The 272,885-nt window shown below is 68.6% G+C and overlaps 4 protein-coding genes across 8 annotated transcripts; 2 read left to right on the top strand and 2 right to left on the bottom strand.

Moving 5' to 3' along the window:
• Positions 1-10,144: 10,144 nt before the first annotated feature.
• SPEG (striated muscle enriched protein kinase) lies at positions 10,145-143,084 on the bottom strand. Its single transcript, XM_089779589.1, has 41 exons — positions 142,655-143,084; positions 116,737-116,826; positions 102,082-102,265; positions 98,823-100,261; positions 96,379-96,522; positions 93,493-93,675; positions 91,421-91,620; positions 90,940-91,028; positions 90,379-90,554; positions 86,704-86,964; positions 76,800-76,958; positions 76,313-76,502; positions 73,822-74,051; positions 72,312-72,431; positions 71,888-71,992; positions 70,862-71,068; positions 66,752-66,875; positions 65,570-65,742; positions 64,984-65,096; positions 64,354-64,522; positions 63,833-63,920; positions 62,548-62,748; positions 61,628-61,688; positions 61,181-61,258; positions 57,455-57,627; positions 55,983-56,009; positions 53,478-53,630; positions 47,273-47,315; positions 46,241-46,309; positions 43,860-46,038; positions 41,964-42,110; positions 41,398-41,514; positions 38,574-38,741; positions 38,264-38,386; positions 34,379-34,543; positions 22,108-22,720; positions 21,090-21,329; positions 20,417-20,640; positions 20,247-20,322; positions 19,248-19,397; positions 10,145-12,690 (listed from the first exon to the last, which is right to left on the bottom strand). Exons 1-41 carry the CDS (start codon positions 143,082-143,084, stop codon positions 12,468-12,470), a joined length of 10,104 nt encoding a protein of 3,367 aa, XP_089635715.1. The 3' UTR covers positions 10,145-12,467.
• A 13,483-nt stretch (positions 143,085-156,567) lies between these two features.
• Positions 156,568-167,910, bottom strand: DES (desmin). Of its 3 annotated transcripts, none has more exons than XR_016349998.1 (10): positions 167,285-167,910; positions 162,353-162,413; positions 161,957-162,052; positions 160,845-161,006; positions 160,525-160,650; positions 158,913-159,133; positions 158,690-158,733; positions 158,157-158,239; positions 157,651-157,847; positions 156,568-157,307 (listed from the first exon to the last, which is right to left on the bottom strand). XR_016349998.1 is itself a non-coding variant. In XM_075917676.2 (9 exons), exons 1-9 carry the CDS (start codon positions 167,824-167,826, stop codon positions 157,806-157,808), a joined length of 1,377 nt encoding a protein of 458 aa, XP_075773791.1. In that variant the 5' UTR covers positions 167,827-167,910; the 3' UTR covers positions 157,402-157,805. The 3 variants fall into 3 exon arrangements, 1 of the variants encoding a protein (XP_075773791.1); XR_016349997.1 differs by having other exon boundaries at positions 156,568-157,356; XM_075917676.2 differs by lacking the exon at positions 156,568-157,307 and having other exon boundaries at positions 157,402-157,847.
• A 29,687-nt stretch (positions 167,911-197,597) lies between these two features.
• Positions 197,598-221,084, top strand: DNPEP (aspartyl aminopeptidase). 2 transcript variants are annotated; one of them, XM_089779590.1, is made up of 15 exons: positions 197,598-197,725; positions 198,226-198,316; positions 201,002-201,090; positions 202,374-202,487; positions 204,334-204,459; positions 204,773-204,903; positions 205,532-205,613; positions 206,451-206,558; positions 209,595-209,672; positions 210,368-210,451; positions 213,342-213,502; positions 213,694-213,733; positions 213,981-214,082; positions 218,271-218,438; positions 220,980-221,084. In XM_089779590.1, the coding sequence occupies exons 1-15, from the start codon at positions 197,720-197,722 to the stop codon at positions 221,028-221,030; spliced, it is 1,431 nt and encodes a 476-aa protein (XP_089635716.1). In that variant the 5' UTR covers positions 197,598-197,719; the 3' UTR covers positions 221,031-221,084. The 2 variants fall into 2 exon arrangements, with proteins under 2 accessions (XP_089635716.1, XP_089635717.1); XM_089779591.1 differs by lacking the exons at positions 218,271-218,438; positions 220,980-221,084 and adding an exon at positions 214,788-214,859.
• A 7,403-nt stretch (positions 221,085-228,487) lies between these two features.
• Positions 228,488-272,759, top strand: PTPRN (protein tyrosine phosphatase receptor type N). 2 transcript variants are annotated; one of them, XM_075917682.2, is made up of 23 exons: positions 228,488-228,644; positions 235,427-235,477; positions 235,680-235,793; positions 236,409-236,514; positions 237,188-237,371; positions 237,716-238,004; positions 241,965-242,084; positions 243,655-243,689; positions 247,220-247,536; positions 247,832-247,918; positions 249,795-249,874; positions 250,083-250,147; positions 262,218-262,430; positions 263,029-263,238; positions 264,161-264,308; positions 264,552-264,625; positions 269,160-269,237; positions 269,525-269,644; positions 269,721-269,887; positions 271,160-271,213; positions 271,408-271,472; positions 271,738-271,811; positions 272,261-272,759. In XM_075917682.2, exons 1-23 carry the CDS (start codon positions 228,560-228,562, stop codon positions 272,330-272,332), a joined length of 2,808 nt encoding a protein of 935 aa, XP_075773797.2. In that variant the 5' UTR covers positions 228,488-228,559; the 3' UTR covers positions 272,333-272,759. The 2 variants fall into 2 exon arrangements, with proteins under 2 accessions (XP_075773797.2, XP_075773798.2); XM_075917683.2 differs by having other exon boundaries at positions 241,968-242,084.
• Positions 272,760-272,885: the final 126 nt, after the last annotated feature.

A 272,885-nucleotide genomic window follows, 5' to 3' on the forward strand; every position in this document is an offset into this window, starting at 1 on the left:
CATGGGGTACCTGCCCCAACCCTGCACCCCGTCTGCAGCAAGATGAGACTCCGCCAGCCAGTAGAACAGGGGGGTTTATTGCCTCTCCAGGACACAGCCCAGCACAGACAGGAGTCAGGGCCAGGGTGCCTCAGACCCCTTGGATCAGGGGGTCCATTGTCACCCCTAGACCCTCAGCACCCAGCTAAGGCTGCTCCCTTCATGTTTCCCAGCCAGCAACTGCCCCTTCCCCCAAAACCTCCCTTCCTTTGTTCCCTGCCTGCCCTCAACCAGTCGGACAGGCTGGGTCTTTGCCTATGTGCCTTAAGGCAGCCGTCCTGCCGGGCAGAGCTACAGGTACCAGCCAGCAGGGGTCACCCCAGCCCACACAGCCACCAGTGGATGCCCTGCCCACTACATCACACTGTGTCCTTCACGCCTACCCCAACTATACAATAACTCAGCAGGACTGCACCGACTGTGCCGACATGGCAGCGTACAGCCCGTCACGCTGTAGGGACAAGGCAGGGGCTGCACCGACTGTGCCGACATGGCAGCGTACAGCCCGTCACACTGTAGGACACGGCAGGGGCTGCACCGACTGTACCGACATGGCAGCGTACAGCCCGTCACGCTGTAGGACACGGCAGGGGCTGCACCGACTGTGCCGACATGGCAGCATACAGCCCGTCACGCTGTAGGACACGGCAGGGGCTGCACCGACTGTGCCGACATGGCAGCGTACAGCCCGTCACACTGTAGGGACACAACAGGGGCTGCACCGACTGTGCCGACATGGCAGCGTACAGCCTGTCACGCTGTAGGGACAAGGCAGGGGCTGCACCGACTGTGCCGACATGGCAGCGTACAGCCTGTCACGCTGTAGGGACAAGGCAGGGGCTGCACCGACTGTGCCGACATGGCAGCGTACAGCCTGTCACGCTGTAGGGACAAGGCAGGGGCTGCACCGACTGGGTCAACATGGCAGCGTACAGCCCGTCACGCTGTAGGGACAAGGCAGGGGCTGCACCGACTGTGCCGACATGGCAGCGTACAGCCCGTCACGCTGTAGGGACAAGGCAGGGGCTGCACCGACTGTGCCAACATGGCAGCGTACAGCCTGTCACGCTGTAGGGACAAGGCAGGGGCTGCACCGACTGTGCCGACATGGCAGCTGTCATGGCTCAATTCCCCAGCCTGGCACTTCAAGTGTAGCTATGGGCCTGGCTAGAAGAATAAACTCTGTAACTCCCAGACACAAACTTGTCTGGTGTCAGTTTCCCTGAGACCCAAAAAGAAAGACGACTGGTCGCTGCTGCCACCAACTGTAACTAAAAATACAAAAGAAACCCTCTTCCAGGGAGATCACTTGGGATCCCCCTTCCCAACCTTGGTGGTGCTTGGCGTTGGGAAAACAGAGGAAATCTGCAGAGAACAATGGGGCTCTGCTCCTGCTGGGTAACTTAGGCAGGTAGGTTTAAGGACACGAAGAACAACCAATACCGGTTAACCGAAACAAAACGGAAAACACTGATATTGTTAAAACGAGACGACTCCTGCAAGCATAAATGACTGGGTGTTAAAAGCCACGGATCAACGTAGACTCAGGGATTTTCCCGTGGCTGTAATCCTCAGTGACAAAAGAGAAAAACAATTAACCAGCTTAGACACGATTTCCAAACCTGCAAGCAAGGAAAACAATAAAACCCGATGGACTATCTACATTTTCCCTACTTACACATTTCAGTGAATTCAAGGAATCTGTTCCTAGGAGAGTCCATCTCTCCTGCTCCCAGCGGAAAAACTGCTCTGCCACAAAACAGAGGAAGAAAAAGAGAAAAAAACCCTTTCTCCTTTGAAATTCCTTATCTGCATTTCATGGGCTGAATGCCCAAAGCCCCCTGTGACAGCACACTGGGGTCCCCCTGATCCTGCAGCCGTAGCACCAAGAACAGACTCCGCCAGCCAGTAGAACAGGGGGGTTTATTGCTCCTCCAGGATACAGCCCAGCACAGACGGGAGGTGGCTACAGGAGTCAGGGCCAGGCAGCCTCAGATCCTTTGGGGTAGGGTCCATCCCCCCCAGACCCTCACCACCCAGCTTAGTCTGTTCCCTTCATGTTTTCCAGCCAGAAACTGCCCCACTCCCAGACCCTGCCCCCCTGCCAGGTGTCCATCTCCACCTCCCTCCCTTTGTCTCTCCTGCTGGGAAGAGCCTTGTTATCTGCCCTGGCTGGGCCTGGGTGTCTGGGCTAATACACGTGGGGGTGAGGCAGTGGGAATCACACCTCACAGCATGGGGGGACCCGGGTCACAGAGCAGACAGCCCGCAGCTGCGTCACACCCCTTCTCTCAGGTGCATCTCCAGAGTTGCTTAACCCTTTCCTCAACCATCAGGAGAGTTAGAATCTCCTTTGCTGCTCCTATTCAAGACAACAGCAAACGTTGGGACAAGGCCGGGCTGTACCGACTGTGCGGACATGGCAGCGAACAGTCCATCGTGCTGTAGGGACAAGGCCGGGCTGTACCGACTGTGCGGACTTGGCAATGTACAGTCCGTCATGCTGTAGGGACAAGGCCGGGCTGTACCGACTGTGCGGACTTGGCAATGTACAGTCTGTCGTGCTGTAGGGACAAGGCCGGGCTGTACCGACTGTGCGGACTTGGCAATGTACAGTCTGTCGTGCTGTAGGGACAAGGCCGGGCTGTACCGACTGTGTGGATGTGGCAGTGTACAGTCCGTTGTGCCGTAGGGACAAGGGTGGGCTGTACCGACTGTGTGGATGTGGCAGTGTACAGTCCGTTGTGCCGTAGGGACAAGGCCGGGCTGTACCGACTGTATGGATGTGGCAGTGTACAGTCCGTTGTGCCATAGGGACAAGGGTGGGCTGTACCGACTGTGCGGACGTGGCAGTGTACAGTCCATCGTGCCGTAGGGACAAGGCTGGGCTGTACCGACTGTGCGGACGTGGCAGTGTACAGTCCGTCATGCCGTAGGGACAAGGCTGGGCTGTACCGACTGTGCGGACGTGGCAGTGTACAGTCCATCGTGCCATAGGGACAAGGCTGGGCTGTACCGACTGTGCGGACGTGGCAGTGAACAGTCCATCGTGCCATAGGGACAAGGCTGGGCTGTACCGACTGTGCGGACGTGGCAGTGAATAGTCCGTCGTGCTGGTAGAGTTGCCAGGTGTCTGGTACTTTTGCCTCCTGTCCGGTTAAAAATTTCAGAAAATACCGGGCACATCAAATGTCCTAAAATGTCTGGTGTTTTCTGGGTTTTTTTCCTTGCCAGGAAGAGAAAATACCGGACAGCTGGAAACCCTACCACACACTCAGCAGCCGCAGCCCCCGCCAGGCCCCCCCAACACCCTGCTCACCTGGTTCCAAAGGGGCTTGTGTTGTCACTGGAACAGAAAAACAAAATGGCCACCAGCAAAAAAGCCTCTTCTTAAAGGGGCCACGCTGATTTTTTATTTTTTAATTGTTTAATTTTTTTTGCTTAATAACTGCTGTTGGGGTCCTTTTTTTTTTTTGGCTCAACAACTTTGGTCTCCCCATTTTTTTTTCTCTACAGAATTTTTTTCCCGTTGGTTTTTTTTCAGAGTGGGGGGAGTTTCAGTATTTTTGGTTAAACCATCTGGCAACTCTGCATGCCATAGGGACAAGGCCGGGCTGTACCGACTGTGCGAACATGGCAGTGAACAGTCTGTCATGCTGTAGGGACAAGGCTGGGCTGTACCGACTGTGGGGACGTTGCAGTGTACAGTCCATCGTGCTGTAGGGACAAGGCCGGGCTGTACCGACTGTGCAGACTTGGCAATGTACAGTCCGTCGTGCTGTAGGGACAAGGCTGGGCTGTACCGACTGTGCAGACTTGGCAATGTACAGTCCGTCGTGCTGTAGGGACAAGGCCGGGCTGTACCGACTGTGCGGACTTGGCAGTGTACAGTCCGTCATGCTGTAGGGACAAGGCCGGGCTGTACCGACTGTGCGAACATGGCAGTGAACAGTCTGTCATGCTGTAGGGACAAGGCTGGGCTGTACCGACTGTATGGACGTGGCAGTGTACAGTCCATCGTGCTGTAGGGACAAGGCCGGGCTGTACCGACTGTGCAGACTTGGCAGTGTTCAGTCCGTCGTGCTGTAGGGACAAGGCCGGGCTGTACCGACTGTGCAGACTTGGCAGTGTTCAGTCCGTCGTGCTGTAGGGACAAGGCCGGGCTGTACCGACTGTGCAGACTTGGCAATGTACAGTCCGTCGTGCTGTAGGGACAAGGCCGGGCTGTACCGACTGTGCAGACTTGGCAGTGTTCAGTCCGTCGTGCTGTAGGGACAAGGCTGGGCTGTACCGACTGTGCAGACTTGGCAGTGTTCAGTCCGTCGTGCTGTAGGGACAAGGCCGGGCTGTACCGACTGTGCGGACTTGGCAGTGTTCAGTCCGTCGTGCTGTAGGGACAAGGCCGGGCTGTACCGACTGTGCGGACTTGGCAGTGTTCAGTCCCTCGTGCTGTAGGGACAAGGCCGGGCTGTACCGACTGTGCAGACTTGGCAGTGTTCAGTCCCTCGTGCTGTAGGGACAAGGCCGGGCTGTACCGACTGTGCGGACTTGGCAGTGTTCAGTCCGTCGTGCTGTAGGGACAAGGCCGGGCTGTACCGACTGTGCAGACTTGGCAGTGTTCAGTCCGTCGTGCTGTAGGGACAAGGCCGGGCTGTACCGACTGTGCAGACTTGGCAGTGTTCAGTCCCTCGTGCTGTAGGGACAAGGCCGGGCTGTACCGACTGTGCAGACTTGGCAGTGTTCAGTCCGTCGTGCTGTAGGGACAAGGCTGGGCTGTACCGACTGTGTGGACTTGGCAATGTACAGTCCATCGTGCTGTAGGGACAAGGCTGGGCTGTACCGACTGTGTGGACTTGGCAATGTACAGTCCATCGTGCTGTAGGGACAAGGCCGGGCTGTACCGACTGTGCGGACTTGGCAGTGTTCAGTCCCTCGTGCTGTAGGGACAAGGCCGGGCTGTACCGACTGTGCAGACTTGGCAGTGTTCAGTCCATCGTGCTGTAGGGACAAGGCTGGGCTGTACCGACTGTGTGGACTTGGCAATGTACAGTCCATCGTGCTGTAGGGACAAGGCAGGAGTTCTCCTGACTTTGCTGATGCTTTTGCTCAGGCCTGTGAATTTAGGCAAATCTGGAGCGGAGAGGCTGAGTCGCCGCAGACCCCTGGCACAGCCGGGACGTGCCAGCCCGGCTGAGATCCATTGCAAACCTTCCATCCCTTTGCTGCTCGTCTCTGGGCTTGCGCCGCCGTGTCCCCTTCTCTGCCGGCGGCCGACCGAGGTTACTGCAGTAAGAACAATGGATCTGGCAAGTCCCCCTCCCAGCTGCTGCTAGCTCGGTGTGCGCATCACGGGCTTGTGTGTATGGAAAAGGAGGCGACAACCTTTGACCCCAGGCCTCCACACTGAGGTGCCCCCAACACTCGGACCCATCCCCCTTTCCCGGCCGGGGGCGAACCTTCCACTTCCCGCCATTCCCGCCAAGGGGCCTTTCACAGGCTGGTCCCTGCCAGAGCGCGGGCTCCCGTCCCCCAGCGCCTCTTGGCCCCTCCCATCCGGCCACCCCTACCCAGCCTCCGCCAGGGACTCCTCTGCGCCCGCGAGCGGCCGTCGCAGTCAGGCCCTGGTTCGGTCTCACCACCCTCAGGCTCCGGCTCCAGCGCTGTGCTGCCTGGCCCGGGGGAGTCAGCACGTCACAACGGCACTGCTGGGGTTCGCTCTGCTCCCCCCGGCCGTGGTGCTCGGTCCCTGCTTGGGGGCCAGACTCCACCTGCTCCTGGCCCTGCCTGGCTCTAATTCCCCAGCGCTCTGCACAGGGCCCCGTCTCTCACGCACTGTGCTGAGCCCAGCCCGCCTGTCCCACAGCTCCTGCGCCGTCGCCCCCGGCGCCCCACTTCGGGATTCCCCTTCTGCCGGCGGCCTTGGGTGGAGAAATCCCTGTGATATTAGACTTTGTATTAAGCTCTTGTCCTTTTCGATCTAGCTTTCCTAAGTGTTCTCATAGAATCTCTGAACATTTCTCCTAGAACTTTGTATGAAGAGATCTAGACCTTGTAAGAAAAAATGTCTTTTGAGCTCCCCCCTTCCCCCGATTGCCCTGTTGGGATGAACGAGCTGTGAATGGAGACCGGAAGGGGAGCCCCTCCCGCAGCAGGTGCCAGGGTGGAGAGGGGCTGGGAGCCAGACCCAAGCCAGTCCCTGTGCAGTGAGCTCGTTAAGAAGACTGGACAGACAGACGCCTGGGAGTGGAGCAGCCAGCGCCTGCCCTTGGAAGGACCCTCTCTGGAGCAGCATTAGAAGAGACGAGGTGATGGCTAATTGGCTGCACGAGAGGGACAAATAGGAGGCGTCTTGCAGAGGGACCCCGGGTTTCATCTTGTCAACATGGGAGCATCGATCCGGATCGGCAGAAGCCCGGCTCCACCCCTCCCCCATCTAACTCACCTGGCCAGTGCCGTGAGGGGAGCAACTCTTGGGAACAACAAGACGGAGTGTGCGTGTGCGTGTGCGTGTGCGTGTGTGTGTGTGCGTGCACGAGTGTCATGTGTCCTGTGCACATGCTCAGTGTGGATTATTCTGTGTGATCAGTAACTGTGGCCTGTTGCCTTATCCCCTTGAAAAAGATCCCGGGTGCTTCTTCTAAGTACAACACTTGCTGAATGGACCCACCCCTGGCAAGTCAGCCCCCCCCCCCCCGTGGGGACCCCGGGATTATGGAGCTCTTTGTGTCTTGCTTCAGGCCCCTGCTCCCAGCCCCGGCCATGCCGGTGGCTCTGCTCAGCGCCTCCCGTTTGCCAGCTCGCTGCTCCACTGCGGGCACCCGACCCAGAGGGCAGATCACCTCCTTGTTCCTCCCACGCCCACTGCCCAGCCCCACGTGAGCCCCAGCGGCTCCCCCCAGGCCTGTGCGAATGACCACAGGCAGCGCCGGCCAGAGAACCCACGGCCGCCCCCCTCGGCACACCCTTCCCAGGCAGTCCCAGGGATGCACCGCGCCTGCCACAGGGCTCCAGCTGCCAGGCCGCGGCACACTGCCAGGCCACGCCCCCGTGGCTTGATGATTGGCTTGGCCAGGTTCCCTGCGAATTGAGTCCCGCCCACAGAGAGCTTCCGGCTGGGGGGGGCACTCCTCAGCAGCAGCTCCCTGGCTGGGGAGGGACACGAGGCTGGGGGGCTGCGCCTGGGGGAGCCGCGCTGCTGGTTTAAGGTGGCAAGCGACTGCTTCGGGGGGATACGAAAACCATCTGTTACAACGAGCCGTGCGGCGTGCCCCCGAGCAGGGCTGGAACGGCCCGGAACAGCGCACCGACCCCGGCTTCCCCAGCCCACACAACGGGAACGGGAATTGCCCCGCACGTCCCCTGGGGCGGCTCGGCTCCCGCCGGACGGTTGCCCCAGAGCACCAGGACCCGTTTTCTTATGAAAAAGCCCTTCCGACCTGCAGTGTGAAATAACACGTGGCCCCTTAAAGTCTGCAACGTGGGGGGCTGTCCACCCCGTGGCCCTGGGCCCACGCTGGCTGGGCAGTCCCTGGTCGCTGCGTTGGGCTGGGCATGACCCGTCCTGGCCGGCGCTGCTCTGCAGAGACTCTGTGCGTGCGTCTACTGGCAGGATTTGGTGCAAAATCTTGCCGCCTGTCTACACTGGCACAAGAACTCTGACTGTACTGTACAAATCAGTGGTTCTTGCGCAAACACTCCGCCGCTCCCGCTCGGGGATAAGTCAAGAGGCCAGTGGAGACAGCCACGTTGATTTCTTGAGGTCTAAAATGGGCATTGGCGCTTTCTTGAGTAGGAGAGTGTCTACGCGGGCACGGATGCTCTTGCGCAACGGCACATGACAGTGTAGATGCGGCCTGCGCGTGTCTGTGCGCCCAGTGGCTGGGGGCGGGGCAGGAGTCCCTGGGGGCAGGCACAGGCCACGGCTAGCAACTTCTCCCCGGCCAGAGGAAGGGGTTGAGCAGCGGGGAGAGGGGCGGGCTAGGAGTGGGGAGATGGAGAAAGCAGAGCCAGAACAAGCCGGGGGCTCGGGGCTCTGCACCCCGCCCCCCAAGGGAACCAAGGCTCTGCCCACCCTCCTACGTCCACATGGAGCCGGCGCTGCAGCACCCAGAGCCAATGACCGTTCCTGTCTACTGCCTGCAGGACAGGCACCTCTGGCTGCGGACGGGGGGCGGGGCTGCAGCAGGAGGCAGGGCCTGGGGGCGGGGCCCTGAGGGGGCGGGGCTGTAGCCGGAGGCAGGGCCCGGGGGCGGGACCCTGAGGGGGCGGGGCTGTAGCCGGGGGCAGGGCCCGGGGGGCGGGGCCCTGAGGGGGCGGGGCTGCAGCCAGAGGCAGGGCCCGGGGCGGGGTCCTGAGGGGGAGGGGCTGCAGCAGGAGGCAGGGCCCGGGGGCGGGGCCTTGAGGGGGCGGGGCTGCAGCCAGAGGCAGGGCCTGGGGCGGGGTCCTGAGGGGGCGGGGCTGCAGCCAGAGGCAGGGCCCAGGGCAGGGTCCTGAGGGGGCGGGGCTGCAGCCAGAGGCAGGGCCCGGGGCAGGGTCCTGAGGGGGCGGGGCTGCAGCCAGAGGCAGGGCCCGGGGCGGGATCCTGAAGGGGCGGGGCTGCAGCAGGAGGCAGGGCCCGGGGCGGGGTCCTGAGGGGGCGGGGCTGCAGCCAGAGGCAGGGCCCGGGGGCGGGGCCCTGAGGGGGCGGGGCTGCAGCCAGAGGCAGGGACCGGGGGGCGGAGTCCTGAGGGGGCGGGGCTGCAGCCGGAGGCAGGGCCCGGGGCAGGGTCCTGAGGGGGCGGGGCTGCAGCCGGAGGTAGGGCCCGGGGCGGAGTCCTGAGGGGGCGGGGCTGCAGCCAGAGGCAAGGCCCGGGGCGGGGTCCTGAGGGGGCGGGGCTGCAGCCGGAGGCAGGGCCCGGGGGCGGGACCCTGAGGGGGCGGGGCTGTAGCCGGGGGCAGGGCCCGGGGGGCGGGGCCCTGAGGGGGCGGGGCTGCAGCCAGAGGCAGGGCCCGGGGCGGGGTCCTGAGGGGGCGGGGCTGCAGCAGGAGGCAGGGCCCGGGGGCGGGGCCCTGAGGGGGCGGGGCTGCAGCCAGAGGCAGGGCCCGGGGCGGGATCCTGAGGGGGCGGGGCTGCAGCAGGAGGCAGGGCCCGGGGGCGGGGCCCTGAGGGGGCGGGGCTGCAGCAGGAGGCAGGGCCCGGGGGCGGGGCCCTGAGGGGGCGGGGCTGCAGCCGGAGGGGCCAGGGCTGGAGGCAGCAGGGGCTGGAGCCGTCGTGAGTTGGGTGCAGGGGCCCCAGCGCAGGGGCCACACTCAGCCAGGAGGCGGCTAGTGCCGGGAGAGGCCCTGCCCCGCCCCCCAGCGAGCTGTGCGAGGGGGGGTCCGGGTCCTTCCCCGGGTGTCTCCGAGGCCGGCCGCGTTGCAGAGCAGGGCAGGGGAGCGGCCCGCGTGCAGTGCCCCCGCCACGCCGAGGCTGGGGGCCGAGCCCAGGAATCCGGGCTCTGCCCCGCAGGCGCCAAGGGGAGCCGTCCAGGTGGCCGGGCTGCGGAGCAGGGACCCGGAGCTGGAGCGGCCGCCGTGGCACCGACAGGGCGACTCGCTCGGCGCGGGGGCCCCACTGAGCACACGGAGCCGGCCAGGCTGCTCGGCCCTTTATTGCTCGGCCACGGGTCGCGCCGCCCCCACGCAGCTCCAGACGCACGAGCCCTCGCAGCAAAGGCAATGCCTGTGTCCCGCCCCACCCCGCTGCCCCCCAGGAGGCAGAGACGCGCCCGGAGCCCCCCAGGCCTGATGGCGGCGCTGGGCTGCAGGTAGTGGAGCCGGCCCTGCGGGGGGAGGGGCGGGGGAGCCAAGAATCGAGCCCCCCCCAGGTTCACGGGGCTCCGTGGCCAGCGAAGGCCACTGCTGGGCCGGAGCCCAGGCAGCTGAGGACCTGCAGGGCTGCTGTAGCCCACCCCCCCGGCCCAGAGGGGGGGCTCTGGCTGTCTCTGCATGGGGGGGCGGCTCACAGCAGGATGCTGGCCAAGTGAGCCCTGCCGGGTACGGGGGTCACTGTGTCACTGCGGGTGTACGGGAGTGTGTGTCGCTGTGTGTTTGTACAGGCGTGTCGTGTGCGCATAGGGGTGTACAGGAGTGTGTGTCGCTGTGTGTTTGTACAGGTGTGTCGCTGTGTGCGCATAGGGGTGTACGGGAGTGTGTGTCGCTGTGTGTTTGTACAGGCGTGTCGTGTGCGCATAGGGGTGTACAGGAGTGTGTGTCGCTGTGTGTTTGTACAGGCGTGTCGCTGTGTGCGCATAGGGGTGTACGGGAGTGTGTGTCGCTGTGTGTTTGTACAGGCGTGTCGCTGTGTGCGCATAGGGGTGTACAGGAGTGTGTGTCGCTGTGTGTTTGTACAGGCGTGTCGTGTGCGCATAGGGGTGTACAGGTGTGTGTGTCGCTGTGTGTTTGTACAGGCGTGTCGCTGTGTGCGCATAGGGGTGTACGGGAGTGTGTGTCGCTGTGTGTTTGTACAGGCGTGTCGCTGTGTGCGCATAGGGGTGTACAGGAGTGTGTGTCGCTGTGTGTTTGTACAGGCGTGTCGCTGTGTGTTTGTACAGGCGTGTCGCTGTGTGCGCATAGGGGTGTACGGGAGTGTGTGTCGCTGTGTGTTTGTACAGGCGTGTCGCTGTGTGCGCATAGGGGTGTACAGGAGTGTGTGTCGCTGTGTGTTTGTACAGGCGTGTCGCTGTGCGCGCATAGGGGTGTACAGGAGTGTGTGTCGCTGTGTGTTTGTACAGGCGTGTCGTGTGCGCATAGGGGTGTACGGGAGTGTGTGTCGCTGTGTGTTTGTACAGGCGTGTCGCTGTGTGCGCATAGGGGTGTACGGGAGTGTGTGTCGCTGTGTGTTTGTACAGGCGTGTCGCTGTGTGCGCATAGGGGTGTACAGGAGTGTGTGTCGCTGTGTGTTTGTACAGGCGTGTCGTGTGCGCATAGGGGTGTACGGGAGTGTGTGTCGCTGTGTGTTTGTACAGGCATGTCGCTGTGTGCGCATAGGGGTGTACAGGAGTGTGTGTCGCTCTCTGTGTGCATAGGGGTGTACGAGAGTGTGTGTCACTGTGTGTGTACAGGTATATCGATGCGTGTGTGTAGGAGTGTGCAGGAGTGTGTTGTGTGTGTGTACAGGTGTGTCACTGTGTGTGTACAGGTATATCGATGCGTGTGTGTAGGAGTGTGCAGGAGTGTGTTGTGTGTGTGTACAGGTGTGTCGCTGTGTGTGCATAGCGGTATATGGGAGCATGTGTTGCTCTGTGTGCGTAGGGGTGTATGGGAGTGTGTATCACTGTGTACGGGCATGTTGTGTGTGTACAGACGTGTCGGTGTGTGTGCATAGGGGTGTACAGGAGTGTGTTGCTGTGTGTTTGTACAGGCCTGTTGCTGTGTCTGTATGTGTGTACAGGCGTGTCGTGTGTACAGGTGTGTCGCTGTGTGTGTGCAGGGGTGTACAGGAGTGTGTGTCGCTCTTTGTGTGCATAGTGGTATATGGGAGCATGTGTTGCTGTGTGTGCATAGGGGTGTATGGGAGTGTGTATCAGTGTGTGTGTACAGGCGTGTCGCTGTGTGTGTACAGGCACACTGGCGAGTGGCTGAGCGTGTGCAGATATGTTGCCGTGTGTGCATGCACAGGAGTATCTCTGTATACAAAGCATGTGGCCATGTGGGGAGGGATGGGGGCCAGCTGGGGCATGGGCGGTAGCTGCCCCCCGCTTGGGACGGCAGGTGGGGCTGGCGCGAGAGGCCCAACGCCGCGCCCGCACACACTGGGCGACACCCCAAGAGGCACAGGCAGCAGCGACTAACCCACGTCCTGCCTGGCTGGGCGCTGCCAGGCCCCCAAAGGATGCGGCTGCTCCCAGCTCCGGTTCTAGGGCTTGGGCCCCCTAAGTTGTGGGGCAGCCCAGAGCACACCTGGCACTGCAGGAAGTAGCAGACCAGTGGATCAAACACGCCAAGCTGCTTGTTAGTGGGAGAACCACACGGGCCGGGCTCCCCCAAACCCGGGCAGCCAATGCTGGAGGCTTTCCCGTCCTCACGGCTCCTGCCCCCCAGCCCTCCATCGCCCCCTTCCCAGGTTCGCTTGCTGCTGGGCTGTTCCGGTCTCCCCTCCCCCGCCAGCCCCTAGTCTGGGAAGTCCAGCTGTTTGCGTAGCATTTCCTGTCGGCAGGCACAGCAAACCAGGAAGTCCCGCCCCTTGCAGCAGGCCCCCTGCTGGAGGAGTCAGGTGAGGGGAGCAGCAAACCCTCGGCAGGGCTGGCTCTGCTGGACCCCAGGGGGACGCTTCTCAGCAGCAGGCGGGCGTCCGCGTGGCCCAGCCCTGCTCGCGGGGAGGACGCCGACCTCCCCCCCGCCTCCGGGAGCCTGCCGCCGCGGCCCCAGCCCCTGGAATGTTCCTTCGACTCCTCCGCGGCCAGGCGGGGCTAGGGGGCGCCTGGCGCGGGGGGCGGCTGGCTGCCGGCGCCGGGGTAGGAGCGGAGTAAGACCTTGTGCTTGGTGACGGCCTCGCCGCGCCGCCGCTGGTGCTCCACCAGGAACTCCTTGAGCCGGCTGGTGGTGAACGTCAGGGTCTGGCGCCGCAGCTTCATCAGGTAGGCGTCTTGCAGCCACGGGTTGGCGAAGCAGTCCTTGATGGTGGGCCGGCTCCTGTGGGCGGGAGAGCCCCCGTGAGTGGCCACTGGCGCCGGCGCCTCGCCCCCCGGGACCCAGGACAGGGGCGGACAAGCCAACTGAGTGGAAAAGCCGGAGAGAACCAGGAGCCTGACACCCCGCCCCCATGCTCTAACCACTAGACCACACTCCCCTCTCAGTGTCAGAGAGAGAACCAGGAGCCTGACACCCCGCCCCCCGCTCTAACCACTAGACCACACTCCCCTCTCAGTGTCAGAGAGAAAACCAGGCGCCTGACACCCCACTCCCCGCTCTAACCACTAGACCCCACTCCCCTCCCAGTGTCAGAGAGAGAACCAGGCGCCTGACACCCCACTCCCCGCTCTAACCACTAGACCCCACTCCCCTCCCAGTGTCAGAGAGAGAACCAGGAGCCTGACACCCCGCCCCCACCCTAACCACTAGACCCCACTCCCCTCTCAGTGTCAGAGAGAGAACCAGGAGCCTGACACCCCGCCCCCCGCTCTAACCACTAGACCACACTCCCCTCTCAGTGTCAGAGAGAGAACCCAGGAGCCCGACACCCCGCTCCCCGCTCTAACCACTAGACCCCACTCCCCTCCCAGTGTCAGAGAGAGAACTCAGGAGCCCGACACCCCGCCCCCCACCCTAACCACTAGACCCCACTGTGACATAGTGGGGGGGTAACTTGCTAACTCACTGGCTACTGTCTGTAGCACCACCGAGCAAGACAGGCGATGAGTCATTATGCAAAGAGGTGTCTCAACCTGTCTGACCAGCTACCCCCCATGGAGAGGAACAAAGGAAGGTGGATGCTGCCCTGGCTGGGGGGCAGGGCTGGAGGAGAGGGAGTAAGTGTCTGTCTGGGAGCATGGAGGAAGAAGCCTCAGCAACAGGCTGGGGGGTTTAGAAGCCGAGACCCCCCCCATATCAAGGGGGGCTGAGGCATCCTAGGCCTGCCCTGGAACCAGATGACATCTGTGCTGTGCTGTATCCTGGAGAGGCAATAAACTCCCTCTGTTCTACTGGCTGGTGCAGTCTGTTCGTGCCATTTCGGGGGTGTAGGAGGCGGGGGACCCCAACGCGCCGTCACACTGGTGTCAGGAGTGGGATGCACTGCACCCCGTGGATGGAGCTTCCCGCGGCGAGTGACAAGGCGCCGTAGAAGCAAGAGCCCTGGAGCCAGGCGTGCTGGAGACAGAGCGAAGCGGTTCCTGGGAATCGTGGGGCGCTGCAGCACTAGACTGGTGAGTCTGCACCGAGGGGCCCAGCGGGCAGATGGCCCACGCCCGACTCTTGAAGGCAGAGCTGGTGGGGCTGTGCAGAGAGAGGGGCTTGCCTGTGCGGAAAGCAACCAAGGCCCAGCTGATTACCCAGCTGGAAGAGAATGACCAGCCACAGGGCCAGGATCTTGTCCCCAGGGGGAGCAGCCAGACCCCCCCTAAGAGTGTGTTAGGCTCAGAGAGGGGGAGGAGCGCTGGAACCCACCGGAGAGATGAGACAGCGTCTCCCGGGAGGCCTGCAAGCCGTAGCCCATCTAGGGCAGGGGCCAGCCCAGCGGAGCTGCGGTGGCTAGGAGATCTAGCTGAGGATGAAGGAATTGGAAGTACAGGACCGAGAGAGGGAGCGCCAAGATCGAGAGAAGGAGCGCCAAGATCGAGAGAAGGAGCGCCAAGATCGAGAGAAGGAGCGCCAAGATCGAGAGAGGCAGCGACAGCATGAGCTGGCCATGGCAGAGCGGAGACCCGGCGGGGCACCGGCTGCGCCAAGTGCGGATGGGCCCCAGGGTCCCGGGGCTGCCAGGCGCTTGGAGAGGCTCGTGGTGGCCCAATTGAAGGACATGGGCGACATAGACGGGTTCCTCAGCTCCTTTGAGAGGGCCTGTGGACTGCAACGGGTCCCCCCAGCTGACTGGCTGCAGGAGCTCATCCCCGCACTGAGCCAGGAGGCGGCCGGAGTGCTCAGTCAGCTGGAGGACCTACAGCCAGGGGATTACAACCGAGTCAAGGAGGCCCTGCTGCACAAGTTCGGGCTGACCCCCGAGATGTACAGGAAGAAGTTCCGGGGGGTACAGAAAGGGCCACGGGAGACCTATGTGGATCTGGCCTCCCGCCTGGCGCAATACGGCCGCAAGTGGGTGTCTGGAGTCGGAGCCCAGACCGCAGAGGAGCTGCTCAAGCTGGTCATGATGGAGCAGTTCTATGAAGCGTGCCCACCCAAACTGAGGCTGTGGCTCAAGGACCAAAATACCCCCCAGGAGGCCGGGAGACTGGCATATGAGTTCACGGAGAGCCGGTCCGGGTGTGAACGGGAGTCCCGGAGAGAAAGGGAACCGCGCAGAGACCGGATCTCGGCTGAGCGACGGAGGGAGTCAACTACGAGGCGAGCCCAAGGAACAGGTCGTCTGCGCCCCAGAGAACCAGCCAGGGCCTGGACAGAGACAGCCCAAAGCCTAACTTGCCAGCGCTGTGGGCAAAAAGGCCACAAGAGGGCTCAGTGCACCAGGTCCCAGGACCGGGGACTTTCCAGGGTTAACTGGCTGGGGCGGGAGGAAGGGCAGGCTGCCCCAGAGGCAGGGGCTGGCAGGCAAACCTCAGCTCAGAGAGAGGGGAAGGATGCTCAGTGCACCTCCCCTGGGAGGTCTGACCCTCGGGAGGCGGATTTCTCCGTGTACCGGGTGGGGGCAGGACGGCCCCTGCGGAGCGAGTGCCTCATACCCCTGGAGGTGGATGGTAGGAAGGTGACGGGCTTCTGGGACACGGGGGTGGAGGTGACGCTGGCCCGACCCGATATAGTGGCCCCAGACCGGATACTACCCCACACCCAGCTGACCCTGAAGGGCATAGACGGGTCCCCATTTAAGGTGCCTGTAGCCCGGGTGCATCTGAAATGGGGGGCCAAGGAAGGTCTCAAGGAAGTGGGGGTGCACCCGCACTTGCCCACCGAGGTGCTGATGGGGAATGACCTAGAGGAGAGGCCCCATGAATCCCAGCGGGCTCTAGTCACTACCCGGAGCCAGAGCCAGCGGGGGGCTGACAACGTGGGTCCAGGGAAGGACTCCCGGCAGAGTCCTCAGGGTCCCGTCCCAGTGGACACGGGGTCCAGCCAGGCTGGGACTCCGGACCTAGGCAAAGGTGGGGAGCAGGTCCCGATCCCTGCCTCAGCAGCTGAATTCCAGGCTGAGGTGCAGGCAGACCCCTCCTTGCAGAGGCTGAGGGACCAGGCTGGCCTCCGTGCAGCTCAGCCCCGGGGGAGAGGTGGCCAGGAGAGATTCCTGTGGGATCGTGGATTCCTGTTCCGGGAATGGCTTCCCCCCAGGAAGGCGAGGGCATGGGGGGTCCAGCGGCAGCTGGTCGTCCCCCGAAAGTATCGCCTCAAGCTGCTGTATTTGGCCCACGACGTTCCCGTTGGGGGCCACCGGGGGATCCGGAGCACCCGGCTGAGGCTGCTCCAGCACTTCTATTGGCCGGGAATCTTTACAGCCGTGCAGCGGTACTGCCGGTCCTGTGACTCCTGCCAGAGGGGCGGGAAGGCCCAAGACAGGAGGAAAGCGGCTTGGGGGCCCCTACTCCAGATAGAAGAGCCTCTGGGCTTGCTGAGAGAGTTATGGGAGGGGAAGACCCCCCTGGATGGAGCATCGGGAATGGAAGCCGCCCTGGCTGGCCAGAGAAGGCTCGCTGGGCTCATGGCCCCGGCCCGAGAGACCCTGGCCAGAGATCAAGGCCAGCGGAAGGGTGGGTGTGACCCCCGAGGACAGGCCTGTGCCAGTCGCCCTGGAGCGGGGCGGCGAGTGGACAGAGGGAAGCCAGCTCATGTGGGGCCTTGCCACGGCCGGCCTGAGTCAAGGGGAGCACCCATGTCCCCAGGGCGGGTTCCCACGCAGAGGACCCGAACTTCCCTAGGTCACGAGCGGAGTGACCCTGCTCAGTTCGCTCTCGGAGGGGGGAGAACTGTGATGTAGTGGGGGGGGGAACCTGCTACCTCACTGGCCACTGTCTGTAGCACCACCGAGCAAGACAGGCGATGAGTCATTATGCAAAGAGGGTATCTCAACCTGTCTGACCAGCTACCCCCCATGGGGAGGGACAAAGGAAGGTGGATGCTGCCCTGGCTGGGGGGCAGGGCTGGAGGAGAGCGAGTTAGTTTCTGTCTGGGAGCATGGAGGAAGCAGCCTCAGCAACAGGCTGGGGGGTTTAGAAGCCGAGACCCCCCCCCCCCCATATCAAGGGGGGTTGAGGCATCCTAGGCCTGCCCTGTAACCTGGTGACATCTGTGCTGGGCTGTATCCTGGAGAAGCAATAAACCACCTCTGTTCTACCGGCTGGTGGAGTCTGTTCGTGCCATTCCGGGGGTGCAGGAGGCGGGGGAACCCCAACGCGCCATCACACCCACACCCCTCCCAGTGTCAGAGAGAGAACCCAGGAGCCCGACACTCCACCCCCCACTCTAACCACTAGACCCCACTCCTCTCAGAGCCAGGGAGAGAACCCAGGAGCCTGACACCCCGCCCCCCCACTCTAACCACTAGACCCCACTCCTCTCAGAGCCAGGGAGAGAACCCAGGAGCCTGACACCCCGCCCCTCTCCTGTGGAACTCCTCGCCAGGGGATGGTGGGAAGACCGGGACTTTAACAGGGTTTGAAAAAGAGCAGCTACATTCTGGGGAATGGGCCCATCAGTGGCTATGGCTATTAGCCAGGCTGGCTAGGACCGCGTCCCTGGCCTGTGTCAGGCTGGGAATGGGTGCCGGGAGGGATTACGTGATGATTCCCTGTTCTGGCTGTGAGGCAGTGGGGTGTGCTCTGTGCGCTCTGGGGGCCCTGGTCCCCTCTGGCTGGCCAGTCACTGGTTGCCGTATGTGCTGGGGGTGACCCGACTGGCCTGCAGAGACTCTGGGGGGGGGCGGGTCCCAGCGGGGGGTGGCCCCTGAGGGGGGCACGTAGGCACGGCCCAGCCGCCTGACACCCGACTAGGGGGTGGGACCTGAACGAAGCGAGGGGCGGGGCCGCCTGGGGGCTGAGGGACCAGATGCTGGGGGTCGGGGCGGGGGAAGCAAGAAGAGAGCAGACTAGTCCAGATGGGGGGGGGGTCCAGGGGCCTGGGAACCCCCCCCCCCCAGAGGACGAGGCTCTGCCCTGGCTCCGGTGGCACCGTGGGGCCCGCGCCGCGCCGTGTCTCTGAGAACGATGAACCTTCTACTCCACGGCCCGGCTCAGAGTCCCCTCTGGCTGTGGGCGGGGGGCAGGGTGGGGGGTCCCCGACGCGCTGTCACAGGCTGTGTCCCCCAACCAGGCACTGAGCCCTCGGCGCAACAGCTGGGGCCACGGGTGGGCGGGGCCAGGGAGGGAGAGGTTGGAGCCTAGGGCAGGTGGGCGGGGCTGAGAGTAGAGGGGGCAGGCAAGGCGAGGGCGGGTGGGTGGGCGATGCTGAGTGTTGGCAGGTGGGGCCAAGGGCTGGTGGGTGGGGCCGAGGGCAGGGCCAAGGTCTGACAGGCAGGCGGAGCCGAGGGCAGGTGGGAGGACTAGGTGAGGGTGTGGCTGAGGGCAGGTGGGCGGGGCTGAGGGCAGGTGGGAGGGCTGTGTAAGGGTGGGGCTGAGGGCAGGTGGGCGGAGCCGAGGGCAGGTGGGAGGGCTGGGTGAGGGTGGGGCTGAGGGCAAGTGGGCGGAGCCGAGGGCAGGTGGGAGGGCTGGGTGGGGCTGAGGGCAGGTTGGCGGGGCCGAGGGCGGGTGGGAGGGCAGGGTGAGAGGGCAGGGTGAGGGTGGGGCCGAGGGGCGGGTGGGCGGGCAGGGTGAGGGCGGGGCCGAGGGCAGGTGGGCGGGGCCGAGGGCGGGTGGGCGGGCAGGGTGAGGGCGGGGCCGAGGGCGGGTGGGCGGGGCCGAGGGCGGGTGGGAGGGCAGGGTGAGGGCGGAGCCGAGGGCGGGTGGGCGGGCAGGGTGAGGGCGGGGCCGAGGGCGGGTGGGCGGGGCCGAGGGCAGGTGGGAGGGCGGGGCCGAGGGCGGGTGGGAGGGCGGGGTGAGGGCGGGGCCGAGGGCGGGTGGGAGGGCGGGGTGAGGGCGGGGCCGAGGGCGGGTGGGCGGGCAGGGTGAGGGCGGGGCCGAGGGCGGGTGGGCGGGGCCGAGTGCAGGTGGGAGGGCGGGGTGAGGGCGGGGCCGAGGGCGGGTGGGCGGGGCCGAGGGCAGGTGGGCGGGCGGGGTGAGGGCGGGGCCGAGGGCAGGTGGGCGGGCAGGGTGAGGGCGGGGCCGAGGGCGGGTGGGCGGGGCCAAGGGCAGGTGGGCGGGCAGGGTGAGGGCGGGGCCGAGGGCGGGTGGGCGGGGCCGAGGGCAGGTGGGCGGGCAGGGTGAGGGCGGGGCCGAGGGCGGGTGGGCGGGGCCGAGGGCAGGTGGGCGGGGCCGAGGACAGGTGGGAGGGCAGGGTGAGGGCGGGGCCGAGGGCGGGGCCGAGGGCAGGTGGGAGGGCGGGGTGAGGGCGGGGCCGAGGGCGGGTGGGCGGGGCCGAGGGCAGGTGGGCGGGCAGGGTGAGGGCGGGGCCGAGGGCGGGTGGGCGGGGCCGAGGGCAGGAGGGCGGGCGCTCACCAGGGGTAGATGGAGAGCACCTTGCGGATGAAGAGCGCGGCGCTCTGCGAGGCGTTGGGGTACAGCTTGAAGGCGTCGAAGCGCCCGGCCAGGATCCTGTTCTCGGTCTCCACGGGATCCAGCTCCAAGAACGGCGACCGGCCGCTGAGCCTGGGGCCGAGGGCAGAGCGGTGAGGAGCCAGCGCGGCCCCCGGCAGCCCCCGCACCTGCGCCGCCGGCCCCCCGGTGCCCTGGGGAGGGATCCCCACAGCCCCTGCCCCCCCAGCGCTCGCTCCTTCAGGGCTGGGTTCCCTCAGGGATATCGCCCCGCAGCCCCTCCCCCCCAGCGCCCCTCCCCCCCAGCCCTGCTGGCGCCCCGCAGCCCCTTCCCCCCAGCGCCCCTCCCCCCCAGCCCTGCTGGCGCCCCGCAGCCCCTGCCCCCCAGCCCTGCTGGCGCCCCTCGCTCCCTGCCCCCCCAGTGCCCCTTGCTCCTGACCCGCAGCCCCTGCCCCCGCAGCCCTGCTGGTGCCCCTCCCTCCCTGCCCCCCCAGCCCTGCCGGCGCCCCTCGCTCCCTGCCCCCCCAGTGCCCCTTGCTCCTGACCCGCAGCCCCTGCCCCCGCAGCCCTGCTGGTGCCCCTCCCTCCCTGCCCCCCCAGCCCTGCCGGCGCCCCTCGCTCCCTGCCCCCCCAGTGCCCCTTGCTCCTGACCCGCAGCCCCTACCCCCGCAGCCCTGCTGGTGCCCCTCCCTCCCTGCCCCCCCAGCCCTGCCGGCGCCCCTCGCTCCCTGCCCCCCCAGTGCCTCTTGCTCCTGACCCGCAGCCCTGCCGGCGCCCCTCCCGCCCTGCTCCCACAGCCCCTACCCCCCCAGCCCTGCCCGCGCCCCCCACTCCTGCCCCTCAGTCCCCATTCTCATGAGCAGGGGTTGCTGACAGCTGTGCCTTGCTGCAGAGCATTAGCTCTGGTGGCCCCGCACCCCACCCTGCGGCTGCCCCGTGCCCAGGCCCCCAGGAGGGACTCACAGGATGTAGGTGAGCACGCCGACCCCCCAGATGTCAGCCGCAGAGCCCACCGGGTCGCCCTTCACCACCTCCGGAGCTGCAGGGCCAGAGAAACGGGGCTGGGTCAGCTGCCGGCAGAGCGTGGGGAGGGCTCGGGGCCGGGGGGCTCGGGGGGCCGGGGCGGGACTCACACATGTACTCCAGGGTGCCCGTGCGCCCGGCCAGCTTGCGCAGCACCAGCGGGTTGTAGGGCTGGGCGCTGCCGAAGTCGATGAGTTTGAGCGTGTTGCCGGCGGAGACGATGAGGTTGTCGGGTTTGACGTCCAGGTGCACGATGCGGCGCCCGTGCAGGTACTGCAGGCCCTGCAGCAGCTGCAGCAGGTACCCGGCCACGTCGTCCTCCGAGTAGCGGAACCTGCGGGCCCGGGGGTCAGCGCCCGAACCTGCGGGCCCCGGCCCCGCCGGGTGCCCATCTCTACCGCCCCCCACGCGCATCCCCCGCCCGCCCCTGCGGCCCCCGGCCCCCCTGTGCCAGCCGCCGGCGCCCGCCCCTACCGCCCCCCACGTGCATCCCCCGCCCTCCCCTGCGGCCCCCGTCCCTACCGCCCCCCACACGCATCCCTCACCTGCCCCTGCCACTCTCACACCCGCCCGTACAGCCCCACACACCCACACTGGCTGTGCTGCCCCCTGCAGACCTCCTGCCCCTGCTCCATTATGCCCCCGCTGTGCCACCTCCTACAGCCCCCCCACCCTGCTGTGCTAGCCCCCCAACCCCATGGTGCCCGCTGCTGCAGTGCCCCCGCACCTGCCCCTCCCACCGGGCCAGCCCCCTGCAGTTCTGCGCCTGCCCCACACGCCCACCTGTCGACCAGGCTGTAGAGCAGCTCCTTGCCGGGGCAGAGCTCGGTGATGAGCACCAGGTAGCGGGGGGTGATGTAGGCCTCGTGCAGCCCCATGAGGCGCTCGTGGTGCAGCCCCTTGAGGGTCTCGTACTCCTGCAGCGCCGCCTCCCTCCGCTCCGGCCCGTACGGCACGATCTTGGCCATGAAGCGCCGGCCCGAGGCGTTCTCCCGGCACTCCCGCAGCACCCCGAAGCGGCCCCTGCGCACAGCCCGTCACCGCCGGCCGGGTTCCCCGAGCGCCCCCCCCTCCCGTCACCGCCGGCCGGGTTCCCTGAGCGCCCCCCCGCACCAGGGTGCCTCCCTGAGATCCGCCCCCGAGCGCCCCCCCGCACTAGGGCACCTCCCTGAGCCCTGCCCCCGAGCGCCCCCCCCTGCGCCAGGGCGCCTCCCTGAGCCCCTCCCCCGAGTGCCCCCCCCGGGTGCCTGTCCCCCAAGCCCCTGCCCCCTGCGCCACGGCACCCCCCCAATGCCCATCCCCCGAGTGCCCACCCCCCCATGCCCATCCCGAGTGCCCGCCCCCCTATGCCCATCCCCCGAGCGCCCGCCCCCCGGTGCCCATCCCCCAAGCACCCCCCCAATGCCCATCCCCCGAGTGCCTGCCCACCGCACCAGAGGCACCTTCCAAGTGCCCAGCCCCTCTCGGGTGCCCACCCCCCGCAGCAGGGTGCCCCTTGAGTGCCTGTCCCCTGTGCCAAGGCACCCTCTGAGCGCCTGCCCTGCCAGGCCGCCAGCCCCCTCAGCCCCAGACACCCCTCAGTGTGCTGCTGCTCGTTCTGCCTGCGCCCCCCACCCTGCCCGCCTGGTCCTGGTGAGCAGCGAGGAAGTGGGAGCTTTAGGACCCCTGCATGGGACTCCATCCTGCCTCAGTTTCCCAGGGCTGCCTGCTTGCCTGGGGGAAGGGCAGCCCCGTCCTCTCTGCAGGGCCCAGCTGTGGCGGCTGCCCCCCAGCGCAGGGCAGCGCAAGGCCGGGCACTCACCTGGCTTTCTCCTCCAGGAAGGTGTAGGGCTTCTGGGGCACCCCCTGGCGCAGCGCGGAGCTCTCCTTGGCCTCTGCCGGGGGGGGGCCCCGGGCCAGGGACCGCGCGGCCGGTGGTGCAGCCTCCTTGGGGGCTGGGGCTTCTGGGGGGGGCGTGGGAGTCGGCATGGAGATGAAGGAGGTGACCATGCAGACAGGTGCCGCTTTGGGGGACACAGGCGTGGCTGGAGATTCGGGGGGGGGCTGGGCTGGTGGGGTGGGTGCGTCCTGTGCTGCCTGGCTGCTTGGGTGGGTGGGGAGGGGGCGCGGCGGGGCGGCCTGGGGGGGCACTAGCACCAGCTCAGGGGAGACGGACGGGGTGATTGCTGGAGGGGGGGAGGGCCCAAGGGACGTGGGGGCAGCCGGCGGGCACAGCTGGTCTGGCGGGGCAGCCTCGGCCTGGGGAGGCGGCTGGACAGTGGCGGAGACACGCGTGGGGGCTGGCGCCTGCACGGCCCCCTTGTGCGTGGGGGGCAGGGGCTGGGCAGGAGGGGGCTGGGGGGAGCGGCTGGACACTGTCTCAGGGGCAGCCTCGTCCTTCTGGGCAGCAGGAGCCAAGTGGGCGGCGCTGGGATCTGGAGGGACAAAGCAGAGCGGGGGGCCGTGAGCACCCACAGGGGGACCAGGGCCGGGGGCTCCCCGCTCAGCTCCAGGGTTTTCTCACTAACCTGGGGGGGAGTGGCCCCATGGACTGGACCTTGGGAGGCCTCGGGAGCCAGCGCCTGCCCTGGGGGCCCCTCCCTGGAGGGGATGCGGCAGTGAGGGGACACCCCAGACACTGACTGCACACACAAGGATGGCTCCCCGACGTCGCACGGCACGAGGGGGGAGATCTGCAGGAGAGGGGCCTGGGCCCCGTCGGTCCAGGGCAGGGGGCCCCGTCGGTCGAGGGCAGGGCCGGGGGCCCCGTCGGTCCAGGGCAGGGCCTGGGGCCCCGTCGGTCCAGGGCAGGGCCGGGGGCCCCGTCGGTCCAGGGCAGGGCCGGGGGCCCCCGTCGGTCCAGGGCAGGGCCGGGTCCCCGTCGGTCCAGGGCAGGGCCGGGGGCCCCGTCGGTCCAGGGCAGGGCCTGGGGCCCCGTCGGTCCAGGGCAGGGCCGGGGGCCCCGTCGGTCAAGGGCAGGGCCGGGGGCCCCCGTCGGTCCAGGGCAGGGCCGGGGGCCCCCGTCGGTCCAGGGCAGGGCCGGGGGCCCCGTCGGTCAAGGGCAGGGCCGGGGGCCCCGTCGGACCAGGGCAGGGCCTGGGGCCCCGTCGGTCGAGGGCAGGGCCGGGGGCCCCGTCGGACCAGGGCAGGGCCGGGGGCCCCGTCGGTCCAGGGCAGGGCCGGGGGCCCCGTCGGTCCAGGGCAGGGCCGGGGGCCCCGTCGGTCGAGGGCAGGGCCGGGGGCCCCGTCGGTCCAGGGCAGGGCCGGGGGCCCCGTCGGTCGAGGGAAGGGCCGGGGGCCCCGTCGGTCCAGGGCAGGGCCTGGGGCCCCGTCGGTCCAGGGCAGGGGGCCCCGTCGGTCCAGGGCCGGGGGCCCCGTCGGTCCAGGGCAGGGCCGGGGGCCCCGTCGGTCGAGGGCAGGGCCGGGGGCCCCGTCGGTCCAGGGCAGGGCCTGGGGCCCCGTCGGTCCAGGGCAGGGCCTGGGGCCCCGTCGGTCCAGGGCAGGGCCGGGGGCCCCGTCGGTCCAGGGCAGGGCCGGGGGCCCCGTCGGTCCAGGGCAGGGCCGGGGGCCCCGTCGGTCCAGGGCAGGGCCGGGGGCCCCGTCGGTCGAGGGCAGGGCCGGGGGCCCCGTCGGTCCAGGGCAGGGCCAGGGGCCCCGTCGGTCGAGGGAAGGGCCGGGGGCCCCGTCGGTCGAGGGCAGGGCCGGGGGCCTCGTCGGTCCAGGGCAGGGCCGGGGGCCCCGTCGGTCGAGGGCAGGGCCGGGGGCCCCATCGGTCCAGGGCAGGGCCGGGGGCCCCGTCGGTCGAGGGAAGGGCCGGGGGCCCCGTCGGTCCAGGGCAGGGCCTGGGGCCCCGTCGGTCCAGGGCAGGGCCTGGGGCCCCGTCGGTCCAGGGCAGGGCCGGGGGCCCCATCGGTCCAGGGCAGGGCCTGGGGCCCCGTCGGTCCAGGGCAGGGCCGGGGGCCCCCGTCGGTCCAGGGCAGGGCCTGGGGCCCCGTCGGTCCAGAGCAGGGCCGGGGCCCCCGTCGGTCCAGGGCAGGGCCGGGGGCCCCCGTCGGTCCAGGGCAGGGCCTGGGGCCCCGTCGGTCCAGAGCAGGGCCGGGGGCCCCATCGGTCCAGGGCAGGGCCTGGGGCCCCGTCGGTCCAGGGCAGGGCCGGGGGCCCCGTCGGTCCAGGGCAGGGCCGGGGGCCCCGTCGGTCCAGGGCAGGGCCGGGCCCCATGTAAACCCACACCGCACTGCAGGCAATATCTTGAGTAGCCCTGTGTGCCGTAGTGGGGGGAGGGGGGCCTGTCCACTCTAGTGGCCCTGGGTCCACGCTGGCTGGGCAGTCACTGGTGGCTGTGCGCTGTGCGCCCCCTACTGGCCGGTGTCTGTAGCGCTGCCCAGCGAGCGGGGGACGGTCCCTGCGGATTGGCCCAGAGGCCACGGCCTAGCGGGTCTCCCCTGGCCGGGGGGGGGCTGCCTGGGGGGGGCAGTGATGTGTGGCTGGGCGAAGGGCAGTCTTGCTGAGGGAAGCATGAAGGGAGCAGACTAGTCCAGTACGTGGGGGGAGGGGTGCGCGGGTCCAGAAATTGGTATGGGGGGAGCCATGTGGGGTATTGAATGGGAGATTGTTTGTTAATCTTATGTACATTATTTATGTGAGTGTATAATGTCTGTGTGTGTAGGTAGGAATCTGTAATGTGTGGAAGCTGAATATTTCTGTGAATGTGGTTAAGCATGGCTATGGACAGGCTGAGTAGCAAAGCCCTGTGGAACAATGACTCTCAATAGGCTATGGACACACCCAAAGAATGGGGTTTGTCAATGAGGGCAGCCAGCAGGAAATATAGAGATTGGCCTCTGACCAGGTGACTTGCTGCATACAAGAAGAGGCCAGGAAGGGTATAAAGAGGCCATGTGGTCGATGCCATTTTGTTCTCAGCTCAGCACTTCATCCCAGAGGCAGCACTGCAGGGATTGAAGAGCCCGGAAGACCTGTGAACCCATCCTGATCGCAGGATGTGCAATAAGAACTTTTTAACCAGCAGCTGCAACATCTCTGCTAGAGCCTGCATCGAGAACTGGGAGATTCGGTGCATGTAACGTACTGTACTTTAACAACCTTACTCTCATGCTTTTCTTTCTTGTGATAATAAACCTTTAGATATAGATTCTAAAGGATTGGCCCAGCGTGATTTGTGGGTAAGGTCCAGAGGGTAAATTGACCAGGGATCTGTGGCTGGTTTCTTGGAACCGGACAGAACTTGTTCGGGGTAGGTGGGATTGGGTGCTAGGACCCCCCACCTGTGTATAGGCCCGGGGCCATCTGGGGCACGGATATTGCTGGGGTGTCGGAGGGGTTTTGCTCGGGAGGCTTCAGGCAGGCTGCTGAAGCGCTCTGTGAGACTGGTTTGTGGCCTGTGTGGAGAGGTCGCCAGTCGGGGGCTGTAAGGAACCCCGGATTTGAGCAATTCGCCCTGAGCGGACGCCCTAAGCTGTGCCCAGACACGGCCCGGTCCGCCACAGTGGCGTAGTCAGCAGGATCCACAGATCTTGGTCAATTGAGCTTTGGGATCAGGACCCCACGCTGTCTAAATTTGATTTTTGGTGTTGAGAGTTTGGTTGATTAAAGAGCCACTGCGATGATCCCGGAATTATATGAGAGTCTGAGCAAAAATGCTCTGAAGGATTTGTGCTTGGGGAGAGGCATTGCCTTTAGGAAAAGGGCCTCCAAACTAGATCTGGTAGTGTTGTTACTAACCAGAGATGTGGATGAAAGGGATCAGAAGCAAGCCAAGGAAGCTGCTGAAAGAAGGCAGAAGGCAGATGAAGAAATTGCTAAGAGACAGAAGGAGCTGGATCGGGAACTTGAGATGAGAAAAGCAGAACTTGAGGAGAAAAAGGCAGAATATGCTGAGAGACAGCGGAGGGAAGAGGTAGAGCATGCAAAGAAGATGGCCCTAGCCAGGGAGGAAAATGCTAGACTTGACCTCCAGCTTAAGAGACTAAAAGAACAAGAGAGACTGTATCCTCCTGAAGGTTCAATGTATAACTCTGTGGGTATGCGGTGTGCTTATGATATGGCAGACGTATTTTACCCAGCTGATGTGATGACCCAACCCCAAAGCATGTATGAATGCAAACCTTTTGTGTTACCTGTAGCTAACAGGGAGGTTTGGGAAGGGGGTGCATGTGGGTATGGAAAGTTTCCTGGAGCTGGTCAGTCTCCCTGTAACCAAGGGGAAAGTGTCTCTATATGTGAGCCTGTGGGTGAGGGCCCGTCTGATGCCTCAGAGGTGAGGCTGGAATCAGAACCAGGGCAGGAAGAGCCCAGAAGTCAGGGAAATGTTTCTCTGGGGCAGCCTGGAGTGGCTGGCCAGAGTGAAGTTTTAGTTGAGGTGTTGGTGGCTGGTGAGGTTTGTGGAATTGAACCTGCACAAGCTGAAATTGAGTCGTGTGAAGCACAGTGTGTGCAAGCTGGCAATTTGGCTGGTGGAAGTAGCAGTGGGGCAGTAAAGGAATCTGTCCCCGTGGCTAGCTGTATGCCTGAAATTAGCCAGGAGTGTGGGGACAAGGGAGAAACTGTCTCTGGTTGTCTGTCTGTGTGTGGGGAAGAGTTTCTTCCTTTGTCTGAGGAAGATGCTCCACAGCCTGTGAAGGCTGAGAGCAGTGTTGTTGTCCCAGAGTTGGGTCTGGATATGGCTAAGGCCCAGGAAGGGGGTGGCCCAAGGTTTGTGTCTGCTGGGGAGAGGGATGAGGTGACTCAGGTAGAGTCAGTCAGTGTTTTACCAGAACCCCAGAGACCAGACAGTGGTGACCCTGATATTGTGCCTGATGCTGCTGTGTTGCTGGCAGAGGGGGAGCTACTCTGTGGGAGCAGGGAGACCCCTTAGCCCAGGCACAAGGAGAGAATGAGGGTGTGTTAACTCTGGTGCCTAATGATGGTGCGGACGTTTACAGCCATCTAGAGAGCTGCACAGGGAGTGAAGATGCCGCTGACCCTGTCTCTTGTGGGTCTGTCTATGTGCCTGAGAGGGGATTATCTGTGAATCCACCTGAGGGGCCAGAGATAACTCAGGGAGTAAGGGAAGTGCAGGAGGAATTGGTTGGGGCTCAGCAGGGCAATGCTACTGCAGAGCCAGGGAAGGGTGAACTGCTGCTTAAGGAGGCTCATAGGGAGGAGAGTCCTGGCAGTGCTTGTAGCAAGCAGTTTGCAGTAACTGAGAGAGGTGACGATGCCTGGCTTGGAGAAGGCATTCAGGAGAAAGCTCTGCCTGTAAAAGGCAGCAGCTTGTTGTGTGAGGCACTTGTTGCAGTGCCTGGCAGACAGAACTTGTCTGTTGGCAGTGACTCCACTGACTTGGGTTTAGGGAAACCCAGTGTGGATGGTGGTGGAGAAGTCTCGGAGGGACTGAGGGTTGTTCCAGAGGAGGCAGGAACAGCCAGAGAACTGGAGCAGGCTGCTAACCCAGTGACTGTGTGTGACCAGCTTGCTGGGAAGTCAGTGTGTGTGGGACAGGATTGTTCCCAGGTGAATGAGGAGAGTGGGAAGTTAGTGTCTCAGATTCAGGAGAAGGGCTGGGTAGCTAAGTATGCAGAGCAGAACAGCTGTGTGGTCACTCTCCCTAGGATGCAGGAGATGGCAGTTACGCTCCCATCTCTGGACACGGTGGACACTCATAATCAATCAGGGAGGTTGATATCTGGTTCCATGTGGAAACAGAGGTTAGAGAGGGACAGAGGAGAGACTTGGGAGTCTACAGCTCACTGCTGTTACCCCACTGAGTGGGGGAAGGGGGAGAATTCCAGGGCCATTGTGAGCCAGGGAGTCACACCCAGCCAGCCCATTGTCTTGGTCAGGCCAGAGGTTTCAGGCCTGGAGCCCAGAGGACAAGGGGGAGGGGCAGGACTTGCTTTGGCCAAGAAGATTTGCAGTTTAAACCTGAAGGGCCAAAACTGCAATGGTGTGGAGCCAAAGAAGGGGCATGATGGGGAATGTCAATATACACCTGATATAGGATTGTTTTTGTTACTGATGTTAATTCTTGTAACCAATGTATTATTGTTGCAGAGAATTGTAACGGTATACAGGGTGCATGATCTTATGAAAATACCATGTAATCTGTCTGGAGATGTACCAAATGACAGACGGTATGTAAGGGGACCTTGTGATGTTGCTATTTCGTGGTTAACACTTGTAACTGGTCTTGGAACTTCTTACAGGACAAAAAGGGTTCCAGCCAGAAGGTCCTGTGTAAGAAGGAAACTGAGGCACACCACCATTTTGACGGGGGAGGCCTGTGATGCCCTCAGTGATGTTACTGGCATCACTTCCTGCATCAATTTTGCGTTGGGGGTGTCATGTTGCTGAATTGGAGGGAAGCAGCCAAATCGCTGCTGCACCCCTAGGTGGGGGTGTTGGCCCCAGAAATTGGTGTGGGGGGAGCCATGTGGGGTATTGAATGGGAGATTGTTTGTTAATCTTATGTACACTATTTATGTGAGTATATAATGTCTGTGTGTGTAGGTAGGAATCTGTAATCTGTGTGGAAGCTGAATATTTCTGTGAATGTGGTTAAGCATGGCTATGGACAGGCTGAGTAGCAAAGCCCTGTAGAACAATGACTCTCAATAGGCTATGGACACACCCAAAGAATGGGATTTGTCACCTGAGGGCAGCCAGCAGGAAATATAGAGATTGGCCTCTGACCAGGTGACTTGCTGCATACAAGAAGAGGCCAGGAAGGGTATAAAGAGGCCATGTGGTCGATGCCATTTTGTTCTCAGCTCAGCACTTCATCCCAGAGGCAGCACTGCAGGGATTGAAGAGCCCGGAAGACCTGGGAACCCATCCTGATCGCAGGATGTGCAATAAGAACTTTTAAACCAGCAGCTGCAACATCTCTGCTAGAGCCTGCATCGAGGACTGGGAGATTCGGTGCATGTAACGTACTGTACTTTAACAACCTTACTCTCATGCTTTTCTTTCTTGTGATAATAAACCTTTAGATATAGATTCTAAAGGATTGGCCCAGCGTGATTTGTGGGTAAGGTCCAGAGGGTAAATTGACCAGGGATCTGTGGCTGGTTTCTTGGAACCGGACAGAACTTGTTCGGGGTAGGTGGGATTGGGTGCTAGGACCTCCCACCTGTGTATGAGGCCCGGGGCCATCTGGGGCACGGATATTGCTGGGGTGTCGGAGGGGTTTTGCTCGGGAGGCTTCAGGCAGGCTGCTGAAGCGCTCTGTGAGACTGGTTTGTGGCCTGTGTGGAGAGGTCGCCAGTCGGGGGCTGTAAGGAACCCCGGATTTGAGCAATTCGCCCTGAGCGGACGCCCTAAGCTGTGCCCAGACACGGCCCGGTCTGTCACAGCCCAGTCCACAGAGGACCTGCTTAAGCTGATGATGCTGGAACAGTTCTATGAAATGTGTCCACCCAGCCTGAGGCTGTGGCTCAAGGACCGGAAGCCAGAGGAACCCCAGGAGGCCGGGAGGCTGGCGGACGAGTTCACGGAGAGCCGGTCCAGGTGTGAACGGGAGTCCCGGAGAGAAAGGGAATCACACAGAGACCGGATCTCGGCTGAGCGACGGAGAGAGAGGGAACCGCACAGAGACCGGATCTCGGCTGAGCGACGGAGAGAGAGGGAATCGCGCAGAGACCGGATCTCGGCTGAGCGACGGAGAGAGAGGGAATCGCGCAGAGACCGGATCTCGGCTGAGCGACGGAGAGAAAGGGAATCGCGCAGAGACCGGATCTCGGCTGAGCGACGGAGAGAGAGGGAATCGCGCAGAGACCGGATCTCGGCTGAGCGACGGAGAGAGAGGGAATCGCGCAGAGACCGGATCTCGGCTGAGCGACGGAGAGAAAGGGAATCGCGCAGAGACCGGATCTCGGCTGAGCGACGGAGAGAGAGGGAATCGCGCAGAGACCGGATCTCGGCTGAGCGACGGAGAGAGAGGGAATCGCGCAGAGACCGGATCTCGGCTGAGCGACGGAGAGAGAGGGAATCGCGCAGAGACCGGATCTCGGCTGAGCGACGGAGAGAAAGGGAATCGCGCAGAGACCGGATCTCGGCTGAGCGACGGAGAGAGAGGGAATCGCGCAGAGACCGGATCTCGGCTGAGCGACGGAGAGAAAGGGAATCGTGCAGAGACCGGATCTCGGCTGAGCGACGGAGAGAGAGGGAATCGCGCAGAGACCGGATCTCGGCTGAGCGACGGAGAGAGAGGGAATCGCGCAGAGACCGGATCTCGGCTGAGCGACGGAGAGAGAGGGAATCGCGCAGAGACCGGATCTCGGCTGAGCGACGGAGAGAGAGGGAATCGCGCAGAGACCGGATCTCGGCTGAGCGACGGAGAGAAAGGGAATCGCGCAGAGACCGGATCTCGGCTGAGCGACGGAGAGAGAGGGAATCGCGCAGAGACCGGATCTCGGCTGAGCGACGGAGAGAAAGGGAATCGCGCAGAGACCGGATCTCGGCTGAGCGACGGAGAGAAAGGGAATCGCGCAGAGACCGGATCTCGGCTGAGCGACGGAGAGAGAGGGAATCGCGCAGAGACCGGATCTCGGCTGAGCGACGGAGAGAGTCAACTACGAAGTGAGTCCTAGACTCATAGACCACTAGGACGGGAAGGGACCTCAAGAGTCATCGAGTCCAGCCCCCTGCCCTCACGGCAGGACCAAATACTGTCTAGACCATCCCTGATAGACATTTATCTAACCTGCTCTTAAATATCCCCAGAGATGGAGATTCCACAACCTCCCTGGGCAATTTATTCCAGTGTTTAACCACCCTGACAGGTAGGAACTTTTTCCTAATGTCCAACCTAAACCTCCCTTGCTGCAGTTTAAGCCCAAGAGACAAGGACCAGCCGTCTGCGCCCCAGAGACACAGCCAGGGCCTGGGTGGAGCCGGCCCGCAGGGGCCCGCAGGACCTAACCTGCCGTCGCTGCGGTCAGAGAGGCCACGGGAGGGCTCAGTGCCCCCGGCACCAGGACGGGTCCCAGGAACGGGGACTTTCCCGGGTTAACTGGCTGGGGCTGGGGGAAGGGCAGGCCCCCCAGAGACAGGGGCCAGCAGACAAACCTCAGCTCAAAGGGGGGGGAGGTGGCCCAGGCCAAGGCCTCCCAGAGATCTGACGCTCCAGAGGCGGGTCTCTCCGTGTACCGGGTGGGGGCAGGGTGGCCCCTGCGTAGCGAGAGCCTCGTGCCCCTGCAGGTGGATGGCAGGGAGGTGATGGGCTACTGGGACACGGGGCGGAGGTGACGCTGGCCCGGACCGAGGTCGTGGCCCCAGACCACATGGTGCCCGACACTCGGCTGACCCTGAGAGGCACAGACGGGACCCGTTCAAGGTGCCCATAGCCCGGGTGCATCTGAAATGGGGGGCCAAGGAGGGCCCCAAGGAAGTGGGGGTCACCGGCACTTGCCCACAGAGGTGCTGATGGGGGGTGACCTAGAGGAGTGGCCAGACGGACCCCACAGGGCTCTAGTCACCACCCGGAGCCAGAGCCAGCGAGAGGCTGGTGACCCTGACCCAGGGGAGGGCTCCCTGCAGGGGGCGCAGGCCCCACCCCAGTGGACTGGAGCCCCGGATCCAGGCAGGGGGGAGAACAGGTCCCTGCCCCAGCTGCGGAATTCCAGGCTGAGGTGCAGGCAGACCTCCCCTTGCAGAGGCTGCGGGACCAGGCTGGCCTCCGTGCAGCTCAGCCCCGGGGACAGGGTGCCAGGAGAGAGTCCGATGGGGGAGGGGATTCCTGTACTGGGAATGGCTCCCCCAGGGCAGGTGGGGATGTGGGGGGTCCAGCAGCAGCTGATGGTTCCCCAGAAATATCTCCCCAGGGGATCCGGTGCACGTGGCTGCGGCTGCTCCAACACTTCCCCTGGCCGGGGGTATTTGCGGCCGTGCAGAGGCACTGCCAGGCCTGCGACTCCTGCCAGGGGTGGGGAAGGCCCAAGATGGGAGGAAGCTGCTTTGAGGCCCCTGCCCATCACAGAGGAGCCTTTCCAGAGGGTGGTGATAGATCTAGTGGGACCCTTCAGCAGGGCGACCGGGCCGGGGAACAAATACACCCTGGGAGCCGTGGATACGGCCACCCGCTGCCCCGGGGCCGTGGCTCTGCCCTCTAGCGAGCAGACACGGTGGCAGACGCTGCTGGCCCTTTTCAGCATGGGGGTTCCCCCAGGAGTCCTCACAAAGCAGGGATCCAGCTTCATGTCGGCCCCGCTCCGGTGCTTGTGGGGGACGCACGGGGCCCGGCTCACCTGGACCCCAGCGTAGGGCGCCCGGCCCAGCGGGCTGGTGGGGAGGTTCCAGGGGACCCTGAAGCGGATGCTGGAGGCCTTTATGCACCAGCACCCACAGGACTGGGGCGAGTCCCTGCCCCCCTGCTGTCTGCACAGGGAGGCTCCCCGAGGGTCTGCCAGGCTCTCCCGACAGAGCCAGGGTGCAGAGGGGAAGGGCCCCTGGGCTTGCTGAGAGAGTTACGGGAGGGGGAGACCTGCCTGGACGGAGCGTCGGGGGTGGGGGACGCCCTGGCTTTCCGGGAAAGGCTCGCTGGGCTCACGGGCCCGCCCAGAGAAACCCCGGGCAGAGCCCCAGGGAAGTGGAAGGGCGGGTCCGACCGCAGAGAGTGGGCCCCTGCCGGCCCCCCCAAAGCCATGCAGCAGCCGAACAGGGGGGAGCCGGCTCTTGCAGGGCAGCGTCATGGCCGGCCCAAGCCAAGGGGGGCGCCAATGTCACCGTGGCAGCTTTACCTGGCAGGGGGCTCGAACTTCCCCAGGTCACAGGCGGAGGGACCCTGCTCAGCTCTCTCTCGGGGTCTGTCTACACTACCCCCCTAGTTCGAACTAGCGGGGTAATGTATGCATACCGAACTTGCTAATGAAGCCTGGGATTTGAATTTCCCGGGCTTCATTAGCATAAAGCCGGCGCCGCCATTTTTAAAAGCCGGCTAGTGCGAACCCCGTGCCGCGCGGCTACACGGGGCACGGGCTAGACAGTTCGGATTAGGCTTCCTAATCCGAACCATCTGTATCCACGAGGCGTACAGATAGTTTGGATTAGAAGCCTAATCCGAACTATCTAGCCCGTGCCGCGTGTAGCCGCGTGTAGCCGCGCGGTACAGGGTTCGCACTAGCCGGCTTTTAAAAATGGCGGCGCCGGCTTTATGCTAATGAAGCCCGGGAAATTCAAATCCCGGGCTTCGTTAGCAAGTTCGGTATGCATACATTACCCGCTAGTTCGAACTAGGGGGGTAGTGTAGACAGACCCTCGGAGGGGGGAGAGAGGGGATGTAGTGGAGGCCTGTCCACTCTGGGGGCCCTGGTCCCCTCTGGCTGGCCAGTCACTGGTTGCCCTGTGTGCTGGGGGTGCCCCGCCTGGCCTGCAGAGACTCTGGGGGGGTGCCGGTCCCAGGGTGGTCCCTGAGGGGGGCACGTAGGCACGGCCCAGCCGCCTGACACCCGACTAGGGGGTGGGACCTGAACGAAGCGAGGGGCGGGGCCGCCTGGGGGCTGAGGGACCAGTTGCTGGGTGTCGGGGTGGGCTGGGCGGGGGAAGCATGAAGGGAGCAGACTAGTCCAGACGGGAGGGTCCAGGGGCCTGGGAACCCCCCCCCCCCCCGCAGAGGACGAGGCTCTGCCCTGGCTCCAGTGGCACTGTGGGGCCCGCGCCGCGCCGTGTCTCTGAGAACGATGAACCTTCGACTCCACGGCCCGGCTCAGAGTCCCCTCTGGCTGCGGGGGGGGGGGCAGGATGGGGGGCCCCGACGCGGCGTCACACCCTGAGCTAAGACATCGTGCAGGGGACCCCGGGTCGGTTCGTCAACGTGGGAGCAGGGATCTGGATTAGCCGGAGCCCAATTCCCCCCTCCTCCACCCCACTCACCTGGCTGGGGGGGGGTGTCTACAAATAGCCAGGAGCGGGGGGGCACACGCCCCCTTTGGTGTGAGAGCTCCAGCGGGCCGGAGCCAGCCGAAGCTGGAAGGGGCCCAGTGCCCCATGGCCTTGGCCCCACCCTGCCACGCCCACCCTGGCCCCAGGGCACGAGGGACGAGCTTGTGCCAGGCTGGGGCTGGGACAGGGCCCCTCATGCCCCCGAGCCGGCTCACCGTCTGCCTCGATGGCCACGGCCGGCGAGGCGGAGCTGTAGGGCCCCTGGCCGGCCTTGTTGACGCAGGCCACGCGGAACCGGGCCGTGCCCCCGGTGGGCAGCTCCGTCACGTTGAAGTAGCAGTCGGCGATGCCCGAGCTGATGTTCTTCCACGCGGGGGCCCCTGCAGGGACGTGCAGCCGTCAGCACCCGGCCGGGCACCACCCCACGGGGCTCACGGGCTCCGGTGGGAGGCCACCCTGCTGGGATCTGCAGGGAGGGGGCCCGGGCAGCCTGGGGCCCGAGGAGGGTCCTGACGCCAGCCACACGCCCCATCCCTGCAGGCCTGGGGCTGGCGAAGGGCTCTGGGTGCTCTGGGGGGCAGCACCCCGCTCCCGGCTTTGGGGGCCCCACGCTCCCGGCACCCCGCTCCGGGGGCCCCACGCTCCCAGCACCCCGCTCCCCGCTCTGGAGGCCCCACCCTTCTGGGGGCCCCACGCTCCCGGCACCCCGCTCTGGGGGCCCCACGCTCATGCACAGGGCTGGCCTTACCATAAGGCAAACTGAGGCAGCCACCTCAGGTGTCAGATGGGGGGGGGGATGCTAGGACCCAGAGAATCGAGACCTTTCAAAGATCTGGCCCAAGCAAGGGGCCTGGGGGGTCATTTGAGCTCCCGCCTGAGGTGCCAAAATGCTGTGGGCCGGCCCTGCCCCCCAGGGGCTGCTTTCATGGCCCGACCCCAGGAAGTGGCCAGAGCCCAGTGCTCAGGCGCAGCGTCAGCCTGGGGCTTCGTGCAGTGACCTGGCGCCTCCCGCTCGGCTTAGCCTGCTCAGGAACCCAGCTCGGGGTGCCAGGCCCAGCGCGTCCCAGACACGGGCGGGGGGCCCAGCTCAGGGTGCCAGGCCCAGCGCGTCCCAGACACGGGCGGGGGGCCCAGCTCAGGGTGCCAGGCCCAGCGCGTCCCAGACACGGGCGGGGGGCCCAGCTCAGGGTGCCAGGCCCCAGCGTGTCCCCGACACAGGCGGGGGGCCCAGCTCGGGGTGCCAGGCCCCAGCGCGTCCCCGACACAGGCGGGGGGCCCAGCTCAGGGTGCCAGGCCCCAGCGCGTCCCAGACACGGGCGGGGGGCCCAGCTCGGGGTGCCAGGCCCCAGCGCGTCCCAGACACAGGCGGGGGGCCCAGCTCAGGGTGCCAGGCCCCAGCGCGTCCCCGACACAGGCGGGGGGCCCAGCTCGGGGTGCCAGGCCCCAGCGTGTCCCCGACACAGGCGGGGGGCCCAGCTCAGGGTACCAGGCCCAGCGCGTCCCAGACACAGGTGGGGGGCCCAGCTCAGGGTGCCAGGCCCCAGCGTGTCCCAGACACAGGTGGGGGGCCCAGCTCGGGGTGCCAGGCCCCAGCGTGTCCCCGACACAGGCGGGGGGCCCAGCTCAGGGTGCCAGGCCCCAGCGCGTCCCCGACACAGATGGGGGGCCCAGCTCAGGTTGCCAGGCCCCAGCGTGTCCCCGACACAGGCGGGGGGCCCAGCTCAGGGTGCCAGGCCCCAGCGTGTCCCCGACACAGGTGGGGGGCCCAGCTCGGGATGCCAGGCCCCAGCGTGTCCCCGACACAGGCGGGGGGCCCAGCTCAGGGTGCCAGGCCCAGCGCGTCCCAGACACAGGCGGGGGGCCCAGCTCAGGGTGCCAGGCCCCAGCGCGTCCCAGACACAGGCGGGGGGCCCAGCTCAGGGTGCCAGGCCCCAGCGCGTCCCCGACACAGGCGGGGGGCCCAGCTCGGGGTGCCAGGCCCCAGCGTGTCCCCGACACAGGCGGGGGGCCCAGCTCAGGGTACCAGGCCCAGCGCGTCCCAGACACAGGTGGGGGGCCCAGCTCAGGGTGCCAGGCCCCAGCGTGTCCCAGACACAGGTGGGGGGCCCAGCTCGGGGTGCCAGGCCCCAGCGTGTCCCCGACACAGGCGGGGGGCCCAGCTCAGGGTGCCAGGCCCCAGCGCGTCCCCGACACAGATGGGGGGCCCAGCTCAGGTTGCCAGGCCCCAGCGTGTCCCCGACACAGGCGGGGGGCCCAGCTCAGGGTGCCAGGCCCCAGCGTGTCCCCGACACAGGTGGGGGGCCCAGCTCGGGATGCCAGGCCCCAGCGTGTCCCCGACACAGGCGGGGGGCCCAGCTCAGGGTGCCAGGCCCAGCGCGTCCCAGACACAGGCGGGGGGCCCAGCTCAGGGTGCCAGGCCCCAGCGTGTCCCCGACACAGGCGGGGGGCCCAGCTCAGGGTGCCAGGCCCCAGCGTGTCCCCGACACAGGCGGGGGGCCCAGCTCAGGGTGCCAGGCCCAGCGCGTCCCAGACACGGGCGGGGGGCCCAGCTCAGGGTGCCAGGCCCCAGCGTGTCCCCGACACAGGCGGGGGGCCCAGCTCGGGGTGCCAGGCCCCAGCGCGTCCCAGACATGGGTGGGGGGCCCAGCTCGGGGTGCCAGGCCCAGCGCGTCCCCGACACGGGCGGGGGGCCCAGCTCGGGGTGCCAGGCCCCAGCGTGTCCCCGACACAGGCGGGGGGCCCAGCTCGGGGTGCCAGGCCCCAGCGTGTCCCCGACACAGGCGGGGGGCCCAGCTCAGGGTGCCAGGCCCCAGCGTGTCCCCGACACAGGCGGGGGGCCCAGCTCAGGGTGCCAGGCCCCAGCGTGTCCCCGACACAGGCGGGGGGCCCAGCTCAGGGTGCCAGGCCCAGCGCGTCCCAGACACGGGCGGGGGGCCCAGCTCGGGGTGCCAGGCCCCAGCGTGTCCCCGACACAGGCGGGGGGCCCAGCTCGGGGTGCCAGGCCCCAGCGCGTCCCCGACACAGGCGGGGGGCCCAGCTCAGGGTGCCAGGCCCCAGCGCGTCCCAGACACAGGCGGGGGGCCCAGCTCGGGGTGCCAGGCCCCAGCGCGTCCCAGACACGGGCGGGGGGCCCAGCTCAGGGTGCCAGGCCCAGCGCGTCCCAGACACAGGCGGGGGGCCCAGCTCAGGGTGCCAGGCCCCAGCGCGTCCCAGACACGGGTGGGGGGCCCAGCTCGGGGTGCCAGGCCCCAGCGTGTCCCAGACACGGGCGGGGGGCCCAGCTCGGGGTGCCAGGCCCCAGCGTGTCCCCGACACAGATGGGGGGCCCAGCTCGGGGTGCCAGGCCCCAGCGTGTCCCCGACACAGGTGGGGGGCCCAGCTCGTGGTGCCAGGCCCCAGCGTGTCCCAGACACAGGTGGGGGGCCCAGCTCGGGGTGCCAGGCCCCAGCGTGTCCCAGACACGGGCAGGGGGCTCAGCTCAGGGTGCCAGGCCCCAGCGTGTCCCCGACACAGGCGGGGGGCCCAGCTCAGGGTGCCAGGCCCCAGCGTGTCCCCGACACAGGCGGGGGGCCCAGCTCGGGGTGCCAGGCCCCAGCGCGTCCCAGACACAGGCGGGGGGCCCAGCTCAGGGTACCAGGCCCCAGCATGTCCCCGACACAGGTGGGGGACCCAGCTCGGGGTGCCAGGCCCCAGCGTGTCCCCGACACAGGCGGGGGGCCCAGCTCAGGGTGCCAGGCCCCAGCGCGTCCCAGACACAGGCGGGGGGCCCAGCTCAGGGTACCAGGCCCCAGCGTGTCCCCGACACAGGCGGGGGGCCCAGCTCAGGGTGCCAGGCCCCAGCGTGTCCCCGACACAGGCGGGGGGCCCAGCTCAGGGTACCAGGCCCCAGCGTGTCCCCGACACAGGCGGGGGGCCCAGCTCAGGGTGCCACTGGCAGCGGCCAGGCGGGCCCCGGGCCGGAGCGATGCCTGCGCTTGCAGGAGGAGCTGCCGGTCGCCAGCCCAGCCCTGGGAGGGCCACGTTGGCCGGTACCCGGGCTGAGCGGTGGCGGGAGCCGAGGCCGGCGGCCCTGAGCAGAGCGGGCGGGCGCGGGGCCGTACCGTTCAGTTTGCACTCCAGGCTGTAGGTGCAAGGCGCACGGCTGTCCGCAGGCTTCCACAGCACCAGCACCGTGTTCCTGTACTTCTGGGGGATCTCCGGGGTGCCCGGCTTCCCTGGCAGGCCTGGCAGAGAGCGCGGCCCGGAGTCAGGGGCAGGCCGCACTGGAGAACAGGGCAGCGGTGCCTGGCTAGCTCTGGCCAAGGCTCACGGGCTCCGCCCGGCTGGCACCGCCGCCCCGGGGCACACAGGCCCCAGCCAGACCCCCATCCTTGGGGGGCAGCCGACCCCCTCCCGCACCCAGGCCCTTACGTGCTACAGCCAGAGTGCACGAGCTGGTGGCGGTGCCCAGGGCGTTGGCGGCCGTGCACTCGTACAGGCCGGCGTCCTTCTTGCACGTCTTGGGGATGGAGAGCAGCTGGCGGCCATCTTTACACGAGACAATGTTCACGGCCGCGTGCGACACCAGCGCCTGCTTGTCTGCGGAGGGAGGAGCGGGGCTGGCTGGGCCGCTCCTGGAGCAAGGCCCTGGCTCGGCGCCAGAGTGGGGCCACCATGCTCAGCGGCTGCAGCCGGGCAGCCTGGCTCCCAGCAGCCTCCACGGGGCCATGAGAGCCCTGGCAGGCGCTGGCCCCTCAGGGCCCCGTGCACCCGGCAGGCCCTCGCCCAGTTCTGCCGGGACTGCCTGTGCCTGGCCCTGCCCTGCTGCCCGACGTCCCCCGGGCCTGGCTGTTTGTTACCTGGCGGGGGCCTCGTCTGATGCCCGACTGCTCGGGCACTGGCAGGCGCCCAGCAAGACCCCCCTTGCTCCTGCCCAGGGCCCTTCCTGGAGCCCCCCCGGCCGCCGCGCTGCAGCTTCTCACGCCGGAGCACAGCCCTGGCGGGCGGGAGGCGCATCCGGCGCCGCCCCTCCCCCCTCCTGTCACACTGGATTTTAGGGGAGCACTCAGATCCCTGCTGCGCCCACGCAGGGGGGGGGATTCCGCAACGTCCCTACACGGGCCAGGTGAGGGGGTCTCAGGAAAGATTGTGTCCTACTGGCTCTGGGTGTGCAACGTGTGTGTGTGACACGTCTGTGCGGGGTTACGGAAACGGGCTCTGGGTGTGCAACGTGTGTGTGTGACGTCTGTGCGGGGTTACGGATACGGGCTCTGAGTGTGCAACGTGTGTGTGTGACGTCTGTGCGGGGTTACGGATACGGGCTCTGGGTGTGCAACGTGTGTGTGTGACACGTCTGTGCGGGGTTACGGAAACGGGCTCTGGGTGTGCAACGTGTGTGTGTGACGTCTGGGCGGGGTTACGGATACGGGCTCTGAGTGTGCAACGTGTGTGTGTGACGTCTGTGCGGGGTTACGGATACGGGCTCTGAGTGTGCAACGTGTGTGTGTGACGTCTGGGCGGGGTTACGGATACGGGCTCTGGGTGTGCTACTCGCGTGTGTGACGTCTGTGCGGGGTTACGGATAGGGGCTCTGGGTGTGCTACTCGTGTGCGTGTGACGTCTGTGCGGGGTTACGGATACGGGCTCTGCGTGTGCTACTCGCGTGTGTGTGTGTGACGTCTGGGCGGGGTTACGGATACGGGCTCTGGGTGTGCTACTCGCGTGTGTGTGTGTGACGTCTGGGCGGGGTTACGGATACAGGCTCTGGGTGTGCTACTCGCGTGTGTGTGTGTGACGTCTGGGCGGGGTTACGGATACGGGCTCTGGGTGTGCTATTCACGTGTGTGTGTGTGTGACGTCTGTGCGGGGTCACGGATACGGGCTCTGGGTGTGCTACTCGCGTATGTGTGACGTCTGGGCGGGGTTACGGATACGGGCTCTGGGTGCGCTACTCGCGTGTGTGACATCTGTGCGGGGTTACGGATACGGGCTCTGGGTGTGCTACGCGTGTGTGACGGCTGTGCGGGGTTACGGATACGGGCTCTGGGTGTGCTACTCGCGTGTGTGTGACGTCTGGGCGGGGTTACGGATACGGGCTCTGGGTGTGCTACTCGCGTGTGTGACGTGTGGGCGGGGTTACGGATACGGGCTCTGGGTGTGCTACTCGCGTGTGTGTGACGTGTGGGCGGGGTTACGGATACGGGCTCTGGGTGTGCTACTCGCGCGTGTGTGACGTCTGTGCGGGGTTACGGATACGGGCTCTGGGTGTGCTACTCGCGTGTGTGTGTGTGACGTCTGTGCGGGGTTACGGATACGGGCTCTGGGTGTGCTACTCGCGTGTGTGTGTGTGACGTCTGTGCGGGGTTACGGATACGGGCTCTGGGTGTGCTACTCGCGTGTGTGACGTCTGTGCGGGGTTACGGATACGGGCTCTGGGTGTGCTACTCGCGTGTGTGTGACGCCTGGGCGGGGTTACGGATACGGGCTCTGGGTGTGCTACTCGCGTGTGTGTGACGTCTGTGCGGGGTTACGGATACGGGCTCTGGGTGTGCAACGTGTGTGTGTGACGTCTGGGCGGGGTTACGGATACGGGCTCTGGGTGTGCAACGTGTGTGTGTGACGTCTGGGCGGGGTTACGGATACGGGCTCTGGGTGTGCAACGTGTGTGTGTGACGTCTGGGCGGGGTTACGGATACGGGCTCTGGGTGTGCTACTCGCGTGTGTGTGACGTCTTGTGGGGAAGATCCAGGGTGTGAACTGACTGGGGATCTGGGGCCGGTTCTTTGGGACCAGGAGGACCCGTTCGGGGAGATGAGATCGGGTCCTATAACCCCACCTGTGTTAGGCCCGGGGCTGACTGGGGCACGGGGAGAGCTGGGGGGTCTGGGGGGTTTTGCTCGTGAGGTTCCTGCCGGCCGGACTGGCAGGTGAAGCGCTCGGTGCGACTGGTGTGTGGCCTGTTTGGGAAGGTCTCCCGTCTGGGCTGCAAGGAGCCTGGTTTTGAGCAATTCACCCTGAGCGGTGCCCAGACCCGGCCCGGCCCGTCACACCTTTGCAGCGCCATGCACAGGCACCCAGCTCACCCTCACGTGCCCCTGCCGCAACGTGGGGCCCCTGGGCACCGCGCCTCAACCCACGGCCTGCCCCACACCAGTCTGCAGGCATTGAGCCCCGGGCCAGGCCCCACACTGCGCCCCCAGCCCCACGGCCACAGCCCCCCAGCCCCGGCCATTCCCACATCCGGACCCAGACCTACCCTTCGTCCAGAGGATCTGGGGGGGCGGGCTGGCAGCTGGCAGGCAGAGCAGGGTTGCTGGGTCCCCCTCCAGCAGCACCTGGTCCTTCAGCTTGAGGTGGAAAACCGGGGGGAAGTCTGGAAGGGCAGAGGAGGTGTCGGGCATCAGGTCGCACTGCAAAGCCCCCCAGTGAGCCCAGGCCCAGAAGCAGTGGGGGGCTGGGCCCATGGGCACTGGCTCAGCCCAGGCAGGCCGGCAGCATGACCCGCCAGAGCTGCCGGGGGGGTGGGGTGGGGGGTTGGTGCAAGGAGCCAGTGCGGAGCTTGCTGCCTTGGTCCCATGGATCTCTGGGGGCAGTGCCCTCTGAACCCCGCTACCGCTGCCTGGCCCATGCATGGCCCCCCTGGGCTCCCCGGCCGTCTGCCTGCCCCCCCACTCAGCCCTGACCCTGCTCCCCCCACACTGAGCCAAGACCTGTCCCCCTCCCCTGCTCAGCTGCCGGCCCCTGACCCCACATCCCCATGGATATCCAATATGCTGCCCTGCTGGCTGCCTAGGACTCGGGGCGTGGCGGGGCCAGACCTACCCGACTCGTGGCGCAAGTACGGCCGGCCCACGACGGCGCCGTCCTCCTGCAGCAGGCTGGCCGTCATGCTGGGCTGCGAGGCCACCGTGTCCTTCCGGGGGCGGGCCAGGCCCCAGCGGTCCCAGCGGGAGCGGCGCGGCCCCTCGCCTGCAGCACGACATGGGGGCCCAGTGGCAGCCGGAAGAGCAGGGCTGCACCCGCGGGGGGGGGGGGGGGGGGCTAAGGGGCCACGGGAGGCCGAGGGGCGGTGAGGCAGTGGGGTGTGCTCTGAGCGCTCTGGGGGCCCTGGTCCCCTCTGGCTGGCCAGTCACTGGTTGCCCTGTGTGCTGGGGGTGCCCCGCCTGGCCTGCAGAGACTCTGGGGGGGTGCGGGTCCCAGGGTGGTCCCTGAGGGGGGCACGTAGGCACAGCCCAGCCGCCTGACACCCGGCTAGGGGGTGGGACCTGAACGAAGCGAGGGGCGGGGCCGCCTGGGGGCTGAGGGACCAGTTGCTGGGGGTCGGGGCGGGCTGGGCGGGGGAAGCATGAAGGGAGCAGACTAGTCCAGATGGGGGGAGGGTTCCAGGGGCCTGGGAACCCCCCCCCCCCCAGAGGACGAGGCTCTGCCCTGGCTCCAGTGGCAACGTGGGGCCCGCGCTGCACCGTGTCTGTGAGAACGATGAACCTTCGACTCCACGGCCCGGCTCAGAGTCCCCTCTGGCTGCGGGGGGGGCAGGGTGGGGGGCCCCGACGCGCCGTCACACAGACGAAAGCGTGTGCTGGGCTGGGTCTGTCTGAATGTAAGGGGGGGACACAGGGAACACTGGGGTGTCTGAGGGGAGGTGGGGGATGGGTTATAACCTCTCCCCAGTGTAAGGGGGGGCTGGGGGGCACAGGGAGCACTGGGGTGTCTGAGGGGAGGTGGGGGGATGGGTTATAACCTCTCCCCTGTGTAAGGGGGGCTGGGGGGCACAGGGAGCACTGGGGTCTCTGAGGGGAGGTGGGGGATGGGTTATCACCTCTCCCCAGTGTAAGGGGGGGCTGGGGAGCACTGGGGTGTCTGAGGGGAGGTGGGGGGATGGGTTATAACCTCTCCCCAGTGTAAGGGAGGGTTGGGGGGCACAGGGAGCACTGGGGTGTGTGAGGGGAGGTGGGGGATGGGTTATCACATCTCCCCAGTGTAAGGGGGGGCTGGGGGGCACAGGGAGCACTGGGGTGTGTGAGGGGAGGTGGGGGATGGGTTATAACCTCTCCCCAGTGTAAGGGGGGCTGTGGGGCACAGGGAGCACTGGGGTGTGTGAGGGGAGGTGGGGGATGGGTTATCACATCTCCCCAGTGTAAGGGGGGGCTGGGGGGCACAGGGAGCACTGGGGTGTGTGAGGGGAGGTGGGGGATGGGTTATAACCTCTCCCCAGTGTAAGGGGGGGCTGGGGGGCACAGGGAGCACTGGGGTGTGTGAGGGGAGGTGGGGGATGGGTTATAACCTCTCCCCAGTGTAAGGGGGGGCTGGGGGGCACAGGGAGCACTGGGGTGTGTGAGGGGAGGTGGGGGATGGGTTATCACATCTCCCCAGTGTAAGGGGGGGCTGGGGGGCACAGGGAGCACTGGGGTGTCTGAGGGGAGGTGGGGGATGGGTTATTACCTCTCCCCAGTGTAAGGGGGGGCTGGGGGGCACAGGGAGCACTGGGGTGTCTGAGGGGAGGTGGGGGATGGGTTATCACCTCTCCCCTGTGTAAGGGGGAGCTGGGGGGCACAGGGAGCACTGGGGTGTCTGAGGGGGGGGATGGGTTATTACCTCTCCCCAGTGTAAGGGGGGGCTGGGGGGCACAGGGAACACGCTGGCCACACTCCGCGTTGCCCCGGGCCGGCCGTGGGTAGGGCCGGCTGCCAGCAGGCTCGTCCCCGGGCCCCTGCTTACCTGCGGCGGAGGCCTCGGAGTGGGCGCTGCTCTCCGACTGGAAGGACTCGGTGGAGGGCGCCATGGCCGACTGGGCCGCCAGCTGGTTCTGCGGGATGCCCACGCGGCGCAGGTTCTCCCCCTCTGAGCTGGTCCTCCGCAGCAGGGCCAGCAGCGGGCTCCGCTTCCCGGGCCCCTCGGCCTCGCCCCGGCCGTCCGAGGGGCTGCGGAGCCGCTGGGAGACGCGCTCCATGGTGGAGCTGATCTTCCTCCGCATGGCCATGACGGGCGACTCGCCGGGCTCCGGGCCGGGCTCCGACCCCAGGCTGCCCGCGTCCCGCTTGTCCCAGGAGAGACGCCGGCTGGCCTCCTCCTCCTTGGGCTTCCTGCGCTCGCTGGGCGGCGTGCGCCACAGGCGCTGGGACAGCCGGCGGATGAAGCCAGCCTCCTCCGGCGTGTGCAGGTCCTGCACCGACTGGGCCCTCTGGCCCGGGCCCCTGGAGAGGGCCAGCGGGGCCCCGGCCGGGCTGGGCCGGTACATCCCCTCCTCCCGCACGAGGGGGCTGGCCCGGGGACGCTCCTCGGAGCGGGCCCCGCTGAGGCGCTTCAGGCCCCGGCTGAGGGACGACTCCCGGCTCCGCTTGAACTTGGCCTCGAACACCTCCTCCGAGTCGATGTCCTGGATGGCCGGGGGGGCGCTGGCGCGCGGGGCTGCGGCCTCCTTCGCAGGCACCTGAGCGGCGTGGGCTGGGCGGGCCGTGGGGCGTGGCTCTGGGGGGGCCGTGGGGCGTGGCTCTGGGGGGGCCGTGGGACGTGGCTCTGGGGGGGCCGTGGGACGTGGCTCTGGGGGGGCTGGGAGGGGCTGTGCAGGCGCTGCGGGGAGCTGGATAGACTGTATGACCTGGGCGTAGGAGGAGGGCCTGTGGGCTCCAGCGCCCAGGGCAGGCGGCTGCGGTGCTGTGGGCTCCGACAAGGAGGGCCTGGCCTCCGTGGGGATCGGGGCAGTTCTGGCAGCCGCGGGGCGGGGCTGAATCTTTTCGGGAGGCCTCTCAGCCGGTGGCTTCTTGCCCACTGCTGCAGAGCTGCCTCCGGGCTTGGCCTGCTCCTCTGGCACGTGCTCCTGCTCCGGGGAGGCCTCGGGCGCCCCTGGCTCCGGCGGGGCGGGGCTGAGCGGCTTGGGGGATCTCTCCTGCGGAGTTTGAGGCCGCGACTCTGTCAGGGCGGAGAGTGACGGGGACTCCTTGAGCCGCTGGGCCTGCAGGTGAGCCACGGGGATCTCCAGTGGGGCGCCCGAGCGGCGGTGCACCAGCACCGGCTCCACGTCCCCCTGGCTGAAGGAGCTGCTCTTCTGCAGTGGGCGCGGCTCCGGGGGCGGGTGCTGCGGGGCCGCCTCGCTGGAGGCCGCCCGCACCAGCCTGCTCCCCGGGGACGGCTGCGTGGCCTGCCGGGGGGCCCGCAGCAGCTTCTTCTCGGGCCCCCCCGCCAGGGTCTCCAGGAGCGGCCCCCGCAGGCCGCTGACTTTGCCCTGCACGGGGCTGCCCCGCAGGCGGTGCTGGGCGCGCTGCTCCTCGGCCTGCCGGTGCTGGGCAGCCCCCGGGCTGGGGCTCCGGCGCGGCAGCTCCATGGACGCCGCCTTCTTCAGCGCTGGGGGGCCCTCCTCCCCCTCCGGCGCCAGCAGGCTCGGCAGGAGGGCGCTGTCCGCGGAGCTGCCCCGCTGCAGCTCCCCCCGCCGCCCGGGTGGGGACTCCAGGCTGGAGGCCTTCCTCAGCGCCTTCCTGGGGCACTGGGCCCGCGGGCGGGCCTCGGCGGAGTCCTCGTCCGAGGAGCCAGGCCCCTCCGCCTCCGTGGGCCTCTTCCGCGGCCCAGCCACCTTCTGCCTGCTCCCCGGGCTGCCCTCGCCGGAGCCCTCCGCCTGCCACTCCATGGGCGCTGCCTGCTCCAGCGCCCCCTCGCCCGGGCCCAGCGGCTCGTCCTCCGTGGGGAGCTCGTTGAGGGAGACGCGGGAGCCGGAGAACTCCAGCTGGCCGGGCATGGGCAGGGCGGGCAGCTCGTCCAGCTCCTCCGAGTCGGAGGAGGAGGAGAGGGCGGGCGAGTCCTTGCGGTGCCGGGGCACGGCGATGGAGAGGTGGCTGGACGCGTCCCCCAGCAGCTCCGGGATGGCTCTCAGCACCAGGCTGCCTTTGTAGCTGATCTGCGAGCGCTGCAGGGAGCACAGGGCACGTCAGGGGCGAGGCCCCTGCTGGGAGCCATGGGGTTGGGGCAGCTCCATGAGGGAAGCGGGGGCAGGGAGCCGGGGGAGCCCCCTAGGTGGAACTGAGGGGGATTGTGGAGGGGCCGGGGGTGTCACCCGCACGCTCCCCCTCCGCCCGTCCGTGCCCAGCCCCCTCCGCCCGGCCGCCCACCTGCCACTTCCTTCGGGAGAGGAAGAGCTTCAGGTGGTCCGTGCCGATGGACTTCCCCTTGGCCAGGGTCTGCCGAGAGAAGAGAGGGGCGTCCAGGGGTGCCTCGTGCCTCCCCCCACCCGCCGGGCCACTCCCCCCGGCCACTCCCTCCCAGCCAGGCCACTCCCCTCCCACCATCACCCCCCTGCCGGGCCACTCCCCCCCCCGGCCACTCCCTCCCAGCCAGGCCACTCCTCCCTGCCATCGCCCCCCTGCCGGGCCACTCCCCCCCCGGCCACTCCCTCCCATCCAGGCCACTCCCCCCTGCCATCGCCCCCCTGCCGGGCCACTCCCTCCCCGGCCACTCCCTCCCAGCCAGGCCACTCCCCTCCCACCATCACCCCCCTGCCGGGCCACTCCCCCCCCGGCCACTCCCTCCCAGCCAGGCCACTCCCCTCCCACCATCACCCCCCTGCCGGGCCACTCCCCCCCGGCCACTCCCTCCCAGCCAGGCCACTCCCCTCCCACCATCACCCCCCTGCCGGGCCACTCCCTCCCCGGCCACCCCCTCCCAGCCGGGCCACTCCCCTCCCGCCATCACCCCCCTGCCGGGCCACTCCCCCCTGCCATCACCCCCCTGCCGGGCCACTCCCCCCGGCCACTCCCTCCCAGCCAGGCCACTCCCCCCTGCCATCGCCCCCCTGCCGGGCCACTCCCCCCCCCGGCCACTCCCTCCCAGCCAGGCCACTCCCCCCTGCCATCGCCCCCCTGCCGGGCCACTCCCTCCCCGGCCACCCTCTCCCACCATCGCCCCCCTGCCGGGCCACTCCCTCCCAGCCAGGCCACTCCCCCCTGCCATCGCCCCCCTGCCGGGCCACTCCCCCCCAGCCATCGCCCCCCTGCTGGGCCACTCCCCCCCCAGCCACCATCCCCCAGCTGGGCCACTTCCCTGCCCAGGACACCCCATTCCCTCCTGCCTCACACCCACCCCTGCTGCCCCCCCCCCCCGCCCAAGTGAAACCTCTGCCTGAGGCGGCACAGCCAGCCCCTCACCTTGAACCAGGGGTGCTGCAGCGTCTGCTCCGCGTTGGGTCTCCTGCAAGAGGGCAGGGCCTTGGTCAGAGCCAAGCTGCCAGGGCTGGGCGCGGGGGAAGTGGGAAGGGCCTCAGTGTGTGCCTCAGTTTCCCCTCTTGCGCCGCAGGCATCTGAGTGAGCTGGGTGTGGCTGGCTGGTCCCTGCTCGCAGCCGTGTTCCCACCGCCCCGGGAGCGGGGGCCACAGTGAGGTTTTTGCTCCACTTGCTCTTGCCAGCCAAAGAAATGGCCACTTCTGTCAAACAGTGGGGTGCGGGACTGGCACGGGGGGGCATGCTCAGGTGAGCGGCTCAGCCCAGGCATGGGGCTTGCTCCAGACCCACAAGATGGCCTCATCTCCCCAAGGGGGTCAGGTCACCCTAAGACGGGGGTCTGGGTGTGGGATCCTGCCCAGGCCCTGGCTGGCTGACAGTCATGTCTGGCTGCAGATGGGGGTGCAGGGTCGGGTGACGGGTGCCCAGCGGGGGATGGGTCTCTGGGGAGGTCCAGAGGGGAATGGCCCAGGCTGGACTCACACTTGAGCTAGGAGGAAGAATCAGGCAGGTGACACTTTGCTGGGGAATCTGAACAAACATAAGAATAGAACATCAGAGCGGCCAGACGGGGTCAGAGCAAAGGCCCGTCCCAGGATCCTGTCTGCCCACAGCGGCCAATGCCAGGGCCCCAGAGGGAGTGAACCGAACAGGGAATGATCAAGCGATCTCTCTCCTGCATCCATCTCCACCCTCTGACAGACAGAGGCCAGGGACACCATTCCTTACCCATCCTGGCTAATAGCCATTAATGGACTGAACCTCCATGAATGTATCTAGTTCTCTTTTAAACCCTGTTCTAGTCCTGGCCTTCACAACCTCCTCTGGCAAGGAGTTCCACAGGTTGACTATGCGCTGTGTGATGAAGAATTTCCTTTTATTTGTTTTAAACCTGCTGCTCAATTAATTTCATTTGGTGGCCCCTAGTTCTTATATTATGGGAACAAGTAAATCACTTTTGTTTATTCACTTTTTACATACCAGTTATGACTTTATAGACCTCTATCCTACCCCCCCTCAGTCTCCTCTTTTCCAAGCTGAAAAGTCCCCATCTCTTAATCTCTCCTCATATGGGACCCGTCCAAACCCCTCAGCATTTTAGTTGCCCTTCTCTGTACCTTTCTAATGCCAGTGTATCTTGTTTGAGAGGAGGCGACCACGTCTGTACGCACTATTCAAGATGTGGGCGTACCAGGGATTTATAGAGAGGCAATAAGATATTCTCCGTCTTATTCTCTATCCCCTTTTAATGATTCTGAACATCCTGTTTGCTTTTCTGACCGCTGCTGCACACTGCATGGACGTCTTCAGAGAACTCTCCATGATAACGCCAAGATCCCTTTCCTGATTAGTTGTATCTAAATTAGCCCCCATCATACTGTACGTATAGTTGGGGTTATTTTTCCCGATGTGCATTACTTTACACTTATCCACATTACATTTCATTTGCCATTTTGTTGCCCAATCACTCAGTTCGGTGAGATCTTTTTGAAGCTCTTCACAGTCTAATTTGGTCTTAACTACCCTGAGCAGTTTAGTATCATCTGCAAACTTTACCACCTCACTGCTTACCCCTTTCTCCAGATCATTTATGAATAAGTTGAATAGGATTGGTCCCAGGACTGACCCTTGGGGGACACCACTAGTTACCTCTCTCCATTCTGAAAATTTACCATTTATTCCTACCCTTTGTTTCCTGTCTTTTAACCAGTTCTCAATCCATGAAAGGACCTTCCCTCTTCTCCCATGGCCATGGAATTTACACAAGAGCCGTTGGCGAGGGACCTTGTCAAAGGCTTTCTGGAAATCCAAGTATACTACATCTACTGGATCCCCCTTGTCCGCATGTTTGTTAACCCCTTCAAAGAACTCTAACAGATTAGTAAGACAGGATTTCCCTTTACAGAAACCATGCTGACTTTTGCCCAACAAATTATGTTCTTCTACATGCTTCACAATTTTATTCTTTACTATTGTTTCGACTAATTTGCCCGGTACTGACATTAGACTTACTGGTCTGTAATTGCCGGGATCGCCTCTAGAGCCCGTTTTAAATATTGGTGTTCCATTAACTGTCTTCCAGCCATTGGGTACAGAAGCCAATTTAAGGATAGGTTACAACTGCGATGTAGTGGGGGCTGTCTGCTCTGCAGCCTGGGGTCTCCCTGCAGTGTGATGTGAGATTCCCACTGACTCACCCAGGTGTGGATTGGCCCGGACACCCAGTCCCAGCCCGAGCAGATAACAAGGCATTTTCCAGGGGGAGACACAAAGGAAGGAGGCGGACGAACACCTGGCTGGGAGGCAGGGCCTGGGAGCTGGGCAGTTTTTGGCTGGAAAACCATAAAGAGAAGAGACTAAACAGAGAGCAGGGAGTTCAGGGGCCTGGGTACCCCCACCCCAAGGGGTCTAGGGCTACCAGCCCCTGATGCCTTATGTCCACATCACGTCTGTGCTGGGCTGTATCCTGGAGAAGCAAAAAACCCCCCTGTTCTACTGGCTGGCGGGGTCTCATCTTCCTGGAGACGGGGTGCAGGATTGGGGGGGTCCCAACAAAACCCCACACTTAATAGTCCTGCAATTTCCCACTGGAGTTCTTTCAGAACTCTTGGGTGAATGCCGTCCGGTCCCGGTTACCTGTTACCATTACGTTTATCAATTCATTCCAAAATCTCTTTTAATGACCCTTCAATCTGGGACAAGTCCTCAGATTAGCCACCTACAAAGGACGGGTCAGGTTTGGGAATCTCCCCAACAGCCTCAGCCGTGAAGACTGAAGCAAAGAATTCATTTAGTTTCTCTGCAATGACTTTATCGTCTTTACGTGTCCTTTTGTGTCTCGATCATCCAAGGGCCCCACTGGTTGTTTAGCCGGCTTCCTGCTTCTGATGGACTTAAAAACCATTTTGCTATTTCCTTTGGAGTGTTTGGTTAGCTGTTCCTCAAACTCCTTTTTGGCTTTTCTTATTACATTTTTACACGTCATTTGACAGTGTTTATGTTCCTATTTACCTCACTAGGATTGGACTTCCACTTTTTAAAAGATGCCTTTTTATCTCTCTCTCCTTTTACATGGTGGTTAAGCCACGGTGGCTCTTTTTTAGTTCGTCAACTGTGTTTCTTAATTTGGGGTGTACATTTAAGTTGGGACTCTATTATGGGGTCTTTGAAAAGTGTCCATGCAGCTTGCAGGGATTTTACTTTAGTCACTGGACCTTTTCATTTAACTAACCTCCTCATTTTTGCATAGTTCCCCTTTCTGAAACTTAATGCCACAGTGCTGGGCTGCTGAGGGGTTCTTCCCACCGCAGGGATGTTCAATGTTATTATATTATGGTCACTATTCCCACCCGCACGACCAGTTCTGTCCTTCCGATATATTTTGTACCCCGGAATGATTGTCCCCCATTGATTGTCTTCACTCCACCAGGTTTCTGTGATGCCTGTTATATCAGTATCCTCCTTTAACACAGTCGCCTATAGACATTGTCCATAGTCTCCTATAGACAACCACCTAACCTCAAGATGATTCTTACCGACAACCACAGGACATACCACACTAATACCAACACTGGTACCTTCCCTTGCAACAAACCCCGTTGCCAGCTTTGTCCACATATTCATTCTGCTGACACCATTATTGGGCCTAACCAAGTGAGTTATAAGATCCAGAACACATATTCCCGCGCATCCCGAAATATAATCTATGCTATCATGTGCCGAAAGTGTCCGTCTGCTTTGTACATTGGACAAATGCCTCAGACACTTTGCCAAAGGATCAATGCCCACAAAACAGACATAAGACAGGATCAGAAAGAAAAAACAGTTTCTTGCCATTTCAACCAGAAAGGACACTGTCTCAACGACTTAATTACCTGCATCCTGCTCCAGAAGCCTTTTAAATCTGACTTGAAAGGGAATCCTCTGAACTGTCATTCATGCTAAAATTCGACACTATGCGTGGGTCTCAACAAAGACCCTAGCTATCTTACCCATTACAAAGATAGCTTCCCCAATTATCACCTCTAATACCATTAGCTCACAGACATTTACCTTCCCCTCCCTGCCCCTCCCCCCGCATCCCCCATCTGTTCTGCAATGTGATTTGTCCTTTTCATATGTGTTCATTTTTTTAATTGTATCCCTTGGTATCTATGGTTGTGACTATTTTCTTCCACTATTTGATCTGAGGAAATGGGTCTGGCCCACGAAAGATCATCTAATAAAGCCATCTTGTTAGTCTTTAAAGTGCTACATTGTCCTGTATTTTGTTTCGCCTTTAACACGGCACTCTAGTTCACCCATCTTGTTTTTAGACTTCTAGTACTGGTGTACAAGCACTTTAAAAGCTTGTCACTGTTTAGTTGTCTGCCCTTTTCTGATGTGTTGGATTCTTTTTTATGTGAAAGCAGGAGGCGGGGCGGCGTGAGGGGCTGTGAGCAGGGGCTGGGAATGGGAGTTAGTTTTTTGGCTGGCTAGGGAAAAGGGAGTCCTGGGAACCTGGGTAGGGGCCCAGAGACCCAAAACAGATTGTACTGACAGCTCCTGGTTCCTGTCACAAGTCTGTGCTAGGCTGTGGTCCTGGGACCCAATATATCACGTCCGGTTATGGATGGGGGTGCAGGGCCTGGGGACCCCCTCATGCCCCGTGATAGACACCAGGGCTGGTGTGGCTGCGACTGGCCAACACCCGACCCATGCAAGGGGTCAGCCGGAGGACTAGAGAACAGAGACACAGAGGGTTCTGTCGACAAAACGCTACCTGTGTCTACACTACCGCTGCGTTCTGCTGACAGTAAGTCGCCAGAAGGCGGCAGTTCTGTCGACGGCAGTAACCCGCATTCTACGAGGAGTAACACCGCTTGTCGACAGTGCTCTTTCGGAAAAAGGCGCCATTGCATGGTGTGACGGCGCGTTGGGGGTCCCCCGTCTCCTGCACCCCGAAATGGCACAAACAGACTGCACCAGCTGGTGGACTAGAGGAAGTTTATTGCCTCTCCAGGATACAGCACAGCACAGATGGAATCTGGTCACAGAGCTGGGCTAGGATGCCTCAGGCCCCCTTGAGATGGGGGAGACTGGGCCCCTAAACTCCAGCCCCTCTCCCTAGGCTGACTCCTCCATGCTCCCAGCCCGCAACTCAACTCACTCTCTTCCAGCCCTGCCCCCCAGCCAGGGCAGCATCCACCTTCCTTTGTTCCTCTCCATGGGGGGTGTCTGGCCACTGGTTCAACCAGTTTGGCCTTACCTCTGCCTAGTGAGGTTTTCCCTGCTGGGTCTTGCTCCAGACAGCAGGGGTCACCACAGCCCAGCAAGCACCCCCACTACGTCACACATGGAAAGTGCTTTCTCAAAGAGCGCATCTAGACTCGGTCGAGAAAGCGGCTGGCTTTGTCGACGATACTGACCGTCGTCTAGACGCTCTTCTTCGACAAAGGCTTTGTCAACAGTATCTGGGCAGGCAGGAGCAGGGACCGTGGAGGGCATGGGCAGGGGTCAAGGGAACCAGGAGGCTGGGCAGGCAACGGCCATGGAGGGTGCGGCTGGGGGGTGAGGGAACCAGGAGGATGGGAGTTGAGAGACGAGGGCATGGTCATGGGGCAAGGGAGCCAGGGGCCAAGGGGTGCAGCCAGGGAGGAGGGAGAAGAGGCCGGGGGGGACTGGGCCAGCGGGGGGCGCAGCCGGGGGGTGGGGGGCAGATGCTGGGGGGGGTCTGAGCCAGCGGGGGGCCCAGCTTGGGGAAGGGGGAAGAAGCCGGGGGGACTGGGCCAGCGGGGGGCGCAGCCGGGGGGGGAAGATGCTGGGGGGGACTGGGCCAGCAGGGGGCACAGCCGGGGAGGGAAGATGCCGGGGGGGACTGGGCCAGCGGGGGGCGCAGCCGGGGGGGGAGAAGAGGCCGGGGGGGACTGGGCCAGCAGGGGGTGCAGCCGGGGGGGGGGGAGAAGAGGCCGGGGGGGACTGGGACAGCGGGGGGCGCAGCCGGGGGGGGAGATGCTGGGGGGGACTGGGCCAGCGGGGGGCGCAGCCGGGGGGGGAAGATGCTGGGGGGGACTGGGCCAGTGGGGGGCGCAGCCGGGGGGGGAAGATGCTGGGGGGGACTGGGCCAGTGGGGGGCGCAGCCGGGGGTACTCACAGCCGGTCGTTCACCAGCACTTTGATGAGGAAGCCCTTGGCCTCCCGCGTCAGCCCCAGGAACATGCTCTCCTCAAAGGCCACGTTGTAGTTTCGGACATTCATCAGCGTGGTCCTGTCATTCTCGCCCACGAACGGCGAGATCCCCGTCAGGCTGCCAGAAGGAGAGCCACCGTGAGCACAGCCAGCCCGGGGCACCCTGTGGGAGAGGGAAGCCAGGGTGCCCTGGGGGAAAGGGGACCGGTGGGATGGAGCCGGCCGAGCCCTGGGAGGAAGGGGGCCGGTGGGATGGAGCCGGCCGAGCCCTGGGGGAAAGGGGACCGGTGGGATGGAGCCGGCCGAGCCCTGGGGGAAAGGGGACCGGTGGGATGGAGCCGGCCGAGCCCTGGGGGAAAGGGGACCGGTGGGATGGAGCCGGCCGAGCCCTGGGGGAAAGGGAACCGGTGGGATGGAGCCGGCCAAGCCCTGGGGGAAAGGGAACCGGTGGGATGGAGCCGGCCGAGCCCTGGGGGAAAGGGAACCGGTGGGATGGAGCCGGCCGAGCCCTGGGGGAAAGGGAACCGGTGGGATGGAGCCGGCCGAGCCCTGGGGGAAAGGGAACCGGTGGGATGGAGCCGGCCAAGCCCTGGGGGAAAGGGAACCGGTGGGATGGAGCCGGCCGAGCCCTGGGGGAAAGGGAACCGGTGGGATGGAGCCGGCCGAGCCCTGGGGGAAAGGGGGCCGGTGGGATGGAGCCGGCCGAGCCCTGGGGGAAAGGGGGCCGGTGGGATGGAGCCGGCCGAGCCCTGGGGGAAAGGGGGCCGGTGGGATGGAGCCGGCCGAGCCCGGGGGGAAGGAGCCGGCTGAGCCCAGAGGGAAGGGGGCTGGGGGGATGGAGCCGGCCGAGCCCTGGGAGGAAGGGGGCCGGTGGGATGGAGCCAGCCGAGCCCTGGCGGGGGGAAGGGGGCCGGGGGGATGGAGCCGGCCGAGCCCGGGGGGGAAGGGGGCCGGGGGGATGGAGCCGGCCGAGCCCGGGGGGGAAGGGGGCCGGGGGGATGGAGCCGGCCGAGCCCTGGGGGAAAGGGAACCGGTGGGATGGAGCCGGCCGAGCCCTGGGGGAAAGGGGGCCGGTGGGATGGAGCCGGCCGAGCCCTGGGGGAAAGGGGGCCGGTGGGATGGAGCCGGCCGAGCCCTAGGGGAAAGGGAACCGGTGGGATGGAGCCGGCCGAGCCCTGGGGGAAAGGGAACCGGTGGGATGGAGCCGGCCGAGCCCTGGGGGAAAGGGAACCGGTGGGATGGAGCCGGCCGAGCCCTGGGGGAAAGGGGACCGGTGGGATGGAGCCGGCCGAGCCCTGGGGGAAAGGGAACCGGTGGGATGGAGCCGGCCGAGCCCTGGGGGAAAGGGGGCCGGTGGGATGGAGCCGGCCGAGCCCTGGGGGAAAGGGAACCGGTGGGATGGAGCCGGCCGAGCCCTGGGGGAAAGGGAACCGGTGGGATGGAGCCGGCCGAGCCCTGGGGGAAAGGGGGCCGGTGGGATGGAGCCGGCCGAGCCCTGGGGGAAAGGGGGCCGGTGGGATGGAGCCGGCCGAGCCGTGGGGGAAAGGGAACCGGTGGGATGGAGCCGGCCGAGCCCTGGGGGAAAGGGAACCGGTGGGATGGAGCCGGCCGAGCCCTGGGGGAAAGGGGACCGGTGGGATGGAGCCGGCCGAGCCCTGGGGGAAAGAGGGCCGGTGGGATGGAGCCGGCCGAGCCCGGGGGGAAGGAGCCGGCTGAGCCCAGAGGGAAGGGGGCTGGGGGGATGGAGCCGGCCGAGCCCTGGGAGGAAGGGGGCCGGTGGGATGGAGCCAGCCGAGCCCTGGCGGGGGGAAGGGGGCCGGGGGGATGGAGCCGGCCGAGCCCGGGGGGGAAGGGGGCCGGGGGGATGGAGCCGGTCGAGCCCTGGGAGGAAGGGGGCCGGTGGGATGGAGCCGGCCGAGCCCTGGGGGAAAGGGAACCGGTGGGATGGAGCCGGCCGAGCCCTGGGGGAAAGAGGGCCGGTGGGATGGAGCCGGTCGAGCCCTGGGAGGAAGGGGGCCGGTGGGATGGAGCCGGCCGAGCCCGGGGGGAAGGAGCCGGCTGAGCCCAGAGGGAAGGGGGCTGGGGGGATGGAGCCGGCCGAGCCCGGGGGGGAAGGGGGCCGGGGGGATGGAGCCGGCCGAGCCCGGGGGGGAAGGGGGCCAGGGGGATGGAGCCAGCCGAGCCCTGGCGGGGGGAAGGGGGCCGGGGGGATGGAGCCGGCCGAGCCCGGGGGGGAAGGGGGCCGGGGGGATGGAGCCGGCCGAGCCCAGGGGAAGGGGGCCGGGGGCATGGAGCCGGCCAAGCCCTGGCGGGGGAAGGGGACCAGGCCTAGCTTGCCCCAGCAGCAGTTCCCTGCACTGCATGGCTGGTGGGGGGGCCAGAGGGTCCCACTGTGGCTGCCCCAGGGCCCGTTTCCATGGGAGCGGTGGGGGCGCAGGTCCTGGGGACAGCCAGGGGCAGGGGCCCTCACCATAGGTAGGCGATGACTCCCACCGGCCTGCGGAGAGAAGGAGACAGTTACCAGCCCAGGAACCCATCGGCGTGGCCAGGCTAGATCCGACCACAGGCCCATGCAGCCCAGGGCCAAGGCCCGGTGCCCCGGAGGGAGGGAACAGAACCGGGATCCCTCCCGTCGCCCCTCCAGACACACAGAGCCCAGGGACGCTCCCTGTGGTTTGTTTTAAACCTGCTGCCTGTTCATTTCATTGGGTGGCCCCAGGCCTTAGACTGTGGGAACAAACAACGAACTTTTCCTTGGTCACTTTCTCCACAGGCGCGATCGCACAGACCTCTGGCCTAGCCCCCGCGGCTCCTCTTTTCCAAGCTGAACAGTCCCCGTCTTTCTAACCTCTCCTCATACGGGACCCGTCCAAACCCCTCAGCATTTTAGTTGCCCTTCTCTGAACCTGTTCCAATGCCAAGAGCTCTGTATTGAGATGAGGAGACCACGTCTGTGCGCAGGGTTTTCAGGGTGTGGGCGTCTCATGGCTTTATAGAGAGGCAATAAGATGCTCTCTGTCTTATTCTCCATCCCCTTGTTAATGATTCCGAACATCCTGTTTGCTTTTCTGCCAGCCGCTGCACACGGAGGGGTGTTTTCGGAGAACTCTGCACAATGGCGCCAAGATCTCTCTTGAGTAGCTGTAGCCAAATTTAGTCCCCATCATATTGTATGTAGAGTTGGGACTATTCTTTCCAATGCGCGTTACTTGACATTGACCAACATTCCATTTCATTAGCCAGTTTGTAGCCCAGTCACTGAGTTTGGTGAGATCCTTTTGGAGCTCGTCCCAGTCTGCTTTGGTCTGAACCGTCTTCAACAGTTTGGGATCATCTGCACATTTTGCCACCTTTCTGTACACAGAAAGTTTACCCCTTTTGCCACCTGTTTATCCCTTTCTCCAGGTCATTTATAAATAAGTTGAATAGGACGGTTCCAGGACAGACCCTTGGGGGACCCCACTGGTCACCTCTCTCCACTCAGAAAACTGACCATTTATTCCTACCCTTTGTTTCCTGCCTTTTAACCAGTTCTCAGACCATGAAAGGACCGTCCCTCTTATCCCATGACAACTTACTTTACTTAAGAGCCTTTGGTGAGGGACCTTGTCAAAGGTTTTCTGGAAACCTAAGTGCACTAGATCCACCAGATCCCACTTGTCCACCTGTTTGTTGACCCCTTGAAGAAACTCAAGTAGATCGGTGAGGCAGGATTTCCCTTTACAGAAAGCACGATGACTCTTCCCAACAAGTTATGCTCATCTCTGGGTCTGACAATTCTGTTCTGTACTAGAGTTTCCACCAATTTGCCCGATACTGACCCAGGCCCCCTCTTCCCCTCCCCGAGGAAGAGGGGCACCCATGCCTCCCAGCCAGGGCCCCATCAGGACAGCCCAGGGGCTCAGCGCTCCAACATGCCCCCCGCCCACAGGCTGCTGGTACCAGACATCGGTGACGACAGACACGGGGCTCTGGTTGACAATCTCCGGACCCACGAACTCAGGGGTGCCGTAGGTGCAGTACTGGACCCCCTCCGGCACCAGCCGCTGCGCGTTGCCAAAATCACAGAGACGCACGTGGTCACTGCTGGTGTCTGCCATCAGCAGGTTCTCGGGCTGCAGGAGAGCAGGGGGCGGACAAGGGTCAGAGGGAGCCGGAACAGCCACACATCTCCCCTGGTGAGGGCCAGCGCTACCCAGTGTGGGGCTGGGTGCGGGGCAGAGCCAGGGCCCTGCGCTACCCAGTGCACACCACACCGTGCGAGGGCCTGAGGAGAGCAGCCACGTGGCTGATTCTGTTTGCACCAGTTGCGTGTGTGGCTCATGCCTGGGCTGGCAGCTCTGAGCGTGGGGCTGGGCATGGGGCACAGGGCTGGCTCTGGGAGACCCCCTGCCAGCGGTTGGGCCAGGCCCAGGAGTGGATGAGCCCGGCTGACCGTGGGCCTGGGGAGGGGCCAAGCCACGTGAGGTGAGCCCCCGGGCACGCTCACACCAGCAGGGCAGCCCTGGCACGTGGCTCCAAACACCCTCAGGGACGGGCTGGCCACAGCGAGAGCACGGGGGGAGGGGGGGCTCCATGTAGCCGTGCAGATACCGCGCCCTGCAAACCGCTCCAACGGCCTTCAGCCCGGCCTCGCCCGTGGGACCCAGCTCGGAACCACCCACCCTGCCCACGGCCCGGCCCCAGACTGCCACAAGCCGGCAGATTGTTCCATCATGGCGACCAGTCGGCACAAGGAGCCGGGCAACCCAAGTGTGTATTTCCTTCCTCTGACCAATTCCACCTCTCCCCCTTCTCGCGCACCCTCTGCCTTCCTTCTGTTCCCTGGTAGAGGCCACAGGACGGGCCCAGCGAGCCCACAGGGTGAGAAGTGAGGTGCAAATCCCCCTGGGACTCTGACTGGTCCTGTGGGACTGGGAGAACCTGTGGGAGGTGGGGGATGGGTTAGAACCTCTCCCCAGTGTAAGGTGGCGCTGAGGGGCACAGAGAGTGCTGGGGTGTCTGACATGGGACGTAGCAGGGATCATATTGCGGAGATAGGAGGAGACACGGTGGGGATGGGACACGGTGGGGATCGTGTTGCGGAAAACGGACGTGGCGGGGATCATGTAGGGGCCATGGGATGTGGAGGGGATTGTGTCACATGGAGGAGACACAGTGGCAATCGTGTCACGGAGATGGGACATGGTGGGGATCATATTGCGGGAAAAGGTCGTGGCGGGGAGATGGAGGGGATCGTATCCTGGAGATGGGATGCGGCGGGGATCATATCGCAGAAAGGGGACGTGGCAGGGATCGTGTCGGGGAGATGGGACATAGAGGGAATCGTGTAGTGGGGATGGGAAACAGCTGGGATCAAGTCACAGAAACGGGACGCGGTGGGGATTGTGTAGGGAACAGGGGACGTGGCGGGGATCATGTTGCGGGGAGGGGATGTGGCACGAAGATGGGACATGGCGGGGATGGTATTGCAGATACGGGATGCAGTGGGAACATGGCTGGGATAGTGTCACGGGCATGGGATGCGGCGGGGATCACATAGGGAAGAGGGAACATGGCAGGGATCATGTCACATGGAGGGGACGTGGTGGGGATGGTGTTGCGGGGAGCGCGTCGTGGGGGAGGGGAGGCGGCGGGGAGCGCGTCGCGGGGGACGGGGGGCGGCGGGGAGCGCGTCGCGGGGGACGGGGGGCGGCGGGGAGCGCGTCGCGGGGGACGGGGGGCGGCGGGGAGCGCGTCGCGGGGGACGGGGGGGAGGGGAGCAGGGGGGCGGGGGGCGGCGGGGAGCGCGTCGCGGGGGACGGGGGGCGGGGGGAGCGCGAGGGGGGCGGCGGGGAGCGCGTCGCGGGGGACGGGGAGCGCGTCGCGGGGGACGGGGAGCGCGTCGCGGGGACGGGGGGCAGCGGGGAGCGCGTCGTGGGGGGCGGCGGGGAGCGCGTCGCGGGGGACGGGGAGCGCGTCACGGCGGACGGGGGGCGGCGGGGAGCGGGGAGCGTGTCGCGGGGGACGGGGGGGCGGCGGGGAGCAGGGCCGAAGGGACAATGCCCTACCCGTGTGTTCATTGCTGTTGAGCTGCTCCTCCCAGCGCTGGGCGCCCAGGCTATGTCTAGACTGCAGGCTTCTTTCGAAAGAGAAATCCGCTTTTTCGAAAGGGAGCACCCAGCGAGTCTCTTTCGAAGACGGCCTCTTTACATTGAAGAACGCCTTCTTTCGAAGGAAGGCGTTCTTCCTCGTGAAATGAGGTTTACCACCATCGAAAGAAAAGCCGCGTTCTTTCGAAATTATTTCGAAAGAACGCGGCTTGAGTCTGGACGCAGGGGAAGTTTTTTCGGGAAAAGGCTACTTTTCCCGAAAAAACCCGAGTCTGGACACGGCCCCAGAGAGCAGTGGGGAGCACCGCCCCAGGCCTTCCTTCCTTCTGCCCTGCAGAGCTGGACTCCAGGCCTGGAGCAGCGCCCCACACGCAGCAGAGCTGACACGGGGGTTGTGGTACTGCAGCCCCACAATAGCCTGGCAACCCGCCCCCTGCACTTCGTGGGTCCGGCCCCTACAGCATCCTGCCAGGTCAGATTTCAACAGCTGGACGCACAAAATGCACCAAACACCCCAGGCCGGTGGAAGGGACCCCAAGGGCCGTGGATCTGGCAGGGCCCGAGCCTGGGCCCCCCATTGCAAGCAGCCCTGCCTCTGAGCAACACGCCCGGCGCTGGTACCCCCAGAACTCCCTTGTTACACGCCAGGCCCACGAAGGGCTCGGTCAGCCCTGCTGGGACGCAGTGGGGGGCTGTCTGCCTGGTCCCCCTGGGTCCCCACCTGGCTGGGCTGCGCTTCCCACTGACTCCCCCACGGGCCCTGGCCCAGACCCCTCGGCCCAGCCTGGGCAGGTAACAACCCAGAGAGAGACAGGGACTGTCCCCAGGCTGGGGGTGGGGCCGGGGAGCTGAGCCAGTCTCGGCTGGGCTAGGGGGAGTCAGGATGTTTTAGACCAAGGAAGGGAGGTTCAGGGCCGGGGAGCTCTTCCCCCCAAGAGGGCTGGGCTGCCTGCCCTGGCTCCGGGGCAATGTGGAGCCCGCGCTGCGCCGTGTCTGCGAGAAGCAATAAACCTTCTACTCTACGGCCCAGCCGAGTCACAACTGGCTGCGGACGGGGGTGCGGGGTCGGGGGCTCCCCAACGTGCCATCACCCCCCTCCCAGGGGCCACAGGAAAGCCCAGGCTGACGCTCCGTGACACTAACTGCAGAACTCTGCACCCCACTCACGGAGGGTACAGGGGAGGCTCTGCACCCCACTCATGGAAGGGTATGGGGGGGCTCTGCACCCCACTCACGGAGGGGTATGGAGGGGCTCTGCACCCCACTCACAGGGGGGCACGGGGGAGGCTCTGCACCCCACTCACGGAGGGGTACAGGGGGGCTCTGCACCCCACTCACGGAAGGGTACGGGGGGCCCTGCACCCCACTCACAGGAGGTACAGGGGGGCTCTGCACCCCACTCACGGAGGGGTACGGAGGGGCTCTGCACCCCACTCACCGGGGTTACAGGGGGGGCTCTGCACCCCACTCACGGAGGGGTACGGGGGGGCTCTGCACCCCACTCACGGAAGGGTACGGGGGGGCTCTGCACCCCACTCACGGAGGGGTACGGGGGGGGGCTCTGCACCCCACTCACCTTGACGTCCAGGTGCAGGATGCGGCAGGTGTGCAGGTAGCTGAGCCCCTCCAGGAGCTGCCGCATGTAGGAGCGAATCTGCCAGAGAAGAGAGAGGCTCAGGCAGCGCTGCCCGGGACAGGTCCCATGAGCCCTCTCCCCAGGGGGTGGGACCCAGATAATTGCCCCGGGCTCCATGCTGGGCTCTAGGTCAGTCCGAGGTCCCTGCCCCCATAGTTCCCAGCCCGCAGAACTGAGCAGGAGGCTGATGAGGCCTGTAAGGACGGGTCCCAGCCAATGTTCCCTCTAATTCGTTCAGTACATGTGCAGAATAAACACTGTTTGGTGCACCGAGGCATGTGCAGTTGTGCACCACCAGTAGACACACACCTGCCGCCAGCTGCGGGCACACTGCTAATCAGCAGGGCAGCCCCTGACCCCCTCCTGGCTCTCAGGGGACGCACTCACCTCCCACTCGCACACCGAGGCCTTCCTCACCATCCTGTCCAGCAGCTCCTCGGCCGTGCAGCTGGGGAGCGTCAAGGAGAACGGGGGTCACAGCACGAACCACAGCTGCCCAGCTGTGCCCTGCCGGGACCTGGCCCCAGCTGTGCCCTGCCGGGACCTGGCCCCAGCTGCGCCCTGCCAGGACCCGCCCCCAGGCGCTTCCCCCACGCTGCCGGGACCCACCCCCGCGCGCTTCCCCCACGCAGCCGCGCCCTGCCGGGGCCCGCCCCCCAAGTGCTTCCCCCACGTAGTCACGCTCTGCCAGGACCCACCCCCAGGCGCTTCCCCTCGCAGCCGCGCCCTGCCGGGACCCGCCCCCCAAGTGCTTCCCCCACGTAGTCACGCTCTGCCAGGACCCACCCCCAGGCGCTTCCCCCGCGCTGCCGCGCCCTGCCGGGACCCGCCCCCGCGCGCTTCCCCCGCGCTGCCGCGCCCTGCCGGGACCCGCCCCCGCGCGCTTCCCCCGCGCTGCCGCGCCCTGCCGGGACCCGCCCCCGCGCTGCCCCCGCGCTGCCGCGCCCTGCCGGGACCCGCCCCCGCGCGCTTCCCCCGCGCTGCCGCGCCCTGCCGGGACCCGCCCCCGCGCGCTTCCCCCGCGCTGCCGCGCCCTGCCGGGACCCGCCCCCGCGCGCTTCCCCCGCGCTGCCGCGCCCTGCCGGGACCCGCCCCCGCGCGCTTCCCCCGCGCTGCCGCGCCCTGCCGGGACCCGCCCCCGCGCGCTTCCCCTGCCCCACGGCCCGCCCTGTCACTGCCACGTCAGACTCCACGCTGGGGTCTGCAATGCTGCGAGCCTCCATGGGGCAGTGCCCCAGAGCCTGGCGGGATGCAGCGCAGGCGTGGGGCCGCTCCCCGCCCGCGCCCGGCCCCTGCCCGCAGGATACAGCTCGGTGACGATGACCACGGCGTTCTTCTTCTCAAAGGAGTCGTGGAAGTAGAGGACGCGCTCGTGGTCCAGCTGGGACAGGATCTGCAGCTCCCTGCGCGCCGACGCCTTGGCCTTGGCCCGGCAGGGGATGAACTTGGCTGCGTAGGCCAGGCCGCTGCTCTTCTCCGTCACCCGCCGCACGTAGGAGAACGCTCCCCTGCAGCACCGGAGAGTGACAGCTGGGGGGCGCCGGGGGGGACTGGCAGGCAGCGGGCAGGGGCTGGCAGGAGTCTGGGATGTGGGGTGGCACCAATGGAGAGGCTGGAGGGATTGCAGGACCCCAGGGGCTGTGACATAGTGGGGGGGTGTACACTCTGGGGGGGGGGGCTGTACGCTCGGGGGGGGGGCTGTACACTCTGGGGGGGGGGCTGTACGCTCGGGGGGGGCTGTACACTCTGCGGGGGGCTGTACGCTCTCGGGGGGGGGCTGTACGCTCGGGGGGGGCTGTACACTCGGGGGGGGGGGCTGTACACTCTGCGGGGGGCTGTACGCTCTGGGGGGGGCTGTACACTCGGGGGGGCTGTACACTCTGGGGGGCGGGGGGGGCTGTACACTCTGGGGGGGGGGGCTGTACACTCGGGGGGGGCTGTACGCTCGGCGGGGGGGGGGGGGGGCTGTACACTCGGGGGGGGCTGTACGCTCGGGGGGGGCTGTACGCTCGGGGGGGGGCTGTACGCTCGGGGGGCTGTACGCTCTGGGGGGGGCTGTACGCTCGGGGGGGCTGTACGCTCGGGGGGGCTGGGGGGGGGGGGGGGCTGTACACTCTGGGGGGCTGTACACTCGGGGGGGGCTGTACGCTCTGGGGGGGGCTGTACACTCTGCGGGGGGGGCTGTACACTCTGGGGGGGGGGCTGTACACTCTGGGGGGGGGGGCTGTACACTCCTGTGGTGAGTCCTGTCTGGCCGGGCATTCACTGGCTGTTGCGTGCGCTGTGGGTGACCCCTGCTGGCCTGTAGCTGTAAGAACAGGGGCCTTGGCCGGGAGCGGGGGGGGGGGGGGGGGGGGGGGGGGCAGAGCTGTGTCCCTCCTTCACAGTGGTGACTAAGGGCCTTGGAACAGTCATCCTGGTCCTGCCCAATGGCCCATCCAGCCCAGCCCTGTGCCGCCAGGCACCCCCCCCACTAGCGCCCCCGGGCCGGCACCGGCAGGCTCAGGAGAGAGGCCGGAGCTGCTCCGGAGCCTGGGAGCCGGGCCGGGGGGTGTCTGCAGCCTGCCCCCCCACCCATGCCCTCAGCCTCACCTCCCGATCTCCTCGTGCACCTCGTACTCGTCCGTCAGCCACCTGGCCGGGTGCCCCTCCTCCGCCCTCGCGGCCCCCTCCGGCTGGGCTGCAAGGCAAGACCGGCGTGAGGGGAGGGGCCAGGCAGCAGCAGTGGGGGGGCAGAGGACACCCGGGCGCCCGAGGCCTGTTCCCCGATGCTGCAGATGGGAGAGGAGGCGGCCAGAGCCTCTGGGCAGCCTGGGGGACTACACGGGGTATCTGGGACTGGGGGGGGGCTCTCCCCCACTCCCCAGCAGCGACGGCGAAGGGGAGCCCCAGCCCCAGCCAGCAACTGCCAGTCAGTGTGGGGGGCCCCAGGCCCCCGCTGGGCCTCTCTGCTCAGGAGCCCAGGGCAGGGGGGGTGAGCCTGGCCCTCCCCTGGGCTGAGCGGGTATGGGGGGAGGGGAATAACACCCAGTGCCCCGCGATGGCGCCCAGAGGCCCAGGGGATGGGCGCCGGGGCAGACGGCCGTTGCCCCGCGGCGCTGGCAGAGCCCTACCTGCGTGCACCAGCAGCTCGGCCTTGCAGGACACCTCGCCGGCCAGGTTGCGGGCGGTGCAGGTGTAGACCCCGCTGTCCTGGGCCGTGGCACCCAGCAGCACCACGGAGCACTCGTTCTCGTCGTACACGAAGGTCAGACGGCCGCTCTCCGCCAGCAGCGCCTGGTCCTGGGGGCAGCGCCGGCGTCAGGCCGCCCGGCGCAAGGAGCCAGGGCCCCCACCCAGGAGCACCCGGCACCTGCCCCTGTACCCTGCGAGGTGGGACGGAGGAGGACTAGCAGGGTGGGGGCCGGGCTGGGAACACAGGCACCCGCAGAGCTGGGAAGCAGGTCTAGGAGCACGGGAGGGCCAGGGCAGGGCTGGCAGGGGCTGGGGGGCGGGAGTGGGGGCCCCGGCAGGGCTGGGGGGCGGGAGTGGGGGCCCCGGCAGGGCTGGGGGGCGGGAGTGGGGGTCCCGGCAGGGCTGGAGGGCAGGAGTGGGGGGCCCCGGCAGGGCTGGAGGGCGGGAGTGGGGGCCCCGGCAGGGCTGGGGGGCGGGAGTGGGGGGCACCGGCAGGGTAGGAGGGCAGGGCTGGGGGCAGGCCCTTCCACTGACCGGGGGCTCTGGGTCCCCCTCGCCCCCAGGCTCACCTTGTACCACATGATGTCGGGCAGCGGCCTGCCCTCCACCACCACGGCAAAGCGCGGCGTCTCGCCCTCCCGGACCTCCAGGTCCTCCATGATGGACTCGAAGCGCGGCGCCTCTGGGGACCAACAGACGTTCCACCTCCAGGGTGCAGGCAGGAGCTGGCAGCTGCCCTCTCGCCCTGGCTCTGCCCCCTGGTTGGGGGGGGGACCACTCATGCCCAGGCTCCGCCCCCTACCTGGAGGGGTGTGTCTTCTCTACCCAGGTTCCTCCTGGCCTGGCTCCGCCCAGGCTCCACCCCCCACAAGGGGGATGGGTGTGGCTCAGCCCAGGCTCCGCCCCCCACAAGGGCAATGGGTGTGACTCCGCCCAGGCTCCACCCCCCACAAGGGGGACGGGTGTGGCTCCGCCCAGGCTCCGCCCCCCCACAAGGGGGACGGGTGTGGCTCCGCCCAGGCTCCGCCCCCCGCAAGGGGGACGGGTGTGGCTCCGCCCAGGCTCCGCCCCCCACAAGGGGGACGGGTGTGGCTCCGCCCAGGCTCCGCCCCCCGCAAGGGGGACGGGTGTGGCTCAGCTGGGGCTGTGACATACCTGCCAGCTGCAGGCCGATGGAGCAGCTGTCCACCCCGTGCCTGTTGCTCGCCTGGCAGGTGAGCTCCCTGGCGTCCCCACGGCGCACCCGGCAGAGCCGCAGGCAGTGCTGGTCGTCGTCCGCCATGATCATCTCGTGCTCGCCAGCCTGCTCCCCCAGCGCCACCCCGCCCCTGCCAGGGAAGGAACCGCCCGTCACTGGCCAGCGCCCGCCCCCCACAGCACCCCCTGCTGGAGAGACCGGGAACGCCCCACAACCAGCGCCCACCCCCCATACCACCCCTGCTGGAGAGACCGGGAGCGCCCCACAACCAGCGCCCGCCCCCCACACCGCCCCTGCTGGAGAGACCGGGAGCGCCCCACAACCAGAGCCCGCCCCCATACCACCCCTGCTGGAGAGACCGGGAGCGCCCCACAACCAGCACCCGCCCCCCATACCACCCCTGCTGGAGAGACCGGGAGCGCCCCACAACCAGCGCCCGCCCCCCACACCGCCCCTGCTGGAGAGACCGGGAGAGCCCCACAACCAGCGCCCGCCCCCCACACCGCCCCTGCTGGAGAGACCGGGAGCGCCCCACAACCAGCACCCGCCCCCCACACCGCCCCTGCTGGAGAGACCGGGAGCGCCCCACAACCAGCGCCCCCCCCCACACCGCCCCTGCTGGAGAGACCGGGAGAGCCCCACAACCAGCGCCCGCCCCCCACACCGCCCCTGCTGGAGAGACCGGGAGCGCCCCACAACCAGCGCCCCCCCCCCCACACCGCCCCTGCTGGAGAGACCGGGAGAGCCCCACAACCAGCGCCCGCCCCCCACACCGCCCCTGCTGGAGAGACCAGGCGAGCCCCACAACCAGCGCCCGCCCCCCACACCGCCCCTGCTGGAGAAACCAGGCGAGCCCCACAACCAGCGCCCGCCCCCCACACCGCCCCTGCTGGAGAAACCAGGCGAGCCCCACAACCAGCACCCTGCCCCCCCAGCACCCTGTCCTGGAGAGCCCGGAAGCTCCCCCCGCCAGCACCCCCCAGGCGAGGCTGGGGCCGGAGTAGCCAGGCGCTCTCCCCAGCGGTGCCCAGCTCAGTGGGGTTCGGGGTGCTGGGAGGAACTGGAGGGTTCCCAAGAGGGAGCAGGGGGGCTCAGGGGCCGGGGTTCTGCCACAGCCGCCTGGCCACACTGCGCCCCACCTCGTCCAGGTGACCGTGGCCTCCACGTGGTTGAGGGTGACGGTGATGGTGGCCGGCTGGTCCTCCACTGCGTACACCACGTCCGGCTTGTCCAGGATGACGGGGGCCTCCTCCAGGTAGGGACCTGCCAACACAGCCCCCGGTCACCACGGCAACCGCTGCCCGGGCCTGACCCCCTCTCCCCTGGGTACCAAGGGGCTGCAGCAGGAACGAGACCCCAGCAGGGCCGGCTGGTCCCCCCGTTGCTCTGCGCTGGGGCCCTGGAACACCCGTATGGCCACCGCCCTGCGGCTGGGACGTATTTCACCCCGACACCCGTCGCCCGGGACGTATTTCACCCCGAGTACATTGACAATACCGCGGGGCGGGCCGACAATACCGGGGCGCGGGGCGGGCCGACAATACCGCGGGGCGGGCCGACAATACCGGGGGGGGGGCGGGGCGGGCCGACAATACCGCGGGGCGCGGGGCGGGCCGACAATACCGCGGGGCGGGGGGCGGGCCGACAATACCGCGGGGCGCGGGGCGGGCCGACAATACCGGGGGGGGGGCGGGGCGGGCCGACAATACCGGGGGGGGGGCGGGGCGGGCCGACAATACCGCGGGGCGCGGGGCGGGCCGACAATACCGGGGGGGGGGGCGGGGCGGGCCGACAATACCGCGGGGCGCGGGGCGGGCCGACAATACCGGGGGGGGCGGGGCGGGCCGACAATACCGGGGGGGGGCGGGGCGGGCCGACAATACCGGGGGGGGGCGGGGCGGGCCGACAATACCGCGGGGCGCGGGGCGGGCCGACAATACCGCGGGGCGCGGGGCGGGCCGACAATACCGCGGGGCGCGGGGCGGGCCGACAATACCGGGGGGGGGGGGCGGGCCGACAATACCGCGGGGCGCGGGGCGGGCCGACAATACCGCGGGGCGCGGGGCGGGCCGACAATACCGGGGGGGGGGGGGGGGGGGGGGGGGCGGGCCGACAATACCGCGGGGCGGGGGGCGGGCCGACAATACCGGGGGGGGGGGGGGCGGGCCGACAATACCGCGGGGCGCGGGGCGGGCCGACAATACCGCGGGGCGCGGGGCGGGCCGACAATACCGCGGGGCGGGGGGGCGGGCCGACAATACCGGGGGGGGGGGCGGGCCGACAATACCGCGGGGCGCGGGGCGGGCCGACAATACCGCGGGGCGCGGGGCGGGCCGACAATACCGCGGGGCGCGGGGCGGGCCGACAATACCGCGGGGCGGGGGGCGGGCCGACAATACCGCGGGGCGCGGGGCGGGCCGACAATACCGCGGGGCGCGGGGCGGGCCGACAATACCGCGGGGCGCGGGGCGGGCCGACAATACCGCGGGGCGGGGGCGGGGCGGGCCGACAATACCGCGGGGCGGGCGGGGCGGGCCGACAATACCGCGGGGCGCGGGGCGGGCCGACAATACCGCGGGGCGCGGGGCGGGCCGACAATACCGGGGCGCGGGGCGGGCCGACAATACCGCGGGGCGCGGGCGGGCCGACAATACCGCGGGGCGCGGGGCGGGGCGGGCCGACAATACCGCGGGGCGCGGGGCTGCTTTGGTGGGCTCCTAGCCAGTCGGCGGTTTGCTGTGCTTGTGGCTTTTTAGAAAGAACATCTGACCCAGTGGCCTTTGCACTCACTGCTCGGGCAGTTTTCACTCTCGCCTCGTCCTTGCAGAGACGCGATATCACACTCACACCAGGCCCTCGCCTCACACCTAGAACCCCGTCCGCCCGGCCCTCCCTGGAGTCAGCTGTGGACACACTGCTCCGGCTGGGGCAGCGCGGGGGAGGGAAAGGCCCTTTCTGCTCCCGGAAGGGGGGCCGGGCCGCAGGGGTGTGACGTAGTGGGGGTACTTGCTGGGCTGTGGTGACCCCTGCTGTCTGGAGCAAGACCCAGCAGGGAAAACCTCACTAGGCAGAGGTGATGCCAAACTTGTTGAACCAGTGGCCAGACACCCCCCATGGAGAGGAACAAAGGAAGGTGGATGCTGCCCTGGCTGGGGGGCAGGGCTGGAAGAGGGGTTAGTTAGTGGCTGGCTGGGAGCATGGAGGAGAGCCTAGGGAGAGGAGCTGGAGTTTAGGGGCCCAGTCTCCCCCCAACTCAAGGGGGCCTGAGGCATCCTAGCCCAGCTCTGTGACCAGATTCCATCTGTGCTGTGCTGTATCCTGGAGAGGCAATAAACTTCCTCTATTCCACCGGCTGGTGCAGTCTGTTTGTGCCATTTCGGGGTGCAGGAGACGGGGGACCCCCAACGCGCCGTCACAAAGGGGTCACGGCCCATAACGCGGCACTTCACTGCGCAGCCCTCCAGCGCTACCCGCGGGCAGCCCCGCTGCGAGCAGCCGTCCGGAGGCGATAGGCCGGGGGCACTCTGGGCTCGGCGCCGCGGCTGAGCGAGTGTGGCCGGATGTGTGGGACTCGGATCCACAGCACACGCCTCCCGGCAGGGTTTGCACGGGTGCTTTGGAGAAGCAGCCCCACGTCCGAGGGCGTTTCACACACTCCGGGGCAGGGCTGGGCAACCATTTTTGACGGGAGCCGCTCCAAGCTTTTGGGAAGTGGTCGAGGGCCGCGCTCTTCCATGCTAGCAATGGAGATGCAGGGTCCACAATGGAGGCTTGGGGGAAGGGACCGGGGTGCAGGAGGGAGACTGGAGTCTGTGACCTAGGGCAGGGGACTGGCGTGCAGGGGTTTGGGATGTGACCTAGGGTAGGAGGGGACTGTGATCTGGGGCAGGAGACTGGGGGGCCAGATCTGGGAGGGGGTGTGGGTGGAAGAGGGTTGGGGTATGTTGGGTGGGGGGGGCAGAGAGTTGGGGCAGGACAGGCCTGGGGGGCCAGACGCAGGCTGTGGCCAAGAGACTTGCTTGCCAGCTGCCAAACTAGCCTGCCTGCCTGCCGAGCTTAGGGTGCTTCCCAGCCTGCCCGGCCAGGCGCTTCATGGATAACTGAGCCCAGGAGAGGGGCCGTGGTTCTTGGCTGCCTGTTAGTCCAGCAAGCAGCTCCCATTGGCTGGTTTCTGTGTCTCTGCCTGGCACGGGGCTGCGGGGGAACCTGCCTGGGGCTCCCCGCTGCCTCCGCGCCGGCCCCGGCCCACGGGCCATATTTTGCCCAGGCCTGGTCTGGAGGCTCCAATCATTTCTGCCCTTTCCAGCTGACTAGCGCGAGGGCAGGGCAGTTTGGGGAGCGAGAGGCCTTCCCGTAGCCCCGTCTCCGCGCTCGCTCCTGCGCTCGGGCTGCCCCGTCCCAGAGACCGAGCGGCGCGGTGCCCTTCCCAGGCGAGTACCCGGCCCCCGTAAGCGCCCAGCGCGGTGGCCGTGCCAGGACAGGGACGCCTGCCTCCGGCGCTTGACACCTTTGCCCTTCGGGCTGGGTTCCAAGCTCCACAAGCCCCTGGCTGGTGCGGACGCGGCGCCGGGCCGGAGAGCGGGGCGCCAGTGAGGATGCAGTCGGGGTCGGCCCTGCCCCGGGCCTCCTGAGGCCTCTGCCCGCCTGGGCGTCTATCGTGGGGGGAGCAGAGACAGGCGGCGGGGAGTCAGAGTGGTGCTGGCCCCTGGCGCTGCAGGGGGCCCCGGGGACCGCAGGGCCAAGCGTGGGCACAGGGTGGGAGACGGGCCTGGCCGACTTGCTTCGGAGCCCCCGCTCCGGGGACAGGCCGGGCCCCCCTCACCGCGCTCAGCGCCCGGCCCCCCTCGCCGCGCTGAGCACCCGGCCCCCCTCACCGCGCTGAGCACCGGCCCCCCCTCGCCGCGCTCAGCGCCCGGCCCCCCTCGCCGCGCTGAGCACCGGCCCCCCCTCGCCGCGCTCAGCGCCGGGCCCCCCCCCCCCCCCTCACCGCGCTGAGCGCCCGGCCCCCCTCACCGCGCTCAGCGCCCCTGCCCCCCCCCCCCTCACCGCGCTCAGCGCCCGGCCCCCCCTCACCGCGCTCAGCGCCGGGCCCCCCCTGCCCCCCCGGCCCCCCTCACCGCGCTCAGCGCCCGGCCCCCCCTCACCGCGCTCAGCGCCCGGCCCCCCCTCACCGCGCTCAGCGCCCGGCCCCCCTCACCGCGCTCAGCGCCCGGCCCCCCCTCACCGCGCTGAGCGCCCGGCCCCCTTACCGCGCTCCAGGAGCTGCACGGGCTCGGTGGGCGGCGAGGGCTTGCTGCTGCTCCTGGCCGTGGCGGTGAGCACGCGGAAGAGGAAGCGTGGCCCCTTGGGCAGGCCGTGCAGCGAGCAGCGGGGCTCCCGCAGGCCAGCGGCCACCACGCTCCACTGGCTGGCGCCCAGCTCCTGCTGCTGGACCGTGTAGGTCACGTCCGCCGGGTCTGCACACAGGGGCCTGGCTCAGGGCGTCGCCCGCCCCACGGCTCCCGCCCGCCCCACGGCTCCCGGCCCGCCCCACTGTGCTCCCGCCTGCCCCACGGCTCCCAGCCCCGGCCCGCCAAGCTCCTGCCTGCCCCACGGCTCCCGCCCTACGGCTCCCGGCCCCAGCCCGCCGAGCTCCCGCCCGCCCCACGGCTCCCGGCCCTGGCCTGCCGAGCTCCTGCCTGCTGCCCCTCCCCCCTCTGCCCCCCAGCCCGCCGAGCTCCCGCCCGCCCCACGACTCCCAGCCCCAGCCCGCCGAGCTCCCACCCACTGCCCCTCCTCCCTCTGCCCCCCTGCCCGCCGAGCTCCCACCCGCCCCACAGCTCCCAGCCCGCCGAGCTCCCGCCCGCCCTACGGCTCCCGGCCCCAGCCCGCCGAGCTCCCGCCCGCCCCACGGCTCCCGCCCGCCCCACGGCTCCCGGCCCCAGCCCGCCGAGCTCCCACCCACTGCCCCTCCTCCCTCTGCCCCCCTGCCCGCCGAGCTCCCACCCGCCCCACAGCTCCCAGCCCGCCGAGCTCCCGCCCGCCCTACGGCTCCCGGCCCCAGCCCGCCGAGCTCCCGCCCGCCCCACGGCTCCCGCCCGCCCCACGGCTCCCGGCCCCAGCCCGCCGAGCTCCCACCCACTGCCCCTCCTCCCTCTGCCCCCCTGCCCAAGCTCCCACCCGCCCCACAGCTCCCAGCCCCAGCCCGCCGAGCTCCACCCTCTGCCCCCCAGCCTGATCCTCCCACTGCCCCGCAGCCCTGCCCAGCCCCTCCCACTGGCCCCTTCCCATCTCACCTATGGCTGAGTCCAGCCACTTGGGTTTGTTCCACGTCAGGGTGACGGCTCTGCCGGTCACAGCCAGCACTGTGGGTGGCCCGTCAGGGGGAGTCGGCACCACGTCTGAACGAGACAGGAAGTCTGGCACAGCACGGCACGGGTGGGCAGGGGGCGCCAAGCCTGGCACGGCACAGCACAGGTGGGCAGGGGGCCGACAGGCCTGGCACAGCACAGCAGGGCAGGGGGCGCCAGGCCTGGCACAGGTGGGCAAGGGGCTCCAGGCCTGGGACGGCACGGGTGGGCAGGGGGCCGACAGGCCTGGGCCAGGTGGGCAGGGGGTGCCAGGCCTGGCACAGGTGGGCAGGGGGCGCCAGGCCTGGCACAGCACAGCACAGGTGGGCAGAGGCGGGGAGGGTCCCGTGCGCCCGGCGGCTCCCCTCACCGGTCACATAGAGGTGCGCGTAGCACGTGGCCTTGCCCACGCGGTTGGCGATGACGGCTTTGTAGACGCCGGCGTGGGCGTGGCGGACGGCCGGAAGGAGCAGGCGGTGGGTGTCCTTGTCTGCGGGGACAGAGACCCACTGACACCGCGCCCCCGAGCAACCAATCAGAGCACAGCACCAGCTGGGCATGCTGGGAACCTGGGGACCGTGACTGGGAGCGCAGGGAAGGCTCCTGGTTACCGCCCACCAGGAGGCAGCACTGTGGGGAGGGAGGAGCAGAGCAGGATGCTGGGTGTGGGAGGCTCCCAGTGACTCCAGTCCCGCCTCGCCCAGCAGGGGGCGCTGTGGGGGGAGCAGGGTGCTGGGTGTGGGAGGCTCCCAGTGGCTCCAGCCCCGCCTCGCCCAGCAGGGGGCGCTGTGGGGGGGGCAGGGTGCTGGGTGTGGGAGGCTCCCAGTGACTCCAGTCCCGCCTCGCCCAGCAGGGGGCGCTGTGGGGGGGGCAGGGTGCTGAGTGTGGGAGGCTCCCAGTGACTCCAGCCCCGCCTCACCCAGCAGGAGGCGCTGTGGGGGGGGGGCAGGGTGCTGGGTGTGGGAGGCTCCCAGTGACTCCAGTCCCACCTCGCCCAGCAGGGGGCACTGTGGGGGGGCAGGATGCTGAGTGTGGGAGGCTCCCAGTGGCTCCAGCCCCGCCTCACCCAGCAGGAGGCGCTGTGGGGGGGGCAGGGTGCTGGGTGTGGGAGGCTCCCAGTGACTCCAGTCCCGCCTCGCCCAGCAGGGGGCGCTGTGGGGGGGCAGGATGCTGAGTGTGGGAGGCTCCCAGTGGTTCCAGCCCCGCCTCACCCAGCAGGGGGCGCTGTGGGGGGGGCAAGGTGCTGGCTGTGGGAGGTTCCCAGTGACTCCAGTCCCGCCTCTCCCAGCAGGGGGCACTGTGGGGGGGCAGGATGCTGAGTGTGGGAGGCTCCCAGTGGCTCCAGCCCCGCCTCGCCCAGCAGGGGGCGCTGTGGGGGGGCAGGGTGCTGGGTGTGGGAGGTTCCCAGTGACTCCAGCCCCGCCTCACCCAGCAGGGGGCGCTGTGGGGGGGGCAGGATGCTGAGTGTGGGAGGTTCCCAATGACTCCAGCCCCGGCTTGCCCAGCAGGGGGCGCTGTGTGGGGGGGGGGCAGGATGCTGAGTGTGGGAGGTTCCCAGTGGCTCCAGCCCCGCCTCGCCCAGCAGGGGGCGCTGTGGGGGGGCAGGGTGCTGGGTGTGGGAGGCTCCCAGTGACTCCAGTCCCGCCTCACGCAGCAGGGGGCGCTGTGGGGGGGGCAGGATGCTGGGTGTGGGAGGCTCCCAGTGACTCCAGTCCCGCCTCGCCCAGCAGGGGGCACTGTGGTCCCGTGTACTTAGGCCCCAGGCCTGCTGGCTGGAGGAGGGGGTGCTCATTTTGCGGGCGAGGGTGGGCGCTGAGCCCCAGGGTGCCAGGCCTTGGCGTGTGCAGTGGGACCCCAGGCAAGCACAGCCGGAGCCCTACACTGGCTCATCTTTCGGTCCTCGGCGCTGCAGATCTTGGAGCCGTTGTGGAACCAGGTGATGGTGGGGTAGGGCAGGCCGGCCACCTGGCACTCCAGCACGGCCTCCTTGGACTCCACCACGTCCAGATCGTGCAGCGGCTTCAGGAAGTCGGGCATGGTGAAGCGCTCCACCTCGCTCTCCGGCACCTCCGGCTCCTCCGGGATAGACGGCATCTTCTCCAGCTTGGCCCTGCAACAGCCAAGCCCAGCCCGCTGCACCAGGGCCCAGCGCCGCCCCTCCCAGCCCCATGGCAGCTGCCTCAGAGCGCGGGAGCAGCTGCAAGGCGCGGGGGCGGGGCCAATGCCCGCAGGCCAACACACACCCTCCGATCATCCCTGGGGAGCCGGGCGGGACCCGAGGGCCACAGCCCCACCCTGCCCCACAGCGTTGGATCTCAGAGCAGCTGGCAGAGCAGGCCTTTACCCACAGGAGAGGGGCAGAGTCTGTGCTAAGGCACCATGGGAGGGTGAGATGAAAGCGTGTGCTGGGCTGGGTCTGTACGGGGAGGTCACGTTAGGGAGCTGAGTCTGTCCGTACAGCCCGCAAACAACCCACCGGGCACAGACACCGCGACACCGTACAGCCCGCAAACAACCCACCGGGCACAGACACCGCGACACCGTACAGCCCGCAAACACCCCACCGTGCACAGACACCGCGACACCGTACAGCCCGCAAACACCCCACCGTGCACAGACACCGCAACACCGTACAGCCCGCAAACACCCCACCGGGAACAGACACCGCAAGACCGTACAGCCCGCAAACACCCCACCGGGCAACGACACTGTACAGCCCGCAAACACCCCACCGGGCAAAGACATCGTACAGCCCGCAAACACTCCACCGGGCACAGACACTGCGGCACCGTACAGCCCGCAAACACCCCACCGGGCAAAGACACTATACAGCCCGCAAAGAACCCCCAAGCAGACACACCATACAGCCCACAAACACCCCACCGGGGACAGACACCGGGGCACCATACAGCCTGCAAACACACCACCGGGCAAAGACACCGTACAGCCCGCAAACAACCCACTGGGCACAGACACCGTACAGCCCACAAACACCCCATCAGGTACAGACACTACGGCACCGTACAGCCCGCAAACACCCCACTGGGCACAGACACCGTACAGCCCGCAAACACCCCACTGGGCACAGACACCGTACAGCCCGCAAACACCCCACAGGGCACAGACACCAGGGCACCATACAGCCCGCAAACACCCCACAGGGCACAGACACCAGGGCACCATACAGCCCGCAAACACCCCACAGGGCACAGACACCGTACAGCCCGCCAACGCCCCACCGGGCACAGACACCAGGGCACCATACAGCCCGCAAACACCCCACAGAGCACAGACACCAGGGCACCATACAGCCCGCCAACGCCCCACCGGGCACAGACACCGTACATCCCGCCAACACCCCACCGGGCACAGACGCCGTACATCCCGCCAACGCCCCACCGGGCACAGACGCCGTACATCCCGCCAACGCCCCACCGGGCACAGACGCCGTACATCCCGCCAACGCCCCACCGGGCACAGACGCCGTACATCCCGCCAACGCCCCACCGGGCACAGACGCCGTACATCCCGCCAACGCCCCACCGGGCACAGACGCCGTACATCCCGCCAACGCCCCACCGGGCACAGACGCCGTACATCCCGCCAACGCCCCACCGGGCACAGACGCCGTACATCCCGCCAACGCCCCACCGGGCACAGACGCCGTACATCCCGCCAACGCCCCACCGGGCACAGACGCCGTACATCCCGCCAACGCCCCACCGGGCACAGACACCGTACATCCCGCCAACGCCCCACCGGGCACAGACGCCGTACATCCCGCCAACGCCCCACCGGGCACAGACGCCGTACATCCCGCCAACGCCCCACCGGGCACAGACGCCGTACATCCCGCCAACGCCCCACCGGGCAGTCCTGGGCAGAGATCCATGCAGCTGGAGGCGGCAGTTTTCCCGGGCACCGGGGATGGTTTCTCCAGGTGCACAGGATTAGCGCGCGGGGACGGCGCGGTGCCGTGTCAGGAGGAAAGCGGCCGGCCTGGGCTCTCCCCGGCGTGCGGTGCAAGAGGTGGCGATGGACGACCGCGTGGTCACTGGGCGCACGGGGGGCAAGGCCTTCGCCCGAGCGCGGTACCACCGGCCAGCGGGGAGGTGCATGGCCAGCTACGAACAAGCACGGCTGGCTCAGATACAGCCCGGCTCCCTCTGGGCCTGTGACCCAGGCCACTGGCACGTCCCCAGCGAGAGGCTGGGGGTCAGGCCCAGGGCTGGACCGGGAAGGGCCCGTGCCGAGGAGGAGCCGGCAGCCCAAGCCCCCAATGGAGGCGGCTCCCGACTTCCAGCCTGCCCCATCCCTCCCCCCGGCGGCAGCGCCAGCGTGCAGCCCTGCGAAGCCCCCCCCCACTCTTACATGTGGGGGGCGGTGGCTGGGCGCGGCTCCTCCACGTACAGCTCCGCCGCGCACTCCGCCTGCCCGTGCTCGTTGGCCGCGCAGACCCCGTACTGCCCCTCATCCTCGCTGTCCGCGTGCGCGATCACCAGCGAGTGCAGCCCCCGCTCCTGCTGCAGCCGCACGTTCTCCCCTTCCGCCACCGGCTGGCCTGCAGCAGGGCGCAGAAACCCCCTCAGCCCCGGGGCCCACAGAATTCCCCAGGCCTGGGCCCCACAACCCCCCGGGGCCCACGGAATTCCCCAGGCCTGGGCCCCACAACCCCCCGGGGCCCACAGAATTCCCCAGGTCTGGGCCCCACAACCCCCCGGTGCCCACAGAATTCCCCAGGTCTGGGCCCCACAACCCCCCGGGGCCCACAGAATTCCCCAGACCGGGCCCCCCACTCTCCCAGCCCCCGGGCAGGTGGGGCGGCCAGGCGGTGGCTGGCGGGCAGGAAGGGGGCTACCGAAGTGGGTCCAGGTGACGGCGGGCGCGGGGGTGCCGCTGATCTTGCAGTCGAAACGCGCCGTCCGGCCCTTCGCCACGGCCAGGTCCCCCAGCTTGCGGGTGAAGAGCGGCTGGAGGGAGGGGCGCACACTCAGCCGGGCGCTGCAGGTCAGCTCCTCTGCAAGGCAGAGCGGCCACGTCAGCCAGCGCCCGCCCTGCCCTGGGGGCTCGGCGCTCGGCCCCCTGCACAGGCGGGCGGTGCTAGCGGCCGGGGGAGGGGGGAGTGGTTCGGGGGGCAGTTAGTGGCTCAGGGGGTTAGCGGCTGGGGGAGGGGGGAGTGGTTCGGGGGGCAGTGGTGGAGCTGGGGGGCAGTTAGCGGCTCAGGGGGTTAGCGGCTGGGGGAGGGGGAGTGGTTCGGGGGGCAGTTAGTGGCTCAGGGGGTTAGTGGCCGGGGGAGGGGGGAGTGGTTCGGGGGGCAGTGGTTGAGCTGGGGGGCAGTTAGCGGCTCAGGGGGTTAGCGGCTGGGGGAGGGGGAGTGGTTCGGGGGGCAGTTAGTGGCTCAGGGGGTTAGCGGCCGGGGGAGGGGGGAGTGGTTCGGGGGGCAGTTAGTGGCTCAGGGGGTTAGCAGCCGGGGGAGGGGGGAGTGGTTCGGGGGGCAGTGGTTGAGCTGGGGGGCAGTTAGTGGCTCAGGGGGTTAGTGGCCGGGGGGGGGGAGGGGGGGGGCAGTTAGTGGCTCAGGGGGTTAGCGGCCGGGGGAGGGGGGAGTGGTTCGGGGGGCAGTTAGTGGCTCAGGGGGTTAGCAGCCGGGGGAGGGGGGAGTGGTTCGGGGGGCAGTGGTTGAGCTGGGGGGCAGTTAGCGGCTCAGGGGGTTAGCGGCTGGGGGAGGGGGAGTGGTTCGGGGGGCAGTTAGTGGCTCAGGGGGTTAGTGGCCGGGGGAGGGGGGAGTGGTTCGGGGGGCAGTGGCAGTTTCAGGGGGAGCTGGGGGGGGGGAGTGGTTCGGGGGGCAGTTAGTGGCTCAGGGGGTTAGTGGCCGGGGGAGGGGGGAGTGGTTCGGGGGGCAGTGGTTGAGCTGGCTCTGGGGGAGGGGGGGGAGGGGGTTAGTTAGTGGCTCAGGGGGTTAGCGGCCGGGGGAGGGGGGAGTGGTTCGGGGGGCAGTTAGTGGCTCAGGGGGTTAGTGGCCGGGGGAGGGGGGAGTGGTTCAGCGGGCAGTTAGTGGCTCAGGGGGTTAGTGGCCGGGGGAGGGGGGAGTGGTTCAGGGGGCAGTTAGTGGCTCAGGGGGTTAGTGGCCGGGGGAGGGGGGAGTGGTTCGGGGGGCAGTGGTTGAGCTGGGGGGCAGTTAGTGGCTCAGGGGGTTAGTGGCCGGGGGAGCGGCCGGGGGAGGGGGGAGTGGTTCGGGGGGCAGTTAGTGGCTCAGGGGGTTAGTGGCCGGGGGAGGGGGGAGTGGTTCGGGGGGCAGTGGGGGGGGGGCAGTTAGTGGCTCAGGGGGTTAGCGGCCGGGGGAGGGGGGAGTGGTTCAGGGGGCAGTTAGTGGCTCAGGGGGTTAGCGGCCGGGGGAGGGGGGAGTGGTTCGGGGGGCAGTTAGTGGCTCAGGGGGTTAGTGGCCGGGGGAGGGGGGAGTGGTTCGGGGGGCAGTGGTTGAGCTGGGGGGCAGTTAGTGGCTCAGGGGGTTAGCGGCCGGGGGAGGGGGGAGTGGTTCAGGGGGCAGTTAGTGGCTCAGGGGGTTAGCGGCCGGGGGAGGGGGGAGTGGTTCGGGGGGCAGTTAGCGGCTCAGGGGGTTAGCGGCCGGGGGAGGGGGGAGTGGTTCGGGGGGCAGTTAGTGGCTCAGGGGGTTAGTGGCCGGGGGAGGGGGGAGTGGTTGGGGGGACAGTGGTTGAGCTGGGGGGCAGTTAGCGGTGTGACGTAGTGGGGGTACCTGGCTGGTTTCTACGCTGCTGGCTCTGGGGTAACCCCCACTGGCTGCCGTGGGTACCATGACCCAGCAAAACAGGATGAGTCACTATGCAAACCAGTAGGGCCAGACACCCCCCATGGAGAGGAACAAAGGAAGGTGGATGCTGCCCTGGCTGGGGGGCAGGGCTGGAGGAGAGTTAGTTAGTTTCTGTCTGGGAGCATGGAGGAAGCAGCCTCAGCAACAGGCTGGGGGGTTTAGAAGCCGAGACCGCCCCCCCCCATCTCAAGGGGGGCTGAGGCATCCTAGGCCTGCCCTGGAACCAGATGACATCTGTGCTGTGCTGTATCCTGGAGAGGCAATAAACTCCCTCTGTTCTACCGGCTGGTGCAGTCTGTTTGTGCCATTTCGGGGTGCAGGAGGCGGGGGACCCCAACGCGCCGTCACACTGGTGTCAGGAGTGGGATGCACTGCACCCCGTGGATGGAGCTCCCAGCGGCGAGCGACAAGGCGCCGGAGAAGCAAGAGCCCTGGAGCCAGGCATGCTTGAGGCAGAGCGAAGCGGTTCCGGGGAATCGTGGGGCGCTGCAGCACTAGACTGGTGAGTCTGCACCAAGGGGACCAGCGGGCAGATGGCCTACGCCCGACTCTTGAAGGCAGAGCTGGTGGGGCTGTGCAGAGAGAGGGGCTTGCCTGTGCGGAAAGGAACCAAGGCCCAGCTGATTGCCCAGCTGGAAGATAATGACCAGCCACAGGGCCAGGATCTTGTCCCCAGGGGAAGCAGCCAGACCCCCCGAGAGCGTGTCAGGCTCAGAGAGGGGGAGGAGCGCTGGACCCCACCGGAGAGATGAGACAGCTTCCCCCAGGAGGCCTGCAAGCCGTAGCCCATCTAGGGCAGGGGCCAGCCCAGCAGAACTGCGGCGGCTGGAGATCCAGCTGCGGATAAAGGAATTGGAAGTAGAGGACCGAAAGAAGGACCGCCAGGACCGAGAGAGGCAGCACCAGCATGAGCTGGCATTGGCAGAGTGGAGAACCAGCGGGGCACCGGCTGCGCCAAGTGCGGATGGGCCCCAGGGTCCCAGGACTGCCAGGCGCTTGGAGAGGCTCGTGGTGGCCCAATTGAAGGACGTGGGCGACATAGACGGGTTCCTCAGTGCCTTTGAGAGGGCCTGTGGACTGCAACGGGTCCCCCCAGCTGACTGGCTGCAGGAGCTCATCCCCGCACTGAGCCAGGAGGCGGCCGGAGTGCTCAGTCAGCTGGAGGACCTACAGCCAGGGGATTACAACCGAGTCAAGGAGGCCCTGCTGCACAAGTTCGGGCTGACCCCCGAGATATACAGGAAGAAGTTCCGGGGGGTACAGAAAGGGCCACGGGAGACCTATGTGGATCTGGCCTCCCGCCTGTCGCAATACGGCCGCAAGTGGGTGTCTGGAGTCGGAGCCCAGACCGCAGAGGAGCTGCTCAAGCTGGTCATGATGGAGCAGTTCTATGAAGTGTGCCCACCCAAACTGAGGCTGTGGCTCAAGGACCGGAAACCAGAGAACCCCCAGGAGGCCGGGAGACTGGCGGATGAGTTCACGGAGAGCCGGTCCGGGTGTGAACGGGAGTCCCGGAGAGAAAGGGAACCGCGCAGAGACCGGATCTCGGCTGAGCGACGGAGGGAGTCAACTCCGAGGCGAGCCCAAGGAACAGGTCGTCTGCGCCCCAGAGAACCAGCCAGGGCCTGGACAGAGACAGCCCAAAGCCTAACTTGCCAGCGCTGTGGGCAAAAAGGCCACAAGAGGGCTCAGTGCACCAGGTCCCAGGACCAGGGACTTTCCAGGGTTAACTGGCTGGGGCGGGAGGAAGGGCAGGCTGCCCCAGAGGCAGGGGCTGGCAGGCAAACCTCAGCTCAGAGTGGGGGGAAGGATGCTCAGTGCACCTCCCCTGGGAGGTCTGATTCTCAGGAGGCGGATTTCTCTGTGTACCGGGTGGGGGCAGGACGGCCCCTGCGGAGCGAGTGCCTCATACCCCTGGAGGTGGATGGTAGGAAGGTGACGGGCTTCTGGGACACGGGGGCGGAGGTGACTCTGGCCCGATCCGACATAGTGGCCCCAGAGCGGATACTACCCCACACGCAGCTGACCCTGAAGGGCATAGACGGGTCCCCATTTAAGGTGCCTGTAGCCAGGGTGCATCTAAAATGGGGGGCCAAGGAAGGTCTCAAGGAAGTGGGGGTGCACCCGCACTTGCCCACCGAGGTGCTGATGGGGAATGACCTAGAGGAGTGGCCCCATGAATCCCAGCGGGCTCTAGTCACTGCCTGGAGCCAGAGCCAGCGGGGGGCTGACAACCTGGGTCCAGGGAAGGACTCCTGGCAGCGTCCTCAGGGTCCCATCCCAGTGGACACGGGGTCCAGCCAGGCTGGGACTCCGGACCTAGGCAGAGGTGGGGGACAGGTCCCGATCCCTGCCTCAGCAGCTGAATTCCAGGCTGAGGTGCAGGCAGACCCCTCCTTGCAGAGGCTGAGGGACCAGGCTGGCCTCCGTGCAGCTCAGCCCCGGGGGAGAGGTGGCCAGGAGAGATTCCTGCAGGAGCGTGGACTCCTGTTCTGTGAATGGCTTCCCCCCAGGAAGGCGAGGGCATGGAGGGTCCAGCGGCAGCTGGTCGTCCCCCGAAAGTATCGCCTCAAGCTGCTGTATTTGGCCCACGACGTCCCCGTTGGGGGCCACCGGGGGATCCGGAGCACCCGGCTGAGGCTGCTCCAGCACTTCTATTGGCTGGGAATCTTTACAGCCGTGCAGCGGTACTGCCGGTCCTGTGACTCCTGCCCAAGGCCCAAGACAGGAGGAAAGCGGCTTGGGGGTCTCTACCCCAGATAGACCCTCTGGGCTTGCTGAGGGTATGTCTACACTACCCTCCTAGTTCGAACTAGGAGGGTAATGTATGCATACCGCACTTGCTAATGAAGCCCGGGATTTGAATTTCCCGGGCTTCATTAGCATAAGCGGGGAGCCGCCATTTTTAAATCCCCGCTGCTTCGAACCCCGTGTAGCGCGGCTACACGGGGCTCGAACTAGGTAGTTCGGACTAGGGTGCCTATTCCGAACTACCGGTACACCTCGTTTCACGAGGAGTACCGGTAGTTCGGAATAGGACCCTAGTCCGAACTACCTAGTTCGAGCCCCGTGTAGCCGCGCTACACGGGGTTCGAAGCAGCGGGGATTTAAAAATGGCGGCTCCCCGCTTATGCTAATGAAGCCCGGGAAATTCAAATCCCGGGCTTCATTAGCAAGTGCGGTATGCATACATTACCCCGCTAGTTCGAACTAGCGGGGTAGTGTAGACATACCCTGAGAGAGTTATGGGAGGGGAAGTCCTCCCTGGATGGAGCATCGGGGGTGGAAGCCGCCCTGGTTGTCCAGAGAAGGCTCGCTGGGCTCATGGCCCCGGCCCGAGAGACCCTGGCCAGAGATCAAGGCCAGCGGAAGGGTGGGTGTGACCCCCGAGGACAGGCCTGTGCCAGTCGCCCTGGAGCGGGGCGGCGAGTGGACAGAGGGAAGCCAGCTCATGTGGGGCCTCGCCACGGCCGGCCCGAGTCAAGGGGAGCACCCATGTCCCCAGGACGGGTTCCCACGCAGAGGACCCGAACTTCCCTAGGTCACGAGCAGAGTGACCCTGCTCAGTTCGCTCTCGGAGGGGGGAGAACTGTGACGTAGTGGGGGTACCTGGCTGGTTTCTATGCTGCTGGCTCTGGGGTAACCCCCACTGGCTGCCGTGGGTACCACGACCCAGCAAAACAGGATGAGTCACTATGCAAACCAGTGGCCAGACACCCCCCATGGAGAGGAACAAAGGAAGGTGGATGCTGCCCTGGCTTGGGGGCAGGGCTGGAAGAGGGTTAGTTAGTTGCTGGCTGTCTGGGAGCATGGAGGAGACAGCCTAGGGAAAGGGGCTGGAGTTTAGGGGCCCAGTCTCCCCCATCTCAAGGGGGCCTGAGGCATCCTAGCCCAGCTCTGTGCTGTGCTGTATCCTGGAGAGGCAATAAACTTCCCCTATTCCACCGGCTGGTGCAGTCTGTTTGTGCCATTTCGGGGCGCAGGGGACGGGGGACCCCCAACTCGCCGTCACAACTCCTCACTCAGGTTCTCAGGTGCCTTTGTTCTGCGAAACTGACTTTAGTACTTCTGGTGTGAACAGAGACGTCTCCGAGTGCTTCTGCGGAGACTTCGCTATGTTCCAGAAAACAATCCCCAACTGAACTGTCTGAGCGTCCTGGAGAAAGGATCCCGGAGACGCTCTCAGGGCTGCTGCTCTCTCCGGTAGCTGTCCGCCTGCCTGCACAATAATGTTTTCCTTCTAGATTTCTCTCCTGCCTCACTGCTTTGACCTCCAGCCTCGGACCCTTGTGGGGGCTCTGTACCCCAGGGGAGCGAGGTTTCCCCAACACTGCCTTGCAGAACCCAAGCAGCTTTCCTCCCGCCTTGGGCCTTCCCGCCCCTCTGGCAGGAGTTGCAGGCCCGGCAGTACCGCCGCACGGCCGCAAACATCCCCGGCCAGGAGAAGTGTTGGAGCAGCCTCAGCCGGGTGCTCCGGACCCCCCAGTGGCCTGCAAAGGGGACGTCATGGGCCACACACAGCAGCTTGCAGTGATACTTTCAGGGGACGACCAAATACCACTGGAGCCCCCCATACCTCCACCTTCCCTGGGGGAGCCATTCCCAGTACAGGAATCTCCTCTCCCACAGGAATTTCTCCTGGCAGCCTCTCCCCAGGGGCTGAGCTGTGCCGAGGCCAGCCTGGTCCCTCAGCCTCTGCAAGGGGAGGTCTGCCTGCACCTCCGCCTGGAATTCCGCAGCTGGGGCAGGGACCTGTTCCCCGCCTGTCCCTAGGTCTGGAGTCCCAGCCTGGCCTGGTCCCGTGCCTGCTGGGGTGGAGCCCTGAGCCCCCCGTCGGGAGCCCTCCCCTGGGTCAAGGTCACCAGCCCCTCGCTGGCTCTGGCTCCGGGTGGTGACTAGAGCCCTGTGGGGTCTGTCTGGCCACTCCTCTAGGTCACTCCCCATCAGCACCTCTGTGGGCAAGTGCCGGTGACCCCCACTTCCTTGGGGCCCTCCTTGGTCCCCCCTTTCAGATGCACCCGGGCTACAGGCACCTTAAATGGGGTCCTGTCTATGCCCCTCAGGGTCAGCTGAGTGTTGGGCACCATATGGTCTGGGGCTACTCCCTGGTGCCGGGCCAGCATCACCTTCGCACCCGTGTCCTAGTAGCCCATCACCTTCCTGCCATCCACCTGCAGGGGCATGAGGCACTTGCTCTGCAGGGGCCGCCCTGCCCCCATCCAGTACATGGAGAAATCTATCTCTGAAGGGTCGGATCTCCCAGAGGAGATGGACCGAGGGTCCTTCCCCCCCCTCCACCCTGAGCTGAGGTTTGCCTGCTGGCCTCTGCCTCTGGGGCGGCCCGCCCTCCCCTCCCCCCGGAAAGTCTCAGGACGTGGGACCTGTCCTGATGCACTGAGTCCTCTTGTGGCCTCCTTGCCTGCAGCGATGGCAAGTTAGTCCCTGCGGGCCCTTTTGGGCTGGCTCTGCCTGGGCCCTGGCTGGTTCTCTGGGGCACAGAAGGCTGGTCCTTGTCTCTTGGGTTCGCCTCATAGGTGACTCTCTCCGTCACTCAGCCGAGATCCGGTCTCTGCGCGATTCCCTCTCTCTCCGTCGCTCAGCCGAGATCCGGTCTCTGCGCGATTCCCTCTCTCTCCGTCACTCAGCCGAGATCCGGTCTCTGCGCGATTCCCTCTCTCTCCGTCGCTCAGCCGAGATCCGGTCTCTGCACGATTCCCTCTCTCTCCGTCGCTCAGCCGAGATCCGGTCTCTGCGCGGTTCCCTCTCTCTCCGTCGCTCAGCCGAGATCCGGTCTCTGCGCGGTTCCCTCTCTCTCCGTCGCTCAGCCGAGATCCGGTCTCTGCACGATTCCCTCTCTCTCCGTCACTCAGCCGAGATCCGGTCTCTGCGCGATTCCCTCTCTCTCCGTCGCTCAGCCGAGATCCGGTCTCTGTGCGATTCCCTCTCTCTCCGTCACTCAGCCGAGATCCGGTCTCTGCGCGATTCCCTCTCTCTCCGTCGCTCAGCCGAGATCCGGTCTCTGCGCGATTCCCTCTCTCTCCGTCGCTCAGCCGAGATCCGGTCTCTGCGCGATTCCCTCTCTCTCCGTCGCTCAGCCGAGATCCGGTCTCTGCGCGATTCCCTTTCTCTCCGTCGCTCAGCCGAGATCCGGTCTCTGCGCGATTCCCTCTCTCTCCGTCACTCAGCCGAGATCCGGTCTCTGCGCGATTCCCTCTCTCTCCGTCGCTCAGCCGAGATCCGGTCTCTGCGCAATTCCCTCTCTCTCCGTCACTCAGCCGAGATCCGGTCTCTGTGTGATTCCCTTTCTCTCCTGGACTCCCGTTCACACCCGGACCAGCTCTCTGTGAACTCGTCCGCCAGCCTCCCGGCCTCCTGGGGTTCCTCTGGCCTCCGGTCCTTGAGCCACAGCCTCAGGCTGGGTGGACACGCTTCATAGAACTGTTCCAGCATCATCATCTTAAGCAGGTCCTCTGTGGACTGGGCTCCGACCCTGAACACCCACTTGCGGCAGGACTGCGCCAGGCCGGAGGTCTCCCGTGGCCCCTTCTATACTCCCTGGAACTTCTTCCTCTACGTTTCCGGGGTCATCTTGAACTTGTGCAGCAGGGCCTCTTTGACCCGTTCGTAATCACCCGGCTGCAGATCCTCCAGCATTGAGCCCCCTGCGGCCTCCTGATCCAGCAAGGGGGGGAGGTGTCCCAGCCGGCCGGCCGGGGATCTGGTGCAGTTCACAGGCTCGCTCAAAGGAGCTGAGAGACCGTCCATGTCCCCACGTCTTTACATCGGGCCAACACGAGCTTCTCCAAGCGACTGGCCGCCTGGGGCCCCCTGGGGCCCTCCCCACTCAGCACAGCCGGGGCCCTCGGCGTCTCTCTGCCATGGCCAGCTCATGCCACCGCTGCCTCTCTCAGTCCTGCACCTCCAGTTCCTGCATCCGCAGCTTGATCTCCAGCCGCCGCAGCTCTGCCGAGATGGACCCCACCCTGGGCGAACCGCTGCTGGCAGAGCTTGGCCTGGTGGGCAACACGTCTCTGGCAGGACCCAGCCCCCTGTCTGGTCTGAGAGCCTGAGACGCTCCCAGGGGTGTCTGGCTGCTCCCCGCCGGGACAGGATCCAGGCCCCTGGACGGGTCATTCTCTTCCAGCTGGGCAATCAGCTGGGCCTGGGTAGCTTTCCCCACGGGCAGGCCCCTCCCTCTGCACAGCCCCCCCAGCTCTGCCCTCAGGAGTCGGGTGCAGCCATCGCCCCGCCGGTCCCCGGGAGCAGACTCCCCGGCCGAGTGCTGCAGCGCCCCACGACTCCCAGGAATCGCTTCCTGCCTCCAGCCTGCCTGGCTCCTGCGAGCCCCTTTTCTGCTCCTCGTCACCCACTGCTGGCAGCTCCCTCCACGGGTGCAGTGCACCCCACTCCTGACACCCTGTGACAGCGAGTCAGGAACCCCCCAATCTTGCACCCCGTCTGCAGCATGAACAGACTCCCCCAGCCAGTAGAACGGGGGTTAGTGCTCCTCCAGGACACAGCCCAGCACAGACGTGACGTGGTTACAGGAGTCAGGGCCAGGATGCCTCAGCCCCCTTGGGGTAGGGGTCCATCACCCCCTCAACCCTCAGCTCAGTCTGTTCCTTCATGTTTCCCAGCCCCAGACTGACCCTTCCCCCAACCCTCACTTCCTGGTTCCCTGGCTGCCCCCACTCCTCTGGCCGGTCGGGTCTTTGTCTACCTGACTTAGGCAGCCCCCCGCTGGGCCGTGCTCACAGGCAGAGGCCAGTAGGGGTCAGTCACAGCCCAGCACAGCGCCCAGCAAGGTACTGACCCGGCATCCCAACGTGGGTGAGTCCGTGGGAATCCCCCATCCCAGCGCAGGGGGCCCGGGTCACAGGGCAGACCCCCCACTACGGCACAGGGCGGACCCGCGGCCCGGCGGGAGGCCCCTTACCCTTGGCCGTGCTCAGCTTGCAGGTGTAGATCCCGCTGTCGTCCTCGTGCACAGAGGTGAGCAGCAGCTTGCACTTGTGTCCGTCAAAGTGCATCTTGCACTGGAGCAGGGCGGGCTGCAGCAGGCGCCCCCGGGAGAGCCAGTCCACGTCCAGGTCGGGCGGGCCGGCCACCTGGCACTCGAAGAGCGCCATCTCCCCGGCGCCCACCGTCACGTCCTGCAGCGGCACCACCACGCCCAGGGCCTGGCTCGCCGGGTGTGCTGGGGAGAGAGACACGCACTGAGCGGTGCAGGACATGCAGGGAATGGGGGGGCTGGGCTCTGGGCACATGCCGGGCGTGGGAGAGGGGCAGCTGCCCAGGTGAGGGTGAGGGGGGCCAGGGCCACAGGGATATACCAGGACAGCCGTGCCGGGGAGGAGGCAGGGCTGCTGGGGATGGGGGAGCAGAGCGCCCCAGGGCCGTGCCGAGAAGGAAGGGGGCAGAGCGCCCCAGGGCCGTGCCGGGAAGGAAGGGGGCAGAGCGCCCCAGGGCCGTGCCGAGAAGGAAGGGGGCAGAGCGCCCCAGGGCCGTGATGAGAAGGAAGGGGGCAGAGCGCCCCAGGGCCGTGCCGAGAAGGAAGGGGGCAGAGCACCCCAGGGCCGTGCCGGGAAGGAGGGAGGAGGCAGGGCTGCTGGGGATGGGGGGGCAGAGCGCCCCAGGGCCGTGCCGAGAAGGAAGGGGGCAGAGCACCCCAGGGCCGTGCCAGGAAGGAGGGAGGGGGGGCAGGGCCGGGCCGGGAGGGAGGGGCAGGGCCCCGGGGGCTCACGAGGGGGTGCGGGCCGCGCGGGGCCCAGGAGAGCGCGGAGGCCGCGGGGGCCGCGCCCGGCGAGGCAGGAGGCAGGAGGCAGGGACGGGGCAGTGGCTCTGGCCAGGAACACACCACACAGCGCTTTACCAAACACACTTTATTAGAGCTACAAAAGGGGCTTGGCCCCCGGGCCACTCCCCCGGCGCACGGAGCCCGGGCGGGGCACAGGGCCCGGGGTCGGCGCCAGGGCGGGTGCAGTTTGTGCTCCGGCGCTGGCTGGGTGGCAGCTGCCGGGGGGCGTCCCCCGCTGCCCAGTGTCCAGGGCTCCCCGCCCTTCGGCCGGCCCAGTCTCTGCGCAGAGCCTCCCTGCTCCCGGGCAGTGCTGAGGAGGAGCAGGACACACAGACGTGGACACACGGACGGACCGAGACAGACAGCGGCCCGGCGCCACACGGCCCCGCCCACGCCCCGCGGCTCCGCCCCCGCCGGTCCACGCCTTCGCCTCGGCGCCCAGAGTCCAGGAGGTGGCGGCTGGGGCGGCCCCTTGGTCGCGCCGTCCCTGGGGAGCAGGCGGCAGCAGCGCAGGGTGAGGTGAGAGGCTAAAGAGCCCCGAGGCCGCGGCTCTGAGGGACGCGCCCCCTTATCACACTCCCCCTGTGTACAGACAAAAAACCCAGTCAGCAAGCGGCAGGGTTAGCGCAGCCGGGCCGGGCACGGCACGCCAGGGCACACGGCAACACGGGCACCGCGCAGGGACACGGGCGTGTGGCACACGACACGCGGGCACGCGGTACGACACAGCACACGACATGCGGGCACGACACACGGGCACACGGCACGACACAGCACACGACACGCGGGCACGCGGCACGACACACGGGCACGCGGCACGACACACTCCTGCCATCCCCGCCCGGGGTCTGGCTGGGGTCTGGCGGCGCAGGAGCCGAGCGGCTCTGGAGTCTCCGGGACAGGGACGTTACCTTCATGCCACGAAAAGAGCCTCCCCTGGCAGGCCGGCCGCCCTCGGCTAGTGACTGACCCTGCAGGGCTGGCCCAGCTCCAAGCGCCTGGGCTGGCCGGGGACTCCCAGGCATGGGGAGCCAGGCAGCAGAACCATCCCTCCCCTGGCAGCCTCCGGCCAGCAGCCCAAAGCCGCTTGCAGTCTGGGAGGCGCCCGGTCCCCCTCATGGGGCCAGCGGGCCCGGCATCCGGCAGCGAAGGAAAGAAGCCAGAGCAGCAGGGCCCGGAGCTCCTGGCCAGCATGGCCCAGCCGCTGGCAAAGCCCCACGCCAAGGCCGGCGGGCACACGGGCCTGGCTCAGCTGGAGCAGCCCACCTGCTGCAGGGCACATCTCCCCCCACGAGGGACACCACAAAACCCCAGCAGCCGGAAACCAAACCAAAGGACCATACGGCCCAGCACACCGCGAGGCAGGGGCTGGGGCTGCGGGGCGGGGTGAGGGGCACCGGCAGGATTGGGGGAGCCCAGGGCTGGGCTGGCAAGGGCTGCAGGGCGGGGTGAGGGCCCGGCAGGGCTGGGGGGCAGGGGCTGCGGGGCGGGGTGAGGGGCACCGGCAGGATTGGGGGAGCCCAGGGCTGGGCTGGCAAGGGCTGCAGGGCGGGGTGAGGGGCCCGGCAGGGTTGGGGGGCAGGGGCTGCGGGGCGGGGTGAGGGGCACCGGCAGGGTTGGGGGAGCCCAGGGCTGGGCTGGCAAGGGCTGCAGGGCGGGGTGAGGGGCCCGGCAGGGTTGGGGGGCAGGGGCTGCAGGGCGGGGTGAGGGGCCCGGCAGGGTTGGGGGGCAGGGGCTGCGGGGCGGGGTGAGGGGCACCGGCAGGGTTGGGGGGCAGGGGCTGAGGGGTGGGGAGCAGGGGCCCGGCAGGGCTGAGGGACAGGGGCTGCGGGGCGGGGTGAGGGGCACCGGCAGGATTGGGGGAGCCCAGGGCTGGGCTGGCAAGGGCTGCAGGGCGGGGTGAGGGCCCGGCAGGGCTGGGGGCAGGGGCTGCGGGGCGGGGTGAGGGGCACCGGCAGGATTGGGGGAGCCCAGGGCTGGGCTGGCAAGGGCTGCAGGGCGGGGTGAGGGCCCGGCAGGGTTGGGGGGCAGGGGCTGCGGGGCGGGGTGAGGGGCACCGGCAGGGTTGGGGGGCAGGGGCTGAGGGGTGGGGAGCAGGGGCCCGGCAGGGCTGAGGGACAGGGGCTGCGGGGCGGGGTGAGGGGCACCGGCAGGATTGGGGGAGCCCAGGGCTGGGCTGGCAAGGGCTGCAGGGCGGGGTGAGGGCCCGGCAGGGCTGGGGGGCAGGGGCTGCGGGGCGGGGTGAGGGGCACCGGCAGGATTGGGGGAGCCCAGGGCTGGGCTGGCAAGGGCTGCAGGGCGGGGTGAGGGCCCGGCAGGGCTGGGGGGCAGGGGCTGCGGGGCGGGGTGAGGGGCACCGGCAGGATTGGGGGAGCCCAGGGCTGGGCTGGCAAGGGCTGCAGGGCGGGGTGAGGGCCCGGCAGGGCTGGGGGGCAGGGGCTGCGGGGCGGGGTGAGGGGCACCGGCAGGGCTGGGGGAGCCCAGGGCTGGGCTGGCAAGGGCTGCAGGGCGGGGTGAGGGCCTGGCAGGGCTGGGGAGCAGGGGCAGGGGCTGCGGGGCGGGGTGAGGGCCCCGGCAGGGCTGGGAGGCAGGGGCTGCGGGGTGGGGAGCAGGGGCCCGGCAGGGCTGGGGGGCAGGAGTTGTGGGGTGGGGTGAGGGCCCCGGCAGGGTTGGGGGGCAGGGGCTGTGGGGCAGGGTCCCAGCAGGGCTGGCCCGGGGGGGTGGGGGGGGGCGAGGACAGACGGGTCCGGCAGCAGCTGCTCAGGCTCCAGGGGTCCGAGGCGGAGCATCCCCGGGGGGGGCCGGGCGCGTTACCTCGGACCTGCAGCCGGGCCTGGCACTGCCGGGTGCCGTACTCGTTGATGGCTTTGCAGGTGTAGAAGCCGGCGTCGGCGCGCTCCACCGCCAGGACGTGCAGGGCGCAGGCGCCGTCCTCCCCCTCCACCACGCGGAGCCGCCGCCCCGGCCTCACCGCCTGCCGGTTCTTCAGCCTGCGGGGGGCACCCTCAGAGCCGGCCCCCCAGGCCCATCCCCCGCCCAGCACCCCTCCTGGGGACAGGCCCCCACCCCACCTCACCCCATCCCCCGCCCCCGAGCCAGGCCCCCGCCCCATCCGCTGCCCCCGGAACCCGGCCCCCGCCCCATCCCCCGGCCCCCCCCCCGCCCGGCCCCCGCCCCAGCCCCCAGAGCCCGGCCCCCGCCCCATCCCCCGCCCCGCCCCCCGCCCGGCCCCCGCCCCAGCCCCCGCCCCATCCCCCGGCCCCCGCCCCATCCCCTGCTCCCCGAGCCAGGCCCCCGAGCCAGCCCGTCCCTGGCCTGTGCCCCGTTCCCACACGCTCTGCTGCTGACCCCCGCCCGCCGGCCCTGGCGACTCACCAGTAGATGATGGGTTTGGGTTCGCCCCGGACCCGGACGCCCATGTGCACGTCCTGCCCCTCCTGCGCCAGCTGGTCACTCAGAGCCTCCTAGGGCGGCGCACAGGGCGGGGGTCAGGCAGCAGGCACTCCAGGCCCAGCACGGCCGGAGGGGAGTTCAGGGAGGGGGCTTGTGGGCCCCTGGCAGACCCCGGATGCCAGGCGGGGTGGCAGGGCCGCGGGCGAGGCCAGCCCAACCCTAGGGGTGACGTGGGGGGCCCCAAGCACCGTGGGCAGAGCAAGGGGGGGCCTGGCTCCCGCGGCAGGGGGTCTGCCCCCCGGTGGCAGTGGGGGGAAGCCGAGCTGCAGCGCTGGGGGAGGGGCAGGCACACAGGGTGGGGCAGGGCGGAGTGATGGGGCGGGGGAGGGCAGGGGCGCTGTCCCGCATCCTCCCCCACCAGCCACCCAGCCCTGGAGCCTGCGGCGCCCACGGGAGCCCTCACCTCAAAGGTGGGGGCAGCCTTGAAGCTGGTCTCCACGGGGCTGTGTGCGGCGCCGAGCTCCCCTTTGTGCGGCAGCAGGTGCTGGGGGGTGCCAGGTGCCGGGAACTCCTCCGGGGGGCTCAGATACTCCTCGTCCGACGTGATGGGGCTGGCCAGGCCCAGGGGGGGCAGCAGGGACCCCGGGCTCTCCCTGGGGAGGGCTGGCTCAGGAGAGCAGGCAGAGAGCGGGTTACGGGAGCCATTGCAGGCCCCAGGCTGGGATGGCAGCAAGGCGAGGGCCCATGGGGCAGGACAGACCCCCTCCCCCAGCCAGGGCCGGCCCAGGGGGGAGCAGGGACCCCGGGCTCTCCCTGGGGAGGGCTGGCTCAGGAGAGCAGGCAGAGAGCAGGTTACAGGAGCCATTGCAGGCCCCAGGCTGGGATGGCAGCAAGGCGAGGGCCCATGGGGCAGGACAGACCCCCTCCCCCAGCCAGGGCCGGCCCGGGGGGGGAGCAGGGACCCCGGGCTCTCCCTGGGGAGGGCTGGCTCAGGAGAGCAGGCAGAGAGCGGGTTACAGGAGCCATTGCAGACCCCAGGCTGGGATGGCAGCAAGGCGAGGGCCCATGGGGCAGGACAGACCCCCTCCCCCAGCCAGGGCCGGCCCAGGGGGGGCAGCAGCGACCCCGGGCTCTCCCTGGGGAGGGCTGGCTCAGGAGAGCAGGCAGAGAGCGGGTTACGGGAGCCATTGCAGACCCCAGGCTGGGACGGCAGCAAGGCGAGGGCCCATGGGGCAGGACAGACCCCCTCCCCCAGCCAGTCCCAGGACAAGACATGGCAGACGGGAACCCCAGTTCTGGGGCAGCTCTGCCATCTGCAGCCCCCCAGCGGGTGCCCCGGGGCTCCTGCCCTGCCTTTGCCCAGGCCAGAACAAGCATGGGCGGGGCAGACACAGCACACCCGAGCCCCCGCCCTCAGTGGAGGGGGTTGGTGAGACCCTGCTGACCCACACGGGAGCCCTCCAGCGCCCTGCCCGAGCCCAGGCTGCTGGGGCCGGAGCCGCAGGCGGGTGCCAGAGGCAGCAGCCAGGAAGCCTGGTGCCCGCGCTCCCCAGCCTGGAGGTGACATTGGTCGGCCGAGCTCAGGCCCCGGGCATCCCAGAGGCAGGCCGACCCCCGACCCTGCCGGGACCCGGCTGGGCTGGCAAGAGAGGGCCAGCGGGACGCCAAGGGGGCCCCGTGGGCTCAGCCTGGGCCAGCAGGGAGCACAGACCCGACACCAGGGCGAGGAGCTCGCACATCTGGCCCCTGGGAAGCTGGGCGGGGTGGCACCTGGCAGCCCTGCCCCAGGCCTCCCCAGACAGGGGCTGCAGAAGCAGCAGGTAGCAAAGGGGGGGCAGCTGCAGACCCCCGAGCCAGGGGTGCCCAGCCTGGAGGGGGAGGGGCTCTGTGGGCCGGACGCCCCTCTCCGAGCAGGAAGAAACAGCTCGAGCCACCACAGCAGAGATCTCCGGACCCGGGGGGAGCAGGGGGCCCCGTGGGGGGGAGCGGGCCCCCCCTGGGGGTAATGACGGGGCTCCCAGGGGGAGCGGGAGGCCTCTTCGGAGTTGCAGTAACCGCCCCCCCCCCGCTCCGGCCCGGCTCGGCTCCGACTCACCCAGGGCGGCGGGCGACTCCCGCCCGGGCAGGGGCCAGGACCCGGCCGGTTCCATCCGCGCAGCGAGCCGGGCTGGGTTGGGCTGCCCCCTCCCCCCGAGTGGCCTCATTGGATCTGAGGCCGCGGGGATGGGCACAGCCGGCCCCGCCCCGGAGCCGGGCCCCCGCTGGGCTGGGAGGGGCGGCCCGGGCGCGCCAGAGCAGGGAGGGGCAGGTTTCGCCGAGGTGCCCTTGGCCAGGTGCCCAGGCCGGGGGTCTCCGGGCTCCCTGCGGGGGGGCTGAGGGCGGGGCGGCGGGGGGCCCGGCGGGGCAGGGCGGCAGCGGGACCCTCCGCGCTCCGGCCGCGCGTCAGCCGCCTGGCCCAGACACAGCCTTGTAGGGTAAGGGAGCCGAGCTGGGAGCCTGCCCGCGCCGGGCCGCTCCGGCCCGCGCCCCGCTCACCTGGCTGCACGGTCAGCACGGCGCTGCAGCTCGCCTCCCCCACCTCGTTGGCTGCCGTGGCCGTGTAGAGGCCGGCGTCGGCGCCCCGGGCGCTCCGCACCAGCAGCGTGTGCCGCTCCCCCTCCGCCTTGATGGGGCGCCAGGCGCTGCCCCGCACCGGCACCCCGTCCTTCCGCCAGGCCACTGCGGGGCGCACAGGGCGGTCACCGGCGGCCAGAGCCCGGGCACCGCTCCCCCGGGCGCCCGGCACCAGCGGCCCCCAGCCAGCCCCCGAATGGGCCAGCCAAGGGCTTCCCCCTGCCGGGGCTGTGGGCCCGCGCCCCCATCCGCACGGCCTGAGCGCACCCCCAGCCCTGAGCGCCCCGGGCCCTGAGCCCGGCCTGAGCGCACCCCCAGCCCTGAGCTCCCCGGGCCCTGAGCGCACCCCCAGCCCTGAGCCCGGCCTGAGCGCACCCCCAGCCCTGAGTGCACCCCCAGCCCTGAGCCCGGCCTGAGCGCACCCCCAGCCCTGAGTGCACCCCCAGCCCTGAGCCCGGCCTGAGCGCACCCCCAGCCCTGAGCCCGGCCTGAGCGCACCCCCAGCCCTGAGCGCCCCGGGCCCTGAGCGCACCCCCAGCCCTGAGCGCCCCGGGCCCTGAGCGCACCCCCAGCCCTGAGCCCGGCCTGAGCGCACCCCCAGCCCTGAGCGCACCCCCAGCCCTGAGCCCGGCCTGAGCGCACCCCCAGCCCTGAGCGCACCCCCAGCCCTGAGCCCGGCCTGAGCGCACCCCCAGCCCTGAGCGCCCCGGGCCCTGAGCCCGGCCTGAGCGCACCCCCAGCCCTGAGCGCCCCGGGCCCTGAGCCCGGCCTGAGCGCACCCCCAGCCCTGAGCGCCCCGGGCCCTGAGCCCGGCCTGAGCGCACCCCCAGCCCTGAACGCACCCCCAGCCCTGAACGCACCCCCAGCCCTGAGCGCACCCCCAGCCCTGAGCCCGGCCTGAGCGCACCCCCAGCCCTGAGCGCCCCGGGCCCTGAGCCCGGCCTGAGCGCGCCCCCAGCCCTGAGCGCCCCGGGCCCTGAGCCCGGCCTGAGCGCGCCCCCAGCCCTGAGCGCCCCGGGCCCTGAGCCCGGCCTGAGCGCACCCCCAGCCCTGAGCGCCCCGGGCCCTGAGCCCGGCCTGAGCGCACCCCCAGCCCTGAGCGCCCCGGGCCCTGAGCCCGGCCTGAGCGCACCCCCAGCCCTGAGCTCCCCGGGCCCTGAGCGCACCCCCAGCCCTGAGCCCGGCCTGAGCGCACCCCCAGCCCTGAGTGCACCCCCAGCCCTGAGCCCGGCCTGAGCGCACCCCCAGCCCTGAGTGCACCCCCAGCCCTGAGCCCGGCCTGAGCGCACCCCCAGCCCTGAGCCCGGCCTGAGCGCACCCCCAGCCCTGAGCGCCCCGGGCCCTGAGCGCACCCCCAGCCCTGAGCGCCCCGGGCCCTGAGCGCACCCCCAGCCCTGAGCCCGGCCTGAGCGCACCCCCAGCCCTGAGCGCACCCCCAGCCCTGAGCCCGGCCTGAGCGCACCCCCAGCCCTGAGCGCACCCCCAGCCCTGAGCCCGGCCTGAGCGCACCCCCAGCCCTGAGCGCCCCGGGCCCTGAGCCCGGCCTGAGCGCACCCCCAGCCCTGAGCGCCCCGGGCCCTGAGCCCGGCCTGAGCGCACCCCCAGCCCTGAGCGCCCCAGGCCCTGAGCCCGGCCTGAGCGCACCCCCAGCCCTGAACGCACCCCCAGCCCTGAACGCACCCCCAGCCCTGAGCGCACCCCCAGCCCTGAGCCCGGCCTGAGCGCACCCCCAGCCCTGAGCGCCCCGGGCCCTGAGCCCGGCCTGAGCGCGCCCCCAGCCCTGAGCGCCCCGGGCCCTGAGCCCGGCCTGAGCGCGCCCCCAGCCCTGAGCGCCCCGGGCCCTGAGCCCGGCCTGAGCGCACCCCCAGCCCTGAGCGCCCCGGGCCCTGAGCCCGGCCTGAGCGCACCCCCAGCCCTGAGCGCCCCGGGCCCTGAGCCCGGCCTGAGCGCACCCCCAGCCCTGAGCGCCCCGGGCCCTGAGCCCGGCCTGAGCGCACCCCCAGCCCTGAGCGCCCCGGGCCCTGAGCCCGGCCTGAGCGCACCCCCAGCCCTGAGCCCGGCCTGAGCGCACCCCCAGCCCTGAGCGCACCCCCAGCCCTGAGCGCACCCCCAGCCCTGAGCCCGGCCTGAGCGCACCCCCAGCCCTGAGCCCGGCCTGAGCGCACCCCCAGCCCTGAGCGCACCCCCAGCCCTGAGCCCGGCCTGAGCGCACCCCCAGCCCTGAGCGCACCCCCAGCCCTGAGCCCGGCCTGAGCGCACCCCCAGCCCTGAGCGCACCCCCAGCCCTGAGCGCCTCGGGCCCTGAGCCCGGCCTGAGCGCACCCCCAGCCCTGAGCGCCCCGGGCCCTGAGCCCGGCCTGAGCGCACCCCCAGCCCTGAGCGCCCCGGGCCCTGAGCCCGGCCTGAGCGCACCCCCAGCCCTGAGCGCCCCGGGCCCTGAGCCCGGCCTGAGCGCACCCCCAGCCCTGAGCGCACCCCCAGCCCTGAGCCCGGCCTGAGCGCACCCCCAGCCCTGAGCGCCCCGGGCCCTGAGCCCGGCCTGAGCGCACCCCCAGCCCTGAGCGCACCCCCAGCCCTGAGCGCCCCGGGCCCTGAGCCCGGCCTGAGCGCACCCCCAGCCCTGTGGCCAGCCGGGGTGGGATGGGGACAGGGCCACCCCCTGCGGGATCCTGGCCTGGAGGTGACACCCCCCATGGCCTCTGGCGAGACGGGCTGAGCCCCCGGTCCCTCGCCCTGCTGAGTCTCGCAGCCCACCCGCCCTGCCCGGCCCCCGCCGGCCCTCCCCGCCCTGCCACAGCCGCAGCTCACCTTCGGGCCGGGGGTTGGCGGTGACAACGCACTTCAGCAGCACCTCCTCCCCCGCTCTCACGGCGCAGTCCTGGAGGGGGATCTCGAAGAGGGGGGCCTCCAAGGGGTCCTCGCCAGCAGACACGTACGACTCGTCTGAGGACTCTGAGCAGGACAGAGCAGCCCGTGGCACAGCGGGACGGGCACGGAGCCTCCAGAGACCAGAGGACAGGCAGCTGGGCCCCCCGGGGCCGAGGCACCTCGCTCCGAGCTACGCTCCCACGGTGCCCAGCTCTCCCCACATGCAGCCTGCACCCCCAGAGCGCACAGGCCCTGTGCCCATGGTACAGAGCCAGCCTTGGCCAAGCATGAGCTGCTCCAGCCAAGGAGCTGGGACCCAGTCTAGACTTTGGAGGGTGCATAGGAAGCCAGGCACACAGGCTGGGGTTCGGGGTGCCCCGCTGCAGGGGGTGCCAGGCACACAGGCTGGGGTTCGGGGTGCCCCGCTGCAGGGGGTGCCAGGCACACAGGCTGGGGTTCGGGGTGCCCCGCTGCAGGGGGTGCCGGGCACACAGGCTGGGGTTCGGGGTGCCCCGCTGCAGGGGGTGCCAGGCACACAGGCTGGGGTTCGGGGTGCCCCGCTGCAGGGGGTGCCAGGCACACAGGCTGGGGTTCGGGGTGCCCCGCTGCAGGGGGTGCCGGGCACACAGGCTGGGGTTCGGGGTGCCCCGCTGCAGGGGGTGCCGGGCACACAGGCTGGGGTTCGGGGTGCCCCGCTCCAGAGGTGCAGGGGGTGCCAGGCACACAGGCTGGGGTTCGGGGTGCCCCGCTGCAGGGGGTGCCGGGCACACAGGCTGGGGTTCGGGGTGCCCCGCTGCAGGGGGTGCCGGGCACACAGGCTGGGGTTCGGGGTGCCCCGCTGCAGGGGGTGCCAGGCACACAGGCTGGGGTTCGGGGTGCCCCGCTGCAGGGGGTGCCGGGCACACAGGCTGGGGTTCGGGGTGCCCCGCTGCAGGGGGTGCCAGGCACACAGGCTGGGGTTCGGGGTGCCCCGCTGCAGGGGGTGCCGGGCACACAGGCTGGGGTTCGGGGTGCCCCGCTGCAGGGGGTGCCGGGCACACAGGCTGGGGTTCGGGGTGCCCCGCTCCAGAGGTGCAGGGGGTGCCAGGCACACAGGCTGGGGTTCGGGGTGCCCCGCTGCAGGGGGTGCCAGGCACACAGGCTGGGGTTCGGGGTGCCCCGCTGCAGGGGGTGCCGGGCACACAGGCTGGGGTTCGGGGTGCCCCGCTGCAGGGGGTGCCGGGCACACAGGCTGGGGTTCGGGGTGCCCCGCTGCAGGGGGTGCCAGGCACACAGGCTGGGGTTCGGGGTGCCCTGCTGCAGGGGGTGCCAGGCACACAGGCTGGGGTTCGGGGTGCCCCGCTGCAGGGGGTGCCAGGCACACAGGCTGGGGTTCGGGGTGCCCCGCTGCAGGGGGTGCCGGGCACACAGGCTGGCTAGCAGGTCTCCCCTGCAGGATAGGACGGGATGGGCACAGGTGCCCCATGCACCCAGCCAGACTGCCAGGGAGACACGCCCCCTCCTTCCCCGTCAGTTTTATGGGCAGGCAGCTCCTGAGCCAGCCGCCAGAGGGCGCTCCCTGCAAGGGGGCCTGGCCTTAGGGAGCCATAGAGCAGGGCAGGGAGAGGGGCCTCAGCTGGGTCCCTACAGCAGGGAAGAGCCATAGAGTGCTGCAGCAGGGAGCGCGCCCCCTGGTGGTGGGGCAGCTCCCTGCAACTCAGTGAATCCAGCTGTAGTTGGCTGTGCTGGGGGGGGTCGGTCCTTGGGGGACCCAATGCGCTGCCCCGGTGCCCCCCCGGCTCGCTGGCCTGCTTCCCCTTGTGCTGCTGCAGGCTGCCCCGTCGCCTCCCGCCCCAGCCGCACCGTCGCCTCCCGCTCCCAGTGCACCGCCGGCTGGGGGGGCGAGGCCCCTCGGGGTGCAGCAGGTGGGGGCCTTTGCTGTGCGGGAGGGCGAGCAGCCTGCAGCAGCACGGGCCAGCCTGGGGGGCCAGGCCCCGGGGAGCCGGGCGTCTCAGCCGGCAGCACCCGCGGGATCAGGGATGCTGCCGGGCTCACAGCTCGGTGCCAGCCCTGGGGGAGAGGAGCCGCGGCTGGGAGGCCGCAGGGCCATGCTGGGCACGCCGGCTGGGTTCGTCCTTGCCCAGGGCATGGGGTGCCAGGGCTCGGGCCCTGTTCAGAGAGTGGCCGGGAGCTCAGCGTGGCGGGACCGGGCACTGCCAGGGGTCTCCGTTTGTCCGCCCTGGGGGCCTCCGAGCTGGAGCAGGCAGGGGACGCCCCTCAGGTGCCCATCTCCCCGGCGTCTGCGCCACCCGCTCTGGCCCCAGTCTGCTCAGCCTTGGGGGGCTCTGGCTGCATGAAGCTGAGGGGCGGGCGGGTACCACTGGGGAGAGGGGGGCTGCCCCTACCTAGCTCTGGCGAGGTGGGCCGGGTCCGGCGGCCTTTCCCCTTGCTGCGAGCTCTTCTCCCTTCCTGAGGCAGCCGGGCCTCGTGCTTCTCGCCGTCCTCCCGCTGCCTGGGCTCCGTGTCCCCGCCCGGGCCACGTGGCCCTGCCCTGCTGCCCTCCGGGCCGGGCTTGACCCAGGGCAAGAACCGCGTGTCGTGGCCTCCGTCCCGCTTCCTGTGGCCCGCTGGTCTCGTGGCTAGGCCTTCGCTCCCGGCCCCAGGAGCCCTGCCGCCGCGACTGGCTCTTGCCCCAACCCTGGGGCCCCCTTCCAGGCATGCGGCGCCTTCGGGGGCCCCAGCCTCTGGCGGGCCCGCCTGCCCCAGCGGCGTGGCCTGGGACAAGGGGCAGTGCTGTGCCTTCCTCTTCCCCTCGGCTCCACCTTCTGGCTCCACGCTGCTGGCTCCGGCGTACGGGCTGGGCTGGCCGGCCACAGCGCAGCTCCGACGCAGCGGCTTCCGCCCGGCCCCCCGCTCCGCCCCGTCGCCGCCCCGCCCCAGCCCCAGCCCCACGCTGGCCAGGGCCAGCTGCTGGACGCCGTGAGCGTTCTCCACGGCCCGTGGGGCCTTGAGCCACTGGCCTCTGGGGGCGGCCGGTCCTGGCGGGGCCTCTGGGCGCTCCCTGGGGCCGTGGGGCGAGGGGGTGCGCGGGGGGCCAGCCTTCTCCAGCTCCTGCGACCGCACCAGCTGCTGCTGGGAGACCGTCCTCTTGATGCGGCTCAGCTCCTGGGAGAACCTGTGCTCGATGTCGCCGAGGCGGCTGGCGAGGCGGCTCCGCTCGTCCAGTGAGGCGGCCTTGTGGCGGAAGGCCTGGCGCCGGCACGTGGGGCCGCCCAGCTCGGACTGCACCCCGTCCCGCAGCTCCTCCCCGGGGCCGCCCAGCTCTGGCTGCTCCACGGAGCGGGTCTTGCGCAGCGGCAGCCAGGCCTGCACGGGCAGGGGGCTGTGGCTCTGCTCCAGGCTCCTGCGGCGCTCCTCGAAGTACCTCAGCTTCTCGGAGACCTTGGAGCCGGCGCGCACCAGGCGGGGCGAGTGGCGCAGCACCGAGACGCGGCCCGAGCTCTCGCTCAGCGGGGTCTGGGGCCGGGACTCCAGCGTGCTGGCCTGCGAGTACCCCGCCGACTTGGGCCTCCGCACCTTCTCCTCGAACTCCTCGGGCACCGTGTCCTGGTACTCCGCCGGCATGAGGGCCTTCTTGCGGGGCGTCAGGGGCGTGGAGGAGGGGCCTCGGCTGGGCGGCTGCGCTGGGCACTGTGCCGCCCGGGGAGACGGCGGGCGCAGGACAAGCGGCTTGGAGGGCAGGGGCTGGGCGGCAGGCCGGTGGGGGTCTGCGCCAGGCTTCGCAGAGAGCTCCGAGGGGCTGCCGGCGGGGTCGGCTCTCCGGTACCCGCCCTGGGGGATGCTGCTGCAGGCAGAAGGGAGAAGGGGGGTCAGAGCCAGGCTCGCCTACAGCCTGGCCAGTGGCCCTGCCCCGGGCAGAGGGCAGCAGGGCTGGCAGGGGCAGAACGGGGAGGGGGCGGGAGGGGAGGTAGCTGGGAATGTCCCGGGGGCCAGCGCTGCCTGGGAGAGGCGCTGGCGGAGCTAATGGGGCATTTCCCTTCTCTGGGCCCCGGCGGGCGCCAAAGGGACGAACTCCCCGGCCGTGCTCAGCCAGCCAAGCACTGGCTCCCACCACGAGTGGCGTGTCCAGGGACGCTGGGGTCTGCCCCCCCCGGCTCCCCGGCAGCATAGCGGGTCTGGGAGCCCAAGGGCTGGCGCGTCCTGGACGTGGGGCGGCAGGAGACCACGACCTGGGGCCCGCTGGCCAGCAGCCCCCATGGCCAGGGCAGCCGCCCGGGAGCAGACTCAGCCGGTCTAATGCAGCTGTGCTGTTCCAGGGCAGGGGGTTCACCCTCCAGTGCTCCAGCGGTCAGGGAACTCACCCAGCCACGCGTCACACCCGGGCATGTGCACACGCTCACACGTGGGCATGCGCACACAGCACGGGCACACGCACAGACATACACATGGACACGCAGCATGGGCACACACGTGGGCTCTCATACACAGCATGGGCACACGCACAGACATACACATGGACACGCAGCATGGGCACACACGTGGGCTCTCATACACAGCACGGGCACACGCACAGACAACACATGGACACGCAGCATGGGCACACACGTGGGCACACGCACACAGCACGGGCACACGCACAGACATACACATGGACACGCAGCATGGGCACACACGTGGGCTCTCATACACAGCACGGGCACACGCACAGACATACACATGGACACGCAGCATGGGCACACACGTGGGCTCTCATACACAGCACGGGCACACGCACAGACATACACATGGGCACACAAACACCGCACGGGCACAAGCACGCAGCACGTGCACATACACGGACACACACGTGAGAGCACACACACAGCATGGGCTCACGCACGGACACACACGGGCACTGGCACACACGTGGGCAAATGCATGCACACGCACAAGTGGGCTCACACAAATAGCACGGGCATGCGCACGGACGCACACAGCATGGGGACATGCACGCACCCCCCCTCCAGGTGTTGCACGTGGGCTCGGGGAGCTGTCCCGGGCCCTGGGCGGGGTGGCCGAGGAGGGCTGGGCGGGGGTGGGAGTTGCACGGATGACGATGAGGGGCTGGTGCAGCAGCTGGAACACAAGGGGGTGAGATGGAGGAGCGGGCGGGACGGAGCCTCTGAGCACAGCAGCCAGCTGGGGAGATGGTGCCCCCGGGCCAGACGAGTCCCAGCAGCTGGGCAGGGCTGCAGCGGTGCGCAGGGGTGTGGTGCGCAGAGGCGGGAGGGGGCAGGGCTCAGTCAGCACCAGCCCAGGCAAGAGGGCTGTCCCCGGCTCCACCCCAGAGCCGGCCCACACAGGCGCCAGCGCCGTGCTCAGAGGCCCGCCCACCGCGGGGTGAGGGAGGCAAGGAGCGAGCCAAGGCGGGGCTGAGATGGCTGCGGGGGGAGATGGCCCCGGCGTGATGCCCCTCGGCAGCCTGTCCCAGCTACTTACACGTGGAGCGAGAGCGCCCGTCCTCGGTACAGACTGAAGGCGCTGCCGTAGGGGTCGCTGGCCAGCGAGAGGCTATCCTCCGACCCCCGGCGCGTGCCCACCAGCTTAGCACGCGAGGCCCGGAGCAGCGGCTCCACCCCCAGGTGCCTGACCTCGGCGCCGCGGGGGGCCTGCGCGTGTGCTTGCCTTGGGGTCCCCTGCGGCTGCCAGCCACTGGGGCGCAGGTAGGGCCCCCTCACGGGGAGGCCGGGCTCCGGCTCCTTCTCCACCACGGTCTGCTGGCTGCCCGACCAGCTGGAGTGCTCCTCCGCCTGCGACAGGCCCAGCGCCGACGGGCTCCCGGAGGCGTCCACCAGCGTGTCCGACTCCCCTGTGCAGAGCAGAGACGGGGTGAACCGAGGGGCAGCGTCTGGAGAGAAGGCGCGAGGCCCCCACCTGCCCGGACCAGGCCCGCAGCAATGTAGGGACCGGCTGGGCACTTGCTGCCCAGACCCACAGCAAGGTACGGACCGGCTGGGCACCTGCTGCTCCCCAGCCCACAGCAAGGTACGGACCGGCCAGGCACCCGCTGCCCCGACCCACAGCAAGGTACGGACCGGCCAGGCACCCGCTGCCCCGACCCACAGCAATGTACGGACCGGACGGGCACCTGCTGCTCCCCAGCCCACAGCAAGGTACGGACCGGACGGGCACCTGCTGCTCCCCAGCCCACAGCAATGTAGGGACCGGCTGGGCACCTGCTGCCCTGGCCCACAGCAATGTAGGGACCGGCCGGGCACCTGCTGCCCCAACCCACAGCAAGGTACGGACCGGCCAGGCACCTGCTGCCCCGACCCACAGCAAGGTAGGGACCGGCTGGGCACTTGCTGCCCAGACCCACAGCAAGGTACGGACCGGATGGGCACCTGCTGCCTCGACCCACAGCAAGGTACGGACCGGACGGGCACCTGCTCCCCAACCCACAGCAAGGTACGGACCAGCCGGGCACCTGCTGCCTTGGCCCACAGCAATGTACGGACCGGACGGGCAACTGCTGCTCCCCAGCCCACAGCAATGTAGGGACCGGCTGGGCACTTGCTGCCCTGGCCCACAGCAATGTAGGGACCGGCCGGGCACCTGCTGCCCCAACCCACAGCAAGGTACGGACCGGCCAGGCACCTGCTGCCCCGACCCACAGCAAGGTACGGACCGGACGGGCACTTGCTGCCCTGGCCCACAGCAAGGTATGGGTGGGGTTGCGACTTCTTTGGAGGATAGGGACATAATTCAAAATGACCTTAGCAAGTTAGAGAAATGGTCAGAGGTAAACAGGATGAGGTTTAATAAAGAGAAATGCAAAGTGCTCCACTTAGGAAGGAACAATCAGTTCCATACATACAAGATGGGAAGCGACTGTCTAGGAAGGAGCATGGCGGAAAGGGATCTAGGGGTCAGAGTGGACCACAAGTTGAATATGAGTCAACAGCGTGATGCTGTTGCAAAAAAAGCAAATATGATTCTAGGTTGTATCAACAGGTGTGTTGTAAGCAAAACTCGTGAAGTCATTCTGCCGCTCTACTCTGCACTAGTTAGGCCTCAGCTGGAGTACTGTGTCCAGTTCTGGGCGCCACATTTCAAGAAAGATGTGGAGAAATTGGAAAGGGTACAGAGAAGAGCGACAAGAATGATTAAAGGTTTAGAGAACATGACCTATTAAGCCAGGCTTCATGAACTGGGCTTGTTTAGTTTGGAAAAAAGAAGATTAAGGGGGGACATGATAGCGGTTTTCAAATATCTAAAAGGGTGTCACAAGGAGGAAGGAGAAAATTTGTTCCTCTTGGTTTCTGAGGACAGGACAAGGAGTAATGGGCTTAAAGTGCAGCAGGGGAGGTTTAGATTGGACATTAGGAAAAAATTCCTAACTGTCAGGGTGGTCAAATATTGGAATAAATTGCCAAGGGAGGTGGTGGAATCTCCCTCTCTGGAGATATTTAAGAACAGGTTAGATAGACATCTGTCAGGGATGGTGTAGACGGAGCTTGGTCCTGCCTTGAGGGCGGGGGGCTGGACTCGATGACCTCTCGAGGTCCCTTCCAGTCCTATTATTCTATGATTCTATGATTCTATGACCGGTCAGGCACCTGCTGCTCCCCAGCCCACAGCAATGTAGGGACCGGCCGGGCACCTGCTGCCCCGACCCACAGCAAGGTACGGACCGGCCAGGCACCTGCTGCCCCTACCCACAGCAATGTAGGGACTGGCCAGGCACCTGCTGCCCCGACCCACAGCAAGGTACGGACCGGCCAGACACCTGCTGCCCCGACCCACAGCAAGGTACGGACCGGCTGGGCACCTGCTGCCCCTACCCACAGCAAGGTACGGACTGGCCAGGCACCTGCTGCCCCGACCCACAGCAAGGTACAGACCGGCTGGGCACCTGCTCCCTGACCCACAGCAAGGTACGGACCGGTCAGGCACCTGCTGCCCCGACCCACAGCAAGGTACAGACCGGCTGGGCACCTGCTCCCTGACCCACAGCAAGGTACGGACCGGTCAGGCACCTGCTGCTCCCCGACCCACAGCAAGGTACAGACCGGCTGGGCACCTGCTCCCTGACCCACAGCAAGGTACGGACCGGCCAGGCACCTGCTGCCCCGACCCACAGCAAGGTACGGACCGGCTGGGCACCTGCTGCCCCGACCCACAGCAAGGTACGGACCGGCCAGGCACCTGCTCTCCCGACTCACAGCAAGGTACGGACCGGCCAGGCACCTGCTCTCCCGACCCACAGCAAGGTACGGACCGGCCAGGCACCTGCTCTCCCGACTCACAGCAAGGTACGGACCAGCCAGGCACCTGCTGCTCCCCGACCCACAGCAAGGTACGGACCGGCCAGGCACCTGCTGCCCCGACCCACAGCAAGGTACGGACCGGCCAGGCACCTGCTGCCCCGACCCACAGCAAGGTACGGACCGGCCAGGCACCTGCTGCTCCCCGACCCACAGCAAGGTACGGACCGGCCAGGCACCTGCTCTCCCGACCCACAGCAAGGTACGGACCGGCCAGGCACCTGCTCTCCCGACCCACAGCAAGGTACGGACCGGCCAGGCACCTGCTGCTCCCCGACCCACAGCAAGGTACGGACCGGCCAGGCACCTGCTGCCCCGACCCACAGCAAGGTACGGACCGGTCAGGCACCTGCTCTCCCGACCCACAGCAAGGTACGGACCGGCCAGACACCTGCTCTCCCAACCCACAGCAAGGTACGGACCGGCCAGGCACCTGCTCTCCCAACCCACAGCAAGGTACGGACCGGCCAGGCACCTGCTCTCCCGACCCACAGCAAGGTACGGACCGGCCAGGCACCTGCTGCTCCCCGACCCACAGCAAGGTACGGACCGGCCAGGCACCTGCTCTCCCGACCCACAGCAAGGTACGGACCGGCCAGGCACCTGCTGCTCCCCGACCCACAGCAAGGTACGGACCGGCCAGGCACCTGCTCTCCCGACTCACAGCAAGGTACGGACCGGTCAGGCACCTGCTCTCCCGACTCACAGCAAGGTACGGACCGGCCAGGCACCTGCTGCTCCCCGACCCACAGCAAGGTACGGACCGGCCAGGCACCTGCTCTCCCGACCCACAGCAAGGTACGGACCGGCCAGGCACCTGCTGCTCCCCGACCCACAGCAAGGTACGGACCGGTCAGGCACCTGCTCTCCCGACTCACAGCAAGGTACGGACCGGCCAGGCACCTGCTCTCCCGACTCACAGCAAGGTACGGACCGGTCAGGCACCTGCTCTCCCGACCCACAGCAAGGTACGGACCGGCCAGACACCTGCTGCTCCCCGACCCACAGCAAGGTACAGACCGGCTGGGCACCTGCTCTCCCGACCCACAGCAAGGTACGGACCGGCCAGACACCTGCTGCTCCCCGACCCACAGCAAGGTACGGACCGGCCAGGCACCTGCTGCCCCGACCCACAGCAAGGTACAGACCGGCTGGGCACCTGCTGCCCCGACCCACAGCAAGGTACGGACCGGCCAGACACCTGCTCTCCCGACCCACAGCAAGGTACGGACCGGCGTGGCACATCAATTGACAGCCCTAGTTATAACCTCTCACCTGTGTAAGGTGGGGGCTGGGTGTGTGTCACGTTACTGGATTTTAAGGGGAGCAGCCAGATCCCTGCTGCGCCCACGGGGGGGGGGGGGTTGCCCCAATGTCTGTACACAGGGGCCGTGTGAGGTGTCACAGGAAAGCTTGTGTCCTACGGGCTCTGGGTGTGCTACGTGTGTGTGACGTCTGTGTGTAGGGTTACGGATACGGGCTCTGGGTGTGCTACGCGTGTGTGACGTCTGTGCGGGGTTACGGATACGGGCGCTGGGTGTGCTACTCGCGTGTGTGACGTCTGTGCGGGGTTACGGATACGGGCGCTGGGTGCGCTACTCACGTGTGTGATGTCTGTGCGGGGTTACGGATACGGGCGCTGGGTGTGCTACTCACGTGTGTGACGTCTGTGCGGGGTTACGGATACGGGCTCTGGGTGTGCTACGCGTGTGTGACGTCTGTGCGGGGTTACGGATACGGGCTCTGGGTGTGTGTGTGTGACGTCTGTGCGGGGTTACGGATACGGGCTCTGGGTGTGCTACTCGCGTGTGTGACGTCTGTGCGGGGTTACGGATACGGGCTCTGGGTGTGCTACGCGTGTGTGACGTCTGTGCGGGGTTACGGATACGGGCTCTGGGTGTGTGTGTGTGACGTCTGTGCGGGGTTACGGATACGGGGTCTGGGTGTGCTACTCGCGTGCGTGTGACGTCTGTGCGGGGTTACGGATACGGGCTCTGGGTGCGCTACTCGCGTGTGTGTGACGTCTGTGCGGGGTTACGGATACGGGCTCTGGGTGTGCTACTCGCGTGTGTGTGACGTCTGTGAGGGGTTACGGATACGGGCTATGGGTGTGCTACTCGCGTGTGTGTGACGTCTGTGCGGGGTTACGGATACGGGCTCTGGGTGCGCTACTCGCGTGTGTGTGACGTCTGTGCGGGGTTACGGATACGGGCTCTGGGTGCGCTTCCCGCGTGTGTGTGTGTGACGTCTGTGCGGGGTTACGGATATGGGCTCTGGGTGTGCTACTCGCGTGTGTGTGACGTCTGTGCGGGGTTACGGATACGGGCTCTGGGTGTGCGTGTGTGACGTCTGTGCGGGGTTACGGATACGGGCTCTGGGTGTGCTACTCGCGTGTGTGTGACGTCTGTGCGTAGGGTTACGGATACGGGCTCTGGGTGTGCTACTCGCGTGTGTGTGACGTCTGTGCGGGGTTACGGATACGGGCTCTGGGTGTGCTACTCGCGTGTGTGTGACGTCTGTGCGGGGTTACGGATACGGGCTCTGGGTGTGCTACTCGCGTGTGTGTGACGTCTGTGCGGGGTTACGGATACGGGCTCTGGGTGTGCTACTCGCGTGTGTGTGACGTCTGTGCGGGGTTACGGATACGGGCTCTGGGTGTGCTACTCGCGCGTGTGTGTGTGACGTCTGTGCGGGGTTACGGATACGGGCTCTGGGTGTGCTACTCGCGTGTGTGTGACGTCTGTGCGGGGTTACGGATACGGGCTCTGGGTGCGCTACTCGCGTGTGTGTGTGGGACGTCTGTGCGGGGTTACGGATACGGGCTCTGGGTGTGCTACTCGCGTGTGTGTGTGGGACGTCTGTGCGGGGTTACGGATACGGGCTCTGGGTGTGCTACTCGCGTGTGTGTGACATCTGTGCGTAGGGTTATGGATACGGGCTCTGGGTGTGCTACTTGCATGTGTGTGACATCTGTGCGTAGGGTTATGGATACGGGCTCTGGGTGTGCTACTTGCGTGTGTGTGACGTCTGTGCGGGGTTACGGATATGGGCTCTGGGTGTGCTACTCGCGTGTGTGTGACGTCTGTGCGGGGTTACGGATACGGGCTCTGGGTGTGCTACTCGCGTGTGTGTGACGTCTGCGTAGGGTTACGGATACGGGCTCTGGGTGTGCTACTCGCGTGTGTGTGACGTCTGTGTGGGGTTACGGATACGGGCTCTGGGTGTGCTACTCGCGTGTGTGTGACGTCTGTGCGTAGGGTTATGGATATGGCCTCGCTGCTGGTAGTGACTCAGACTTTGAGTCGGTCCTAGCTCGGGGACTCTCTTTTTGCCCCACCACCTCCACAAACACGCTACAGTTCTGCGGTGATCTGGAAGCCGACTTTCACCGTCCGCGACTCAAAGAACACTTCCCACACAACGCTGAGCAGCGCACCGACGGACAGATACCATCTCACCTACAGCACAAGAAGAACTCCGCATGGACTCCTGAGGGCCGGAAGGAGTCCGGACCTCTACACAGAATGCTTCCGCCGCCGTGCACAGGCAGAGATTGGGGAAAAACAGCGTCGCTTGCCTGGTAGCCTGAGTCGTGCAGACGCAATGCCATCCACAGCCCCCGGAACAACTCCGACATTAGAATCAAAGAGGCTGACAAGGGAGGTGCTGTTGTCATCATGAACAGGCCTGACTACCAGCAGCAGGCTGCCAGACAACTCTCCGATACCACATTCTACAGGCCACTTTCCTCAGACCCCACTAAGCAATACACTAAAACTGCCCCATCTGCTCAGGACTCCCCACACAAGCACAGGAACAAATCGACACCCTTAGAGCCCCGACCAGGGTTGTTGTATCTATTACCCAAGATCCACAAACCTGGAAATCCCGGACGCCCCATCTCCTCGGGCACTGGCACTCTCACTGCAGGACTGTCTGGCTATGTGGACTCTACTCAGACCCTACGCCACCAGCACTCCCAGCTATCTCCGAGACACCACTGACTTCCTGAGAAAACTACAGTGCATTGGTGATCTGCCAGAAAACACCATCCTAGCCACCATGGGTGTAGAGGCTCTCGACACCCACATCCCACACACAGCTGGAGTACAAGCTGTCAGGAACAGTATCCCTGAAGATACCACAGCACAACTGGCGGCTGAGCTCTGGGACTTTATCCTCACACACAACTATTTCAGATTTGGGGACAATCTATACCTCCAGACCAGTGGCACCGCTATGGGCACCCGCATAGCCCCACAATACGCCAACATTTTTATGGCTGACCTGGAACAACGCTTCCTCAGCTCTCGTCTACTTACACCCCTTCTCTACCTACGCTACATCGGTGACATCTTCATCATCTGGACCCATGGGAAGGAGACTCTGGAAGAATTCCACCATGATTTCAACAGCTTCCACCCCACCATCAACCTCAGCCTGGACCAGTCTACACAAGAGATCCACTTCCTGGACACCACGGTGCAAATAAGTGATGGTCACCTAAATACCACTCTATACTGAAAACCTACTGACTGCTATGCTTACCTTCATGCCTCCAACTTCCATCCCGGACACACCACACGATGCATCGTTTACAGCCAAGCACTGAGGTACAACCGCATTTGCTCCAACCCTTCAGACAGAGACCAACACCTACAAGATCTTCACCGAGCATTCTTGAAACAACGATACCCACCCGAAGAAGTGAGGAGACAGATTGACAGAGCCAGACGTGTACCCAGAAGCCTCCTGCTACAAGACAGGCCCAACAAAGGAACCAACAGAACACCACTGGCCATCACCTACAGTCCTCAGCTAAAACCTCTCCAACGCATCATTAGTGATCTACAACCCATCCTGGACAATGATCCCAGGAAACTACAGACCGGTCAGTTTAACGTCTGTCCCAGGGAAGATAATGGAGCAGGTAATTAAGGAAATCATATGCAAACACTTGGAAGGTAATAAAGTGATAGGGAATAGCCAGCATGGGTTTGTGAAGAACAAGTCATGCCAAACTAATCTGATAGCTTTCTTTGATAGTGTAAGGGGACTGTTACCCCTTACTAAAACTCTGTGGGAGTTTTTTGGTTTACCAGCTTCAGAAGGGGAAGGGTTCATGAGACTGACAGACCCCAGAGACAATGGAAAGCAGTCAACACTCCAGCTCAGCCTGACTGACAGGTTGTAAGTGGGATTGTTCTGGCTCTGTCTCTGAACAAACAAGCTGTGTGCAGAAGAGGTCCTGCAAAGACAGAGAGCTGAAAGAGGAGGACAAGAAGAAGTCCTGCAGCGACAGAACCAGACACAGACAGGCCAAGCAGTGCAGACCCTGTGTTGAGCAGCAGACTGGCAGTGCTCAGAAAGCCAAAAGGAACAGAGAAGCAACACAAGGAGCTGGAACTGGCCAAGCAGCACAGCCTGCAGCTGGATGTGGTGAGCTACTGGGACCTGCAAAGTGTGGGGAAAGGCTCTGGACTGGGAGAGGGGTCTGGCCACTTAGAGACTGAGGGTACGTCTACACTACAGCGCTAGTTCGAACTAACTTAGTTCGAATTAGTTAATTCGAACTAAGCTAGTTCGAACTAACGCATCTAGAACTAAAAACTAGTTCGAACTAGCGTTTTGCTAGTTCGAACTAGTAAGTCCACATTGAGTGGACTCTGAACAGGGCTTAATGATGGCCGGAAGCAGTGCCGGCAGGGCATAAAAGGAGGACTTAGAGCATGGAGATACTGTCTCAGGCTAGCCGAGGGCTGCGCTTAAAGGGTCCCGACCCCCACCCCGGACACACAGTTCTAAGGGGTGCCCCGCTTGCAAAGAAGTTCTGGCTTGGAGTGCCCTGAGTGCCCACACTGGGCACATCACACCACTCGGCCATCAGCCCGGCTGCACTTGCCGCAGGCTGCCATCTGGGGAGAGGGAGTAATTGGGGGGCTGCAGGAGAGCTTCCACCCCCAGAAGCCCGCAGAGCCAGCCCAGTCCTCCCCATCGGGGGCTCGTACCCCATTCCTCCCTCACCTCCTTCCACTTGCCCTTCCCTAGCCCCCCTTCTTCTTGATGTACAAAATAAAGATAACGTTTCTTCCAACATTGACTCTGTCTTTATTGAAAAAAACTGGGGGAGACTGGGAAAAGGAGGTGGGAGAGGGGAAGAGAAAGGCTGGGAGAGGGGAGGGCAACTAACATGATCAGGGGTTGGGAACAGGTCCCAGATGAAGAGAGGCTACAGAGACTGGGACTGTTCAGCTTAGAAAAGAGGAGACGGAGGGGGGACAGGATAGAGGTCTCTAAAAGCAGGGGTTGGGTGGAGAGGGTGCATTCAGAAAAGTTCTTCATGAGTTCCCATAAAGAAGGACTAGAGGACACCAAAGGAAAGGAATGGGTAGCAGGCTTGAAACTAGTAAGAGAAAGTTGTTCTTGACAAAGCAAATAGTTAACCTGTGGAACTCCTTGCTGCAGGAGGCTGTGAAGGCTAGAACTAGAACAGAGTTTAAAGGGAAGTGAGATCAAGTCATGGACGTTGGGTCCATGGAGTCCTATTAGCCAGAGGGTAGGAGTGGTGTCCCTGCCCAAAGTTTGTGGAAGGCTGGAGAGGGATGGCACGAGACAAATGGCTTGGTCATTGTCTTCGGTCCATCCCCTCCAGGGTCCCTAGGGTTGGCCGCTGTGGGCAGACAGGCTACTGGGCTAGATGGACCTTTGGTCTGACCCAGGACGGCCATTGTAAGCTCAGGGCTCAGTGTCGGGGGTCTCAGTGGACCCCCTTGATTTTCATGCACACCTGGTCCTGGGTGGCCAGGCTGGCAGCTCTCCTGCCCTAGACGGCCACTTTCCTGTGCCTAGTGCGGAGATCGTGGACGAGGTCCACGATGTCCGCACTAGCCCAGGAAGGTGCCCGCCTCTTGCGGTCCAGGGCAAGCTCCCGGGAGCCGCCAGCCTGGTCCCGGCAAGAGGGGGTGGGCTGGGGGGCATCGGGTGGGTGGCTCTGTGCCGTGCCAGGTGCAGGGTCTGCTAGCTGGGTGCTGGCAGGCTTGCACCTGGCACGGGCACCGTAGCCAGCCCGTGCCCCTTTAAGGGGTCCGGGGCCGGGAGGGGGGCATAGAGTTTCCCTGGTGTTGGCCAGAGTGGCCACCAGGGAAACCTGGGGAGGGCTAGCCTCCCACTAGTTCGAACTAAAGGGCTACACAGCCCTTAGTTCGAACTAGCTAGTTCGAACTAGGCGTTAGTCCTCGTAAAATGAGGTTTACCTAGTTCGAACTAAGCGCTCCGCTAGTTCGATTCAAATTCGAACTAGCGGAGCGCTAGTGTAGCGCATAGGAAAGTTAGTTCGAACTAACGTCCGTTAGTTCGAACTAACTTTCTAGTGTAGACATACCCTGAGGCTGTGTGGTCACTGCCAGTGCAAGCGTGTCCAGCCTGCAGCCCCTTGCAGCACATCCAGGGCTTCTAAGGAAGAGACTGTGAACTGTCCTTACGCTCTGCAGACTGCTGTGTTGATGTCCCTGTGCTACAGAGCAGGGCTGTGTGTTCTCATTTAACCATTCTCATTGTTTCTTATCCTATTCTCTTTAATCAGTTGATGTTTAATAAATTGTATTTGCTTTGAACCTTATGAAGTGATCACTGGGCCAAGAAGGCCTGCAGTGTAAAGAGAGCACCTCAGAGTGGGGACACTCTAACTCCTGCCCCTAGTGACTACAAGGTCGGGGATTAAGCCCCAGGAAACCTGGGCCCAGCCTTGTTGGGGTTTCGAGGGCTCTGCTCCTCAGGAGAGTGGAGGGGGAGCCCTCAGGATCAGGGAGGCCATGGGGTAAAGGAAGTGGGAGCGAGGACTCAGATCTTTTCGCTGGTTCATTTCACCGGGGTGTATAGAAGCCAGGAAAGTTCCCCACAAGAGCGGGACCATTCCCCCGCTTACAATAGGATAATGAGCCTTATGGATAAGGGAGAAGCGGTGGATGTCATATACCTAGACTTTAGTAAGGCATTTGATACGGTCTCGCATGATATTCTTATTGATAAACTAGGCAAATATAACTTAGATAGGGCCACGATAAGGTGGGTGCATAATTGGCTGGGTAACCGTAGTCAGAGAGTTGTTGTTAACGGTTCTAAATCCTGCTGGAAAGGGATAACAAGTGGAGTTCCTCAAGGGTCTGTTTTGGGACCCGGACTGTTCAATATCTTCATCAATGATGTAGATATTGGGATAGAGAGTACGCTTATTAAGTTTGCAGATGATACCAAACTGGGTGGGGTTGCGACTTCTTTGGAGGATAGGGACATAATTCAAAATGACCTTAGCAAGTTAGAGAAATGGTCAGAGGTAAACAGGATGAGGTTTAATAAAGAGAAATGCAAAGTGCTCCACTTAGGAAGGAACAATCAGTTCCATACATACAAGATGGGAAGCGACTGTCTAGGAAGGAGCGTGGCAGAAAGGGATCTAGGGGTCATAGTGGACCACAAGTTGAATATGAGTCAACAGCGTGATGCTGTTGCAAAAAAAGCAAATATGATTCTAGGTTGTATCAACAGGTGTGTTGTAAGCAAAACTCGTGAAGTCATTCTGCCGCTCTACTCTGCACTAGTTAGGCCTCAGCTGGAGTACTGTGTCCAGTTCTGGGCGCCACATTTCAAGAAAGAGGTGGAGAAATTGGAAAGGGTCCAGAGAAGAGCGACAAGAATGATTAAAGGTTTAGAGAACATGACCTATGAAGCCAGGCTTCATGAACTGGGCTTGTTTAGTTTGGAAAAAAGAAGATTAAGGGGGGACATGATAGCGGTTTTCAAATATCTAAAAGGGTGTCACAAGGAGGAAGGAGAAAATTTGTTCCTCTTGGTTTCTGAGGACAGGACAAGGAGTAATGGGCTTAAAGTGCAGCAGGGGAGGTTTAGATTGGACATTAGGAAAAAATTCCTAACTGTCAGGGTGGTCAAATATTGGAATAAATTGCCAAGGGAGGTGGTGGAATCTCCCTCTCTGGAGATATTTAAGAACAGGTTAGATAGACATCTGTCAGGGATGGTGTAGACGGAGCTTGGTCCTGCCTTGAGGGCGGGGGGCTGGACTCGATGACCTCTCGAGGTCCCTTCCAGTCCTAGTGTTCTGTGATTCTATGACCCTTTGCTGGGTTCAAAGCTCCATAGCCCCTCCTGCTGGGCGCTGGCCGGGGGTCGCTCTGGGGTGGGGAGCAGGGGGGCGCTGTCCCCTCTGGGAGGGGGGGCCCCGGGGGCCAGAGGGAGGGGACCCCCGAGGGGCTCACGGCAGAGGAGGCGGCTGGAGGCCCTGAGAGGCGCCGTCCCGGAGGCGGAGGGGCGACCCCCAGGTGAGAGGGGCCCCCCAAGAGAGGGTCCCCGCACTGGAGTGGCCCCAGGAAAGGGCTGGTCACTGCACTGGAGGGGGGGCTCCCCGAGGAGGGGCTGCCGCACTGGGGGGGTCCCACCTGAGGATGGACGGGCCGAGCATGGGCACCAGCTGTGAGCCGTGACACCCTGCACTGCACATGCCTGGCCCCCCGCCCCCCCCGCAGGCTTCTCTGCTCCCGGCTTTGCCTGCGGGGCAGGGCGCTCGCTGGGAACCGGGCCGGGTGGCGGGAGCCAAGGTCAGGGCCTCGCAGGCCCTGGAGGGTCATTGGGAGCAGGAAGCCGCTGCCCCGCGCCCCACGTGCTCGGGGGCTGCGCCGGGCCAGGCCTGGCCGACTCATTGGCGAATGGGCCGGGAACGGGCCCCGCTGGGGGAGGGGGAGCATTTGCAGACGATACACGATGGCTCCGAACAGCTGAGTGCAGAGGCTGGGAAGAGCTACAAAGGGGTCCCCCGGGACTGGGGGACGGGCACCGCGAGGCCAGGGGAACTCGGTGGCCACAAATGCAAAGTGAGGCGCACGGGCAGGCGCCGTCCCAGCCGTGGGCACCAACGGTGGGGCCCGAATCGGCCGTCCCCCCTCCGGAGAGACCCTGGGATCCCTGTGGGCGGTTCCCCGGAGGGGGCAGTGCACAGAGCTAAGGGGCGCCCGGCAGCCGGCAGGAGAGGAACAGAGAGCAGGACACACAACGCCCCCTGCCCCCCCACGGCGTGAACGTGGCTGAAAGAGACGGTCTGGGGTTGGACTCGGTGCGGAGGGCTCACCAGGTGGGATGTCGGGGGCCGTATTCACTGCTTGCTTTGGGATGTTGAGAGTCCCACTGGCTGTCACATTACTGAGTTGGAGGGAAGCAGCCAGATCGCTGCTGCACCCGTAGGTGGGGGTGTTGGCCCCAGAAATTGGTAAAAAGGGAGCCATGTGGGGTATTGAATGGGAGCTTGTTGTTTTCTGATCCTGTGTACACTAGTTATGTGAGTATATAATGTCTGTGTGTGTAGATCTGTAATCTGTGTAGAAGCTGAATATTTCTGTGAATGTGGTTAAGCATGGCTATGGACAGGCTGAGTAGCAAAGCCCTGTGGGACAATGGCACTTGATGGGCCAAAGACACACCCAAAGAATGAGCAGCCAGCAGGGAACACAGAGATTGGCCTCTGACCAGGTGACTTGCTGCATACAAGAAGAGGCCAGGAAGGAGTATAAAGAGGCCATGTGGTCGATGCCATTTTGTTCTCAGCTCAGCACTTCATCCCAGAGGCAGCACTGCAGGGATTGAAGAGCCCGGAAGACCTGTGAACCCATCCTGATCGCAGGATGTGCAATAAGAACTTTTAAACCAGCAGCTGCAACATCTCTGCTAGAGCCTGCATCGAGGACTGGGAGATTCGGTGCATGTAACGTACTGTACTTTAATAACCTCACACTCAGGCTTTTCTTTCTTGTGATAATAAACCTTTAGATATAGATTCTAAAGGATTGGCCCAGCGTGATTTGTGGGTAAGGTCCAGAGGGTAAATTGACCAGGGATCTGTGGCTGGTTTCTTGGAACTGGACAGAACTTGTTCGGGGTAGGTGGGATTGGGTGCTAGGACCCCCCCCACCTGTGTATGAGGCCCGGGGCCATCTGGGGCACGGATATTGCTGGGGTGTCAGAGGGGTTTTGCTCGGGAGGCTTCAGGCAGGCAGCTGAAGCGCTCTGTGAGACTGGTGTGTGGCCTGTGTGGAGAGGTCGCCAGTCGGGGGGACTGTAAGGAGCCCGGATTTGAGCAATTCGCCCTGAGTGGACGCCCTTAGCTGTGCCCAGACATGGCCTGGTCTGTCACACTGGCCTGGCCTGCTGTAGCCCCTGTGCTGTGCCTCAGTTTCCCAGCTGGGGGTGGGAATGGCGGGCGTGGCTCTCGGGGGGGGGGGCTGTCCCATCTTAGCACGGCCACAGCAACAGCTCAGCTGTCCTAGAACCCGAGCTGGGTGGCGGACTCAGCCAGGTGACACGTTGTTTGGGAAGGAGACGAAGGGGGCGCGGGGAGGCCCCCGGGGTGGGGACATGGGCTTAGAATACAGGGAGGGGGCCAGGCCCCTCCCCCCAGGCTGGGCTGCCCTGGCTGCTCCCTGCGCCGCGCTGAGTCCTTGGGACCAAGAACCCCCCTGCGCTCCCTGCTGGCTGGGACCCCTCTGTGTGCGGGGGGCTCCCCACCCCCGTGACACAAGGTCAGTTCCCCCCGTTTTGCCACTTGGCTTCCGCTGAGCCCACCTGGCATGGCTACGTCCACTGGGCAGATGTCGGGGTCCTGGGGCGCCTGCTGTTCCGCCACCCCGGGGGCGCGCCGTCCCGGCAGGTGGGTCGAAGGACGTGCTGCGCAGACAGTGCCCCGCCCCCCCTCACCTGGCTGGGCCCCGCCCCCGCTCACCTGGCCGGGCCCCGCCCCCTCACCTGGCCAGGCCCTACCCCCGCTCACCAGGCCGGGCCCCGCCCCCACTCACCTGGCCGGGCCCCGCCCCCACTCACCTGACCGGGCCCTGCCCCCACTCACCTGACCGGGCCCTGCCCCCACTCACCTGGCCGGGCCCCGCCCGCTCACCTGGCTGGGCCCCGCCCCCGCTCACCTGGCCGGGCCCCGCCCCGCCCCGCCCCCGCTCACCTGTGGGGGAGCTGTAGGGCGTCTCATCCCGGGCCTGGCTGCGCCGCGCCTCCTGGCGCTCGCTGGCGTCATCCTCGCCGGTCTCCGAGTCTGGCAGAGAGATGCAGGCGCTGAGGGGGCTGGGTGGGGGGGGCCCGGGAACCCCACGGCCCAGCCCGGCCAGCGCTGCGGGGCGAGCGCCAGGCAGGCAGAACCCAGCAGCCTGAGCTGGGGACAGGCCTGGGCGCAGCAGAGGAGAGGAAGCCGCGCCAGGGGCCACAGGAGCAGCGCGGCCTGCGGGGGCCATGCGGGACAAAGGGCAGTGAGGGGGGATGTCAGGGACGAGGGGCAGCGGGGGGGGGAGCCACACGGGACGAGGGGCAGCGGGGAGCCACACGGGACGAGGGGCAGCGGGGGGGGGAGCCACACGGGACGAGGGGCAGCGGGGAGCCACACGGGACGAGGGGCAGCGGGGGGGGAAGCCACACGGGACGAGGGGCAGCGGGGAGCCGTCAGGGACGAGGGGCAGCGGGGGAAGCCACACGGGACGAGGGGCAGTGGGGAGCCACACGGGACGAGGGGCAGCGGGGAGCCACACGGGACGAGGGGCAGCGGGGGCGGGGGAGCCGTCAGGGACGAGGGGCAGCGGGGGGGGGGGGGAGCCACACGGGACGAGGGGCAGCGGGGGGGGGGGAGCCACACGGGACGAGGGGCAGCGGGGGGGGGAGCCACACGGGACGAGGGGCAGCGGGGGGGGAGCCACACGGGACGAGGGGCAGGGGGGGGGAGCCACACGGGACGAGGGGCAGCGGGGGGGGGGAGCCACACGGGACGAGGGGCAGCGGGGAGCCACACGGGACGAGGGGCAGCGGGGGGGGGGAAGCCACACGGGACGAGGGGCAGCGGGGAGCCGTCAGGGACGAGGGGCAGCGGGGGGGGAAGCCACACGGGACGAGGGGCAGTGGGGAGCCACACGGGACGAGGGGCAGCGGGGAGCCACACGGGACGAGGGGCAGCGGGGGCGGGGGAGCCGTCAGGGACGAGGGGCAGCGGGGGGGGGGGGAGCCACACGGGACGAGGGGCAGCGGGGGGGGGGGAGCCACACGGGACGAGGGGCAGCGGGGGGGGGGAGCCACACGGGACGAGGGGCAGCGGGGGGGGAGCCACACGGGATGAGGGGCAGTGGGGGGGAGCCACACGGGATGAGGGGCAGCGGGGGGGGGGGAGCCACACGGGACGAGGGGCAGCGGGGAGCCGTCAGGGACGAGGGGCAGCGGGGGGGGAAGCCACACGGGACGAGGGGCAGCGGGGAGCCACACGGGACGAGGGGCAGCGGGGGAGGGGAGCCACACGGGACGAGGGGCAGCGGGGAGCCGTCAGGGACGAGGGGCAGCGGGGGGGGAAGCCACACGGGACGAGGGGCAGCGGGGAGCCACACGGGACGAGGGGCAGCGGGGAGCCGTCAGGGACGAGGGGCAGCGGGGGGGGGGGAGCCACACGGGACGAGGGGCAGCGGGGGGGGGAGCCACACGGGACGAGGGGCAGTGGGGAGCCGTCAGGGACGAGGGGCTGCGGGGGGAGGGAAGCCACACGGGACGAGGGGCAGCGGGGGGGAGGGAAGCCACACGGGACGAGGGGCAGCGGGGAGCCGTCAGGGACGAGGGGCAGCGGGGGGGGGGAGCCACACAGGACGAGGGGCAGCGGGGGGGAGAGCCACACGGGACGAGGGGCAGCGGGGGCGGGGGAGCCACACGGGACGAGGGGCAGCGGGGGGGGGAGCCACACGGGACGAGGGGCAGCGGGGGGGGGGAGCCACACGGGACGAGGGGCAGCGGGGGGGGGGAGCCACACGGGACGAGGGGCAGCGGGGGGGGGGAGCCGTCAGGGACGAGGGGCAGCGGGGGGGGGGAGCCACAGGGGCGGGGGGGGGGGAGCCACACGGGACGAGGGGCAGCGGGGGGGGGGGAGCCACACGGGACGAGGGGCAGCGGGGGGGGGGAGCCGTCAGGGACGAGGGGCAGCGGGGGGGGGGGGAGCCAGCGGGGGGGGGGGCCAGCGGGGAGGGGCAGGGGGGGGGGGCAGCGGGGGGGGGAGCCACACGGGACGAGGGGCAGCGGGGGGGGGGAGCTGGGATGCAGGGGGGGGGGGGAGCCCAGGGCAGGGGGGAGCCCAAGGGGTTTCCTACCGTAACTTTGCTTCCTGCAGGAGCGGAAAACTTCGCTTCCATCGGGGCAGCAAGGGAGAGAGAGACATCAGCGCGGGTTAGCAGCCCAGCCGGCGGTGCTGCAGGCAGCCTGGCGGGGGCACCGGGTCGGGTCCCACGGGAAGGGGGGGCCGGGGGGGCTGGGAGCAGGAGCCTCCTGCAGCCCCCTGCCACCCGCTGCAGCCCCCGTCCCCTCCTGCAGCCCCCCGCCACCCACTGCAGCCCCCGTCCCCTCCTGCAGCCCCCCGCCACCCACTGCAGCCCCCATCACCTCCTGCAGCCCCCTGCCACCCTTTGGGCCTCCTCTGCCCCTCGGCATGAGCCCTAGCAGGGCTCCTCCCACAGCACGTGCGCGCTCCCAGTTCCCCCGACACACCTAGACGCCCCCGCGTCTCCGTCTCTACAGCGCATGGGGCTGCAGCTTCCCTGGGCTACGGCCCCTCTGCCTTCCTGCCTGGCAGTGGCTCTGCCCTGGGCTGAGGGGAGCAGGGCATGGCCCTGGCGAGCCGTGTGGCTTCACATACGGCCAAGCCAATCCGGGAGCTGCCCGAGGGACTGGGCAGCCCAGGCCTTGCGCTGAGCGAGGAAGGGCAGCCCTGCTGGCAGGGGCCAGGAGCCAGGCAGGGGGGGCCATGGGGCTGAGGGGGGCTGGGGCAGACACGGACCCCGGGCCTGTCACTGCAGCCCAGGCCGGGAGCATCTGTGCTGGGCTGAGGGCTCAGAGCATCTCCCAGGGCCACAATGCAGCAGGCTGGAGTTCGGAGAAAAGGGCGAAGAGCCCTTCAAAGAGCCCATGGCACAGTACGGCACGGCACAGCATGGCGAGATCACAGTACGGCACGGTACGGCACTACCACAGCACGGCACGGCATGGCACAACCATGGCACGGCACGACCCCAGCGTGGTACAGCACAGCATGGCGAGACCACAGTACGGCATGGCACGGCACAACCATGGCACAGCACGGCACGACCCCAGCGTGGTACAGCACAACCACGGCACGGCACAACCATGGCGAGATCACAGTACGGCATGGTACGGTACTACCACAGCACAGCACGGCATGACCCCGGCGTGGAACGGCACAGCATGGCGAGACCACAGTACGGCACAGCACAACCATGGCGAGATCACAGTATGGCATGGTACGGTACTACCACAGCACGGCACGGCATGGCACAACCATGGCACGGCATGGCACGACCCCAGCGTGGTACGGCACAACCATGGCACGGCACAGCATAGCACAACCATGGCACGGCATGGCATGACCCCAGCATGGTACGGCACAACCATGGCACGGCAAGACCACAGTACGGCATGGCACAGCACGGCAAGACCACAGTACGGCATGGCACGGCACAACCATGGCACGGCACAGCATGGCGAGACTACAGTACGGCATGGCACGGCACAACCATGGCACGGCACAACCATGGCAAGACCACAGTACAGCATGGCACGGCACAGCACGGCAAGACCACAGTACAGCACGGCACAGCATGACCCCGGTATGGTATGGCACAACCATGGCATGGCACAGCACGGCGAGACCACATTACAGCACGGCATGACCCCGGCATGGTATGGCGCAACTACAGCACAGCAAAGCACGGCAAGACCACAGTATGGCACGGTACAACCACAGCACGGCACAGCACGGCATGACCCTGGCACAGTACGGCATGACCACAGTATGGCACAGCACGGCACTACCATGGCGTGGCACAGCACAGCATGACCATAGTACGGCACAGCATGGCATGACCCCGGCACAATATGGCACTACCATGGCACGGCACAGCATGGCACGACCCCGGCACGATACGGCACTACCATGGCGTGGCACAGCACGGCACAACCACAGTATGGCACAGCATGGCACGACCCCGGCACGATACGGCACTACCATGGCGTGGCACAGCACAGCACAACCACAGTATGGCACAGCATGGCACGACCCCGGCACGGTATGGCACTACCATGGTGCAGCACAGCACGGCACGACCACAGTACGGCATGGTATGGCACGACCCTGGCATGGCACAGCACAGTACATCATGGCATGGCACAACCCCGGCACAGTATGACCTCGGCACAGCACAACCCCAGCATGGCCCCGGCAGCACCAGCCCCCAGACCTGCCCGCCAGCCCCACTATCCACCTCCCGCCACAACCCTGCCCAGTCACCCCAGGCAGCCGGGATGGGAGATGACACACAGGCCGCCCTGCCCCACCTGGCCCCAGCCTTCCCGCTCCCAGGGAGCTGCCCCCCAGCTCTGCCCACGTGCCCTACACGGGCACATGCAGCCCAAGCACCAGCCCCGGCCCTGCCCAGCAGCCCCTCGGCCACATGGCTCCGCGCTGGGGCAGCAACAGGGCCAGCGGGCCCACTCCCTCGGGGAGCTGCGGGGCTGCGCAGTGCCCCTTGGTTCCCGCCGGGCAGAGGGGTCGCTCCCTGCCAGAGCCCAGCCTGGGCGCCCCATTGCAAGTCCTGGCTGCCAGCAGAGCGGGGCTGGGGGGAGACGGGGTCCCAGGAACAACGCACCATGCGTGAAGCGCCCGAACCGCCGCACGTGGCCGCTTTTCTGCAAAGGAACGGAGACGAGCATTACCCCGGAGCCAGAGCACCGCAGAGAGCCTGCGCCGGCCAGGGGCCCCGGCCACAGAGCCCCGCGGGAGTCCCTGCCCTCGGAGCAGGACCTGGCACCGGCTAGCCCATGGCTTTGCTCAACAAGTTTTGCTGCTATTTGGTGGGGGAGGGGGGAGGGTTTTTCAAAAATCAAAAAAGGGGGCGTGATGCCAGAAAGTTTGGGAACCGCTGGTCTGGCCCATCCCTGGCAGGGGTGTGTCCAACGGCTCTTCCGTATCCCCAGAGATGGGGATTCCACCCCCCCCCAGGCAATTTATCCCAGTGTCACCCCCTGCCAGGCGGGACGTGTTTCCTAACGTCCAACCTCAACCTCCCCTGCTGCAGTTCAAGCCCATTGCTTCTTGTCCTGTCCTCAGGGGCCAAGGGGAACAAGTTTTCTCCCTCCTCCCTGTGACACCCTTTTAGGGTCTGTCTACACTAGCCCCCTAGTTCGAACTAGGGTGGTTAATGTAGGCAACCGGAGTTGCAAATGAAGCCTGGGATTTGAATTTCCCGGGCTTCATTTGCATAAAGCCGGCTGGCACCATTTTTAAATGTCCACTAGTGCGGACTCCGTGCCCGCGGCTACACGGAAGCCTAGTCCGAACTACCTAGTCCGTGCCGCGTGGAGCCGCGTGGAGCCCCGGGCACGGAGTCCGCACTAGTGGACATTTAAAAATGGTGGCGCCCGGCTTTATGCAAATGAAGTCTGGGAAATTCAAATCCCGGGCTTCATTTGCAACTCCGGTTGCCTACATTAACCACCCTGGTTCGAACTAGGGGGCTAGTGTAGACAGACCCTTAGATACTTGAAAACTGCTCTCCTGTCCCCACTCAGTCTGCTCCTTTCCAAACTAAACAAGCCCAATTCCTTCAGCCTCCCCTCCTAGGGTACGTCTACATTACAGTGTTAATTCAAATTAACTTAATTTGAAAAAGTTCATTTGAATTAAGCTAATTCGAAATAACGCATCTACACACAAAATCTATTTCAAAATAGCACGTCCACACTGAGCGGACCCTGAACCGAAGTTAAGGCTGGCCGGAACCAGTGTCGGCAGGGCCTGTGACACGCTTGTGCACGTTACATCACTGCGTGTTCTGGGGACACGTGCATGTGCATCCCTGTGCTGTGTGCTCGTGTACCACATCCATGTGCACGTACAGATACCGGTGCACGTAGCAGGGTACACGTACATGTGCATCCCATTGCTGTATGTGCCTGTTACTGTTACTGATGAACATAGATAGGCACGTGTGCATGTGCATCCCTGCACCGTATGCACCCGTACCACACTCACGTGCACACGCAATTACCTGATGCATGTAGCTGGGCACATGTGCATGTACATCCCTTCGCCATGTGTGTGTGTACCTGTGACGTAGTGGGGGGGAACTTGCTGGTTTCTATGGGTCTGTGGTAACCCCACTGGCTGCCGCCGGTACCACAGCCCAGCAGGGCAGGGGGTGAGTCACTATGCAAAGAGGGTCTCTCAACCGGTCTGACCAGCTACCCCCCATGGGGAGAACCAAAGGAAGGTGGATGCTGCCCTGGCTGGGGGGCAGGGCTGGAGGAGTTAAGTTAGTTTCTGTCTGGGAGCATGGAGGAAGCAGCCTCAGCAACAGGCTGGGGGGTTTAGAAGCCGAGACCCCCCCCCATCTCAAGGGGGGCTGAGGCATCCTAGGCCTGCCCTGTAACCTGGTGACATCTGTGCTGTGCTGTATCCTGGAGAGGCAATAAACCACCTCTATTCTACCGGCTGGTGGAGTCTGTTCGTGCCATTTCGGGGGTGCCGTCTGCGTGCTGTGCAGGGAGCAGAGCCCTGGGCCCTGGGCCCCGGCCCTCAGCTGGGTGCACTCTGCAGTGCCCACAAGGTGCAGAGCTGCCCTGGTGCCCGGCCCCCCTCCCGATGGGGCGCACCGAGCCCACCCCAGCTAGCAAAGCCGGAGCTTCAGCCCCCGTGTGCCCCCCAGTGGCCCTGCACTCAGCGCGGGTGCTGGAGAGCCGGGGAGCAGGCGAGGCTGGGCCAGACCCCGCTAATCCAGGCCACACCGCTGGGGCACGGGTGGAGGAGGGGGGCAGAGGCGGGGCCTGGAGCGCAGTGGGTCTGCCCCAGGCTTGGCACCGCCCTTTGGACGACCCAGTGCCCAGCCCCCGCCTGCTGCCAAATGCACAGGCTGCAGGGACAGGCCCAGAGGCGTCACCAGAGACGTCTCCACCACCAGGCGCTCGAGGCCCTGGTGCGGGCGATGCCCCCGCTCTCCAGCACCAGCTGTTTGTCCGAGAGCTACATGCCCGGAGAAAATGCCCCCGTGCCCCACACCCGCCCACAGCCCCTATGGAGACAGCTAGGAGCCCACTGGCCACCGGGGCAGCCGGCCCAGCGGAGCCGGGGGGCCTGCGGGGGGCAGCCGGCAGCGGGGAGAGACTGAGGTGCAACGAAGGCAGAGCACTCGGGGGTGATGGCACCAGAGCCGGTCGGACGCACTCGCGACCTGGGGCTGGCGAGCTGGCGCAGGGCTAACATGGCAGAGCTCGGAGCGCGGCGGAAACAGCCCCAGGCCCTTTCCCTAAACCCGCAAAATAGCACGAATGGACGCAGCACCCACGCCCGGATCAACGCCAACCCGGCACCCACGCCCGGATCAACGCCGGCCCGGCACCCACGCCCCGGATCAACGCCGGCCCGGCACCCACGCCCCGGATCAACGCCGGCCCGGCACCCACGCCCCGGAACAACGCCGGCCCGGCACCCACGCCCGGATCAACGCCAACCCGGCACCCACGCCCGGATCAACGCCGGCCCGGCACCCACGCCCCGGAACAACGCCGGCCCGGCACCCACGCCCCGGATCAACGCCGGCCCGGCACCCACGCCCCGGAACAACGCCGGCCCAGCACCCACACCCCGGAACAACGCCGGCCCGGCACCCACGCCCGGATCAACGCCGGCCCGGCACCCACGCCCGGATCAACGCCGGCCCGGCACCCACGCCCGGATCAACGCCGGCCCGGCACCCACGCCCCGGATCAACGCCGGCCCAGCACCCACACCCCAGAACAACACCGGCCCAGCACCCACGCCTGGATCAACGCCAACCCGGCACCCACGCCCGGATCAACGCCAACCCGGCACCCACGCCCGGATCAACGCCGGCCCGGCACCCAGGCCCCGGAACAACGCCAACCCGGCGCCCACGCCCGGATCAACGCTGGCCCGGCACCCACGCCCCGGAACAACGCCGGCCCGGCACCCACGCCCCGGAACAACGCCGGCCCGGCACCCACGCCCCGGATCAACGCCGGCCCAGCACCCACGCCCCGGATCAACGCCAACCCGGCACCCACGCCCGGATCAACGCCGGCCCGGCACCCAGGCCCCGGAACAACGCCAACCCGGCGCCCACGCCCGGATCAACGCTGGCCCGGCACCCACGCCCGGATCAACGCTGGCCCGGCACCCACGCCCGGAACAACGCCGGCCCGGCACCCACGCCCCGGAACAACGCCGGCCCGGCACCCACGCCCCGGATCAACGCCGGCCCAGCACCCACGCCCCGGATCAACGCCGGCCCAGAACCCACACCCCGGATCAACGCCGGCCCAGCACCCACGCCCCGGAACAACGCCAACCCGGCACCCACGCCCCGGAACAACGCCGGCCCGGCACCCACGCCCCGGATCAACGCCGGCCCGGCACCCACGCCCCGGAACAACACCGGCCCAGCACCCACACCCCAGAACAACACCGGCCCAGCGCCCACGCCCCGGATCAACGCCGGCCCAGCACCCACACCCCAGAACAACACCGGCCCAGCGCCCACGCCCCGGATCAACGCCGGCCCGGTGCCCACGCCCCGGATCAACACCGGCCCGGCGCCCACGCCCCGGAACAACGCCGGCCCGGCACCCACGCCCCGGATCAACCCCGGCCCGGCACCCAGGCCCCGGAACAACGCCGGCCCAGCACCCAGGCCCCGGAACAACGCCTGCCCAGCACCCACGCCCCGGATCAACGCCGGCCCAGCGCCCACGCCCCGGATCAACGCCGGCCCAGCGCCCACGCCCCGGATCAACGCCGGCACGGCGCCCACGCCCCGGAACAACGCCGGCCCGGCACCCAGGCCCCGGAACAACGCCGGCCCGGCGCCCAGGCCCCGGATCAACGCCGGCCCAGCACCCACACCCCGGAACAACGCCGGCCCGGCGCCCAGGCCCTGGAACAACGCCGGCCCGGCACCCATGCCCCGGAACAACGCCGGCCCGGCACCCACGCCCCGGATCAACGCCGGCCCAGCACTCACGCCCCGGATCAACGCCGGCCCAGCACCCACGCCCCGGATCAACGCCGGCCCAGCGCCCACGCCCCGGATCAACGCCGGCCCAGCGCCCACGCCCTGGATCAACGCCGGCCCAGCACCCACGCCCCGGATCAACGCCGGCCCAGCGCCCACGCCCCGGATCAATGCTGGGCTGGTGCCCACACACTAGATCGAAGTCGGCCTGGCGCCCATGCCCTGTATCAACGCCAACCCAGCTCCCACACACCAGATTGACACCGGCCCATGTCCCGGACTGACGCCGGCCAGCCCAGTGCCCACACCTTGGATCGACGCCGGCCCGGCACCCACCCCCCCAATCGACGCCGCCCAGCCCCACCCCCCCGATCGACGCCGCCCAGACCCACACCCCCGATCGACGCCGCCCAGCCCCACATCCCCGATCGACGACGCCCAGCCCCACACCCCCGATCGACGACGCCCAGCCCCACATCCCCGATCGACGCCGCCCAGCCCCACACCCCCGATCGACGCCGCCCAGCCCCACACCCCCGATCGACGCCGCCCAGCCCCACACCCCCGATCGACGACGCCCAGCCCCACATCCCCGATCGACGCCGCCCAGCCCCACATCCCCGATCGACGCCGCCCAGCCCCACATCCCCGATCGACGCCGCCCAGCCCCACATCCCCGATCGACGCCGCCCAGCCCCACATCCCCGATCGACGCCGCCCAGCCCCACACCCCCGATCGACGCCGCCCAGCCCCACATCCCCGATGGACGCCGCCCAGCCCCACACCCCCGATCGACGACGCCCAGCCCCACATCCCCGATCGACGCCGCCCAGCCCCACACCCCCGATCGACGCCGCCCAGCCCCACATCCCCGATCGACGCCGCCCAGACCCACACCCCCGATCGACGCCGCCCAGCGCACATGCACATCCAGCTGACTGGGCCCTGGCTGGGACTCGAGGGGATCACGTTGTCGAGTGGCTGGGTGCAGGCTCCCGCGGGGGTCAGGTCCTGGCCCTTCCCGGCTTCCCTCTCATATCAAGGACCCTGAGCCAACGTCAGGCACCACGTGCTCACGGTGGCAGCAGCGCAGAACCGGGGACGGGAGGGGGGTACGGTGCAGGACGGGTTGGCCACCGAGTGGCTGCTCCCTGGCAGGCTGGGCCCAGCCACGGCTCCCTGGCCACGTGTGGCTCTGGGGCGGCTGTTGGAAGCCACACACACAGACTGCCCTGGGCAGCAGCAAGGACGGGTCGCGGCTCCCTCCCGGGGTGGCGCAGCGGCTGCAGGGTGGGTGCGAGCCCGGCACGGCCAGGCCGTTTCCCGTGTCTCTGGGCCGGCAGCTGAAGGGGCCAGTGGCACATCGGAGAGGGAGACCGGCGGCTCGCCAGGACACGGCAACGGACTGGCCCGGCCACACTGCAAGCCGGGCAGCCAGCGGCTCCTGGCCCTGCCTGCAATGCGAGGCACAGGGGTGACGGGGCAACCCCCCGGGACCGCTCCCCGGCCTGGCGGAGCCTCCACCCCGGCCCCTTCCACTGCCCGGCTCTGCGCTGGCAACGCTGCTGGGCCGGCCTGTGCAGGGAGCCCGTGGTGGCCCGGCAGCCTTGGCATGTGCTCTGGGCTCCCTCCCCGCTGGCTGGGAGCCCGGCTCCAGGCCCAGGAAGACGGATGAGCAGACCCGCTCCCTGGCGATGGATCGTCCCGCCCTTGGCACATGAACACGCAGTCGAGGGCACGTTCCTGGCTCCCCCACGGCTGCCCTGCCACCCGCCCCGGGGCTGGGGAGCCACAGCCAGCGCCAGGCCTGGCAGCCACCCTAGCAACCCCCCCCCCCTACAGCCCGGGCCCTGCGCAGGCCAGCTCTGCCCCTGGGCCCAGCCCTGCCCTGCCACCCGCCCCGGGGCTGGGGAGCCACAGCCAGCGCCAGGCCTGGCAGCCGCCCTAGCAACCCCCCCCCACAGCCCGGGCCCTGCGCAGGCCAGCTCTGCCCCCGGGCCCAGCCCTGCCCTGCCCAGGGCAAGCAGGGAGGTGTGGGTTGGACACTAGGGCCCGTCGAGGGGTGACACTGGGACACGCTGCCGGGGGCTGTGGAGTCTCCGTCCCTGGGGATATGGAAGAGCCGGTCGGACACACCTGCCAGGGAGGGGCTGGGCCCTGCAGGCCGCTGAGGGCGAGACCCCCCTCTAGGAGCCGGGCTGGGCCCAGGGCGGAGCTGGAGATGGGGCTGAACCCCACCCCCCATGCATCCTCGTGCCTGGCCGCCCTGGGCCAGAGCCTTGGACGGCCGCAGGGCCCAGCGCGCGGGGGCGGGGTGCCGAGGCCAGAGAGCGGGGCAAAGACCCTCCCCGCGCCCTGCCTCAGTTTCCCCTCCCTGGGCGCGGGAGGCCCAGGGGCTTGCGCACCCGCCTGCTCTGCCAGGCCCTCCGGCAGTGTCCGGCCGCCCCCGGGCCGCGGCCCAGCCAGCGGGGACCCCGGGGCCGGCTCTGTCCGCGGCGCCCGGCCGGGGCAGGGGGGGAAGGGCCTCGGGCGCCATCCCGGCCCCGCGCAGCACCCTGGAGAGCGCCCGGCCGCGGCCTCACCTGGAACCGCGACTTGCCCCAGCGCTTCGGCATGGCCCGGCCCGGCCCGGCCCGGCTCGGCTCCCCGGCCGCGCCCCGAGCCAGCCGCCGAGCGTGCGCAGGGAGCCGCGAGCGGGGGGCGCTGCCTCCGCCCCCGACACACGGAGGGGGGGGAGGGGGGAGGCACGGGAGGAAAGTGGGGGGAGGGGGCAGGGCAGGAGCGGGGGTCTCCCCACCCCAGAAGCCGGGGCAGGCCGGGTGCCCGGAGAGCTGGGGGGAGGGGCGGCTCTTCCCCTCTGCCCGTGGCACCTGCCTTGGGGACGGGCTGGCCCTGCATTTGGCCCCATGGCCAGCCCTGCCCCCCGCCCCTGCCAGCCCCCGCCTGTGCCAGCCCCTTCCCCCACCCTCGCCAGCCCCAGCCTGTGCCAGGCCCTTCCCCCACCCTCGCCCGGCCCCCGCCTGTGCCAGCCCCTTCCCCCATCCCCACCCGGCCCCCGCCTGTGCCAGGCCCCTTCCCCCATCCCCACCCGGCCCCCGCCTGTGCCAGCCCCTTCCCCCACCCCCAGCCCCCGGCCCCCCGCCCCAGCCAGCCCCTTCCCCCATCCCCACCCGGCCCCCGCCTGTGCCAGGCCCCTTCCCCCATCCCCACCCGGCCCCCGCCTGTGCCAGCCCCTTCCCCCATCCCCACCCGGCCCCCGCCTGTGCCAGGCCCCTTCCCCCATCCCCACCCGGCCCCCGCCTGAGCCAGCCCCTTCCCCCATCCCCACCCGGCCCCCGCCTGAGCCAGCCCCTTCCCCCATCCCCACCCGGCCCCCGCCTGAGCCAGCCCCTTCCCCCATCCCCACCCGGCCCCCGCCTGTGCCAGGCCCCTTCCCCCATCCCCGCCCGGCCCCCGCCTGTGCCAGCCCCTTCCCCCATCCCCGCCCGGCCCCCGCCTGTGCCAGCCCCTTCCCACATCCCCATCCCCACCCGGCCCCCGCCTGTGCCAGGCCCCTTCCCCCATCCCCACCCGGCCCCCGCCTGTGCCAGGCCCTTCCCCCATCCCCACCCCTGCCAGCCCCTGCCTGTGCCAGCCCCTTCCCCCACCCCTGCCAGCCCCCGCCTGTGCCAGCCCCTTCCCCCATCCCCACCCCTGCCAGCCCCTGCCTGTGCCAGCCCCTTCCCCCATCCCCAGCCGACCCCCGCCTGTGCCAGGCCCCTTCCCCCATCCCCACCCGGCCCCCGCCTGTGCCAGGCCCCTTCCCCCATCCCCACCCGGCCCCCGCCTGTGCCAGGCCCCTTCCCCCATCCCCACCCGGCCCCCGCCTGTGCCAGGCCCCTTCCCCCATCCCCACCCGGCCCCCGCCTGTGCCAGCCCCTTCCCCCACCCCTGCCAGCCCCTGCTTGTGCCAGGCCCCTGCCCCCACCTATTCCAGTCCCCACCCACTGTTCTCCTCGCAGGGCCACACCACCCCCGAGCAGTCTGGCTCCCCCAGCCCCACTCACACCATCCTGCCCCATGCACACAGCCAGCGCCACTGCAGCTCCTCACATACCCTCACCCGGCCCCGGGGACACCTCCAGCCATGGGTCCTCGCAGCTCCACGCACGGCCCGCCAGGGCCACCAGCCCACCCCAGCACAGCCAGCCGGGCAGAGCCCCCCGGTGCTGGGCCAGGGCTGGCACACGTCAGGCACTAGAACGGACACTAGCAATCCACGCCCCAGCCCAGAGCCCCCGCAGTGCAGCAAGCCCCGAGCACCAACACCCCGGCCCTGACCCGCCGCAGTCGCCTCATCTCAAAACTCAGCTCTGGGCAGTGGCAGAGGAAGGGGGAGGGGCTGGAACGGGCCCTACAAAGAGAGACTGAAAAGACGGGGACGTTTCAGCTTAGGGAAGAGGAGCCTCGGGGGTAGGACAGCGGGCTGTAAAATCATGGCTGGTGAGGAGAAAGTGACTAAGGGAAAGTGATGGACTTGTTCCCGCAACACAAGAACTTTGGGGCACCACGTTAAATGAACAGGTAGCAAAGCAAAGGGAGTTTTTCTTCATGCAATGCACAGCCAACCTGTGGAACTCCCTGCCAGAGGGAGTTGTGGAGACCAGACTAACAGGGTAAAACAAGGGCCAGGTAAATCCATGCAGGACAGGTCCAGCAATGGCTCTTAGCCAGGCTGGGCAGCGATGGTGTCCCTGGCCTGTTTGTCAGGGGCTGGGAATGGGCGACGGGATTTTGTAGAGATTCCCTGTTGTGATCCCTCCCTCCGGGGCACCTGGGCCTGGCCACTGGCAGCAGACAGGACACTGGGCTGGATGGGCCTTTGGGCTGGCCTGGCCGCTCTGCTGTTCACACCCGGGCCCAGAGGATACAACCCACGGGCCTGCGGGCAGGGCTTTGGGCAGTGCCCCCACCCCTCTGGGCCCCAGGAGCAGGGCCGGGAGCCCTTCTCTGCCTCTGCTGTGCTGCCCTGGCTGTTCCCAGCCCTGCCGGACTCGCTGTGCGCCTGGCTCAGTGCCGCGGGCGTCGTATTGCAGCCGTGAAGCTATGTAGTGCTATGGACAGTGGCCTGCCTCAGTGTACCCTGCAGCCCCCTTCCGGGAGCAGAAAGGGCCTTTCCCTCCCCCGCGCTGCCCCAGCCAGACCAGTGTGTCCACAGCTGACTCCAGGGAGGGCCGGGGCGGTGACGGGGCTTAAGGGCAACGTGGCACCTTGTCCGAATGGGCCTGCTGCTTCTCTGTAACGGCCTGGCCCGAGTGCCCGAGCGAGGACTGCACACAGCATCCGTGCGGCGGCCAGGGGCGCGGCTGCCCTCGGCTGTCCCCGAGATGCTGCGTCCCCGTCAGGACGGAGGCCGAGGGCAAACTGGCGGCTGGGGGCAGGCCAGCCCCAGTCGGAACCGAACACTTGTCACCAGACCCGGCCGAGCGTGGCCCCCACGCCCAGTGGGAAGGGACAGCGCCACCAGAGCCAGCAACCGAGCAGAGCCCGAGGAAGTCTGCACAAAGCAGAGCGGCCTGGCCTTAACACTGGGGACATCCTGCCATGGCTGGGATGTCGGTCACAGGCCGGTTGGCCACGGGGCGTGGGACAGTGTCTGTCTGTCTGTATGAGCAAGTGCTGCTGTGCCATGTGTTCCCGCTACACGTGCCCCTGGCAGCGCCCGGCTGGGCCCACGTGTCGCACGGCAGCGCCGTGAGTGCCCCTGGCAGTGCCCGGCTGGGCCCACGTGTCACACGGCAGCGCTGTGAGCGCCCCTGGCAGTGCCCGGCTGGGCCCACGTGTCACACAGCAGCGCCGTGAGCGCCCCGGCAGTACCCGGCTGGGCCCACGTGTCACACAGCAGCGCCGTGAGCGCCCCTGGCAGTGCCCGGCTGGGCCCACGTGTCGCACAGCAGCGCCGTGAGCACCCCTGGCAGTGCCCGGCTGGGCCCACGTGTCACACAGCAGCGCCGTGAGCACCGCGGCAGTACCCAGCTGGGCCCACGTGTCGCACAGCAGTGCCGTGAGCACCCCGGCAGTACCCGGCTGGGCCCACGTGTCGCACAGCAGCGCCGTGAGCGCCCCTGGCAGTGCCCGGCTGGGCCCACGTGTCGCACAGCAGCGCCGTGAGCGCCCCTGGCAGTGCCCGGCTGGGCCCACGTGTCGCACAGCAGCGCCGTGAGCGCCCCTGGCAGTGCCCGGCTGGGCCCACGTGTCACACAGCAGCGCCATGAGCGCCCCTGGCAGTGCCCGGCTGGGCCCACGTGTCCCACGGCAGCGCCGTGAGCACCCCGGCAGTACCCGGCTGGGCCCACGTGTCCCACGGCAGTGCCGTGAGGGCCCCCGGTGGTTACGCCATGTGTGGCTGCCTGGACGCTCCACTTCTGCTTGCGGGTGACTCTGGCCTTGGTCGTGGCAGCCTCTTGTCTGTGCTCACGCCCAGCACTGAGCTGGCCTGTGGCGCCATCCGGCTCGTGCACCTGGCTGTGTGTGGGCCCCAGGGACTCCGTTCTGCCATGAGCCTCGGCCTGCGATGGTGTCTGCCGGTCTCCGCTGAGGCTGGGACACGTGGACTCCGGCCTCCCTGGCCCTCCAGCTCTGCTCTGCGCACGGATGCGCTGACCCATCCCGGGCCCCGCGACGCTCCCGTGGGGCTTTGGGGTCGCCCCGGGCACCATGGCACCGCCGCCGTGCCCACCAGCCCCGGGCTCTGCCTCAGCCCAGCGTCTCCGGGCGCGAGAGGGATCCGGAGCCAGGGACCTGCACACGGCTGGAGCAGGGCGGGCCGGGGAACCGAGCTAGCCAGAGGCCTGAGCACTCCGGGCCGTGGGGAGCGCAGCCGGTGCTATATTTACCCCGCGGGCCGGCCCGGCCTCGGCCTGCGTGTGACACAGGAGCCTGCTAGAATCTGAGGGGCTGGCACATTCCGCGGCAGAAATAAACCCGAGCCCCGGGCAGGGGCGGGGGCGTGACTGACTGGACAGCTGCAGGCCCCGATCACATGGCAGCCGGGCGGCTGGCCCAGGCCCCGGGCCACGGCATGCGCTGCTCCCCGTGCGGCCGGCCTGCCCAAGCCGGGGCTGCCGGGCGGGAGCGAGGAGCCAGGCTGAGCCGCGAGGGGCGGCGCTTGTCAGACGGGGCCTGGAGAGCCAGGCCGAGCAGAGCCCCGTCGCTTGGGCCGAGCGCGCCCGCCCGCCTCCCGCTCTCGTCTGGCCAGGCCGGGGGGCGCGTGGGAGAGGCCTCTGAGGAGCAGGCTGGGTCAGAGACCGTCTCGTCTCCCTCCAGCCTCGCAGCCCGATGGCCCAGAGGCCTGGGGGCGTGTTGGGTTCCCCGGCCCAGCGGCCAGACGCGGCCCCCCAAGGCCCGTGCCGCAGCGACGCCAGCCGGGAGCACGTCGGCCTCGTGGCTCCAGCCCCCGGGTCGCGACTTCCCTTGCTACGCCCAGGGGCCCTTTGGCCACACGCTGGCGAAGCTCCGAGCCTCCTAGACCATCGACGACCGTGGGGAACGGCCCTGGCCCAGCACAGAGCCAGGGTCCCCCTGGTTACCGCTCTCCAGGCTCAATATTCATCACGCCCGAGCAGCCAGACCCGCCCAGCCCGGTGTCCGTCTCCCGCAGCGGCCAGCGCCCGGTGCCCCAGAGGGAGGGAACGGGACAGGGACAGGGACAGGGACCCATCCAGTGACCCTCCCCTGTCGCCCGGCCCCAGCCCCCGACACACGGAGGCCAGGGACCCCTCCCTGCCAGCCTGGCTCACTGATGGACCCAACCTCCAAAGAAACTGCCCCCCCCCCACCCACCTACGAAACTCCCTGCTACAGCTCGGGCCCAAATCTCCACAGACCCCCCCAGCCCGGACAGGAGCACCCCCGCCCAGGCGGTCCAGCCTCTCGGCACCGGACAGCGGGGTTCTCCGGCCCGGGGCTCCTCCTCGCAGCCTGGGCCCCCCCCGGAGAGAGACCCCCGCGTCCCAAGGAGACTCAGAGCCCCAGCGACCTCCCTGAACCACCGGCCCGGCCACCGCGGCCACGGGCGCTTTGCAGCCACAGCCCCCACGAGGGCGGCTCACAGGCCGGCGAGAGCCCCGTGCCACGGACACCCCCTGTGCCCTGGCTACAGAGCCCCCGACTGTCCTCACCCACCGCTGCTTCCAGCTGGGGACAATTTACACCTTCCAGTCAGCAGCATGGCCACAGGCACCCACATGCCCTCCCGCCAACATCTGCGTGGCTGCCCTGGAGCCACGTTTCCTCAGCCCCCTCGCCAACGTCTGCGTAGCTGCCCTGGAGCCACGTTTCCTCAGCCCCCCCGCCAACGTCTGCATGGCTGCCCTGGAGCCACATTTCCTCAGCCCCCCGCCAATGTCTGCGTGGCTGCCCGCGAGCCACGTTTCCTCAGCCCCCCCGCCAATGTCTGCGTGGCTGCCCTGGAGCCACATTTCCTCAGCCCCCCGCCAATGTCTGCGTGGCTGCCCTCGAGCCACGTTTCCTCAGCCCCCCCGCCAACGTCTGCGTGGCTGCCCTCAAGCCACGTTTCCTCAGCCCCCCCGCCAACGTCTGCGTGGCTGCCCTCGAGCCACGTTTCCTCAGCCCCCCCGCCAACGTCTGCGTGGCTGCCCTCGAGCCACGTTTCCTCAGCCCCCCCGCCAACGTCTGCGTGGCTGCCCTGGAGCCACGTTTCCTCAGCCCCCCCGCCAACGTCTGTGTGGCTGCCCTCGAGCCACGTTTCCTCAGCCCCCCGCCAATGTCTGCGTGGCTGCCTTTGAGCCACGTTTCCTCAGCCCCCCGCCAATGTCTGCGTGGCTGCCCTCGAGCCACGTTTCCTCAGCCCCCCGCCAATGTCTGCGTGGCTGTCCTCTAGCCACGTTTCCTCAGCTGCCACCTCCCCCTTGCTTCACTGAGACACAGGCAGCAGCTGGACCCACGGGAAGGAGGCCCTGGTAGAATTCCACCAGGATTTCTGCAACTTCCACCCCCCACGGCAGCACAGTTACCTGGCGGGCACGTTTCCCCCCACCTCGTACCAGGACCTACCAACCATGCCAGCACCCGGTCGATGGCCTGCAGCCAGGCCCTGCGGTCCAGCCAGATCTGCCCCAGTCCCACAGACAGACAGACAGGCACCGCCAGGGTCTCTCCCAGCCACTCTTAAACCCAAACCGCCCCCGGGGAAGTGAGGAACCAGATGGGCAGAGCCGGACGGGTACCCAGGTGTCGGCTTCTCCAGCGCAGGCCCAACAAGGCAAATAAGAGCACCCCTGGGCAGCTCCAACCCTCCAGCGCCTCCTGCACCAGCTGCAGCCTGGCCTGCAAAACCAGCCCTCGAGCACAGGCCCAGCCTCACCTGCCCCCGGCCTGGAGCAAACCCTCAGCAGCAGCCACCCAGCGCGCTCCGGACACCCTGCGCCAGGCACCCCCTGCAACAAGCCCGCTCTTCCCACACGAGCCACCCCGCACTGACCTACCCACGTCAGCCACAGCGGGCTCCTGCGCCCGCACAGCCTCTGCGCCAATGGGCATGAATCAGGCAGCAGGAAGGGCGACACAGACCCCCAGGGGACCGCTGGAGCCTGCCTGGGCACTCCGCAATGGGGCTGAGGAGCCGGCCTGCGAAGCGATGGCACCAGCCAGGCAGAGGGAGTGTGGAACTGGGATTCCTTAGCAAATCTGACACTGTCTCTCTGGGCTTGAGCAGAGACCTGAGCTGGCTGGCGCACTACAAAGGCAATTTCCCCTGCCTTTGATACTCGCATTTCCACAACGAAAGCTACAGGACAGGACACGGCCAGCGCGACTCAATTAGTGTCGTTAAGGCCGGTCCCACAATGGACAGGTAACTGCCTTTGCTGTTCTATGCACCCTGGATCTGTAAGCTCCCGACGCAGTGGGTGTTACCCACAAGGGCTCATGCTATGGCGTATTTGTCAGTCTCTAAGGCTACGTCTGGACTGCATCCCCCTGTCAATAGAGGGATGCAAATCAAGCACATCGAAATTGCTATTGAAGCAGGGATTGAAATATCTCGTGCCTCATTAGCATAAACATGGCTGCCACTTTTTTTCGAAATGGAGTTTTTTGAAAAAACTGGCAGTCTAGACGCGGATCTGTCAAAAATAAACCCTGTTTCGACAGATCCTGTATTCCTCAAAAAATGAGGTTTACAGGATCTGTCCAAAAAAGGCTTTGTTTTCGACAGATCCGTGTTTAGACTGCCGGTTTTTTCGAAAAAAAGTGGCAGCCATGTTTATGCTAATGAGGCACAAGATATTTAAATCCCTGCTTCATTAGCAATTTCGATGTGCTTGATCTGCATCCCTCTGTCAACAGGGAAGTGTAGTCTAGACACACCTTGCGGTGCCACAGGCTAGCACAGCTACCGCTTGGAGACTGCTCACCTCCACTCATTTCTCTAGCTCTGTTTTGAACTCTGTTACAGTCTGGACATTCACAACATCCTCTGGCAAGGAGTTCCACAGGTTGACTGTGCCCTGCGTGAAGCACTCCCTTTGTTTTAAAGCTGATTTAAAGCTAGGTTACGAACCACAGTTAATAGTTCAGTAATTTCCCATTGCAGTTCTTTCAGAACCCTTGGGTGAATGTCGTCTGGTCCCGGGGACTTGTTACTGTTCAGTTGATCAATTTGTTCCAAAACCTCCTCTAACGACGCCTCCATCTGGAACAATTCCTCAGATTTGTCACCGACAAAGAAAGGCTCCGGTGTGGGAATCTCCCTGACGTTCCCAGCCATGAAGACTGATGCAGAGAATTCATTTAGCTCTGCAATGACCTTATCGTCCTTGAGGGCTCCTTCGGCATCTCGATCGCCCGGGGCCCGGTGTTGTTTAGCAGCTTCCTGCTGCTGATGGACTTAAACACGTTGCTGTTGCTTTTGGAGTGTTTGGCCGGCTGCTCCTCAAACTCCTTCTGGGCTTTTCTTATGGTATTTGTAGCCTTCACTGGGCAGCGTTTCTGCTCCTCTCCATCTTCCTCACGAGGGTTTCACCTCTGCTTTTGAACGCTGCCGTTTGCTCTCTTGCCTGGCCGGCGGGCCGCGGCGGCCCTGTCCCGGTTCTCCGCCCGTGCTCTGTGACTGGGGTACGGGGCCGTTACCGTGATTCTAGGGGTGCGTGTATGGGGGGCGCTGTGACTGCGGGCGCTGGGCTGGCACTGAAATGTTCACCCCCCCGGGAGGGGCGAGGCGATGTCGGGCTGAGCTAGTCAGCAACGCTGCCAGGACTCTGCCCCTTGAGAGTCGCCCACAGACCCGAGGGATGCAGCCGGGACCTGGAACCAGCAGCGACCCAGGCCCTGCCGAAAGGGACACGCACAGGCCACTTGATCACGTGAGCAGCCCAGTTTGGGCAGCGCCAGCCCCGGGCGAGGAATGGGGCTTCCCGCCGCACGGGCAAGGGGGAAAGGCCCTGAGGTGCCTCCCTCTGGTCCCCACGCCTGCCCCCGTCCAGCAGCACCAGGCTAGGGATCCAGCAGGGAAGGATTTGCCGGCCCAGCCTGACACAGGCCGAGCCCAGAGACTGTGAACCCGGCAGCTGGTCCCGTCTCTGCTCAGCCTGCCCCAGGCAGGAGGGGACCCGTGTGTGGAAAGTGCTTTCCTCAGGCTCCCCCCGCTCCTAATGACCCCTGAGCCGGCAGAGGCCACAGGACGGGCCCTGCGAGCGCCTGGGGAGAGAGTCGAGGTGCAAATCGCCCTGGGACTGGGGCTGGTCCTGTGGGAGGGGGTGAGATGGGTTAGAACCTCTCCCCTGTGTATGGTGGGATTGGGGGGGGGGTCAGGGAGCACTGGGGTGTCTGAGGGGAGGTGGGGGGATGGGTTAGAACCTCTCCCCTGTGTACGGTGGGACTGGGGGGCACAGGGAGCACTGGGGTGTCTGAGGGGAGGTGGGGGGATGGGTTAGAACCTCTCCCCTGCGTGAGGGGGGGCTGGGGGGTACAGGGAGCACTGGGGTGTCTGAGGGGAGGTGGGGGGATGGGTTAGAACCTCTCCCCTGCGTGAGGGGGGCTGGGGGGCACAGGGAGCACTGGGGTGCCTGAGGGGAGGTGGGGGGATGGGTTAGAACCTCTCCCTTGCGTGAGGGGGGGCTGGGGGGGGCACAGGGAGCACTGGGGTGTCTGAGGGGAGGTGGGGGGATGGGTTATAACCTCTCCCCTGTGTGAAGAGGGTCTGGGGGTCACAGGGAGCACTGGGGTGTGTGAGGGGAGGTGGGGGATGGGTTAGAACCTCTCCCCTGCGTGAGGGGGGCTGGGGGGTACAGGGAGCACTGGGGTGTCTGAGGGGAGGTGGGGGATGGGTTAGAACCTCTCCCCTGTGTAAGGGGGCTGGGGGGTACAGGGAGCACTGGGGTGTCTGAGGGGAGGTGGGGGATGGGTTAGAACCTCTCCCCTGCGTGAGGGGGGACTGGGGGGTACAGGGAGCACTGGGGTGTCTGAGGGGAGGTGGGGGATGGGTTAGAACCTCTCCCCTGCGTGAGGGGGGGCTGGGGGGTACAGGGAGCACTGGGGTGTCTGAGGGGATTTGCTGGCGAGGGGGGTAGCTGAGGGGCTCCGTGCAGCTGGTTTAGTGCCCCATTGGGAGGACCCCCCCCCCCCCCCCCCGATCTCCCAGGCCTGGCTCTGAGCCGTTGGCCGTGGCTGGACAGTCTCCGTGGCGCGCTCAGTGACCCTGTGGCGGGTTCCGTTGCCATTGGGCCTGGGGGGTGCGACGTGTCCATGCAGCCGGCAGGGATCCCTCTGGGGTGCTGCCTGTTCCTTGCTGCTTAACTCGCCTCCTCACTTCTGGGGCCGCCCCTTGCTGGCGTCCATGCCACCCCGCTGGGTGGGTGAGGTGCCCCCCAGGGAGGTCCACGGAATTCCACTGGGGGCCTGTTTCCACGTGGTCCAGCCACTGTCACCTCTCGAACCAGGCCACCCCGACTGAATCAGGACTCGCCTCCCCCCCCCCCCCCCCCGGCGGGAGCCTGCACCAGCTGCGCCAGGAAGCAGCCGTGTGAGGCGCTGGGGCCGTTCTCTGCCCCCAGGTGAGCTGCCGGGGCCCAGGCACTGCGGGGACGGATGACGCCCCACTAGTGAGGTAGCCGTGTTGGTGGCCTCCGCTCTCCCCTCACATTTCACTGGCCCCGCTCCTGGGGCCTTGATCTGCCCCTCGCTGGTGGGGCTGGAAAGCCCAATGACTGAGCTAACTGACTGAACGGGGCGGGGGGCTCTCTGCCACGGGCACAGGCTGCTCCAGCCTGGCTCCTTCCAACCCCGCTGCTCTTGGGACGGTAAGCCCCATCCCCATCTTGCTATTGGTGCAGTGCCCAGGGAAACTGAGGCACACAGACGGGGTTACCACAGGGCAGTAGAAGCAGAGCAAATACAATCCCCTCTTCATCGCTGGGTAAGCGGTTACCCGCTCCCATCCCCGCGTGCTGGGTTCACGCTCTCGGAGCATGGAGATACTCCCGCTAGCGGCCCTGTAAGCGCTTGGATCCCTTGAGATCTGGAGTCCATTAGAGTCTAAATCTCTAACATTTCCAGAGACCCATGTGTCATTCTCACATCACTTTGTATTAAGAGAAACTTTGTAAGTCCTTTTCTAGACAGGTCTTGTGCTTCTAGCTGGAGCTTCCAGTTAACCCTTCTTAGCGAACCTTGTCTAAGAGGAACCTTGTATCCATCTTCGCCACAGACACTTGGGATCAAGCTCTTTCTGCTAGAGGTCCTAGGAATAGTTGAGGCAGCGTCTCCAGCCTTTTTGGGTGGCGGGCGCCGCGCGGGGCTGCCGGGCCGCCTGGGGGCGGGGCCGCGCATGTGCCACGCTCCCGGGGGCGGCGCTAGGCGGGCGCCCGTACATGCCCCGGCGGGCGCCATGGCACCTGTGGGCACCGCCCTGGGGACCCCTGAGTTAAGGTAAAGAAAAGTGTCTTTTGCTCGGAGTAGAATGGATCTTCCCCTTTCCCCGACTGCCCTGTGGGGGTGAACGGGGGTGAATGGAGACCGGAAGGGGAGCCCCTCCCGCAGCAGGTGCCAGGGAGAGCGTGAGTGTGAGGTGCCATATGCACATGACAAGTGTTGATCTATGGATGGCCAGTAACTGTGGCCTGTTGCCTTCTCCCCCTGAAAAAGACCCCGGGTGCTTCTTCTAAGTGCAACAATTCCACACGTTCTCCCACATACCAGCCCCCCGCCACCAGCACGGCCTGGCCTGGGCTTCCAGTTTGGCTCTAGCTCTGCCTGGGGCTCTAGCCCCCTTGCTGGCATCCCTGCTGCCCAGGCAACACCCCCCCCCCACACACACACACACCAGGCCGGGGCCGAGCGGGTGGCCAGCGTCTCAGGCAGCCCAGGAGGCACCCGGAGCATGGCCGCTCGCTGTGCACCCCCCAACCTCTGCCCCTTGCTGCCCTCACACTGCCAGTCCCTGTGCCTGTCGGGCACCCAGCGGCTTCCTCCCCGCCTCTGGCAGCGCTGGAGCCTGCAGACCAAAGCAGGCACGAGAGGAGCCCCCCAAGCCAGCACCTTCCTCCCCTCCACACCCCAGGCCCCACGGCCCATGGGCAGCACAGCCTCCGCACTGACCCACCCCTCCCTCTCGCGGCCCCCTCCCAGCACCAGCTGCCACCTTCTCATGCCCATTGCCCGGAGCACCACGTCCCACCGGCCCCCTCCGTGCAGTGTGTCAGCCCCCACTTTCCACTGCCTTGCGCCAGCGCTCGGCCCCTCATGGACCCCTCCTCGCAGCCCGTGAGGCAGGGCTGCCAGCCCACCGGGACTCTCCAGGGATTAACGATCAATCGTTAATTCAAGATTCTGTCATGCAAGGAGACTGCCTCTCCCCCCAGCGACCCGCCCAGCCAGACTGAGCACCCCTAGCTGCCCTGCGGCTTCCTGCTGGGTGCCAGCCCCTGGCTGGGAGGGCAACGCGCACAGCTGCCTCGGGCAGTGCCTGACTGTAGCAGCTCCTGAGCTGGGCTCAAGGGGCCACCGAGCAAAGGCAGCTGCCCCAGCCCTTTGGGTCAGGCGTCCAGGGACACCAGGCAGCGAGGGGGAGCCGGGCCCAGAGGGCACCACAGGGAGGGCTGCCTGGCTCTGGGAAAGGTGCCCTTAATCACAGCCACCTGCCCAGACATCTCCTGCCCCACACCATCCCCCCGCACGCACTGAATGGCACGGCCCGCCACCACACAGACTGCCCCGCACCATCCCCCCGCACGCACTGAATGGCACGGGCCGCCACCACACAGACTGCCCCGCACCATCCCCCCGCACGCACTGAATGGCACGGCCCGCCACCACACAGACTGCCCCGCACCATCCCCCCCGCACGCACTGAATGGCACGGGCCGCCACCACACAGACTGCCCCGCACCATCCCCCCCGCACGCACTGAATGGCATGGCCCGCCACCACACAGACTGCCCCGCACTGTCCCCCCCCACCCCCCCGCCCACCCGCACTGAATGGCACGGCCCGCCACCACACAGACTGCCCCACACCATCCCCCCGCACGCACTGAATGGCACGGGCCGCCACCACACAGACTGCCCCGCACCATCCCCCCGCACGCACTGAATGGCACGGCCCGCCACCACACAGACTGCCCCGCACCGTCCCCCCCGCCCACCCGCACTGAATGGCACGGCCCGCCACCACACAGACTGCCCCACACCATCCCCCCGCACGCACTGAATGGCACGGCCCGCCACCACACAGACTGCCCCGCACCATCCCCCCGCACGCACTGAATGGCATGGCCCGCCACCACACAGACTGCCCCGCACTGTCCCCCCCGCCCACCCGCACTGAATGGCACGGCCCGCCACCACACAGACTGCCCCGCACCATCCCCCCGCACGCACTGAATGGCACGGCCCGCCACCACACAGACTGCCCCGCACCATCCCCCCCGCACGCACTGAATGGCACGGGCCGCCACCACACAGACTGCCCCGCACCATCCCCCCGCACGCACTGAATGGCACAGCCCGCCACCACACAGACTGCCCCGCACTGTCCCCCCCGCACGCACTGAATGGCACGGCCCGCCACCACACAGACTGCCCCGCACTGTCCCCCCCGCACGCACTGAATGGCACGGCCCCCCCACCACATGGTCTGCCCCGCACCAGCCCCCCCCCGCACTGAATGGCCCAGCTCCCACACTACAGGGCATGGCCCCTGCCCACGCACCGCCCCCCCACTGCCCATGCACTGCCCTGCCCCCACTGCTACTGGCCAATGGGCACCGCCCACCCCCGTGTGCCCCGCCCTCACGTAACAGGCCAATAGGCAGGGCCCAAGCTCCATTGCCTGGCAGCTGGTCACGGCCCCAGGCGGGTGCTTAGCCCCCATGGCACAAGGCACCAGGTGGGGGGGGCAGTGCCAGGTGCAGCAGCCTGGCCGGGGTGCAGACCAGGGCCAGTCGCTGGGGGGATGGGCTCATTCTGCAGACGGCCCTTTGCGTACTGCTGCTGTAGCGGGGGGGGGCACCATGTGGGGCTCAACTGCCCCCCGCCCGCCGCCGGGGCATTGAGGCTGCAGAGTCTGGCTGGCACCACTGGGCTCCGGGAACCACAGCACGGCGCTGTCTCTCTCTCTCCTGCCCCCGCTCGCCGCTCTGGGCCCGCACGGCTCCCCCACGTTGGCCAGGACGGGGCCATGCAGCTGGGAAGCGAGTGTTACGCCCCTCCCCAGAGGCAGCTGCATCTCAGCATCAGGCAGGAAGCCCCGTGTGCAGACAGGCTCTGGCTTCCAGGGTCTTGGCCTCCACCCCGGCGCCCGGGCCTTACCGTCTAGATCGAGGATGGCCAACACGGCGCTGGTCGTGGCCTCCCCCTGCACATTCCAGGCCACGCAGGTGTAGACGCCCGCGTCCTCCGGCTTGCTCTCCCGGATCCACAGGCTCCCGAACTCCTCCCCCCGCGGGGAGATGGGCTCCTCGTTCTTGTACCAGCGCAGGCGGGGCGGGGGGCTGCCCACCACGGCCACCCGCAGCCGAATGTCGCAGCCAGTGCCGATGGCTGCGTTCTTCAGCTTCCGCACAAAGGCCGGGGCTGCGGGGCGAGCGGCTCCTGCGCCAGGCGCCTCCACGACCTTGGCGCGCTTCGGGGGGATGCCGGGACTCGGGGGAGCCACCCCAGGCCTCCCCAGCGCACGCGCCAGCCCCCCGGCCTCCTCTCCCGCTTGGCTCAGGTTGCTCTGCGCCTGGGCTCGGTGCATGGCTCCGGGCTCGGCCCTCCCTGCTGCAGCCCAGCCGAGCCTGCGCTCCCGGCTCTCCGCTCCCAGCTGCTGCAGGTGGCCCCGCGGGCAGCCCCCAGGCTCCGGGTCTCCCTCCTGCCGCGCAGCCGGAGCTCCCTGCTGCTGTGCGCGCGGGGCCGGGGGAAAGGCCGGCGCAGGTGGCGTTCGGGCCGGACGAAGCCCCGAAGGTCGCAGCTCCGGGGGTGAGCGGGGGTTATTTTTAGGAGAGGTCTCAGGTTGCTGCCTGCACGGCGGAGCCAGCCAAGTCGAGGGGCCCGTGCCGCATGCCCAGCCGGAACAGCACCCGGTGGGGACGAAACCCCAGCCCTGCTCCGCGACCCAGCCCCTCTCCTCCGCTTTCCGGGGTGCGGCTCCCCGCAGCCCCCCCTGCTCCGGCAGGGCCCCTCGCGGCCGCAGCCCCCGGCGCCCCCCCCCACCCCCACCGCCGAGCCGGCTCGGCCCCTCTCCTGAAGCAGCAGCTGCCTTCTGATGTGTCACATTCCTTGGCCGGCTCCCCCCTCGGAGCCCAGTGCACAGCCCCAGACAGCTCCGCTCCCCTGGCAGAGCCAGGCCCCCGTTAGCCGCCAGGCGGAGAGGGAGCTGCTCCCTGGCTCAGCCCCCCGCCCGGCTCCCAGAGGCAGCCGCAGGGAGCTCCAGGGGGGCAGGCTCAGCCGTGCTCCCTGCTGCCCGGGAGTCGAGCAGGGACGAGCGGCAGACCTAGGCAGGGGCTGGGCTGCAAGCCCAGGGCCTGGCCCAGCTGAGGTGTGTGCACAGCTGGGGGGGACAAACACCCCTCATGGCAGCTGCTGCTGTGCCCCCCACACCAGCCCCTCCCCCCAGCCTTGCCAGCACCAGCCCTGAGGAGCCCCCCAGGAGCGCCCCAAAGCCCCCGTGTGTAAAAACGCCCTGCGGGGGGCGGGGCTCTGGCGGCCTGCGGGGCCCCCTCAGGCAGGGCGTCAGCCCACGGCACCGGCCCCGCCCGCGCCGCCCTAACCTAGGGCTACAGCTGGGACGTGCCCCCCAAACGGAGCCCCGCCCCCACGCAAGGGGGGCCCCGCCTCTGGCCATGGGCGCAAGTCCCCTCCCCCATGCAGGCTGGGGAAGTTGCTGGCCGCACCCCAGCTGACAGGGAACGGACGTGGCACCCTTCCACGGCAACACTCAGCAGGATCCCACGGACCGGGCGCACGCTACGGGGCTGCCGAGGCCTCAGAACGTGGCGAGAAAGGGCCTGGCCTCCGTGGGGTGCCGGGCCGGGCTCTGGGCCTGTCACACTTGTACCAGTGAGCTGGAGGGAACCCCCAGGCCCCGCGGGCGCAGACGCAGGCGAGTGGCGAAGCGCCCGAGACGCCCGCTTCGCTTGGCAGGGACGCCCCGCCACCAGGCTCTCACACGTGCGGGCAGAGTCCGTGGCTGGCCACGAAGGGGAGCGGAGCCGGGACTGAAAGCCTTTGGGGGGGGGGGGAAGCTCCCCCCGGCTGTGCCCCCTCACTAATGTAACCCCGGGGCTGTCTGCCACCAGCATCTCACTCCCCTGCTGCTCGCCCAGGCCACGATCCCTCCTCCTCCAGCTCCAAGCAGCAACTCACTGCTGCGCTGTAGCCCCTTTTATATGGCCCTCCTGGCCCCTGATTGGCTGCCTCCCCCACTGCCACTCTAGCCTGTCTGGAGGGCCTCTCTACTGCTCCGTTCCTGAGCTGGCTGGCAGAGCCTTGAGGCCTCCAGCTGGGACCCCTGGCCTCACCCACCCCTCACGCCCCGGGGGCCTTTGGCACCAGAGCAGGAGCACAGAGAATTGAGGGTCGAGACCCAGGTTGTGGGTCCTTCGGAGCGTGTTGTGTCACGGCCACGGTGCGGGCCTGGGCAGCTCCGCCCCCTCTCCTGGCAGCTCCGCCCCCTCTCCTGGCAGCTCCGCCCCCTCTCCTGGTCTTTGCCATCCACAGAGAGAGAGCGCCAGCCCACGGGGACACCCCGGCAGCCCACGGGGACACGGGTCTAGGCAGGACTCCGGTACCTTCAGCTGTCGCTTTCCAGATGTGAGGCAGAGGGAGTTTTGGGGTTCAAAGGGGGGTTACATACAGGGGGGCTCAGTGCCGGGTGTTGCTGGTTCAGTGTGACAAGGGGGGAGTTTTGGGGGTTCAGGGGGGTTACATACAGGGGGGCTCAGTGCCGGATGTTACTGGTTCAGTGTGACAAGGGGGGAGTTTTGGGGGTTCAGGGGGATTACATACAGGGGGGCTCAGTGCCGGATGTTACTGGTTCAGTGTGACAAGGGGGGAGTTTTGGGGGCTCAGGGGGGTTACATACAGGAGGGCTCAGTGCCGGGTGTTACTGGTTCAATGTGACAAGGGGGGAGTTTTGGGGACTCAGGGAGGTTACATACAGGGGGGCTCAGTGCCGGGTGTTGCTGGTTCAGTGTGACAAGGGGGGAGTTTTGGGGCTCAGGGGGGTTACATACAGGGGGGTCAGTGCCGGGTGTTACTGGTTCACTGTGACAAGGGGGGAGTTTTGGGGGTTCAGGGGGGGTTACATACAGGGGGGCTCAGTGCCGGGTGTTGCTGGTTCAGTGTGACAAGGGGGGAGTTTTGGGGGTTCAGGGGGGTTACATACAGGGGGGCTCAGTGCCGGGTGTTGCTGGTTCAGTGTGACAAGGGGGGAGTTTTGGGGGTTCAGGGGGGTTACATACAGGGGGGCTCAGTGCCGGGTGTTGCTGGTTCACTGTGACAAGGGGGGAGTTTTGGGGGTTCGGGCGGTTACATACAGGGGGGCTCAGTGCCGGGTGTTGCTGGTTCAGTGTGACAAGGGGGGAGTTTTGGGGGCTCAGGGGGGTTACATACAGGGGGGCTCAGTGCCGGGTGTTGCTGGTTCACTGTGACAAGGGGGGAGTTTTGGGGGTTCGGGGGGTTACATACAGGGGGGCTCAGTGCCGGGTGTTGCTGGTTCAGTGTGACAAGGGGGGAGTTTTGGGGGTTCAGCGGGGTTACATACAGGGGGGCTCAGTGCCGGGTGTTTCTGGTCCAGTGTGACAAGGGGGGAGTTTTGGGGGTTAAGGGGGGTTACATACAGGGGGGCTCAGTGCCGGGTGTTGCTGGTTCAGTGTGACAAGGGGGGAGTTTTGGGGGTTCAGAGGGCGTTACATACAGGGGGGCTCAGTGCTGGGTGTTACTGGTTCAATGTGACAAGGGGGGAGTTTTAGGGGTTCAGGGGGGTTACATACGGGGGGGCTCAGTGCCGGGTGTTGCTGGTTCAATGTGACAAGGGGGGAGTTTTGGGGGTTCAGGGGGGTTACATACAGGGGGGCTCAGTGCTGGGTGTTACTGGTTCAATGTGACAAGGGGGGAGTTTTGGGGGTTCAGAGGGCGTTACATACAGGGGGGCTCAGTGCTGGGTGTTACTGGTTCAATGTGACAAGGGGGGAGTTTTAGGGGTTCAGGGGGGTTACATACGGGGGGGCTCAGTGCCGGGTGTTGCTGGTTCAATGTGACAAGGGGGAGTTTTGGGGGCTCAGGGGGGTTACATACAGGGGGGTCAGTGCCGGGTGTTACTGGTTCACTGTGACAAGGGGGGAGTTTTGGGGGTTCAGGGGGGGTTACATACAGGGGGGCTCAGTGCCGGGTGTTGCTGGTTCAGTGTGACAAGGGGGGAGTTTTGGGGGTTCAGGGGGGTTACATACAGGGGGGCTCAGTGCCGGGTGTTGCTGGTTCAGTGTGACAAGGGGGGAGTTTTGGGGGTTCAGGGGGGTTACATACAGGGGGGCTCAGTGCCGGGTGTTGCTGGTTCACTGTGACAAGGGGGGAGTTTTGGGGGTTCGGGCGGTTACATACAGGGGGGCTCAGTGCCGGGTGTTGCTGGTTCAGTGTGACAAGGGGGGAGTTTTGGGGGCTCAGGGGGGTTACATACAGGGGGGCTCAGTGCCGGGTGTTGCTGGTTCACTGTGACAAGGGGGGAGTTTTGGGGGTTCGGGGGGTTACATACAGGGGGGCTCAGTGCCGGGTGTTGCTGGTTCAGTGTGACAAGGGGGGAGTTTTGGGGGTTCAGCGGGGTTACATACAGGGGGGCTCAGTGCCGGGTGTTTCTGGTCCAGTGTGACAAGGGGGGAGTTTTGGGGGTTAAGGGGGGTTACATACAGGGGGGCTCAGTGCCGGGTGTTGCTGGTTCAGTGTGACAAGGGGGGAGTTTTGGGGGTTCAGAGGGCGTTACATACAGGGGGGCTCAGTGCTGGGTGTTACTGGTTCAATGTGACAAGGGGGGAGTTTTAGGGGTTCAGGGGGGTTACATACGGGGGGGCTCAGTGCCGGGTGTTGCTGGTTCAATGTGACAAGGGGGGAGTTTTGGGGGTTCAGGGGGGTTACATACAGGGGGGCTCAGTGCTGGGTGTTACTGGTTCAATGTGACAAGGGGGGAGTTTTGGGGGTTCAGAGGGCGTTACATACAGGGGGGCTCAGTGCTGGGTGTTACTGGTTCAATGTGACAAGGGGGGGGGAGTTTTAGGGGGTTCAGGGGGGTTACATACGGGGGGGCTCAGTGCCGGGTGTTGCTGGTTCAGTGTGACAAGGGGGGAGTTTTGGGGGTTCAGGGGGGTTACATACAGGGGGGCTCAGTGCCGGGTGTTACTGGTTCAGTGTGACAAGGGGGGAGTTTTGGGGGTTCAGGGGGGTTACATACGGGGGGGCTCAGTGCGGTTGCAGGGAACAGCCCAGAACTGGAGCCGGCGTCTGGTGCCCCGGCGCCCCCGGCCCTGCTCAGGGGACACGGCCGGCTCCGGCCAGACGCCAGACAAGGGGCTGCAGGGGGACCCCGACCGGCCCAGCGGGTCCCAGCGAGGGGAGAACATTGGACGGGGGGGAGGGGAGAAGAGGGGCCCAGGCGACCCGGTTACCTGGGGAGAGACACTGGCGGGGGAGGGGCTGTTGCTGGGGTACTGGGGCTCGGCTGGGGGACGGGGGCTGTTTTGGGGGCAGGGCAGGGCAGGCAGGACTCAGCCGGCTGCAGGGCAGACTCAGACGTGGGGGGCGGGGGGCCCAGGCGACTGGCCTGAGGGATCCTTTGCTGGGTTCAAAGCTCCATAGCCCCTCCTGCTGGGCGCTGGCCGGGGGTCGCTCTGGGGTGGGGAGCAGGGGGGCGCTGTCCCCTCTGGGAGGGGGTCCCGAGGGTCAGAGGGGGGGACCCCCGAGGGGCTCACGGCGGAGGAGGCGGCTGGAGGCCCTGAGAGGCGCCGTCCCGGAGGCGGAGGGCGACCCCCAGGGGAGAGGGGCCCCCAAGAGAGGGGCCCCGCACTGGAGTGGCCCCTGGGAACGGGCTGGTCACTGCGCTGGAGGGGGGGCTCCCCGAGAAGAGGCTGCTTCACTGGGGGGGGGGGTCCCGGAGGTCCCGCCCAGGAGCCGAGGGGCCAAGTGTGGGCACCACCTGTGAGCCGCGACACCAGCCCCCTTCGCCCCGTCCGGGACGTCCCTCTGCGTGGCAGGGCGAGTGCCTCACTGGCGATGGGAACCCCCCTGAGCCGCGGGGTCGGAGCCAGCCTGCACCCACCGGCTCTCGACTTTCCGTCCCAAGGGTGCCGGGGGGAGCTGGTCTGCCAGGGGAGCCAGTTTAAAAGCAGCCCTGTGACGGCGTGTTGGGGTTCGCCTCACTCAGGAAGCAGCCTGAGCAAGGGGCTGGGATTTAGGGGCCCAGACCCCCCCATCTCAAGGGGGCTGAGGCATCCTAGGCCCTGGAACCAGATTCCATCTGGGCTGTGTCCTGGAGAGGCAATAAACTCCCCTGTTCTACTGGCTGGGGTAGTCTGTTCGGGGGTGCAGGAGGTGGGGGACCCCAACGCGCCACCACACTCAGTACCCGTCACTCCCGCCCCACAACCTGGGTCTCGACCCTCAATTCTCTGTGCTCCTGCTCTGGTGCCAAAGGCCCCCGGGGCGTGAGGGGTGAGGGAGTGAGGGGTATTGGCAGGGCTGGGGGGGCGGGGCTGGCAGGGGCTGTGGGGTGGGAGTGAGGGGCACTGGCAGGGCTGGGGGGGCAGGGCTGGCAGGGGCTGTGGGGCGGGAGTGAGAGGCACTGGCAGGGCTGGGGGGGCAGGGCTGGCAGGGGCTGTGGGGCGGGAGTGAGGGGCACTGGCAGGGCTGGGGGGGCAGGGCAGGACTGGCAGGGGCTGTGGGGTGGGAGTGAGGGGCACTGGCAGGGCTGGGGGGGCAGGGCAGGACTGGCAGGGGCTGTGGGGTGGGAGTGAGGGGTATTAGTGGTGCTGGGGGGACAGGGCTGGGGGAGCAGGGGCTGTGGGGCGGGAGTGAGGGGCACTGGCAGGGCTGGGGGGGGCAGGGCAGGGCTGGAAGGGGCTGCGGGCGGGAGTGAGGGGCACTGGCAGGGCTGGGGGGGCAGGGCTGGGCTGGCAGGGGCTGTGGGGCGGGAGTGAGGGGCGCTGGCAGGGCTGGGGGGCAGGGCTGGCAGGGGCTGCGGGCGGGAGTGAGGGGCACTGGGGGGGCAGGGGCTGGGGGTAGAGGGGTGTTTCCCGGTGCCACGCTGCCCCCTGCTGGAGATGAGCAGCATTGTTGCAGCCACCTGCTGCCAGCCCCTCCCCCGGTGGCTGGCCCAGTGAGGGCCCCAGCTATAAATAGGGCCCCGCGTCGGCCGGGCGGGAATGCACCGACCATGCTGCCTCGGGGCGAGTCCAGGAGGGGCCAGGCGTGCGGGTCTGTCCACCCCGGCAGCCAGTCCCCTCCCTGCCCTTCCCCTGCCGGGCTCTCCAGGCTGGAGCAGCAGGGTCTCGGTGTGTGGGCGCCGGAGCCGTGCTCTCCAGGCTGGAGCAGCAGGGTCTCGGTGTGTGGGCGCCGGAGCCGTGCTCTCCAGACTGGAGCAGCAGCGTCTCGGTGTGTGGGCGCCGGAGCCGTGCTCGCTAGGCTGGAGCAGCAGGGTCTCGGTGTGTGGGCGCCGGAGCCGTGCTCGCCAGGCTGGAGCAGCAGGGTCTCGGTGTGTGGGCGCCGGAGCCGTGCTTGCCGTGCTGCGTCCCGTGCGAGCGCTGCAGCCCCGCGGTTCCCCCGTGCGCGTGGCACGGCACCGCTCCCTGGATCGGGGCTGGCAAGATACAGCCCCGGGTTGGATCCAGCCCACCAAGCCTCCGGGTCTGGCCCGTGGGCCGCCCTGCTGGGGCCCAGGCACACAGCAGCCCCACGGCTTTCAGCGGCTGGCTGCTCCCTGTGGCTCTCTGCTCCGGGCGCGGGGGAGGGGCCGGCTTTGCGGAAAGTGGCCAATGGGAGCTGAGATTTTGTTGGGGGGGGCCAGTGTGCAAAGCCTCCCGCCCTGCCCCCCCCACCTGGAGTAGAGGGCCACAGGGGCAGCCAGCCATTTGGAGCAGGCAGAGCAGCTGCCTCAGGGAGCTGCAGGGCTGCTGGTTGGGAGCCACCTAGGTCAGTGCCTCCTGGCCCGCCCCAAACTCCCTGACCAGGCAGCCCCTTTCCGCCCAGGAGGCTGGGAGCGGGTCGAGCGGGGAGACTTGCTGCTTTGGGGGCAGGGGCAGGGCCCTGGCTCTGGGCCCCTCTCCCCAGGATGGAGGGTGCTGACGGCCCCTGGAGCCTGCGGGGCGGTGGCCAGAACAGCCCCTTGAGGGGGCCAGGAGAGGCTGCAAATTGGGAGGCGACCAGAGGAACTGGTGGGCCACTAGGACCCATTTGGCCAGCAAAGGTTCCCAGGGCCGGGCTCCCCTCCACGGAGCTGAGGCAGCTGCAAATAGACCTGGGAGCTAAGACTGAGGGGGCAGTGGGACTGGGGGAGGGGTGAGGGGCAGTGGGATCGGGGGAGGGATGTGACAGGACTGGGGAAGGGGAGGTGGGATGGGGGAGGGGTGGGACAGGACTGAGGAAGGGGAGGTGGGACGGGGGAGGGGGCGGTGGGACTGGGGGAGGGGTGTGACAGGACTGAGGAAGGGGAGGTGGGACGGGGGAGGGGGCGGTGGGACTGGGGGAGGGGTGGGACAGGACGGGGGAAGGGGAGGTGTCATGTTACTGGATTTTGAGGGGAGCAGCCAGATCACTGCTGCACCCATAGGTGGGGGTGTTGGCCCCAGAAAATGGTATAAAGGGGGGGCCATGTGGGGTGTTGAATAGAAGCTCACTGTCAGCTAATCCTATGTACGCTGGTCATGTGAGTGTAGAATGTCTGGGTGTGAAGTTATAAGCATGTACGTGTGTGGACACTGAAGATTTCCCTGCGTGTGGTTGAGCATTGGGCAGGGCCCGGCCTATGGACATGCTAATCAGTGAGGCCCTGTGGGACAATGGCCCTCAATGGGCCAAGGACACACCTCAAGAATGAGGGCGGACACCTGAGAGCTGCCAGCAGGGAACACAGGGATAGGCCTCTGGCCAGGTGACCTGCTGCAGCCAAGAAGAGGCCAGGAAGGAGGGATAAAGAGGCCACGTGGTTGCCTCCATCTTGGGTCTCAGCTCAGCCCTTCATCCCAGAGGCAGCACTGCAGGGATTGAAGAGCCCGGAAGACCTGTGAACCCATCCTGATCCTAGGATGCGCAACAAGGACTTTTAAACCAGCAGCTGTAACATCTCTGCTAGAGCCTGCATCGAAGACTGGGAGATTCGGTGCATGTAACGTACTATCCTTTAACAACCTCACTCTCAGGCTTTTCTTTCTCATGGTAATAAACCTTTAGATATAGATTCTAAAGGATTGGCCCAGCGTGATTTGTGGGTAAGGTCCAGAGGGTAAATTGACCAGGGATCTGTGGCTGGTTTCTTGGAACCGGACAGGACTTGTTTGGGGTAGGTGGGATTGGGTGCTAGGACCCCCCACCGGTGTATGAGGCCCGGGGCCATCTGGGGCACGGATATTGCTGGGGTGTCGGAGGGGTTTTGCTCGGGAGGGTTCAGGCAGGTTGCTGAAGCGCTCTGTGGGACTGGTGTGTGGCCGGTTTGGAGAGGTCACCAGTCTGGGGGCTGTAAGGAGCCCCGGATTCGAGCAATTCGCCCTGAGCGGGCGCCCTCAGCTGTGCCCAGACACGGCCCGGTCCGTCACAGGAGGTGGGACGGGGGAAGGGGTGGTGGGATTGGGGGAGGGGTGTGTGACGTAGTGGGGGTACCTGGCTGGTTTCTATGCTGCTGGCTCTGGGGGAACCCCCACTGGCTGCCGTGGGTACCACGACCCAGCAAAACAGGATGAGTCACTATGCAAACCAGTGGCCAGACACCCCCCATGGAGAGGAACAAAGGAAGGTGGATGCTGCCCTGGCTGGGGGGCAGGGCTGGAAGAGGGGTAGTTAGTTCCTGGCTGGAAGGCAGGGGAGAAGGAGCTGGGGAGGGGGCTGGGACTCCCCTATCTCAAGGGGGGCACTGAGGCCTCTTAGCCCCAGTTCCTGTAACCAGATTACATCTGTGCTGCGCTGTGCTGGAGGAACAAGAAACAACCTCCATTCTACTGGCTGGTGAAGTCTGTTCATGCCATTTCGGGGTGCAGGAGACGGGGGACCCCGACGCGCCATCACAGGGTGTGACAGAACTGGGGGAAGGGGCGGTGGGACTGGGGGAGGGGTGTGACAGGACGGGGTAAGGGGCGGTGGGACTGGGGGAGGGGTGTGACAGGACGGGGGAAGGGGCGGTGGGACGGGGCAAGGGGTGTGACAGGACAGGACGGGGCAAGGGGCGGTGGGACTGAGGGAGGGGTGTGACAGGACGGGGGAAGGGGCGGTGGGACGGGGCAAGGGGTGTGACAGGACAGGACGGGGTAAGGGGCGGTGGGACTGGGGGAGGGGTGTGACAGGATGGGGTAAGGGGCGGTGGGACGGGGCAAGGGGTGTGACAGGACAGGACGGGGCAAGGGGCGGTGGGACTGAGGGAGGGGTGTGACAGGACGGGGGAAGGGGCGGTGGGACGGGGCAAGGGGTGTGACAGGACAGGACGGGGCAAGGGGCGGTGGGACTGGGGGAGGGGTGTGACAGGACGGGGTAAGGGGCGGTGGGACGGGGCAAGGGGTGTGACAGGACAGGACGGGGCAAGGGGCGGTGGGACTGAGGGAGGGGTGTGACAGGATGGGGAAGGGGCGGTGGGACGGGGCAAGGGGTGTGACAGGACAGGACGGGGCAAGGGGCGGTGGGACTGAGGGAGGGGTGTGACAGGACGGGGGAAGGGGCGGTGGGACGGGGCAAGGGGTGTGACAGGACAGGACGGGGCAAGGGGCGGTGGGACTGGGGGAGGGGTGTGACAGGACGGGGGAAGGGGCGGTGGGACGGGGGGAGGGGTGTGACAGGACGGGGCAAGGGGCGGTGGGACTGGGGGAGGGGTGTGACAGGACGGGGTAAGGGGCGGTGGGAAGGGGCGGGGTGGGGACAGGGGGAAGGGGCGGTGGGACTGGGGGAGGGGTGTGACAGGACGGGGGAAGGGGCGGTGGGACGGGGCAAGGGGTGTGACAGGACGGGGGAAGGGGCGGTGGGACGGGGGAGGGGGCGGTGGGACTGGGGGAGGGGTGTGACAGGACGGGGGAAGGGGCGGTGGGACTGGGGGAGGGGTGTGACAGGACAGGGCAAGGGGCGGTGGGACGGGGCAAGGGGCGGTGGGACTGGGGGAGGGGTGTGACAGGACAGGGCAAGGGGCGGTGGGACGGGGGGAAGGGGGAAGGGGCGGTGGGACTGGGGGAGGGGTGTGACAGGACGGGGGAAAGGGAGGTGGGACGGGGGATTGGAGGAGGGGGCAGGGGACCAGGAAGGAGGAAAGGGCAGTGGGACTTGGGGAGGGGCAGTGGGACCAGGAGGGGGGAAGGGGCGTGGGGACGAGGGCAGGGACGGTGGGGCTGGGGGAGGGGCAGTGGGACCAGGAGGGGGGAAGGGGCGTGGGGATCGGGGGCAGGGACGGTGGGGCTGGGGGAGTCCCGCCCTGAGCGCGGGCCAGTTAGTGGTGGACTGGGAGGGTCCGATGGCCCTACGGAGTCTGGGTTATTCGATTTCACCAGGCTCACTCCGCTAGCCCTGGCCGTGCACCGCGAGGGCCCAGAGACGCTGCCCCCACGGCAGGGGGCTGGGCACTGTGGCATGGGGGGGGGGCTGTCTGCTCTGTGACCGGGGCCCCTGCGCTGGGAGGGGAGATTCTCACTGACTCTCCCAATGTGGATTCACCCAGACACCCAGGCTCAGCCCCCCAGGGAGAGACAAAGGGAGGGGGGGAGACCAGCACCTGGCTGGGGGCAGGGCTGGAGGAGAGTTTGAGTTTCTGGCTGGTATCCTGGGGGAAGCAGCCTGAGCAAGGGGCTGGGATTTAGGGCCCCAGGCTCCCCCATCTCAAGGGGGCTGAGGCATCCTAGGCCCTGGAACCAGCTTCCATCTGTGCTGGGCTGTACCCTGGAGAGGCAATAAACTCCCCTGTTCTACTGGCTGGCGGGGTCTGTTCGTGCCACTCCGGGGTGCAGGAGGCGGGGGACCCCGACATGACATCGCAGCATGCTACGAGCTTCAACTTTGCGCCCAGCGGTAGCGACCCCCAATGGTTACTGCCTGACCCCCACGAGGGCGCATGTGCAACCCGGAAACGGGAGCATTTTTGTAAAGCGGCAGCACCACTGCCCCTTGAACATGCAGTCACATAAGAGTCCACTTGGCCCAGCCACGTGTGGTGCTAGGAAGAGTGCGTGTGACTCGATTTCCCTGCTCGGGCTGGCGCTTCCCCGGCTGCACATGAGTGTGAGGTGCTGGCCGGGGGTGTTAAAGGCAAGACAGAGACGCAGATCAGCCTCTCGGCACCCAGCTTCCCAGGTGTGCAGAGAACGGCGGCAGGTCCCGCTTTGCACGGGGAGCTCTGAGTGTGGGGCTGGGCGTGGGGCACAGGGCTGGCTTGGGGAGACTCTGCTCGGTCGCTGGCCCAAGCCTAGAACTGGACGAGCCCGGCTGACCGTGGGCCTGGGGAGGGGCCAAGCCACATGGGGTGAGCCCCCGGGCACGCTCACACCAGCAGGGCAGCCCTGGCACGTGGCTCCAAACACCCTCAGGGACGGGCTGGTCACAGCGAGAGCATGGGGGGGGGCCTCTATGCAGCCGCGCACCTGTGTGAGGGGGGCTGGGGGGGCACAGGGAGCACTGGGGTGTCTGAGGGGAGGTGGGGGATGGGTTATAACCTCTCCCCTGTGTGAGGGGGGCTGGGGGGCACAGGGAGCACTGGGGTGTCTGAGAGAAGGTGGGGGATGGGTTATAACCTCTCCCCTGTGTGAGGGAGGCTGGGGGGGCACAGGGAGCACTGGGGTGTGTGAGGGGAGGTGGGGGATGGGTTAGAACCTCTCCCCTGTGTAAGGGGGGCTGGGGGGCACAGGGAGCACTGGGGTGTCTGAGGGGAGGGGGGATGGGTTATAACCTCTCCCCTGTGTAAGGGGGGTTTGGGGGGCACAGGGAGCACTGGGGTGTGTGAGGGGATGTGGGGGATGGGTTATAACCTCTCCCCTGTGTGAGGAGGACCTGGGGGGGCACAGGGAACACTGCGGTGTCTGAGGGGAGGTGGGGGGATGGGTTAGAACCTCTCCCCTGTGTAAGGGGGGCTGGGGGGCACAGGGAGCACTGGGGTGTCTGAGGGGAGGGGGGGGGATGGGTTAGAACCTCTCCCCTGTGTAAGGGGGGCTGGGGGGCACAGGGAGCACTGGGGTGTGTGAGGGGAGGTGGGGGATGGGTTAGAACCTCTCCCCTGTGTAAGGGGGAATGGGGGGCACAGGGAGCACTGGGGTGTGTGAGGGGAGGTGGGGGATGGGTTAGAACCTCTCCCCTGTGTAAGGGGGGCTGGGGGGGCACAGGGAACACTGGGGTGTCTGAGGGGAGGTGGGGGATGGGTTATAACCTCTCCCCTGTGTAAGGGGGACTGGGGGGCACAGGGAGCACTGGCGTGTCTGAGGGGAGGTGGGGGATGGGTTATAACCTCTCCCCTGTGTAAGGGGGACTGGGGGGCACAGGGAGCACTGGCGTGTCTGAGGGGAGGTGGGGGGATGGGTTAGAACCTCTCCCCTGTGTAAGGGAGGTTTGGGGGGGCACAGGGAGCACTGGGGTGTGTGAGGGGAGGTGGGGGATGGGTTAGAACCTCTCCCCTGTGTAAGGGGGGGCTGGGGGGCACAGGGAGCACTGGGGTGTGTGAGGGGAGGTGGGGGATGGGTTATAACCTCTCCCCTGTGTGAGGGGGGCTGGGGGGCACAGGGAGCACTGGTGTGTCTGAGGGGAGGTGGGGGGATGGGTTATAACCTCTCCCCTGTGTGAGGGGGGCTGGGGGGCACAGGGAGCACTGGGGTGTCCGAGGGGTTTTGCCGGGGCGGTTCCTGCTGGCCGGGGGGCACTGACGCGCCCGGTGGCGCTGTGGGGGGTCCGCAGGCCTGGGCTGTCAGCGGCCCGGCTCTGAGCAGGTGGCCCTGGCGTGACTCCCAGGGGACGGGCCAGGGCCCCCCGGGCATGGAGGGGAGGTGGCGCTCGGCCCCTCGCGGGCGGGCGCTGGATCAGCAGGCAGAGGCGGCTGGTGCTCCCTTGTTTATTCAGCAGCCTGGGGGCGTCGCGTCCGGGGCGGGACGGGGGCCGCTCCCCCGCCTCTCGGCCTCAGTCCTTCTCCGCTGTCCCGCTCGCGCTCGCTCACCTACACGTCCCTCTCTCGCCCGCCCGGGTCCCCCCTCGCTCCCGGGGAGCCTGCCCGGTGCCGGCGCCCCTTGGCTTTGGTCCAGGCTGCAGAGCAGGGGGGCTGCCCGCCCCCGCCACCCCCAAACCACTCTCCCCTCCCGGGCTGAGCAGGGAGAGAGGCCAGCTCCGGGCGGCCGGGCCTGGGGCGGGCGAGACGGGCCCCTGCCAGGCCCGGTGCTGTGGCCTTGGCGTGTGCGTGTGGACAGGCATGGGGGTGGGTGCAGAGACAGTGGCTGGGAGCTTGCGCCCCCCCCGAGCAGGGGCCCGGTGTCCCCTGCACCCCAAGTCCAGCCCTGCTCCCAGCTTTGGGGCTCCTGGAGAAGCTCCCAACACAGCACTTGAGAAGCAGGAGAGGGAATGGGAGTGTGGGGGACACGGATGTGGGGGTCTGGGAGCACATGGGGCCCCCTGTGCGGGGGAGACAGATGCGGGGGTCTGGGAGATACAGGGCCCCTGTATTGCATGGGGGAGATGGATGTGGGGCCTGGGGGTACTTGGGGCTCCCCATTGCGTGGGGGAGATGGATGTGGGGCCTGGGGGCACTCGGGGGCCCCCCGTAGCGTGGGGGAGATGGATGTGGGGCCTGGAAGCTCTTGGGGCTCCCTGTTGCGTGGGGGAGATGGATGTGGGGCCTGGAAGCTCTTGGGGCCCCCTGTTGTGTGGGGGAGATGGATGTGGGGCCTGGGGGCTCTTGGGGCTCCCTGTTGCGTGGGGGAGATGGATGTGGGGCCTGGAAGCTCTTGGGGCCCCCTGTTGTGTGGGGGAGATGGATGTGGGGCCTGGGGGCTCTTGGGGCCCCCTGTTGTGTGGGGGAGATGGACGTGGGGCCTGGAAGCTCTTGGGGCTCCCCGTTGCGTGGGGGAGATGGACGTGGGGCCTGGGGGCTCTTGGGGCTCCCCGTTGCGTGGGGGAGATGGATGTGGGGCCTGGGGGCAGGGCCCCGCATTGAGTACAGGAGCCGGCCGTGGGGGCACAGGACCCCCTGCCGGGAAGCGGTGCCCGGGGGCGAGGGGGCCGGGGCAGGAGGGGGCGACGAGGGCGTCGTGGGATCGGAAGGCGCCATCGTCTCCGCGGGCTCCATCTACAGCATCTCGTGCTTCTGCTCCGTGGCCTCGCTCACTACCTGCTTGGGGAGAGCCCGGGTGAGCCGGGAGCCTCAGGGACGGGCCCCGCCTGCTGGGGCCCCGCGCGGAGGGGGGGGGAAGGAGCCCTGCCCCCCTGCAGGCCGGCAGCCCCGCCCCCCATCCCGCCCCACCCCCCGGGGCAGGCTGGGGCCGGGGGCGCTCGCCCGGGGCGGGACTGAGCCGTCAGAGCGGCTGCCCAGCGTGAGCCCCCTCCAGGCTGCAGGGCCACACGGGGACCCTGGGGCCTGGGCTACTGGCCCACCCCACATCCCTGGCTAGGGGCCCTAGCCCGCCCGGCCCCCGCTCACCTCCCCGTCACGGGTCTCAATGGTCTTGATCATCACGGTCTTCTTGGTGTGAACCTCTGAGCCGCGCTGCTCCGGGCTGGTCTCTGCAGGGGGGGATCAGCCTGGGGTGAGGGGGGCCTGGGCCATGGGGGTGAGGGGCTGGGCACAGAGGGTGATGGGCCATGGGGGTGAGGGGCTGGGCGCAGAGGGTGATGGGCCATGGGGCACAGGGAGGGGGGCCATGGGGCACAGGGGGCAGGGCCATGGGGGTGAGGGGCTGGGCGCAGAGGGTGATGGGCCATGGGGCACAGGGAGGGAAGCCATGGGGCACAGGGGGCGGGGCCATGGGGCACAGGGGGCGGGGCACAAGGCCAGGGGCAGGCAGGGCTCCAGTCTGGCTGGCCTGGGTAAAGCGGCAGGGGCCGGGCTGTGGCTGGCAGGAAGCTCAGGCAGCAGCCAGGGGCCCCCCTCCTCTCCCCAGGGCCACGCTCCTGCAGGGGCTCGGAGCAGCCAGGCCCCGCCGGGACGTCCCGCGCTGGGGGGGGCAGACTCACCCCGGAAGTTGAGCGCAGAGAAGGTCTGGATGGGGAGCGTGATCCTGCAACACAGGGAGGGGAAAGGGGTGAGCGACACTGGGTGCCCCGGGGGGCTGCCCGGCGCTGCCCACGGCCGGCTGGGTGCCCTGGGGGCGGTGCCCAGGCTCAGGCTGCAGGGGCCGGCTGGGTGCCCTGGGGGGCGGTGCCCAGGCTCAGGCTGCAGGGCCGGCTGGGCGCTCACCGGCTCTCCTCGCCCTCCAGCAGCTTGCGGTAGGTGGCGATCTCCACGTCCAGCGCCATCTTGACATTGAGCAGGTCCTGGTACTCGCGCAGGTGCCGCGCCATCTCGTCCTTCAGGTGCCGGATCTCCTCCTCCAGCCGCGCGATGGAGTCCTGGTAGCCGCCCGCCTCGCCTGCGAAGCGCTCCTCCAGCTCCCGCATCTGCCGCATCAGCGAGTCGTTCTGCAGCGACACCGGCGCGGGATGGCGTCAGGGTGTGCCTCAGTTTCCCCTCAGTGCAGCAGTGTCCCCGGGGGCGCCTCCTGCTCTCGGCGCCGGCTGCCTGGGGGTCACTGGAGAGGGGCTGGCAGAGGCGGGCCCCACAGGCAGAACTGGGAGCTGCTGGGCACACGGGGCCGACGGACGGGGAGACGGGGCCCAGCTTTGGGGTTCCCTGCACCGGGGCTGGGCTCCGGTGAGCAGCACAGCTACGGCTTTAACCCTCCAGGCTCCCCGGTGGGGCCCAAGGGATGACCACCCGCCTGCCCCAGGACGGTTCACGCCTCCCCGGGTCTGTCTCTGCTGGTGGGGGCGAGGGGCTGCAGGGCAGGGGTCCTGCCCAAGGAGGCAGTGAGGCCACGCGGCTTCCCCTGCTGGACAAGACCCCTGGGGGCCTGCCCCATGCTGGGGCTGAGGTACCACTCCCGGCGCCTGTGATGGGGGGGCAATGGGGGTGTGACGGCGAGTCGGGGTCCCCGACCCTGCCCCCCGGAGCAGCCAGAACAGCGTCCACCAGCCAGCAGAGCAGAGGGGGGTTTCCTGGGTGCCCAGCACAGACGGGAGGTGCCAATAGGAGGGGGCGGGACGCCCCAGAGCCCGTAAGGCGGGTGCCTGAGCCCCTGGTCTCCAAGCCCCCCCCCCCAGGAGTCTCCATCATATTTCCAGCCCCAGACTGAATCCTCCTCCCCCCACGTCCTTCCTTTGTCCCCCCCCCCCCAACCGGCCAGGGCAGTGTCTGGCCCCCCCGCTGGGCCGTGCTCACAGACAGGCAGTGGGGGCAGCCCCAGCCTAGCGCCCAGCGAGATGCCCCCCTGCATCACAGGGGGTAGCCCAATAGGTTGGGGGCGGTGTATGGGGGTCACTGCACAGAGCCCAGAGGGGCTGTCACCCCGTAAGAAGGGGGTTGGGGTAGAATCGTGGGAGCTGAGTGGGTTGGTGGATGTGACGAAGTGGGAACATTCTTAACGTTTTCTCTGAACAGCATGTGTGCCTCAGTTTCCCCATGGCACTACGCAAGTCTAGGGATGGGGGGGATCTGCGTGTGTGACCCTGCACAGACCCCAGGGCCTGTGTGGCTGCGACCGGCCGACAGCCTGCCCTGGTGGCCGGACCTGACCCCTGCAAGAGGCCAGCCGGGGGGCCAGAGAACAGAGATGGGTGACCCGTTTGCCGGGGCGGTGCGGGGGAAGGGTGGGTCCAAGGCTGGCTGCTGGCGGGCTCAAGCTCCGTCCTACGCTGGGTCCCGACACCTCACGACCCAGCTGTGGCACACGCCGGCTGGGGGCAGGGCTGTGACGGGGTCACAGCGAGTGAGTGCCGGCTGGTGCCGCCCCTGGGCCGTGCCCACGGCTCACCGTGCCCTTGAGGGCGTCGATCTCGCAGGTGTAGGACTGGATCTGGTGCCGATACTCCATCATCTCCTGCTTGGCCTGGCGCAGCGCGTCGTTGTTCTTGCTGGCGGCCTGGGTCAGGTCCGACACCTGCGGGGGGGCAGCCGAGCGAGAGCCGTGACCGTGGGCACTGGGCTGGCACCGAACGGTGCTCAGGCAGCGGGTCGCTGGGCCGCCCCCCCGGCAAGGACTGGGAGCCGCTGGGAGCCAGCTCGGGGCAGGGCCGTGGTGGGAACCGAGGCCCCGCCCGGCCCCGCTCTCACTCCCCCGCTATCCCAACGGACCTTGGACTTGTACCACTCCTCGGCCTCCGAGATGTTCTTGGCGGCGATGTTCTCGTACTGGGCGCGGATGTCGCGCAGCGCGGCCGTCAGGTCCGGCTTGGACATGTCCATCTCCACCTGCACGTGCTGCTCCTGCAGCTGCGCCTGCAGGTCCCGGATTTCCTGGGGCCAGGACAGAGACCCAGCGGTGACCCTGGCCCCTGCCCAGCCCCGGCCCCCGGGCAGCAGCGAGCGAAGGTCAGAGAGCAGGAGGGGGGGCAGGGCTGCGGGGCAGCACTGGGGGTCCTGGGGCAGCACTGGGCCCCAGAGCAGTGGGCAGAGCAGGGCTGCACCCGGGGGGGCACGACGCCGCGTCGGGGACCCACCCACCCTGCCCCCCCGCAGCCAGAGGGGACTCTGAGCCGGGCCGTGGAGTAGAAGGTTCATCGTTCTCACAGACACGGCGCGGCGCGGGCCCCACGGTGCCCCCGGAGCCAGGGCAGAGCCTCGGCCTCTGGGGGGGGGTTCCCAGGCCCCTGGAACCCTCCCCCCGTCTGGACTAGTCTGCTCCCTTCATGCTTCCCCCGCCCAGCCCACCTCGACCCCCAGCAACTGGTCCCTCAGCCCCCAGGCGGCCCCGCCCCTCACCGTTCAGGTCCCACCCCCTAGCCGGGTGTCAGGTGGCTGGGCCGTGCCTACGTGCCCCCCTCAGCGAACACCCCCCACGGTTGGTTTGGAGCCCCTGGCTGGGGCTGGAAGTGGCTCTGACTGAGCAATTTGCCCCAATTTCACCCTCCCAGCAGTGCCCCAGAGCACATTGTATATTACAGGGCCCTAGGGCAGAAATCAGGGTGTGGGAGGCCTGGGGCAGCCATTGGGGGCGGGGCCCTGGGGCAGTCATTGGGGGCGGGGCGCTGGGGCAGGGGCAGGGCTGCCATTGGGGGCGGGGCAGCCATTGGGGGCGGGGCCCTGGGGCTGCCATTGGGGGCGGGGCCCTGGGGCAGGGGCGGGGCAGCCATTGGGGGCGGGGCCCTGGGGCTGCCATTGGGGGCGGGGCCCTGGGGCAGGGGCGGGGCTGCCATTGGGGGCGGGGCCCTGGGGCAGCCATTGGGGGCGGGGCCCTCTGGCCCTACCTCCTCATGCACTTTCTTGAGGAAGGCGATCTCCTCCTGCAGCGCCTCGATGCGTCTCTCCAGGTCGATGCGCGCCAGCGTGGCCGCGTCCACGTCCTGCGGGCAGGCAGCCAGGCTGAGCCGCGTGCTGGGCCGTGGGGTCACCCTCCCGGGGGCAGGGCCGGGCCCCCACGAGTCCCTCCTGCAGGGCTGGGATTGGGGGGGCTCTGAGCCCCACAGGCCGCCCTCCCCACAGAGCAGCGGAGCCCAGGGTGCTGGTGCTAGCAGCAGGGGAGCCCAGCCTGGCCGGACGCCGGACACCCCTGGCCTGAGGAGTCCCCAGGCTCTGACCCATCCCCCATGACCAGGCTGCAGCTGCAGGAGGCCCCGTCCCCCGTCCCCCGTCCCCGCACTCACTGCTCGGAAGGCCGCCAGGTTGTTCTCCGCTTCCTCCTTCAGCTGGATCTCCTCCTGCAGCCTGGGGGGAGAGGGGGTCAGGGCCACACGCTGCCCAGGCGGGGGGGGGATTTCACCCCTCTGGTTCTGTGAGTTCTACTGACCTGTCCTAACCCGGGCGTGTGCCTCGGTTTCCCCGGGTGCGGCACCAGTGGCGAGATGGGGCTGGGAATTTCAGTGACAGCCTCCCCCCACACACACTGGTGGGTCCCCTTTGTGGCCTGCGCCCGGGAGCGGGGGGCCTGGCTGTGGGGCTGGGAGCAGGAGCTTGGGGGTCAGGGAGGGGGCAGGGCCCTGGCTCTGGGCCCCTCCCCCTGGCTGGGCTGCCCTGACTGCCCCCAGGCCCTGTGCTGCCCCCTGCGCCACGCTGGGTCCCTGGGATCAAGAACCCCCTGCGCTCCCTGCTGGCTGCAAGCCCCCTGGCTGTGGGTGGGGGGCAGGGATGGGGTGGGGGGCCTGAAGCTGTGTGGGGGGGCAGGCAGCCGGAGGCTGTGGGCAGGGGGCAGACAGCCCAAGGCTGCGTGTAGGGGGCAGGGGGGCAGGGGCCTGAGGCTGCGTGTAGGAGGCCAGGGGGCCCAATGCTGCTGGTGAGGGGCAGGGATGGGGTGAGGGGCAGACGGCCCAAGGCTGCGTGTAGAGGGTGGGGGGCTCGAGGCTGCGTGTGGGGGGTAGGGATGGGGGGGGCAGACGGTCCGAGGCAGCGTGTAGAGGGTGGGGGGGGCAGGGGCCCGAGGCTGCGTGTGGGGGTAGGGATGGGGGGGGCAGACGGCCCAAGGCTGTGTGTAGAGGGTGGGGGGCTCGAGGCTGCGTGTGGGGGGTAGGGATGGGGGGGGCAGACGGTCCGAGGCAGCGTGTAGAGGGTGGGGGGGGCAGGGGCCCGAGGCTGCGTGTGGGGGTAGGGATGGGGGGGGCAGACGGCCCAAGGCTGTGTGTAGAGGGTGGGGGGCTCGAGGCTGCGTGTGGGGGGTAGGGATGGGGGGGGGCAGACGGTCCGAGGCAGCGTGTAGAGGGTGGGGGGGGCAGGGGCCCGAGGCTGCGTGTGGGGGTAGGGATGGGGGGGGCAGACGGCCCAAGGCTGTGTGTAGAGGGTGGGGGGCTCGAGGCTGCGTGTGGGGGGTAGGGATGGGGGGGGCAGACGGTCCGAGGCTGCGCGTAGGGAGCAGGGGGGCCGGGGCCCAAGGCTGCGGGGGGGGCGGGGGAGGCCGAGGCTGCGGGGGCGGGCGAGCTGGACGCCGGAGGCCCGGGTTCCGCATTCCCGGGCTGGCCGGGGGCCAGGGCTGGGCCTCCCCTTCCCTATTATAGTCAAAGGCGAGAGCCGGGCACAAGGCTGAGGCCCCGTGGCCGCCTGCCCCTGCCTTGTAGGGGAGCAGGCCGGGCGGGGGTGGGGGTGGGGCGGGGAGAGGAGACCGAGGGACACAGGGTGCCGATGTGGGGGAGGGGGACACGGAGCCCAGCTTCTCAGACGGGGGCAAGAAGGGGTGGCGGGTGCATGGTGCGCAGGGGAGCCCGGCGATGAGAGGGGGGAGGGGAGCACTGGGGGCGCAGAGACCTGGATGCAGACAGGGGAGGGGAGCGCTGGGGGCCCAGGGACCCGGATGCAGACGGGGGAGGGGAGCTGTTGGGGTGCAGGGACCCCGGATGCAGACGGGGGAGTTGAGCACTGGGGGCCCAGGGACCCGGATGCAGACGGGGGAGGGGAGCACTGGGGGCCCAGGGACCTGGATGCAGACGGGGGAGGGGAGCTGTCGGGGCGCAGGGACCTGGATGCAGACGGGGGAGGGGAGCTGTCGGGGCGCAGGGACCTGGATGCAGACGGGGGAGGGGAGCTGTGGGGGCCCAGGGACCCGGATGCAGATGGGAGTGGGGAGCTGTCGGGGCGCAGGGACCTGGATGCAGACGGGGGAGGGGAGCAGTGGGGGCGCAGGGACCTGGATGCAGACGGGGGAGGGGAGCAGTGGGGGCGCAGGGACCTGGATGCAGACAGGGGAGGGGAGCAGTGGGGGCGCAGGGACCCGGATGCAGACGGGGGAGGGGAGCTGTCGGGGCGCAGGGACCTGGATGCAGACGGGGGAGGGGAGCAGTGGGGGCGCAGGGACCTGGATGCAGACGGGGGAGGGGAGCAGTGGGGGCGCAGGGACCTGGATGCAGACAGGGGAGGGGAGCGCTGGGGGCCCAGGGACCCGGATGCAGACGGGGGAGGGGAGCTGTCGGGGCGCAGGGACCTGGATGCAGACGGGGGAGGGGAGCGCTGGGGGCCCAGGGACCCCAGGCGCTCAGTGCGAAGGGGGTGACCATGGGGTCCCGGCGGGGGGGCTGACTCCAGCTGCTCCGTGCCGTGTGGTTCAGTGATGTTCAGAGACCGAGCCCCCCCCGCTGGGCTCAGGGCTTGGGGCTGGCCCTGGCTTGGTGCTCTAGGGCAGCCGGGGCCCTGGAGAGGAGCTGAGGGGCCCTAGTGGGGTTGTGGGAGCAGCTGGGGGGCTATGGGAGGGCCTGTGAAAGCCAAGTCCTGTGGGGCGGGGCTCCCCACAGTGGGCGGGGCGGAGAGGGGCGGGGCTCCCCACAGTGGGCGGGGAGGGGCGGGGCTCCCCACAGTGGGCGGGGAGGGGCGGGGCTCCCCACAGTGGGCGGGGCAGGGCGGGGAGGGGAGGGGCTCCCCACAGTGGGCGGGGAGGGGCGGGGCTCCCCACAGTGGGCGGGGCAGGGCGGGGAGGGGCGGGGCTCCCCACAGTGGGCGGGGCGGGGAGGGGCGGGGCTCTCCCACAGTGAGCCTGCTGTGCACCAGCTGTTGTGGTCTGGCCCCTAGAGCAGAGACGCCCCCTTGTGCATCCCAAGCCGGCCCAGCCCATGGGGCCAGAGCTCTGTGGGGCTCCCTCAGCAGGACGAGCCCTTCCCCCGGGCCCCTAGACCGGGGACACAAACAGAGGCAGGTGGGAGGGGAGGCTACTGGGGAGACTCCTGGGTGTTAAGAATGGCTGGGGGCTGGGGGCTGGGGGCTGTGGGTGGGGCTGAGGGCAGGGCTGGGTGTTCAGGGCGGGGGTGGGGGCTGAGCACTGGGGCTGGGTGCTGAGGGCCGGAGCTGAGGGCTGGGGAGGGGCTGGGTGCTGGGGTGGGGGCTGTGACCAGGGGTGGGGGCTGTGGGCTGGGGCTGGGTGCTGAGGGCCGGAGCTGAGGGCTGGGGAGGGGCTGGGTGGTGGGGTGGGGGCTGTGACCAGGGGTGGGGGCTGTGGGCCGGGGCTGGGTGCTGAGGGCGGGGGCTGAGGGCAGGGCTGGGTGCTGAGGGCGGGGGGTGGGGGCGGGGGGTGAGGGCGGGGCTGGGTGCTGAGGGTGGGGGTGGGGGCTGTGGGCGGGGGCTGAGGGCAGGGCTGGGTGCTGAGGGTGGGGGTGGGGGCTGAGGGCGGGGGTTGGGTGCTGAGGGCGGGGGTTGGGGGTGGGGCTGGGTGCTGAGGGTGGGGGCTGAGGGCAGGGCTGGGTGCTGAGGGCGGGGGCTGGGGGCAGGGGCTGGGGGCGGGGGTGTGGGCTGAGGGCTGGGGGTGGGGGCTGTGGGCAGGGCTGAGGGCTGGGTGCTGAGGGCAGGGGCTGAGGGCAGGGCTGGGTGCTGAGGGCGGGGGCTGGGGGCAGGGGTGGGGGCGGGAGTGGGGGCTGGGGGCAGGGGTGGGGGCTGAGGGCGGGGGTGGGGGCAGAGGGCGGGGGGCACACAGGACCTCTGGCCTGGCTCGCCCAGAGCATGTGGCAGTGGGTTATGGACAAGCAGGAAGAGGGCCGGCGCCTGGCACGGGGTGCTCTGCCCCATCTGTCTCGCTGGCCGGGCTGGGGGTGCAAGGCAGCTCCAGGCCCCCCAAGGCTCCCCTGCTGAGGGGCTGACCCCCTGGGGTTCTCGGCACACGGACGGTGGGTTACAAGAGGGCCAGCCCCCTCGGGGGTGTTCCCTGCTCCCCCCAGCAGCTGCACAGAGGACCTGGGCTCCGGGGCAGAGCTCTGCACGTGGATGGGACAGAGCAGCTGGGGATGGCGCTGGGCAGAGAGCAAACCAGGGAGGGGGCAGGGCAGGGGCACCAAAGTCGGGGGGGATGGGCACAGGGTTGGGTGTTCATGGGGGGAGGGCTGGGAGGGGCAGGCTGTGACGGCGAGTCGGGGTCCCCGACCCTGCCCCCCGGAGCAGCCAGAACAGCGTCCACCAGCCAGCAGAGCAGAGGGGGGTTTCCTGGGTGCCCAGCACAGACGGGAGGTGCCAATAGGAGGGGGCAGGACGCCCCAGAGCCCGTAAGGCGGGTGCCTGAACCCCTGGTCTCCAAGCCCCCCCAGGCGTCTCCATCATGTTTCCAGCCCCAGACTGACCCCTCCTCCCCCCACGTCCTTCCTTTGTCCCCCCCCAACCGGCCAGGGCAGTGTCTGGCCCCCCCGCTGGGCCGTGCTCACAGACAGGCAGTGGGGGCAGCCCCAGCCTAGCGCCCAGCGAGATGCCCCCCACATCACACAGGCGCAGGGGCGGGGCAGGGGCGGGCGCAGGGTCGGTAGGGGGCGGGCACAGGGCGGGGGGGGCAGGGGCAGACACAGGGCGGGGGCAGGGCCGGGGCAGGGGCAGGGGCAGGCACAGGGCGGGGGCAGGGCAGGGCCGGGGCAGGGGCAGGCACAGGGCGGGGGGGGGCCGGGGGGCAGGGCCCGGGGGGCAGGGCCGGGGCAGGGGCAGGCACAGGGCGGGGGCAGGGCAGGGCCGGGGGGCAGGGCAGGGCCGGGGCAGGGGCAGGCACAGGGCGGGGGCAGGGCAGGGCCGGGGGGGCAGGGCAGGGCCGGGGCAGGGGCAGGCACGGGGCGGGGGCAGGGCAGGGCCGGGGGGCAGGGCAGGGCCGGGGGGCGGGCCCCAGGCCGGAGCCCCGCCCGCCAGGCCCCGCTCACCTCTGCTTGAGCTTGTGCAGGTCGTCGAGCAGGTTGTCGCGCTCCACGTCCACGCGGGCCCGCTGGCTGGTGAGCGTGTCCACCTGGAGGCGCAGGGCCCGCAGCTCCTCCTCGTACAGCTGGGCCACGCGGGTGGGCTCCTTGCCCTTGAGCCGGTTGACCTCGGCCACCAGCAGGCCGTTCTGCTGCTCCAGGTAGCGCACCTTCTCGATGTAGCTGGCGAAGCGGTCGTTCAGCTCCTGCAGCTCCACCTTCTCGTTGGTGCGGGTCTGCAGGAACTCCTGGTTCAGGGCGTCGGCCAGGCTGAAGTCCAGCAGCTCCCCGGCGCCCTGGTAGGAGCGCAGCGGGGCCACGCGGGTGACGCGCAGGCTGGCCAGGCCGGGCCCGGCGCCGGCGCCCCGCGACACCTGGTAGACGCGGGAGCTGACGGAGCTGGCGGAGCCCTTGCTGCCCAGGGAGGCGCGGGAGAAGGCCGGGGAGCCCCCGCCGAAGGTGCGGCGGTAGGACGAGACCCGCTGGCTGGAGGAGTACGACTGGCTCATGGTGGCGGCCGGCGGGAGCCCAGGCGGAGACTGCGGAGCCGGAGCTGGAGCCGAGGGAGAGGAGTCGGGGAGGGCCCCGGGCTCCGGCTATTTGTATCCCTCTGACATCAGCCGGCCCTGCCCCGCCGGGACTGACAGCACAGACAGCTGGGCCTCCGGGGGAGTGAGGGGCGGGGGCTGGCTGGACAGGAGGGGAGCTGCCGCCAGGCCCCCTGGACCGCCAGCCCGGGCCCCACCCCAGCCCAGGGCCCCTGACCCGCCCCACCCTCTGCCCCTGCCTGTGGGGTGGGGAGGGTCTGCGGCTGAGGGGAGGTGCTGCCCGGGCCCCCAAAGGACACCCGAGGGGGGCAGGGTGCCCTGGGCCGGTGCCGGTGCCGGGCCAATGCAGGCCCTGGGGAGAACCCCCGGGCACGCTGCGGGGCCTCGCTCTGCCACAGCGGGGCCCCTGGGGACACGGGCGGAGCAGCTCAGGCCCCGGCACCTTCCTGAGAGGCCGGGTGCCCCCCCACCCCCGTCTGCAGCCCGGTGTGGCCCAACCGTCCCCCCAGCCCCGGCTCTGGCCCAGGCCCACGGGAACCGGCCTGTGCCCCAGGCCATGGGGCTCGCCAGGCCGCAGCGACTGCCCGGGCACAGGCTGGGCCAGCCCACGCCAGCTGAGTCACTCTGGGACGGGTGACAGGAGCCCTCTCGTGGTGCCCCCGGGCGGGGGAGGAGCTGCGCCCTGGCCAGCACATGCCTGGGGCAGGCAGCTCGGGCCCGAAATAGCTGGTGGCTCACGCCAGCCCCGTGCTCCGTATTTATAGCCAGGAGCTGGCGGGCGCGGGCCAGACGCCCCCTGCTCCCGGCAAGCGGCTGCAGCCGGGCGGGGCTCCCGCTGACTTGCTGTTTGACAAGGGGCGCACCCCACCCCCGCCGGCGCCTCAGCGCCCCCGTCACACGGCTCTGGGGACGGGCGACGTGCCCCCCGGGACCTGCTCGGACAGGCCCTGATGGCAGCAGAGCAGAGCCCATGCCAGGCTGTGGGAGTCCTGCCCGTGGCCCCTGGCTCGGTGCCAGGCCGTGGAGCCCTGCCCGTGGCCCCCGGCTTGGTGCCAGGCCGCCGGAGCCCTGCCCGTGGCCCCCGGCTCGGTGCCAGGCTGTGGGAGCCCTGCCTGTGGCCCCCGGCTTGGTGCCACGCTGTGGGAGCCCTGCCCGTGGCCCCCGGCTCGGTGCCAGGCTGCAGGAGTCCTGCCCGTGGCCCCCGGCTCGGTGCCAGGCCGCGGGAGCCCTGCCCGTGGCCCCCGGCTCGGTGCCCGGCCGCGGGAGCCCTGCCCGTGGCCCCCGGCTCGGTGCCCGGCCGCGGGAGCCCTGCCCGTGGCCCCCGGCTCGGTGCCAGGCCGTGGAGCCCTGCCCGTGGCCCCCGGCTCGGTGCCAGGCCGCGGGAGCCCTGCCCGTGGCCCCCGGCTCGGTGCCCGGCCGCGGGAGCCCTGCCCGTGGCCCCCGGCTCGGTGCCAGGCCGCGGGAGCCCTGCCCGTGGCCCCCGGCTCGGTGCCAGGCCGCTGGAGCCCTGCCCGTGGCCCCCGGCTCGGTGCCAGGCCGCGGGAGCCCTGCCCGTGGCCCCCGGCTCGGTGCCAGGCCGCGGGAGCCCTGCCCGTGGCCCCCGGCTCGGTGCCAGGCCGCTGGAGCCCTGCCCGTGGCCCCCGGCTCGGTGCCAGGCCGCGGGAGCCCTGCCCGTGGCCCCCGGCTCGGTGCCCGGCCGCGGGAGCCCTGCCCGTGGCCCCCGGCTCGGTGCCCGGCCGCTGGAGCCCTGCCCGTGGCCCCCGGCTCGGTGCCAGGCCGCGGGAGCCCTGCCCGTGGCCCCCGGCTCGGTGCCAGGCCGCGGGAGCCCTGCCCGTGGCCCCTGGTGATACAGACGTGACTGCCTGGCCTTTCCCCCTGGTGTCCAGCTCTCTGTGCCACTTTGGAAGGGCCACGCCTGGCTGGGAGGGTGGCCAGGGGGCTGGGGAGACGCAGGCCACAGAGAGCTCGGGGAGCCCCCAGCCCCGCTCTGGTTGGCATCAGCCTAGGGACACAGACATTGCAGGGATGGGATTTGACCAAGGCCCAAGGGGTGTCGGTGGCAGAGAAGGAGCCTGTGCTCGCAAGAGGGCTGAAGGGGTCATTGGGCTGCATGTGCTGGGACCCTCAGTGCTAGGTCACCAGCCCTGCGCCCCCCCAGCGCCCCCAGGGCCTGCTCTGCTCCCCACCATGCAGGGGCTCTGACCCCCGCTCAGCCAGCCCCTCCCCCGCAGCACTCGGGGGGGGGGGTAGGCAGGCCAGCCCCCCCCCCACACACGGGACCAGGGACATACCCTGCAGGCACATGTCAGCCAGGACGCCTGTTCTCCCGGCCCGGCCCAGCTCTGCTCTCTGGGGGGGGGCCCGTTTTGTGAGGCCCCCCCTCGCCGCGCCGCCTGCCCCAGGCTGTGCCTGCCCCTCCAGCGGCCCCAGCAGGACCGGCCCTACACCTGCGACCCCAGCTGGGGCGAGCGCCCCCCAGGGGACTGCCCGGGAATCCCTCACCCCCCTGCTCCGCTGCCCTGGGGCGCGGCCCCACACTTGCCCCTCCCACGGCCCCTCGCCGGGCGCAGAGCCTGGCCCGCTGCCCCATCAGCCCCTCCTAGCCCCTGGGGCCGGCCCCCGCCGAGCAGCGCCCCCTCCCCCACCCGTCGAGCAGCGCCCCATGTATCTGCCCCCCTGCACAGAGGGGGCCCAGCCACACCAGCATGGCAGCAGCTACCCCCACTGGCATGGCTGAGCCCCTGCCCCCGTCCTGCCCCACAGGGACCCAGCCGCACTGCCCCATCCTGCCCTGCCCCACGGGGACCCAGCCTCACTGCTCCACCCCGCCCTGCCCCACGGTGACCCAACCGCACTGCCCCACGGGGACCCAACTGCACTGCTCCATCCCGCCCTGCCCCACGGGGACCCAGCCGCACTGCCCCATCCCGCCCTGCCCCACAGGGACCCAGCCTCACTGCTCCACCCCGCCCTGCCCCACGGGGACCCAACCGCACTGCCCCACGGGGACCCAACCGCACTGCTCCATCCCGCCCTGCCCCACGGGGACCCAGCCGCACTGCCCCATCCCGCCCTGCCCCACGGGGACCCAACCGCCCTGCCCCATCCCGCCCTGCCCCACGGGGACCCAACCACACTGCCCCATCCCGCCCTGCCCCACGGGGACCCAACCGCACTGCCCCATCCCGCCCTGCCCCACGGGGACCCAACCACACTGGTCCATCTCGCCCTGCCCCACAGGGACCCAACCACACTGGTCCATCTCACCCTGCCCCACGGGGACCCAACCACACTGGTCCATCTCACCCTGCCCCACGGGGACCCAGCCGCCCTGCCCCACGGGGACCAAGCCTCACTGCCTCATCCCATCCTGCCCCACGGGGACCCAACCGCACTGCCCCATCCCGCCCTGCCCCACAGGGACCCAACCGCACTGCCCCATCCCGCCCTGCCCCACGGGGACCCAGCCTCACTGCTCCACCCCGCCCTGCCCCACGGGGACCCAACCGCACTGCCCCATCCCGCCCTGCCCCACGGGGACCCAACCACACTGGTCCATCTCGCCCTGCCCCACAGGGACCCAACCACACTGCCCCATCCCGCCCTGCCCCACGGGGACCCAGCCGCACTGTCCCATCCCGCCCTGCCCCACAGGGACCCAACCGCACTGCCCCATCCTGCCCTGCCCCACAGGGACCCAACCACACTGCTCCACCCCGCCCTGCCCCACGGGGACCCAACCGCACTGCCCCATCCCGCCCTGCCCCACAGGGACCCAACCGCACTGCCCCATCCTGCCCTGCCCCACGGGGACCCAACCACACTGCTCCACCCCGCCCTGCCCCACGGGGACCCAACCGCACTGCTCCATCCCGCCCTGCCCTGCCCCACCCGCCCTGCCCCACAGGGACCCAGCCTCACTGCTCCACCCCGCCCTGCCCCACGGGGACCCAACCGCACTGCCCCACGGGGACCCAACCACACTGCTCCATCCCGCCCTGCCCCACGGGGACCCAGCCGCACTGCCCCATCCCGCCCTGCCCCACGGGGACCCAACCGCCCTGCCCCATCCCGCCCTGCCCCACGGGGACCCAACCGCACTGCCCCATCCCGCCCTGCCCCACGGGGACCCAACCACACTGGTCCATCTCGCCCTGCCCCACAGGGACCCAACCACACTGGTCCATCTCACCCTGCCCCACGGGGACCCAGCCGCCCTCCCCACGGGGACCAAGCCTCACTGCCTCATCCCATCCTGCCCCACAGGGACCCAACCGCACTGCCCCATCCCGCCCTGCCCCACAGGGACCCAACCGCACTGCCCCATCCCGCCCTGCCCCACGGGGACCCAGCCGCACTGCCCCATCCCGCCCTGCCCCACAGGGACCCAACCGCACTGCCCCATCCCGCCCTGCCCCACGGGGACCCAACCACACTGCTCCACCCCGCCCTGCCCCACGGGGACCCAACCGCACTGCCCCATCCCGCCCTGCCCCACAGGGACCCAACCGCACTGCCCCATCCCGCCCTGCCCCACGGGGACCCAGCCGCACTGCCCCATCCCGCCCTGCCCCACAGGGACCCAACCGCACTGCCCCATCCCGCCCTGCCCCACGGGGACCCAGCCGCACTGCCCCATCCCGCCCTGCCCCACGGGGACCCAACCGCACTGCCCCATCCCGCCCTGCCCCACGGGGACCCAACCACACTGCTCCACCCCGCCCTGCCCCACGGGGACCCAACCGCACTGCCCCATCCCGCCCTGCCCCACAGGGACCCAACCGCACTGCCCCATCCCGCCCTGCCCCACGGGGACCCAGCCGCACTGCCCCATCCCGCCCTGCCCCACGGGGACCCAGCCGCACTGCCCCATCCCGCCCTGCCCCACGGGGACCCAGCCGCACTGCCCCATCCCGCCCTGCCCCCGGGGACCCAGCCGCACTGCCCCACCCCGCCCTGCCCCTCGGGGACCCAGCCGCCCACCCTGCCCCACAAGACGCCAGCTGGACACAAGGCTAGGACCTCTTGGCATCATTCTAGGCAGAGAGCACCTCAGCAGAGAGGCCGTGCTGCCTTAGCCTGGCTCCTGCCAGCCAGCTAAAGGGAAACCGAGGCACAGAGCAGCCTCAGGTCCCTCCGAGTCAGAGGCAGCCCCAGGAGGCGGATGCAAGACTTTGGGGCAGATGCCTGGATTGCCCGGGCATCCCTGGTGCCCCGTCCTGAGGCAGGCACCCGGGGGCAGCCCTGGGGGAGGGGAGCCTGCTTCTCAACCAGCCTGCTCCCCCTCCCGGCTCCCCGCAGCCCCCCCAGCCGCCAGGCCCCCAGGCACTGGCTGGCGTAACACCAGCTCCCCGGCCCGGCCCGAGGGACAGAGCTGCCCTTTAAAGGGAAGGTATGTCCGGGTGGGGGTTCCTCCCAGAGCTGTCTGACAGAGCATCCGTCCTGCCTGCCTGCCCCCCACGCCAGCCCCAACCGGCCTGCCCCACGGCCTGCCCCACGGCCTGCCCCTGCCCCCCACGCCAGCCCCAACCGGCCTGCCCCACAGTCTGCCCCTGCCCCCCACTCCAGCCCCACCTGGCCTGCCCCACAGTCTGCCCCTGCCCCCCACGCCAGCCTCAGCCGACCTGCCCCACGGTCTGCCCCTGCCCCCCACGCCAGCCTCAGCCGACCTGCCCCACGGTCTGCCCCTGCCCCCCACGCCAGCCCCAACCGGCCTGCCCCACGGCCTGCCCCTGCCCCCCACGCCAGCCCCAACCGGCCTGCCCCACAGTCTGCCCCTGCCCCCCACTCCAGCCCCACCTGGCCTGCCCCACGGTCTGCCCCTGCCCCCCACGCCAGCCTCAGCCGACCTGCCCCACGGTCTGCCCCTGCCCCCCACGCCAGCCCCAACCGGCCTGTCCCACGGTCTGACCCTGCCCCCCACGCCAACCCCAACCGGCCTGCCCCACAGTCTGCCCCTGCCCCCCACGCCAACCCCAACCGGCCTGCCCCACGGCCTGCTCCTGCCCCCCACGCCAGCCCCAACCGGCCTGCCCCACGGCCTGCCCCTGCCCCCCACGCCAGCCCCAACCGGCCTGCCGCACGGCCTGCCCCTGCCCCCCACGCCAGCCCCAACCGGCCTGCCCCACGGCCTGCCCCTGCCCCCCACGCCAGCCCCAACCGGCCTGCCCCACAGTCTACCCGTACCCCCCACGCCGTGAGCGACCCCGCAGACCGCTGTGGCTCTGAGTCCGTGGGGCAGGAAGTGTCCCCGGCGTGGCAGGGGCCAACAGGACGTGGGGGGCAGGGTCCGGTGGGACTGGCCATGAGCCCCTCGCAGCCCCCAGCCCGGGGAGACGTTCCCTCGGGGCGCAGAGGGAGCCGGGGCCCGAGCAGAAGTGGGGGGCAAGGGTGGCCGAGTGGAGTCAGGCGGGGGGGGGGCAGGACACAGCCGGGGGGGGGGGAGCAGCACTGGGTGATCGGCAGGGAGGGGGGCCTGGGGGAGCGGGGGGGGGTGGGCCGGCCTGGGACCGCAGCCCCAGTCCCACTGCAGGGGCTGTCACAGGGGTCACGCCTGAGTGAAGCCGGCTGCTCTCCGAGGGAGCCTCCCCCCCCCCACACACACACACACTTCCGTCTGACCCCGCCCCTCCGGCGGTCCCCGGCCCTGCCCTCCCCTCTCCCCTCCTCCCCCCATCCCCCGGCCCTGCCCCCCTCTCCCCTCCCCCCCATCCCCCGGCCCACCTCTTCCCTGCCCCCCCATTGTCCAGCCCGGCCCCCCTCTCCTTTCCCCCCACCCCCCCCAGCCCACCTCTTCCCTGCCCCCCCATTGTCCAGCCCAGCCCCCCTCTCCGCTCCCCCCATTCCCCGGCCTGGCCCTGCCCTCCTCTCCCCTCCCCCCCCCCATCCCCCGGCCCCCCCTCTCCCCCCATCCCTGCCCCCCCCCTCTCCCCTCCCCGCCATTGTCCGGCCCGGCCCCCCTCTCCTTCCCCCCCGCCCCCCGGCCCGGCCCCCTCTCCCCTCCCCCCATTCCCCGGCCTGGCCCTGCCCTCCTCTCCCCCCCGCCCCCCGGCCCTGCCCCCCTCTCCCCTCCCCGCCATTGTCTGGCCCGGCCCCCCTCTCCTTCCCCCCCACCCCCGGCCCCCTGCCCCCCTTCTCCCCCCTCCTCCCCCTCCCCGCCATTGTCTGGCCCGGCCCCCCTCTCCTTCCCCCCCACCCTCCCGGCCCGGCCCCCCTCTCCTCTGCCCCCCATTCCCTGGCCTGGCCCTGCCCTCCCCTCCCTCCCCCTTTGAGCAGGCCAGAGCCCTGTGGGTGGGGGGGCACAGAGGCTGCAGAGACATGGCTGGGGGCCTGGCAATGGGGGGATTTGCCCACAGGAGCTGCCTGCGGGGGCTGGGGCGACAGGGCTGGGACTATTCACTCTGCTCTGGTGCATGTGATTCCTACGGCCCTGTGGTAACCCCGGGTGTGCCTCAGTTTTCCTGGGCACTGCCAGCTGGGGATGGGGATTGTGGGTGTGACTCACCATGGGAGGTTGCCCCAGCCCAGCACAGTCACACTGGCTGAGACTCCCCGTAACCTGAGTCGGGGGGGGGACCATGTGACCCCTTTTGCCTGGGAAGGGGACACAGGAGGGGGCAGTTGCTTGGTGTGTGACGGAGTGTCGGCTGGCTTAGGTGCCAGGGGCCCGGAGCTGGGCACAGAGCCCCCCTTGGTGCCAGGGGCCCGGAGCCGGGCAGAGCACCCCAGGGTGCCAGGGGCCCGGAGCCAGGCACAGAGCCCCCCCTTGGTGCCAGGGGCCCGGAGCCGGGCACAGAGACCCCCTTGGTGCCAGGGGCCCGGAGCCGGACACAGAGCCCCCCGTGGTGCCAGGGGCCCGGAGCCGGGCACAGAGCCCCCCTTGGTGCCGGGGGCCCGGAGCCGGGCACAGAGCCCCCTTGGTGCCAGAGGCCCGGAGCCGGGCACAGAGCCCCCCTTGGTGCCAGGGGCCCGGAGCCGGGCACAGAGCCCCCCGTGGTGCCAGGGGCCCGGAGCCGGGCACAGAGCCCCCCAGGGTGCCAGGGGCCCGGAGCCGGGCACAGAGCCCCCCTTGGTGCCAGGGGCCCGGAGCCGGACACAGAGCCCCCCTTGGTGCCAGGGGCCCGGAGCCGGACACAGAGCCCCCCTTGGTGCCAGGGGCCCGGAGCCGGGCACAGAGCCCCCCAGGGTGCCAGGGGCCCGGAGCCGGGCACAGAGCCCCCCTTGGTGCCAGGGGCCCGGAGCCGGGCACAGAGCCCCCCTTGGTGCCAGGGGCCCGGAGCCGGGCACAGAGCCCCCCTTGGTGCCAGGGGCCCGGAGCCGGGCACAGAGCCCCCCAGGGTGCCAGGGGCCGGAGCCAGGCTGCTCAGATCACAAGGTTCATCCGGCACATCCCTCCTGCGCTCCAGAGCACACGTACGTGGGGCACAAGCGAACGAGCCATTCCCGGTGCCCCGCCCCAATTCCTGTAGCACCCCCTGCTGGGAGGGGCAGGAACTGCTCCCCCTGTGCCCCTCCCCCCGCCCTCCCAACCCCAGCATTGTGTGATGAGCACAGCGGCTGGGAACGTGCCTCCTGCCCCCCCCGGCTCGGCCACTCGGCCACCCGCTCCTTTTACAGCCAGGCTGCACCGCGGAGCCGCGCCCACGTGGGGAGCCCCCGCCGCCCCCCCCCCCTCCGCCTCTTCCCTACGCAGGAGATTCCTCTGCTTGGCTGGACCCCCCCGGATCTCCGCCAAGCGCCTCCCGCCCCCCCCGTCCGGCCCCCGCCAAGCGCCTCCCGCCCCCCCGTCTGGCCCCCGCCAAGCGCCTCCCCCCCCGGTCCCTGCCAAGCGCCTCCCCCCCGGGTCCCCGCCAAGCGCCTCCCGCCCCCCCGTCCGGCCCCCGCCAAGCGCCTCCCCCCGGGTCCCCGCCAGCGCCTCCCCCCCCCGTCCGGCCCCCGCCAAGCGCCTCCCGCCCCCCCGTCCGGCCCCCGCCAGCGCCTCCCGCCCCCCGTCCGGCCCCCGCCAAGCGCCTCCCCCCCCGTCCGGCCCCCGCCAAGCACCTCCCGCCCCCCCATCCGGCCCCCGCCAAGCGCCTCCCGCCCCCCCGTCCGGCCCCCGCCAAGCGCCTCCTGCCCCCCGTCCGGCCCCCACCAAGCGCCTCCCGCCCCCCCGTCCGGCCCCCGCCAAGCGCCTCCCCCCCGTCCGGCCCCCGCCAAGCGCCTCCCCCCCCCCCGTCTGGCCCCCGCCAAGCGCCTCCCCCCGGGTCCCCGCCAAGCGCCTCCCCCCCCCCCCCCCCCGGCCCCCGCCAAGCGCCTCCCCCCCCCCGTCCGGCCCCCGCCAAGCGCCTCCCGCCCCCCCGTCCGGCCCCCGCCAACGCCTCCCGCCCCCCCCCCCCGCCAAGCGCCTCCCCCCCCCGTCCGGCCCCCGCCAAGCACCTCCCCGCCCCCCCATCCGGCCCCCGCCAGCGCCTCCCGCCCCCCCGTCCGGCCCCCGCCAAGCGCCTCCTGCCCCCCGTCCGGCCCCCACCAAGCGCCTCCCGCCCCCCCGTCCGGCCCCCGCCCAAGCGCCTCCCCCCCGTCCGGCCCCCGCCAAGCGCCTCCCGCCCCCCCGTCCGGCCCCCGCCAAGCGCCTCCCCGCCCCCCCGTCCGGCCCCCGCCAAGCGCCTCCCGCCCCCCCCGTCCGGCCCCCGCCAAGCGCCTCCCCCCCCGTCCGGCCCCCGCCAAGCGCCTCCCGCCCCCCCTCCGGCCCCCGCCCCCTGCCCCCCCGTCCGGCCCCCGCCAAGCGCCCCCCCCCCCCGTCCGGCCCCCGCCTGCGCCCCCCCCCGTCCGGCCCCCGCCAAGCGCCTCCCGCCCCCCGTCCAGCCCCCACCAAGCGCCTCCTGCCCCCCCGTCTGGCCCCCGCCAAGCGCCTCCCCCCGGGTCCCCGCCAAGCACCTCCGGCCCCCCTGCCCGCCCCCCCGCCAAATGCCTCCCCCCCGGGTCCCCGCCAAGCTCCTCCTGCCCCCCCGCCCAACCCCACCAAATGCCTCCCGTCTCCCCCCGCCCAGACCCCCGCCAAGCGCCTCCTACCCCCCACCCGGCCCCCCGCCAAGCGCCTCCCGCCCCCCCCCTGCCCAGACCCCCGCCAAGCGCCTCCTACCCCCCGCCCGGCCTCCCGCCAAGTGCCTCACGCCCCCCTGCCCGGATACCCACCAAGTGCCTCCCGGCCAGGCCTCCGACCCCGCCCAAGCGCCTCTCATCCCCCCCGCCCAGCCCCCTTGCCAGCACCTTCAGCCCCTGCGCCTGGCCCCTCTGCCAAGCGCCTCTCGCCCTCCCCCTCCCCCGCCCGGGCACTTCTGCCAGCTGGGCCCAGCTGTCACGTTACTGGATTTTGAGGGGAGCAGCCAGGTCACTGCTGCACCCATAGGTGGGGGTTGGCCCCAAAAATGGTATAAAAGGGGGGCCATGTGGGGTGTTGAATAGAAGCTCACTGTCAGCTAATCCTATGTACGCTGGTCATGTGAGTGTAGAATGTCTGGGTGTGAAGTTATAAGCATGTACGTGTGTGGATACTGAATATTTCCCTGCGTGTGGTTGAGCATTGGGCAGGGCCTGGCCTGTGGACATGCTAATCAGCGAGGCCCTGTGGGACAGTGGCCCTCAATGGGCCAAGGACACACCTCAAGAACGAGGGTGACTCATACCTAAGGGCTATCAGCAGGGAACAGGGATAAGCCGGGGACCAGGTGACCTGCTGCAGCCAAGAAGAGGCCAGGAAGGAGGGATAAAGAGGCCATGTGGCTGACTCCATCTTGGGTCTCAGCTCAGCACTTCATCCCAGAGGCAGCAGTGCAGGGATCGAAGAGCCCGGAAGACCTGTGAACCCATCCTGATCCTAGGATGCGCAACAAGGACTCTTAAGCCAGCAGCTGCAACATCTCTGCTAGAGCCTGCATCGAGGACTGGGAGATTCGATGCATGTAACGTATGATACCTTAACAACCTCACTCTCCTGCTTTTCTTTACTGTAGTAATACACCTGTAGTTGTTAGATGCTAAAGGATTGGCCCAGCGTGATTTGTGGGTAAGATCCGGAGGGTAAATTGACCAGGGATCTGTGGCTGGTTTCTTGGGACCGGACAGGACTTGTTCGGGGTAGGTGGGATTGGGTGCTAGGACCCCCCACCTGTGTATGAGGCCCGGGGCCATCTGGGGCACGGATATTGCTGGGGTGTCGGAGGGGTTTTGCTCGGGAGGCTGCAGGCAGGCAGCTGAAGCGCTCTGTGGGACTGGTGTGTGGCCTGTTTGGAGAGGTCGCCAGTCTGGGGGCTGGAAGGAGCCCGGATTTGAGCAGTTCGCCCTGAGCGGACGCCCTCAGCTGTGCCCAGACACGGCCCGGCCCGTCACAGCAGCACAAACAGGGGCTCAGGGCATCGTGGCCAGTCACTTCCCAAGGGGCTGGCACCTCCGGCCCATCCCCCACTGTGCCCCCGTGTGGGGCAGGGCCGGGCCTGTCTGGGGCTCCGGGGGGAGCTGGTGGTGCAGGTTAGCCCCCGGCCCCACCTCGGCGGGATGAGACATTTAAGGCATCGTGGCTGCCGGCCCAACCCCACGTCAGGGCCTGGGAATCCGCAGGGCCTGCTCCTGCGCTTGGCCGGCCGGGCTGGGCTCCCCCCCCCAGCTCTGGAGCCTCGGGGGCCCAGCCCGGATGTGCTGGAATCTGGGCCCAGCTCCAGGCAGCTTCTGGAATCTCCCCTTGGACGGCTTGTGCCATTAACCCTGTGGGGCCAGGCCGGGAGTCCCTGTGGGGCTGGGAACCCCTATGGGGCCGAGCCGGGGATCGCTATGGGGCTGGGCTGGGCCCCCCTGTGGGGCCAGAAACCCGAGAGGCTGGGCCAGGAACCCCTGTGGGGCCGACCTGGGGATCGCTATGGGGCTGGGCTGGGAACCCCTGAGGGGCCCATAGCCTCTGTGTCTGGAACTCTCCCTGCTTCCCTCGGGGGCCAGCAGCCAGGCTGGCAGCCCTGCCCCGGCTCAGAGATTGTCCATGGGGCATCCACAGGAGCCCAGAGCTGGGGTGGGGGGGGCTGATGGCAGCAGAGGAGACCCCCGAGTGTCTAAATGCCCAATGGGGGCAGCCTGTGGAGTCCAGGGAGGGAGGACTGAGGGGGGCAGCCTGGGGGCACGGGGAGAGGGGGCTGAGGGGGGCAGCCTGGGGGCACGGGGAGAGGGGGCTGAGGGGGGCAGCCTGGGGGCACGGGGAGAGGGGGCTGAGGGGGGCAGCCTGGGGGCACGGGGAGAGGGGGCTGAGGGGGCAGCCTAGGGGCACGGGGAGAGGGGGCTGAGGGGGGCAGCCTAGGGGCTGGGGAGACTGGCGGGGCAGCCTAGCAGCCTAGGGGGGGCTACAGCTGGCCCAGGGCAGAAAGAAGGATCTGACACATGTGGGGGGAGGCAGGTGCTCTGAGCTGGGGGGGGGGGTCAGAAACAGCTGTGGGGCTTGTTTGGGACGCTCTCCCCACCCCCACTCTCAGAATAGCCCCAGCTGGAACCCCCCCCCCCCCCGCAATGCCCGGCCTAATGGCAAGGGGGGGGGGACACCCGCTGCCGCCACTCAGCTGGCAGCTGGAAATAGAGCGTCCCAGGGGGCCTGGAAAATAGCTGAGCTACTTGTGTCTGGCCTGGGACTGCCACCCCCCTCCGGGGACCCCCAGCCCCCCCAGCCCCCCCTCCGGGGACCCCCAGGGCCCACCCCCCCAGCCCCCCCTCCGGGGACCCCCAGGGACCAGCCCCCCAGCCCCCCCAGCCCCCCCCTCCGGGGACCCCCAGGGCCCAGCCCCCCCCTCCGGGGACCCTCAGGGACCAGCCCCCCCCAGCCCCCCCAGCCCCCCCTCCGGGGACCCCCAGCCCCCCTCCGGGGACCCCCAGGGACCAGCCCCCCCCAGCCCCCCCTCCGGGGACCCTCAGGGACCAGACCCCCAGGGCCCAGCCCCCCCTCCGGGGACCCCCAGGGCCCAGCCCCCCCTCCGGGGACCCTCAGGGACCAGACCCCCAGGGCCCAGCCCCCCCTCTGGGGACCCCCAGGGCCCAGCCCCCCCTCCGGGGACCCTCAGGGACCAGACCCCCCCCAGCCCCCCCTCCGGGGACCCCCAGGGCCCAGGCCTCTCCAGGGCCCAAGCCCCGGCTGTCAGGGCTGACCCCAGCGTAGCTGCGGAGGGAGGCGGGGGCTCTCCCCTGCGGTCAGGGTGCCCCCAGTGCGTCAGAGCACAAGGGCGCTGGGCTGTGGGGGCGTTGGGGGCTCCCCGAGCCAGCACTGCCTTGGGAGGGCCCTGGGCGGGAGAGGAAGGGCGCAGCCCCTGGGCGATGCTGCCCGGGCACGGTGTGGGTGAAGCTGGCGGGCGCGGTGCCGGCTGCGCTGGGGAGGGGGACCGGGCACCTCGCCAGCAGCACGTTCTGTGGGCTCTTCCCTCCGGGCCCAGCGAGGAAAACCAAGGAAACTGCCCCCCCCCCGCGAAACTCCCTGCTACAGCTCGGGCAAATCTCCACAGACCCCCCCAGCCCGGACAGGAGCACCCCCGCCCGGAGGGCCCAGCCTCTCGGCACCGGACAGCGGGGTTCTCCGGCCCGGGGCTCCTCCAAACAGCCTGGGCCCCCCCCGAGAGAGACCCCGGCGTCCCGAGGAGACTCAGAGCCCCAGCGACCTCCCTGAACCACCGGCCACTTTGCGGCCACAGGCCCCACCAGGGCGGCTCACAGGCCGGCGAGAGCCCCGTGCCACAGCTCACAGGTCGTCCCCACACGTGGCCCCTCGGCTCCTGGGCGGATCCCCCCAGTGCGGCAGCCCCTTCCCGGGGACCCCCCCTCCAGCACAGTGACCAGCCCGTTCCCAGGGGCCACTCCAGTGCGGGGACCCTCTCTTGGGGGCCCCTCTCCCCTGGGGGTCGCCCTCCGCCTCCGGGACGGCGCCTCTCAGGGCCTCCAGCCGCCTCCTCTGCCGTGAGCCCCTCGGGGGTCCCCCCTCTGGCCCCCGGGGCCCCCCTCCCAGTAGGAACGGTGCCCCCCTGTTCTCTAGACCAGAGTGACTCCCAGCCAGCACCAAACAGGCAGGTTTATTGAGCTTTGAACAACAAGGGATCCCTCAGGCCAGTCTCCCTGGGCCCCCGCCCCACGTCAGCCCCCCCTGAGCTAGCTGAGTCCTGTCTGCTCTGCCCTGCCCCCAAAACAGCCCCCGTCCCCCAGCCGAGCCCCCAGTACCCCAGCAACAGCCCCTCCCCCGCCAGTGTCTCTCCCCAGGTAACCGGGTCGCCTGGGCCCCTCTTCTCCCCTCCCCCCCCGTCCAATGTTCTCCCCTCGCTGGGACCCGCTGGGCCGGTCGGGGTCCCCCCTGCAGCCCCTTGTCTGGCGTCTGGCCGGAGCCGGCCGTGTCCTCTGAGCAGGGCCGGGGGCACCGGGGCACCAGACCCCACGGCTCTGACTCTGGGCTGTTCCCTGCAACCACAAATTCCCCCCTTGTCACATTAAACCAGTAACTGCTGGGCACTGAGCCCCCCCGTATGTAACCCCCCTGAACCCCCAAAACTCCCCCCTTGTCACACTGAACCAGCAACACCCGGCACTGAGCCCCCCCGTATGTAACCCCCCTGAACCCCCAAAACTCCCCCCTTGTCACACTGAACCAGCAACACCCGGCACTGAGCCCCCCTGTATGTAACCCCCCTGAACCCCCAAAACTCCCCCCTTGTCACACTGAACCAGCAACACCCGGCACTGAGCCCCCCTGTATGTAACCCCCCTGAACCCCCAAAACTCCCCCTTGTCACATTGAACCAGCAACACCCGGCACTGAGCCCCCCTGTATGTAACCCCCCTGGACCCCCAAAACTCCCCCCTTGTCACACTGAACCAGTAACACCCGGCACTGAGCCCCCCTGTATGTAACCCCCCTGAACCCCCAAAACTCCCCCCTTGTCACACTGAACCAGCAACACCCGGCACTGAGCCCCCCCGTATGTAACCCCCCTGAGCCCCCAAAACTCCCCCCTTGTCACACTGAACCAGCAACACCCGGCACTGAGCCCCCCCGTATGTAACCCCCCTGAGCCCCCAAAACTCCCCCCTTGTCACACTGAACCATCAACACCCGGCACTGAGCCCCCCTGTATGTAACCCCCCTGGACCCCCAAAACTCCCCCCTTGTCACACTGAACCAGCAACACCCGGCACTGAGCCCCCCTGTATGTAACCCCCCTGAACCCCCAAAACTCCCCCCTTGTCACATTGAACCAGTAACACCCGGCACTGAGCCCCCCTGTATGTAACCCCCCTGAGCCCCCAAAACTCCCCCCTTGTCACACTGAACCAGTAACACCCAGCACTGAGCCCCCCTGTATGTAACCCCCCGAGTCCCCAAAACTCCCCCCTTGTCACACTGAACCAGTAACACCCGGCACTGAGCCCCCCTGTATGTAACCCCCCCTGAACCCCCAAAACTCCCCCTTGTCACATTGAACCAGTAACACCCAGCACTGAGCCCCCCTGTATGTAACCCCCCCGAGTCCCCAAAACTCCCCCCTTGTCACATTGAACCAGTAACACCCGGCACTGAGCCCCCCCGTATGTAACCCCCCTGAGCCCCCAAAACTCCTCACGCCCCATCCCACTGACACCCCCGTGCCCTGGCTACAGAACCCCCGACTGTCCTCACCCACCGCTGCTTCCGGCTGGGGGCAATTTACACCTTCCAGACGGGCACGGCCATGGGCACCCACCAGCTGTGGTCAGTGCCTGGGGTGGGCCTGGGCCCCGGGCCGAGGACGGGATCCTGAGTGAGCCGGGCAGCGCTCTCCAGTCGCGGGTGAGGAGAAGGCGCAGCGCCCAGGGCGTATCCCCGGGTGGTGTTGTGCGCTGGCCCGTTGCACCGCCCCGGCTGTGGGCGCCGCGTGCTCTGCAGGGCAGGCGGGCGGGGGGCTAGCGCGGGTCCCAGGGACCGTGCCCAAGATGCCCAGCACATTCTGGGGGAGGCCTCTAGAGGGGAGTCGGTGACTGTGACGTGGGGGGGGACCTTGCTGGTTGCTGTGCTGGGCAGTGGGCTGTGGGTGACCCCCACTGGCTGCAGCACGGCCCAGCAGGGCAGGGATGAGTCACTAGGCAAGGGGGCTTCGAAACTCGTCAGACAGCTATCTCCTAGGGAGCGGAGCCCTGGCTGGGGGCAGGGCTGGAGGAGGGGGGGTTAGTTTCTGTCTGGGGGCATGGAGGAGACAGCCTAGGGAAAGGGGCTGGGATTTAGGGGCCCAGTCTCCCCCATCTCAAGGGGGCACTGAGGCCTCTTAGCCCCAGTTCCTGTAACCAGATTCCATCTGTGCTGGGCTGTACCCTGGAGAGGCAATAAACTCCCCTGTTCCACTGGCTGGCGGGGTCTGTTCGTGCCACTCCGGGGTGCAGGAGACGGGGGACCCCCAACGCGCCGTCACAGTGACCAACGGCTTCCCAGCGCGGTGCCGCCCCACGACAGCTTCCCCGGCTCCTGGGTGTCTGTGCTGCAGTGGGGGGGTCTGCTCTGTACCCGGGTCCCTGCGCTGGGCTGGGCGATTCCCACGGACTCCCCCCCATGGGGATTGGCCCAGACACCCCGTCCCAGCCTGGGCAGGGAACAAGGCTCTTCCCAGGGGAGAGACAAAGGGAGGGAGGTGGAGACGGCACCTGGCTGGGGGCAGGGCTGGAGGAGGGGGGGTTAGTTTCTGTCTGGGGGCATGGAGGAGACAGCCTAGGGAAAGGGGCTGGGATTTAGGGGCCCAGTCTCCCCCATCTCAAGGGGGCACTGAGGCCTCTTAGCCCCAGTTCCTGTAACCAGATTCCATCTGTGCTGGGCTGTACCCTGGAGAGGCAATAAACTCCCCTGTTCCACTGGCTGGCGGGGTCTGTTCGTGCCACTCCGGGGTGCAGGAGACGGGGGACCCCCAACGCGCCGTCACAGTGACCAACGGCTTCCCAGCGCGGTGCCGCCCCACGACAGCTTCCCCGGCTCCTGGGTGTCTGTGCTGCAGTGGGGGGGTCTGCTCTGTACCCGGGTCCCTGCGCTGGGCTGGGCGATTCCCACGGACTCCCCCCCATGGGGATTGGCCCAGACACCCCGTCCCAGCCTGGGCAGGGAACAAGGCTCTTCCCAGGGGAGAGACAAAGGGAGGGAGGTGGAGACGGCACCTGGCTGGGGGCAGGGCTGGAGGAGGGGGGGTTAGTTTCTGTCTGGGAGCATGGAGGAGACAGCCTAGGGAAAGGGGCTGGGATTTAGGGGCCCAGTCTCCCCCATCTCAAGGGGGCACTGAGGCCTCTTAGCCCCAGTTCCTGTAACCAGATTCCATCTGTGCTGGGCTGTACCCTGGAGAGGCAATAAACTCCCCTGTTCCACTGGCTGGCGGGGTCTGTTCGTGCCACTCCGGGGTGCAGGAGACGGGGGACCCCAACGCGCCGTCACAGTGACCAACGGCTTCCCAGCGCGGTGCCGCCCCACGACAGCTTCCCCGGCTCCTGGGTGTCTGTGCTGCAGTGGGGGGGTCTGCTCTGTACCCGGGTCCCTGCGCTGGGCTGGGCGATTCCCACGGACTCCCCCCCATGGGGATTGGCCCAGACACCCCGTCCCAGCCTGGGCAGGGAACAAGGCTCTTCCCAGGGGAGAGACAAAGGGAGGGAGGTGGAGACGGCACCTGGCTGGGGGCAGGGCCTGGGGGCTGGGCAGTTCCTGGCTGGGAAACATGAAGGGACCAGACTAAGCTGGGAGCTGAGGGCTAGAGGTCTAGGAGGGGCAAGGGACCCCCTCCCCCAAGGGGGCTGAGGCGTCCTGGCCCTGACTCCTGTAGCCGCCTCCCGTCTGTGCTGGGCTGTGTCCTGGAGGAGCAACAACCCCCCGTTCTACTGGCCGGCGGAGTCTGTTCGTGCTGCTCCGGGGGTGCAGGGTCGGGGGATCCCCCTCGCGCCGTCACAGTGTCGCCGGGGGGAGCAGCGTGGCTGGGCCGGGCAGGGAGCTCTCCGGCGCGCCCTCCAGCACACTGGCCACAGTTGGTTCTTACGGCTGCTGCCTCGTGGATGGAGAGCGGCCACAGCCCAGACCAACGTGCCTTGGGGGCGCTGTCCTGCCCTGGGACAGGCGGCCCCTCCCTAAACCGGGACGCGCGGACGGCAACAGCAGGCGAGAGCGGAGCGCCCTGCGCAAGGCGAGGCTGGTGGGGGCGGGGCCAGGGCCGTGGGGCAGGGGCAGTCTGTGCACGCTGGCCCAGCAGCGGGGGTGGAGCCGCGGCCGCGGGGCTGGAACAGTGTTTCTGGCGGTGGGGTCGGGACAGCTGTGTCACCCAACCAGCAGCAGGGCTGAAGGAGCCGGCAGTGGGGAGGGGGGATGGGCCTGCCCCGGTCCCCAGGTCTCAGGTCCCCGGGGTGCCGGGCCAGTGAGGTCCAGCCTGTACGAACGGGCAATCCGCTTTCCCAGCCTGTAGCTCTGTGCCGCCACATCTCCTCTCTGGGGAACCAGGGGGTGTTTGCTGCTGCTGGGTCGTTGACCCCACCAGGCGGGTGAAACCGTTCAGCGCTGTTCCGCGCACTGGACGTGGTGCACCGCACCCACCAGCCACGCCGCACTCACCCGCGGGTGCCCCCACCAGCCACGCCCCACTCACCCGCGGGTGCCCCCACCAGCCACATTTCCGTGCACTAACGCTGATTTCTCGCGGATTGCCTGCTTAGCTGTCCCGACGTGGGAGTGGGTGAGCAGGCTCTTTGTTCTCAGCCTTCATCCTTTTCTGCACGGCGTGCCGGGAGCTCCTGGTGGCCGTGGGACGCCGCCGCCCATGGCCCTGGGTCTGTGGGGTGGAGCCGTAGGCCGCTCCGGCTAGTTAACGCCAGCAGCATGTTGAGTGTGACGGCGCGTTGGGGTTCCCCTGCCTCCTGCACCCCGGAAATGGCACGAACAGACTCCACCAGCCAGTAGAACAGAGGTGGTTTATTTCCTCTCCAGAATACAGCACAGCCCAGATGTCACCAGGTTACAGGGCAGGCCTAGGATGCCTCAGCCCCCCTTGATATGGGGGGGTCTTGGCTTCTAAACCCCCCAGCCTGTTGCTGAGGCTGCTTCCTCCATGCTCACAGACAGAAACTAACTAACTCTCCTCCAGCCCTGCCCCCCAGCCAGGGCAGCATCCACCTTCCTTTGTTCCTCTCCATGGGGGGTAGCTGGTCAGACAGGTTTGGAGCCCCCTTTGCATAATGACTCCTGTCACAGACAGCAGGGGTCACCACAGCCCAGCAAGTACCCCCACTACGTCACAGTTCTCCCCCCTCCGAGAGCGAACTGAGCAGGGTCACTCTGCTCGTGACCTGGGGAAGTTCGGGCCCCCCCACGGGACAGCGCGTCGGCGATGATGTTGGCGCTCCCCTTGACGTGGGTCACTTCCATGTCGTAGTCCTGCAGGAGCAGGCTCCACCGCAGCAGCTTGGCGTTCGTCCCTTTCATCTGGTGTAGCCAGGTCAGGGGGCAGTGGTCGGTGAACACCGTGAAACGCCGGCCAAACAGGTACGGCTGCAGCTTTTGCAGGGCCCACACCATGGCCAGGCATTCCCTCTCTACGGTCGCGTAGCTCCGCTCCCGGGGCAGCAGCTTCCTGCTCAGGTACACGATGGGGTGACGTTCCCCCTTCTCGTCCGCCTGCATCAGCACCGCCCCCAGCCCGGTGTCCGAGGCGTCAGTAAACACGATAAAGGGCTTGTCGAAGTCTGGGTTTACCAGCACTGGGGCCTTGGCCAGGGCTCCCTTCAGTGCACAGAGAGCCCCCTGGCACTGCTCCGTCCAGACCACCCTGTCGGGCCTCCCCTTCCTGCACAGCTCTGTGATCGGGGCAGCGATGGAGCTGAAGTTGGGCACAAACCTCCGGTAGTACCCCGCCATCCCAATGAAAGCCTGGACCTGCTTCTTGGTCTGGGGCACAGGCCAGTCCCGGATGGCCTCCACTTTGGCCGGCTCTGGCTTCAAGCAGCCGCTCCCCACCTTATGGCCCAGGTAGGACACTTTGGCCATTCCAACCTTGCACTTCCCAGCCTTTACAGTCAGCCCAGCCTCCCTCAGCCGATCCAGTACCTGGCTGACCTGGGCCACGTGGTCCTCCCAGGACTGGCTGAAGACGCAGATGTCATCGATGTACGCTAGGGCACAGTTCTCCATTCCCCTCAGCAGCTGGTCCACCAGGCGCTGGAAGGTGGCCGGCGCCCCTTTGAGGCCAAAGGGTAGGACCAGGAACTCATAGAGCCCCAGCGGCGTGATGAAAGCCGATTTCAGTCTGGCCTCCTGGTCTAGCGGCACCTGCCAGTAGCCCTTGGTGAGGTCCAGGGTGGTGAGATAGCGAGCTCCCCCCAGCTTGTCCAGGAGCTCGTCGGGCCTTGGCATTGAGTAGGCGTCGGACACCGTGATGGCGTTGAGCTTCCGGTAGTCCACGCAGAACCGGATCGACCCGTCCTTCTTGGGAACCAGCACCACGGGAGAGGCCCAGGGGCTGGAGGATGGCTGGATCACCCCCAGGGCCAACATGTCCTGGACCTCTCTCTCCAGGTCCTGGGCTGTTTTCCCTGTGACCCTGAATGGGGAGCAGCGCACCGGGGGGTGAGTGCCCGTCTGCACCCGGTGGACAGCCAGGTTGGTGAGACCCGGCTTGTTGGAGAACAGCTGCTGGTGGGAGCGCAGCACCTCCCGGATCTCGGCCTGCTGGGCCGGGGTGAGCTGGTCCGAGAGGGAAATTGACTCCAGCGAAGAGTCCTCTCCGGACCCAGGGAACAGGCCCACCAGGGGATCCTCCCCCTGCTCCTCCCAGGGCTTACACACGGCCAGCACCAAGTTCTCCCTGTCCCAGTACGGCTTCATCATGTTAACATGATATACCCGCTGGCCGCGCGTCCGGCCCGTCAGCTCCACCACGTAGTTCACCTCGTTCAGCTGCTTAACCACCTTGAAGGGGCCGTCCCAGGCGGCTTGCAGCTTGTTCTTCCGCACGGGGATCAGGACCATCACCTGGTCCCCGGTAGCGTAGGCGCGGGCCCGTGCATTGCGGTCGTACCAGACCTTCTGCTTCCTCTGGGCCCTGCTCAGGTTCTCTCTGGCCAGGCCCATGAGCTTGGCAAGTCTTTCCCGGAACGTCAGGACGTATTCCACGACCAGCTCACCCTCCGGGGAGACCTTCCCCTCCCACTCGTCTTTCAGTAAGTCCAGGGGGCCCCTCACTCACCTCCCATATAACAGCTCGAACGGCGAGAACCCCGTGGACTCCTGGGGCACTTCCCTGTACGCAAACAGCAGGTGGGGTAGGTACTTGTCCCAGTCCTGCGGGTGTTTGTGCATAAAGGTCCGTAGCATCTGCTTCAGAGTCCCATTGAACCTCTCCACCAGCCCGTTGGTCTGGGGGTGATACGCCGAGGCCCAGGTGTGTTGCACCCCACTCTTCTCCCACAAGCACCGGAGCAGGGCCGACATGAAGTTGGATCCCTGGTCCGTGAGAACCTCCTGGGGAAACCCCACCCTGCTGAAAATGGTCAGCAGTGCGTCTGCCACCGTGTCTGCCTCGATGGAGGGCAGGGCCACGGCCTCGGGGTAGCGGGTGGCGAAGTCCACCACCACCAGGATGTATTTCTTCCCTGTCCGGGTCGCTCTGTTGAAGGGCCCCACAATATCCATCGCCACCTTCTGGAAAGGCTCCTCTATGATGGGCAGGGGTCTCAATGCAGCTTTCCTCCTGTCTTGGGCCTTCCCCACTCGTTGGCAGGAGTCGCAGGACCGGCAGTACCGCTGGACAGCTGCAAACATCCCTGGCCAATAGAAGTTCTGGAGCAGCCTCAGCCGCGTGCGCCGGATCCCCTGGTGTCCCGAGAACGGGATGTCATGGGCCAGGTGTAGCAGCTTGCGGCGATACCTTTGGGGAACCACCAGCTGCCGCTGGAGCCCCCACTTGCCTACCGTCCCGGGGGAAAGCCATTCCCGGTACAGAAATCCCCTCTCCCACCGGAACTTCTCCTGGCAATCTCCTCCTAGGGGTTGAGCGGCACCCAGGTCAGCCCGGTCCCTCAGGGCCTGCAGGGAGGGATCCGCTCGCACCTCCGCCTGGAATTCAGCGGCTGGGGCTGGGACAGGGCCGTGGTTCCCCCCACTGCCTAGGTCCAACTCTAGGTCTGCTGGGACGGGGCCCTGGGCCCCCTGTTGGGGAACCTCCTCGAGTTCCGGGCCGCCAGCCCCTCGCTTGCTCTGGCTACGGGTGGTGACTAGCGTCCTGTGGGGTCCGTCTGGCCACTCCTCTAGGTCACTCCCCATTAGCACGTCGGTGGGCAAGTGCGGGTGCACCCCCACTTCCTTGGGGCCCTCCTTGGCCTCCCATTTCAGATGCACCCTGGCTACAGGTACCTCAAAGGGGGTGCTCCCTATGCCCCTCAGTGTCAGCTGAGTGTCGGGTAGCATACGGTCTGGGGCCACTATGTCGGGCCAGGCCAGTGTCACCTCCGCCCCCGTGTCCCAGAAACCCGTCACCTTCTTACCATCCACGGGGTGCAGTGCATCCCACCCCTGACAGCAGTGTGACGGCGCGTTGGGGTCCCCCGCCTCCTGCACCCCCGAAAGGGCACGAACAGACTCCACCAGCCGGTAGAACAGAGGTGGTTTATTGCTTCTCCAGGATACAGCCCAGCACAGATGTCACCAGGTTACAGGGCAGGCCTAGGATGCCTCAGCCCCCCTTGATATGGGGGGGGTCCAGCTTCTAAACCCCCCAGCCTGTTGCTGAGGCTGCTTCCTCCATGCTCCCAGACAGAAACTAACGAACTCTCCTCCAGCCCTGCCCCCCAGCCAGGGCAGCATCCACCTTCCTTTGTTCCTCCCCTTGGGGGGTAGCTGGTCGGACAGGTTTGGAGCCCCCTTTGCATAACGACTCCAGTCACAGACAGCAGAGGTGGCCACAGCCCTAGCAAGGTCCCCCACTACGTCACAGTGTGCGTTTGCCGTGTCTCTGGTCCAGGAACCCAGCGCTAGTCCACAGAGGCTTTCCTCTGCCAGCGCCACAGGGACCAACCCACTTGTGCCTGGGCGTTCGGTTAGCGCGAGCTGCCTTTCCGCTGGGTCGTTCGAACGAGGGCGCCTGACTGCTCAGCAGGCCGTCCCAGAGACAGGGGGCTGCCCCCTGCCAGACGCTTGCCAGAGCTAGTAGCAGCCCTCCCAAGTCTGCGGGTTCACTTGCTCGTGACGGCACAAGTCACTGATTGTGCACGGGGAGCCCGGCAATTTCTGAGCACGGACGGAGCAGAAGAGCTGCAGGAACCCCGCGGGACGCCCGGCTTAGAGTTGGGCTGGGCAATTGGCCTGCCCCCTCCCAGCCGTGGGGCTGGGCCCTGGCCCGGGGGGCCACGCCAGCTGTTGCTGGGTCTCTGGCACTCGGTGCCTCTGCTCGGCCTGTTCCCGCGTCCCGCCAGGGCCCAGGGAGACACGGAGCAGCCAGGAGTTCCCAGGCACAGACTCCCGGCTTCCTCGCTCTCCCGGACCCCAGGAAGGGGGCCACAGCCGGGTACCTGAGCTTCCCAGCTCCGGTGGTGGGAGGGGGCCCGGCTCCAGCACCAGCCGCCCTCCGCCATGTGAGCTACGCAGAGGGGCAGGAGGCACCTCCGGGCCCAGAGAGCTGGAAGAGCCAGTGCAGGTGCTGGGCACGCTGCCTGTCCAAGGGCAGAGCCCCCCCGGTGCAACACCAGGGCACAGCCCCCCCCGGTAACGCCCCAGGGATTGCCACAGGTCCGGCCCCGTGCGCCCCGTCCGGGCACAGCAAGGCAGGGCTCCGTGCTGGGCACTGCCAGGCCTGGGCCGTCCCTCCGCTCTGCCACCCCTGCAGCAGCAAACGGACCCAGGCAGCCCCAAGAGCAGGGGGCAGAGGCCTGGGAGGGGCAGGGGCGGCCGGAGGGCAGCGGCCGTTTCCCCGTCAAGCAGCGCTCTCTGGACGACTGCACAGCCGCCCTCGCGCCTCCGCCGCGCTCGCCCCCGCCCCCACCTGCACCCCCCCCGCTGCCCTCATGCTGCCAAGGGAGCCCCCCTGCCCTGCTCCTGCCCCAGTGCCACCCCATTGGCACCACACAGCACCCTCGCCCCTCCCCGCTGGGACGCGTTTCACCCTCTGGGCCGGGCACCCGGCACCGTTCCCCGGGCGTGACCCTGGCTGGCCACTGTCCTGCGCACAGCTCCATGGCCTGGCCTGTGAGCCCTCCTGCCCCCACCCTCCTTGTCCCTCTAAAGGGGGCTCCAGGCTGGGGCAGGCAGTTGGGATGCAGGAGGGGAAAGGGCTCTGGGGTGGGCCCAGGGATGAGGTGTTTGGGGTGCAGGAGGGGGCTCCAGGTTTGCAGAGGGGTTTTGGGCTGAGGGTTGGAGTGCAGGAGGGGTGCTAGGCTTAGCTGTACCCTACCTGTTACCCCCAAAATTCCCAGGGTTACGCTAGTATGGGTTTAGTGATATTAACACTGCACTCCATGCACTGTAGGGTTCAGCTAAAGGGGACAGAGCTGCCACTAGAGGTGCAAGCTAACGCACGCACACACACACACGTGCACACACACACACGCACACACACACACGCGCACACACACACACACGCACACACACACGCACACGCACTGCAGAAGGAGCCAAGGCGCGTTGCACCGGGAGGGGCTGTCTCTGATCCAGGCTGGGGAGCTGGCCAGGAAAGAACCGGAGCTTCTGGCTGCGGAAAGAGGTTTCCTGCCAACGTGCTCTCTCCTTTTATTGCCTCTGTGCAGCCCCTGTGACTCAGCCCCAGCCCGCACCAGGGTGCGCGCCCGGACTCACCTCCATCTAGCAAAGCAGCAGGGTCTCCTTTGTGTGCCTGGATTGGTCTGAGGACTCACCTGGCTCCAGGTGCTCAGCCTTGCACTTTCTACTCACAGACACTCAACAGTCTCCACTCACACACACACCCTCATAAACACACACACACACACTCTCACACACACACACACACACACACACACACACCCTCATAAACACACACACACACTCTCACACACACACCCTCATAAACACACACACTCATACACACACACACTCATACACACACACACACACTCATACACTCTCACACACACTAATAAACACACACACACACACACACTCTCACACACACACACACACACCCCCTCATAAACACACACACTCACACACACACACACACACTCACACACACACACACACACACACACACTCATACACACACACACACACTCATACACTCTCACACACACACACTCATACACTCTCACACACACACTCATACACACACACACTCCTATCTTGGGTGGGGTGCAGCTTAGAGCAAGTTCCAAGCAAGGGGCAGAGCGTTCCAAAGATTACAAAGCTGCAGGGCTCAGAGTCACCCAGGGCCAGTACAAAGTGGCTGAGCCTTACAGCGTTGCAGGGTTGTCCCAGGAGTTGCCAGGTTCAAGTCAATGCAGCTGATACAATTCCAAGCTTCAGAGAATCACTCACAAATCATCAGCACTGAAGTGGTTTGGAAGACAACTGCCCCTCCCCAGCAATGCAGCCGGCAGGAGGTTCTTGTCAGTCTCAGTCATGCGTGGGCAGGACCTTACCGTGTAGAGTGTTTCCAGAAAATCCATGTGTACAATCAAGTAATAGCTCGGGCAGAGGCGTCTCGGCAACGTTTCCTGCCCCTGGCTCTCCCCAGTTACGGTGACCACACAAAGGTGCCTCCGCCCATCCACACCAATATTTCAAGTGCCAGGACAATTCCTGGGTTTCCCATACAGATGCCCATTGATACCCTGTTTACAATACACACAATAGCAGCCAATACCAAGCTCGTGCTCAGAGGCCAGAGAGGAATTAACGATAAAGGAAATGTACCAGCATGTCACCGACAAAACCAAAGCGCTCATCCGAGAAGATAAGAATAAACGTGAGGCGTTGGGGCCAGAGGTGGACGTGCGACTGATCGTGTGGCTGGGGGGGAGCAGAGGAGGAGGAGCGTACCCGAGGGTGGTATCCCCTTTGCCCGAACTCAGCAATGCTGCGCAGGCCGCCCCCACCAGACAGACACACTTTGTGGTGACACTAGCGCCATGGTGTGTGTGTTGCTCTTCCGCTGGTACCAGCTCTCCGGACGTTCCGGGAGAGAAAATCCTGCCAAGCCCAGACGTGTTTTTCAAAGGGCAACTCTCAAACCATGAGATCGGAGGCGTCACAAGCGCCGTGGACAAGGAAACATCACAGTCGCGGGGCTACGTGGGGAGGAGCAAGGAACTGGGCTGGCTCCTCCCACGAGCCTACGCTGCCCTCAACAGCCCCACTTCCCTCGAGGGCCCCAGACAGGGCCGGGTGAGAGGTCTGGGGGCCCCAGGGCAGCACAATTTCGCGGGGGCCCCCCCTTTGGAGACAAAATAGAAAAAAGGCGTCAAATGCAATCGAAGGCTATTTTCATATTAAATGTGAACTGGGTACATTTGATAGAAACCTAATTTAGTTGGATAATTTTTATTTTAATTATATTGTAATTCATTCGGAAACAAAACTCGGCGTTAATCATTACAAGTTTTCATTTGTATTTAAGTCTATTATCGCTGCCTAGCTCTTTGGCAGCACATTCTTCAGTTATGTCATTAAAGTCCATTTCTTTACACCGGTCATTTTCAAAAAGTTTCAAAATCTTTCTGCACAAACAAATGCAACAGCAACCCCATGACAAATGTGTGACTGAGGGCTGCAAACATGAAGCAGAACATCCACCTGACAACATGATTTTTAAACCCCTCCAGCAGTGAAATCCTGCAGGATTGTCCTCTCATTACTCCTATTACTCTGCATCCTTTTAGACCTTTATAGGAACGTTTTCAAAATCACAAATAGCAATGAGGCCCAACTGAAATAGCCGGATTCTAATGAAAACTCAGAGCTGGCAGTGGCTGGCTCATGCCGTGCCAGGTGCAGGGTCTGCTGGCTGGGTGCTGGCAGGCTTGCACCTGGCACGGGCACCGTAGCCAGACCATGCCCCTTTAAGGGCTCCGGGGCCGGGAGGGGGGCAGACGAGTTTCCCTGGTGGTGCCCAGAGTGGCCACCAGGGCAAGCTGGGAAGGGCTAGCCTCCCACTAGTTCCAATTAAGTGGCTACACAGCCCTTAATTCAAACTAGTTAATTCGAACTAGGCTTAGTCCTCGTGGAATGAGGTTTACCTAGTTCGAATTAAGCGCTCCACTAGTTTGATTTAAATTCAGACTAGCGGTTTGCCTGTGTAGTGCCTATGAACGTTAATTCCAACTAACGGCTGTTAGTTCGAATGCACTTTGTAGTGTAGACAGACCCTCAGGGAGCAGCTTATGCAGCCTGACCACAGGACACGTATCGCTCCACTCAAACTGAACAAGACTTTACCTCTGCAATTTCCTTTCCTCCTAAGCAGCCATAAACCACCTTCAACAGCCCTTTTGTGTCTCTGCAAAAGAGAATATTGAAGCGTTTCTACTATAACCCGAGAGCTGAGCAATTCCTCCAGCCTGACTGGCGAGTAGGAGTCGAGCTCTGCTGGCCAGTGGGAATGAGGATCGGAACTACACCAGTGAGCGAGCCTCTTTCCTTTGCTTTGCTCTGCTCCCCTCGACTGCCAACACCAGCAGCTGAGGGGCCGGCGCCGGATCTTTCAGACCAGAACAAGGCCCTTGCCCGGTGATCTCTCGCGTGTGCTCTATTCCAGCATCTGCCATTCAGAGCTGAGGCACCTCTGGAGCATGGGGCTGGAGCCTTGATAATCTTGTCTGGTGAATTCACCCGCTGCGTTTGAAACCCGTCCCTCCCCACGCCACCAAGCATCGGTTGAAACCCTTCACGAGTCGATTCGTTTGCTCGTTCATTCCTGTTCCTCCTTCAGTTCAGAGGCTAGGCGGGGAAAAGATCAAATCCTGGTCCAGTCTGAGCGCAGAACTGTGGGTGTGGGCGAAGCTTTGGTGGAGTCTCCCCCGCCCCCCTTCTTCCCCCTTCCCCTTGCTCCCAAGCTAGCGATGGGCCATTCCTTAGGAGCAAGGCTAGAGAGAGAAACACCCTCCAGCTCCGACCAAGAGCCTGGCTGGTGTGGAGTAACGGGAGGCCTCGGGTGGCTCTGGGGATTTTGGGGTTTCAGACACGCGCTTTTCCAGGAGAGCCAGAGAGGCCGAGACAGGAGAGCCGGGAAGTTGATTCGGTTGCGTCCAGGTCCAGCCTGCAGCAGCTCTGACTTCCAGTGGGTGGCATGAGGGGCGGGAGCAGCTCTGCCCGAAGCGCCTGGCACTGCAGAGCCAACCGGCTTCTCAAGAAGAAGGGCAGGCGGTGCTGGCGGCCGGAGAAACTGGTGCAGTGCCCAGGGAAACTGAGGCACACACACGGGGTTACCACAGAACAGCGCAACAGGGCAAATGTGAGCCCTTCTTCCTCCCGCGGCCCAGTGGGTGAGGTGGAAGGACTCAGCAAAGGCCACCAAGTGTCTATGGGGCAGGCCAGAGGGCCCGTGGGGGTCCGTAGGGCAATGGGGGGCCCAAGGGGGGGTCCATAGGGCAATGGGGGGCCCAAGGGGGGTCTGTAGGGCAATGGGGGGCCCAAGCGGGTCCGTAGGGCAATGGGGGGCCAAAGGGGGGGTCCGTAGGGCAATGGAGGGGGCCCATGGGGGGTCCGTAGGGCGATGGGGGGCCCCGAGGGGGGGTCCGTAGGGCAATGGAGGGGGCCCATGGGGGGGGTCCGTAGGGCGATGGGGGGGCCCAAGGCGGGGTCCGTAGAGCGATGGGGGGCCCATGGGGGGGTCCGTAGGGCGATGGGGGGGCCCGTGGGGGGGTCCGTAGGGCAATGGGGGGCCCGAGGGGGGGTCCGTAGGGCGATGGGGGGCCCCGAGGGGGGGTCCATAGGGCGATGGGGGGCCCGAGGGGGTCCATAGGGCGATGGGGGGGTCCGAGGGGGGGTCCATGGGGCGATGGGGGGGCCCGAGGGGGGTCCATAGGGCGATGGGGGGCCCGAGGGGGGGTCCGTAGGGCGATGGGGGGCCCGAGGGGGGGTCCGTAGGGCGATGGGGGGCCCGAGGGGGGGTCCATAGGGCGATGGGGGGCCCGAGGGGGTCCATAGGGCGATGGGGGGGTCCGAGGGGGGGTCCATAGGGCGATGGGGGGCCCGAGGGGGTCCATAGGGCGATGGGGGGGCCCGAGGGGGGGTCCGTAGGGCGAGGGGGGCCCGAGGGGGGTCCATAGGGCGATGGGGGGCCCGAGGGGGGGTCCGTAGGGCGATGGGGGGGCCCGAGGGGGGGTCCATAGGGCGATGGGGGGCCCGAGGGGGGTCCATAGGGCGATGGGGGGGTCCGAGGGGGGGTCCATAGGGCGATGGGGGGCCCGAGGGGGGTCCATAGGGCGATGGGGGGGTCCGAGGGGGGGTCCATAGGGCGATGGGGGGGCCGAGGGGGGGTCCGTAGGGCGATGGGGGGCCCGAGGGGGGTCCATAGTGCGATGGGGGGGCCGAGGGGGGGTCCGTAGGGCGAGGGGGGCCCGAGGGGGTTGTGTCCATCAGTGGCCATGGGCAGGGGGGTCCCTGGCCTCTGCCAGGGCTGGGAATGGGCCACGTGAGGGTTCCCTGCTCTGCCCCCCCCGGCGCTCCCATGTCCCCAAGGGGGGTCTATGGGGGGACGGGGGGGCCCGAGGGGGGGTCCATGGGCCGATGGGGGGTGCGAGGGGGGGTCCGTTGTACCGGGCTGTGTTGGTTCTTCCCGGCCCGCAGGGGGCGGCAGCGCGCTCGGGCCGTGCCGGGGGCGGGGCCGGGGGCGGGGCCGGAGCCGGAGCCGGAGCCGGAGGCGGCAGCGGGAGTCAGGCCGGGATCATGCAGGTACCGGGGGAGCGGCCGGGCAGGGCCGCCCTGGAGTCCCCCTAGCGGAGCCCCTCCGCGGCGCTTCGGGGGGGGTGCGGGGGGGCAGGGCCAGGGCGCTGCGGGGGGGTCGGGCCGGGCAGGGTCGGGGGGATTCGGGGGGGTCGGGCAGGGTCGGGGGGATTCGGGGGGGTCGGGCAGGGTCGGGGGGATTCGGGGGGGTTGGGGGGATTCGGGGGGGTCGGGTAGGGCCGGGGGGGTCGGGGGGATTCGGGGGGGGGGGGGGGGTCGGGTAGGGCCGGGGGGGTCGGGGGGGTGCGGGGGGGTCGGGCAGGGCCGGGGGGATTCGGGGGGGTCGGGGGGATTCGGGGGGGTCGGAGGGATTCGGGGGGGTCGGGCAGGGCCAGGGGGGGTCGGAGGGATTCGGGGGGGTCGGGTAGGGTCGGGGGGGTCGGGGGGATTCGGGGGGGTCCCTCCGCCAGGGCTTGCCCCCCCGACTAACACGCTCCCCTGCCCGCCAGGCGTCCGTGGCCGGTGACTCCAAGCGAGCCGTGCAGGCGGCGGCCCAGAAGTTCCTGAAGTTCGTGAATCGGGGCCCCTCCCCGTACCATGGTAAGGGGGCTGGGGGCTCCTGCCGGTTCCGAGAGCTGCCTCCGGGGGGCCAGGGAGCCGGGCAGCAGCACGGAGCTGGCTGGCTGCAGCGTGGCCCCCTTTTCCTCTGGCCTCAGGCTCTGTTCCCTGGGGGGCAGTGACTCCCCAGCAGGGTGACCCCTTGGCCCGCCCGGGCAGGTGCCAGCTTGCCAGGGAGTTAACCTGGGACACGCCCAGCGAGCTGGGCACCGGGCCCGTGTCTCCCCCTGCCCCTGCCCCTGCGTGGCTCTGCCACCCCGAGTCCCAGCGCCTGTTCCGCCCCCCCCCCCCCCGCCTCTCTCTAGGGCTGCCCTCTGCCCCGGGCTCGCCTGGCAGCCGGCCAGGCCCAGGGCGGGCCTGCGGGGAGCCAGCGTCCCCACGTGGGTAGCAGAAGCCTGCCAGAGCCCACAGGGCGGGGCTGCAAGACCAGGCCCTGCCCCGTGCTCAGAGGGGTTCCCAGCCCTGCTTCCTCCTTCCTCCTCGCTCCCTGCCCCGGGGCAAAGTGGCGCCCACACGCCTGTCGGCGCAGGCAGGGCCGGCTCCCCGCGCCAGGCCGGGGCAGGAGGGAGCTGCCTGCCCCCAGCAGTCTCCAGCAGAGGACCCTGCGGGGCAGTGGGGACGGGGCGGGGGCTCCAGTGCCCTCGCTCGGCTCGGCACGGCCCCCGGAGGTGCCAGCTGCAGGGGGAGCGGGGCCAGTTTCCTGCACTCGGTGCCCATTGGCCTCTAGTGGGGGGCCTGGCGTGACCCTGGGGAGAGGGGGGCTCAGTCCCCGGGCCGGCCCCTGTGCTGGGCTCCCCCGGGGTGCAGCCTGGGGGGCCACTGAGCCTCAGTCTGCCTGGGCTGCCCCTCCCAGTGCTGCTGTGACACGCTGCACCCCGCTTCACGCCTGGCATTCGCCCAGCTGCTCGTGAACTCACGAGAGGGGCCCCAGCCAGTCCGTCCCCTGCACCCCGCTTCACGCCTGGCATTCGCCCAGCTGCTCGTGAACTCACGAGAGGGGCCCCAGCCAGTCCGTCCCCTGCACCCCGCTTCACGCCTGGCATTCGCCCAGCTGCTCGTGAACTCACGAGAGGGGCCCCAGCCAGTCCGTCCCCTGCACCCCGCTTCACACCTGGCATTCGCCCAGCTGCTCGTGAACTCACGAGAGGGGCCCCAGCCAGTCCGTCCCCTGGCAGGCCCGGGCTGTGCCCTCTGCCCTCTGCCCTGGGCAGGCGCCTGGCCGCTAGCGCCGGCCCGGCCCTGGCGCGCGTCTCGCCTCAGACCCGCGGGCTGTAGGCGCCGGAGCGGGCCCGGGGTGCGGCAGCTGCCAGGTGAGCACAGGGCGGCGCCCGAGAACCCGCCCTGCAGCCCCCTGTGCGGGTGCAGGCCCCTCGGCCCTGCCAGGCTGCCTGGGGCCCTCGTCCCGCCCGGAGCTGAGCTGGGCGGGGAGGATGCGACGGCCCTTGCCCGCCGGGAGACCGGACAGACCTGTGGGGCTGGCTCCACGGTGCCGCTGCCGGGCGGCGCCCACGGGCTGCAGGGAGACCAGCCCCAGGCCCCCGTTCTGTCGGCCCGTCCTCTGCCCTTGGCCCCGGGACAGCCCTTGGGCCCGGCTGCCCTCTGTCCCCCACCCTCCCCAGGCTGCGTCTGTAACCTCGCAACGGCGTCGGGGCGCCTGGCAAAGCCCCCGAGCCGCCCTCCCGGGGGGGCAGCGCCCTGGGCAGGGCCCCTCCCAGCAGCCCAGGCACGGGGGGGGCAGCGCCCCGGGAAGGGCCCCCCCGGCAGGCCAGGCACGGGGGGGGGCAGCGCCCCGGGAAGGGCCCCTCCCGGCAGGCCAGGCACGGGGGGGGGCAGCGCCCCTCCCAGCAGCCCAGGCACCGGGGGGGGGCAGCACCCCGGGAAGGGCCCCCCCGGCAGGCCAGGCACAGGGGGGGGGGGCAGTGCCCCGGGAAGGGCCCCTCCCGGCAGGCCAGGCATGGGGGGGGCAGCACCCCAGGAAGGGCCCTCCCGGCAGGCCAGGCACGGGGGGGGGGCAGCGCCCCGGGAAGGGCCCCCCCGGCAGGCCAGGCACAGGGGGGGGGGCAGTGCCCCGGGAAGGGCCCCTCCCGGCAGGCCAGGCATGGGGGGGGCAGCACCCCAGGAAGGGCCCTCCCGGCAGGCCAGGCACGGGGGGGGGCAGCGCCCCGGGAAGGGCCCCCCCGGCAGGCCAGGTACGGGGGGGGCAGCGCCCCGGGAAGGGCCCCTCCCGGCAGGCCAGGCACGGGGGGGGCAGTGCCCCGGGAAGGGCCCCTCCCGGCAGGCCAGGCACGGGGGGGGCAGCGCCCCGGGAAGGGCCCCTCCAGGCAGGCCAGGCACGGGGGGGGGGCAGCGCCCCGGGAAGGGCCCCTCCAGGCAGGCCAGGCACGGGGGGGGCAGCGCCCCGGGAAGGGCCCCCCCAGGCAGGCCAGGCACGGGGGGGGGCAGCGCCCCGGGAAGGGCCCCTCCCGGCAGGCCAGGCACGGGGGGGGCAGCGCCCCGGGAAGGGCCCCCCCGGCAGGCCAGGCACGGGGGGGGCAGCGCCCCGGGAAGGGCCCCCCAGGCAGGCCAGGCACGGGGGGGGGCAGCGCCCCGGGAAGGGCCCCCCAGGCAGGCCAGGCACGGTGGTTCTGGGGGGGCTTGGGGCGCCTGACGTCTGCGTGGTCCCCGCAGTGGTTGCCGAGTGCCGGAGCCGCCTGCTGCAGGCCGGGTTCCAGGAGCTGAAGGAGGCTGAGCAGTGGCACATCCAGCCTGAGCACAAGGTAGGGCGGGGGCTGGGCCGGGGGCAGAGGCCAGGGTGGGAGTGCGCAGGGCTCTGGGGCAGGGGGGAGGGCCAGGCTGGGGGGTGGGGCGGGGTGCGCAGGGCTCTGGGGCAGGGGGAGGGCCAGGCTGGGGGGTGGGGCGGGGTGCGCAGGGCTCTGGGGGCAGGGCGTGGGCCAGGCTGGGGGGTGGGGCGGGGTGCACAGGGCTCTGGGGGCAGGGGGGGAGGGCCAGGCTGGGGGGTGGGGCGGGGTGCGCAGGGCTCTGGGGCAGGGGGGAGGGCCAGGCTGGGGGGTGCGGCGGGGTGCGCAGGGCTCTGGGGCAGGGCGGGAGGGCCAGGCTGGGGGGTGGGGCGGGGTGCACAGGGCTCTGGGGGCAGGGGGGGAGGGCCTGGGGGCAGGGGGGGAGGGCTGGGGGGTGGGGCGGGGTGCGCAGGGCTCTGGGGCAGGGGGGAGGGCCAGGCTGGGGGGTGGGGCGGGGTGCGCAGGGCTCTGGGGGCAGGGAGGAGGGCCAGGCTGCGGGGTGGGGCGGGGTGGTCAGGGCTCTGGGGGCGGGGGGTAGGGGCCAGGCTGGGGGGTGCTGGGGGGTGGGGCGGGGTGCTCAGGGCTCTGGGGCAGGGGGGAGGGCAGGGGGAGGGTCAGGGCTGGGGGGTGGGGCGGGGTGCTCAGGGCTCTGGGGGCAGGGGGGGGCCAGGCTGGGCCAGGGCTGGGGCGGGGTGGGGCGGGGTGGTCAGGGCTCTGGGGGCGGGGGGTAGGGGCCAGGCTGGGGGGTGCGGCGGGGTGGGGGGTGGGGCGGGGTGCTCAGGGCTCTGGGGGCAGGGGGAGGGTGGGGGGTGGGGCAGGCTGGGGGGTGGGGGGGGCGGGGTGCTCAGGGCTCTGGGGGCGGGGGGTAGGGGGGCTGGGGGGTGGGGCGGGGTGCTCAGGGCTCTGGGGCAGGGAGGAGGGCCAGGCTGGGGGGTGGGGCGGGGTGGTCTGGGGGCAGGGGGGGGTGGGGCTCTGGGGGCGGGGGGTAGGGGCCAGGCTGGGGGGGGGCGGGGTGGGGCGGGGTGCTCAGGGCTCTGGGGCAGGGAGGAGGGCCAGGCTGGGGGGTGGGGCGGGGTGCTCAGGGCTCTGGGGGCGGGGGGTAGGGGCCAGGCTGGGGGGTGCTGCGGGGTGCGCAGGGGGGAGGGGGGGGTGGGGCAGGGGGAGGGCAGGGGGAGGGCCAGGCCTGCTTTCCCCACCCCTAGGGGAGGGCTCGGGGCGGCTCCAGGCCAGCACCCCACCGGGCCTCTCCCCTTTCCCCCCAGTACTTCGTGACCCGGAACAGCTCCACCCTCGTCGCCTTCGCTGTCGGGGGCCGGTACCAGCCTGGCAACGGCTTCAGCCTCATCGGCGCCCACACGGACAGCCCCTGCCTCCGGGTGAGGGACCCTGCTGCCGCCTCCCGCCCCACCCGCGTGGCCCCCCCGGGGAGCGCCCGCCCCCCCCCCCCCCCCCCGCAGGGCTCTGCCTGATCTGTCCTCCGCTGCGCCCGGCTGTGCCCAGGACACTCACCAGCTCTGGAGCTTGTCCCCGGAGCTCCCCCGCCAGGGGCTGGCCAGTGGCTCCCGGCCCCGTCCAGCTGGGGCTGTCATAGAACCACAGAGCTGGAAGAGACCTCAGGAGGCCACGTCCAGCCCCCTGCTCTAGGCAGGACCAACCCAACTCAATCAACCCGGCCAGGGCCTTGTCAAGCCGGGACGTAAACACCTCTAGGGATGGAGACTCCACTACTTCCCTAGGGAACCCATCCCAGCGCTTCCCCACCCGCCTAGGGAAAGAGTTTTTCCTAATATCCAACCTGGACCTCTCCCACCACAACGTGAGCCCATTGCTCCTTGTTCTGCCCTCTGTCACTACTGAGAACAGCCTCTCTCCAGCCTCTTTGGAACCCCCTTCAGGAAGTTGCAGGCTGCTCTCAAATCCCCCCTCACTCTTCTCTTCTCCAGACAAAACAGACCCAAGTCCCTCAGCCTCTCCTCATAGGTTATATGCTCCAGCCCCCGAATCATTTTCATTGTCCTCCGCTGGACGCTCTCCAATGCGTCCACATCCTTTCTGTAGTGGGGGGCCCAGAACTGGACACAACACTTCAGATGTGGCCTCACCAGAGTCGAATGGCTTAATGGGCTTAAAGTGCAGCAGGGGAGGTTTAGATTGGACATTAGGAAAAAATTCCTAACTGTCAGGGTGGTCAAATATTGGAATAAATTGCCCAGGGAGGTGGTGGAATCTCCCTCTCTGGAGATATTTAAGAACAGGTTAGATAGACATCTGTCAGGGATGGTGTAGACGGAGCTTGATCCTGCCTTGAGGGCGGGGGGCTGGACTCGATGACCTCTCGAGGTACCTTCCAGTCCTAGTGTTCTATGATTCTATGAATACAGGGGAATAATGACATCTCTGGATCTGCTGGCCATGCTCCTCTTAATGCAACCTAATATGCCATTCACCTTCTTGGCTACAAGGGCCCCTGTTGACTCATATCCAGCTTCTCATCCACTGTAACCCCCAGGTCCTTTTCTGCAGAACTGCTACTTAGCTGGTTGGTCCCCAGCCTGCACCAATACTTGGGATTCTTCCGTCCCAAGTGCAGGACTCTACACTTGTCCTTGTTGAACCTCATCAGATTTCTTGTGGCCCAATCCTCCAATTTGTCTAAGTCACTCTGGACCCTATCTCTGCCCTTAAGCGTATCTACCTCTCCCCCCAGCTTAGTGTCATCCGCAAACTTGCTGAGGATGCAATCCATCCCCTCATCCAGGTCATTAATAAAGATATTGAACAAAACCCACCCTAGAACTGAACCTTGGGGCACTCCACTAGAAACCGACCGCCATCCTGACATGGAGCCGTTGATCACTACCCGCTGGGCCCGGCCTTCTAGCCTCTTTCTATCCATCTTACCGTCCATTTATCCAATCCACATTCCCTCAACTTGCTGGCAAGAATATTGTGGGAGACGTATCAAAAGCCTTGCTAAAGTCAATGTATAGAACATCCACTGATGTGGGGGTGAAATCAACAAGGGGCCAGGCTCTCCCCACTGCCCCCTGCTGCCGGGGGCGGGGCAGTGCGGGCGGGTGACGGGGCCTGGCTCTCCCCACTGCCCCCTGCTGCCGGGGGCGGGGCCGTGCGGGCGGGTGACGGGGCCTGGCTCTCCCCACTGCCCCCTGCTGCCGGGGGCGGGGCCGTGCGGGCGGGTGACGGGGCCTGGCTCTCCCGCAGGTGAAGCGCCGCTCCAAGAGGGGCCAGGCGGGCCTGGTGCAGGTGGGCGTGGAGACCTACGGCGGTGGCATTTGGAGCACCTGGTTCGACCGCGACCTGACGGTGGCCGGGCGGGTGATCGTGAGGGTGAGTCCGGCCGGGTGACCCGCCCGAGTTCGGCCACTCGCGCCTCGAGGGACCCGGCCTGGCCCCTGCTCTGCGCGCGAGCCCAGGGACCGGTGCAGGACCAGGCCACCGCGGGGCCTCGGAGCCTGGGGTTGTGTCCCGGAGCCGGTGGATCCGGTGACGCTCGCCCTGCCCGGCCCTGCCGTGGCGCGCGCCCAGTCCCGACTCCGCCGCTCAGCGCTGGGGGAGCTGGGGGCGGTGCCGGGGCCAGGCCTGGCGTCCCAGGACGGGGGGCCGGGGCCGGGCCCGCTGACACTCCCTGCTCTGCTTTCAGGAGCCGGCGGGCGGGCGCCTGGAGCAGCGGCTGGTGTGGGTGGAGCGGCCCATCCTGCGCATCCCTCACCTGGCCATCCACCTGCAGCGCAGCGTCAACGAGAGCTTCGGGCCCAACACGGAGCAGCACCTGTGAGGGCAAGGGGGCTCCGGGCTGGCCGGGCAGGGGGGCTCCGGGCTGGCCGGGCAAGGGGGCTCCGGGCTGGCCGGGCAAGGGGGCTCCGGGCTGGCCGGGCAGGGGGGCTCCGGGCTGGCCGGGCAGGGGGGCTCCGGGCTGGCCGGGCAGGGGGGGGGGCTGGGCCGGGCAAGGGGGCTCCGGGCTGGCCGGGCAGGGGGGCTCCGGGCTGGCCGGGCAAGGGGGCTCCGGGCAAGGGGGCTCCGGGCTGGCCGGGCAGGGGGGCTCCGGGCTGGCCGGGCAGGGGGGCCCTGGCCGGGCAGGGGGGCTCCGGGCTGGCCGGGCAGGGGGGCTCCGGGCTGGCCGGGCAAGGGGGCTCCGGGCAAGGGGGCTCCGGGCTGGCCGGGCAGGGGGGCGGGGGCCGGGCAGGGGGGCTCCGGGCTGGCCGGGCAAGGGGGCTCCGGGCTGGCCGGGCAGGGGGGCTGGGCTGGCCGGGAGGTGGGGTGCCATGGGGGACATAGCTGGCTTCCCCCAGGCGGCTGCGTTGGCATGGGACACCCCTTCTGGCAGCCCGGGGAGCAGGGGGGCGGGGCTCTGACGATGGCTCCGGCATGCGGGTGCCTGATGGAGCCTTGGCCCCCGCAGGGTGCCCATCCTGGCCACCGCCATCCAGGAGGCGCTGGAGAAGGAGGCGCCCGAGGCCGAGGCTCCCGGTGCCGCTGCCCAGGTGAGACAGGAGAGGAGCCGACTGCCGAGGGCCCCGTGCCGCGATCATCCCCTGTGGGCTTGCTGGGGGCCGGGGGGCACAGCAGAGCGGCATGTTCCGGGGGAGCTGGGGGGACCCAGCACAGAGCAGCATATTCTGGGGAGGGGCGCAGAGCGGCATGTTCCGGGCCGGGGGGGGGGCGGAGCGGCGTGTTCGGGGAGGATCCGGGGGGGGGGGCAGGGCGCAGAACGGTGTGTTCCGGGGGGGGGCAGAGCGGCATGTTCCCGCCTGGGGGCGCAGAGCTGCGTGTTTGGGGAGGATCCGGGGGGGGGCAGAGCGGCATGTTCCGGGCCGGGGGGGCGCAGAGCTGCGTGTTTGGGGAGGATCCGGGGGGGGCAGGGCGCAGAACGGTGTGTTCCGGGGGGGGCAGATGTTCCGGGCCGGGGGGGGCGCAGAGCTGCGTGTTTGGGGAGGATCCGGGGGCAGAGCGCGGTTTGGGGAGGACCCGGGGCAGGGCGCAGAACGGTGTGTTCGGGGGGGGGGGGCAGAGCAGCATGTTCCGGGCCGGGGGGTGCAGAGCGGCGTGTTCAGGGAGGATCCGGGGGGCAGGGCGCAGAACGGTGTGTTCGGGGGGGGGGGGCAGAGCAGCATGTTCCGGGCCGGGGGGGTGCAGAGTGCCAGCGTGTTCAGGAGGATCCGGGGGGGGGGGGCAGGGCGCAGAACGGTGTGTTCCGGGGGGGGGGGGGGCAGAGCAGCATGTTCCGGGCAGAGCCGGGGGGGGCTGCCATGCTTCCCTGCGGGGGGGTGTCTCGTGGCCTGTTGGTGGCCCTCGCCCAAGGGGCTCTGCTCTCGCTCCAGGCCGAGCGGCACGCGCCCGCCCTGCTCTCCCTGCTCTGCTCCCAGCTGGACGTGGCGCCGGAGCAGGTCGTGGAGATGGAGCTGTGCCTGGCAGACACGCAGCCGGCGGTGAGTGCCCAGGGCCCGGCGCGGGGGGCATCGCCAGGGCAGCGGCTGCCCCTCCGGCACAGGCGGCTGGGCGGGGCGGAGGCTGAGACTGCCGGGCCCAGGAGCTGCAGAGCCCAGGACGGGCGCGAGGGGCAGCTGCCAGCCGGGGGCGCTGCCGGGGGTGGCAGGGCTGGGTCTGTGGCCTGGCCGCGAGCGGGGGGGGCTCTGCCAAGCTGTGGGGTCCAGCCCCAATCTAGGCCCTGGGGTGCCTGAAGGGGGAGGTCCCCAAGAGCCCCTCGGCTGGGCACCCGTGATGGGGGCGTGTCCCTGTGCATGGACCGGGGGGCAGGTGTCACAGATGCACAGGGTCAGCCCCTCCGCCCCCCCCCCCGGTGCTCTCCCTCACTTCTAGCCTGCAGCTGCCCTGCGCAGACAGGTCCTGGGGGGGGCTGTGGGCCGGATGGGGAGCCTGGGCCTGTCGGTGACTCCCCTCGTCTGCGTGGTCCCCCCCCCACTGCTTCTGGAAGAAGCAGCAAGGGGGGTAGCCCCACCCACAGAGAGGCAGCAGCATGAGGGGAGGGGCACCGGCATGAGCGGGTACATGCAGGAAGCGGGCGCCGCCCACACAGGTGGGGGGCAGGCAGGAGCCAGTCCTTGGGGTGGGGCGCCAGCTGAAAAGCTGCCCCCCCCACTGCACTCCCAGTGGCGCCGTCAGGGGAGCGGCTGTTTGCTCAGGGGGTGCAGGCCGGGGTGGGTGAGTCACTGGGGCTGGCGCCTGGCTGGGCAGGGCATTGCAGTGAGGGTTCGCCCGGGGGGGCCCCGCCCAGCACGAGAGGTGAATCGCCCCGCTGGGCCGGGGCCCGGGGTCTCCCCCTCCTGCGCGGCTCTGCCCCGGCGTCCCTGCCCAGCCTGCGGCTCCCCGGGCTCTGCCCCGCCCCCACGGCCATCGCGCAGCCGGCTCTGAGCGTGCCCCCTCGAAATTGAAAACAGGGGCGGGCAAGTGAAAGGGGCTGGGGGCTCAGCCCCATGAAGCCACCTTGTGCCCCAGGGAGGGCTCCAGCCCCCCTCGCCCCACCCGAGACCCAGCCCCTCCTGCCCCCCCACCGCAGGTGTGTGCTCTGCCGGGGGCGTCCCCCGCTGTCCTGGGGCGGGTTGTCAGTCTCCAGGGCCCAGCCCAGCCCCCCGTTTCTCCCCTCCCCTCAAGCTGGGGGGTGAGGATCCAGGAGGGTGAGCGGGCCCCCTTGTTTCGGCTACTCCAGGGGGAGGGACTCTTGGTCCCGCCCAGGGGGCGTCTGCCCTGTACCCCGTGTCCCCACCTGACCTCCCCCACAGGCCCTGGCCCAGCCTGGGCAGGTAACAACCCAGAGCGAGACAGGGCGGGAGGCGGGGACGGTCCCAGGCTGGGGGGCAGGCCTGGGGTGCAGGGCCGGTCTGGCTGGGCGGGGGCTGCCTGCCCTGGCTCCGGGGGCACAGGGTGGCCTGCGCTGCGCCGCGTCTCTGAGAACGATGAACCTTCGACTCCACGGCCCGGCTCAGAGTCCCCTCTGGCTGCGGGGGGCAGGGTGGGGGGCCCCGACGCACCGTCACTGGGGGCACCGCTCAGGCAGCCCCGAGAGCCAACTGGCTCCTGTCCTGCAGGGCAGCCATGCGCGCTGCTGGGGAAACTGAGGCACACAGCCAGCTCTAAGCGCTGCAGCAAAGTTCCCCCTGTGCGGCCGGGGGGCAAGCAGGCGGGTTGTAACGGGTGCCGATCGCGCCTGGGGGTCCCTGCCGCTGGGCAGCCCCTGCAGGCCCCCCGGCCCCCGGCCCGCTCCCTCCTGGTGCGGCTGCCGCACGCTTCCCCTGGGGGCAGCCTCTGCAGCTCCCAGCGTGGCTGCCCCACAGCTGCCCTGGGGTCCCAGCCTGCAGCCCCCCCCAGGCGTCGCCCTTCCAGCCCCGCTCCCAACCCCGGGGTCCCAGCCTGCAGCCGCTGCCCCTCCCTGCAGCCCCCCCCAGGCATGGCCCTTCCAGCCCCGCTCCCAACCCTGGGGTCCCAGCCTGCAGCCGCTGCCCCTCCCTGCAGCCCCCCCAGGCATCGCCCTTCCAGCCCCGCTCCCAACCCTGGGGTCCCAGCCTGCAGCCGCTGCCCCTCCCTGCAGCCCCCAGGCATCGCCCTTCCAGCCCCGCTCCCAACCCTGGGGTCCCAGCCTGCAGCCGCTGCCCCTCCCTGCAGCCCCCCCAGGCATGGCCCTTCCAGCCCCGCTCCCAACCCTGGGGTCCCAGCCTGCAGCTGCCCCTCTGCCCCTCCCTGCAGCCCCCAGGCATCGCCCTTCCAGCCCCGCTCCCAACCCTGGGGTCCCAGCCTGCAGCCGCTGCCCCTCCCTGCAGCCCCCCCAGGCATCGCCCTTCCAGCCCCGCTCCCAACCCTGGGGTCCCAGCCTGCAGCCGCTGCCCCTCCCTGCAGCCCCCCCAGGCATCGCCCTTCCAGCCCCGCTCCCAACCCTGGGGTCCCTGCTGACGCCGCTGCCCCTCCCTGCAGCCCCCCCAGGCGTCGCCCTTCCAGCCCCGCTCCCAACCCTGGGGTCCCAGCCTGCAGCCGCTGCCCCTCCCTGCAGCCCCCCCAGGCATCGCCCTTCCAGCCCCGCTCCCAACCCCTGGGGTCCCAGCCTGCAGCCGCCGGCCCCTCCCCCTGCAGCCCCCCCCAGGCATCGCCCTTCCAGCCCCGCTCCCAACCCTGGGGTCCCAGCCTGCAGCCGCTGCCCCTCCCTGCAGCCCCCCCAGGCATCGCCCTTCCAGCCCCGCTCCCAACCCTGGGGTCCCAGCCTGCAGCCGCTGCCCCTCCCTGCAGCCCCCCCAGGCATCGCCCTTCCAGCCCCGCTCCCAACCCTGGGGTCCCAGCCTGCAGCCGCTGCCCCTCCCTGAAGCCCCCCCCAGGCATCGCCCTTCCAGCCCCGCTCCCAACCCTGGGGTCCCTGCTGACGCCGCTGCCCCTCCCTGCAGCCCCCCCAGGCATCGCCCTTCCAGCCCCGCTCCCAACCCTGGGGTCCCTGCTGACGCCGCCCTTGTCTCTTGTTGCAGGAGCTGGGCGGCGCCTTTGAGGAGTTTATCTTCTCGCCCCGCCTGGACAATCTGCACAGCTGCTACTGCGCCCTGACCGTGAGCGGGGGCTGTTCCAGAACCCCCGGCCTGCGCCTGTCCCTGGGGGGAGGGGGGCTGTTCCAGAACCCCCGGCCTGCGCCTGTCCCTGGGGGAGGGGGGCTGTTCCAGAACCCCCGGCCTGCGCCTGTCCCTGGGGGGGGGGGGCTGTTCCAGAACCCCCGGCCTGCGCCTGTCCCTGGGGGGGGGGGGGCTGTTCCAGAACCCCCGGCCTGCGCCTGTCCCTGGGGGAGGGGGCTGTTCCAGAACCCCCGGCCTGCGCCTGTCCCTGGGGGGGGGGGGGGGGGGAGGGGGGCTGAGAACCCCGGCCTGCGCCTGTCCCTGGGGGGGAGGGGTGCTGTTCCAGAACCCCCTGCCTGCGCCTGTCCCTGGGGGGGGGGGGCTGTTCCAGAACCCCCGGCCTGCGCCTGTCCCTGGGGGGGAGGGGGCTGTTCCAGAACGCCCGGCCTGCGCCTGTCCCTGGGGGAGGGGGCTGTTCTGGGTCTCCCGGCCTGCGCCTGTCCTGCGGGGGGGGAGATGTGCTGGGACCCTCGGCCTACGCCTGTCCTGGGTGGGGGGGGGGCTGTTCCGGAACCCCCGGCCTGCGCCTGTTTTCCTGCCATTCAGCAAGTGCTGAGGCTCCGTGGGTTCTGCCCCCCGTGGCCCCATTCCCAGCCCGGCTCCGCCCCATGTCCTGGCCCCTTCTGCCCCTGCAGGCCCTGATCGAGTCCTGCGAGGGCCCTGGCTCCCTCTCCCAGGAGCCCAACGTCCGCCTGGTCATGCTGTACGACAACGAGGAGGTGAGTGGGGCTGGCTCGGCTCTCAGGTCCTGCCCACGCGCGGCCCGTCCGTCCCCGGGCGGGACCCCCCCAGTGCGGCAGCCCCTCCTCAGGGAGCCCCCTCCAGCGCAGTGACCAGCCCTTTCCCAGGGGCCACTCCAGTGCAGCGACCCTCTGTTGGGGGCCCCTCTCCCCTGGGGGTCGCCCTCCGCCTCCGGGACGGCGCCTTTCAGGGCCTCCAGCCGCCTCCTCTGCCGTGAGCCCCTCGGGGGTCCCCCTCTCCCCCGGGCCCCCTCCCAGAGGGGACAGCGCCCCCCTGCTCCCCACCCCAGAGCGGCCCCCGGCCAGCGCCCAGCAGGAGGGGCTATGGGGCTTTGAACCCAGCAAAGGATCCCTCAGGCCAGTCGCCTGGGCCCCCCGCCCCACGTCTGAGTCTGCCCTGCAGCCGGCTGAGTCCTGCCTGCCCTGCCCTGCCCCCAAAACAGCCCCCGTCCCCCAGCCGAGCCCCAGTACCCCAGCAACAGCCCCTCCCCCGCCAGTGTCTCTCCCCAGGTAACCGGGTCGCCTGGGCCCCTCTTCTCCCCTCCCCGTCCAATGTTCTCCCCTCGCTGATCCTCACGGCCATCGCCGACTGACACTAGCTACGAACAGTCACCCGAACAGGGCACCCGTGCCACAGACAGCGCTCCCAGTGACCCTCACGGCCATCACCGACTGACACTAGCTACAAACAGTCACTCGAACAGGGCACCCGCGCCACAGACAGCGCTCCCAGTGACCCTCACGGCCATCGCCGACTGACACTAGCTACAAACAGTCACTCGAACAGGGCACCCGGGGCGCCACAGACAGCGCTCCCAGTGACCCTCACGGCCATCGCCGACTGACACTAGCTACAAACAGTCACTCGAACAGGGCACCCGCGCCACAGACAGCGCTCCCAGTGACCCTCACGGCCATCGCCGACTGCCACTAGCTACGAACAGTCACCCGAACAGGGCACTCGCTCCACAGACAGCGCTCCCAGTGACCCTCACGGCCATCGCCGACTGCCACTAGCTACGAACAGTCACCCGAACAGGGCACCCGCTCCACAGACAGCGCTCCCAGTGACCCTCACGGCCATCGCCGACTGCCACTAGCTACGAACAGTCACCCGAACAGGGCACTCGCTCCACAGACAGCGCTCCCAGTGACCCTCACGGCCATCGCCGACTGCCACTAGCTACGAACAGTCACCCGAACAGGGCACTCGCTCCACAGGCAGCGCTCCCAGTGACCCTCACGGCCATCGCCCGACTGCCACTAGCTACGAACAGCCACCCGAACAGGGCACTCGCTCCACAGGCAGCGCTCCCAGTGACCCTCACGGCCATCGCCGACTGCCACTAGCTACGAACAGCCACCCGAACAGGGCACCCGCGCCACAGACAGCGCTCCCAGTAGGGATGTTAAATATCGGTTAATAGAATAGTTGTAGCTGCTGCTGCCCATCGCATGGCCCCCCCTGCCAGGCCGCTGTGACGGTGAGGGGGTTCCCCGATCCTGCAGCCCTGTAGCAGCAAGGACAGACCCCACCAGCCAGTAGAACAGAGGGTGTGACGGCGCGTTGGGTTTCCCGCCTCCTGCACCCCCAAAGTGGCACGGACAGACCCCACCAGCCGGTAGAACAGGGGAGTTTATTGCCTCTCCAGGGTACAGCCCAGCACAGATGTAATCTGGTTCCAGGGCAGGCCTAGGATGCCTCAGCCCCCTTGAGATGGGGGAGCCTGGGCCCCTACAAATCTAGCCCCCTCCCATGTCTGTTCTCCTCCTGCTTCCCCGCCGGCAACAGCCTCCCCCCCAGCCAGGTGCTGGTCTCCCCCCTCCCTTTGTCTCTCCCTGGGAGCTGAGCCTGGGTGTCTGGGTCAATCCACATGTGGGCGAGTGTGAGAATCTCCCATTCCCAGGTCGCAGAGCAGACAGCACCCCCCCCCCCCCTCCGCCGCAGCTCAGGGCTGCTCTTGCTCACGTGGCTGCAAACAAAACCCTTTGGCCTTCCAGGCCAGGCCCACCGGGTCCCCTCTGCCTCCCGCAGCCCCTGAGCTCCGAGTTCCCCCGAGCGAGGCTCCGGGGCAGGCAGTGTCCGCGGGGACGCAGCGGGGCCCAGCCCGGGAGGCCTCGTCTGGCCTGGTCAGCTGAGCTCAGCCCCACTGCAGTGACCCCACTGACCCCGGCTCCTCCCCCGAGACAGCCGGGACCATTCACCTCCGTGTCTGTCAGCCGCCCAGATGCAAACCCCCCAGGAACTGAGGCGCAGGCTGGGGTGTGAAAACATCACCCAGGGTCCTACCATCACCCTGAGGAACGTTCTGATATAAAAGGAGAGCCTGGGGCTATGGGGCGAGAGTGGGGAGCACCGGCAGAGTGGGGGGGGCCAGGGCTGGGGCTGTGGGGCGGGCGTGGGGGGTACTGGCGGAGCGGGGGGCCCAGGGCTGGGCGGAGTGGGGGGGGCCAGGGCTGGGCGTGCTGGGGCTGTGGGGCGGACGTGGGGGGCACCGGCGGAGCGGGGGGGTTCCCGGGGCTGGGTGGGCTGGGGCTGTGGGGCGCACCGGCGGAGCGGGGTGGTTCCCGGGGCTGGGCGGGCTGGGGCTGTGGGGCGGGGGGGTCCCAGGGCTGGGGCTGTGGAGCAGGCGTGGGGGGCACTGGCAGAGTGGGGGGGGTTCCCGGGGCTGGGCGGGCTGGGGCTGTGGGGCGCACCGGCGGAGCGGGTGCGCTGCAGTAGCCAGGGGTTCAGCCCCTCAGCGAGGCGTAGCAGGAGGCCACCGTGGCAGCCGTGGGGGAGGCATGTTTGAGGAGGGGGCTCTGACTGGGCGTGGGCTGTCGTTCCCGGGGGGAGGCCTGAGGCCGTGCTGATGGGCCCTCCCTGCAGGTAGGCTCAGAGAGTGCGCAGGGTGCCCAGTCGCTGCTGACCGAGCTGGTGCTGCGCCGCATCTCGGCCGCGCCCCACAGCCCCACGGCCTTCGAGGAGTCGCTAGCCAAGTCCTTCCTGCTGAGCGCCGACATGGCCCACGCAGTGCACCCCAACTACCTGTGAGTGAGCGGGGCCGCGGGGCAGGGAGAGGGGCCGCGGGGTGGGGAGCAGGGCCGCGGGGCGGGGAGAGGGGGCGCGGGGTGGGGAGCGGGGCCGCGGGGCGGGGAGAGGGGCTGGGGGCGGGGCGGGGAGAGGGGCGGGGAGCGGGGCCGGGGACCGGCCTGGCAGTAACACGCAGCCCCTCTTGCAGGGACAAGTATGAGGAGAATCACCGGCCGGCCTTCCACAAGGTGAGCACGGCCCCCCGCCGAGCCGGGCTCTTCGCCTGCGGGGCAGCCCAGAGCTCCGTCTGCCCAGCGCCGGGCGCCCCCACGGCTGCTCTGAGCCCCCCTCCACCAGTGCCGGGCCTCCTGGGGGATGGAGGAGGGCATCGCCCCGCCGTGCCCAGTGCCTCGCCCCGCGGCTTGGCCTGCCCGGCTGGGGCACAGCAGGGAAGGGGCTGGGGATCCGCACCAGGCTGAGTCTGGGTTGGCGCAGGGCCCGGTGATCAAGGTGAACAGTAACCAGCGCTACGCCTCCACGGCCGTCACCGAGGCAGTCATCCGGGAGATCGCGGCCCGCGTCGACGTGCCCCTGCAGGTAAGCGCTGTGCTCACGGGTCCCGCCACGGTCACTGGCAGATGGGGGGCCAGGCGACCCCAGCTCCCTCTGCCCCCTGCACTGAGGCCAGCTGTATCAGCCCCCTCGGGGGCCTTTATCTCCCTGGGGTGCAGGGCTGCGGGGCAGTGTCTGCAGTGAGGCCGGGGGCCCTGGGGGTGCAGGGCTGTGTGACGGACCAGGCCGTGTCTGGGCACAGCTGAGGGCGTCCGCTCAGGGCGAATTGCTCAAATCCAGGGCTCCTTACAGCCCCCGACTGGTGACCTCTCCACACAGGCCACACACCAGTCCCACAGAGCGCTTCAGCTGCCTGCCTGAAGCCTCCCGAGCAAAACCCCTCCAACACCCCAGCAATATCCGTGCCCCAGATGGCCCCGGGCCTCATACACCGGTGGGGGGTCCTAGCACCCAATCCCACCTACCCCGAACAAGTCCTGTCCAGTTCTAAGAAACCAGCCACAGATCCCTGGTCAATTTCCCCTCTGGACCTTACCCACAAATCACGCTGGGCCAATCCTTTAGAATCTATATCTAAAGGTTTATTATTACTAGAAAGAAAAGCCTGAGAGTAAGGTTATTAAAGTACAGTACGTTACATGCAGCGAATCTCCCAGTCCTCGATGCAGGCTCTAGCAGAGATGTTGCAGCTGCTGGTTTAAAAGTTCTTATTGCACATCCTACGATCAGGATGGGTTCACAGGTCTTCCGGGCTCTTCAATCCCTGCAGTGCTGCCTCTGGGATGAAGTGCTGAGCTGAGAACAAAATGGCATCGACCACATGGCCTCTTTATACCTCCTTCCTGGCCTCTTCTTGTATGCAGCAAGTCACCTGGTCAGAGGCCAATCTCTATGTTCCCTGCTGGCTGCCCTCAGGTGACAAATCCCATTCTTTGGGTGTGTCCATAGCCTATTGAGAGTCATTGTTCCACAGGGCTTTGCTACTCAGCCTGTCCATAGCAATGCTTAGCCACATTCACAGAAATATTCAGCTTCCACACAGATTACAGATTCCTACCTACACACACAGACATTATACACTCACATAAATAGTGTACACAGGATCAGAAAACAACAAGCTCCCATTCAATACCCCACATGGCTCCCTTTATACCAATTTCTGGGGCCAGCACCCCCACCTAGGGGTGCAGCAGCGATCTGGCTGCTTCCCTCCAGTTCGGTAATGTGACAGGCTGCCAGGCAGTGTCTGCAGTGAGGCCGGGGACCCTGGGGGTGCAGGGCTGCCGGGTAGTGTCCTCCTGCAGCCCGAAGCCAAGCAAGCCGCCCCTCAGGACTGAGCTGCTCCCTTCCCCTGGCCCGACCCCTTGTCTCAGCCCCCTGCAGCGACGCCCTCCTCCGGCTGCCCAGTGTGTCCCGGGCTAGGGGAGAGCCCTGTGCTGCCCTTGGCCTGGGGTCCCTTGGCTGCAGCGCTTCCTGCAGGGCGAGGGGCTGTGCCTTCCAGCCGCGTCCCTGCTGGTCCCCAGGGCGGTGTCCCGGCAGCCCTGCCCGGCCCAGCCCCGTGCCAGGAGAGAAGTGCCACGCGGAGAACGCACGTACGGGATCTTCCAGGGGAGAAGGCCACAGGCCACGTTTATTGAGAATCCAGTAGAAAAACAGATGGCGTCTGCTTCAGAGAGAGAAACTCCCCCCGCGCGCACACACACGCACGCGTCACACACACGCGCGTGCGCACACACACACACGCGCGTGCGCACACACACACACACGTGCACACACACACACGCACGCGCTCACACACACGCGCACGCGCTCACACACGCGCGCGCACACACACGCACGTGCGCACACACACACACACACACACACACGTGCGCACACACACACACACACACACACACACAAAACCTTGTTGCTTGAAGTTCCCAGTGGGTTGCTCGCAGTATCTCACTGGCCAGGCAGGTTAAGAGTGGGGGGTCCCGGTCTGGGCCGACACTCCGCGCTTGACAAGACGAGCCCCGCAGATCCGTGCAAGGCCCCCGACTTCTGTAGGATTTTTCTCCCATCAGGTCTGTGCATTTTGCTTCATCGGCTCTTACTCAACCCCCATCTGTTCTGCTTAGCGGCTGTTTATCTGGGAGTTAGTCTGGACTCCGCCATGGCTGTGGGTGTCTCCTCCCCGTGTCAGCTCAGGGCTGTCGTGTGTGTAGTGGCCCTTGCTCCTTAACACGCCAAGGCCGCCCACGCCCCTCCCTCGCTCTGCTTTGTGTGGGGCCTTGATGCCTCTGAGTCTTCCAGCCCCTCACTTCCCTCATCCGGACTCTGGAACTGCCGGGCCCCAAGCTGTTACCTCTCCAAGCGCTCACACGCCCCCGCCCCCCCCGAGCTCCTCGCACAAAGCTCCTGCGGGTGCAAACGTTTCATTCGTCGCTTCTCTTTCCTTTGCCTCGCCACCCGTATTCCGACTGCCCCCGAGAGCCACAGCACGGCCCCGCCGCCCCCCGCTGCCCCCCACGGCCCCGCCGCCCCCGCTGCCCCCCATGGGCCCTGCTGCCCCCCGCTGCCCCCCACGGCCCCGCCGCCCCCCGCTGCCCCCCATGGGCCCTGCTGCCCCCCGCTGCCCCCCACGGGCCCTGCTGCCCCCCGCTGCCCCCCACGGCCCCGCTGCCCCCCGCTGCCCCCCATGGGCCCTGCTGCCCCCCGCTGCCCCCCACGGCCCCGCCGCCCCCCGCTGCCCCCCATGGGCCCTGCTGCCCCCCGCTGCCCCCCACGGGCCCTGCTGCCCCCCGCTGCCCCCCACGGCCCCGCTGCCCCCGCTGCCCCCCATGGGCCCTGCTGCCCCCCGCTGCCCCCCACGGGCCCTGCTGCCCCCCGCTGCCCCCCGCTGCCCCCCACGGGCCCTGCCGCCCCCCGCTGCCCCCCATGGGCCCTGCCGCCTCCCACTGCCTCCCGCGGGCCCTGCCGCCTCCCGCGGGCCCTGCCGCCTCCCGCGGGCCCTGCCGCCTCCCACTGCCTCCCGCGGGCCCTGCCGCCTCCCGCTGCCTCCCGCGGGCCCTGCCGCCTCCCACTGCCTCCCGCGGGCCCTGCCGCCTCCCACTGCCTCCCGCGGGCCCTGCCGCCTCCCGCGGGCCCTGCCGCCTCCCACTGCCTCCCGCGGGCCCTGCCGCCTCCCACTGCCTCCCGCGGGCCCTGCCGCCTCCCGCGGGCCCTGCCGCCTCCCACTGCCTCCCGCGGGCCCTGCCGCCTCCCACTGCCTCCCGCGGGCCCTGCCGCCTCCCACTGCCTCCCGCGGGCCCTGCCGCCTCCCACTGCCTCCCGCGGGCCCTGCCGCCTCCCGCGGGCCCTGCCGCCTCCCACTGCCTCCCGCGGGCCCTGCCGCCTCCCGCGGGCCCTGCCGCCTCCCACTGCCTCCCGCGGGCCCTGCTGCCTCCCGCGGGCCCTGCCGCCTCCCACTGCCTCCCGCGGGCCCTGCCGCCTCCCACTGCCTCCCGCGGGCCCTGCCGCCTCCCGCGGGCCCTGCCGCCTCCCACTGCCTCCCGCGGGCCCTGCTGCCTCCCGCGGGCCCTGCCGCCTCCCACTGCCTCCCGCGGGCCCTGCCGCCTCCCACTGCCTCCCGCGGGCCCTGCTGACCGTTCAGATACAGACACACGCAGTCTGTCCGCCGGGTCGTTGCAAGGGGCGGAGGAGGCTGGTCCTGCCCGCTCTCCGGAGAAGGGCGCCCGGCAGCGCTGAGCTGTTTAACGCCTATTCGCACACTCCCCATGAGCACATTGCACAGCTCTGGGCCACGGGGCTGGCAGGGCCTGGGGGACATGCCTCAGCCGTGGGGCCTATGCTGCTGGCCCCACGGCTTACAGTCCCTGGGGGCCCCATAGAGCTGGCTACAGAGCTCAGATCCCTCCAACCCCCAGCTGAGGGCTGACAGGGTGGGGGCAAGGCACCCCCCATACTCCAGGGACTGGTTCACCCGGCACCCCCTCTTCCATGCGGCCCCTCACTCCGCATTGGCCCAGGGCTTTCCATGGCAAGGGACACCCCCCTATGGCCACCCTACTCCGGTGGCCCCTCCCTGGGGCCCGAGATTCCTGGGGGAGCAGCGTTGAGGGGCTCACAGCCTGCGTGCTGGGCCCTGGAGCGGCCCAGTCGGTACCCGTGGGTACCGGAGCCCGGCCTGCCTGGGACTGCTCTCCCCACCTGTGCGCTTTGCCCACCCAGGAGTTCATGGTGCGCAACGACGTGCCCTGCGGCACCACCATCGGGCCCATCCTGGCCGCCCGCCTGGGCCTGCGCGTGCTGGACATCGGCTGCCCGCAGCTCGCCATGCACTCCATCCGCGAGATGTGCTGCACCTCCAGCGTGGGGCAGAGCCTCGCCCTCTTCCAGGTGAGCCGCCCGGCCTCCCGCCCCCGATTCCCCCCGGCCTCCCGCCCCCGATTCCCCCCGCTCGCGGCCTCCCGCCCCCCGATTCCCCCCGCTCGCAGCCTCCCGCCCCCCGATTCCCCCCGCTCGCAGCCTCCCGCCCCCCGATTCCCCCCGGCCTCCCGCCCCCGATTCCCCCCGCTCGCAGCCTCCCGCCCCCCGATTCCCCCCGCTCGCAGCCTCCCGCCCCCCGATTCCCCCAGCCTCCCGCCCCCGATTCCCCCCGCTCGCAGCCTCCCGCCCCCCGATTCCCCCCGGCCTCCCGCCCCCGATTCCCCCCGCTCGCGGCCTCCCGCCCCCGATTCCCCCCAGCCTCCCGCCCCCGATTCCCCCCGCTCGCGGCCTCCCGCCCCCCGATTCCCCCCGGCTTCCCGCCCCCGATTCCCCCCGCTCGCAGCCTCCCGTCCCCGATACCCCCCGCTCGCGGCCTCCCGCCCCCGATTCCCCCCGGCCTCCCGCCCCCCGATTCCCCCCAGCCTCCCGCCCCCCGATTCTCCCCCCGCTCGCAGCCTCCCGCCCCCCGATTCCCCCCGGCCTCCCGCCCCCCGATTCTCCCCCCGCTCGCAGCCTCCCACCCCGGATTTCCCCCCGGCCTCCCGCCCCCGATTCCCCCCGCTCGCAGCCTCCCGCCCCCGATTGCCCCCGCTCGCGGCCTCCCGCCCCCCGATTCTCCCCCCGCTCGCAGCCTCCCACCCCGGATTTCCCCCCGGCCTCCCGCCCCCGATTCCCCCCGCTCGCAGCCTCCCGCCCCCGATTGCCCCCGCTCGCGGCCTCCCGCCCCCCGATTCTCCCCCCGCTCGCGGCCTCCCGCCCCCCGATTCTCCCCCCGCTCGCGGCCTCCCGCCCCCGATTCCCCCCGCTCGCGGCCTCCCGCCCCCGATTCCCCCCGCTCGCGGCCTCCCGCCCCCCGATTCTCCCCCCGCTCGCGGCCTCCCGCCCCCCGATTCTCCCCCCGCTCGCGGCCTCCCGCCCCCCGATTCCCCCCCGGCCTCCCGCCCCCCGATTCTCCCTGCTCGCGGCCTCCCGCCCCCCGATTCTCCCCGCTCGCGGCCTCCCGCCCCCCGATTCCCCCCCGGCCTCCCGCCCCCCATTCTCCCCCCGCTCGCGGCCTCCCGCCCCCCGATTCCCCCCGGCCTCCCGCCCCCCGATTCTCCCCCCCGCGGCCTCCCGCCCCCCGATTCCCCCCGGCCTCCCGCCCCCCGATTCCCCCCGCTCGCGGCCTCCCGCCCCCCGATTCCCCCCGGCCTCCCGCCCCCGATTCTCCCCGCTCGCGGCCTCCCGCCCCCCGATTCCCCCCCGGCCTCCCGCCCCCGATTCCCCCCGCTCGCGGCCTCCCGCCCCCCGATTCCTCCCGCTCGCGGCCTCCCGCCCCCCGATTCCTCCCGCTCGCGGCCTCCCGCCCCCCGATTCCCCCCCGGCCTCCCGCCCCCCGATTCCTCCCGCTCGCGGCCTCCCGCCCCCCGATTCCTCCCGCTCGCGGCCTCCCGCCCCCCGATTCCCCCCGGCCTCCCGCCCCCCGATTTCCCCCCGCTCGCGGCCTCCCGCCCCCCGATTCCTCCCGCTCGCGGCCTCCCGCCCCCCGATTCCCCCCCGGCCTCCCACCCCCCGATTTCCCCCGCTCGCAGCCTCCCGCCCCCCGATTCCCCCCGGCCTCCCACCCCCCCGATTTCCCCGCTCGCAGCCTCCCTCCCCCCGCTCGCAACCTCCCGCCCCCCGATTCCCCCCAGCCTCCCGCCCCCCGATTCCCCCCGGCCTCCCGCCCCCGATTCTCCCCGCTCGCGGCCTCCCGCCCCCCGATTCCCCCGCTCGCGGCCTCCCGCCCCCCGATTCCCCCGCTCGCGGCCTCCCGCCCCCCGATTCTCCCCCCGCTCGCAGCCTCCCGCCCCCCGACGCCCCCCGCTCGCAGCCTCCCGCCCCCCGATTCTCCCCCCGCTCGCAGCCTCCCGCCCCCCGATTCTCCCCCCGCTCGCAGCCTCCCGCCCCCGATTTCCCCCCGCTCGCAGCCTCCCGCCCCCGATTTCCCCCCCGTGCCCAGCCTCCCTCCCCATTCTCCCTCCCTGCACCCCTATTCTCTGCCCCCCTGTGCCCAGCCTCCCTGCCCCCCAATTCTCCATCCACCTGCCTCCCATGCCTGCTCCCCCCGATTCTCTGCCCCAGCCCCCAGGCCTGGCCCTTCACACCCCGATTCTCTGTCCTCTACCCCCTGTGCCCAGCCCTCTGCACACCCCACTGTTAGCCCCCGCCCCCCAATTCTGTCCCCTGCCCCGCCCCCGCCCCGCTGCTGGGTCCTGCTGCCCTGACCTCCCCTTATTCTGCCTGCTCCGGCCCCTCCCTGGCCGGTTGCATCCCTGAACGGTTGCCACGGCAACCCGCAGTGGCCTTGAGTCAGTGGTTGGTTACTGTGGCAACATCATCCGGCACTAAGTGACTAGCTGGCTGCCATGGCAACGCTTGTGTAACTGAAGGGGGGCGCTGGTGACCTGATCTCTGCTTCTCTCCCTCCAGGGCTTCTTCCGCCTGGTCCCGGAGGTGAGCCGCAGCCTGCTGGAGGGCTGAGCCGGGCCCCCATGACCCGCCCCCCGCGGGGCTATTAAACGCATTCGCCGTTCACCGAGTGTGGCTTGGGGGGCAGGAGCGACGTCACGGGGCTGCGAACTTCCCCCAGGAGTGCCCGCGGGGGAGCTGCCAGCGCCTCTCTGGGCCAGGTTCACCCAGCGGCCTTGGCACCCGGGCGCCTGGAGCCCTTGGGCTGGCCGGCCCCCACCCCCACCCCAAGCCGGGCAAGAAACGGGCCTGATGCACTGGCTGCAACTCGCAGGGGGCTCTGGCTCCCCCGGCCTGCCTCTGGGCACGCTGGCCTGTCCCCTTCCTGGGGGCTGGGAGCTCCCCACCCCCAACCCAGGGGCATCTGTGCATCAGCAGCTTCTCTGGGGGGGCTGGGGCAGGTCGCTGGCCAGTGTGTGCAGGGCTCAGCCTGGGACCTGCCGGCCTTGCAGCCGGGGACTCTGGAACCTACTGATGGCAGTGAAAGGACACATTGCTTGCTGCTGATCCTGGCGACAGGCGCCTCCAGCTGCGGACGGGCTGCAGGGGGTGGCCCGGTGGGGGGAGTGAGGGAGCAATGGGAGGGGCCCTGGGGTGCTCTGGGGGGAAATGGGGACTCTGGCCGGGCTGCATGGCCAAAGAGCTGAGTGGGGATGGGGATGTCTCTGTCCAGCTGACCTGGGAGCCAACCTGGCCCCCTTGTCCGTATCTGCCAGCCCTGGCTGTGGGGGCAGGGCGAAGAGGGTTAATATGGAACCACTGGGCGAGCGGCCCCTGCTCCTGGCAGTGCCCCATGGGCCGAGCTGGCAGGCGGGGCGCCCCTCAGCACCCTGTGCATTCTGCCAGCCGCTGGCTTTAACCCTGCCCCTTGCGGGCGCCAGGCTCCCTTCCAAGGCGTGAGCTGGGCTCCGCAGGCCGGGACGTGGCCTGGGCCCCACCGCGTAACGGCCCCGGGGTCAGGGCCCCCTGGCTGGGGCTTGGAGAGGGTGGATTGCTGGGGGAGTGCCCGCCTTGCCCTCGGGATGGTACAGAGAGACTCGCCCTGTCTCAGGCTCTGATCTCACGCCGCCCCCTGGCCTCCAAGCGCCAGGCCCTGGGAGCAAGGGCTTTGAGACACGTTCCCCTAGAAGCAGCATGTTCCCAGGTTGGCTGGGGACCGGCCGGAGCAACAACCACGGGTCAGCACCTACAGGGCCCACCTCCACCCTTCCGGGCATCGCTGTTAGTGGAAAACCAGCCCTCCCTCTCACAGGCCACCCCCAGATACACCCCCCAGGCACCTGCCCCATGGCAAACCTCACTGCCCACACGTCTATACGAGTCACCCCGCACTGACCTACCCATGTCAGCCACAGCGGGCTCCTGCGCCCGCACAGCCTCTAGCGATCTGTGCCGGAAGTGCCCCTCTGCCATGGACACGGGCCAGACCGGGCCGGCTGCGCCAATGGGCACAAATCAGGCAGCAGGAAGGGCGACACAGACCCCCAGGGGACCGCTGGAGCCTGCCTGGGCACTCCGCAATGGGGCTGAGGAGCCGGCCTGCGAAGCGATGGCACCAGCCAGGCAGAGGGAGTGTGGAACTGGGATTCCTTAGCAAATCTGACACTGTCTCCCTGGGCTTGAGCAGAGACCTGAGCTGGCTGGCGCACTACAAAGGCAATTTCCCCTGCCTTTGATACTCGCATTTCCACAACGAAAGCTACAGGACAGGACACGGCCAGCGCGACTCAATTAGTGTCGTTAAGGCCGGTCCCACAATGGACAGGTAACTGCCTTTGCTGTTCTATGCACCCTGGATCTGTAAGCTCCCGACGCAGTGGGTGTTACCCACAAGGGCTCATGCTATGGCGTATTTGTCAGTCTCTAAGGCTACGTCTGGACTGCATCCCCCTGTCGATGGCTGCGACTCAGTCCAGCCCACCCGGTGAGTGTCTAGGGAGCACTGCTGCAAGCTACTCAAGGCAGACCTTGGCTCCTTGAGTAGGCTGGGCAGAGGCTGGCAGGCCGCAGGCGCCGGGGCTGCAGGCAGGCCCTTGGTGCAGTAGCTGGGTGGCTTGTGGCCAGTGAGCTGTGGAGAACGGGGACTGGTCCCCGCAGCAGGACACGAGGCCTTGCCCCTGGGCGTGGCGTTGGCCTGCTTGGGCCATGCATCTGGCGAGCAGGGGGGGGGAAGAGTCTGTGGTTCAGTGTCTCTGCAGTGCCAAGGGCCCTTCCACCCTGGACAGCTGCAGGGCAAAGGGGCTGGCCCTGCCCCACCAGGCTGGCACTATGCGGATGAGATGAGCTGGGGCATGCCAGGAACCACCGTGCCAAGGCAGCAGAGCATGGCAGGTGCTAGCCATGGCATGGCACCGCCTAGCCAGGGTCGTGCCTGTAGGGCTGGCGGGGGAGGGATTTGAAGGTGGACACATGGCAGTTCTGGGGGTGCTGTGGGGGTGCAGAGGCTCCGGACGAGTGGGACGTGGGAGCTCTCCCAGGGCCAGTGAGGCACTGGGCACGACTCCATGGAAAGGGAGGTTACGGAGCCAGGCACCTGCTCTCGGGTGTCCAAAGGGGTGTGGTGCCAGGCTGGGCACCAGGCACTGGCAGCCAGGTCCCCATCGGGCAGGGTAACAGACACTCCTCTCTCTGCCTGTTCCCTGCTCAGGGGCTCAACGCCAGTCCGGCCATGGCCAGAGCCCCCAGCCAAGCCAGGCTGCAAGTTGGCAAGAGACCATGAAACCAGCAGGACGAAACGTGCCCCAGGAGGGCGGGCAGCTCACGACCCAGGTCACCAAGCTAGGCTGGCGGATGCAGCGGGGACTGCGGCTTGGTGGATGGGTGAGGGAGCAGCCCCATGGGGTGTGATGTAGCTAGTCCAGCACATCTCGGGCCAGGCAGCAAGCGCTTCCCAACAGCTCCACTGGCTGCCATGCAACTATCGGCTCTGTCAATAAACGGGTCCTTGTTTCACTCCGAATGCTGCCTGGTGCTGTGTCAAATGGAGCAGTGACCCCAAGGGCCCCTGGCAGGCCAGCGTGCCTGGCGCTTGGGGAGGTGACCAGAGGGTCCCTGGCGGGCCCGGTGCCTCAGGGAGGTGACCAGAGGGTCCCTGGCAGGTCGGAGGGTCCAGCGCCTCGGGGAGGTGACCAGAGGGTCCCTGGCAGGTCGGAGGGTCCAGCGCCTCGGGGAGGTGACCAGAGGGTCCCTGGCAGGCCGGAGGGTCCAGCGCCTCAGGGAGGTGACCAGAGGGTCCCTGGCAGGCCGGAGGGTCCAGCGCCTCAGGGAGGTGACCAGAGGGTCCCTGGCAGGCCCGGTGCCTCAGGGAGGTGACCAGAGGGTTCCTGGCGGGCCCGGTGCCTCAGGGAGGTGACCAGAGGGTCCCTGGCGGGCCCGGTGCCTCAGGGAGGTGACCAGAGGGTCCCTGGCGGGCCCGGTGCCTCAGGGAGGTGACCAGAGGGTTCCTGGCGGGCCCGGTGCCTCAGGGAGGTGACCAGAGGGTCCCTGGCAGGCCGGAGGGTCCAGCGCCTCAGGGAGGTGACCAGAGGGTTCACGGCGGGCTGGTGGTCCCAGTGCTTGGGGAGGTGACTGTGCCGGCGCGTTGGGGTTTCCCAACTCCTGCACCCCCGTAATGGCATGAACAGACCCCGCCAGCCAGTAGAACAGGGGAGTTTATTGCCTCTCCAGGGTACAGCCCAGCACAGATGGAATCTGGTTCCAGGAAGGGGGCTAAGAGGCCTCAGAGCCCCCCCTTGAGATGGGGGGTGGCTGGGCCCTACAATCCCAGCCCCCTCCCTAGCTCTTTCTCCCCTGCTTCCCAGACAGAAACTAACCAACTCTCTCCCAGCCAGGGGCGGCATCCACCTTCCTTTGATTCTCTCCCTGAGGGGTAGCTGGTCAGACAGGTTGAGAGACCCTCTTTGCATAATGACTCACCCCCTGCCCTGCTGGGCCGTGCTGTAGCCAGCAAGGAACCCCCCACTACGTCACAGTGACCAGAGGGTCCCTGGCGGGCCCGGTGCTCGGGGAGGTGACCAGAGGGTCCCTGGCGGGTTGGTGGTCCCGGTGCTTGGGGAGGTGACCAGAGGGTCTCTGGCGGGTTGGTGGTCCCGGCGCTTGGGGAGGTGACCAGAGGGTCCCTGGCGGGTTGGTGGTCCCGGCGCTTGGGGAGGTGACCAGAGGGTCCCTGGCGGGCCCGGTGCTCGGGGAGGTGACCAGAGGGTCCCTGGCGGGTTGGTGGTCCCGGTGCTCGGGGAGGTGACCAGAGGGTCCCTGGCAGGTTGGTGGTCCCGGTGCTCGGGGAGGTGACCAGAGGGTCCCTGGCGGGTTGGTGGTCCCGGTGCTCGGGGAGGTGACCAGAGGGTCCCTGGCGGGTTGGTGGTCCCGGTGCTCGGGGAGGTGACCAGAGGGTCCCTGGCGGGTTGGTGGTCCCGGTGCTCGGGGAGGTGACCAGAGGGTCTCTGGTGGGCCTGGTGCTCGGGGAGGTGACCAGAGGGTCCCTGGTGGGCCTGGCGCTCGGGGAGGTGACCAGAGGGTCCCTGGTGGGTTGGTGGTCCCGGCGCTTGGGGAGGTGACCAGAGGGTCTCTGGCGGGCCTGGCGCTCGGGGAGGTGACCAGAGGGTCCCTGGTGGGCCTGGTGCTCGGGGAGGTGACCAGAGGGTCCCTGGTGGGTTGGTGGTCCCGGCGCTTGGGGAGGTGACCAGAGGGTCCCTGGCGGGCCCGGTGCTCGGGGAGGTGACCAGAGGGTCCCTGGTGGGCCTGGCGCTCGGGGAGGTGACCAGAGGGTCCCTGGTGGGCCTGGCGCTCGGGGAGGTGACCAGAGGGTCCCTGGTGGGCCTGGTGCTCGGGGAGGTGACCAGAGGGTCCCTGGTGGGTTGGTGGTCCCGGCGCTTGGGGAGGTGACCAGAGGGTCCCTGGCGGGCCTGGCGCTCGGGGAGGTGACCAGAGGGTCCCTGGTGGGCCTGGTGCTCGGGGAGGTGACCAGAGGGTCCCTGGTGGGTTGGTGGTCCCGGCGCTTGGGGAGGTGACCAGAGGGTCCCTGGTGGGTTGGTGGTCCCGGCGCTTGGGGAGGTGACCAGAGGGTCCCTGGTGGGTTGGTGGTCCCGGCGCTCGGGGAGGTGACCAGAGGGTCCCTGGCGGGCCCGGTGCTCGGGGAGGTGACCAGAGGGTCTCTGGCGGGCCTGGCGCTCGGGGAGGTGACCAGAGGGTCCCTGGTGGGCCTGGTGCTCGGGGAGGTGACCAGAGGGTCCCTGGCGGGCCTGGTGCTCGGGGAGGTGACCAGAGGGTCCCTGGCGGGCCTGGTGCTCGGGGAGGTGACCAGAGGGTCCCTGGCGGGTTGGTGGTCCCGGCGCTTGGGGAGGTGACCAGAGGGTCTCTGGCAGGCCGGAGGGCCCAGCGCCTCGGGAAGATGACCAGAGGGTCCCTGGCAGCTGGCAGGCCTGGCGCTCAGTGGCCCAGGGGCTGGGCACTCCAGCCGGTTACTCACAGGGCTCAAGGATTAGTGGGGGCTCCTGGCTAAGCTGCAGGGGTCTATGAGGTCTGCAGGGCTGGCTGGTGTTGCCAGTGGCTGGCGAGCGGAGGTGACCCCTGCCAGTGCGGACAAGGCCTGCCCGGGCTAAGGGCAGGGAGGGCCCTGCAGCCCAGGCACCCAGGTACTGGCAGCCCGGATGGCCCGGGGGAAGCACAGGTGCCTGTGTGAGAACAGCAACGGGGCTGGTCTCTGGGCCTGTGGCAGCGGTTCCAGCAGCCCAGGGGTGAGCCAGAGCCCGGGGCGGAGCAGCGAGGCCCTGCAAAGGGAGGCCCAGGAGCTGATGCTGGAGGGCGGGGCCGGCGGGGGCTCGGCGAGGGGCCAGGCCTGGACGTGCGGGCGCTGGCAGGGGCCTGGCTGTGCCACTCGGCGCATTGTGCTCTGCACAGGTGGGGGAGGCGTAGGCGCCGGCTGCACCGAGGGCCCGGGCGGGGGGGCAGGCGATGCTCAGCGGGAGCTCGACAAATGCCCGGGACCCCCTCCCAGAGGCCAGACCCCACAAGACGAGGTGAGAGCCTGCACTGAGCTGCCATGCTTGCCAGCTGGTGACTGTCTGCCCCATTGCCCCGCCCTGCCCCGTCCCACTCCCTGCCCTGCCCCATTGCCCCACCTCACTGCCCTGCCCCACCCTCATCCCACTCCCTGCCCTGCCCTGCCCCATTGCCCCACCTCACTGCCCTGCCCCGCCCTCATCCCACTCCCTGCCCTGCCCTGCCCCATTGCCCCACCTCACTGCCCTGCCCCGCCCTCATCCCACTCCCTGCCCTGCCCTGCCCCATTGCCCCACCTCACTGCCCTGCCCCGCCCTCATCCCACTCCCTGCCCTGCCCTGCCCCATTGCCCCACCTCACTGCCCTGCCCTGCCCTCATCCCACTCCCTGCCCTGCCCTGCCCCATTGCCCCACCTCACTGCCCTGCCCTGCCCTCATCCCACTCCCTGCCCTGCCCTGCCCCATTGCCCCACCTCACTGCCCTGCCCTGCCCTCATCCCACTCCCTGCCTTTCCTCATTGCCTGCCCCACCCCACTGCCCTACCCTGTCCCATTGCCCCACCCCATTGCCCTGCCCTTCCCCATTGCCCCGCCTCTGTGCCCTGCCCCATCGTCTGCCCTGCCCAATTGCCTTGCTCCCTTGCCCAGCTCTATCCTATTATCTGCCCTGCCCCACTGCCCTGCCCTATTGCCCCACCTGCCCTATTGCCCTTCCCCATTGTCTGCACTGCCCCACTGCCATGCACTTGTCCTATTATCTGCCCTGCCCCACTGCCCTGCCCTATTGCCCCGCCTGCTCTATTGCCCTTCCCCATTGTCTGCACTGCCCCACTGCCATGCACTTGTCCTATTATCTGCCCTGCCCCATTGCCCCACCCCCCGCCTCACTGCATTGTCCTGCCCCCTTTTGCCCATCCTGCCCCACTAGCTGCCTCACCCCCCAGGTTCCTAGGACATTGGCCACCAGGCACGTGCCAGCTCCTAGAAGCCCAGACACACTCGTCCTATTGGCCCACCTGGTGTGAGGGTGTGTCGGGGCAGGGCTGTGATTGGTCTGTTGTACAGGGGGCGGGACTCTGGTAGGCACCTGCCATCCCCCTGGGTTGTGGTTGGTGTCATCTGCAGTGGGCGTGGCTCCTCAGAGAGGGGCGTGTCCTGTGTGTAAGAGTGATTGGGGCAACTGGCGAGGGCGTGATTCAGGGGGCGGGGTTAATACATTTTGGGGGACGCGGTTGGTCCCCTGTGGAAGGGCTCTCACGGTGATTGGTGATTGGTGCATCCCAAAGGGGCGGGGCTATTGGCAGGGGGCGTGTCCCGCTCATTTAGATTACCTGGAGGGCGTGTCCCAGACATGCGTGGTGGTTGGTTCCCTGTTGGGGGCGTGTCCTGGCTGCAGGGTGCGATTGGTGGCTCCGCAAGGGGCGTGTCCAGACTGCGGCCTGTGATTGGCTCCTCGGGTGGGGGCGTGGCCGGGCGGCCCGGCGGCTGCGGGCGGCGCTGGGCTGCGGGCCCGGCGTGGTGCGGAGCGGAGCCGAGCGGCCGGGATGGGGCGGCGGCTGCTGCGGCCGCTTCTCTGCCTCCTGCTCGTGGCCGGCCGCCTGCCGCGGGCCGGGGGCGCCGGACCCCACGGTGAGGGGCGGCCGGGGGATGGGGGTGTCGGCCTGGGGGGGTCCCCATGGGGGGGCTGGGCTGGGGGTATCGGTCTGGGGGGTCCCCATGGGGGGGGCTGGGCTGGGGGTATCGGTCTGGGGGGTCCCCATGGGGGGGCTGGGCTGGGGGTATCGGTCTGGGGGGTCCCCATGGGGGGGGCTGGGCTGGGGGGTGTCGGCCTGGGGGTCCCCATGGGGAGGGCTGGGCTGGGGGGTGTCGGCCTGGGGGGGTCCCCATGGGGAGGGCTGGGGGTATCGGTCTGGGGAGGTCCCCATGGGGAGGGCTGGGGGGGCATCGGTCTGGGGGGGTCCCCGTGGGGGGGCTGGGCTGGGGGTATCGGTCTGGAGGGGTATCGATCTGGGCAGTCCCCATGGAGGGTATCGGTCTGGAGGGGTATTGGTCTGGGGGGTCCCAATGGGGGGTATCGGTCTGGGGGGTCCCCATGGCGGGTGGCTGTGCTGAGGGGGGTATCGGTCTGGGGGGTCCACATGGGGAGGGCTGGTCTGGGGGTCCCCGTGGGGAGGGCTGGTCTGGGTGGGTATCGGTCTGGGGAGGTCCCAATGGGGGGTATCGGTCTGGGGGTCCCCATGGGGGGTGGCTGTGCTGAGGGAGGTATCGGTCTGGGGGGTCCCCGTGGGGGGGCTGAGCTGGGGGGGTATCGGTCTGGGGGGCCCCCGTGGGGGGGCTGGGCTGGGGGGTATCGGTCTGGGGGGTCCCCGTGGGGGGGCTGGGCTGGGGGGTATCGGTCTGGGGGGTCCCCGTGGGGGGGCTGGGCTGGGGGTATCGGTCTGGGGGGGTTCCCATGGGGGGTATCGATCTGGGGGGATCCCCATGGGGAGGGCGGGCTGGCCGGGGGGGGGCTGTCTTGCTGGGGGCTGGATTTCAGCATCTGGGGCCTGTGTGGGAGTGGAGCGAGGTTGTTGTCTGGGGCCCTCGCAGCTGGACCCCTTGCGCATGGGCGGCTGCTGCTCGGGCCCCGGTTACAGCGGCTGGGGGGGAAGCTGCCCCCCCTGCCATGCACTGCCCCCTGCCGCGCGTGGCTCCTGCCCCCTGCCTGGCACCCCTGGCTTTGGCTTTGGGGGGTGCTGCGTGAGGTGGGGTTCACTCTAGCCCCAGGGCTGCACCCCCAGCCTCCCGGCACTGCTCTTACCTTCCTGTCGGGGAGCAGGCAGCGAGGGGTCAGGCTGGGCAGGGCGGCGGGACGGGGGCACCTGGTGTTTGCACCCTGGCCAGGCCTGACTGAGCCCGGGGGCTGCACCTGGAAACCGTGGTCCTGCTCCCGGGGGGCAGCTGGAGGGGCAGTGCTGCTGGGGAGCTGGGAAGGGGGAACGCGGCTGGGAGCAGACAGGCTGGGGGTGAACCTGCCCATCCTGGGGGTCTAGGAGGACCCCGCTGCCCCCGGGGGGGCGGTGCTGTCTGCCCTCTGCGTGGCTGCCTGTCACAGGCACGTCACAGGGCTCACAGCCCCCCTGCTCTCCCCCCGCTCCTGTGCCAGGCAGTATTCCTCCTGCTCCGCTGCAGACGTCACTGGTCCCTGGTCCCTGCCCGTCGGTGCTGGGGAAACGCCTCTTCTCCACTTGCGCCAGCCCGCCCCCTCCCCCCGGCGCCCCTCCCTCCCCCCCGCCTGCTTTGGGGGGGCGAGCGGCCCCCTGCCCTTGGTCCCCGCAGCTGGGAAGGTGGCCTGAGCCCCTCCCACACAGAGGGGGCCCATCTCCCTTCTCCCCTGGCGCCAGGTTGGGGGCCAGTGGGCGCCTCCCCAAGAGGGGGCACAGGCCAGTCCTGCCCTTGCTGGGCGAGGTCCCTGGCAGCCTCCCCCTTGCACCCCTGCCTGGGGCCTCGGCAGCTGTTTGGTGCCTGTGCGTGCGGTGCAGCGGCCTTCCCGCTCCCCCGGGCCTGCTGCCGCTGAAAGGGCCCGATCCGGAGCCCCTCCCTGGCAGGGAGCCGGAGACGCTGGCTGAGCACCCTGCCTGCTCGGGCAGGGGTGTCCCCGTCCCCCTCCAGCTGGGCGGGGCTCCCAGGGGCTCTGCTTGGCCCTGCCTGGCTCCGCCCATCCTGCGGGGCTGCAAAGCAGGGCAGGAGCTGGGCCCCCCGGCCTCTCGAGCCCCCGGCAGCTCAGGCAGGTGGCTCGTACGAGACGCAGGCGCCGAGACCCTGAGCTGGAGGAGGCGGCAGGGCGGAGGGGGAGGGGGCTGTGGCTGGGGGGTGGGGCTGGGGCGCAGCTGCAGGGCGCTTCGCGAGCATGGGTCGGGCGCGTGCAGGGGCGGGTGGAGCCTGGGATGGGGGGGCGGGTGCAGACCGAGTGGGGCCGGGCCAGGCCCTGGTGGGGCACTGCTCCGGGCCCCAACGCCCCCGCCCGCTGGGCACAGAGTGGGCAGCCAAGGGGTGAAGGCGCCTCCCAGCATGCTTAGCGCCTGCCCGGGAGCCCTGGGGCAGGCGGGGGGGAGGGGGGAGGAGGTGCCAGTTCTGAAGCCGCCCGGCACTTTATCTTCCTGGCCTGGGACCCGCATGCGGCTCAAATCCATGGTTGTGGCCCACAGCTCAGCAGGCTCCTGCCAGGCCCCATCCCCACGGCGCCCCCCTGCAGACTGGGGGCCCTTCCCCTCCCCTCGGGAGCAGAGGGGCCAAACCTTGCTGGCTCCCCAGGGAGTGACCTTGGGCCCTTCAGAGCCTGGCACAAGGGTGCTGTGGGCCCTGTTCATACCACGGGGCTGGACCGGAGTTCTGTCTGGCTTCTGTGGGGCTGGGCTGGGGGGCTGGCTGGCACAGAGGAGCTGTGGGGCAGGCTGGGAGGCTGGCTGGCACAGAGGAACAGTGAGGCAGGCTGGGGGGGGCTGGCCGGCACAGAGGAGCTGTGAGGCAGGCTGGGGGGCTGGCCGGCACAGAGGAGCCGCGGGGCAGGCTGGGAGGCAGGCTGGCACAGAGGAGCCGTGGGGCAGGCTGGGGGGCTGGCCGGCACAGAGGAGCCGTGAGGCAGGCTGGGGGGGGCTGGCCGGCACAGAGGAGCTGTGAGGGAGGCTGGGGGGCTGGCTGACACAGAGGAGCCGTGAGGCAGGCTGGGGGGCTGGCCGGCACAGAGGAGCCGCGGGGCAGGCTGGGGGGGCTGGCCGGCACAGAGGAGCCGTGGGGCAGGCTGGGGAGCTGGCTGGCACAGAGGAGCCGTGGGGCAGGCTGGGGGGCTGGCTGGCACAGAGGAGCCATGGGGCAGGCTGGGAGGCAGGCTGGCACAGAGGAGCCGCGGGGCAGGCTGGGGGGGCTGGCTGGTACAGAGGAGCCGTGAGGCAGGCTGGGGGGCTGGCCGGCACAGAGGAGCCGCGGGGCAGGCTGGGGGGCTGGCCGGCACAGAGGAGCCGTGGGGCAGGCTGGGAGGCAGGCTGGCACAGAGGAGCCGTGGGGCAGGCTGGGAGGCAGGCTGGCACAGAGGAGCCGTGGGGCAGGCTGGGAGGCAGGCTGGCACAGAGGAGCCGTGGGGCAGGCTGGGGGGCTGGCCGGCACAGAGGAGCCGTGGGGCAGGCTGGGGGGTTGGCTGGCACAGAGGAGCTGTGGGGCAGGCTGGGGGGCTGGCCGGCACAGAGGAGCTGTGGGGCAGTCTGGGGGGCTGGCCGGCACAGAGGAGCTGTGGGGCAGGCTGGGGGGTTGGCCGGCACAGAGGAGCTGTGGGGCAGGCTGGGGGGCTGGCCGGCACAGAGGAGCTGTGGGGCAGGCTGGGGGGCTGGCCGGCACAGAGGAGCTGTGGGGCAGGCTGGGGGGCTGGCCGGCACAGAGGAGCCGTGGGGCAGGCTGGGGGGTTGGCTGGCACAGAGGAGCCGTGGGGCAGGCTGGGGGGCTGGCTGGCACAGAGGAGCTGTGGGGCAGGCTGGGGGGCTGGCCGGCACAGAGGAGCTGTGGGGCAGGCTGGGGGGCTGGCCGGCACAGAGGAGCTGTGGGGCAGGCTGGGGGGCTGGCCGGCACAGAGGAGCCGTGGGGCAGGCTGGGGGGCTGGCCGGCACAGAGGAGCTGTGGGGCAGGCTGGGAGGTGGCACAGGGTGTCGGGGAAACTGGCGCGTGGCAGGAGCTGGCAGCTGGAGCAGCTCTAACGTCCTGTGGGGCCAGGCCCCAGGGGATGCCGTGGGCTTGACCGGGGCCCCCGCGTCCCAGCAGGGCCCCAGGGACACTCCGGAGTGGGGGGGGCTGTGCTAGTGCCCCTGCCTGTGACCCAGCCCCTGGCTGGAGCAGGCCGTGGGGCTGGGCTTGGGGCTGCCCCTCCCTGTGCTCCTGTGTCCCCGTTGGAGGTGGGGGGCTGGGCAGAGCGGCCTGCCCCTCCCACACGGGCTGCCAGCCGCCGCTTCGCCTGCCCCCAGAGGCCGCTGACTCACGCAGCTCGGCATGTCAGCACTGACGCCGCCGCGCGTCTGCCTGTGACTCACCCGCCCCTTCCCTCCATGGGGCCTGCCCCATGCGCTGCCCTGCTCCTCCGCCCCTCTGCCCCGTGGCCAGGCTGCCCAAACCCACTGCGGCTCTGTGCCCGCCTGGCACCGTGCTCGGGTGGCAGGAGCCTTCGGAGGGAGTGACTGGCACACTGGTGCCGTGGGGCAGGCTGGGAGGGGCGGGGGGCTGGCACAGTGGTGCCGTGGGGCAGGCTGGGAGGGGCGGGGGACTGGCACAGTGGTGCCGTGGGGCCAGGCTGGGAGTGGCGGGGGGCTGGCACAGTGGTGCCGTGGGGCAGGCTGGGAGGGGCGGGGGGCTGGCACAGTGGTGCCGTGGGGCCAGGCTGGGAGGGGCGGGGGGCTGGCACAGTGGTGCCGTGGGGCAGGCTGGGAGGGGCGGGGGACTGGCACAGTGGTGCCGTGGGGCCAGGCTGGGAGTGGCGGGGGGCTGGCACAGTGGTGCCGTGGGGCAGGCTGGGAGGGGCGGGGGGCTGGCACAGTGGTGCCGTGGGGCCAGGCTGGGCGGGGCGGGGGGCTGGCACAGTGGTGCCGTGGGGCCAGGCTGGGCGGGGCGGGGGGCTGGCACAGTGGTGCCGTGGGGCAGGCTGGGGGACGGTGGCTGGCACAGCGGTGCCGTGGGGCCAGGCTGGGCGGGGCGGGGGGCTGGCACAGCGGTGCCGTGGGGCTGGGCTGGGGGGAGGCTGGGAGGTGGGCAGGGCGACTGGCTCTGGGGCTGCATGGATGCTTCTCATGGGGGGCAGTTCTGTGCAGGGGGCGTGAGGGCTGCGGGATGCCATGGGCGCAGGGCAGTGCCCGGTGGGCGCTGGGGCAGCCTCCTGCCCTTGGCCGGGGCGGGCATGTGGCTCTGGCTCCCTGCGCCTCGCTCACTGCAGAGCGCGCTGGGCTGGCTCCGTGTGGGGGGCTCTGCGGGGCTGGGGGGCGCTTTGGGGAGATGGGGATTTGCCTCGTGTGTGGCCCTTGGGAGACGCCCGGTTCTGCCTCATGGCAGGCGGGGGCCTTGGTTCCTTGCCCGGCTGGAGAGGGGCTGGGGTGGCTGAGGCACGTCGGGCGAAGGGCCCTGCGGGGCCGGGGAAGGGGCCTGGTGGGTTCGGTCCCGGGGCCTCTCCGGAGGGTGCCAGGTCGCTGGCTCCGTGCAGGGAGACGGGCAGCGGGGTGGGAGCGGGCGCAGGCTGGTGCCAGGCAGGGCGCCGGGGCGGGTTTGCCCTGCCCTTCCGGAGGGGGCTGGGCTGGGCTGGGGGAGGCTGCGGCTTGTTTCCCAGGTGGCTGGCGGGAGCTGGGCGTTTCAGCACCATGGTCAGCTCCCGGCAGGTCCGGGCTGCAGGAGGGGCCGAGCCCTGCGCTGGGCCTGGGGGGCGGCACTGACCCCCAGCCCACAGGGGGAGGCCAGGCAGCAGCTGGGGCGCCAGCCCTGCCGTGTGTCCTGTGGGGTGAGCCCCCGGCAGGCTCAGTGCACGCAGGAGCCCAAGTCCCGGAGCCAGGGCTGGTGGCTCCCGGTGCTGGGGGGCATCTCACCTGGGTCTGTCCTGCTCCCTTTCTCCCTCCCGGCCCCGTGGCAAGCCAGCCCCCCGCCCGGCTACTCCTCCTTCCCCCTCCCTCCTGGCCTTCGGTGGTGAGTCATTGGCGGCTGCTGCTGGGCTGCAAGAAGCAGCGGGGGGGGGCTGCCCCCCAGGCCCATGTCAGCCCCCCCCCGGCGCTGCCCCCCAGGCCCATGTCAGCCCCCCCCGGCGCTGCCCCCAGGCCCATGTCAGCCCCCCCCCGGCGCTGCCCCCCAGGCCCATGTCAGCCCCCCCCGGCGCTGCCCCCAGGCCCATGTCAGCCCCCCCCCCCCCGGCGCTGCCCCCAGGCCCATGTCAGCGCCCCCCCCCCCCCCGGTGCTGTGAGGAGCCAGCAGGTAGTGGCTGTGCTGGCAGCTGGGGCATGTAACTGCCCCCACCCCTGTGGGAGGCTGCCCCCCATACCGAGCCCTGCCCTTGGGTGCGTCGAGCTGCCCCGACAGATGCATTTGCACCTGTCCCGACCTCCCTGCTCAGGCAGCTCCTGGGGAGCCAGGCCTGCGTCCCACCGCTGCAGCACCCCGGGGAGACTGGCCCCCCGCCTCCCTGCCAGGTGCTTCTGGGGCGCTCGCAGGGCCCAGGGCTGGGTTTGCAAGAATCGCCTGCGATACCCCCGTGTGGGGCCTTGGCCTGGGCAGGGTGGGGGGCCCAGCTCCATGCTCCTGCGGGGGTGGGGCCTTGGGTGGCTCCCCCCAGCCCTGCGGCGCCCCCCGGTTGCCACGCTGCCCCCAGCCCCGGCGAGCCCCCATGCAGGAGGCGCTAACTGTCCCTGTGTCTGTCCCAGGCTGCCTGTTCGACCGGCGGCTCTGCTCCCAGCAGGAGGTGTGTGTGCAGGGTAAGTGCCCGGGGGGGGGGGGGGGGGGCTGTCAAGGCTGGAGCCCCGGAGGGGGGAGGGAAGGTGGGTTAGGAAGCCTGAGGGGTGAAACTGCCCCCCCCCAGCTCCCAGGCCCCCTCCTCCACAGCAACCCCGGCTGCCCCTGGGGTTGGCGCCAGGCCCAGGGGCTGAGCCGGCTGCCCTGTGCCTGCTCTGCTCCTAGATGGCTTGTTCGGGCAGTGCCAGGCGGGCGCGGCGCGCGACAGGCCTCCCTTCCAGCTCACCTCGCCGGTGCTCCAGCGCCTGCAGGACACGCTGCACCGCCTCCTGGCACAAGGTGAGCCCTGTGTGGGGGGCGCAGGCTGGCCTGTGCCTGGGAGGGGTGGGGCTGGGTCGCAGGCTGGCCCGGGCCGAGGGGGTTGGGGGGCGCAGGCTGGCCTGTGGCTGGGAGGGGTGGGGCGGGGGCGCAGGCTGGCCCGGGCCGAGGGGGGTGGGGGACGCAGGCTGGCCTCTGGCTGGGAGGGGTGGGGCGGGGGCGCAGGCTGGCCCGGGCCGAGGGGGGTGGGGGACGCAGGCTGGCCCGGGCCGAGGGGGTTGGGGGGCGCAGGCTGGCCCGGGCCGAGGGGGTTGGGGGGCGCAGGCTGGCCTGTGGCTGGGAGGGGTGGGGCGGGGGCGCAGGCTGGCCCGGGCCGAGGGGGGTGGGGGTGCAGGCTGGCCTGTGGCTGGGAGGGGTGGGGCGGGGGCGCAGGCTGGCCCGGGCCGAGGGGGGTGGGGGTGCAGGCTGGCCTGTTGCTTGGGGGAGTGACGGGGGGCAGTGGCTGGGGCGGGTGGTGGTGGGAGATGGGGGGCAGGGTCCATGCACCCGCTGGCATTGCTGGGAGAGGGTGGGGCTCAGCCCTCCTTGGGGCAGGGGGCCGGCCTGCGCGCTGACGGGCTGCTGTCCCCGTGGCAGGGCTGTCGTGGCAGGACGGGCTCACGCAGTACGTGATCGCCCAGGAGCTGCAGCGGATCCCCCGGCTGCGCCCGCCCCCTGCCCCGGAGCCGGCGGCCAAGGACAGGTAGGGCTGGCTCCGCTGTCCGTCTGCCCCAGCCGGGCCCCCCCAGGCCTGTGCTGCCCCGCCCCCCCACTAAGGACACCCGTGGGTGCCGTGTGCCCGCTACGGTGAGTCCGTCACAGGCAGCGGCCGGTGCCTGGGAGAGCGGGGCTGCGCTCTGAGGCCTGGCGTCCCCCAGCTGGGCCCTGCCGGGAGCTGGCTCCAGGGTCCCCCTGTGACGGCGAGTTGGGTCCCCCGACCCTGCACCCCCGGAGCAGCCAGAACCGTCTCCCCGAGCCGGGAGACTAGAGGGGGGTTTCCTGGGTGTCCAGCACAGACGGGACGTGGCTACCGGGGGCAGGGCCAGGATGGCTCAGGCCCTGGGGTTAGGGGTCCATCGCCCACTCTCCCACGAGCCCTGTGGGGCTGGGTTTGGCTGCCGGTCCGTACGGTCACCCTATGACTGACAGTGGGGGGCTGCCTGGGGCCACACCCAACCCCTGAAAAGTCAGCCCCTTCCTGCACCCCTCAGCAGCTGCCTGGTCTGGCCCCGGGGTGCTCAGGGTGAACCCTGTGGAGCCTGTTTCGGGGGCCCCAGGCTGGGGGTCTGGCCTCTGCTCTCCTGGGGCTGGGGAGGAGGAGGGGAGCCCGGCCTGGCCCCCGCTGTGCCCCTCACCAGGCCTCTGGTATCGCTCAGGTTCTCCCCGCTGCGCGCCGCCCCGCCGAGGACCCTGCTCCCCCCGGTGCCCGGCCAGCCAGGCAGCTCCGTGCAGATGGCCCCACGCCTGGCCCCGCTGGCCCCTGCCACGCTACAGCGATACCTGGCACTCCTGCTGCTCGCCCCCGAGGAGGGGCTGCTGCACCCCTATTCGTACCACCAGGTGAGGGGCAGAGCCGGCCGCAGGCCCAGCCCGGCACGGACACAGCTCCGGCCGGCGCCTTGGGGGCGCGGGCGGGGGGAGAGCTGGGGGTCCTGGCTGGTCAGCCCATCCCGTCTGGGGAACGCGAGAGGCTTTGGCACCAGCTTGTCTGCAAACCGCTGTGCAGTGTGGCTGTTAACACCGGCCAGGCCTCGCCCCAGAGGTGGCTGCATCTCTGCCCCAAGGGAGGGGCCCTCGTCTCTGGGCGGGGGGGGGGGGGTAAGCACTGGGCCGGGGGAGGCCGGCTGGTCTCGGGGGGCGGGGGGTGGCACTGAGGGCCTGGTGCTTCTGTGCTCTGGTTCCAGTTTGGCTACCCGAACGGTGCGCAGCAGCTGAGCCCCGTCCAGGGCAGCGTGGCCAGACAGAGCCCCGAGCGACCCGCTCTCTCCGGCAGAGCCCCCGCCCCCGCCCTCTTTGGGGCCGCCCCCCTCGCTTCCTACGGGGGGCAGCCGGGGCTGGACGGAGGGCCTCTCTTCCAGGGCCTGGGCACGCTCTACCTCCCGGGAGACAAGGCCAGCCCGAGGGCCCAGCACGGCCAGGGGCCGCCCCCGGCCAGCAGCGAGCCCGAGGAACGGAGCATCCCGGCGCAGCCAGGTAACCCTCCCTTCCCGCCGCCCCCTCGCGCCTGGCCCGGCCGGTCCCCTTGGCGGGATTCCCCCCCCCGCTACCCACAGCGCCACTGGGAATACGGACCGGCCCGTTCGTCCGTGCCCCCCCCCACCGACAGCGCCACTGGGAATACGGACCGGCCCGTTCGTCCGTGCCCCCCCCCCCGCTACCCACAGCACCACTGGGAATACGGACCGGCCCGTTCGTCCATCCCCCCCCCCCCCGCTACCCACAGCGCCACTGGGAATACGGACCGGCCCGTTCGTCTGTGCCCCCCCCTCTCTACCGACAGCGCCACTGGGAATACGGACCGGCCCGTTCGTCCGTGCCCCCCCCCCCCACCGACAGCGCCACTGGGAATACGGACCGGCCCGTTCGTCCGTGCCCCCCCCCACCGACAGCGCCACTGGGAATACGGACCGGCCCGTTCGTCTGTGCCTCCCCCTCTCTACCGACAGCGCCACTGGGAATACGGACCGGCCCGTTCGTCTGTGCCCCCCCCTCTCTACCGACAGCGCCACTGGGAATACGGACCGGCCCGTTCGTCTGTGCCCCCCCCCCCCCCCGCTACCCACAGCGCCAGTGGGAATACGGACCGGTCCGTTCGTCCGTGTCATCCCCCCCCCCCCGCTACCCACAGCGCCACTGGGAATACGGACCGGTCCGTTCGTCCGTGTCATCCCCCCCCTCCCCCGCTACCCACAGCGCCACTGGGAATACGGACCGGCCCGTTCGTCCGTGCCCCCCCCCCGCTACCCACAGCGCCACTGGGAATACGGACCGGCCCGTTCGTCCGTGCCCCCCCCCCCGCTACCCACAGCGCCACTGGGAATACGGACCGGCCCGTTCGTCCATCCCCCCCCCGCTACCCACAGCGCCACTGGGAATACGGACCGGCCCGTTCGTCTGTGCCCCCCCCCGGTACCCACAGCGCCACTGGGAATACGGACCGGCCCGTTCGTCTGTGCCCCCCCCCCGCTACCCACAGCGCCACTGGGAATACGGACCGGCCCGTTCGTCTGTGTCCCCCCCCCCGCTACCCACAGCGCCACTGGGAATACGGACCGGCCCGTTCGTCTGTGCCCCCCCCTCTCTACCGACAGCGCCACTGGGAATACGGACCGGCCCGTTCGTCTGTGCCCCCCCCCCCCCTCTCTACCGACAGCGCCACTGGGAATACGGACCGGTCCGTTCGTCTGTGCCCCCCCCCCCCCGCTACCCACAGCGCCAGTGGGAATACGGACCGGTCCGTTCGTCCGTGTCATCCCCCCCTCCCCCGCTACCCACAGCGCCACTGGGAATACGGACCGGTCGTTCGTCCGTGTCATCCCCCCCTCCCCCCGCTACCCACAGCGCCACTGGGAATACGGACCGGCCCGTTCGTCCGTGCCCCCCCCCCGCTACCCACAGCGCCACTGGGAATACGGAACGGCCCGTTTGTCCGTGCCCCCCCCCCCCCCCCGCTACCCACAGCGCCACTGGGAATACGGACCGGCCCGTTCGTCCATTCCCCCCCCCCCCCCCGCTACCCACAGCGCCACTGGGAATACGGACCGGCCCGTTCGTCCGTGCCCCCCCCCCCCGCTACCCACAGCGCCACTGGGAATACGGACCGGCCCGTTCGTCTGTGCCCCCCCCCCCCCGCTACCCACAGCGCCACTGGGAATACGGACCGGCCCGTTCGTCCATCCCCCCCCCCCCCCGCTACCCACAGCGCCACTGGGAATACGGACCGGCCCGTTCGTCCATCCCCCCCCCCCCGCTACCCACAGCGCCACTGGGAATACGGACCGGCCCGTTCGTCTGTGTCCCCCCCCGCTACCCACAGCGCCACTGGGAATACGGACCGGCCCGTTCGTCTGTGCCCCCCCCCCCGCTACCCACAGCGCCACTGGGAATACGGACCGGCCCGTTCGTCCATCCCCCCCCCCCCCGCTACCCACAGCGCCACTGGGAATACGGACCGGCCCGTTTGTCCATCCCCCCCCCCCCCCGCTACCCACAGCGCCACTGGGAATACGGACCGGCCCGTTCGTCCGTGCCCCCCCCCCCCCCGCTACCCACAGCGCCACTGGGAATACGGACCGGCCCGTTCGTCCATCCCCCCCCCCCCGCTACCCACAGCACCACTGGGAATACGGACCGGCCCGTTCGTCCGTGCCCCCCCCCCCCCCGCTACCCACAGCACCACTGGGAATACGGACCGGCCCGTTCGTCCATCCCCCCCCCCCGCTACCCACAGCGCCACTGGGAATACGGACCGGCCCGTTCGTCTGTGCCCCCCCCCTCCCTCTACCGACAGCGCCACTGGGAATACGGACCGGCCCGTTCGTCTGTGCCCCCCCCTCCCTCTACCGACAGCGCCACTGGGAATACGGACCGGCCCGTTCGTCCATCCCCCCCCCCCCCGCTACCCACAGCGCCACTGGGAATACGGACCGGCCCGTTCGTCCGTGCCCCCCCCCCCCGCTACCCACAGCGCCACTGGGAATACGGACCGGCCCGTTCGTCCGTGCCCCCCCCCCCGCTACCCACAGCGCCACTGGGAATACGGACCGGCCCGTTCGTCTGTGTCCCCCCCCCGCTACCCACAGCACCACTGGGAATACGGACCGGCCCGTTCGTCTGTGCCCCCCCCCCCCGGTACCCACAGCACCACTGGGAATACGGACCGGCCCGTTCGTCCATCCCCCCCCCCCCTCTACCCACAGCGCCACTGGGAATACGGACCGGCCCGTTCGTCCATCCCCCCCCCCCCGCTACCCACAGCGCCACTGGGAATACGGACCGGCCCGTTCGTCTGTGCCCCCCCCCCCCGCTACCCACAGCGCCACTGGGAATACGGACCGGCCCGTTCGTCTGTGTCCCCCCCCCCGCTACCCACAGCACCACTGGGAATACGGACCGGCCCGTTCGTCCATCCCCCCCCCCCCCGCTACCCACAGCGCCACTGGGAATACGGACCGGCCCGTTCGTCCATCCCCCCCCCCGCTACCCACAGCGCCACTGGGAATACGGACCGGCCCGTTCGTCTGTGCCCCCCCCCCGCTACCCACAGCGCCACTGGGAATACGGACCGGCCCGTTCGTCTGTGTCCCCCCCCCGCTACCCACAGCACCACTGGGAATACGGACCGGCCCGTTCGTCCATCCCCCCCCCCCCCCGCTACCCACAGCGCCACTGGGAATACGGACCGGCCCGTTCGTCCATCCCCCCCCCCGCTACCCACAGCGCCACTGGGAATACGGACCGGCCCGTTCGTCTGTGCCCCCCCCCCGGTACCCACAGCACCACTGGGAATACGGACCGGCCCGTTCGTCCATCCCCCCCCCCCTCTACCCACAGCGCCACTGGGAATACGGACCGGCCCGTTCGTCCATCCCCCCCCCCCCCGCTACCCACAGCGCCACTGGGAATACGGACCGGCCCGTTCGTCCGTGCCCCCCCCCCCCCGCTACCCACAGCGCCACTGGGAATACGGACCGGTCCGTTCGTCCATCCCCCCCCCCCCCCGCTACCCACAGCGCCACTGGGAATACGGACCGGCCCGTTTGTCCATCCCCCCCCCGCTACCCACAGCGCCACTGGGAATACGGACCGGCCCGTTCGTCCGTGCCATCTCCCCCCCACACCCACTCGCGCTCCAGAGGCTGAGCTATTCACCCCTCCCCCACCCAGTGTAACTCTGGGGAGACCAGGGGAAACTGAGGCACGGGTCGGGGCATGACAGACACAGCGGTGGTATTGCCATTGCGACCAGTCTCCCCCAGGTCCTGCCACTGCCAGCCTCGGGGTGGGGGTGCTGCCCTTTCGCTCCTGCTTCCTGACCTCTGGGCCCAGCAGGGCCAGGTGCTTGGTGGGTGCCCCCTCCCGCCCAGGCCAAGAGTCCTCCTGCCTTGCCCGTGGCTCTGTGGGCAGGGTCCACAGCCGGCGCCCTCCCTCCAGCAGATGCAGCCCTGCAGAGACTGGTGGCCGTGCTGAGCGACTACGGGGTGGGGCTGCAGGACCTGAGCCCCCAGCAGCTCGCCAGCCTCTCTGCCCTGCTGCAGCTGCTCCAGCGCCCTGGTGAGCAGGGGAGGGGGTGGGATGGTGAGAGCGGGGGACAGGGAGCGGGGGAGGGGAAGGTGAGGGGGTGGGACGGGGAGCAGGGGCAGGGGACAGGGAGCGGGGGGGAAAGGTGAGGAGGTGGGACGGGGGAGAGGTGAGGGGGTGGGACGGGGAGCGGGGGGAGGTGAGGGCGGGGGATGGGGGGAGGTGAGGGGGTGGGACAGGGAGCGGTGGAGGGGAAGGTGAGGGGGTGGGACGGGGAGCAGGGGCAGGGGACAGGGAGCGGGGGAAAGGTGAGGAGGTGGGACGGGGGAAAGGTAAGGAGGTGGGACGGGGGGAAGTGAGCGGGTGGGATGGGGAGCGGGGGCAGGGGACAGGGAGCGGGGGAAAGGTGAGGAGGTGGGACGGGGGAGAGGTGAGGGGGTGGGATGGGGAGCGGGGGCAGGGGACAGGGAGCGGGGGAAAGGTGAGGAGGTGGGACGGGGGAGAGGTGAGGGGGTGGGACGGGGAGTGGGGGGAGGTGAGGGGCGGGGGACGGGGGGAGGTGAGGGGGTGGGACAGGGAGGGGCGGGGGGAGGTGAGGGCGGGGGACAGGGAGCGGTGGAGGGGAAGGTGAGGGGGTGGGACGGGGAGCAGGGGCAGGGGACAGGGAGCGGGGGAAAGGTGAGGAGGTGGGACGGGGGAGAGGTGAGGGGGTGGGACGGGGAACGGGGGGGGGGGAGGTGAGGGCGGGGGACAGGGAGCGGTGGAGGGGAAGGTGAGGGGGTGGGACGGAGCAGGGGCAGGGGACAGGGAGTGGGGGAAAGGTGAAGGGGTGGGACGGGGAGCGGGGGGGAGGTGAGGGCGGGGGACAGGGAGCGGTGGAGGGGAAGGTGAGGGGGTGGGACGGGGAGCGGGGGGAGGTGAGGGCGGGGGACAGGGAGCGGTGGAGGGGAAGGTGAGGGGGTGGGATGGGGAGCGGGGGGAGGTGAGGGCGGGGGATGGGGGGAGGTGAGGGGGTGGGACAGGGAGCAGGGGCAGGGGACAGGGAGCGGGGGGAAAGGTGAGGAGGTGGGACGGGGGAGAGGTGAGGGGGTGGGACGGGGAGCGGGGGGAGGTGAGGGCGGGGGACAGGGAGCGGTGGAGGGGAAGGTGAGGGGGTGGGATGGGAGCGGGGGGAGGTGAGGGGGGCGGGGGACAGGGAGCGGTGGAGGGGAAGGTGAGGGGGTGGGATGGGGAGCGGGGGGAGGTGAGGGCGGGGGGATGGGGGGAGGTGAGGGGGTGGGACAGGGAGCAGGGGCAGGGGACAGGGAGCGGGGGGAAAGGTGAGGAGGTGGGACGGGGGAGAGGTGAGGGAGTGGGACGGGGAGCGGGGGGGGTGAGGGCGGGGGACAGGGAGCGGTGGAGGGGAAGGTGAGGGGGTGGGACGGGGAGCGGGGGGGAGGTGAGGGCGGGGGACAGGGAGCGGTGGAGGGGAAGGTGAGGGGGTGGGACGGGGAGCGGGGGGGGGAGGTGAGGGGTTCACCCCCGCTGGACCTGGCCTGATCCCTCCCCCGGATGCTGCTCTGTGCCCGGAGCCAGCATGAAACGTCCGTGTCTCGCCCGCCAGGTGGAGCTGGCCAGAAGGCTCTGGAGGCGAGGCAGGTAAGTCCCGGGCCCGATGCCAGAGGGTTCCCGGCCCAGGGTCCGGCAGGGTCCCGGTCGCCGCAGGGAGCGTCGTGGTCCCCGAGCCAGAGCCCTGCCCCGAGCCAGAGCGGTTGGGTCCCAGTCCCCCGGCAAAGGAGACTCCGGCGCAGCCTGGGGGAGCCGCGCCGGCGCCGGGCACCTCCCTGTGGAATTGGGCGTCTCGCCTGCCTGCGTCCAGCTGGAGCTGCCAGCTCCGTGCCCCCCCCGTGTCTCTCTCGCGCTCGTGGGGGCCCTGGGGCTGCGGCGGGCACAAGGCAGCTTTCTAGGTGATCTGCCCCCGCCGGTTTTCCTACCTCTCTGAGCTGTGGGCACCAGCCCCGGGCAGAGGCCCCGCCCGAGACGCCGAGGGAAGCGGCTCTGCTGCTCGGCGAGACCTCCCCGGCGTGGGCACAGCGGGTTAGCCGCCCGCTGCCAGGCCCCGCCCCCGCCCGGATAAAGTCCGGCTCGTTGGTGTGGGCCGTGCCGGGGCCCCGGGTCGCTGTCTGTGCCCTGGCCTCTTCCATCCCCGAGTCGGCCTGCGCTAACGCTCCCGGGCGAGCCTGGCTCTGCTCCCAGGCGCCTGATCCCCCTGCAGCGGAGCAGGGCCGGGAGCTGCTCCTTGCCGGGCGCTCAGCGGGGAGTCTCGCTGACGGAGACCGATTGGCTAACGAATCCACCGACCCTGCCACCGGACCGGCTCCCCTTGGTGCTGCTGGCAGTGCCCTGCGGCCCCTCCCTGCCACCAGCTAGTCACAGCTGGGACCTCGCTCGCCAGGGCCCCCGGGGCCTGCCCGGTGCCGAGCCAGGAGAGGTCAGTGCTGTCTAGCAGGGCCGCTGCGCTGGGCTCCAGGGAGACCGTCGGGTACGTTAGAGCTAAAGAGCAGCCCAGAACCTTGAGAGCCCGGCCTGGGCGCAGCAAACACCTTGAGAAACCTGGCCACGCCCATGAGAAATGGACATCGGACTAGGTCCAGGTCTGCGCCGGGCCCGGGGGGGGGGGGTCCAGGTCTGCGCCGGGCCCGGGGGGGGGGGGGTCCAGGTCTGCGCCGGGCCCGGGGGGGGGTCCAGGTCTGCGCCGGGCCCGGGGGGGGGTCCAGGTCTGCGCCGGGCCCGGGGGGGGTCCAGGTCTGCGCCGGGCCCGGGGGGGGTCCGGTCTGCGCCAGGCCCGGGGGGGTCCGGTCTGTGCCATTTAAATATGTATCTCCTGTTAGTGTGACTGTGTCTATTTTCCATAAAACTCTGCACATTTGCATTCAGTAGATTGTTACCGTCCTTCAGTTCTTTCTTCATCAAATCCCGTTATCCGCTCTTCCTCCGTTGCTCCGCCCGGCATTCGTGTGGGACGGCCAGGCCTGTTTCCCTGGACCATCCCGCTTTTCTTTCTTACACACTGGCCCGACGTCACTTTCTGCCAGTCTGCTGGGACTTGGCTGGTGAGCCCAGAGGGATGGAAAATCCCCAGTAACGGTTCAGCCAGCTCCTCCGACCGCTCTTTTAAAGCTCTTGGAAGCAAAGTGTCCAGAGTTGAGGTTTAAAAACGCCTGAGTTCAGTAGCTGCCGTTCAACTTCCTCCCAAGTTACTGTTGGCATAGAAAGTATTTACTCCTCTCCAGGTGATACGACTACTCGAGTTCCCTCTCCCAAAACAGCACTGTACAGTGATTCCTCATTAACACGGGCCCGCTTCACATGTTTTTGCGATAGCACGATTTCTTTTTGAGGGAATGTTTTTTTAATTACATGACTGTCCCCGGAATAACACGATTTCCCCAGCCGGCCCATGGCTGGTGGCTGCGCGGGGCTTCCCCCGCCTCCTTGCAAAGCGGTGGAGGGTTCGCCGCTCGCCGCGCTGTTCCCCGCTGACTCCCCATCGCCAGATGCAATGCAGGTCCCGGCAGACCCATCGGAGGGACATACACCCACCCCAATGCCCCTCCCTGCTCCTCCCCTTCCCTTCCCCAGAGCCAGACACCTCCCCTCCCTGCTGTAACCCAGTCCCCTTTCTCCCCCGACCTTATGTCCCGGTCCCAACAGACACCCCCGCTTGAAACGCAACCCCCATCTTCACCATTATTTTCAATGGGAAAATTGACCCCCCATAACACGTTTTCACTTAACACGATCATTTTCTGAAACATCGATAGTGTTACATGAGGAATTACTGTATCGAATTTGTCTTTTCTGGGTTATTGACAATTCTACTGCTTCCATTAGTAACGGATCAATGTCTTTTAAGAGTCTTATTTCTAGTATCCTTAAAAGCCTTGTCCTTAACTCTGCAGGCTATCCATTATACCTGGTGGCTTTTTGCTTCCTTTATCCATTTTCTACTATGCAGCGCTTCTGATCTCTCGCTCATTACTACCAACTTCCCTTTTCTTCCCTCTTTCATATTCTTACACAGCTGCCTTCACTTCTGCTGTAAGCCCAGTTGCTTTGTAACCAGTGCAGCCTTCCTTCTTGAATTGTCGCTTTTCGATCATTTAGTAAAACACTTAAATCATTCAGAATGATCATTCCCGCTTTTCTCCCGGGTGACTTGGTTCCTAATAGTTTGGAGCTTGATGAAATTGTCCCTTTTCAAGCCACCAGGCGTGTTTGTGTTACTGGTTCAGCCTTTGTTCTACTTCCACATAACAAATGGGGCCAGATCAGAACGTGCACCGAAGCTGCCACCCGTTATTAGAGCGCTGACCAGTTCCGGATGAGTTCGAATGCAGAATCCCCCCCTCCCGCCAGCTTCAGCGCCGCTTGAGTTAGGAAATTGCCGTCTGCAGTTGTAGAGGTTGCGAGGGTTTAGCACCGGACAACCTGCGTGTCCATCAAACCGAAGCCCCCCCCCCCCATCCTGTCGGGGGCCAGAGGGTGCAGCCGGCCTGTTCCCCGGGGATCTGAGGCTGGGCGGCGGACACCGACCAATCCCCCCGTGTGCTTGGTCTGCCCGGATGCCGGGCCGTGCGTGAGCTGGGAAGGGGAAATGCTGCTGTGACCCTACCCCTCCCGTTCCCCGGCGGCACTCAGGGCCCCCCGGTTTCCCCCTTCCTGCCGGCCCGCCCGGCTGGGTCAAGTCGACGCCCCCTCTGCTTGTGTGCCGGGTGGGTGGGGCATTCCTGCCCTCCTGTGCTGCGCGAGCGCTCGGCCCTTCCCCGGTCTCCCTGCCCCCTTGCCTCCCCCACGGCTTGGCTCGCAGGCAGGGGGTGCCCCGCTGTGGTGGGGCAGCCAGACCCTGCAGCGCCTCTCCCCGCAGAAGGGACCAGTGGCCCCCAGAAGCCTCTGTCCTGCGTGGCTTGGCCCGTGGGCCGGCGGGCTCCCCAAGACAGCGGCTGGGCGGTTCGGGGAGCAGGTAGGATCCCACGGAGCTGGGGGCTGGTGGGCCCCGCTCTGGGGAGGCAGCACGCCGGCCCGTCGCCTGGACACTCTGGCAGCTTTCCCCGGGGTCCCGCGCAGCCCTGCCCTCGCCCGGCTCCTGGGAGGGATCTGCCGCCGGGTAACGTGCTGCTCTGCCCCAGGTGACGGAAGGGGAGATGCAGCACAGAGAGGAGGAGCTGCCCCCCTCCGTGGCGCCTCCCCCCGAAAGCCCTGCCAGTGCCGCCCCCTGGACAGAGGGGCCGCGGTGGGCGGGGGCCAGTGGCCCGGTGCCCAGCAGCGCCAGGCCCACGCTGGCAGCACAGGGGGCGGCGCCGGGGCAGGCCACGCCCGGGGTCCCCGCCAGGCCGGTGCCGGTGGAGAAGAAGAGCTACATGGAGCCACGCGACCGTGGCGGGGAGGGGCAGCAGCCGGAGGCCCAGCCCGCCGAGGAGTACGGCTACATCGTCACCGACCGGAAGTGAGCGCGGGGGCGGGGTGGGGCGGGGGAGCTTGTGGGGCTGCCCCGGGGAGGGGGGGGGTTCCCACTCCGGCCGCCTGGCCAGTCCTCGGGGCGCCTACAGTGGGACCCTGTTCCTGGTGTCAGGAGCAGCCCCAGGCAGAGCTGGGCCTGTGCCAAGGCCCCTACGGCCCAGCCCACACCCACCTGCCTGGCATGTCCCGCTCCCCACTGCTGGCACCTGCCCTGTCGCTCGCAGATGGGGGGGCTGTCTGGGCCGGGATCCCAGCCCTGAGCCCCCCTCTGTTCCCTGCAGGCAGCTGAGCCTCGCTGATGGCATCCGGCTGCTGGAGATCCTGGCGGAGCACGTCCACCTGTCCACGGCCAGCTTCATCAACATCAGGTGGGAGCCCTGGAGGTGGGGGCAGGGCGATCCCCCGGGAGGGGGGCAGGGTGTGTCATGGTGTCAGGGAGTCCCCCGGCAAACACTTGGAAGGTAATAAAGTGATAGGGAATAGCCAGCATGGGTTTGTGAAGAACAAGTCATGCCAAACTAATCTGATAGCTTTCTTTGATAAGATAACGAGCCTTGTGGATAAGGGAGAAGCGGTGGATGTCATATACCTAGACTTTAGTAAGGCATTTGATACGGTCTCGCATGATATTCTTATTGATAAACTAGGCAAATATAACTTAGATAGGGCCACGATAAGGTGGGTGCATAATTGGCTGGGTAACCGTAGTCAGAGAGTTGTTGTTAACGGTTCTAAATCCTGCTGGAAAGGGATAACAAGTGGAGTTCCTCAAGGGTCTGTTTTGGGACCCGTACTGTTCAATATCTTCATCAACGATGTAGATATTGGGATAGAGAGTACGCTTATTAAGTTTGCAGATGATACCAAACTGGGTGGGGTTGCAACTTCTTTGGAGGATAGGGACATAATTCAAAATGACCTTAGCAAGTTAGAGAAATGGTCAGAGGTAAACAGGATGAAGTTTAATAAAGAGAAATGCAAAGTGCTCCACTTAGGAAGGAACAATCAGTTCCATACATACAAGATGGGAAGCGACTGTCTAGGAAGGAGCATGGCAGAAAGGGATCTAGGGGTCATAGTGGACCACAAGTTGAATATGAGTCAACAGTGTGATGCTGTTGCAAAAAAAGCAAATATGATTCTAGGTTGTATCAACAGGTGTGTTGTAAGCAAAACTCGTGAAGTCATTCTGCCGCTCTACTCTGCACTAGTTAGGCCTCAGCTGGAGTACTGTGTCCAGTTCTGGGCGCCACATTTCAAGAAAGATGTGGAGAAATTGGAAAGGGTACAGAGAAGAGCGACAAGAATGATTAAAGGTCTAGAGAACATGACCTATGAAGCCAGGCTTCATGAACTGGGCTTGTTTAGTTTGGAAAAAAGAAGATTAAGGGGGGACATGATAGCGGTTTTCAAATATCTAAAAGGGTGTCACAAGGAGGAAGGCGAAAATTTGTTCCTCTTGGTTTCTGAGGACAGGACAAGGAGTAATGGGCTTAAAGTGCAGCAGGGGAGGTTTAGATTGGACATTAGGAAAAAATTCCTAACTGTCAGGGTGGTCAAATATTGGAATAAATTGCCAAGGGAGGTGGTGGAATCTCCCTCTCTGGAGATATTTAAGAACAGGTTAGATAGACATCTGTCAGGGATGGTGTAGACGGAGCTTGGTCCTGCCTTGAGGGCGGGGGGCTGGACTCGATGACCTCTCGAGGTCCCTTCCAGTCCTATGATTCTATGATTCTATGGCCCTGCACCCCGTCCGCAGCCAGAGGGGACTCTCGGGCGGCTGGTCGAAGAGAAGGGCTGTGGGGTCCCAGGGACGGGGCGCAGCGTGGGATCCATGCAAGCGCAGGGACCCGGAGCAGCCAGCAACATTCCTGTGGGGGAGAGGGGGTCCCGGCCCCCCCCCGCTCTAAGCCCCTTCTCCCTCCAAACCCCGCCGAGACTGACCCCTCCCCCAGCCTGGGGCAGCCCCGCCTGCCCTTTGTCCCCATCCCGGGTAGGAATTGTGTTCTCCTCTGCCTGCCCCCCCTCCCCCCCCGTCTGCGGGGAGTCCCCCTTCTCCAGACAGGGCTGCAGCTCCCGGGACGGTCGCCCCCGCCGTGATCCCCCCCATGCTCACAGGTCTCGTCCCAGCCTCCCTGCAGTCGCTGGCCCCTTGCTCCCAGTGTCCCCTGCACGGCTCCGCCAGGGATCCGGGGTGGGGGCGGCGTCCCCGCCCCCCATGACTGGTCTCTGCTCCCCCAGTGTCATGGGCCCGGCCCTCACCTTCCGGATCCTGCAGAACCATCACAACCTGTCTCTGGCAGACGTGACCAGCCAGGCCGGTGAGTGGGGGCGCCTGGGGGCTGTGGGTTGGGGGGGGGAGACCAGTAGGGGGCTCAGGACGGCCGAGCTGTTCCCAGCCAGTGACTCATTGATCCCTTCTGCCCCCACCCTGGCTCCTCCCAGCTCCGGGTCCCCGCGCCACGTGCGAGCTGGGAACCGGCAGCTGCTGGGGCCCCTCGTTCACCCCTCGCGCTTTCCCCTCTGCAGCAGCCGCGAGGTCGGAGCTGGAGGCCGGGCTGGGGCTGAAGATTGTGCAGACGGGCGTGGGGCAGGTAAGCAGAGACCCGCCGGGCTCCTTCCCGCCCCGGGGGCAGCAGAGTGCCAGGGGGCAGGTCTCAGTGCCGGGCTCCTGGGGGCCGTGGCTCGGGGGAGGCGGGCTGCAGCAGGGACTTGCAGGGCAGCCATCTGGGGCTGGCTCGCACCCGGCTCCTGGCTCCTCCGCTGCAGGGCCGGCTGCAGCCCCTCGTGGGGCTGGTGTGAAGAGCCGCTGGACGGCCGCTCACATGCAAAACTTCAGCTCCAGCAGGCCCTGGCTGTGCGGGTGCGGGTGCGTGTGGGGCTGGGCGGCTCCTTCAGGCCTTCTCAGCCCCCGGGTGCAAGGCGACTGCAGACAAGCTGGCGGGGTCGGGGGGGCGGCTGCCGTCTCTCCTCCTCTAGCAGGCGGGTTTTCCTTCCGCAGCCCCAAGCACGGGCTGCCGGCCGGGGCGCCTCCGAGCCTGCCCCGCCGCCGGGCCGATCCCCCGCCTGCTCTCAGGGCTCAGGAGCAGCGTGCGGCCGGGCCGTCCCATGGGCCAGGCGGTGCATTACCCAGCTGGCTGTGGGTGTCACCCGGCCGCTGAGCACGCCTCGGACGGACAGACAGACAGACAGACACCTACCCGCTCCGCTGCTCGGCCGCTGAGCACGCCTCGGACAGACGGACAGACAGACACCTACCCGCTCCGCTGCTCGGCCGCTGAGCACGCCTCGGACGGACAGACGGACAGACAGACACCTACCCGCTCCGCTGCTCGGCCGCTGAGCACGCCTCGGACAGACAGACGGACAGACAGACACCTACCCGCTCCGCTGCTCGGCCGCTGAGCACGCCTCGGACGGACAGACGGACAGACAGACACCTACCCGCTCCGCTGCTCGGCCGCTGAGCACGCCTCGGACAGACAGACGGACAGACAGACACCTACCCGCTCCGCTGCTCGGCCGCTGAGCACGCCTCGGACGGACAGACGGACAGACAGACACCTACCCGCTCCGCTGCTCGGCCGCTGAGCACGCCTCCGATGGACAGACGGACAGACAGACACCTACCCGCTCCACTGCTCGGCCGCTGAGCACGCTTCGGACAGACAGACAGACAGACACCTACCCGCTCCGCTGCTCGACCGCTGAGCACGGCTCGGACAGACAGACAGACAGACAGACAGACCTACCCGCTCCGCTGCTCGGCCGCTGAGCACGCCTCGGACGGACAGACAGACAGACAGACAGACACCTACCCGCTCCGCTGCTCGGCCGCTGAGCACGCCTCGGACAGACAGACAGACAGACAGACCTACCCCTTCCGCTGCTCGGCCGCTGAGCACGGCTCGGACGGACAGACAGACAGACAGACACCTACCCGCTCCGCTGCTCGGCCGCTGAGCACGCCTCGGACAGACAGACAGACAGACAGACCTACCCGCTCCGCTGCTCGGCCGCTGAGCACGCCTCGGACAGACAGACAGACAGACAGACCTACCCCTTCCGCTGCTCGGCCGCTGAGCACGCCTCGGACGGACAGACAGACAGACAGACACCTACCCGCTCCGCTGCTCGGCCGCTGAGCACGCCTCGGACAGACAGACAGACAGACAGACCTACCCGCTCCGCTGCTCGGCCGCTGAGCACGCCTCGGACAGACAGACAGACAGACAGACAGACCTACCCCTTCCGCTGCTCGGCCGCTGAGCACGCCTCGGACAGACAGACAGACAGACCTACCCCTTCCGCTGCTCAGCCGCTGAGCACGCCTCGGACAGACAGACAGACAGACAGACCTACCCCTTCCGCTGCTCGGCCGCTGAGCACGGCTCGGACGGACAGACAGACAGACAGACACCTACCCGCTCCGCTGCTCGGCCGCTGAGCACGCCTCGGACAGACAGACAGACAGACAGACCTACCCGCTCCGCTGCTCGGCCGCTGAGCACGCCTCGGACAGACAGACAGACAGACAGACCTACCCCTTCCGCTGCTCGGCCGCTGAGCACGCCTCGGACGGACAGACAGACAGACAGACAGACCTACCCCTTCCGCTGCTCGGCCGCTGAGCACGCCTCGGACAGACAGACAGACAGACACCTACCCGCTCCGCTGCTCGGCCGCTGAGCACGGCTCAGACAGACAGACAGACAGACACCTACCCCTTCCGCTGCTCGGCCGCTGAGCACGCCTCGGACAGACAGACAGACAGACAGACAGACACCTACCCCTTCCGCTGCTCGGCCGCTGAGCACGGCTCGGACAGACAGACCTGCTGTGACGGCGCATTGGGGTTCCCCCGACCCTGCACCCCTGTAGCAGCATGAACAGACTCCCCCAGCCAGTAGAACGGGGGGTTGTTGCTCCTCCAGGACACAGCCCAGCACAGACGTGATGTGGCTACAGGAGTCTGGCCCAGGATGCCTCAGCCCCCTTGAGATGGGTCCCTGGGCCCCGAGATTCCAGCCTCTCCTCAGACTGGTTCCTTCATGGTTCCAGCCCCAGACTGACCCTTCCCCCGACCCTCACTTCCTGGTTCCCTGGCTGCCCCCACTCCTCTGGCCGGTCACCTGACTTAGGCAGCCCCCCGCTGGGCCGTGCTCACAGGCAGAGGCCAGTAGGGGTCAGTCACAGCCCAGCACAGCGCCCAGCAAGGTGCTGACACCGCACAACATGTGGGTGAGTCCGTGGGAACCGCACAGCCCAGTGCAGGGGACCCGGGTCACAGAGCAGACCCCCCCGGCCGCTGAGCACGCCTCGGACGGACAGACAGACAGACAGACACCTACCCGCTCCGCTGCTCGGCCACTGAGCACGCCTCGGACGGACAGACAGACAGACAGACACCTACCCGCTCCGCTGCTCGGCCACTGAGCACGCCTCGGACAGACAGACGGACAGACAGACACCTACCCGCTCCGCTGCTCGGCCGCTGAGCACGCCTCGGACGGACAGACAGACAGACAGACACCTACCCGCTCCGCTGCTCGGCCGCTGAGCACGCCTCGGACGGACAGACAGACAGACAGACACCTACCCGCTCCGCTGCTCGGCCGCTGAGCACGCCTCGGACGGACAGACAGACAGACAGACACCTACCCCTTCCGCTGCTCAGCCGCTGAGCACGCCTCGGACGGACAGACAGACAGACAGACACCTACCCGCTCCGCTGCTCGGCCGCTGAGCACGCCTCGGACGGACAGACAGACAGACAGACAGACCTACCCGCTCCGCTGCTCGACCGCTGAGCACGCCTCGGACAGACAGACAGACAGACAGACACCTACCCGCTCCGCTGCTCGGCCGCTGAGCACGCCTCGGACAGACAGACGGACAGACAGACACCTACCCGCTCCGCTGCTCGGCCGCTGAGCACGCCTCGGACAGACAGACAGACAGACAGACACCTACCCGCTCCGCTGCTCGGCCGCTGAGCACGCCTCGGACGGACAGACGGACAGACAGACACCTACCCGCTCCGCTGCTCGGCCGCTGAGCACGGCTCGGACAGACAGACGGACAGACAGACACCTACCCGCTCCGCTGCTCGGCCGCTGAGCACGGCTCGGACAGACAGACAGACACCTACCCGCTCCGCTGCTCGACCGCTGAGCACGCCACGGACAGACAGACAGACAGACAGACCTACCCGCTCCGCTGCTCGGCCGCTGAGCACGCCTCGGACAGACAGACGGACAGACAGACACCTACTCGCTCCGCTGCTCGGCCGCTGAGCACGCCTCGGACAGACAGACAGACAGACAGACACCTACTCGCTCCGCTGCTCGGCCGCTGAGCACGCCTCGGACAGACAGACGGACAGACAGACACCTACCCGCTCCGCTGCTCGGCCGCTGAGCACGCCTCGGACAGACAGACGGACAGACAGACACCTACCCGCTCCGCTGCTCGGCCGCTGAGCACGCCTCGGACGGACAGACGGACAGACAGACACCTACCCGCTCCGCTGCTCGGCCGCTGAGCACGGCTCGGACAGACAGACGGACAGACAGACACCTACCCGCTCCGCTGCTCGGCCGCTGAGCACGCCTCGGACGGACAGACGGACAGACAGACACCTACCCGCTCCGCTGCTCGGCCGCTGAGCACGCCTCGGACGGACAGACGGACAGACAGACACCTACCCGCTCCACTGCTCGGCCGCTGAGCACGCTTCGGACAGACAGACAGACAGACAGACACCTACCCCTTCCGCTGCTCGGCCGCTGAGCACGCCTCGGACAGACAGACAGACAGACAGACCTACCCCTTCCGCTGCTCGGCCGCTGAGCACGCTTCGGACAGACAGACAGACAGACAGACCTACCCGCTCCGCTGCTCGGCCGCTGAGCACGCCTCGGACAGACAGACAGACAGACACCTACCCCTTCCGCTGCTCGGCCGCTGAGCACGCTTCGGACAGACAGACAGACAGACAGACAGACCTACCCCTTCCGCTGCTCGGCCGTTGAGCACGGCTCAGACAGACAGACGGACAGACAGACAGACACCTACCCGCTCCGCTGCTCGGCCGCTGAGCACGGCTCAGACAGACAGACGGACAGACAGACACCTACCCGCTCCGCTGCTCGGCCGCTGAGCACGGCTCAGACAGACAGACGGACAGACAGACACCTACCCGCTCCGCTGCTCAGCCGCTGAGCACGCCTCGGACAGACAGACGGACAGACAGACACACCTACCCCTTCCGCTGCTCGGCCGCTGAGCACGCCACGGACAGACAGACAGACAGACAGACCTGCTGTGACGGCGCATTGGGGTTCCCCCGACACTGCACCCCTGTAGCAGCATGAACAGACTCCCCCAGCCAGTAGAACGGGGGGTTGTTGCTCCTCCAGGACACAGCCCAGCACAGACGTGATGTGGCTACAGGAGTCTGGCCCAGGATGCCTCAGCCCCCTTGAGATGGGTCCCTGGGCCCCGAGATTCCAGCCTCTCCTCAGACTGGTTCCTTCATGGTTCCAGCCCCGGACTGACCCTTCCCCCGACCCTCACTTCCTGGTTCCCTGGCTGCCCCCACTCCTCTGGCCGGTCACCTGACTTAGGCAGCCCCCCGCTGGGCCGTGCTCACAGGCAGAGGCCAGTAGGGGTCAGTCACAGCCCAGCACAGCGCCCAGCAAGGTGCTGACACCGCACAACATGTGGGTGAGTCCGTGGGAACCGCACAGCCCAGTGCAGGGGACCCGGGTCACAGAGCAGACCCCCCCGGCCGCTGAGCACGCCTTGGACAGAGAGACCCGACCGCTGAGCATGCCTGGGACAGACAGACCTACCCACCAGAGTGACAGACAGACCTGCCCCTGGCCCAGGGGGTCCGGGAGCTGCGGCTGGCTGGCCAATACCGGCTCTGCATGGCTGGCGCGGCGGGACTGGCCTAACCCCGGGCAGTTTTACGATTTAATGCCCAGGACCCTCCAGCGAGCCCCGCCGGGCCCCTGCTCCGCAACAGGCCTGGGCCACGCCTGGCTGTCCCTGCTCCCAGCCCGCCGCAGGGTGTGGGGCTGGCACTGGGGCCTCGCGGTCACAGCCTGTTCTCCCCCGGTCCCACTCAGTGTTGGTCGCCCTCTGTCCTGCGTCCCCGCGCTGCTCCCCGGGGTCTGCCCCAGGCCTCCCTGATGCGGCTGGGCACAGGGCCTGGGCGTCGGTTGCTGCCCCAGGCCTGCTGGCACCGGCTCTGCCCCACCTCCCCACTTCCACCCGGAGCTGGCCTGTCGCCACGGGGGCTGCCCCAGGCTGCCGAGAGCCTGTGCGGGCTCCGGGTGGCCCAGTGCCAGGGAGGCGCTGCTGCCCTTCGGCATGCGGCTGGCCCAGCCTCTGGGCACCCCAGGAGCCGTGTGGCAACGGCACCCCTGGAGCTGCATAGGAACGGCACCCCTGGAGCTGCGCTCCTCCCTGCAGCTCTCTGCACCCCCTCCCGCAGCAAGCGCAGAGCAGGCTGCAGCAGCTGCCGAGGGGGGGGGATGAATGAGCCTGGGCAGGTTCATGGGGGGGGGGCGCTCGCTGCTCATGGCACCAACTGTGGGCGTCCCGGCAGCTCTCCAGTGGGCCCAGGAGCCTGTGGCCGGAGCAGGTGCCGCTAGGAGGGGCGAGCACGTTGACTCAGCTCCTGGAAGAGCTGCTGGAATTGCCACGCGCTGGTCGATGGGGGACGGCAGCGGGCGTGGGCCTGGCCCGGGGGATCCCCCGCAGCTCTGACTTTTAAATGCAGTTGACGTCGCCCGGCTCTTAGTACCTTTAGGAGGCAGAGGCGCCCCAGGCGATCCACTGGCCAGGGCCCCTGCAGTGCCTCTGCCTCCCCTACGCCCCGCGGAGGCTGTGGGCTCGGGGGTGGGGAGCGACGGGGACCGGACCAGCTGAGCTCACGCTTAGGCTTCCCCGACCCGTTCACCAAACATCCCGAACATGGCAAAACCCCCAAAGAAGCGGGAGATAAACGTTGGGGGGGGGGGGGAGGTTGCTGTGCCTTTAAGAATCCCCATGCTTCTTGCTTCCCCCGCCCTCGCCAGACGCAGCAGGGGAGGATCGTCCCCACCGCCCGTCCGAGAGCGACCGCAAATCCCGAACTTTGCGTGGCTGGGATTTCCTGGGGCTTCTTACTGAACAGGGGCCAGAAAAAACAGACTGTCCGGGCGAAATCAGACCCCTGGCGCCCCTGCTCCCTCTCCACAGGGCGGCCCCGCGGCTGAGCCAGGCTCTCATCCCCTCAAGCTCCCGCCCACGCTGGCCCCTCGGGCCCCCTTTGTGCATGGGGGGCAGGAGCTGGCCTAGCAGTGTCCCAGGCCGGGTGTCGTGCGGGGCCTGGGTGGCAGGTGGGGCGTGGGGGTCGCTGGCTTCCTGACTGCCAGGGTGGGGGGCTGGAGCAGCCTCGCGTGCACCTGTCCCAGCCCTTTGCCTCCCGGGGTGAGGCCTTCGCTGGCTCCGGGCGCGATGCGGACGTAGGAGTCGGGGCAGGCAGCCCCAGGCCCCGAACCCCCCGCACTCGGCTCCGGCCCGTCTCCATGTTTGAACAGCCCAGCCTGCCCCTTCGCCGAACCCCAGAGCACACAACCCCCCCCCCCCCCGTGTCTAACCCCTTCCTTTGGCCAGGGGAGAAGTGGCCAGGCCGGGCCTGCCCCCAGGGGCCACCCCCCCACTGGGCAGTGCACCAGACACCGGCCAGTAGGGGTCACCCCAGCCCCACACGGCAACCAGGCCCTGCCCTGCACAGCCCCCCGCTACGTCACACGGGCCACCCCCCGCTGGGCAGTGCACCAGACACCGGCCAGTAGGGGTCACCCCAGCCCCACACGGCAACCAGGCCCTGCCCTGCACAGCCCACCCAGCCCGGTGTCCTGTCTGCCCCCGGCGGCCAGGGCCAGGTGCCCCCGAGGAGGGAACAGACGAGATCCCTCCCATCGCCCACCTCCAGACACACAGGCCAGGGGCCGGCCTGCACGCCCCAGTGCCTGCGGGGGGTGGGGGATGAACCCAGCGTACAGCCCTTTGCTTCAGCCACCTCCACCTGGCTCCGCCTCTGCCCCGGCCCCTCGCGCCGGGCACAGCACCTCCGGGAGCCTTTCCTCCCCGCCGGCCGGCTTCCGGCAGGGCCTGTCGTTGCTAGGTACCAAACGGCCGGGCCGTCGTCTGGCCCAGACTCCAGATTTGCCGGCACCTAGTTCCCCGTGCAGCACATGGGGGAAACTGAGGCATGCACAATGGTTGTACAAAATATGGCCAGTTCCCACCCCACGCAGGGACTGTGGGGGAAGGGGAGAGGGCCCATCCTGCAGGGCGTCATGAGGGTCACCCCAGCTCCCCAGATGGGGCAGGTCTTGGGGATGGCCACAGCTCAGCACAGCTGCAGAGGACGGTCAGGGAGCAGGTGTGATGGACCAGGCCGGGTCTGGGCACCACTCAGGGCGAATTGCTCAAAACCAGGGCTCCTTGCAGCCCAGACGGGAGACCTTCCCAAACAGGCCACACACCAGCCACACCGAGCGCTCCAGCTGCCAGTCCGGCCGGCAGGAACCTCTCAGACCCAGAGCCCGTATCCGTAGCCCCGCACAGACGTCACACACGCGCGAGTAGCACACCCAGAGCCCGTATCCGTAACCCCGCACAGACGTCACACACACACAGACACGCGAGTAGCACACCCAGAGCCCGTATCCGTAACCCCGCACAGACGTCACACACACACAGACACGCGAGTAGCACACCCAGAGCCCGTATCCGTAACCCCACATAGACGTCACACACACACACACACGAGTAGCACACCCAGAGCCCGTATCCGTAACCCCGCACAGACGTCACACACACACAGACACGCGAGTAGCACACCCAGAGCCCGTATCCGTAACCCCGCACAGACGTCACACACACACACACACGAGTAGCACACCCAGAGCCCGTATCCGTAACCCCGCACAGACGTCACACACACACACACACGCGAGTAGCACACCCAGAGCCCGTATCCGTAACCCCGCACAGACGTCACACACACACACACACGCGAGTAGCACACCCAGAGCCCGTATCCGTAACCCCACATAGACGTCACACACACACACGCGAGTAGCACACCCAGAGCCCGTATCCGTAACCCCACATAGACGTCACACACACACACGCGAGTAGCACACCCAGAGCCCGTATCCGTAACCCCACATAGACGTCACACACACACACGCGAGTAGCACACCCAGAGCCCGTATCCGTAACCCCACATAGACGTCACACACACACACGCGAGTAGCACACCCAGAGCCCGTATCCGTAACCCCGCCCAGACGTCACACACGCGCGAGTAGCGCACCCAGAGCCCGTATCCGTAACCCCGCACAGACGTCACACACACACACACGCGAGTAGCACACCCAGAGCCCGTATCCGTAACCCCGCCCAGACGTCACACACACGCGAGTAGCGCACCCGGAGCCCGTATCCGTAACCCCGCCCAGACGTCACACACACACACGCGAGTAGCACACCCAGAGCCCGTATCCGTAACCCCGCCCAGACGTCACACACACGCGAGTAGCACACCCAGAGCCCCTATCCGTAACCCTGCACAGACGTCACACACACGCGAGTAGCGCACCCAGAGCCCGTATCCGTAACCCCGCGCAGACGTCACACACACGCGAGTAGCACACCCAGAGCCCGTATCCGTAACCCCGCACAGACGTCACACACACGCGAGTAGCACACCCAGAGCCCGTATCCGTAACCCCGCGCAGACGTCACACACACGCGAGTAGCACACCCAGAGCCCGTATCCGTAACCCCGCACAGACGTCACACACACGCGAGTAGCACACCCAGAGCCCGTATCCGTAACCCCGCGCAGACGTCACACGCACACGAGTAGCACACCCAGAGCCCGTATCCGTAACCCCGCACAGACGTCACACACACGCGAGTAGCACACCCAGAGCCCGTATCCGTAACCCCGCCCAGACGTCACACACACGCGAGTAGCACACCCAGAGCCCGTATCCGTAACCCCGCCCAGACGTCACATACACGCGAGTAGCACACCCAGAGCCCGTATCCGTAACCCCGCCCAGACGTCACACACGCGCGAGTAGCACACCCAGAGCCCGTATCCGTAACCCCGCCCAGACGTCACACACGCGCGAGTAGCACACCCAGAGCCCGTATCCGTAACCCCGCACAGACGTCACACACGCGAGTAGCGCACCCAGAGCCCATATCCGTAACCCCGCACAGACGTCACACACACGCGAGTAGCACACCCAGAGCCCGTATCCGTAACCCCGCACAGACGTCACACACACGCGAGTAGCACACCCAGAGCCCGTATCCGTAACCCCGCACAGACGTCACACACACGCGAGTAGCACACCCAGAGCCTGTAGGACACACTCTTTCCTGAGACACCTCACCTGGCCCTTGTGTACAGACTTTGGGGCACCCCCCCCCCCGCCGTGGGTGCAGCAGGGATCTGAGTGCTCCCCTAAAATCCAATAACATGACAGCGGGGAGCCCGGCGCCAGTGCTCCCCTTCATTCAGCGCTGGGGAGGCCACGTCTGGAGTGTTGCAGCCAGTTCCGGGCCCCCCACTGCAGAGGAGACGTGGGCGCAGTGGAGAGGGGCCAGCGGAGGCCACCAAACGATTCGGGGGCTGGAGCACACGACCTAGCGGAGGGGCTGAGGGATTCGGGTCTGTTCAGTCTGCAGAAGCGAAGAGCGAGGGGGGTTTGAGAGCAGCCGGCACCTCCCTGCAGGGGGGCCCAGAGAGGCTGGTGAGAGGCTGTTCTCGGGGCAGAACGAGGAGCGATGGGCTCACGTTGCGGCGGGGGGTCTAGGTTGGAGATCAGGACAAACTCTTTCCCTGGGCGGGGGAAGCGCTGGGCCGGGTTCCCTGGGGCGGGGGTGGAGTCTCATCCCTAGAGGTGTCCAAGTCCCGGCTGGACAGAGCCCTGGCTGGGCTGATGGAGTCGGGGTGGGTCCTGCCTTGGGCCGGGGGTGGGACGTGGCTCCTGAGGGCTCTGCCCGCCCTGGGACGCGAGGAGCAGCTCTGCCAAGGGGCGTCCCTTCACTAGGCTCTGCACAGCCCACAGGGCTCTGTCTGGGCATGGGGCGGCTGTGCTGCAGGGGTGGGTCTGCTCTGTGACCCGGGTCCCTGCGCTGGGCTGCGATTCCCACGGACTCACCCCCATGGGGATTGGCCCAGACACCCCGTCCCAGCCTGGGCAGGGAACAAGGCTCTTCCCCCGGGAGAGACAAAGGGAGGGGGGCGGAGATGGCACCTGGCTGGGGGCAGGGCCTGGGGGCTGGGCAGTTCCTGGCTGGGAAACATGAAGTGACCAGACTAAGCTGGGTGCTGAGCGGCTGGGGGGCGATGGACCCTCCCCCAAGGGGGCTGAGGCTGCCTGGCCCTGACTCCTGTAGCCACCTCCCGTCTGTGCCCTGGAGCAGCAACAACCCCCCGTTCTACTGGCTGGCGGAGTCTGTTTTGGCTGCTCTGGGGTCCCCAACGCGCCGTCACAGCAGCCAGCACCTGGCGCCCGGCACCGGGAAGTGCAGACATGGCGGGAGCCACGTTGTAGAGCGGCAGGGCCGGAGCAGCCGTGGGGGGGGCGTCGCTGGCCGTGCTGGGGTTGGATTTCCCTGGGCTGACAGTGGGCGGGGGGCCCTGCCCGTCCCCTCCACGGCGAGGCTGGACCCCTGGCTCTGTGCGGCCGTGGGCAGGCCCGGCTCCCCTGGGGAAGGGGAGGGCGAGCACCGGGCTCTCAGCCCGTCCTGGGGCAGGGCCCTGGCCAAGGCTCAGCTCAGCCCCCGGTGCTTTTCCTGGGCCCGGGGCACAGCAGCAGGCATGCTGGGGAGCGCGCAGGCCACTGGGGCGACGGGTGCAAAGGCGGCTTCCCTCCCGGGGGCGGCCCACGTTAAGCGCGATCGCTGCAGCCAAACCGGGAAGCTACAACTGGGGCGCGATTTGCACAACAGCCGGGAGGTGCCTGGGACCCAGGAGGCAGCCGGAGCCCTAGGAAGGGCCTGGAGCTCAGAGCCCGGCGCCAGCCCCCCCTTCTGCCTGCAGCCCCCGGCCCGCCACGGCCCCCCCATCCTGCCATGGCCTCCTGGGGGCACCAGCACCGGCCCCCCCGTCCTGCCACGGCCCCCTGGGGCTGGGAGACAGCTGGGCCTGTCCTGCGATGGGAGCATCAGAGCAGGTGGGGGGCTGGCTGGGGGGCAGGGGCCTGTCCCCTCTGGGGGCTCTGGCTCCCCTCCAGCACTAGCCGCACTCCCCGAAAGGGCCCGGCTAGGTGCTGCAGCTGGCATGGCGCCATTGCCATGGTAACCCTGGCCTGCTCTCGGTGCCCACGGCTCCCTGCCCGCTCCCATGGTTCCCTGCCGGGCTGGAGCAGCGGGGACCACAGGGGCTACCCCTGCCCCACTGGCTGTGTGGGGTGCGGGGGGGCTCCTGCCTGCCCCCTGCTGGCCCATTCCAAGTCCTGGCCCCACGCCCGTGGGGGACCCCAGGGAGTCTCCCAGTTCAGGGCTCCTGCCCCCCAGCGCCTGGGGGGTGATGCTGCGCCATGGCCGCCGTCCTAACCGTGCCCCTGCCCACAGCGCAATGAGGCTTCCTCGCACCCGCGCCCCTCGCACTTCGGCGACACCTTCCACGCCGTGCTGCTCACCTTCCTGGCCCTGGCCTGCGTGGCCGGCGTGGCCATCGCCGCCGCCATCGCCGCCTGCCTGCGCCAGCACGCCAAGCAGCGCGAGAAGGACCGGCTGGCGGCCCTGGGGCCCGAGGGCGCAGGGGACAGCACCTTTGAGTACCAGGTGGGGCCTGGGGCAGCGCCGGGGGGCAGTGGGGCCTGGCTCGGAGGGCAGCGCCGGGGGGCAGTGGGGCCTGGCTCGGAGGGCAGCGCCGGGGGGCAGTGGGGCCTGGCTCGGAGGGCAGCGCCGGGGGGCAGTGGGGCCTGGCTCGGAGGGCAGCGCCGGGGGGCAGTGGGGCCTGGCTCGGAGGGCAGCGCCGGGGGACATTCACCACCCCAGGTTGGGGAGGGGCCGCCCAGTGCGTGTCACTGTTTGGCTGGTGCCTGGTCTGGGAGTGGCTATGGGTCGCTGCTTGCCCCACGGAGAGCAAAGGGCAGGGCGTGGGGCTGGGGGCCGCAGCCGGGGCAGGAACGTGCTCTTGTTGCCCTGAGCTGGGGCGTTGTTCAGCTGTCCTGGGTGGCCGGCATGGGCCAGCCCATGTGCTTTTCCAGGGCTGTCCCAGCCCTGTCACCCGCGTCCAGCCAAGGCCCCAAGCTCCAGCGCCGGCCCGTGAGTCCCCGTCCCGGGCCTGGCTGCTCCAGTGCTGCAGGGCTGGGCTGGGCAGGGGGCCGCGGGCTCCGTGCAGCGGGGCGCCGGTGGCAGCCCACGTCTCCCTCCCCAGGAACTGTGCCGGCAGCACATGGCCGCCAAGTCGCTCTTCGGCCGCTCAGAAAACGCCCCGGCCGCGGCGGAGACCTCCCGGGTCAGCAGCGTCTCGTCCCAGTTCAGCGACGCCCCCCAGGCCAGCCCCAGCTCCCACAGCAGCACGCCGTCCTGGTGCGAGGAGCCCGTGCAGTCCAACATGGACATCTCCACCGGCCACATGATCCTGGTGAGCTGCACCGGAGGGTGAGGAGTGGGGGGGCTGCCCCCTGCGGGAGGGGTAAGTGTGTGTGTACTGCCCCCTGCGGGAGGGGTAAGTGTGTGCGCGCTGCCCCCTGCGGGAGGGGTAAGTGTGTGTGTACTGCCCCCTGCTGGAGGGGTAAGTGTGTGCGTACTGCCCCCTGCGGGAGGGGTAAGTGTGTGTGTACTGCCCCCTGCTGGAGGGGTAAGTGTGTGTGTACTGCCCCCTGCGGGAGGGGTAAGTGTGTGCGCGCTGCCCCCTGCGGGAGGGGTAAGTGTGTGCGTACTGCCCCCTGCGGGAGGGGTAAGTGTGTGCGCTGCCCCCTGCGGGAGGGGTAAGTGTGTGCGTACTGCCCCCTGCTGGAGGGGTAAGTGTGTGCGTACTGCCCCCTGCGGGAGGGGTAAGTGTGTGCGTACTGCCCCCTGCTGGAGGGGTAAGTGTGTGCGTACTGCCCCCTGCTGGAGGGGTAAGTGTGTGCGTACTGCCCCCTGCTGGAGGGGTAAGTGTGTGCGCGCTGCCCCCTGCTGGAGGGGTAAGTGTGTGCGTACTGCCCCCTGCTGGAGGGGTAAGTGTGCGCGCTGCCCCCTGCGGGAGGGGTAAGTGTGTGTGTACTGCCCCCTGCGGGAGGGGTAAGTGTGTGCGCTGCCCCCTGCTGGAGGGGTAAGTGTGTGCGCTGCCCCCTGCTGGAGGGGTAAGTGTGTGCGCTGCCCCCTGCTGGAGGGGTAAGTGTGCGCGCTGCCCCCTGCTTGCCACGGCCACCAGACAGCACAGGCAGCAGCCCTGGCTCAGCCCAGAGGCCCAGGCCTAGTGCAGGCTCGGGGGGACGGGGCTGCCTGGCCCCCTTTGGGGGACCCCTCTGCAGCTGGGCCGGGCGGGCGGCTCTGCGGGCGCTGACCCCGCTGTCCCTCAGGCGTACATGGAGGACCATCTGCGGAACCGCGACCGGCTGGCCAAGGAGTGGCAGGCCCTGTGCGCCTACCAGGCGGAGCCCGGCCTCTGCACCGCCGCCCGCAGCGAGGCCAACCTGAAGAAGAACCGCAACCCCGACTACGTGCCCTGTGAGTGCCTGCCCCTCGCGAGCCCCCCCCGGGCGGGCGGGGCCCGAGGCTCCGTGGGGGTCTGGCCAGAGCCAAGGGGCCTGCAGGCAGGCGCTGGGGCTGCCACCGGCACGGTGCGGCGGGGAGAACCGGGGCTGCCCACGGGCACATACAGGCCCAGCAGATCTCGAGGGGCGTGGTGCTGCTGGGCTCCTTCCCGCTCCCGCCCTGCCCACTCACAGCCCCCTTGCGCCCATTTCCCAGACGACCACGCGCGGATCAAACTGAAGGCCGAGAGCAGCCCGTCCCGCAGCGACTTCATCAACGCCAGCCCTATCGTGAGTGAGAACCTGCCGGCCCGGCCCGGCCCGGCCGCCCCTCGCACCCGCTCCCGCCCCGCCCGCCCCTCGCGCCCGCTCCCGGCCCGCCCGCCCCTCGCAGCCGCTCCCGGCCCGCCCGCCCCTCGCGCCCGCTCCCGGCCCGCCCGCCCCTCGCAGCCGCTCCCGGCCCGCCCGCCCCTCGCGCCCGCTCCCGCCCCGCCCGCCCCTCGCGCCCGCTCCCGCCCCGCCCGCCCCTCGCGCCCGCTCCCGCCCCGCCCGCCCCTCGCGCCCGCTCCCGGCCCGCCCGCCCCTCGCGGCCGCTCCCGGCCCGCCCGCCCCTCGCGCCCGCTCCCGGCCCGCCCGCCCCTCGCGCCCGCTCCCGCCCCGCCCGCCCCTCGCGCCCGCTCCCGCCCCGCCCGCCCCTCGCGCCCCCTCGCGCCCGCTCCCGCCCCGCCCGCCCCTCGCGCCCGCGCCCGCTCCCGCCCCGCCCGCCCCTCGCGCCCCCGCCCGCCCCTCGCGCCCGCGCCCGCTCCCGGCCCGCCCACCCCTCGCGCCCGCTCCCGGCCCGCCCGCCCCTCGCGCCCGCTCCCGCCCCGCCCGCCCCTCGCGCCCCCGCCCGCCCCTCGCGCCCGCTCCCGCTCGCGCCCCGCTCCCGCCCCGCCCGCCCCTCGCGCCCGCTCCCGGCCCGCCCGCCCCTCACACCCACTCCCGGCCCGCCCCCCTCGCGCCTCGCTCCCGGCCCGCCCGCCCCTCGCACCCGCTCCCGGCCCGCCTGCCCCTCGCGCCCGCTCCCGCCCCGCCCGCCCCCGCGCCCGCTCCCGCCCGCCCCGCCCGCCCCTCGCGCCCGCTCCCGGCCCGCCCGCCCCTCGCGCCCGCTCCCGCCCCGCCCGCCCCTCGCGCCCGCCCCTCGCGCCCGCTCCCGGCCCGCCCCTCGCGCCCGCTCCCGGCCCGCCCGCCCCTCGCGCCCCGCTCCCGGCCCGCCCGCCCCTCGCGCCCGCTCCCGGCCCGGCCCGCCCGCCCCTCGCGCCCCGCCCGCCCCGCCCGCCCCTCGCGCCCGCTCCCGGCCCGCCCCGCCCGCCCCTCGCGCCCCCGCCCGCTCCCGCCCGCCCCTCGCGCCCCGCTCCCGCTCCCGCCCGCCCCTCGCGCCCCGCTCCCGCCCCGCCCGCCCCTCGCGCCCACTCCCGCCCCGCCCGCCCCTCGCGCCCGCTCCCGGCCCGCCCGCCCCTCGCGCCCGGGACAGGTTGGGAGCCCCTTGCCTAGTGACTCGTCCCTGCCCTGCTGGGCCGTGCTGCAAACAGCCGCCAGTGGGGTCACCCACTGCCCAAGCCCAGCAACCAGCAGGGCCCCCCAGCACACTGGGTTACAGAGCAGACAGCCCCCCCCCCCCGCCCCCCGCCGTCACAGCGCCACCCAGTTAGCCCTGGAAAGCCTCGGCTTGTGGGGGCCGTCCTGGGGCCTGGGGCATTCAGCCCGTGTGTGGCCTCTGCCGCAGCCACCTGTCCTTGGGCCCCGGTCTCCAGCCACCGGCCCTGCTCCCGGCTCCCAGCCGGCCCACCCTGCTCCCCACCTGCTCCCCGCCCCAGCCCTCGCGCCCCAATCTCCAGCCACCTGCCCTGCTCCCGGCTCCCAGCCGGCCCACCCTGCTCCCCACCTGCTCCCTACACCCCAGCCCTCGCACCCCAATCTCCAGCCACCTGCCCTGCTCCCGGCTCCCAGCCGGCCCACCCTGCTCCCCACCTGCTCCCTACGCCCAGCCCTCGCACCCCAATCTCCAGCCACCTGCCCTGCTCCCGGCTCCCAGCCGGCCCACCCTGCTCCCCACCTGCTCCCTACACCCCAGCCCTCGCGCCCCAATCTCCAGCCACCTGCCCTGCTCCCGGCTCCCAGCCGGCCCACCCTGCTCCCCACCTGCTCCCTACGCCCAGCCCTCGCACCCCAATCTCCAGCCACCTGCCCTGCTCCCGGCTCCCAGCCGGCCCACCCTGCTCCCCACCTGCTCCCTACGCCCCAGCCCTCGCGCCCCAATCTCCAGCCACCTGCCCTGCTCCCGGCTCCCAGCCGGCCCACCCTGCTCCCTACCTGCTCCCTACACCCCAGCCCTCGCGCCCCAATCTGCAGCCACCTGCCCTGCTCCTGGCTCCCAGCCGGCCCACCCTGCTCCCCACCTGCTCCCTACGCCCCAGCCCTCGCGCCCCAATCTCCAGCCACCTGCCCTGCTCCTGGCTCCCAGCCGGCCCACCCTGCTCCCCACCTGCTCCCCGCCCCAGCCCTCGCGCCCCAATCTCCAGCCACCTGCCCTGCTCCCGGCTCCCAGCCGGCCCACCCTGCTCCCCACCTGCTCCCTACACCCCAGCCCTCGCGCCCCAATCTGCAGCCACCTGCCCTGCTCCTGGCTCCCAGCCGGCCCACCCTGCTCCCCACCTGCTCCCTACGCCCCAGCCCTCGCGCCCCAATCTCCAGCCACCTGCCCTGCTCCCGGCTCCCAGCCGGCCCACCCTGCTCCCCACCTGCTCCCTACACCCCAGCCCTCGCGCCCCAATCTGCAGCCACCTGCCCTGCTCCTGGCTCCCAGCCGGCCCACCCTGCTCCCCACCTGCTCCCTACGCCCCAGCCCTCGCGCCCCAATCTCCAGCCACCTGCCCTGCTCCTGGCTCCCAGCCGGCCCACCCTGCTCCCCACCTGCTCCCCGCCCCAGCCCTCGCGCCCCAATCTCCAGCCACCTGCCCTGCTCCTGGCTCCCAGCCGGCCCACCCTGCTCCCCACCTGCTCCCTACGCCCCAGCCCTCGCGCCCCAATCTCCAGCCACCTGCCCTGCTCCTGGCTCCCAGCCGGCCCACCCTGCTCCCCACCTGCTCCCTACGCCCCAGCCCTCGCGCCCCAATCTCCAGCCACCTGCCCTGCTCCTGGCTCCCAGCCGGCCCACCCTGCTCCCCACCTGCTCCCTACACCCCAGCCCTCGCGCCCCAATCTCCAGCCACCTGCCCTGCTCCCGGCTCCCAGCCGGCCCACCCTGCTCCCCACCTGCTCCCTACGCCCCAGCCCTCGCGCCCCAATCTCCAGCCACCTGCCCTGCTCCCGGCTCCCAGCCGGCCCACCCTGCTCCCCACCTGCTCCCTACGCCCCAGCCCTCGCGCCCCAATCTCCAGCCACCTGCCCTGCTCCCGGCTCCCAGCCGGCCCACCCTGCTCCCCACCTGCTCCCTACGCCCCAGCCCTCGCGCCCCAATCTGCAGCCACCTGCCCTGCTCCTAGCTCCCAGCCGGCCCACCCTGCTCCCCACCTGCTCCCTACGCCCCAGCCCTCGCGCCCCAATCTCCAGCCACCTGCCCTGCTCCTGGCTCCCAGCCGGCCCACCCTGCTCCCCACCTGCTCCCTACACCCCAGCCCTCGCGCCCCAATCTCCAGCCACCTGCCCTGCTCCTGGCTCCCAGCCGGCCCACCCTGCTCCCCACCTGCTCCCTACACCCCAGCCCTCGCGCCCCAATCTGCAGCCTCCTGCCCTGCTCCTAGCTCCCAGCCGGCCCACCCTGCTCCCCACCTGCTCCCTACGCCCCAGCCCTCGCGCCCCAATCTGCAGCCACCTGCCCTGCTCCTAGCTCCCAGCCGGCCCACCCTGCTCCCCACCTGCTCCCTACGCCCCAGCCCTCGCGCCCCAATCTCCAGCCACCTGCCCTGCTCCTGGCTCCCAGCCGGCCCACCCTGCTCCCCACCTGCTCCCTACACCCCAGCCCTCGCGCCCCAATCTCCAGCCACCTGCCCTGCTCCTGGCTCCCAGCCGGCCCACCCTGCTCCCCACCTGCTCCCTACGCCCCAGCCCTCGCGCCCCAATCTCCAGCCACCTGCCCTGCTCCTGGCTCCCAGCCGGCCCACCCTGCTCCCCACCTGCTCCCTACGCCCCAGCCCTCGCACCCCAATCTCCAGCCACCTGCCCTGCTCCTAGCTCCCAGCCGGCCCACCCTGCTCCCCACCTGCTCCCTACGCCCCAGCCCTCGCGCCCCAATCTCCAGCCACCTGCCCTGCTCCTGGCTCCCAGCCGGCCCACCCTGCTCCCCACCTGCTCCCTACGCCCCAGCCCTCGCACCCCAATCTCCAGCCACCTGCCCTGCTCCCGGCTCCCAGCCGGCCCACCCTGCTCCCCACCTGCTCCCTACGCCCCAGCCCTCGCGCCCCAATCTCCAGCCACCTGCCCTGCTCCCGGCTCCCAGCCGGCCCACCCTGCTCCCCACCTGCTCCCTACGCCCCAGCCCTCGCGCCCCAATCTCCAGCCACCTGCCCTGCTCCCGGCTCCCAGCCGGCCCACCCTGCTCCCCACCTGCTCCCTACGCCCCAGCCCTCGCGCCCCAATCTCCAGCCACCTGCCCTGCTCCCGGCTCCCAGCCGGCCTGCTCCTTGCGCCCCAGGTCGCCTGCCTCGCGCTCCTCAGAGCATGGCCCAGGCGTACTGCTGGGTTCTCGCTCTGTTCGCCCCCCTGCCAGCACAGACACCTGTCTTCCCCCCCCCCCGCATTCCCCCCGCGCTGCCCGGCAGCATCTGACACCCTGTCTCCGGCCCAGATTGAGCACGACCCGCGGATGCCAGCCTACATCGCCACGCAGGGGCCCCTGTCCCACACCATCGCCGACTTCTGGCAGGTGAGTGCCGCGGGCGCCGTGACCCCCCAGCTGAGGCTCGCGTGCCCGGAGCGGGGGTCCTGGCTGTGCCACGCTCCCAGGGCTCGGCTCGGGATCCCGCCTGGGCAGCGGAGACGGGCCGAGGAGGACGCAGGTGAGGCTGGCAGGCAGCGCTGGGCAGCCCCTCGCCTGGCCTGAGCCGGCGGCAGCAGCGGGGAGGCCCGTGCCCCTCGGGGTCTCTTGGCCAGGCTGGGTCGGTGCGGGCTGGGCCCAGGCCGGGTGCTGAGCTCTGCCCCCGCGCCGCGCAGATGGTGTGGGAGAACGGCTGCACGGTGATCGTCATGCTGAGCCCGCTGGCCGAGGACAGCGTCAAGCAGTGCGACCGCTACTGGCCCGACGAAGGCTCCTCCCTCTACCACGTCTACGAGGCAAGTGTGGGTGGGGGGCAGCGGGCGAGGCCGGGGGGCAGGGCTGGGCCGTGACTCCCTGGGCCTCCCCGTGCAGGTGAACCTGGTCTCCGAGCACATCTGGTGCGAGGACTTCCTGGTGCGCAGCTTCTACCTGAAGAACGTGCAGTCGCAGGAGACCCGCACCCTGACCCAGTTCCACTTCCTGAGCTGGCCGGCCGAGGGCATCCCCACCACCACCCGGCCCCTCCTGGACTTCCGCCGGTAGGGCCGCCCGGGCGCCGGAGTCGGGGAAAGCGGGGAGCCCTGCGAGCCGGGCGCCGGTTCCAGCCAGGCCGTGGTGCCCACTGGGAGGGGCTGCGGGGCGGGCGGGGGGCCCTGGGGCTCCATGGGGTGCCTGCGTACCCTGCTCCAGGCCGGCGGGCGAGGGGTCCAGCCGCTGGGGCACGGGGCTGGCAGAGACCTGGGCGCGGGGCCCCCGAATCGCGCGCCGGCCACATCCCGTCCCAGCCCCGGCGCTCGCTGTGGGCGGGGCGAGCAGGCTCCTCGCGGGCGCTGACGGTGTCCCCGGCTTCCCGCCAGCCCGGCTGGGTCCCCTGCAGGCTGCCAGCCGGCCCCGGGGGGCTGCGCTCTGAGCCCTCTGCTCGTGAGCCCCCTGCCGCCTCTGGGCTCCTCTGTGGGGCAGCCCCCCGGCGCCCCCTTCTGGCTTGCAGCTGCCAGCGCCATTTTTGTGATTTGCAGCTTGTGGTCTGGGTGCAGTTGCATAGTCACAAAAGTGAGCATTGGCAGCCGCGCCTCTGCACGGACCCGCGCCCGCCTGCAGGCGCTCTGCAGGGGGTCAGGAAACAGGGCCGGCTGTGGGGGGGCACTATGGGGGCAGGGCTGGCTGTGGGGGGGAGGTATGGGGGGCAGGGCTGGCTGTGGGGGGTCAGGAAGCAGGGCTGGCTGTGGGTGGGAGGTATGGGGGCAGGGCTGGCTGTGGGGGGGGGCGCTAAGGGGGCAGTGGCTGGCTATGGGGGGAGGTATGGGGGGCAGGGCTGGTTGTGGGGGGTCAGGAAGCAGGGCTGGCTGTGGGAGGGAGGTATGGGGGCAGGGCTGGCTGTTGGGGGGCACTAGGGGGCAGGGCTGGCTGTGGGGGGGAGGTATGGGGGGCAGGGCTGGCTGTGGGGGGGAGGCACTAAGGGGGCAGGGCTGGCTGTGGGAGGGAGGTATGGGGGGCCAGAGCTGGCTGTGGGAGGGCACTATGGGGGCAGGGCTGGCTGTGGGGGGTCAGGAAGCAGGGCTGGCTGTGGAGGGCACTAAGGGGGCAGAGCTGGCTGTGGGAGGGAGGTATGGGGGGCAGGGCTGGCTGTGGGGGGCGCTATGGGGAGGTGCTATGGGGCAGGGCTGGCTGTGGGGGGCGCTATGGGGCAGGGCTGGCTGTGGGGGAGCTGTGGGGAGGCGCTATGGGGGCAGGGCTGGCTGTGGGGGACGCTATGGGGCAGGGCTGGCTGTGGGGGAGCTGGCTGCTCTCACCTGCCCCCTTTGTCGTTCCAGGAAGGTGAACAAGTGCTACCGGGGCCGGTCGTGCCCTGTGATCGTGCACTGCAGGTAAGGGGCCCGCCCTGCTTGGGGGGGGGGGGGTGCCATGCCGGGGGGGCTCCTGCTGCCCCGGGCCACCTCCCAGGCTGGCCTGGGCCCTCCCCAGCCGGGGCGGGTGAGCATGTGCAGGAGGAGGCTGGGGCGCCCCACTGAGCCTGCAGGGGCTCCCCCGACCCCCAGCTGTGAGCCCCTCTCTCTTCCAGCGACGGGGCGGGCAGGACCGGGACCTACATCCTCATCGACATGGTCCTGAACCGGATGGCCAAAGGTGAGTGCCCGCAGCACCCCCCTGGGGTCCCCTCCCCTGCCCCCCGCCCCCTGGGGGTCCCCTCCCCTGCACCGCACCCCACGGGGGTCCCCTGCCCCACAGGGATCCCCTCCCCTGGGCCCAACCTCCTTGGGGTAGCCCCACAGGGGTCCCCCCTCCCTCCCTGCAGGGGGCCCTCCCCCGAGACCTCATTCCCAGCACTGGAAGCCGCTGGGACCCTGTGAGCATCCCCCCCCCCCCCCACTGACCCTGCCGCTCTCCATAGGGGTGAAGGAGCTGGACATCGCTGCCACGCTGGAGCACGTCCGCGACCAGAGGCCCGGCATGGTGCAGACCAAGGTGCCCCCTCTCCCGCCCCACAGGGCAGCGCCCGGCCCGCCGCACCCCCCCACCGTGGGGCAGAATGGGGGAGCCTGCTCCACTGGGCTGGGCCCGGGGGGCAGGGGAGGAAAGGGGGAGGCTGGTGGGCACTGGGAGGGCAGCATGACAGTGGGCGGGCGGAAGGAGGGCGGGGGGGCATGATGTGGGGCCTGGCCTGGGGGGCGCAAAGGCTACAGGAGGCACGAGGGAGCTGGCCCAGGGGCGGGCGAGGGCTGCCAGCAGGCAGGGGGGCTGGCCCGGGGGGGGCACAGCGCAAGGGCCGCAGGGGGTACGGGGGGGGTGAGGGCCGCAGGAGGGCAGAGGGGTTGGCCTGGGGGGGGGGCGAGGGCCGCAGGGGGCTGGCCGGCGCAGGGCCCACAAGGAGGGGCAGGCGGCCGGCCTGGCTCACGCGGCTCCCCCTCCGGCAGGACCAGTTCGAGTTCGCGCTGACGGCCGTGGCAGAGGAGGTCAACGCCATCCTGAAGGCTCTGCCCCAGTGAGCCCCACGGCGCCCGGCCCGGCCCTGTGCTTCGAGCGCCCCCCCGGGGCCCGTCCTTGTGCTTCAGCGCCCGCCACCGGGCCCGTCTCTGCTGTAACGTGTGTGTGATGCCGGCCGTGTCCCCCCGGGCCTCCCTCGCCCCCTGCGCCCCCCCAGGCCGGGGCACAGGCAGAGCCCCCTGCCCCCACAGCAGCCAGGGGCAGGTTTGACCCAGCCTCGGGGGCAGGTTGCAGAGTCTGACCTGCCCCTGCAAGAGGCAGCAGGGCCCGGGGTGGGGGGCAGTTCTGTAGCACCGCCCCTGCCAGCCCCACCCCGCCCCCTCCCCCGGCCCCCTCCCCCCAGGCGAGACACGAGCCCGGGGGAGGTGCCCCCCCAGTGTCCCCCCAGCAGAAGAGACATTTCTAGAGAAATATAATTTTGTATCTTGATGTGAATAAAGTTCTTGTGTCGCGTGTGCAGCTGCAGCCCCGCCTGGCCTGGCTTTGTGGGGGGCAGAACCCGGGGGGGGGGACACCACCTCGCTGCCCCCGCCGGAGAGGGAAGGGCACAGCCAG

This window comes from Pelodiscus sinensis, chromosome 7, assembly GCF_052426305.1.
Source record: "Pelodiscus sinensis isolate ZL-2025 chromosome 7, ASM5242630v1, whole genome shotgun sequence".
NCBI classification, from domain to species: domain Eukaryota; kingdom Metazoa; phylum Chordata; order Testudines; family Trionychidae; genus Pelodiscus; species Pelodiscus sinensis.

What these genes read in the sequence shown, in the direction of transcription:
- SPEG (XM_089779589.1), bottom strand. Translation starts at nt 143,084, where the DNA reads ATGCACCGAGCCCAGGCGCAGAGCAACCTGAGCCAAGCGGGAGAGGAG. An exon ending in CGCCAACCCCCGGCCCGAAG is followed by an intron (nt 93,676 to 96,378) that starts GTGAGCTGCGGC and finishes TGCGCCCCGCAG; the next exon opens with TGGCCTGGCGGAAGGACGGG. An exon ending in GTGCTGGTGAACGACCGGCT is followed by an intron (nt 47,316 to 53,477) that starts GTGAGTACCCCC and finishes GCCCTCTTGCAG; the next exon opens with GAGACCCAACGCGGAGCAGA.
- DES (XM_075917676.2), bottom strand. Translation starts at nt 167,826, where the DNA reads ATGAGCCAGTCGTACTCCTCCAGCCAGCGGGTCTCGTCCTACCGCCGC. An exon ending in AGGAGTGGTACAAGTCCAAG is followed by an intron (nt 160,651 to 160,844) that starts GTCCGTTGGGAT and finishes GCCCCCCCGCAG; the next exon opens with GTGTCGGACCTGACCCAGGC. An exon ending in CTGGAGGGCGAGGAGAGCCG is followed by an intron (nt 158,734 to 158,912) that starts GTGAGCGCCCAG and finishes CCTGTGTTGCAG; the next exon opens with GATCACGCTCCCCATCCAGA.
- DNPEP (XM_089779590.1), top strand. An exon ending in GCTGCTACTGCGCCCTGACC is followed by an intron (nt 209,673 to 210,367) that starts GTGAGCGGGGGC and finishes CTGCCCCTGCAG; the next exon opens with GCCCTGATCGAGTCCTGCGA. An exon ending in ACCGGCCGGCCTTCCACAAG is followed by an intron (nt 213,734 to 213,980) that starts GTGAGCACGGCC and finishes GGGTTGGCGCAG; the next exon opens with GGCCCGGTGATCAAGGTGAA.
- PTPRN (XM_075917682.2), top strand. Translation starts at nt 228,560, where the DNA reads ATGGGGCGGCGGCTGCTGCGGCCGCTTCTCTGCCTCCTGCTCGTGGCC. An exon ending in GAGCATCCCGGCGCAGCCAG is followed by an intron (nt 238,005 to 241,964) that starts GTAACCCTCCCT and finishes CCCTCCCTCCAG; the next exon opens with CAGATGCAGCCCTGCAGAGA. An exon ending in GCAGCTGCTCCAGCGCCCTG is followed by an intron (nt 242,085 to 243,654) that starts GTGAGCAGGGGA and finishes CTCGCCCGCCAG; the next exon opens with GTGGAGCTGGCCAGAAGGCT.